This window comes from Bacillus rossius, chromosome 1 (genome assembly GCF_032445375.1).
Source record: "Bacillus rossius redtenbacheri isolate Brsri chromosome 1, Brsri_v3, whole genome shotgun sequence".
Taxonomy (NCBI): domain Eukaryota; kingdom Metazoa; phylum Arthropoda; class Insecta; order Phasmatodea; family Bacillidae; genus Bacillus; species Bacillus rossius.
The window spans coordinates 334,688,662-334,918,583 of NC_086330.1; the positions used below are offsets into that span (position 1 = coordinate 334,688,662).

General features: G+C 38.5%; 1 protein-coding gene across 1 annotated transcript; it reads left to right on the forward strand.

Moving 5' to 3' along the window:
• The first annotated feature begins 57,880 nt into the window (after positions 1-57,880).
• LOC134528079 (sodium/potassium-transporting ATPase subunit alpha-like) lies at positions 57,881-215,710 on the forward strand. Its single transcript, XM_063361327.1, has 18 exons — positions 57,881-58,259; positions 163,758-163,874; positions 168,872-169,075; positions 169,661-169,774; positions 182,256-182,508; positions 185,101-185,322; positions 185,969-186,214; positions 188,703-188,814; positions 189,693-190,006; positions 195,074-195,322; positions 197,084-197,222; positions 199,350-199,492; positions 200,578-200,834; positions 202,620-202,714; positions 203,610-203,784; positions 205,769-205,899; positions 207,670-207,771; positions 212,107-215,710. The coding sequence occupies exons 1-18, from the start codon at positions 58,242-58,244 to the stop codon at positions 212,225-212,227; spliced, it is 3,012 nt and encodes a 1,003-aa protein (XP_063217397.1). The 5' UTR covers positions 57,881-58,241; the 3' UTR covers positions 212,228-215,710.
• The last annotated feature ends 14,212 nt before the right edge of the window (positions 215,711-229,922 follow it).

Below are 229,922 nucleotides of genomic sequence, written 5' to 3' on the forward strand. Positions count from 1 at the left end.
GTGCCATGATTAACAACATATTTGAGGTTATCTCTCCAACTTTAATTTATGGAGAAAACTGGAAAACATTTCAGTTAAATACTAGTCCTCCGACTCTATTGTCAAGTATAGTTGGAGACAAAAATTTGACAGTGTGACAGTGACAGTGCCTTAACCAATCATATTCGAAACGTCTGTGACATCTGCAGGACAAAAACTTCCGATTAGAAACTTTTTCTACTCCCATCGCGTCCCGGGAGCGACGTTATTAAAATGCGTGTCAGAATTTCGTTTTCGAATGATGGTTGACTGGTGCATTGCTAGTATTATTATTCGTAAATTTTTAAAGTTTTTGTTTCCTAAATTTATCTGTGAACCTTTTAACCGTTAAATTAGTATTAAACATGCTATCTCAAACATGTCGAGTAAAAAATATTGTAAATATTGAAAGTGTATTCCCAAAATTCTTATTTCTATTTTAAATTCTACCTTACAAAATACTTCTTTTTCCGATGCATTAAACCAATTTTCATTACATTACAAAGTTGTGTCTGGAAACCTTTGCGCTCTATGGCGTGCATCTGGCAACAGCGCCCACCGAGACAAGGACAGCGCTTGCAGCAGAAAGCGTGCACTGGAAAGAGGAAGTGAATGTCCGTTTGGACGCGCACCGCAGTCTGAGGACCAGACGTGCTACACGCGCGGGCGGCGGGCCAGGAGGCATCGCGACGCTACAGCGCCGCGCCGCTGCTGGTTTTCCGGACGAAACTGGATTGAGCCGACCGCGCGCGTCGATAGCGCCGGCACAGCGACGGCGACGCTACGGCGAAGAGGCGAGTTTTGCCTTTCTTTCCGGCGAGCCCCTTCACAGTCCTGTGGATCCTCGGGCAAGCTAGGTTCGGTTGGAGTTATGGATGCGTTTTCAGGGCAAGCCCCATGCCGCCGTTTCTTCATATGCTCGGCCGGGAGCGTGTGACAGCGATACCAGGAACTATTATGTTCCCATAACTCGCTATGTGGGAAGTCAATACAAGATTGCGACCCCGTCACTTTATTCGAATCATTAGAAACGACGGTGGGGCGCGAAGTGTGCGATTTTAAGATTAATGGTGGCTCACGGTCCTGCAGGTAGTAAAATAGCTGTCGCTGTGGTGCTTGGCTCTAATTTAATTAGTGTAGATGTCGGCGGGGGGAGGTCACCCTTTCCCTTCAGTCAGGTGGCTAACTGATGCATGTGAGTGTCGTGATGTCTGTATTTAGAGGCTTGTAGTATTTTCTGTGTCAAAATGGCCTAGTTAAACTCGTTGTGCGTGTAGTGTAAAGCTCCAAGGCCGCTCTCGACAGTCAGACTTACAACAGGATGTGCCATTACTCAGACACACCAAGCCTAGACCCGGCCAGTCGCACTCGGAGGCATATCATCGTGTAAGATTTCCGATGTAGGAGAGAACGCATGTTGGTTAGTGGTTCAAGAATTTAAATATAAGTTTGCAATTCAAAATCCCATGCCTTCCGAAACGCAGCCGGCACTGGAGGTGAAGCCTGCCAGGCGGGTCGCGCCCTTCATACATCAGGAGTCAGCCCTAACACAACAGGGAGAGAGCTCCCGGGAGCCGAATCTGCACCTGCGTTCTTCGCACCATTTTGAATTAGCAATATAAAATGAAAAGTTACATTGAATTTATTAATTAATTATGATTGGGGAAAACAACTAGCAAGGACTAGTGGAGGAGGTGAAGCCCCATGCGATCTAGGTCCGGGTTTTTATTGTAAAAAGGTCGCATGCATCGCGGCTTTGGCAGGGTTGTCTGATCCCGTGGCTGCGATTGTGGCCTGGGCACACCCCGAAGTGGGAAGGGCATAGCAAAACCAACAGAGACAGAGAGAGTGTTGGGGAAACATGAACGAAGGTCGCGAGTGGAAAAACTTATTATAATTATTGGAGCAGGATTTAGAAACAGTAGGGTATGCTAGTGCGCAAGCGAAACGACAGATTATATATTTTAAAAAAATATATATATCGTACTGCGGCTGATCGGTCACAATACGATACTTTTAATTTGGATAATATTACGATAGGTTGGTAGAGGGAAAAAAAATGCCACAGAACGATACTAAAACAGGCATGCTATATTATAGCGATATTTGAAATACTTGTGATGTGTTTTAAGTGTGTTTTGATCAGACCTAAATATTCTCGTCATTTGTGCAAGTGATACTTGAAAAGTTTTCCCGATGTCCATAAAATAATAATGTGCCGTTATAAGCCAGTTTTGCAATGTCAGAATTGTCAATATTTGTGATTATAGATTTTTATTCGTGGTACTAATATTTATAATACCAACATTGAAGGCGTACTCAGTTGGGGGATGGTGGTCAAGAAAGGTATTTCGGGTGGGGGGAGGGGGAGTTCATAAAGTGTTCCACCCTTCCAAAATGGAAATATTAAACAGAATATATATATACACACACACATACAAGTATCCCAAATTTTTTATTTACAAATTGGGTGTTGGTATTTAAACACTCTGAAATGAATTATTAACGATATACAGACACACTGTCATTTGTGAAAAGTCATAAATAATACCCTCCTTTCTCTACGAAAAAGTTTGAATTTCTAAAATTGCCCCCTTCCTTCCTATTGCCAAACATTTACGATACCGGTACAACCAACACTGATATAAGTGATATATCGCCATCAATTTTCGATATTTTTAAGAGCAGGCTTCCACGCAAAGCAACAAAATTTTGCAAAGGGGACATCGTGCAGTTTCAGCCCCCGTGACCCAGGTCTAAGAGTTTCCGGAGGTCCGTCACTACTTACTCCGGCATGCGTGACCACACGTTCGATCCATATGCTTTCACTAAGCGCATCTTCGCCCTTATGCGCCCACCCACGTGCACTGTAAAAATTTTTTCGTACATGGAACAGAAATATTCATGTAAAATTACAAATGTTTGTAAATTTTTACATTTACATGAAAACAGCTGTATCACTACAAAATGGTGTTCGCAGTAATACTGGGTTTGGATTCTTACCCGGGCATTTATGCTTTGTGTTGTCCCAGTACCTCCAATGAGGTTATTTGTAAACCGTTCCCTGAATAGTTTTTCAGTATTGACTGCGCACATAATAAGCATGATACAACAAAATAAAGTAAATTGTTGAATATTCGATTAATTTTTCCGTTGCTTTAAAAAAATTGCTTGAATGAAACAGCAATAAAAATATAAAATAATGAGCTAATTTTTGTAATAAATGCTAAGTTTTAGCTGGAAAAACCTATTTTATATATGTAAAAATAACCACAGCCATGTGTTTAATAAAGTTACGATATCTTTCTTGTAGTATAAATAATCATAACCCACTCTCACTTTTCATTTAATTTAGTAGGCTTTGTTTATATCGCACCAAAGACAAACTGAAAGAAAAGAGTTCGCACATTGTAAAGAAAACCATTTCTGTCATGTGCGAACTCTTTTCTTGTGAAATTATATAAATTGACAAAAATCTTATTTTGCTAATTGATTAATGGAATAATCGTATCAAATTAGTGTATTGTCATCGGTCCTCGATAAATCTACAAAGTTTGAATGAAATCTGGCCTTTTAAAGTGGGTCAAAATCGCACCCAAAGGAGTCGGTTACAAACATACAAACCAACATACAAACATACAAACAAACATACAGGTGAAGCTAATATAAAGCGTGTACAAACTATATCTTGACAACTGTTTTACAAAAGGAATCTTTTGTAGGAGTACAGAATTTTTTTTTCTGTCTGCGCGGGGTTTTGGGTTTGGCACATGGGCGTATCCAGTTCATAACGGAAAGGGAGGGAGAATCACTTTTTTTTTTAATTCACCTCTTTCGTGGGGATGTCCTTGGTGCCACACAATAATATACAATAACAAAATGAAGAACTTTTGATTGTGAGGATTGTTTTTACAAATATTTTATCTATAGCTCCTTATTCTTTTTTGTTATTTTTTTTCGAAGGGGAGGCATCTGCCACTCCCCTGGCCACCCCTGGTCGACCCTGGTCTCCCCTGGATACGTCATTTGCAGCACTTTGTAAAAATCTTACCATGTTAAAGGGGAGAGCTAGCATCCAAAAAACACCATATTGCCATTTTACAGTTTTTCAATATAAAACAATATTATAACTTTTAATATTGTTAGTTATCTTTCGTTAAAGCATAAATCACACATTAAGAAATTTTAAAATACTATAATACAGTGTATATTTACAGTAGGTATTATTCGGTTGAAGTCATTTACAAAAATAAAAATGAATTTAATACCAAACACCAATGACTTCACAGTTGAGACAATTTGTAGCAGCTGGTCACTATTAACTTCAGGGATTTTACTAAGATATTTACAATGCTTAAAGGAAGACAAATTTTGAAAATCTAACGATATAGAATTACAATGGTTTAAAAACTACTGAAGCCAAGATGGCGTCTTTAGATTATCATCTCTCCCCCTTGACGAGAGCAGAGTCAAAGTTCGTTTGAATTCTGGATCCAACCTTTACTCGATCACCTCAGTGTTGACCCTGCATGGTTGTAGGATAAGTTGAGTAAACCAACCGACAAGCACAAAATAACAGGAGAAAACCTAAACAAATACAAAAATACAAATATTGAAGCAGTTTATTTGTATGTCAAGCACATGGGAATAATCTACTTGGGTTTAAGTAGCACATTGACGAAATAAAATTAATCATCAGCCGATCGTTGGACTACAATTTTGTATGCAACATGTTATCTGCTGCGAACTATCTTAAAAATCGAACTGCACTAACTGTACATTGTGACGGAAGCTAGCAAAGAGGCTGGCTAGCAACCCGCGCGCCAGCCTACGGAGGAGGCGCGATCCAAGTAGCGCAAGATCCTTTATTACCTCTGCACGGTAATCCGATTAGCGGCGCCACCTCGCTACCCCCTTCCCCTTCCCCAGCGCTTCCCCACTGAGCCCGGAGATTCTCCGCGTTTCTCGAAGGTTCTCCACATTCCCAGAGCCCCGTCTGCGTGAAGTGGCGTAACCAGAACGCCATTGTTCTCGAAGCTTCGAATGTTAAGTCAGGGAGAGCTACGAGACCTTTCCAGGGCAGGACTTGGCAGGTATATAAACGGAGAGACTGGCCTTCGAGGACAGTGAAGTTAAGAGGGCGATTGACCCCTCGGCGGAGGATAGCGGACGGCGAGTGACGTTCTTCACGTGCGAAGTCTCGTGTATCGGGGACCGAAACATTCAGGTGTCGTAGGTGCGGCGGACGAGTGTGTTGAGACAGAAGTGCGCGGTAAAATACGAGTAGTAGAGTATGAAAGTATGTTGAATTTTTGGACAGACAATTAAAATGTTATAGCTTAATTAATAGTATAAATATTAGTAAATAAATAAAACTGTATTATATTAACTAGGGCTATCCTTTCCGGATCTGTGTTTCCCCACTCGTAACAGTACTTTAATAGATGAAACATTAAAGAAGAAAAGCTATTCTCGTTCTTGATTTGTCTCCATTTAAAAATTGGACAGAAAGAGCACTCGCTAGAAAACTAAAAGGTTAACCCACTATGCTCGAGTATAATCATATCACGGGACATAGTAAATCCAGTTAAAACAACAGTGAATGAATGGGCTTGACGTCAAGTCAACATCGAGGTCATTAGAGGCGTCGAGTGTGGTTGAGATGAGAATGGAGTTTTAGCGGAAATAATGGATTGAGGAAGTGGGAGAACTATGAGAAAAATCGACCGAGATCGTGGCAACGTCCGCCACGTTTCTCACAAAAAATTAACTATTTTGACTTCGCCAGGAATCGAACATGGATCGCTTGGATTTGACAATTCAATTAAAAAGATTTTATTAACATGTGTATACTCTTTACAAGTTTGGTTTTTCTTTACAGAGACATTCCAGCACTCAGTGCTCTTTTGCCACATTTGAGATATAATATACATTCATTTTTATTTTTACAGTAAATAAAACATGGTTAAAATAAAAGGAAAATTTCAAATACCTTTTTTTTTTGCCTGGACTGGACGGCGAGTGACCTGACCACTCGACCAAAGCGGGCTCAGTAAGGATGTTGCCATGTCAGCGCATAAGGGTCAGTTTGATCTTCCTGACGGTGTTGTACGACCATGCTGCAGGTTAGGTTTTCTGTAGCAGCGTGCCTCATTCACTTGTTCCATGCAACTGGTTCACGTTGTACACATAGAGGGCAGCACGGTAGATTGCTATAGATTTTTTTTTGTCTTTATTCGAGAGCTTTATAAAAGATAGAAACTAAAATATTTTCGATATTTTTTTAATATTTTAATTGAGAGTTTTGCTTATATTTGATTCGAGGATGTTATTTCCATCCCTACAGATGTAAGACATTTTATTTACACTTTTTGTACTCCGTTTTCAGTTTCAAAGCAAAGTAACGGGAAAAACAAATGCAACTAAATGTTGTCCAAGGCGAATTGACAGAAATATAATTTATACGCACAATTGAGTATGTGTTAACCAGCTGAGGAAATTCAGGAAAGGAACTTGTAGTGAGTGACCATGACGCAATAAGTTAAGCACAACCTCGAATTATAGCGCAGTATCGCTTCTAAGCGCAAGGATCTTTTCGTCCTGCATGGGGCAACTATGAGATTTGAGCGGTAACGATAACATTATATGGCGGAGAAAGAATATGAAGAAGTAAAGAAAGTCCCTTGGGTGCTTTTAAGAATCTGTATCGGTTGTTTCATGCCTACAAATTATTCTGAAAACACACGTTTCATTAATTTCACTCTCCTATAAATACAGTTTAAAACGAATTACGGAAATAGAACTATTCATCCACCCTCAGCGTATTCTTAAATTCTTATCGTAAACTGGCCCTACTCTGATATATTGAGAAGTTTTCAAATCCCGTGGTTTCTCCTAAAACTCTGCACGTTGCATGTGAACCTAGCTAGACGGGGGCCTTAACGCCTTCGAGCCCACTTCCACGTGCATGGAACGTCTTGACGCTTGTGTTTAGTTCCCGGCGAGCCACACTTCCGGCGAAGCGACGTTCCTATCTATAAATAACGTCATGGAGGATGTGACGTTAATGGTAGAAGGATATCAGCAGGTAGTCGAAAACAGTAAATCTGTCATCAGCAATCGGCTCCTCTATGAAAGTCTCAACGGATGCTGTTGGTTTTGGCTCTTGGTACTCTTCCGTCAAAGCCACCAACTGTAGCTTAGCCTTAAAGTATGTCCATATCCATAAATATTCTTCCCTCCGCTGCCTAAGGCTAAGACCTCCTCTCATTTCGCCCAATGTTATTTTGGCTCTCGGTTATAAGCAAGAATGATATACAGCAGTTTAAGTTTTCTCCCGAAAACCTAGGTAGCTTCGCGGTGTGCCGTGCGAATATAAACAACCTGTCTAACTATTTGCTCAGTTGACGTCATGCAAAGAAGCAGACGAGCTTGAGATGCCGATCAGTTCCACCTTCTGTACTTTCAAGTAGGTAGGTCCAAGGCAAAGAACAGTCAACAGTGACTGTAAACAATCCACGTGTTCAATGACCTCTCGGTTAACCTCTACAATCCTCTGCTTCCTCGGGCAAATCCATTGACTGCTCACTTGTGAGACGTCTCTATTGCTGGGTAGCTTGTGGTTCGCTGCTAGTCTCCCAATGAAACAAAGTCCTCCAGATAAACTGTGAACCATTATTATAATCTGCGTAAAGGTACAGGTATTTGTATTTTTGCCTATCGCGGAAATGAATCCGCGAATTTTTTAGTTCCCTAACAATCAGTCTCACATACAGCGAATTACCCGGTGGATTATTTTACGTGCGCATTCTCAGTAGTTTGAGGCTGCAAGGGACTGCGGAAACGATTTTGCATCTGACAACTATATAAGCTTCTGCAACTGTGGTAGATCCCATGTTGGTTGGGTCCTCCAAGTGACAATGTCGCCCCCTAGGTCCTGATCAGTAGTCACCAATATTGTGTGAATATGTTTTAACTCCAGGCTACACTCAACTTGCATGTATATAATAAGCATTTTCATAGTGCTCATAGTTCGATTTCAAGGTCACATCCTTTGGCGGGTTACACATGAGTAACTACTTCTTCTCCTTGCATATAACTGACTTAGGGTCGTCAAAGACGTGTCAAGAGCACTGTAGTCCAATCACAACATGAAGGAAGATGTATCTGTACTTTAAGTCTACTTTGCTGCCCTTTGTGCCCTTAGAAGACATGTGGTGGTCGAGTGAGCAGATAATTTGCCTGCAACAAAGCTATCCGGGTTTGCGTTACCCGGCAGGGAACAAGCTCAGAATTGTTTTGCAAGTAGGAAAATGTGGTGGACTTTGCCATGAGGCAGATGGATTTTCTTGGTGTGCTCCTGTCCCCCCTCCCCTTGACAGCTTGGTCTTAGTTTTACTTGCTCTGGAAGTTTTAAACTGTTTTGAAAGCCTTGTTTAATTGTAAAGAAACAGAGGTTAATGGTAAAGGTTGACCGTGGAGATGCTGGCACTGTCGGATGCAAACCGGTCCATAAACGGCTGTAAACCCCACTGACTTTCTGGCGCTAGGTGTTGGTGAAAACCCGAGGTTCACCGAAGAGGCCATGTGTGCTGCCAACATTTCAGCAGGGAACGCAGCCCTTAACCTACAAGAGTCACAAGTAGAGCGGGCTGATCCATGACGTGACTGGATTCTCGCTGAGGTTTTCTCTGTTGGTTTAGGACTCGCACTTGGCTGTGGTGCTTCGATCGCTTGGAGCAGGTTCCGAGGTTTTCCTAGCCCGTTGAAGAGCCGACGTATTGAGCTACGACACAACATGTTCGATACTAGCTATAACAGCTAGGAGAGGCTGGATAGGCCTCCACCGGACCACGGGTTCTCCGGGTGACAGGAGTCCCAGAGTGAAGTGTGAGATTGGGATAGGTGCCAGTAGAAGTGATAAGTCTTTAGGGCTAAGGACACAGTCAACTGTCTGGTTAGCGGAATGAAATGGCGGACGAGGTGATGACGATGATGGGTTGGGTTCCCTCAGCCTCTCGTCATAGCCGACTCTCTCTAAAATTATTTCCGATCGCGATGAAGCGGCGTATCTGTTTCCCGCGCCCGTGAGGGCCTCAGGGGGGCAAGGGCAGTAGCCTGAGAGAGCTGGGTACCAAACAAATGGAGGAAACCTGTTTCCCCTAATGGCCCACAATGGTATACAATGTCCCACCCCCCCCCCCCCCCTGGAATTCCATCGATGCTTCGTTCCCATCTCGTCACCCCTTCAACCGCCTTTCATGAAGCTGGTGTTGATGAAACCTGAAGCTCCAATTAATTGGCTCATTCATTCGTGTGCATGGAGCACGAGGCACAGTAGTTAAGTCACTGAACTCACATCCCGAAAGGACTCAGGTATGAATCCTGTTACGGTCATCCTGATTTCAGTTTTCCACGGTTTCCCGTAATCAATGTAGGGAAGATGCTGGAATGGTTCCTTACTATATCGCACTGCTGCGACATCTTCGTTAACCAAAAATTTCATTGTCTGCATGGTAGTCGATCCTGGAATTAAACCTGGATTGGTGATATATATCGGCAATGGTGATATATATTATCAATTTGATTTCATGTGTATTTTTTTTTTTTTAGAAAAATATTCTCTAAATAAAAAATGTATCTATGTAAGCAAGTAGTTCAAATTCAACTCACAGTAATTATTTGTACTTTATTTAATGCCCCACACATAATAATCACTGATATGATGAAACCATATAATACTGCTCTAGTCTCTTTGCCTAGTAAACATAATGTGCAAAATTAGTGTCATACTTCAAAATAAGGGAAGTATACTGCATACAAGCACGATATCGAGAGTTGACTTATGTCGGTTCACTCCACGCGTAAAATCCTTGGACCGCATATTTCGCAGCTCTACCCCCCCCCCCCCCCCTTTCCACAATGGAATCCTACAGACTTGCACTCTTTCAGGTTTGTGTCATGTGTTCCTGTCTCTAATGACATCTCTGTCGAATAATTTCAGGTGAAAGAGTACCATTATAGCTTAGTAAAATATAACAATCCCGACGTTCAGCATGCACATTAAACAGAAAAAAAATTTCTATACTTATTCATAAGATTTATTTTAAAACCAGTTAGCAATAAATACTTAGTTTGTAATACTAAAGAAAGATATTGTAAATTTGTACAAAACACTGATATGGATATTTTTTCACATATGAAATACATTTTTCGAGATAATACTGAGTATTCTTACAAAAATTGGCTCTTAATTTTATATTTTTATTGCTGTTTCATTCAAGCAATATGTTTTCAAACCATGAAAAATATAATCGAATTTTCAACTATTTGACTTTATTTTGTTGTATCATATTTATTATGTGCGCAGTTAATACTGAACAGCTATTCAGGGAACGGTTTACAAATAACTTTAACTATAGGAGGTACTGGAACTACACAAAGTATAAATACTCGGGTAGTGATACAGTTGTTTTCATGTACAAATGTACAAACATCTGTAAATTTACATTAATATTTCTGTTCCATTTACAAAAAAAAAAAAACTTATAGTGAGTATAGGTAGAGACCAGGAAATATGCGGATAGCCTCAACTATCCTTTTCTTTTCTCAAGAAAATCCACACATCCATTGGCTGCTGTCTTTTGAGGCGTCTATACTGTAATTCTATGCTTCTTTGGTTGATGGTCTCTTATTGGGCCAGAGTCTTCCAGTTAAACAAACGTATTTGAATATCAGTCCATTTCAAAATAAATCCGCGATTTTTTTCCGGTCTCTATTATTTTAGGCAGTTATGAATTCGAGCCCAAATGCCCGACACACAGCTGAAAATCACAGTCCACGAGTGAAGTAGGGTTTACTTTCGAGTAGGGAGTTTGTGGATTTATCGAGTAGCAAAGATGACTTGAAGCACTTTATACATATAATTCATGTCTATGATTGGACTACAGATCTTTTGACACGTCCTTTGACGACCCTGAACGCCAACAGTGGCCCTGAACTTTGCGGGGCCCCAGACTATTTACTTTCATGGAGGTTCTCCCCCGGAAAATTTGAAAAATTTACTATTTCAATCAACATTTTTGACCTAATCCGTAACTTAAGATTTCGGCGATGGTTTTGGTAATTTATTTTAAGATAATTAAATATTCTTTTCTAATAAATTATCTTCGGGTCAGTTTTATAAATGCTTACGGTCAAATTTCCCGTAGAATCGCATCAATTGTACGAGGCAATAAAATCTTTGAATTTATTTTTTATAATACGAAATCATGAATTGATATGTGTTTTGACCAGCACATTAAGCTACAAGATAATAAAAATTAATTTTTCCTTTTTCATTAACTTCCATATTTTTAACAGAACACTAGACAAACAAGAATAAATAAATTTGATAATCACCGGCACGGGGTCCAGCCTCAACCAGCTATCTACAAAGAGAACAGGTGTTTACCTAAACACGTTTAACTTGCCAAAGCATGTCGCCTTGCTATCGACCAATGGAAACTCTAATAAGGCTCGATTTTATGTAGACAAGTCGAGTTTAGCCTGGGGTGAAATAAATCCGTGAAATATTAGCGGGTGTGCGCATCTTGTCCCTTCACCACCATACTGCGGAACGCAGTGGTGAACCACTGCAGAATCATCTCGCCTAGTCCGCCCCAGTCATGGCATGATCATTTCCCCGTGAAGACGACTGGGCCACAATCCACCCTCTGGGCGTTTCACCCCCAGCACCATCAACTGAATTTTACTAAATTAATTTAGAGGTCACTGTTGTCCTGGAGAGAGAGCTAGAAGATCCCTCGCTATTTCTACAATTCCAGGAGAAAATTCTTTAATAGTGTAGGTGCAAGGGCTAAGGTGTCCGCCTAGTCAGGGGTGTATTTGTGTTAGTGAGGCTGGATGAAAAGTGCGACACTCGCTGGTGCTTCTAGCGCGGTATCACCTCTAAGACCAAGGTTGTAGCTTGTAGCATAGGGCAAATATTGTGCAACTATGGGATATGATCGGTAACCATAAAAGTATGTGGTAAAGAAATCAAGGTAAAGATGAAAAGCAAGTCCCTTGAGTGCTTTCAAGAATCTGTACCGGATGTTTCTTGACTAAAGTTATTCTGAAAACACGCATATCAGCTATATTAACTCTCCTAAAAATACAGTAAAAACGAAATACCGAAACAGAATTACTCATCCAGCCTCAACGAATTCTTAAATGCTTCTCGTAAACAGAAACTATTAGGATATGTTGCGCAGTTTTGAAATCGCGTGGTTTCTTCTGAAGGTCTGCACACCGTGTATATGCCTTGGTAAGGGGGGGGCGGAACTCTTTAACGTCCCGCCACACTGGCGCGGTACGTCATGGAAGTATGGCCCGCACAGTAGTACTGCAGTACTGCTAGCAGTACTGCAGTGGTGCAGTTAGAAGCAGGCTGCGCGCACCGCCTCCAATCACGATCACGTGCTCTGTTTAATTCACCTTGGGCCGTTCTCGTCTGCTCTCATGTGGTGCAGCGCGGTATACCTACAGATGCCACTCCAACGTGGTGTTGAGTTCTTTGCACTGTTTGCTTCGATAAATGTATTTGAAGGGGAAAAGGGAGGGGGGGGGGGGGTTGAAAGAGAGAGAGTTCAGAGAGAGTTTTGGGTTGTTATGAGTTAGCTCTAATTTAAATGAGGATTCCGAAATTTTGAAAGGAAAAATAGCCCATAACGACCATTTTAACGCATTTCTGATATCTTTATTTAAAATGTGGTTTAGGTATTTTTATTAAATTATTTTTTAGGTCTCGGGGGATTATGAGAAGGAAAGGCCCACATCGCCCATCCCACCAAACCCAGGACCGACCCACAACCAATGCGGATGGCAAAGTACAGCACGGTCAAAATGTTTCTGCCCCGACTAACCATTCTTCCGGACCAGCCTTCTTTTTCCTGTATTGAACCTGCCTGCTTGATGCTGACCCCATTGCACTTCTCATTACTGAGCCCAGGGATTTTACCTGTGTCTATGAAGGTTTTACCTGGGCCCAACTTAGCGTAGTTTTAAGATAGGGGAGTTAAGACATGGGTTAAATCGCTGCTCTGGCTGGCCATTCCCCGAACAAAGCACACAACGCATGCTGCCCTTTCCCGCATGGCTGAAACCCTGCAAGATTAGGCGTATAGGCTTCGGCCTGAGACATACCTAGAATCTTCCCTAAGCCGAATCCAACAGTCTTACATAATGTCCAGTTGCACCAATAGAGTTCAAGTGTGAAACCGGTTTGATCGTGATTCGACCACATTTTCTGTTACACTATTGTTTTTCGAAAGCTTACGAAGATAATTTTATCAGGCGTAAATATCAGAGCGTATTTTTTTTTACAAAATTTCAGATAATTCATAAGACAGGTATCAAAGCTGCTACTATAATAATGTTACAATCACTTCTCACGTGAAATACCCCGTTTAAAGTTTTTGAAATGCTTGATATTATGTTAAATTTTTTAATAAGACTTTTCATTTAACATTCAGTTCACGCGAAAAACGATGGTGTAGGTAGTCCCCAAATGTGTTGGCGTAACGTTTAGAGGAATGATCCGATTATCATTTTCGGGCTAATATCATTGGATCGCCGGTCGAAGAGCAGAATGGTGCAACTGGCCATAAAGATGTTGGTCTGATAAGGGTAGTTGGGGGGTGACGGGTGGAACGTCTCCCCCACAGGACGGCCACCGGGTCCGCGGCGCACCGGAGTGAACAGGTCAAGTCCGCCGCCGGTCTCTTGGAGGAGACAACAGTCTTCAAAGACAAGAGGATGTCCCGGGGAAGAGCGGAGGTAATGATGGTCCCATGCCCACGCGAGGGACACTCAGACCCTGTAACTGCATAGGAGTGGGGCGATTAGTGAGGACAGTCTCTCTCTCTCTCTGTCTGTGTGTGGACGAGCTGGCTCTTCCGTTTCCTCATTTTCGCCTCCTCCCTCTCCTCCTCTGACATAGAGGTTGCGTACTAATGGCCGTCCCTCACGGACTCTTCCCTGGCCAAAAAACCTCCCAACCTCGTTCCACGACTCGCGGCGAACAACCGCACCGCATATGGTTCCAATTTCAGGCCTCCGCTTTTTTTTAAGCAGCTTCCTGCTGCTACCCAAGACATGAACTTGCATGTGATAAGGTAGTTGGTTGTACAAGCAAAAGAGGATATTTATCTCCATTAACATAGATACGTGAACGATGAAAAAGTCTGGAAAAAAATGTCAATGCTAAATATTGTAACCCACCCTTTTCTTAGGAATGTCGGCAGTTACGTTCTTTGATCTGTTTTACTTTGTAATCCGATTAGGGCAGGGTAAAAAAACTGGAATAGTTGAGAGATCAGCCAATAAAACAATTGAATTCAAAAATTGCCGCTCACAAAACTTGGCCGCTAGAGGTTCAATTTATCACGAATTTAACATTACAAATATATGTAATATACATAGAAAATTAAACGATTGAATTAAACATTAACAATAAAGTTATATTTAGGATCTCAAAGGTAAAGTTTCTGGGTATTAGATAAACCACTCAAATATAATGACCAAGCAAGCTAGCTTTGTATCACTTGCTGTGTATTAAGGCGATTGGCAGGAGAAGTCAAATTAGAGACATTGAAAACTGTTTACTATGCTCACTTCCTTGGTGTGATAGAATAGTATTATAACAATAAAATTCTCGATAATGCAGCGGGAGTTAAATACATTCCAAAATACACAAACATATCATAAAAAGTACCGAATCATAAAATATCATGTCATTGTTAGCAAAGATTTAAAGACTTAATATCTTGCATGTCACAAACGAATATGTTCTAAGAATACTCCTATTCATTTACTAAGAATACTCATATTCATCCATAAGGAAATAGAAGAAGAAGAAGAAGAAGAAGAAGGGGGGGGGGGAAATAGTTTGGGACTTTTAGTTATGGCAAGAAACATTTGTTACAAACATTGTGTGGTCACACTGGCCGGAAGTATAGAAAATTGGTGTGATCAGTGACTCAAGATGTCCGACAGGTAACGGTGGTATCGCGCGTGGTCCTCCAGACTGTTTTTTTTTGGGACTGGAACATGACTGTGTGTAACATTTTTGGTCTTCCTTGGCGGACACATCACCTATGATGTGCAATGTTGCTCTGCCGTAGTTTTTTTTTCTGTCTCGTTACCATGTGTTTGCACGTGTATTTGTATGTTTGTGTATGTGTGTGTGTTTAAAGTCATGTTGCGTCGGCATCTTAGTAGTATTTCACCGCAATGCGTCAAACAGGAACGAAAAAAAAAACTACAGATAGTCATGCGAAACATAAGCAATCCTTCGTTGCACGCCGAAAGATATTTTTTCTTTACTTATTTCAATTTTTTTTTGTAATCTCAATTGCGTAAGGACAATTCCTTGTTATCTGTGATGTATCGGCGCGTCATGTGTTGTTATCTATGAGACCAATAACTTGTGAGCTGATTGATTAGATTAATGGAAGTTATTCTATAGATTTTTTTTTGTTGAATTGCGAGGTTTTGCTGCATTTATCTCGTTATATCCAGCTGGTACCATGAGGTTTACGATGTTCTCGGTCAACTTGAAGCTGCAGGAGTACAATCTCGAGTGCAAGCTCTTGCAGCCACCCCTAATGTTACATTGGCTATGGTCCATGGAATGTAGGTCTTAGCCGAACAAAATATTTAGATAGAAAAGGCTACAGTATCATTGTATTATCGGATCCTTTAACAGGATTAAATGCCATACACTATGAGGAAAGTGTACTTTTTTTTTTTTTTTTCATTTCCTACTAATTTCGCTGTCCAAGTCTCAGATACCCGTTCGGTAACTTTAGCAATCCTTGCAAACAATGCTGACCTAGTTGCTCCCACTACTGTTGTGTCCCACATGAATGTGAAGTTGCTCCAACTCAATCTCCCTATGTTCGCTGGCAAGTGGGGAGGGGGGGGGGGGTAGTGGCCTATATTCTCACAACTGTACGTACCAGGCAACCATACTTGATAATCAGGCCTTAGCAGATGTTGAGAATTTTCAATACCTCGCTGGATGCCTCACAGTTGAAGCATCTCAACTTGTGAAAACTCTACCGATTATCAGTGAAAATTACACTATTGCATTGGAGTTGCTGTCATCTTAGTACCAAAATAACATAATTTTGGCCACAATATTGTGAATCCTTCACACTTAAAATCAAAGCACAACTTTGTAACAGTTTCGATGAAAATGCACGAGCATTAGATGCACTGGGCCATAGTGTCACACAAAGCATTCCTGTTTTATTAGTTATTTTGATTGATAAAAAAACTATATTTATCACTGCGCACAAGATCTGAACATCCCTGCAATAAAGATAATGACTCTCTTCCTGAAGTTATTGAATTTATGGAGTTTCTACAAAAGGAATCAATCAAAATGGGCAGATAGGCCATCTAACATAAATTCCCCGAAGTTAATTTTTGTCACAAATGCATCCAGCTCAGCCAGATCATGCATACTGTGTAAAGAAACCACACACTCTATATATACTTTCTCGAAGCACACTTTATCGAAGCATGATCAAAGGAAAGGCAAAAAGGCAGAAAATTGTAAATTATAAGAAATTGTGTTTTAATTGTCTTGGAATGTCTCATTGGCTTGCTGGATTTTCTTCGTTGAACACTTGTGCAAAGTTAGCTCAGAGGCACCACACACTGCTACATTTTGAAATCTGTGGTGAATAAATCAACCTCAAATGTTTGTAGGTCTAGCAGCTTATGGATGTCGAAACATGGTGCTCCTAGCCACAGCATTGGTTTGGGTATATGCAGTGTTGTTAAAAGTACTCGGAAAAAGTAATTGGGCTCAATTACAATTACTGTGGTGATAATGTAACTAATTACAAGTAAAAATTACTTTACATAGAAGTAATCAGTAAAATTACAATTACAATTATACTTTCCGTTACCATTTTAAAACTGACCTACGATTCGATTTTTTAATACTTTGTTACATTAATAAACATACATACATACATGTTTTGTTAAAAAAATTATTTCATGTAATGGTTTAATTTATTATCTTTAATTAAATGACTAATATTTGAGGACAAACTTGCTTGAATAACATCAAAAGACTTCATACAAGTAGCTACCTGTAATAAAAGTAACACTCTTTAAATTTTGGAATTGACCTTACAAAACAATTGCATTTTAAAGTTCTCATCAGATAGATTCCCTCTCTTGATGGCAAAAACATATTTACCAACACTAAATAGACGCTCAACGGGAGCACTTGGCAGCGATTTGTTAAATTTTTAAAATCAGATTTTAGGATAGGGTAATGTTGGAGACACTGCAAGTCACTATGGCTCTTCATCTTTGATCATAGATGTTGTGCATACGATCGTAGCACTACAAGCGTAAAATTATAAACTTTACTAATACAAAATTGTATGATCTTCTTGTTCTTAATTGTATTCATTATACGTTCCGAGAATAAAAGTAACGGCAAGTAAATATAAAGTATCGATTACCTTAATGTATCGATTACAATTAATGTTGTGTATTCCGATTACAAGTACGAATTACATTTTTTAAATGTAATTCGTTACAAGTATAAATTACTTGAAAAGTAATCGTTACAAGTAATCCGATTACTTGTAATTCATTACTTAACAACACTGGGTATATGGCGCAGATGGTAAATCTCATGATATGTGGTGCATTTTAGATAACGCATTACAAGTATCACTCATCACTTTGTCATCCAGTGCTGTACATCTTAAAGGTGAATTGATTGTACTATGTAGTCAGTATCACAGCCAAAGCTTGAGATTACTCATTCACTGTTCGTTGTGTCAAATATCACCAGTGACTTGCCCTGCACAGCAGTCGATTCAAGTATTCGTACCAAGTTGGGTCTCTCTCACTCACGGATATTCATTTCGACATGCCTGCACCCATTGATATCCTTCTTTGTGCTGATGTCTATGCACGCAGTTGTATGCGTGGGAGTTTAGAGCTAAGGAATGAATTACCAGTGGTGTCGTTATCTAAATTTGGTTGGGTACTTATTGGTGAATTTCCAGAATCTAATCTCTTTGAAACCTCAACCAAAGACTATGTCTCAATGTTTTTAGGAATGAAACAGACTCTTGATTCTACACTTAAGAGATTCTGGGAAAGTGAAGTCATCTGATCATGATTATTGCAAAAATTATTTTGTGAACACACATTCTCGTGGAGCCTCGGTTAGGTACAAGGTTAGGCTACCTGTACACCAAATTCTCAGAGCCTTGGGAACTCTCGTGTTCATGCAGAGCACAGATTTTACTCTTTGAAAAAAATAGCGTTGGAAAACCTAGCTCCTAGCCATTGTGAAAACCCTTCGGTTTAAGAATTCTTTTCTGGATGAATCGTAAATGAGCCCAGAAAATGACACATTTTTATATGATCTGAATGCTGGTAGTGGTCAACCCACATTGTCGCAGACTGCACACATCTACGATCGAATGGTTGGTTATTTCGTAGAGTGCTTTTGGCAAAGATCTTAATGCAGTGGTTCTATGTTCAAAAATTCTGTTGTGATGCCCTCTTAACCTCTCAAGTGTTGATCCCCTTGGAACGAGTTCCTAGAGAGCTTCTGCCTGGAGAAACAGCTTCAACTGCTCCATTACATAAGTTCAGGGGCTGCGAATGTGGAACTGCATGTATTCTCAGATGCCTCTTGAAAGGTGTATGCAGCTACAGTCTACAAAAAATCAGTTGACATAGGCGGTAAGCTGTCTGTACACCTAATAATGGCCAAGTCTAAAGTGTCTCCTTTGTATCAAGTGTCGCTCCCTAGACTTGAGCTGTGTGGTGCTCATCTGTTGGCAAAACCGCTGGAGTACTGCCTAAAATTCCTTTCCCACTATGTAAACATACTCTCAGTCTGAGCCTGGTCCGATTCAAGTGTTACTCTAACTTGGACAAAGACTCCACCCTACTTATTGAAAACATTCATCGCAAATCGTGTGGCTCAAATTTAAGAATGGCTACCTCTCCAACAATGAAGAATCGTCAGGTCCAAGGATAATCCGGCTGATTGTGCTAGTCGTGGCATACATCCACAGTAGTATATAATAGGGGCTCCTGAAACAGGCTGCAGGCTGTGGATTGATGATTGTCTGTCCGCCATCTTGGATTGTGACATCACGGTGGCCATCTTGGACGAGCGTAACGGGACACCACGTAACGTGACACTTTTCCGTGCGTGCAGCCGGCGTAACGGGACACAGCGTAACGGGACAAGTAGATCACGGCGGCCATCTTGGATACACCATTTTGGATGACGTAATTTTGTTTTCTCGAACATTCCACCATTTTGTTTTCCGCCATTTTGAATTATGACGTCATCGTTGCAATTTTCGTTATGGTCGCCATCTTGAAATTTAGACGCCATCTTGAAAATCTGCAATTTTTATGTTAGAAAATCGTGAAAATTTTTAAAAATCATTAAAAAATTTAAATAATCGAATTAAATAAAAATCTTAAAAACCACTGTTGCAGTTATCGTTACGGTCGACATCTTGGATTATATAAATGTTGCATATTTCGTTACACCCGCCATCTTGGTTGAGTACTATACCATTCTTACACTTTACGTTACGACCATCATATTGGATCCTATTAATGTTGCAATTATCGTTATGGTCGCCATCTTGAAATTTAGACGCCATCTTGGAAATCCGTAATTTTTATGTTAGAAAATCGGGAAAAATTCCAAAATTCATCAAGAAATTAACTTAATAGAATTCCAATTGATTATATCGATTACCGTCCTCGGTTCGAACCCGGTGAGGGCAAAAAATAAAAAAATCAGATCCTTCCACCACAGAAGCCACCTACAGACTGACCTACCTCCACCAATAACAAGGTATTTACCATCAGCTGGTATGACATCATGTCCGCCATCTTGTATTCGTCCGCTGGAGTCCACCATCTTGTTTTCGTCTGCTAGAGTGTGCTGACGTCATGTTAATGTATTGTTCTGTTCTCCATACCTTTAACCTTGTATATTAACATTAAACTTTGACCTTGACCTTGAACTTTGACCTTGACCTTGAAATTTGACCTTGACCTTGAACTTTGACCTTGACCTTTGACCTTGACCTTTGACCTTGACCTTGAAATTTGACATTGACCTTGAAAATTGACATTGACCTTGAAATTTGACCTTGACCTTGAAATTTGACTTTGTCCTTGAAATTTGACTTTGTCCTTGTCGGCCATCATGGATCCGACATTTTATGTTCAGTACATGCTACCAGGAGCCACCACCTGCCGGAGTACGCCATCTTGTGTGTGTACTTGTATTATAGAAGACATTCCAATCTGGATAGTTTTATTCTAACCCGCTACAGTGCAGTAATCATTTATTATGGAGGTGCCCCCCGCCATCTTGAAATTCGACCACCATCTTGAAATCATGTAATAATGTAGCTAGAAAAGCGGGAAAAAAATCCAAAATTAATTAAATAAATTTGTAATCCATATAATGATTGATTGGATCGACTAAGGTCCTTGGTTCGATCCCTGGCCGATACAAATCATCTTTAATTTAAAAAAAATACTAAAAAAGTGTTGGTTTAAGAAAATAAAAACACCACAAGTTCTTTTAAAAAAATTTTATTACATAAATTCAATAGGAAACGAAACGTATACACACATTACACACAGGAAACAAAACGTACACACAGGAAACGGAACGTACACACAGTACACACAGGAAACGTGACGTACACACAGGAAAACGGAATGTACACACAGTACACACAGGAAACGTGACGTACACACAGGAAAACGGAACGTACACACAGTACACACAGGAAACGGAACGTACACACAGGAAACGAAACGTATACACACAGTACACACAGGAAACGGAACGTACACACAGTACACACAGGAAACGGAACGTACACACAGTACACATAGGAAACGAAACGTACACACAGTACACACAGGAAACGAAATGTATACACACATTACACACAGGAAACGGAACGTACACACAGTACACACAGGAAACGAAACATACACACAGTACACACAGGAAACGAAACGTACACACAGTACACACAGGAAACGAAACGTATACACGCAGTACACACAGGAAACGGAATGATCACACATACAGTAGCGGAAACACACACGCTTAGTTGGAAATCAGAATACAAGAAATAAAACATACTTTAAAATATTTAATAATTTATTTATTTTTCAATAGTACACACATGAAAGTTAAACAATTTATTATTGTATGTAGCCAGCTTTCCGAAGTTCTTTAAGTATAGACGATACTTCCTCGATATACGAGTAGTTTCCTCTACGAACAGATGCCACCATCAGTCTTAGCCGGTCATCCAATATGTTTGGTTGTTTCAACGATGTGTTATCAATCTCTTCTGTCACCATCTTCCTTGCACGTTTATAATAAATATTATTATCTCTGGTGTCTACCGTTTTATCGTCATCCACAAGGTCACTTTCGTCATCGAGCCAGTGATTATCACAAGCTTGATCAGATTTATTTATTGCAACACGTCATTTCCATCGTTTCGGTCTCAATCCACCATCACAGTCTTCGCTCTTACATGCTTGAGGTGCTTCAGCACAGTCTTCGATCACGCCATCAGCTTCAGAGTCACTGTAGCAATCACCGTAGAAGGCACCGTCTTCACCCAGATTACCGTATGAATTCGATAGCGTTGACGTCGAAGTGTCTTCATCTTCATGCTTCCTTTTTAGGAGTCCATCATTTTTACAAAGTATTGTGGATCTACTGAATATCGGCTTGGTTGTATTCTCACTTTTCACGGTGTTGTTACTTCCATTAGTTTCAGTCTTCACGAAGCCATCAGCATCCTTCAATTTATGTTCTTCAACATGATCGATCGATCTAATACCATCTCGCTCAGGTCAAGGAAAAATTATTGTTGTATTCTTTAGTCTAGTGGATCCATCGATGTGATCTATGACGTAAGTAGGCTTGGCTTTACATGTTCTACCATGTCTTTTTAATCCGTCAATTCGTGTTAACAACCTGATACACCGATTACAGCTTAACATTTTGCGTAGTGGGTTTTTAACACAATCATTCTTCTCATACCGTTCAGCATTCTTTATCAAGGTAAACACCTTGCTACAGTATCTGCAGTGATGTTGTTTTGATACAGCTACATACATCGAAGGCTCCAAAAGGCTCCAATTGCTCCAACAGCTTTTTGTTTCATCAGCGCCAATGATATTTGGCTAGAATGCTACGAGTCTAAGAGACTATGAGGTCTCAAGGCTACGAGTCTAAAAGGATCTAGCTGGTTATGACTTATACATGGCTGCGGCGAGTCTGCATGGCTAAAATACCGCGTGGCTACGTAAAAACATGACTATGAAGCTACAAGGATACAAGTCTACTCGGCTCCAAATAAATGCAAGACGACATGGCTACAAGAAAACTTGGATACAAAGCTTCAATTCTACGAGTCTACAAGACTCCACCAACTACCTTCGAGTGTTTAAAGCTCCAACTGCTCCATCAGCATTATGTTATAAGATTACAAGGCTACTTGCTTACGTAGCTACAATTCTATGAGGTCCCAAGACATCATGACTACACGACTACGAGCCATGAGGTTACGAGACTACACGCCTACGAATCTTAAAGTTTACGAGACTGCAAGGCTACAGAGCTACGAAGCTTCTAGAACACAAGTTTATGTGACTGCGAGGGTACAGGACTTCAAGTCTGCATGAGTTCTCGACTACGAAGCTACTCGTCTACAAGGCTCCAATTACCGTATCTTTCTTCGACGGAATTTTCTCTTTTGCTCCAACTGCACCATCAGCTTTATGTTATAAGATTACAAGGCTACTTGCTTACGTAGCTTCAAGTCTACGAGGCTCCAATGCATCTTGACTGCGAGACTACGAGACTATACGATTGCAAATCCTCAAGGTTACGTGATCTCGAGGCTATAGGTCTATGAAGCTTACAGAACGCATGGTTACGAGACTGCCTGACTAATTGGCCGCATGGCTACGAAACTTCATGTCTCTAACTGACTAAAATAGCACCATTCAGTGGTGAGAGTTAATTTATCTCATGCAAAGGTACTTGTTGCAAGTAGTTCCGCTTTTCAACAACAGATATCGCCACATGTTGCTTACAGATAAATAAAATTTATTTCTTTTATGTAGGATGCAGGATGCTCACTAACGCCCGCAAAAGAAGCACGGCTTCGGAAGTCACCAAGGAGAAGGAAATTCGTCTTGTACGTTAGTGCTTCACAGATGTCTCATGGTATATTACTAGACTGAGTAATAATATTTTTTTTTTATTTCCACCTCATTAAAAAATATTGCAAGTGACGATTTAGTAGCCGAAAATCACTAATTAAATGTAACTTTGAATAAAATGACATGTCTCATTAAGAGTAAAACTCCTTCATGGAGAGAACGGTTTCTCAGAAATAACCAGAAGCACTTGGAGAAACCACAGGAATGATCGCGAGCACACGGAAAAAACCTTCATAATATTGACAAGAATAATCAGGAGCACACGGAAAAAACCTTCATAATATTGACAAGAATTATCGGGAGCACACGGAGAAAAACCATCATTATTTTGATAAGAATAATCAGGAGCACACGGAGAAAATCCATCATAATATTAACAAGAATAATCAGGAGCACACGGAAAAAACCTTCATAATATTGACAAGAATTATCGGGCGCACACGGAGAAAACCACCACACATTTTCTTTGATATCATAAAATTAAAAAAAATTAAAAATAAAAATAAATTAATAAAAAATTTAAAACAAAAAAAAATCTACAAAAAAATACATAAAATTATGGCTTGTACTAAAACTCTATCTTTGCTCAACAATGATAAGTTTACAAGCTAGCAGAATCTATTTATGTATTTTATTGTAGATTTTTTTTTGTTTTAAATTTTTTATTAATTTATTTTTATTTTAAATTTTTTTTAATTTTATGATATCAAAGAAAATGTGTGGTGGTTTTCTCCGTGTGCGACCGATAATTCTTGTCAATATTATGTCGGTTTTCTCCGTGTGCTCCTAATTATACTTGTCAATATTATGATGGATTTTCTCCGTGTGCTCCTGATTATTCTTATCAAAATAATGATGGTTTTTCTCCGTGTGCTCCCGATAATTCTTGTCAATATTATGAAGGTTTTTTCCGTGTGCTCCTGATTATTCTTGTCAATATTATGAAGGTTTTTTCCGTGTGCTCGCGATCATTCCTGTGGTTTCTCCAAGTGCTTCTGGTTATTTCTGAGAAACCGTTCTCTCCATGAAGGAGTTTTACTCTTAATGAGACATGTCATTTTATTCAAAGTTACATTTAATTAGTGATTTTCGGCTACTAAATCGTCACTTGCAATATTTTTTAATGAGGTGGAAATAAAAAAAAAAATATTATTACTCAGTCTAGTAATATACCATGAGACATCTGTGAAGCACTAACGTACAAGACGAATTTCCTTCTCCTTGGTGACTTCCGAAGCCGTGCTTCTTTTGCGGGCGTTAGTGAGCATCCTGCATCCTACATAAAAGAAATAAATTTTATTTATCTGTAAGCAACATGTGGCGATATCTGTTGTTGAAAAGCGGAACTACTTGCAACAAGTACCTTTGCATGAGATAAATTAACTCTCACCACTGAATGGTGCTATTTTAGTCAGTTAGAGACATGAAGTTTCGTAGCCATGCGGCCAATTAGTCAGGCAGTCTCGTAACCATGCGTTCTGTAAGCTTCATAGACCTATAGCCTCGAGATCACGTAACCTTGAGGATTTGCAATCGTATAGTCTCGTAGTCTCGCAGTCAAGATGCATTGGAGCCTCGTAGACTTGAAGCTACGTAAGCAAGTAGCCTTGTAATCTTATAACATAAAGCTGATGGTGCAGTTGGAGCAAAAGAGAAAATTCCGTCGAAGAAAGATACGGTAATTGGAGCCTTGTAGACGAGTAGCTTCGTAGTCGAGAACTCATGCAGACTTGAAGTCCTGTATCCTCGCAGTCACATAAACTTGTGTTCTAGAAGCTTCGTAGCTCTGTAGCCTTGCAGTCTCGTAAACTTTAAGATTCGTAGGCGTGTAGTCTCGTAACCTCATGGCTCGTAGTCGTGTAGTCATGATGTCTTGGGACCTCATAGAATTGTAGCTACGTAAGCAAGTAGCCTTGTAATCTTATAACATAATGCTGATGGAGCAGTTGGAGCTTTAAACACTCGAAGGTAGTTGGTGGAGTCTTGTAGACTCGTAGAATTGAAGCTTTATATCCAAGTTTTCTTGTAGCCATGTCGTCTTGCATTTATTTGGAGCCGAGTAGACTTGTATCCTTGTAGCTTCATAGTCATGTTTTTACGTAGCCACGCGGTATTTTAGCCATGCAGACTCGCCGCAGCCATGTATAAGTCATAACCAGCTAGATCCTTTTAGACTCGTAGCCTTGAGACCTCATAGTCTCTTAGACTCGTAGCATTCTAGCCAAATATCATTGGCGCTGATGAAACAAAAAGCTGTTGGAGCAATTGGAGCCTTTTGGAGCCTTCGATGTATGTAGCTGTATCAAAACAACATCACTGCAGATACTGTAGCAAGGTGTTTACCTTGATAAAGAATGCTGAACGGTATGAGAAGAATGATTGTGTTAAAAACCCACTACGCAAAATGTTAAGCTGTAATCGGTGTATCAGGTTGTTAACACGAATTGACGGATTAAAAAGACATGGTAGAACATGTAAAGCCAAGCCTACTTACGTCATAGATCACATCGATGGATCCACTAGACTAAAGAATACAACAATAATTTTTCCTTGACCTGAGCGAGATGGTATTAGATCGATCGATCATGTTGAAGAACATAAATTGAAGGATGCTGATGGCTTCGTGAAGACTGAAACTAATGGAAGTAACAACACCGTGAAAAGTGAGAATACAACCAAGCCGATATTCAGTAGATCCACAATACTTTGTAAAAATGATGGACTCCTAAAAAGGAAGCATGAAGATGAAGACACTTCGACGTCAACGCTATCGAATTCATACGGTAATCTGGGTGAAGACGGTGCCTTCTACGGTGATTGCTACAGTGACTCTGAAGCTGATGGCGTGATCGAAGACTGTGCTGAAGCACCTCAAGCATGTAAGAGCGAAGACTGTGATGGTGGATTGAGACCGAAACGATGGAAATGACGTGTTGCAATAAATAAATCTGATCAAGCTTGTGATAATCACTGGCTCGATGACGAAAGTGACCTTGTGGATGACGATAAAACGGTAGACACCAGAGATAATAATATTTATTATAAACGTGCAAGGAAGATGGTGACAGAAGAGATTGATAACACATCGTTGAAACAACCAAACATATTGGATGACCGGCTAAGACTGATGGTGGCATCTGTTCGTAGAGGAAACTACTCGTATATCGAGGAAGTATCGTCTATACTTAAAGAACTTCGGAAAGCTGGCTACATACAATAATAAATTGTTTAACTTTCATGTGTGTACTATTGAAAAATAAATAAATTATTAAATATTTTAAAGTATGTTTTATTTCTTGTATTCTGATTTCCAACTAAGCGTGTGTGTTTCCGCTACTGTATGTGTGATCATTCCGTTTCCTGTGTGTACTGCGTGTATACGTTTCGTTTCCTGTGTGTACTGTGTGTACGTTTCGTTTCCTGTGTGTACTGTGTGTATGTTTCGTTTCCTGTGTGTACTGTGTGTACGTTCCGTTTCCTGTGTGTAATGTGTGTATACATTTCGTTTCCTGTGTGTACTGTGTGTACGTTTCGTTTCCTATGTGTACTGTGTGTACGTTCCGTTTCCTGTGTGTACTGTGTGTACGTTCCGTTTCCTGTGTGTACTGTGTGTATACGTTTCGTTTCCTGTGTGTACGTTCCGTTTCCTGTGTGTACTGTGTGTACGTTCCGTTTTCCTGTGTGTACGTCACGTTTCCTGTGTGTACTGTGTGTACATTCCGTTTTCCTGTGTGTACGTCACGTTTCCTGTGTGTACTGTGTGTACGTTCCGTTTCCTGTGTGTACATTTTGTTTCCTGTGTGTAATGTGTGTATACGTTTCGTTTCCTATTGAATTTATGTAATAAAATTTTTTTAAAAGAACTTGTGGTCTTTTTATTTTCTTAAACCAACACTTTTTTAGTATTTTTTTTTAAATTAAAGATGATTTGTATCGGCCAGGGATCGAACCAAGGACCTTAGTCGATCCAATCAATCATTATATGGATTACAAATTTATTTAATTAATTTTGGATTTTTTTCCCGCTTTTCTAGCTACATTATTACATGATTTCAAGATGGTGGTCGAATTTCAAGATGGCGGGGGGCACCTCCATAATAAATGATTACTGCACTGTAGCGGGTTAGAATAAAACTATCCAGATTGGAATGTCTTCTATAATACAAGTACACACACAAGATGGCGTACTCCGGCAGGTGGTGGCTCCTGGTAGCATGTACTGAACATAAAATGTCGGATCCATGATGGCCGACAAGGACAAAGTCAAATTTCAAGGACAAAGTCAAATTTCAAGGTCAAGGTCAAATTTCAAGGTCAATGTCAATTTTCAAGGTCAATGTCAAATTTCAAGGTCAAGGTCAAAGGTCAAGGTCAAAGTTCAAGGTCAAGGTCAAATTTCAAGGTCAAGGTCAAAGTTCAAGGTCAAGGTCAAAGTTTAATGTTAATATACAAGGTTAAAGGTATGGAGAACAGAACAATACATTAACATGACGTCAGCACACTCTAGCAGACGAAAACAAGATGGTGGACTCCAGCGGACGAATACAAGATGGCGGACATGATGTCATACCAGCTGATGGTAAATACCTTGTTATTGGTGGAGGTAGGTCAGTCTGTAGGTGGCTTCTGTGGTGGAAGGATCTGATTTTTTTATTTTTTGCCCTCACCGGGTTCGAACCGAGGACGGTAATCGATATAATCAATTGGAATTCTATTAAGTTAATTTCTTGATGAATTTTGGAATTTTTCCCGATTTTCTAACATAAAAATTACGGATTTCCAAGATGGCGTCTAAATTTCAAGATGGCGACCATAACGATAATTGCAACATTAATAGGATCCAATATGATGGTCGTAACGTAAAGTGTAAGAATGGTATAGTACTCAACCAAGATGGCGGGTGTAACGAAATATGCAACATTTATATAATCCAAGATGTCGACTGTAACGATAACTGCAACAGTGGTTTTTAAGATTTTTATTTAATTCGATTATTTAAATTTTTTAATGATTTTTAAAAATTTTCACGATTTTCTAACATAAAAATTGCAGATTTTCAAGATGGCGTCTAAATTTCAAGATGGCGACCATAACGAAAATTGCAACGATGACGTCATAATTCAAAATGGCGGAAAACAAAATGGTGGAATGTTCGAGAAAACAAAATTACGTCATCCAAAATGGTGTATCCAAGATGGCCGCCGTGATCTACTTGTCCCGTTACGCTGTGTCCCGTTACGCCGGCTGCACGCACGGAAAAGTGTCACGTTACGTGGTGTCCCGTTACGCTCGTCCAAGATGGCCACCGTGATGTCACAATCCAAGATGGCGGACAGACAATCATCAATCCACAGCCTGCAGCCTGTTTCAGGTGCCCCTATTATATACTACTATCCACAGGAGCTCATGTCTCATTATCTGTGGTGGCATGGACCACGATGGCTTGTTAGCTCACCAGATGATCGACCTCAGTATTGTGTACCTTTGACTCCAGATGAAGTAACTGAATTGAAGTCTTCTACTTGTCACGTTGCTAGCAGCACAAGTTCCCTGTGAAGAATTTGCAGAAATTGCAACAACCCCCTGCATGCCCAAACTTGTAATAATAATGGCTTACATAATATGTTTTATCAATTGCGCTCAGCAACAAACACGTTCTCGTGGTCTGCTGTCATCATCCTTAAGCCCTTTAGCTTTCGCGCCATCCTCCACAGATGAAATCACCGTGGTTACACATTTCCGTTACATGCGACTTCCGTACCATTCATGAAATTACTCCTACCAAATGCCGCAATTGAGTTTAATGAGGTATAAGTTCATAACTTACATGGTTGTCAAACTAATATAAATTTTCTCCAAGATTTAAGCTTTTTCAATAGTTGGCAGTTTTGAAATGGAAAAAAATATTATAATGGGCGAGCGGAGTGTTGCATTTCGCTCGGCGGTAGACGGACGGATTGACGATGGACGGGCGACGACGGACGCGACAGGCTTTCATAATTCCGGCTGCAAAGAAATTTCACTTAATAACAAATAAACAAATGAGGCGTTGACAAGGAAAAGGAGGTAAGTGTCATTAATTCTTTTTTTAAGGAAAATAAAAACCAATTGAAGAGTATAAATACACTACTGACATTTGAGAATACCGATACTGGCAGAAGACTGGTTGTCGTGAGCGTGAGTCACCACAAGACGAGGCTAGTGCATTTCAAACCCGTTCCAGCGACGCCGCGCGTCCACGGGTGTGGGTTACCACCGGCTCGCTCTTGTTTTCCCGCCACGCAGACCGTCCACACCCGTCAGGACGTTGCGAAACCCCGCCAGGGACGATGGGAAAAGCTTCAGCGTCGAAGATGTCGCAACCTGACACTTACCTGGATGAAGATGACAGTGTGTATGTCAGCAATGATAATGCTGATAGCTGCGATGATGATATGATAATGAACATGAGGCTGGTTGTCAAAAAACAAAAGATTATAAAGATTTTAAAGAATTTTGACTAAACACTGACAAAATAATACAGATCGTAGATAACCGTGCAAACATTTTCAAAGATAACGCTACTTCGGCGTGCGTTTTCAGCGCGATTCAGCATTAGACCCATTTTTCTAGCGACGTGACGTCTAATTTGTACTACAATGAGTATTATTTATTTCATATGAGTACTTTTCAAGTAAATGTGTAAAAACAAACATTTTTAATGAAAATTGTACCTAAATAAAAATACACATTTATCTTCATTTCTCCTCCATATAATGTTATGGCTACCACTAAAATTTCACGACGAGAAGACTGCGTGCCATTTTAGAAACACCAGCGATCGTCGGACTTACTATAGAGCATCCCACTCTTAGATTGCAGTGTGGAAGTAAATGGGCGCATTCTCTCTCTCTCTAACACACGCCGATTGCCGTTAGCGCTGTCCTTGTTTCTTCGTGCGTTGTTGCCAAATATCAAACGAAATTAAAATTTTAATTTTTGGACCAAACATTTTTTCATATTGTATAGCATCGAGATACGCATCAGTCCAGTGGCGTAGCGTGGGTGGGGCGGAGGGGGCGGGTCGCCGGTGAAGCGGGTTGTGACCTGATCTATGATTCATTCATTACATGTGTCACACACACTATAATGTTCCATTTTTATCTAAAATTTAGCGCACCAACAATTTTTTAATATTTATTTAAAAGAAAAACTGCGAAATCACTGACAGAGCTCTTTATAACGTTTGTTTGTTTACATACGAGCGGCAACATCGCATCACGCCGCGCCGCCCGGCGCGCGAGCCGAGTTGAGCGGCACTCCTTATTATGTTAATTACTCATACAAAATCTTTTGTTTCACGCGTCGGCCCGTGTCGATGCCTCTCTTTCGCACTCATTGAATTTAGTACTACGCATTGTTATTACTACTTATAAAAAATAGCTATATAATAATACTAAAAAAATACTTTAACAATTCCCCCGAAAAATTATAATTTGATCATATACTTCGGAGCTCCGAAAATTAAATATAATTACCAAAAAGGCATTAAAAATATATAAGAACATAACTCCGCTATACTATCAAACTTGACTATATTGTCGATTGAACAAGAATTGGCTGCTAATATTGATTTTGACAAAGTTATTTCTGACTTCGCTGCTCATAAGGCCCGTAGAATCCGCTTGTAAAACCGCTCATCCTATTTTAATTTCAATAAAAGGTACCTCATTGCATGTGAAATTTAATTTTAATTATGCACCTATGGAATGGGGGCGGCAAAATGGGTTTCCCGCCCCAGGCGCCGAGATGGCACGCTACGCCACTGCATCAGTCAATGCTTATTTTGAATACTTAACAATATTTTAAGTGTCCGAAAAAATTAAAAAACATAACTTATTCACTGCGAACTGTTTTGAAGTATTCCGAGATGTTTCTCATATAAAAAAAACCTACATGTGTATTTAATTCAGTTTTTTATTAATAAATTAATGCCTTAGGACGCCACCGAACAAATGTTAAGACAAAAACTATACAGGTTTCACTTAAATAATTTTTTTAATATATTAAAATGCATTTTCTCACAAACTGACACATCAAAAAGTTTACCAGCGGAAAACCATTTTTCTATTAAAGATAGATGGGGGACGAAAGCGTGAAAAATGTTCACAATGAATTAAATTAGTTTTTAAAAGCAGCTCCATCTCAATTGCTTCTACAGTTTCCGTGGAAATAGCTGTTAAAGATGTGTCTTATCAGTACAAGAGCGCGCTGCAATAGAGGTTTCTCTCACAAGCTGCCGTCGTAAGAGGAAACAGGGTCGTGTGTTTAGATAAGTGGGGTTCTGTCCTGCAAGCAATTTCAAATGCATGGCTTCCTTAGTCAACCATGTATTTCCTTAGACACGCATTTCTGAAAACTAGCCTGCCAGTTAGTATCGCGTCTCGCGACGAAGCAACGCCTTGTGTCCGGTGACTCGTTACAGTTATAATTTTGACAAACAAATTATATATTAACATACGTGATTTTATTTTCTACGTTTATTTTTATTACGTACATATAAAATATGGAAGTTATAACACCGAAAATAAATTATATCGGTAGGCTACGCGGGAGGGAGCGCAAGATTGTGGTGAATGTATTTGAGTATTTTTCAAAAAATATGAGTGTGTGCAATGCAATTAAGGAAGCTTGCCATTCTTCTGGTCAGCTCTGTGCTACTCTTATGGAAGGGGTATCAACATTGGTCAGCGGTAGCGATAGTGATTAAAAGGTATATGATGTTATTAATTTCTTAATCATGTTAACGTTACATTTATCGTATAAATTTCTATGAATGAAATGTGTGTGAACAGATTCTTGTTGTAAGTTAAAGTTCAAAAAAATTCCTTATCGGCACAGCCTAAAGGCGCAGGAAGATTTTATGATTATATTTCTTTACATTAGAACAAAAAGGGATTTTTATATCCTTAAACCCATATTTTTTTCTTCCCCTTGCAGTAATGGTTGTTACAAAATATATTTTAATCGAATCTTGGACATAATGTGTAAAATGTATCAAATAAATACGAAGGAATTTAATAGCGATGATGGTACAAAATTTTGAATTATTTTTCTATCCTTCTCAACACCAAGCATCTTATCAAACATTGTTTTTGACAAAGTTTTGGAAAATAATTATAATATTTACAAACAATTTAAACAGATTTGATAAGGTGTCTACTAAGGCAGTTACGTTTTTTTGTCCGGTGAAAATATTTTTCGAACCCATGCAGTTATGGCTGGTCGTATCAAAAATTTATTTAGAAAACATTTTTTGGCATTAGGTACTCCGAGTTATCATATGTTAAAACGGATGCGATATTATTCATATTATGGGAGTTGTTGTGATTTTTCTGTTATTCAAAAAATCTTCCCCATTTCGACCCAATTGTTCGGATTTTCCCCATAACTATTCGACCGAGATTTCCATTACCGTATTTTATTTATCATTTTGGACATGACTTGTCCAAAAATATGGCATTTATCGGGCCCATGAAAATGTGATTATATATATATATATATAATGTGTGTGTGTGGGATTTTTAGAACATAAAAGAAAACTATAAGAAATTTTCGTCTACAATAGGTAGTTTTTATTTGAAATTTACATAAAAGTGGCATTATTACAAATGTATACGTGTAATAGTATAAAATATTATAAATTACGATATGATTTCTTAAAATGCTTCTTGTTCGATCCGAATTACAAAGACACACATCTCCTGAAATTCGTAATGTGTTAGAGATTTGGCAACAGCGCGCGCCAGAAGCCGTGTACTGCAATCTAAGAGTGGGACGGGCAATACCCCGCCTCACTAACACAGGCACATCTATGACTAGGAAATCGCATTTGGCTGCTTATTCTTTCCCACAGTCATAACTTATTGGTTATCGAGATTCTCTCCCCTCCCCCTCCCCCCCCCCCCCCCCCGCCTGTTTATTTATTTTCGTTCGTGTCCAATAACTGCGCACGGCACACTACGTTCAATCATTGAATATGTATATGGATATACAGGGGTGCAACAACAAGGGGGGGGGGGCAAGGGTATTTTGCCCCCTCCCCCTCTGAAACCTTGAAGTGTTGTGTAATCAATTTTTAAATAATAAAACTGCTTAAATAGCACCATTTTCCAACTTGAAATACAAAATTTCCCTCCCGCTTCAATAGGGGAGATCGATGATTCTTTATAAAAAGGTTAATTGCCCCCACCCCCCTTTGGAAATTTAGTTGTTGCGCCCCTGTGGATATTCAAGATTCTGGTGCGCGCGATCAACCCCGATCCTCCACTACGCGTGGCCTGCGGTCTCGGGAAACAAAGCACTGACGCCGGCGGTCATATCTAGAGCGACCTGCGGGCGGATAGGTTTCCTCTCCTCCGGGCGTGGAAACCTACCCTGGAGTGGCCGGCCTTGAGGAGGCCTCAGAGGCCCTCGGCTAAAGGCGGGCCAACCTAACGGCAGGCGAGCGAATCAGGGACCGGGGAATTGTGGTGGTTTCTAGGGGAGGGGCAGTCTGCCCCAAGCGCCGGGTTAGAGAAAGCGCAGATGGGCCGAAACCTATTTTTTTTGGTTGTAATCTACAAACATTGTGAAATAAAAGGCGATTACACAGGAAAAAAAAAATATTTTTGTACTTTTACGTAACATTCCTTTGGAAACAAGTTGCCAAGAAATAGTTTGCAATACTACAAAAACGATATTGTCACATACATGGCTATGGTAATTTTTATATACGTTTTTTTCGAGATAAAACAGAGTATTTATTACGAAAATTGGCGCATAATTTAATATTTTTATCGATGTTTCATGCAAGCATTTCTTTTTTAAAAACATGTAAAAAGGTGATCGAATATTCAATAACTTGGTTTTTTTTTTGTATTATTATGCTTGTTATGTGAGCTTTTAATACTGGAAAGTTACTCAGGGAATGGTACACAAATAATTTAACTATTGGATGTACTGGGACAACATAGAGCATAAATGTCCTGGTAAGGATCCGAACCCAGTATTACTGTGAACACTATTCTGTAGTGATACAGTTGTACAAATTTACAAATACCTGTAATTTTACATGAATATTTTTGTTCCATTAAAAAAGATTACTGCGTAGGGAAAAATTAAATATCTACTAATATTTCTTTTTTATGTGCTCATCATAAATGTAGATCTTTTTAATCAGTTTCTAGTGAGTTTGCGTGCCATGCTTACGTAGAGAATAAAGTAAGTAAAACTAGAGAGGGAGTGGGAAGTATGGAAGAGCGGTATACGCAATAAAATCAAATTAATTAATATTCGATTACCTTTTCCCTACTAAAAAAAAATTATGCTTGAATGAAACACAAATTAAAATAATTATGCTTCAATTTTTGTTTAAATACGTAGTATTATCTAGATAATCGTATTTTATATATGCAGAAATAACCACAGGCATGTGTTGTACAAAGTTACAATACATTTTTTTTAATATTACAAACTATTTCTTGGCAAATGGTTTCCAATGGAATCTTTTGTAAAAGTACAGAAAATGTTTTTCTGGGCATTGTATAGACTTATCAAAAGAAAATCCCAAAATATTTGTGTACTACTTGTCCTAAAAAACAAATCGTTAAGTATTTTAAATGTCCCTAACATAACATAGTCACCATTCAAACGAATTTGCAGTATTTTGAGTCCAGCTAACGTAACCTAACAAACATTTTAAAAACAGTAAAATACCTACAAACTATGTGAAACATTGTAATGTAATTTTATATAATCATCAAATAATATGGAGGAACTCAAAAAATACCTGTAACGCTCAACGTCAAAATTTAATGTACTAAAGTTCACTTTCCACAGTACAATCATAACCTATTAATACAAAGGTAGACATGTAGATTCTGCGTAAAGATTCCGAGACTTTTTCTTAATAAAAAAAGTAGCATCGTGTGTTCCATTATATATTGAATGTTTATTTTTTTTACAGGTACATGTATTATTTCCCGCTTTTAGTATAGGTACTCAAAAACTTGAAAGAATCATACTCATCTCCTTTCGTTTCCTTTAGGAAGCGAGATTTGAATCATGGTTAAGCACGCGCGTATTTATTTTTAATGTAGATGATGCCAACTTAACATTTACAGTTAATTTATATTTGATTATAACCATGGACTTATTTTAAATGTTTTATTATATGTACATACACCATCGCCATGGCGTATGTCCACAAAAACATTTTTAATCACTCTTCATCGTCGCAACATCCAGAAGTACAGTGATCTTAGCTAATAAAATAAGAATAAAATTTATTTTTCCACCTTATTAGGAATACAATTTTGTAAATTTGTAAAACACTCAGATCTTCTTAACGAATCAGTATATTCATGGACATGTAAAGATAATGAAATTTTTTTTTACTGAATTCTCATCCTTTATTTGAATTATCATCAGGCACAAACCAGCATACGTACTTTCCTATCAGGATTGGAATTAAAAAATAATAATTATAAAAATATTTTATTAATTTAAATGTAAAATATATATGGTTATTTTATAATATTTTAATTTATACTTATAATACTATTCTTGTACTATATGTTGAAAACTAACCACAAACATCTTTCATATCATTACGAATAGAAAAGTAAAGATGACAAAACATAGAATAGTTAATTTTTGAGTGTTAGTCATTCATGCTCAGTTTCTCACTTCCTGCTTCGACAGGTTAGGATGTATGAATTTTCTTTACAAAATAAAATTAACCGCCTTTACACATTTTAAAGATTGAATATCGAAAAATAATAGTAAGAAGTCTTCATTCAAAAAGTATTCTTTAACTGTTTAATTATGTTATTTAAAAGAGGTCTGTCAATAAATTCAATAATACAAAACTTAAGTTGCGACGAGTGCTTATACATATACAAACTTAATACACACAATGTCCTTCAAACTTTTTAATTTATTTTTGCGTATCAGGCAATCTAAAGAAGTCAAATGTGTGAACAGCTGGTTTGAAAGACATTGGGTTGAATTATCTTATCTATTAAAAGAAGCACGCATCAATTCAACGAATTTTTTGTCATTTTTTTTTTTGCTATAGAAAGTTTTACACCATATCTTACTCATAAGCGTACTTACGTAAGTGGTACAATCGGCTACACTTTTTTATGAAGTAAATGCAAGGTTAGGCATGTAGGGATTATGCAGAAAGAGGTATTTATTACCAGTATGAGTCCACTTCGTAATGGAAAATTTGGGTATTGTTAGTTTCACCGTATATTTACACTTCTCAAGTGCTGGCTTAAACTGGTAACAAGCGGTGTTTACTCGTTCATTCCGGTTACAATTGGTAATAAATTGATTATTCCTGTTTGCAAGCTTGTAATTTAATCTCTGCTGGGAGGGAAAAAAAACTTGTTTACTTGCACAATCTTTGATTATTTATCAAGAAATGTCGTAAATATTTGTTTCCTGGATTAAGGGCTCATACTGAATGTTTCAAAAATCGCTGTACAGGGGATGACAAAACGAAAATAGAAAAGCGCACGTCACCATACGATGCCTGCGTTTCAGTTCGCTCGCCCGAACTTTCATGTGTTGGCTTGTCCTTCGCGGTCGACATGATGAAGAGCCCCGTCTCGGATGGAAGTGCCGTCGATTCAGACGAAGACCTCTCGCCCGGATTCCCGCTGCTGCTGGTTCCGCACGAGACACGCCCTGTGTTCCCGCCGTTGTACGGCGGCGACTGCGTCCACGGCGTGAAGCCTGCGTCCCTGCTGGCGGCCGCAGTTCTGAGCTGTTGCTGTGAGGTGGGACTCGTGTAGTTGGAAGCTGCTGTGTGAAACATTATCCTGTGCTGTCAACTCGTCTCGTGTTTCTCAATCCGCAACACAGCCGACCGGTTGAGTTCCGACCACGAATTGAACGGTTGTGCTCTATCTCCCCATAACGCATGTACCACGAATTCTGAAACATTCTGTATACAGGCCGTCTCGAGTTGTATAATCGAGTAAGAGACGTAGAAATAGGTTATTAGCAGTTCTCATAAATGTGGCTTTTAATGCCTCAAATGAATATAAAAATGAGTTTTAACTTAAGTAAATAGAGCCTGAAATATTGATTATTTGTAGTTATGGTAGTAGGTACATCTAATGTGTTTCCGAGAATTGGGTGCCGGGTCAGCCATCTTGGAAAGTGACGTCACGGCGGCCATCTTGGATGCCTTTGACCCTGACCTTTGGATGACCTTAATCACCACAGCCATTTTGTTATCTACAACCTTCCTCCATTTTAGCTTCCACCCTTTTTACTTATGATGGTACATCCACCAACTTGAATTTTGATATCACGTCCGCCATTTTGGATTCTGATGTCACAGCCGCCATTTTTTGCCGTGTGAAGTAAGTCACCATCTTGGATGATGTATTGCCCGCCACCCTGAATATTTATGTCACGACCGCCATCTTGGATTCTGATGTTACAACTGCCATATTGTTTTCGTCTGCTGGAGTCCACCATCTTACCCGTCATCTTGAAAAAGCAAGTAATCTAATACATATTTAGTTCTGCATTGGTTTACTGAAGACAGAGACCAGCCAGATCCTTTTCCTACATATTCTTTTTCTTCCTGACAGAGTTCATCGATGCTGTGTCTAACATACTGCTTTAAATCGTTGGAATTGTAAATGAGAGTATTCACTGTCTTGAATCCACACTTCTTCACTTTGTCCTCGAACGGATATGGCAAGGGTGCCCACAAGGGGGGGGTAACGACGCAGACTGCGTCATTAAAATTTCAGGGGGGGGGGGTGGTTTAAAGACGAGAAAAATGTATATATTATTTACATAATTATAGCTTCTAATGTGAAAATACGTTTCTGGTGCTTTGATAATTGAAAGGGATCTTGTAAATCAAATTGGCAACCCCGCACTTTCCTCAACAAAGCAGTCTGGCATGTGTCGGTTCAGGATGGAAATATTACCTGATATGACCAAAATTATTATTATTATTAGAAAATCAGTCTTAATTAATGCAAAATGTGATAAAATATAATACTAAAAAGTATAATATTATAAAATAATTGAGTAAATCATTGAGAAAATAGCATAACAAATTTCGGGGGGGGGGGGGCGCATCATTAGGTTAGGGGGGTGAGTCATAGTGTTTGGGGGGGGGGGGGGCACCTCTGGATATGGTTTGCCATATACGCAATCCAACCGTGCGTTGGTACTTATCAGTAAGCTGATTTATTGTGTTCTGCTTGATATCGCTAAGAAAAGAACAGTCTTTTGACTCACTATCACTATATGGCAGATTTCGCCAAACTGAATCCATTGTCATTTACCTGTAATGCACCAAGCACAGTCTTGGGTTTGGATTCATGTTCAGGCTGATTGGATTCATGTTCGGTTGCTGAACACCTGTTCGTGTGCTTGTACGCATACGAGTCTCCAACCTAAACTGAGGAGTCGAAATGTCCGTAGGTAGTTCCACAGTAGGCACACGGACTTCACATTTGCAGTTTTTTGCATGTAGTCTCAAACTGTCAATACGAGTAAACCAAACATGGCACTTATCGCAGCGAAACTTCATAGGAGAAGGATTCTTCACGCATTTTCCCCTCTCGTGTCTTCTTGCAACATGGACAAATGCGAACGACATTTCGCAGTAGCTGCAAGTATGTCTATTCGATAGCAACGAACTTTACAGGCCCGAGACAGATGCTGATGATACTGATGTTATACCAATTCCCGGTGTACTCTTAAGCTCATCAGTGCATCGCTGTTGGAGCAAAACGTTTACACTTTCTGCCACGCAACAGGACGTTTGCACGTCTCCAAGTGTCTTTTAAAATGATAATTTCTTGCAAAATGCTTGCGACACTGGACAATTTTTAAAGCCAAAACTTTTTTCGAGGTATATTCTTACCACATTCTCTTTTTTTCGTGTCGACGAACATTACTGTTGTTCGAGACTATCTTTCCACAGTGACGGCATCGATGCTCGGAAGATGCTGCTGTGCATTCAGTAGTCATCATCTATAGGTTCACCATAGTCAAACTAGTTGATGATGCAGGTGATATAGCTGTTTCCTCAGTTGACGGCACTGCATTCATTGAAGTCTCCTCTAGAATTGTCGGTGGCGATGGTACATTTTCCATCGGGATCACCGCGGTCGTTCGCTGTCGATGGTACAACTTCCATCGAGGTCTTCGTGCGTCGTCGACGATGCCAACGACATCTGCGTCGTCGCTGATTTCACAACCATAAGAAGTTTTGTGATGGTTAATTAATTAATTTAAAACCACATTGTTTTTTCCGCACACAAAAATGTATGAGAAATAAGGATGTCATCTCCAATTATTTCAATGGAATTATTTCACGACAGCGATAAGTTTTAGGTTGGTTGTAGAGCTTTGTCCAATTAAACCATATTCAGATGCTTAATTTTACATCTTGAATACTTTCTCCATTAATTGCCCAAAACCAGTTGTTTAATTCGAACTTCTAAAGCTTATACCAGCCTTAGAAAGCACTTCAGAACATTAGAAGTAAAGCCGTTCTTTAACTTATTTTAACGTGGCTTACCTAAAGCCGAATCTTTTTTGGTAGAATTCAGACTCATTGTCGTTTCGTACATACTTATATATATATATTGTCATTTGTTATAAAAATTGCTACCCCTTCCTCCCTTCACCCAACTTCATCCCTTCCTTCTTAACAAATGACTGTAAGAGCCGCTGCTTTGGAAGCACGCGGTTAGTTTTCAAACTGAGAGTTGTTGATGTGGAGTGCCGTATTTAAAAAAATGTATATGTGGCACATACGCACTTTTTCCGTGCGCGCTGAAGAAAGATGCGCCGCGTCAGCCAATTAACCAATCACGCCAATTGAGGTTAATAAAATAATCTGATTCGCCAGACCTTAGACACGAATCAGAGGCGCGTTCGACCTTTCGGTGACACGCTCGTTCAACACTGACCACATCGCAATGGACAACAATAAATTGAACAGCTGCCAACACTCCGCGCTCTAAACAACGACTCCTTAAAGGCACGCTGTCAAACTTTGGCTTCCAACACCTCCCAATAAAGTTGGTCAAATTATGTTGAAGTGTATGGCCACGGAGAGAATTTGTGATACAAATGAAGTCACTCTGCAAAAAAAAAAAAAACGCATAGATGCATAAAAACTAATGCTACAAGTTTTTTATAGCTTGAAAGTAACTCGCTATATGAAATTCGAAAAAAAAACCCACACACACTTGAAAGATCACGAAAAAAAAAAACATTACTCCACAGTTTCGACGATGACTTTTCAAGATGTCAGAAATACAGTCAGAATATAACGTCTTACTGGGCTATTTAATTTTTATTTTAGCTTTAAACTTACAGATAGAGTAACAGCAAGTTCATCAAGTGGCCAACTTTACAGAATAATCGCTGTTTTAGGAACTCAGTGTGGTTGAAAGTAACATTTTCAATCTAATTAATCAATATATGGTATTATCGCACACACGTGTTTCCCGTTTAGTATTGCACTTATAAACGGAGTTTTAGCAAGTTCCTCGAATGTCATTATTTGAAGAAGAAAAAATTGTTGCGTTTTTTGGTAAACAATAATTTTCATGGGAGATGAATTGAACGCTTTTGCATGGCCTAGCGAGCGTTTTCAGTCAAGTGTTGAACGTACAGATAAAGAGATACAGCTAGTCAAAATTTTGGAAACCTCAGTCAGCTTCGAGGTATTCCATACCACCCGAAACCCCTCCAGTTATCCCTTCCCATAACAGCGAAATTGAAGCTGGTCCCGCCAGAAATGCTGGTACGGACCACTCTCAAGACCTACAAGCCCGCGCTCAATAAACTCCCGCAGTCTCTAATACCGATAGGTAGGGACACCTGTATTTCGCGAATACATTTCGTGTCAAGGTATTTCACAAAATACTGCAGCTTTTCTCCTGTGGTTATTGGCTGAGGTCGGTGAGAGGTGTCGTCCCGCTCTTGACGGGGCCAATGAGAATGTGGTCACCGTACTGCTGCACCCTCACAATTTGCCATGACTCTTAGAAAAAGCTAGTGTTTTGTGAAATACCTTGACATGAAATGAAATCGCGAAATACAGGTGTCCCTACCGATAGGGCATACCCGAAAAAGGAGATGGATGAATCTTTTACATGTCCAAATTCGGAGAACCAAACATTGGGCATGGGTTCCGAGAGCCGGGAAACAGATAACGCCATTTCCAATCGCGGCATGGTTCTGACAACTGAACAGCTACGTCTGAGGTAGCGGATCCAGAAGGGGGGGGGGGGCGGCTAAGGTGCTCAAGCCCCCTCCAAAAGCATCTGGGTCCACTATTGTTTTAGTGTTTGCCTTGATAAAGCCTAGCCTCAGCTGGGTCAAGCCCCTCCCAAACCAAAATCCTGGATCCACCACTGTCTGAGAGGTTAAGGTACGGACAGCCTCGCTGTTTCAGTCGGCCGAGTCTGAGAGCGGTTCAGCTGTTCGTCGCTCGTCCCGACTTCCTCATTGTCCCCCCATCCTTCTCCGCGACGACACTGCTTGAATAATTCATAAGACACTTCAAGTCGCAGCCCGTCGTGACCACCCAGCAGCGGCACTGAGCAACCAGTTACTTTCGACGTATTTTTTAAGAGTCTAACACTTAATGCCAACAGAACAGTCAAAACACAGAACCTTTGAGCTCAATGTATTTGTCGTAATAGAGTATTACACGAGAGTAGTCGTATTTCGTACGATACAAGCTACAAAACTGGCAGTCAAGCACAACAATAAGTTTGGCCGACCTCCTGAATTAAAAAGTAAAACACGTAACATTAGCGGTGAGTTGGCACCCGTGAGTACATCATTGGTTGCTTGCTTTGTGCGTCGACTGCTTCACGGAAATGTTAATTTACTAAAAGCCACGATCTGAGAAGCTCGTGCGAGCTTTTGCTAAACGGAGGTTATTATCTGCAAACAGCGCCGTGCTTAGCACAAATGGCGCGACACGTTTCTACAAACTACGCGAACTAGTCAAGGACTCTTACTTTAGGACTTTAAAGTACATGCACTGAAGTCCTTCAAAATATGAATTTCTGTGTGGACGAGAGGAAAAGTTCTGAGACTTATCGAAGACTACGTATTGGTGATTCCTTACTTATTTCCTGGAATTAAATTTTATACATGTCATGTGCAATTATTTATTTTTGTTTTCTTACCATTGTGTTACCTTCCTTCTTTGGAAAATGTTTATTTCCCCTACGATTTTTACGTACTGTTTTGAGTAGGAAATACAGGTCCGAAAAGGATGCTAATCATTTGACTAGAATTTTAGTTATTATTAGCTGCAATACTCGGCTTTGTCCGGGCTGAACACAGGTTATATGTGTATGTGTGTGTGTGTGTGTGTTTGTATAGCAAAATGGATGGCGCTATATGACAGTGTGGTGGACATAAATAAATGATACACAATATACTGTTTGTATGTCTATGACCTATTATTTTCTATTTACCCATAGCGATCGGTTGAACAGTTCAGAAGTTGATGCGCAGCGCCATATAGCTGCAAGTTACAAAAATGCATAAAAACATTTTCCATGAAAAAACACTTCGATGTGCCAACTTTCAATGCGATCGGTCAAACGATGTCGGAGTTTACCAGTGTCATACATACCAAAATCCAATTTTACATATAGATCTAATAATTATACAATTTTCCCCTAAATTACAAGAATATGAATGCCTATACACAAACTAATCACACTTTAATCAGTCCACTGTTTACTTCCTGCACTGGAGCTCGGCTCGACAGTGGCTGTCTCTACTGTTCGATCTTGCAACTCACCTCGGTCCCAACACACAGTTTCTCACTACTCTCTCGTCCACCGAGCCACAACACCGTCCCAGATCCTCCAGTCTTCGCACACGAAGCCCTCGCTCGTCGCCCGTCATCGCTCGCCAAAGGGGTCACTCACCCTCTTCACTCCCCTCCCTAGCTCGCAGGTCAGCTCGGCTCGCCCCGTGGAAAACTCTCGTAGTCCTCCGTAGTGTCGCGTCATCAAAGTTCCCGACTTTTCACTCGGAGTTGCGAGAACAATGGCGTCCTAGTTACGCCACTTCACGCGGTGGGGCTCTGGGAACCTGCAGTACCCTCCACACTGTAAATGTTTTCTGTAAATGAATCATAAATATTCATGTAAAATTACAGATATTTGTCAATTTGTACATTAAATGAAAACAACTGTATCACTGCAAAATAGTGATCGCAGTAATACATGGTTTGGATTATTACCCATGCGTTTATGCTTTGTGTTGTCACAGTACCTCCAAAAATTAATTTTTTTTTTGTAAACAATTTCCTGAATAGCTTTCCAGTGTTCACTTCACACATTAATAAGCATAATAAAACACAATAAAGTCCAATTGTTGCATATTCAATTATATTTTCCATCATTTAAAAAATACTTGAATGAAACATCAACTTAAATGTAAAATTACGCTCCAATTTTTGTAAGAAATAGGCTACTCAGCATTATCTGGATAAACATATATATATGCAAAAATATATGCAACAATAACCATAGCCATGTGTTTTAAAAACTATTACAAACTATTTTTTTTGGTAACTGGTTTTCCAATGAATCTTTTGTAAAATCACAGAAATTTTCTGTGCAGACGACACAGAGAGGCGCTCGGAAGATGAAGATGCAATGATTAAGTTTATGCATCCTCACTGGCCAGATAAATTATTATACTGGCCAGAACATCGTAATTATGGCCAGGAAGATTCATGCTGGGTGCCATTAGTCAACTTTCTTTGGCCGAGGACCCAGCTAATGGGCGCTCCGCGTAACGACAGGGAATGGGACGGATGCTACCTGTGCCTTGCATGCTCAGGGGATTTCCCTAGGAACCCACCAGATCGGCACGCTTTCCTGGCTGGCCGGTCCTCGTCTCTGGCAGCCTCGTAACAACATAATATCGCTTCTGAATTATCAGAACTTCTTGACTTATTACGCCACATACATTACCACGGCAAAATGCAACTGGTAAAATGAGAATAAAATGTCTGGCAGCGGACGAACTGTATGAATATTCGCGGAAACATGCAGTATTCTCCACTCACTACTGAAACAAGTACCCGCATTTTTTGGTGATTACGAACGATCGGTGGCGGATTTAGAAAATGGAGGGGGGGGGGTGTCAAGGAGGCACTCAATAATACGACTTCTGAAGTAATAAACAGGTATTATACTAGATCCAAAGTCCAAACTACCGGTGGGCCCTCCCCCCTCTCCCCAACCCCCAGAAGTTAATCCTGGGTCCGCCCCTGAGAACCATGCAAGCACGTACGTTTCGTTATGCGTGATATTTGTGAGCCGCCATGGCATAGGTCAATGACGTATGCGGACAAGCAACCACTTTGGTCGTTGAATAAAATATTTTTCAGTAAAAATAGATTATTATGTTTCACTGGTGCGGGTAAGATATTTAGTTTTTTTTTGTTTAAAACATTTAAAGCTTTCGCTGGTATTCATAATATTAAAGCCCCTGCCTACCTGGGTACACATACGGTGTGCATAGCTTCAGAAAGAAACCACGCGATTTAAAACCCTGCTCAAGATATCCGAGTCTGTTTACTGAAAGCACTCAAGATTACGCTGAGCGCGGATTAGTAGTTCTCTTCCTGCATTCTGCTTTCAAGCGGTATTTTTTGAAGATTGAAAATTGCTAAAACGCGTGTGTTCAGAATCAAATTTAAGCATTTACCAGTAGAAGTTACACCTTTATCTTCATTTCTCCGCCATGTATTTCTATGGTTACCGCTCTGATCTCTTCTAGAGACATACAAAATTCGCGGATTCATTTCGCGATAGGCTAACATCAAAACAACTATACCTTCGTACCGCTTCTGCGATTGGCCCACATTTTATCCGGGGAACAGTGAGCCAATGGGAAACACTAAACCAAGAAAGTGCCGAATTACAGCATCCTAGTCTCACGCGTCAGTAGCCAATGAACAGGTGTCATTTCCGCGAGTATTTAAAGGACTGTGGAGTTTATCCTATAGGTCAATGAATCCGCGAATTTTGCAGGTCTCTACTTTATTGCTCTTAAAACGAGACTACGCGCCATTCCACAGCCTTGCGCTTAGAGCCGATATCACGCTATCACTAATGGCCAGTTGCGCCGTATGAGTTCAAGCGTGATATCAAGTCATTATCTGGTTTGATCATCGTTCAACCACATTTTCTGCTGCACCATTGTGCTGTGAGCTCTTAGCGAAGATCATCGGGAACTTCCACGTGAACCGACTCTCGGGTCGGTTCATTGCAATGATCTCGGATCGACACTGCGCCAGCAGACATGGCCTGCTTTTTCACCGACTTTATACACGTAAATTTAGACGTTAATATTAGAGTGTTAAAAAAATTCAGCTAATATATAACACACTAATTAAAAATGTTAGGTACTTATTCTAGTGGTACAACCTCTTCTCACGCGAAATACCCGTATTTTAAATGTGCGAAATGCTTCTTATTTGAGTTTAATGTTTATATACTTTATTTCGCCATGGTTACTTTCCGTATTAAAAATTTGCGTTTTTTAAATTAAAGAACTATCCATATTTCCGACTTTCGTACTGGATTAACTTTTAAATACCAGAATGTGTTTTCAGTTGTTATCAAAATTCAAAATATGAGGCAGCGACTATATGTGCTGCTATCTTGTACCAATCACATCAAAAATTTGTTCGCAGAGTCACAATCGATTGTAGCGACTTATATCGCTCCAGCCAACCAATAGAAATGCACTTAACATTTCTTCGACGCTGCTGCTACCTTTTGTATGGAAATGTATGAACTATAGTTCACGCAAGCTAAGATCTTGTGGTCCCAGTATGTGTTGGCGCAACGTTTAGAATGATCCGTAGTGCAACTGGCCGTAACACAGATACTACCCTGACTAGGCGGGCTTGTTTGATGAACTGAGCCATGCAGGAAAAAATGGGTGCGTGCCTACGCGCGTGAGAAGTTATACTTCTTTGGCATGATTAAAAAAATAGTTTTTAATTGCATGCAAATAATTAATTACATTAAAATAATAAAAGGGCTGGAAAAGATAGTCAACACAGTCAATAAAGTTCAGTTTAAATTTGAAAAATTAAATAAATATAATTTAGAGAATAATAAGTATATATGACATAATTTGTACTTAATATTATAAGATTATTAATTTTAAATATTTATTATTGATTAATTAATATTTTAAAAGAAAATAAATAAATTTAATAATAAATTCAAAAAATTAAATTAAGTTTACTCATTTTTTAAATATTTATTATTTTCTTAATTTAATATTCACTTTTCATTTTTATCAAAAAGTTTTCATTAAATTTGTTAATTTATTCTTATAAATATTTATTATTTAGTCAATTTAATAATAAATATAAAAAATTAATATTTAAATTTTATGTTCGATTTTAATTTTTATCACAATTTTTTTAAAATGTTTTATTAAATTTATTTCTTTATTTTGTAAATATTAAATAACCAATAGTAAATATTCAACATGAATAATTTAATAATATTTAGTATTAATTATATTAAATAATAATATTTTAATTTATATAAATAAATAATACCTACATATGGATATTTAACATCAATTATATTGGAGCACTTGAAAAAGTATATAAGCACAATTTTCTTTACTAATATTTACGAATAGTAAATAATGTTAATCAAAATATTCAATTTAAATCACTAGTGAATATAATTTATTAGCACATATATAATTCGCACTTGTATGAAAATAAACAATGTGTTGTCAATGTAGAAAATAGAAACATGTGGATAAATATTATGAATATGAAGACAGTGATCAGAGGCGACGAGCGTGCCAACATGCGCGACTAATAGAGGTTCTATTTCTTTTGTTGTTAGCTTTTTTTCGAGACTTAATGAGCGATTTAGCGGGTAGCTTCAACCTGTTAATTTTGTGTTACAGTGATGCGCGTGCATCTTAAAATTTCACTCTCATCTTTTTTTTCATAACGCGCCTAAAGAATTATAACTTCAAAAATAAAAACAGCTTTATGGCATTTGAAAAATAATTTTGTTAACATAGATATCACCAGAAATTTTGTAACAGTCGACATATATCTATCAATCATAAATGATTTTGTTGAGGCCACAAAACCGAAGTCACCACAAAATATTTGGTGGGGTCCTAAATGACAAAAATATGGGGTAGCCATTTAATAGAATTTAATAGATGTTCTAATTTTTCCACAGCTGGGTAACACATACAACTCTATTTCTGTAGTTCTATTTTCGCACATTTTTTCCTTATGACATCTAGGTTTGAGCTGTTGTCTCGCGGCTTTGCGTTACTCTCGAAGTAATTTACGACGAAGCCGTGTACTCTTTGGTATCGAGTATTTTTCTTTCGATGCCGAAACTTTTGTACTCGATATTTTACCAATGTGAGTCTTTTCTTGCAGGTGTCGTTTCGAACAGACATAATAAATAATCCATTCATTTTATTTCTTTAGTTAAATGAGTTAGAACATTTCCGAAATCTGGCTGTATGGGTCATTTCTAAAAAGTTATATTGCCTTTATCTCATTCGTTTCGTTTGCTTGTCTTGTTCAGTTCTAGTTTGATTCAACTGAAAATGTGTTTCGTAATTTCGAGTCGTGGTTCGTGCTCTTTTTTTCTAATTTTTTTGTAATTTATATTTCTAGTAAAAATATAGTTTAAATTTATCGCTTGTTTTATTATTTATTATTTAGTGCGGAAATAATCGATGCTAGCTATATTTTGAAAAATATCCATCTAACTCGAATGTATGGATGCTTTTCAATCGAAATTACTCATGAGCACAGTAGGAACTTCTTTGCGTGTTTTTCCCCTTCAAATTCTTTCCTTTAGTTGGTGGGAATTGAAGGGTCTGCATAAAAAAGGGATCAAGTTCCAAAAATATTATTTTCAGTTTATATTATATATATATATTACATATATGTATATGTAATAATATATATAATAATATATATGTATATATATACACGCTGTTTGGAGTATGCTAGATCCATCTCACTGGACTCAGTTATTTTATAGCATGCTTCAAACTTGAATATATGATTTTTTTTTTAAAAGTATTTACTAGTTTCCCCAAAACTTTCGAAAATTCATAAGTATATGTAGATACATTTCGATACAAATCCTTCAATTAAATACATATATGTACGTACATATATATGGAGTTATTATAATTACGGATTTGAACAATTGGCGCGAGGAGAGGGTGTGTGTGTCCATTTCCCCCATTTCCCTCTGTGCTTGCTCCCGTGTTCCCGGCAGCCTGTCGCCGTGTCGATTAGTCTCGAACTCGCGTCGCGCGCAGGACGGTATCGACTCCCCTGCGTGCGGGGCGCGTGCCCGCCGCCGCCCGGGAATGTGGGTCAGCGCGGCAAGGACGCAGGCAGGCCTGCAGTGCGTCAACCAGCACTGCTCACGAGAGCTAGGTGGGGGTAGTGTCGTCGTCCCTCAAATACGACCGCGGTGACCAAGGACGAACACTTTTTTTTTTTCGACCTCGCCTGACTCGGTTAAGGGCCCGCCTACCTGGTAGTACAGAGTTCAGAAGAAAAAAAACACACGCGATTTGAAAACTACTCAAGGTATACGAGTGAGATCTGTATGAGAAAAAGCATCTGGGAATACGCTGAGGGCTGATTCTGTTTCCGTATTTCGTGTTAGAATACATTTGGGAGTTCGTTACCGATTATTCGAAAGCGCCTTCATCTTTATATCCCCTCCATATAACCTCATATTTGCACTAAGCATGACGAGAAGACTGCGCGCCAGTTCAGAGCTCTTTACCGTTCAAGAAACACCAGCGAGCGTCCGCCTCACACACATACACTCCTAGCTAGACGATTGAAGCGAAATGATACTGTCGAACTCATAGGCGGTTCCAAGGGGGGTGGGAAAGGTATTTTACTCCCCAATTCTACCTATCCAATAGCAAATTGCAGTGGATTAAATAACGTTTCCTGGGAATAACCAGTAAAATAAAGCTTCCTTCTTTAAAAAAAACCGCAACCACCTATTCCCATTCCTGCCAACTTCTTCCCGATTTTCTGATAAGAATGGAAATTACCAATTACCAAAATCCTAGTAAGCACTATACACAGTAACACTATACGTAGACTATTAGCGTGCACAAGGCTCGTGTGCTCTTCTCATACGACAAAATCCCCCCTCCCCCCCCCCCCCCCCCCCCGGCCAAGAATGATAATACAGAATTGTGGTGGACATGTGAAAAACTGCGCTTAATGACAGTTACAGAAACTTTGGGTTTCTGGTCTCACATCGTTCTTAAATTAGTTTTAAAAAAAGAGAGGTTTGTGTCTGCAGTTCTCGTAGCGCTGAGACAATGAGTCCAAGAGCCATGCATTTCTTTATGGGATTAATTTTCTTTATTTAATTACTTGCAATGATTTTAAGCCATTACAATTGCATTGTTGATGCTTCTTTTTTCATTTTCGGCATTTCTATAATTACCTTTGGAATCATAATGTCTCAGAAATTGTTCAGTAAATGCTCATTTGAAAACTTTGCGTCCTTCAGTTTATATTTCACCAGGTTATCTAACAAGGGGAGGGTTCGTGTCGGGGCTCACCGATTTGGCTTAAACTGCGTGAGTAGAAGCAGGCAGGTGCCCCTTTCAACGTCCTGAAATATCTCGCCTGAGCGGGCCCTAGGAAGCGACAAGAAAGCTATCAAGATTTTAAAGTACGGTTGAGGGATATTTTTTGATGAAAACTGAAGTCAGCGGCGTGGCGAAGTGGTCAAGTGCTCCGCCCACCCGGGCACACACACGGTGCGCAGAGCTCCAGGAAAAACAACGCGATTTCAAAACTACTCAGGATATCTGAATTGGGTCTGCTTACGAAAAGCATTTAAGAATTCGCTGAGGGCCGAAAAGTACTTCTGATTTTGGATTAAGTTTTTAAACTGTATTCTTAGAAGAGTTAAAATGGTTAAAACGCATAATTTCAAATTAATTTTTAGGCGTAAAACAACCGGTACAGATTCTTGACTTGCATTACACATTTATCTTAATTTCTCAGCAATATAATGTTACGGTCACCGCTCAAATTTCACAATTATCCTATGACGACGAGAAGACTGCGCGCCAGTTCAGAGCCTTGCGCTTAGAGGCTACACCGCGCTAGAAGCACCGGCGAGCGTCGCGCTTATCATCCCACCTCACTAACACAGATACACCCCTGACTGTCTAGTAATCTGCTGGCTTGTGTTCAATACTTAATGTTACCAATTTTTTTAAATCTCAATATTAAACTATTAATTACAGAATTTTAATATAGCCAAGCAGGAATTTGTTAAATAATACAGTTTTGAACTGTATTTACTGTGGAGCGTGGTTTGTGATTTTACTTTTGTACTTCAATAGCTATGTTTAGCAAACGTTTAGCAACGTTTTTGCTGTTGTTATACCCCATTTGATCCTTTTTCTTTTATGTCTTTCGTGCTTTCAGAGCACATAGCTCTGACAGCTGTTTCAAATAAGGTGATTATGACAATTAGACTTAGTTTCTTTTTTAAATCTTTTAGTTCGAGGCACGGCAGTGGCGCCCACAAGGATGGGCGTGTGTAACGAACTGTGCGAGAGTGTTGTCTCTGCAGACTGCCGCGGCCAACGTGCGGGCGCGTCAGCCACTACTGAAACGCCCCGGGTGGCTGCGGTGGCGCATACAGAAAAAAAAAAAAAACCAAGGGGGGAGGGGAGTGCGCTAAAAGACATATTGAACTATGGGCGTAACAACTAATCATCGAGTCACGTGCAAGGCTTAAGAAAACTTTATTTAAACTGTTTCCAAGACAAGAACCTGACAATCAACCGAATAAAAACACACATACAAGACGAAAGGAAAGATTTATGTTCTCTTGTTTAAAACGATCTATTCTTCCTGGCGCGCCCTCCCCTTGCTGTGAACCCCCCTCCCCCTCTTTCCACTGCAAAATATCCCCCATTGGCGTGAGATGGATCGTTGGTGATTGGGCAAAAAGCAGTGTTTCCCCGACGAAACATACGTGCACATAGCTCGCAGCTGGAAAGGCTGCAAAGCCGGGCGAGCATATAACAACCCACGCACGGCTCCCGCGCATTGTTAGAAAAGACAGTAAATTTACGGACTTTTACAACGAAGAAATTAACTCAAACAAACGGAGAGTTCTTCGTAATTTCAAATAACAGAATCCTCGTGGAAACTACGCCGTTTTTCGACTCCCCAGTTGTATGTTTCTCTCTAAACAATGGACAACAAAAAAGAAGAGCGTTCTTCCCGTAGACTTAACAAGTTTTTGAATTTTTTTTTTTAAATACCGAAGATATTCTTTTGGATTCATGTTCAAAGTAAGTGAACTCAGTGTCCGTAAATTCACGAAGATAGCCGTAAATTTACGAAGACCCCTGAATGATTTGTAATCAGCGTTCTTCGTAAATTATAGGTGATTTTTTTTTTTTTTTAACATTGTAACAGAGCCAACTTGCCAGTCCTTTTCATTTTTATTGTGTGTTAAGTTTTCTATGAAAAAATACGGATATTAATTAGGAAAATACAGCATTCAATAGTTATTAGTGTATAATCCAAAGTGCTAGTTAGTACCTTTTATATTTAAATAGGGTTTTCAAGATTTAATACCATAAAAACATTCAAATTCTATTTGTCTCATATAATGACGGGACCTCACCGAAATTCTATCATTAACATTTAAAAAAATAACTCTAGTGTAATTTATTACGAAAGAATATCAGAATCAAGACACATTATTTATACATTCGCCGAAATTTAAGTTCAAGGTTGGATTAGAAACGTTGTTATTAATAGTTTGTTCTTCAAAATTTCCTGGGGATGTCTATTCCATACCTCCCAGGTCCTCTGATAAGGTCCCTCTCCAAAATACAGAGTGCCCATAAAATAATATCTCAGTTTCAATGGTAGATTATAAAAGTTACAACAAATCAAAAATCAAATTAAAGGTAAACTAACCTGCGTTCTTTAAATGATTCGTGCAAAGGAGAATTTTGATTTAATGCAGTTTTTTGGACATACGCCATTGCAGTTTTGCACTGTTAGTAGTTATATATATATTTTTTAGTTTGAATGAATATTTTTTTAAATTTTTTCTAACAGTATTTATAACATCACTTCAGTCCTTTTATTATTTCATTTATATTAATTAATTGTACGCAAAATTAAAGTTAGTTATTTACTGTGCCAAGTAATAATAATATCTAGCGCACGTACATAGTTACACGCACAAATTTTTTTATAATTTTTTTTTTCAAATTCCTTCTCCTAACCCCCGCAAAATAAAATCCCCGCATCCGCCACTGAGTGGGCTTCTGTGCCACCAATTAGCATTTTCTGGCACAATTTTAAATTTTAAATTTTGAAAAAATAATTTTTAGCAGTAACTAAAAGATCCACCAGTCCCCCAAGGTTATTTTAAGGGGACATTCACGTTACACCAATGAAGAGAGTATGTATGTTTAGAGCAGGTCGCGGTGTGGTTGAGAGGACTTGATCCTCGCCTCCCACCGAGGCTAATGCGGGCTCGGTTCTCGAACCTCCAGCATGCGTGAGCCGGGGGTTTTCTCGGGGTGCTTGCGCTTTGCTCCGCGCGGATAGTTTCGCCAAGGCCGCCAAGGCTTCTCATCTCGTCTCCCCTCGCTGACCCTGAGGACCCCGGCGCGGACAGGACTATCAGAGCCACGCCCACGGTGTGCAGAGATTCAGCCCGAGCGGAGCCTGTTTGAGAAAAGGGTGGATGAGTAGTACTGTTTTCGTATTTAGTTCTTACAGTGTAATTTAGGTCAGTGAAAAAGGCTAAGAGGCGCGTTTTCAGACTAAATATTCGACATGTAAACGCTCGGTGAAGATTCTTGAAAGCACCCGAGGGACTTGCATCAAACCTTCATCTTCATTTATGAGTCACGTAATGTTATGGTTACCTCTCAGATATAGTATCATAGTTGTCCTAAGCACAAGAAAGACTGCGCGCCAGTTCAGAGGCGACGCACCAGCTAGCGTCGCAATTATCAGCCCGCCTCACTGACACAAAATACACCCCTGACTGGGCAGGCCAATTAACTCGGCTTTACGGCCTGGCATTGGAGGGAAGAGTCAACAATGATTTCCTTTCAGTCCGTCCGATGTCTTCTCGGCTGCCAGGTACTGCCACAGGAAATCAGCAATAATCTGAAGCGATGACCGTGAGAAATGGTTCGCTAGAGAGCAGTGAAGACGATACTGACACCGTAATGTATCGAGCCGTGATATATGGCTTGAATCTCGTGTTTCTTTAACTTCTCAAGTTCATTTGGTATATATGTTGCATGAAATGCCCTAATGTGAATTAAAACGTTAGTGTTGATATGTGGTGGGGATAATAAGGGGTCTATATCCCTCCTCCCCCCACCACCAGAAGTTGGGAAATTTTTTGTCAAATATATCAGTGAAGGCAGTATGTTATTTTGGGTGATACAAGGTGAGCTCTTGTAACACCTGCAGTTTTAACTGTGCGAGAAGCCACGTTGTCTACGTCTACTTTTGTACTCTCATATGCCTGCGTGATGTCAATAGTAATGTAAATTGTTTTTAATAACTAAGTCCAAATTTTAATTCTTATTTTAATCCTTCCATGCTCTCCTCCGTTAAAAATAAGGCCTTTGACGTGAATACGTTTTTAAAATTGCTTCCATAGTGGGGGGCAATTCAAAAAACAAATGATAACAAAATCGGAGGATACATTTTGGTGTTGCAGGTTGGTGTATCATCTCCATCCAAAATTTAATTACACCACTGGATAGCTAAAGGATCAAATAATTCTTTACGCCAAGCGAGGACTGTTGATGCATCGCGCGCGGTGGAGGGGGAAGCACCGCCATTTTGAAGGTCATTTTTCTGCGTTTCGAGATTTACATTTAGTATAACTAGAAGCTACGACGTTCGTTTGAGTTTCAATCGTCAGATCTCGTCAAAAATCTATCGATTGCACATATAAAACATTATTGTAAAATAGTTACAATGAATATATAATGGTGTTAAAATAAAAATAAATATGGTATTTCATATTTTGTATAGAAAATGTTTCTACCTGTTACGTACACGTATTTCACGTGCAAAACACGGCCGTGTCCATGACACAGCCACACCACATTCTTTTTTGTTTTGTTTTAGAAACAACGTACCGTTATTCTGGTCCAGTGTAACCATTGCAAGCAGGAGTGCAGCAACTAAATTTCCAAAGGGGGGGGGGGGGTAACATACTTTTTTATAAAGAATCATCGATCCCCTCCTATTGAAACGGGGGGTCCCGGGAAAATTTGTATTTCAAGGTGTAAAATGGTGCTATTTAAGCAGTTTTATTATCTAAAAATTGATTACACAGCACTTTCTTTGCCCCCGTTTGCCACCACTTCAAGGTTTCTAAGGGGGGAGGGGGGCAAAATACCCTTGTCCCCCCCCCTGTTGTTGCGCCCCCTGATTGCAAGGTTTTGGCGACCTCCTGTTCTGTTCCGCGCTCCTGTGCCGTCCCCGACTCCACGGCGACGTCTCCCAGGGCACATAATTGTTCTCGCGGCGATTATGTCGTTGTCTCTGGTGCCGGACGATTGGCCGGCTGATGCACAAAGGCTCGTCATTGGCCTGCGCGCTGCGTCGCCGCCAGCAGGCCGACTCGAGAAGTCGCTCCGCCACTTGGCAGGTCCCCGTGGAATCAGCTGACCACCTGTGGCGGGCCGGCTGTCAGTAATATGTGATTCACGTATACATTCTATTTGTTAGAAATACAGATTTTTTCTTCTTCCTTAAATGAAAATTGTACCTGCGTTAGCAAATAGTTTAAGTTTAATTCACATGAATAATTTGTACATGGACATATTATATCATTCACTCTTTATAGCCACTGATAATAAATTAATGGCCTTACCATCACGCTATCGTTCCCTAGTAAACATAACATATGTGGAATTTGAGTTATGTTTTTAAATAAGTAAAGTACGCTTGTGTCGGTTAACCCCACGTGCAAGCAAAACCCTTGGGCCAAAAAATCTCCCCCCTAAGCAAATCCTAAATATTTGGGCCCCTGGAGATGTGCACTGCTCGTACTGGGTGGAATCATGAGCGCGAGACCTATTTAGGGAGGGGTAGAGAGGGGCCATAGACCCCCCCCCCCCCCTTTTTAGCAAATAATTACCAGATTAAAATGACCAGTGTATTAAGCTTATACCTGAAACAATATAAATATTTTAATTTAGCAATATAGGTGATAAAAAGGTATATTATAACTTATTTTTCAACCAATGAACCCATTATCATCTAATATTTGGCAATAAGTGATTATAATTCAACGTAAGTATTTTTTATAAGAAATTATATTTTTCTTGGTAAAAATATTCTATTTCTCTCTCTCTCTCTCTCTCTCTCTCTCTCTCTCTCTCTCCTCCCCCCCCCCCCCCCCCCCACACTCCCTTCCTCTCACCGGGATGCGTTACACTTGCACGTAAGAAAAACTTCTACAAAACATTGAAAGGTATTGAAGTTATAAATATGTTAACAGTAAATATTTTAATTCACCGCGCGATTCAAACATTACGTCGCTCACGTTTCAAACATTACTTCGCCTTCTTCTTCGTCTTCTTCTTTTTCCTGGCCTGGCCTAGAAGAACCTATGATTCATTTTATCCGAGTCAGACCCCTGAATAATTTGCGTTCGTGCAACTTCAGATATGTTTTCTTTGCTGATGTAAAAGAAACTGTAGGGTAGATTAGGTCTGTTATACCTATAAATGAAATTATTGCAAAAAAAAAAAGTTTGTGCGTGGGGTCCACGCGTGACAGAAGTGAAACTTCTTGCTTATTATGTATAGAGATAAATAATTATAAAAATTTTTATTCAACAGGAGATAATAATTGAAAATAGTAAGGATGCGAGTATGATCTGATATGAAAAAAATTGGTTGTCTGTAAAGTTGGTTTACGGACGATAGTTTAACGTGACAACGTCATAACAAAACATTAATGAAATGATTTCATACTTTTATGATTAAAATTGAATCATTTTTATTGAATTATCACTATTTTGTATGGATACAAAGGAGTGAAATGAAATATATCTACAATTTAATTGAGAAATTTACTTTTATTTGCACTCATTAATTCAAATATGTTTATTACTTTAACGAAGAGATTATTTTAACTATAACTTTTATACATGTTTGCTATTTAACTTCTTCCAATCTGTGTTATTCTGTTAAGGATAGGACGATGATAGGAAAAGTAGGAAACGAATGGGAGTGTTTCAAGTTTAACGTGCCTCGAAAAAGTCAAATCGATGGTTGTTCCAATCGAGTGGAAGAGAGAAAGATACGGCGCAAGCGTACAATGTACGTAACGGGAAACAGCGTAACGGGACAATGTGCGTAACGGGACACTTTTTCGTGCGTGCAGCCGGCGTTCATCGATTTATTAGACGTTGTCACGTCAATAAATTTGATAGCGTCAGTCGTTATCCGTTAGAAAACTGTGGAGGAGTCTCAGAGTTGCGAGAATTCCGTCGTACTGCTGCGTCATTTCTACCTCTCCCCTGCCGTCTCCCCCACCGGCCGTTACAACTAGCATTATAGCATGCTACGCTACGTACATATACCCTCACCCCTTACCGATTTCTGCTTCGATCGCTAAGCGCATGCGTTGGAGCGATGTCGCCGCTGAGGCACGCTCCTCGACTGGTTCCCCCACCACGTACCTACCTATTCCCCTCATTATCTCCCCGAATTATATTGAAGCCCCCTCAGCAAAGAATGTTCACTCCAAAAATTGTAATTTTATTGTTTTTACGGGACCTTATGTTTTCGCATCCCAGGAGATCGAGGAGATAGTAACTAAAATGAAAGGTTGGTGCTCTAAGACTAGTGACATATAAAATACTCTAATATTGTGATAATGTATGAATGTTAGCAAAGTGTCCCCCCCCCTAAACTAAGTTAATCTCCAGGTTAGGAGAGGATCAAAGCGTGTCTTAGGCTTAAAGCTTTTACACCTCAAACATGCTGGGTTCAAACCACGCGGGTTACTGTTTTTTCCCCTAATCAAAAAGCGTCTCAGGCTGAAGTCTATACGCCTAGTCAAACGCCTATTCACGCTGGGGTTAGCAATGCAGGGAAAGGGTCGCATGCATCGTGTGCTAGGAGGGGGAAAGGCCAGCCATGGCAGCGGTTGAAGCCATGAACAGTATTTTTCATTCCGAATGTGGAGTGTCACGAGCGAGCGGCGAAATTAGTATTTTGTTCGGGACTGATCGGGTGTATGTGAATCTTAGGCTTGTCCATGGACTAGCGCGAGCGTGTCAGAGAAAAAACCAGTTTGTTGGCAACACTGAGCTCCCCCTTGTGCGCTCTTCTTCCCCTCCTCTGCCGCTCTTTGGGTCCCCGCCATGAAAGTTACGATAACTCCACCTTCGGCGTCACTGCTGTTCGGGACAAGTCTTGAGCGTGCAGGCGGGACAGGCAGAGCTGCATAATGTCTGTTTTCTGACAGCGGCTTTCTCCTTTCACAACCACAACCTCAGTACTCGACTTCACTGCTCTTGAAATTTTTGGAACATTTTTTTTTTTTCTGTGCGCGTGTGTTTTTGTGCATCTCAGACTCGTACTAGTTCAATACGATGCTGTCGGTGTTTTCCTAACACTTAACTGACAGCTACACAGCTAGCAGGCATAACACGACAGTTAATTTATTTAAATTTTAGACTTAAGGGCGCGTCGGTTTCCTCTTCTACTTCGCCATGACAGATCAAAAAAAGGTAAGTTTTAATTTTAAATTTTTTTCTTCTTCTTACTTTTGGGGTTATTTTGGATGCGATAGGTGTTATTACCGGTAGTGTTTTAAAACGCGGATTTGATAAAAGTGGTGTTTGTTTATGTGTTACTATTACGTGCAGAAGAAAAGTAGGTACATAGTTATTGGTTACCAATAAGCAAACAAGTTTTAACTAATCTTTTTGTATTTTTTAAAGTTAAACATGTATGTAGGGAGTAATGCGAATGTCTTTGAAGTAAGAAGCATTTTACAGCAAATGTCTTGAACGATAAACAGTTTCCTAATTTTAAGATGAAATGTAATATTCATTGGTTATCATGATCTTATAACGGTAAAGTTACACCCTTGAGGTAATCTAACCCTTATCCTTGTACGGCGCTGCTGGTATATTCGTAAATGTTTAGGCAAATATCTCTGTGTTTAAATTAATGTGAAATAGCGTTCTAAATTTTCTTTTGCATCATTGTCAATAACATAATTAGCAGTGTAATTTAGGTAAATATATAGGCTAAAATTTAGTTGCAGGTACACACAACACCTAAAGTATTACTCTGTTAGTATTTTTTGAAAATTCGTTTGTGTATCACTGCATAATACGCAACTGACTAAAATTATGTAAACAAAAATTCGTTAGCACTCGCAGAAAAAAATGCTACATAAGTAGATATCTATATAGGTCAATATTTGTTTCCGAAGTTAAATGACGTGAATCCTTGCCGCTAATAACCTTACTTGGCTCCGTACCCTGAATACCTTACCCAATGTTTATCGTTATCTAGTTGAAATCTTGTACTATGAGATGTCCTTGCCACCGATAGATAAAACGTTACATGCAGTGTGGAAAAATTGAGATTACATTCTACATAATATCCACTGGTATGCACGTAACTTGAAAGCGTTGCCCACGCACATTCGATATCTCTTCGGTTCGATCGCAACCGAAAACTTATCTCCCCCCCTCCTCAAAACAAAAGTGCGGGCGCGTTACTGATTAAATCCTGTCTACTGACACATTAAATGAGTTTTAGATTATGAGCGGCTACGCTCAAAAGGAGGAAAGATCATTTGTGTAATTATTCCAATGACTGTATCACGTTGCTTACGACCATTGTTTTTGATTGTAAACTGTATATTTCCATGTACTTGGAATTATTTAACTATTTACGATGATGCGGTACATTTAATTACATGGTTCTAATTTAGAATCTTCTGCGTCTAACAAATATAACTGTTATTCAAAACTGCATCTTAGTTTTTCTAAGCGTCGGTTTTTGAAAGAAAAAAATACCCGTGGGAATATACTGTGTTTCGCCTCCTTCCCGGTACCAGCAGAGCATGTAAGTGTCTAAAACACGTTTGTAGGTCATCGACTTCTATTTGCCAACCAATAGCAACAGGTCAGTTACACCACTTCTGTTCCATTCATTCACGCCACGCTGTTCAGTGACATGGCCCCATATTTTTTACAGGCCCACGTCAAAAAAGTTCAAAATGTAAAGTAGAATAAAAAAAAAGTAATGTTACTGTGCTTAGTCATGCGGTTGTCATGTTCAGTTTATATATTTTCGAGGTTGCGATGGGCGTAATAAATAAATAAATTATATATATATTATATATATTATATATATATATATATATATATATATAGTAACCGTATTTGCGTAGTGTATTAAATCATGAAAACAACTTTCTAGATTTTCCCAACTGTTAACGTTATGCGACCTTGCACACGTTAAAATAGTACCACCCTTAAGAAAATTCGTTACTTCATGATGATTTTGGACGTGAAATAGAAACTTCGCTGAAAAATTATTTTAGTCGTAGTTACCATTCAATATGACGTGGGAGTGATACGATTAGCGTGACGTGTGATTTTAGTTTAGAATGCATCTTAAAAACTGCACTTTTACGCCGATTCACTAAACTGAATATTACAATTAAAAACACGACACATGCCTCGTTGGAATGAACCAAGAACCCCTCGTTTGAAGCTCAATGGCGCTTCAACCGTCAACAGACAAGGTTACATATGTAGTTCACGACTCTTGTAACAGCGCACGAGTGAAACCTATTCCGCTACTGAATAATGACTAAATGAAATGCTGCCCAGGATTACGTTTTCCCGTGAATATTACTGATTCGGATTTCCTGGTACGGAACTACGGAGTGATATTTACTACGAAAACGGAGAAACTTGCAGACCTCTCTAAATATCGCGTGTATCAGCTTTCCGTTCGATAAAAATCGCTTTAGTGTGTCATCAAACAAAAGGTAAACTTATTTTAAAAACTTAAAATATCCTTAATTTTATTTTGGTCTTTTATATTAAGGGGTTTGAAAGTGTGCGATTTTTAAATTAATTAATGAATGCATTAGTTCATCACTGTATAGGAGTGAATGTTAATTATTTTGTGTAAAATAGTATTTAGTGTAAACTTTATCGCGTTTGTTTTACGCGTTTTTTTTGTGTGAATGATTGTGATTACTGATGGGTACTTGGAAGTCTACAGCACTGTAAATATGATTTAACACCTTTTTTTTTGGACATACGCCATTGAAGTTTTGCAGCTGCTTGTCATGGAAAATATTCAAGAATGCAAAATAATAAATAAACCCACAGGGATAAAGCCTAAATCAGCTGATGTCGAACAGATGGACCTAACGATAAAAACCAAACATGTTATAGAGAACACAACTACAAAAGCACATACGAACACATTTAAACTTAAATGTTAAGACAGCACAATCATTCCGTGGAAGGAATTTAGTCATGAAAATGTAACAGCACTGACGAACTCAGTGGACTAACGACGAGACAGTTTCAAGAACAGTAAATGCAGACTGGACAACGCAGCAAACATACGAACACAACGAGGAAAATGAACAGGTATTATGGACAACACGACGACGACAGCACAGACGAACACAGTGTTTCCTTCCTATGATTAAACAGTTGCGACATTTCTGTAACCTGCATCTGTTCCCGTCATTTGGTGCAAACAAGACAAAAACAATTGTGTTAAATCAAAATTCCACGTTCCACGAATCATTTAAAGAACTGTAAATGTGATTATAAATCATTTGTATCTACTTAGTTTATCGTAGATTTACACCTTACAGGTGATGTCATAATTGCTTTTTTTTTTCTGTTCCTGTGCGACAAGTTCATTCACATGTAGCCTATACATTTATACGCACGAATTTATAATACACGTCGATGATAAAAAAATTACATTGATCAATTACGGCCAAAGTCCCAAATCTTTTGGAACCCGGGGGAGGGGGGTTGGTAATCTTCGGAATCTGCTGCCCAAGGGTTTTGCGCGTCAGAATAACCGACGCAGTTAACCTCACTAGACCGTCTAGGCCTATACGCAAGCAATAAGCGTAAAACTTCTATAGCTCTTAACATAGTTTTGGCTATATTTTTACGTTTTAGCACGCCCGTTTATCCGTTAAGGTTGCCTCCAGAGTGAAGGACTTTGTAAATACGGGGGTAAGGTGTGTGTGTTTGTGTTGGGGAGGGGGGGGCATATCAACATTTTCGCATGGAGTTGAGGAAACAGACGTGGACACGGAAATTATCCCGCGCACCTGTCATTATTCACGAAGCCACCTCGGTGCCGTGGTCATCTGACCTCGATTCCGGAATAAGAGGTGGGAGAGGGGTTAAAAAAACCCACTGCGAAAAGTTTCGTCAAAGTAAGGTTGTTTTCGATGTTGTGTGACCTTTGATCTTTGAACAATGTCCCTAGGTATCACGCGGTCATGACATAAGTCGTGGTGTGTACGAACTTGCAGCGTAAGTTTACCGGTCGAATTCAGACACATTGTAAATAACATATTCATTTGCGGGGCTTTACAAGGTTTTACATTAGGTTGTTGTTGTGGGGAGGAGGGAAGGACACATATTTGCCCCCGTGCCCTTTTGGTTTCTTTCGACGGCCCTGCGAGTCCCGTGCGACCGAGTCAGGCGGGTCCCGAGTGCCGCAGGGAGCGTGTGTGACTGACCGCCGCGGTGATTCACCCAGTAGAATAATTGTAATTCGCCGGCTAACCACTGCACATCCTCCCTCCTCCCTCTTCTCTCCCTTCCTACTCTTCCCCCTCCCTTGCGTCATGTCCGTTGTCCAAGCGACGCGACGCCTCCCACGGCCCGGAGAACTCGGCGCGAGTCGCGACGGACGGACGGACGGACGCACGGACTGACAGCGGACTGCAGACCAAACAGCCACCAACAAGTCATTCACCTTCGCGTTGTTTCCAACAGTTTTTATGCCACAACAATTTTTTTTAAAAACGTTTTAAGTTGAAAATATGTCTTCAAGGCAAAGGGCAACTTAAAAAAAAAAAAAATCAAATACCTTGTTAACATCGTGTCCGTTTACAGTCAGTTGTAGTTATTTCCAAAATTTAATTCAATGCTAAACCAGGGTAGCCACAGAACTGGGAAAACCGGGAAAAGTCAGGGAAGACCTTGAAAAGTCATGGATTTTATTGATGGGTCAGGTAAATTTTTGAGATAAGCTTGTTTCTTCATTGTAATAAATTCTTCAGTTGCAATTCGTTACGTGAGTTAGCTGTATCATATTCAAAATCGTCTGCTTTTAACCATATTTACCCAATAATCCACGCATAAGTTTTCTTCATGTGTGCTGAAAAGGCACGGTGCGTGTCTTATTCAAAACTTTACGACCTTGCAAGGCAACACGATCAAAACGCAGTGACTTCGCAGGGGAAACTATCAAGGGCAGGCAGTCATTATTAAATTCAGGCATTGCGTGATATTATATGTTATATGCTTTTACAAAGCTAAATTTTGAAAATTATACGATTGGAAATACAACTATTAAAAACAAGATGGAGTTTTTCGATTCCTATCCCCCCCCCCCCTTTTTTTTTACAGTAGGCCGCCTCAACTAATTATTATTTTGTCTCTCTTAACATTTGTGCGGTTGAAATCACGGTTTCCTAGTTTCCTAGTAAAAGTATTACTGCTGGTGAAATATAATGGACTAAATGTGTATAAAAATCACCGCAACGAAGGAAAATTGTCAATTAATTTCGGTTGGTTACTATTTTGCATAATTTAGTTTATTTTGGTTAGATTATTATGTTGGAACTTTAAACGTAAACTCTGTGACAAACATTAGTTATTTAGCTTCAAATGTACCATACAAACGGTTACTTGAAACAGTCGAATTGGATATTCACATAGCAAGGTCGCAGAATAAATTTCTATACAGTTTATTTATACGAAATAAACTCCTATTCTTTATTTATCTATCTAAAAAAAAAAAAATATTTTTCTTGTATCTGCTCTACTTCACAAGGCTGGAGATCGTAAAATATTTAAGCGTTTTGAAGTTATACTACTTTAGGCGTGTTATGAAAAAATGATGAGAGTGAATTTTTACGATGCGCGCGCACCATGCAACGCAATTTTCACAGGTAAAAAAAGGGCTACATACAAAAAAATACTCCATACAAAATAATGATATATGTGCTTTTAAATATTATTCTTTAAAGGTTGATATTGAACACTGGTCTATATCATTAAAAACATTTATTTATTGTGAATATTTGTGATAGAAATAGTGTTAATAAATTATTACTCAAGTGTATTTATATAAGTGAGGTTATGGTACCGTATGTATAATTTTTATTCATTATAAATTAAGACATTATTTAATAAATAATTAAAATTAATAAATTGGAATAAACATTCAGCATATCTATTGATTTTCATTGTTAATTAAAATTGATCTCGATTATTTGACTAAATAAAAAAATTAATTTTACATGTGTTTATATTAATATATTGATTAGTCCTTTTGAGAATTTATTTAAATTTTATTCACTTTATACTTTACAAACAGAATTATATAATATCTCTTGCGTCCTTAATTATATTAATTATTTGAAAAGTTAAAGTTAGTATTCTACTACGCCAAGTAAGTATAATTTTTAACGCCCGTACATAAGTGTACACACCCATTTTTTTTTTAATTCAGCGAATAAAGGGCACTCATGCTGGCCTTATTTTTTTTTGCCAACCGTTGACAGTGGTCGAACCCGGGAACACTTGTTTCACACCATAGTCTTCGATAGTGATCACTGCTCGCATTCCTGGAGCGCCCGGGATCGATTCCGTGTCACACCATCCTGGTTACCATTTTCTCCTGTGGTTCCCTCGGACTCACTCCAGGCGAACGCTGGATAGTTTTCACACAAAAAAACGATAGCCGAGTCGTACCCCAATATTTTATATATTTATCTACTTACAGTTCAGCCGAGGGCAGGTTTTAAACAAATACGTGAATATCGTTCACTTAAATTTAAAAAAATTTAAAATCGTTTTGATTGATTTTCCTAAGTAACGTTTATAAACATGAAACTAAATATCTAAAAATAAATATAGTTACTTTACAACGGTTAATTAGATTTAATTTACATTGCACTTCTTGAAAATTTACTCTTACATGGTCCACGAGAGGGGGTGGAAAAAAAGGGGGTGTAGGGCAGCAGGGCAGACACCATGGAGGCCCGGTTTTTTAGAATTTTTTTCCCCCGAGATTATTTACGTGATAGTAGACTGAAGAAAATTTCAAGTGTATTTATAGGACGCAATACGCACATATCACGATTTCAGTTATGTTCACTGTTCTCTGTGTCGTTTACACACTTAATATTTATTTTTAAACTAAGAGCTAGTAAGCTTTCATGAAGTAATTGTATGTGGAGGGGTAATTATTTGCCCCCAAGTTATTTTCTCTAGACGGCCCTCATGTGTTACCGACTGCGATGCGTTGAGAGTCCGCTGTTCACGAGAAGTAAAGAACAAGAAAAGTGTTCGTCTGGCACGTACACCCAGGTCGACTCGAATAAGCTGACGAAAGTGGTTTCATGTTTTACCGCGTACTAAAAGTGTTCGTCTAGAATACACACATATGGATTGGCAGCAACCCGAGGAAAGTAGTTTCACGTTTATTGGTGAAATAAAAAGAATAAAGTTCACAGTTTGGCATACACCCAGATGAACTGGCGGTAAAATGAGGCAAATAGTTTCATGTTTTGTTGCTATGTTAAAAGTGTTCAACGTCTGGCATGAATCCAGCTGAACTGGCACAAAGCTAAGGCCAGTAGTTTCACATTTATAAACCATATTAAAAGGGTTCAACGTCTGGCATTAATCCAGATGGTCTGGCGTCAAGCTAAGGTAAGTAGTTTTTTAATCCATATTAAAAGGGTTCTACGTCTGCCATGAATCCAGATGGTCTGGCGTCAAGCTAAGGTAAGTAGTTTTATAAATCATTATAAAAGGGTTCAACGTCTGGCATGAATTCAGATGGTCTGGCATCAAGCTAAGGTAAGTAGTTTTTTAATCCATATTAAAAGGGTTCTACGTCTGGCATGAATTCAGATGGTCTGGCATCAAGCTAAGGTAAGTATTTTCACGTTTATAAACCATATTAAAAGGTTTCATTGTCTGGCATACACCCAGATATATTGGCAGCAAACTGAGGAAAGTTATTTTCAAGATTTGACACCGTAGTAGGCCTACAAGTGCAGAATATTTTTTAGCGACCACTGAATTCAGTGTTTATCAAAAAAATATCCAATGTTTTACTTCGCGAATGGCTAAATTTCAAATACCAATACATCAAAATATTCTCTTAAATTGGCACACAGTTTATATGGAGAACGCTTGAAGCAATTTGAAACCCTTGAATCAAATAATTTTGAATTATCTAATACTTGACCAAATTATGTTTGTAAGTATAAAAATCTGTGAGATTTTATACCCTCTACCACATATCCTTGCACGTCCGCCATTACACGCGTTGATAACAGGTACAGTAACAAATAAGCCGTTCTGTGTGATGCCGCCTCCTTTAGTCTTTTTTTTCTCCTTCGGAGCTTTATTCTATGGTTAGTTCCAAGGGGATTTCCCAGGTACATTGGATAGCAAAGAAGAATATAAACACATTATTAGTTTCTACTACACATTGGTGATTTGACTACATCGCTATTGACACGCCCTTGACACCTCGAGCCAGTTATAAACAAGGCGAAATGGTTGCCCAATCACGGCGTAAGCCGCCAAAGGACGTGACCTCGTTAGCGACCATTGAGCACTCCTAATAAAAAGCTCGATTATGTATTGGCAATTTGAGTGTACCCCCGAGTAAAGTGAAATCGTGAAAAGTATACGTCGAAACAGTTTATTACCATCTGTGATTAAAATTAAATTGGTGTTTGAGGCCTGACGTTAGATTTGCGGAGACAAGGACGGAGCTCGTGGCGACCCGTCAGAGCTGGAAGCGTGTCAGGGTGAAGCGGAGCGCGCCAGTTGCACCTGGTTACCTGCTAGGCGCGGACACTGACGTCACAGCCCCACTCACTGCTGTGTGCAGAGCGTCAGGAGGAACATCGCGATTTGAATAATGTTCGCGGGCTTTCACGGCCATTGTCTGAAGTAGCTTGGCTTCTGGGTTGTAGCCGCGTCCTCGGCGAATAATTCACCGACGTCTCGGTCGACATTGCAGTCGCCATCAGAGAGCAGTTACCTACTGTTACTACTCAGTAGGTAACTGCTCCCTGATGATGGCGACTGCAATGTCGACCGAAACGTCGGTGAATTATTCGTCGAGGACGCGGCTACAACCCAGAAGCCAAGCTACTTCTACCGCGATTTGAAAACTGCCCAGCATACCCCGAGTGGCTGGCGTCTGTTCGCGACGAGCATTTAAGAATACCCCCAGGGCTGTTGAGTAGTTCCGTTCCCGTATTTAGTTTTCAGACCAGAGTGGAAGTGACTGGAACGCGTACTTTCTGAAATCATTTTAGGCATGAAACTCCGGGTACAGATTCTTGAAATCAACACGGAGGACTTGCGTTTGCACTTTTACCAGGTAATGTAGTGTTTGCAACACAAGTCTCGTAGTTGCCAAACGCAAGACAAGAAGACTGCGTGCTAGTCCACAGCCAGCTCCACACGATACCAATTTCCTCAATAGTTTCCGTACCTATCTTCTGTTAGCGCGCTTTCTCTCGTGTAGGTAGCATTCCAGCACCCTTCCAAGGGGCCTGGCTCCGGGTATTAAAGTTTTCATACCAGATGTCTTAGCTAAAACAGGACCAGAACGTGTTGTATTTTTCTGCTATGCCCACGAGCCGAAGTCTTCAGGACGGCGGACTCGCTTGTAGCAACGTAAACCCGCATAAAGTCAATTTCGTAAACATTGGGCGACATACCAAACGTATTGGCGTGGCAACTGAAACTTCATGATATTGAAAATACCCTGGAATAAATTTGGTAAACTAAGATAGGCATAGAATGATGTAATTACCAGTTTTAAAATGCGTAAGATAATTTGTATTACACTATTGATGGTACAAAGTCTCCTTAAATTGTTCGATCGTTCTTGGTAGCGCACTGTTTGGGTGCATGGCTGAGAAGCGTAAGGTTCATGGTTTAACCTCTTCACTGGCAAAACATTTTAATTTTTTTTTATTATCAGATTACTGGATTATAAAATTTGCTCTCCAAACAGATACGCATTAATACTTTTTTATTTGTTCATCGAATTGCTATAATATTATTAAATACCTAGCTCAAAACATTTGTTTCATTATTTCATACTAGGTAAGCCTATACCTTTTATTTTTACTTAAAATAAAATAAAATTAATGTTCGCAAGTAATCTAAACAAAAAATAAATTATTTAATTAACACCCACGTTTATTAGGGAATGAATGTCCCTAAATTATTAATGAATTAACTAACACTTCATAGAAATGCCACACCCGTTAGCCTAAACGAAAATGCGAAATGGTTTTCCTTCATTTTATGTTTAAATTAATTATGGAAACTACTACTATCTCAAACTTTGCATGTTTCGTTGTCTACCTTGACGACAAAAATTGGTAGTTACAATTTTTGAATATAGTACGATAAGTAATCAATTAACGTATATATAATAAGTGAATCGGTAAAATTTTGAACTATTAAAATGAAATTAGCATAATTAATACTGTTAACAAGGTACATGATCTGTCTAATATAATATTATAAAAATATAATTAATAATTATATAAAATCAAACCCAAATCCCCTTGTATCTTTTTTTAAGTTTATATTTTGAAACTAACCTACCAATGAAAATTAAATCTCATAAATTTCGAAAGTGCTCTGTATTTGTTTTTTTAATAAAAAGAAAACAATTTTTTATATTTTATGTAAGTGAAGTATAAAAGATAAAATATAAAAAATCATACACTAGGTAACATAAATTTTAAAATAAATAGCTGCAATTTTCATACATTAACAGAATTTGGTTTAATGGACAGTAACATGATTATCCTACCCCGATATGTTAACAACCTGTTCGGCTGGCTTATACCTTTTGAGGAGGCCAAACGTTGAACCCCTCCGGGATGCGTCAAAACCGTCACAAGGATAAGTAAGTGAAGTACACAAGGACGCAAGTACACAACTGCGTTCTTGAATACTGACACTAAGTTATTCAGCGCGCTAGTGTGTAGGTGAGTGTGTGTGTGTGTAGATGCTGTGTTCTCTCCGCTCCCGCAGACACGACCGGCGCGTCGCTTTGAATTGTTACGTGAGCGTCCTTGAATCGTTCTACAGTCCGTTCCAGCCGACGCGAACATCTGCGGGAGTCACCTGGCAACCGTCGCAGTCCACTTCTGTGACTTCAGTAGAGATGTTAGCTTTCAGGAAAAGTATTTTCGGGAAAATTTTTTCAGAGTTGGTCTTTGCAGATACACATGAATAAATTTTATCAACTTTTTTTATACAAACGGAACCAAATAAAACATACACAACTCTTTCTTTACAACTTAATGGCTCACTTAACATTTTTTTTAAAATGGAGAGTTGGATACCCGCTTAAAAATTGATTAAAACAAAAAAAAATGTGTATTGTACCTACTGAGTTGAATAAATAAGTTATTGTATAAGGTATATAATTTTATTTGAAATAATGTAAATTTACTTTGGTTATGGAAGAATAAAAAAAAAACGAAAATTGTTCCGGTAAAATATGTGGTTAAATTTTTCTATAAAATTTTTCAAACGTAATTTTTTTCGCGCTTGTCAGCCTGTGCCAATCCACGACCTACAAGGTCAAGCATTTTCAGAATTTTAATGTCTTATGGAATTAAAAGCAAACACGTAGGTCACGGTCACATTGCACTTTTAACTATATTGGAACATGTTAAACCCAGCAACTTGTTAACACCGATGCTGAAGATGTTGCGATTGATCAAACCAAACAGGTTTTGCAAGAATGTGCTTCAGTGATTGGCTGGTTTAACGTGAACAAACCATAAATAAAATACATGAAACTGATCTGTTTTCTCTTGTACGTTAATTGTAATTCAGAACGACTTGAGTGGTATGACAACTTTTGAGTATGCAATTAAAGACGTATCATGATAAACACCGAGACGTAGACATTGCGATCTAATTCGAGCTGTAGGCAATTGTTATTCTCAATGAAGTGAATGTGTTTTCAAATATGGCTACCTGAACATGTTCACTTAAACCAGGGGCGGCCTTAAGACCTTGCGGGCCATTGGCTGTTGCGGGGGCATAATATTTTGAAGATAGGCCTTACTGGTGGAGGAGAGGTGCGCCTAAGGGGTGTATGTAATTATCCCCCCCCCCCCAAGTCCCCTTCAGAAAATATGAAAAATATATTCTTTAAAACAATTTTTTTTAATCCCACCTGGAACTTTAATTTCAACAACAGCTTTACTCACTTATCTCGAGAAATTTTTGTATTTTTCCAGATACATTATTTTCGGATTGGTTATAAAGTCTTACCTACTATCTAAAGATTTTCTTATACGAAATCATGAATTAAAAAAAATGAATGATGAACACTTTAAACTGGATGTGAGAAAACATTATTTTTCCTTTTCCCAATAATTTACAATTTTTTTTTTTTAACGAAGTGGGCCGGCGCGGCTGTTGCCCGGCCTTGGAGCCGCCACTGGCTTGAACCAGCTCAGCTGTGCCGCGTGACAGTGCTCTGTGTGGCTCTTAAAGGTGTTCAAACGAACTGAAATGGGATATACCTCCGTCTAGTTCTTCTGCTTTCTTTATTTTTTGTTTGGCGCAATATTTTTCCTCGTTGCCTTCTTAAAGGCGCTCTCCTTGTTTTTCCTTCTTCCTCTTCTCCCCATCTTCCTCCTCCTCCACCACTTTTTTTTTTTTTTTTTTTTGCAAAAATGAGCAGGTAGCCGCGTACCTCCTTTTCCTCCCACTTTTGATCTCGTACAGTCCTCCTGCAGCCTGCTCGGACCAGTTGCTGTTCCAGCCAACACCGCGGCAAGGCGGCGCAAACTGCACTGTCATCTTACCTGGGGGTAGTGCTGCGGTGAAGTCTGCAGCATGCTGGGACGAATGCTTAGGGGAGGAAGCAGTGTTTCAGGCCGGTATTCCAAGACACAAAAATAAGTGTTTAGGGGTCGAATATGCTACACCTGTACCCTAACTTTTGTTCCTAGTGCACGATATATGACACGGCCAGACCCTTATTTTGGTTGCCCGAATTCCGCGCATGCGCAGAGCTCACCGCTTTAGTTGATTTACGTCCAGATGGCGGACCCGCGTGTGATGCCATTAACTCGTATGTGTTCCCTTTTGTTGAACATCGGGGGAAGTTACAAAGCGCGTTGCAGTGCAAATTGAAACTTATGATAGCGAAACTATCCTGGAATACATTCTCTACACTTTAAATGGTCACAGCAAGAAATAATCGCAATTTAAAATGTATTTGAGAAAATTAGAAAGGCGGTTCTATTTTCGTGCGGTGGTGCTGCTATCTCTGGTATTTTTACCTCAACAGTTATATCGATGGTTGGCGAAACGTACGCTAGAATGCGTTGTAACCAGTTTCTAGCCTTAAGCAGGGCACCGTCAATTAAAACCGTTGCCAAATTGTTTCCTTACTGGGATTCGGTCTGAACACGGTCTGGAATACGGCCCGCCACGATCTGGAATACGGCCCGCGAGTTAGATTACTGTTATGTCCCAACAAGGCAGTGCTTATTCGCTACCTTGCCCGAACGTCTTGGAATACCGCCCTCAAGGTTAACGGCAGGGAAATGGAATGTATTGGAAGGGGAGTGTATGTTTGCTAGGAGTGTGGATCAGTTCAGGGGAAGAGTGAGAGGGGAAGTAAGGGGAAGGTTTGCCCCAGGGGTTTTGCCCAATCGCAGAGGTCAATCGCCTCGTGGCCCGACTGCCAGATCCGGACATGGAACCACGGCCCTGCGGATAGTCCCAGGCGACGGAATGCAGCATACTAGAGTGAAGTGTATTTAATCCGTCATTCCGTGGTTTGGTAGGTACATTCTGAAATCCGGCATCATGTTCAATTGCTCGCGTTCAGTATCTTTCCAGTGGATTCCGGCCGGCTGTTGACATTGGCAGCAACGCTGCACTATTGCGCTTCCCTAGTTTCATTAGTGCGCTCAGAGTACACTAATATTTTTTTTTGTGAGTGGAACAGAAATATTCATGAAAATTACAGATATTAGTAAATTGGCACATTTACATGAAAACAACTGTCTCGCTACAAAATAGTGTTCGCAGTAATACTGGGCTCGGATTCTTACACGGGCATTTATGCTTTGTGTTGTCCCAGTACCTCCAATAGTTAAAAGTTATCTGTAAACCGTTTCCTGAATAGTTTTCCAGTATTAACTGCGCACATTAATAAGAATGATAAAACAAAATAAAATGCAAATATTTGACAGGGTGACAAGGCCTTTATGTAGTTGTGAACAATGGAACGACGGACTTTTATTTACAATATGTCCTTATTACACTCCTCCCTCTGTTTAGTAAATGTACTAAGCATATTGGTATGCCAAAGTAAACTTTATGGTAGTTAAACCATCCTGGAATAAATTTTGTAAACTTGAATAGTCATAACAAGATCCGAATGAGACTTAAAAAATACATGTATTTTATTAGCCAGGAAAATTGTGTTAGAACAAACATGGCATCAAAGCTACATAACATTCTGTTGGTTCTCTATAGCATTACAATGGAGGCGCTATCTTTTAGGTATTTTTCAAACTAAAAGTTCCTGTCCAATAGATACATTAAAAAAATTAACTTTTTATAACACACATTATAACACTAAGTATATGTATATTTGATTTGGCTTAAACGACAGAAATCATTCTAAATACTTCACACAAACAACCTTGTTGAGCAGATTCATAACTTAAGATTTAAAAGTTAAAAATTTCATCTCAAAAATTATTTTATTTAACATGGTGCCGAATATATGTATGCTAACAATTTCTTGTGTCTATACATTATGATGAACTCTGCGCTCTCTCTACATCTCAATGTTAAGTAAGGGGTTTCAAAATTGCAATGCATAAATTTAAGTTTTCATTATTTATTGTTATGACTGTAAATTATAACATAACGCATTAAATGATAGCTGTACTGTAATTTTAGTTTGACACACCTATACGCTTAGTACATTTATCGATGCTTGTGAAAGTTAATATATACGAATGTGTCACACGTGTTCGCCATCTTTTAGAGTATTCTGAGACTTGTCACAAATGGCAGCACAGTGTTTACGCATTTCCGTTCCATTCACGAAATGACTCCTACCAATTGCCGTGTACTGAGAGCTGAGTTTGAGGTATAAAAAATTAGGTTAATTTGTATAGATTTAACATACATATGCTTGGAAGTGTACATTTTTTCATTAGTTTGGTAGTTTCAGCAGCTATAGTGTTTCTGGTGAAACACCTTAAAAACCCTGAATTGTGTGTTCATATGTCACAAGTATTTTAAGTAAAACATGAATGAGTGACGGTGAGGCTGCCTCGTAGTCTCAACGTCGCGGCTTACATCCAAGCTACAGGTGACTGCAAGCTGTATACAGAACGACCCGTGTTGGGGGGGGGGGGGGGGCATATTTACATTCGGCTGAGATAACGTTCTCAGAAAGGTGTTTCATGTCTTGTTTTCCGCCAAGGAGGCGCCGAAGCGGCGTTATTGCACGTTGTAATTATTCCGTCTCAATCGCTTTAATTTTAAATGCTGATTCAAGACTTTTACCCCAGAATAATTAAGGACAGAAGCGTCGTCTGTAGGGATGTAACTTTTTTTTTTGCCTTGGTGGGCAGTTTTTGAAGCGGAGGAATGTGCCGAGCGTTAACCTGTCGTCCAATCAGAGCGCGAGTTTTCTGAAATCCTAGAGACTGCTGACATTCAATGTAAATTCTGACCTTATTTATTCTTTTATGAAGGAGCAATTCGAAAATGTTTTGCAAAGTAGACTTGAATCGCATATAAATCTGCTTAACGTTGATGATTGGACTACAAAGAAAAAAAAAATATTTCTCTGTACTTTTACAAAAATATTCCTTTGGAAACGGTTGCCAAGAAATAGTTTGTATTTTACAGCTTTCGTTCAAAACTTTCAATTTGAGTTGTTTATACGAATACATTAGGACGTGTGACGGGGCATTGATAGTAGTTTTTTTTTCTCAAGCTTCATACATAGATTTTTACACTTTAATGCTTCATACCAAATTCTAAAAAAAAAAAAAAACTGAATATTTCAAGCAGGCCACTACATGTTAATTCCATGAAAACCAGGACATTTATGGAAAAAAATTAATTTCATGATTAAAGGTTCACAATTACTTCCACAGATACTTAACACATAAAATCATTCTATATATATATATATATATATATATATATATATATATATACATATATATATATATATATTTCATTTTTGGGTCTGTCATTGAAGTAAAAGAAACCTTAATGTATTTGTAAAACAATAATATATCATTTGGAAGATTAAAAAAAAGTCAAATATTTTTTCCACTACCCCAGGACCACAAAAAGTTTGTGAAACTATTTTATAGGGCCAGATGCCCGGTCGAGACGTATGTGAAATGCAGCAAGGGCCCAGACACGCAATAAAACGAATGGTGAATATGACCAATCCACATGTAATATTGTTTAATCAAGAACGAGTACCTAATTGAACCGAGCCCGGCTACGCCCAGACCCTCGCGGCACTGGGGCGAGTTGTCCGTTGAAAGGTGTCTCCCCCCTGGCTCCCCCTCTCTCTATCCCCCCTCCCCCCCCAGGGGGGCGCGGGCCCGCCCGAGCATTGAATATATATAACTTATAGAAGTCGCGAGGGGATAGGATTTATTATTCCAATTTTCGGATCCAAAACTGTGGTAGTTGTTAGCTCCGCCGCTAGATAGCTCTTCTTTCCACAAGAGGGTACTCGTAGTTACCAGCTTCCACGCCAGAGCGCTGTAGCGTCGCTTTTTTCAAGGTCGTGCGCGTAATTCTCTGTCTCACTCTATCGAGAGGCGGTGCCTTTTGTTGAAATCCGAGCGCTTAGATACGGGCGGGCGCAACTGAATTGGAGGAGTACGACCACCGAAAAAAAAAAGTGCTATTAAAAGATGCCAACATCAAAAATTAATTTTAATAATAAGATAACTACAGAAATTTCTTAAACGTAATAACGTAAAAAAAAAATACTGACATTCGTAGTTCAGAATTTATAAAATGTTGTGTTAACGGAGTGGCGCATTGAGTAAAATGGCAAAACATAATTTGGAATAATTCTTGACAACGTTGAATGATTTTGGTAGCTATAAAACAACTTAATGACTGTTCATACGCGTGCACGTGTTGTTATTTGTTATTAGTAACTGAAACTAATGGTATGATGTCATACTTTGTGGCTATGCAGTTTATAATTTTTTTAACATAAGATGAAGTATTTTTACATAATGTTTTGGTTGTTTCGTAATTCAAAATAAATAATCTTAAACGTTATATGGTGAATATTCCCAGTAACGAATGACCAAAAAAAAAAATCAATTTTGCCAACATTGATCTGAAAAGTTAACGATTTACTATGTTAAGTTGCTTATAAATAACGCAAATTTCCCGGATCTCCAAAGAAAATAAGAGTATTTGTTATAGCATTGAGTTCCCACTCTTTATATTCCTTGCTTTGAGGTTAGATACACGAGTTATGCTCGTAAAAACGATGCGCAAGTATTTTGAATACAAATATATTTTCTTTTAATAACCGAAAGGTAAATATTATTTCCATGAACTATAATACAATTCTTTAAACACAGACAACATATAAGAGCTATTTTTTGTTTATTATTCCATCTGGCGTGATAAATATTATATTTTAAAAACAGTTTGTGGATTTTTAATATAAAATAAATATTTATTTATGACATCAATTTAAGTTGTTCAAACAATTCACTTTGGTATGAATTCAACCAAATTCATGTTATTCAGGGCACAAAATTAGAAACTACCAAAAAAAGATTATCTACATTGCGGTTTTGTGTAAATCTGTGCACGGACTTAGTAAGTGATATATTTATAATTCCTCATTTTAGCAACCCATTTTAACACAAGAGAAAAATGATTTTATACTAAAAATTATTATGTTAAACCATTAATTAGCAGGAAACATGTATGAATAATCTATTTAAATTTGCATTTGAACAATGAATATTATTTTGTAATAATAAATATTTTTTATCATCGTATATTACGGATGAAAAGTTTGTATTTCCAACTAATCAGAAGTATTATGACACAGTTAATTAACTTGCTTTACAAGTTTTTATTCACATGAAAATCATTAAAAATTGGTTGGGAAGTTATATAAATATACAAAAACAAATCATTATACATACAATTTTATTATCTTAGTGGATTTAAATAAATGGTGTCCCAGTGACTATTGCGAAGAAAAAGGTCTTGCGAAAGGTTTCCTCGTAATTGAAATTCGTCAAAAAAAAATCTATCTCTCATTTTTGGTGACATTTCTGACAAGTGGTACGATCAAATTTGAGACTGGCAAATGAATGTTGTGAAGCAATAAACAAAATATCACATTAGTGAACTACAAATGTATAATTGTTTTTATTTTATAATAAAAGTGTATCTAATAACCCGTGGCTTTACTCACGTAATTTCCGGGTATTGCTGATATTCTACCATTTTAAGAAAAGTATGTAGTAAATTCCAAAGATTTTTGAAGAATTATACACAAAGAACTGTCAAGTATAGAACATATTTAATAAATAAAAATATTTTTACGACTTATTTTTAATTGGTTTAGCGTAAGTCTATTTGAACTTTTATTTAAAATTAAGTACCTACCTTATTTTCTATCTCCCGGTATAGTGACTTTGAGAATATATTTTTCCTCGATGAAATCTTAACTCTTTTCCATCTGACGAAGAAGCCAATTAAAAAATAAACTAAGACTCGCGCACTTATTGTATGTTAAGACTGCCATCGTTTTAAATTACTGTAATTTTTTTAGTTATAGTCATGCTTAGGATAATAACATAATATGCCTTATTACGCATACATTTCAGTATTCATGAAACCAATGCATTTTTATTTGAAATGTAGAGCAGTTACCAAATTTCTTATCTCGCATATTGATTTTTTGGTATGGCTAGTATTACTTAAACTAAATTTTTGAATTTTCACTGATGTACTCTTTTCCCTTTTCTATGTGATTTAGAAAATATAGCAATATACGTAAACCAATTAAACCAAAATCATCCTGAATTTTTATTACCGAAAAAAGTTAAATACAAAAAAATTAATATGCGTATTTTAATATTGAATTTATATATATCTTGCCAATACTGATTTAGTGGGTTCCATTTTTTTATTTTTAAAAATAATATCTACCCTGTTTTACTACTTAATAGATAACGTTGAATAAGAGAAGGTAAATTTGTACAAACGCGAAATATAGTTTAAATAAGTATTTTACTTTTAAAATTCAGTGATTTCCGTGGCTAGCTTCTTTTGGGATTTCATCATTCTCAAACGACGGTAAGGGAAGCTCCTCTTCAAGGTCGCCTAACGATGCTGATAAGACCTGCCGGGTAATTTGAATCGTTGGTCTGGGATTTTCGCGGGGGGGGGGGGGGGGGGGGGGGGGGTTGAAGGATGTCACGACTGGGCTGGTTAACCTAGTTCTGCCAAATACCGCCAGGGGCGTATGCGGCCGATACCCAGCGATGAAAGCGATCGCAGCGGCGGAGCTTGGAACTACAACAATTCTTCTAAGAAACCGGACAGAAAATTTAACCTGGGCTCGCGACTTCTATACATTATATATATTCAATGGCCCGAGTGACCTCGTGGCGCCACGACGCTGGAGCGACGCCGTAGGGGGGGGGGGGGGGGAGGTGTTTGGTTGGGCAAGGGTGTGAGGGGCGAGGTGAGAGCGATCGACGCCAGACGTGGGCCAGCGGTTGCAACCCCCCCCCCCTCTTCCCCTCACTCTAATGCCCATCAATTCATGCCACCCTCGGTCGATGCGACGTGGCGAAGGTCGGGGAGTAAACACGCGAATGGTCGCGGTGCCGTCGGAGCCGGGCAACTAGAGTACCTCGGCGCGCAGGGGTGGAAAACCCTCGTCAACACTTCGCTGAGAAAGAAGGAAAAAAAAAAAAAAAAAAAAAAATGGTTGTCTGTAAAGTCGGTTTACGGACGATAGTTTAACGTGACAACGTCATAACAAAACATTGATGAAATGATTGCATACTTTTATGAATAAAATTCAATAATTTTATTTTAATAATAAAAGAATAAATACTTGAAATTATACTAGTAATCAGATTTTTCAAATGCAAGAATAATTAACCTTTATGGCCGAAATTGTTGTTGTAATAAGCAATGAAAACCACATTAACTTTTCACTTCACTTTATAAACAGTCGACGAAACAGTTCACGTGTAGATGACTTATAATTAATTTTAAAAACTGGCGTTTAGCTATAAAATTTAAATATAATTATGAACAAGTTTTCATATAAATAAACTGTAATAAAATATCATCCATTATATAAATCACCATAATTTTTAGTCAATTGTAACATAACCTATTATAATAGTTATTACTGCACTCGTCGACAGCGTAACGGTAACGGAACAATGAGCGTAACGGGACACAGCGTAACGGAATATGTGCGTCAAGGACACTTATTCGTGCGTGCAGCCGGCGTTCATCGATTTATTAGACGTCACGTCAAAATACTCACGTCATCGAGTCTCTTCAAAACTCGCAAGTGATGATTAATAAACATATAACCTCGGTAACGACAAAAATTAGCGTGTTCTCATGTTGCAAATGGTTCACTTACAATACGAAACTCGGACACGGAATTTAACGTAGAATATTTTAAAATAATGCCGAGTGCGATAAATAAATTTCTGGACGTGGATCACTCGTAGTTTCTGCTCCCACCGCTAGAAATATCTGTAAGAGCAGCTACGCAGACTATCGAGCATTCGATTTGCAACGTGAAATTTAAAAATATATAATGAAACGGCCCTGATAAAAGTAAAAAAAAAGCATTGAAAAAAAATACTAAACCCCGATTTTGAACCTGATTTTTGACAAGGAATGAATTGCATTAAAATACTGCCCATCTTTTTAAAATGCATTAAACAATATCAAAACATTTCCCTTTGTCTTTGTGAACTTTGGTTCCCGCTACCCGATGTAGACGGCAGCACCGTTCACCACATCCATATTTTGAAACCGGTATTTTGCTTTTTTCCTTACCTATCAGCATTTAACTCGGACAGCGAGGCAACACATACTCCAATGCAAAACGTCATTTGATGTGGGCGTGTCATTTACATGACTTATACACGTTTTAAAGAAACGCCACCTCGCTCCAGCACGCTCAAAACTGTTTGCTTGGTCAGACAACGCTGCGATAAACACAGAATTTTTTTTTCTCCTTAATTTTACTAAGAATTCCTTTGGAAACAGTTGCCAAAAAATATTTTGTAATACTAAAATAAATATATTGTAACTTGGTTCATACGCAATGCGTTTTATGATCGAGTATTCAATAATTGTACTTTTTTTTTAGTCTTATTAATATAGGTACGCAATACTGGAAAACTATCCAGGGATCGGTTTTAACTATTGGAGGTACTGAAAGTGTAAGAATACGAACCAGAATTACTGCGAACACTTTTTTGTGGTGATACAGTAGTTGTCATGTAAATGTACAAATTTACTAACATTTGTAATTTTACATGAATATTTCTGTTCCATTTACAAAAAAAAAATTACAGTGAAGCGAATGCGGACCTCATGGTCCGTTTGCCATAACTGGGAACCGAACCGTGGCCGTAGAATGCCGCCCAATACCTTCTGCTGTGATATCGGATTTAAGTGTGGATGTTCCTCGCTACGACGTGGTCTCGCGGCGGGACCAATCCTCGTATCGCTGCTGAGCGAAAAGGTGTTTGTCGAACTAATGGAGACGGAACACAGCTGACGTCAGAGAGCGGAAAGCGACCGCTACGCGTCTCGGGTGACACCGATGCTGCGACGTGACCAGACTGCCAAACGGGTTAAAAAAAAAGAAAAGAAGAAAATGGTGAGGTTATCTTTTAGTACTAGCCAGTAATGTGTACAGCCAACCCTAGGTAACACGCAAATTCCCGAGTTCTCAATGTTGCAAATACACATATAACACGAAACAAGCGCACGAAATTCGATGTAAAATTATTTTATAAAATGCCGAGAGTAATAAATATACGAACTTTTTTTTAAAGCTACATTTCAGGACACGAATAAAACGTATTTTACGCACCCGACGCTATAATTCGCTGCCGTAAAAGCTACGCCGACTATAGGATCATTTGATTTGTAGAGCGAAATGTTAAGCTATGTAATGCAACGGCTCCGATAAAATTTTCTGTTGCTTAGGATTTAAGAGCCATGATTTATACCATATAGCTGTAATTATTTTTATCGCCATTTTATGACTACACAAATACTTTTGTGGAATTTACGGATTTGGTGGAATATCGAACGCGCGATATTGGGACTATCAATCTATCATCTGGGCCTCTCGATTATTGTGTACACAACTAGGCTAATGGAAGTAACATTAGAAAAACCATGGTTTCACTTGTGGTACATAAAAAAATATACATACTTATGTAAATTAAAATTTTATCAATATGCATGTTTGTTTGTTTGTGTCAAATACATATTTGTTTAATTTTGTCTATGCATATTTATTTTGGCAGATACTTGGTTGATGGAAATGTACTTTGAGGAATGCTATGAAATTTTACAATGATGTATGTTTTTTAACCGAAGCTTATAGTAGTAAGATTTAGTTTTCTTTAAAACAAATTTCGTGACATTAAAAGTTTCGTACTTATTATTCGTTTAAACTACACGGAAAAAAAGAATAAAGTTACTAGAAGTTTGTAGGCTGTACAAAATTATACAATATTTGTTTTTCAAACTGCTTTAATGCATGCTGTATCAATAGTGTTATTTTCATGCAAATGAGTAAATTTGAAATATATTAGTACATAGTTGAGGCATAGAGCGATGTGAGATCCATTGTGGGAGGGGGAAGGATACAAAATGGTTTCTTTTGACGAAACAAGGCTATAAAACAAACCCTCAAAAAGGTCATCGATCGTTGAAAATTTTCAAAAATTCAGGGCCGAATCTCAGTATTGCAGTCTGTAGCTCCTTTTTACTCTTCGCGTCGACGGTGCTTCCAGGAAGAATATTGTAATACCAGCCAAGTGCTTCCTGGTAAAGGCGCGTGGAGGATTTCAGCTTGTTTTCCGTGGGCGCGCGAACTGTTTGTAACAAACACTTCTTGGACGTTGGACGCGACAGGCGGTCTTGTGGTTCGACCGTGTTCTCTACGTCACGCGGTCGTGCACACAGGCTCAGTGTGACGTCACCTCGAGGATTAGGAGTGTTCTGCGAACTACTTGGGGCCGACTCGGTATTCACAAAGTTGAGTCGTGCGGGGATGTTGGTACCCGAACCCGCGACCCTCGGCCATAAAGCGCGACGCCTTAACAATCATGGCCTCCAAGGTTCTCTACGGCTCGGCCTCGTACAACGTTCTTGTCTTCGAATGATTCGTGCAAGGGGGAAGATTGGTCTAAAACGCAGTTGCTGTATGTTTTATAGAAACTTCAAGAACGGAGAAAAAAGGCGAATGCACAAACACACAGAAAACAAGCCAAAATCAGCCGATTTCACAAGTTGAATTCACTGACAGCACAGATAATTTAGTGGCAGGAATTAGTAAATATATATAACACAGCACAGAAGTGCACTGTGGGCAGACAACGACGAAATAGTTGCAATAAGAACAGTAAATAAATGCAAACAAAAATCTTGGACATCACAGTGACAAACAGACGAACACAGGAAGTAATCTGGACAGAACACGACATCACAGTCCAACACAGTAGGCACACGCCTACAAGGAAGTCCACGTCTTAGGAAGCCTACTTACTGTTTTCGTCTGTGTTGTGATAATTTTTCTAATATCTTCCATGGAATTCTTTGTGCTGACTATGCATTTAGCTTCTGTCATCAGCTGAATTTGGCTTGTTTCCTGTGTGTGTGTATGTATTCATCTTTTTTGTCAGTTTCTGAGGTTTCTCTATAACATACAGTGGTAACCAGCTATGACGAATGTAAAAAAAAAATAGTTTTAAATAAACTCAGATACAAGTTGGGTGATTACATTATCATATCATTAAATTCGTTTAACGTAAATTCCTACGTAGATATATTCCTCGAATCAATCTGGATACTCGATAGACTGCAGTAAGGTATACCGACGCAACCAGTTTCTTCCTTGTAGTTGAAGGCCGTCTGCAAGAGACGCCACCGCCTTGTACGGCCTGGCCATTCAGAACGAGTTTGCTTCCCCACGGAGTGGCCGTGATCAGTGTGCCAGCAGCAGACGTGTGCCTAAAATAAAACTCTACCAATCACAAGGCACAGACTATGCTATCGTTTTATTTTCAAAATTCAAATAGTGTCCAAAGTTCTTTTCGCAAAAAAAAAAAAAACCTGCCTTATTGATAATTAAGAGGCCTGTAAAAGTCATGTTAATTTCTGGCTTCGTGTTAGATTTCACAAACATGTGTATAATCAAGACGATGGCGTATCAAATAATCCCGTTGTTACGGGGCGAACGCCCGTTTACGTTTCCGCCCGTGGCACTACGAGGAAGACGCGGAGAGTCAGTTGTTCGCTGTGACTCTACAGAATGTTACGAAAATCGCTTCTCTTACAAGTTGCCCACCAACATTTTTGGAAGAAGTACAATCTTACAAATTCATAGTTTTGAGTAAATTTACGACAAATGTACAAAATCTGCACATAACATTAACTGACATTTGTGTTTTGTGACGGAAGAGTACCTTTGTATATGGACTGCGTTCCCTTTTTCTCAACTAAGCAGCACATTAACATACGAGCAGTGAGAATGCTGCACGTATCTGTATCGGGACGTTACGTAAGTGTTCAGTGGCAGCTACGGCAGTTCCGCAAAGGGCGAAGTTTACATTTTATCAGCAAGAGCCAACGCTCGGCTTGGCACTAGAGGCTTGTAAGCGGCGTGACGTTGAACACTGTCTACGATTACTGTAGTGTTGGTGCGAAATGATACAAGTGGGTGCACTTAGGTAAAAAAAAAAGTAGCTATTTTTGTCAAAGATAAAGCTGTTATCGTCAACGCTTGTGGACTATTTGCGTAGTTTATACTTTTAAGCCACCATTCTAGCAAATAGCACGAATTTTCCGTGTGAAGAGTTCTTGAACAGCTGTGTGTTTCAAAACACCTGAAATGTAGCTTACAGGGAAAGCCCTAAAATAATAGTACTACCAAAAAAAAATCCGTGTTTTAATGCGAATAGCAAAACATACGTCAGAAAGGTACAGACTGTAGGAATATACATATTAAAAATCTGTTTCTAAAATTTATTTCGCTGACTGTATTGTTTTAATGGGTGATTTATAATAGTATAATGCTTAAATTAAAGACGTAACAAACTAACATAAGTGTTTTGTAATTCATGTACAATAGCAAAAAGATAGACCACACAATTAGAACCTATCATAGCGGTGATCGAAAAAATCTTTATAAACATGCTAGTTGATGTATTACAGACAACTTCTGAAAATGCAGTTATGTTGCAAAATCTGGGGAAAATATTTTCAAACTGTGCGTGTGTGTGTTGGTGTTTATGTGTGTGTGTATTTGTGTGTGTAATATATATTTATAACACACACATACATATATCCATATATATATATGCCACAGGTGAAGAAAAAATCACGAAAAGCAAAGATACTTCCTAAGGATCCATGGTATAGTTATATATGTGTTTACCAAGTTGTATGATAATTTTCCAATACAATGTGTAGACTAGTAGTAACTTCCATGTCTGGTTTGGGAACATTTATTTTTAGTAAGGTTTTGCAATACGCATTATACTTTTTGACGAAAGGTTTCGTGGCTAGCGTCATTAACTAGGCAGGAAAATCATTTTGGTGTGTCCGATGCTTCAGTATGATTTGCTAAAGGCATGATCGAGGGAAGGTTGATTGGGTGCACCAGATCAAGCAGACTCAAAACCTTCTCCAGTCGCTTCTCTCTCACGCGGGCAAATCTTGGCTAGCTTTTGTGTGGCAGCTATTTGAGGCCTGCGTAATTTGTTGCTATTGATTGGCGAGAGTAGGGATTGCAAAGGATTTTACTTTCAAACGACAGCTCTTGAAAACTACAAGACAATGATTGAAACACCTTTAAAAAAGCGGGCCAAATCATGTGCTACCTGAAGAGAAGTTGAACTACTCACGACTCCGACTTGATTATGTACACGTCTGTGGAGGCTAACCTGAGGCCAGGGATTAACTTAGCCATTGCCAACACGTGAATGTGCCAGGCCAAGGGATTTTCATTCCATGCCAAATTTGTATAGGAATTTCATTACAAGCACGTATCTATTATCAAACACACAATTACCGACTAAAAAATTATGAATTTCGCAATATTGATTTTAAACTGTGTGTTATTGCCTTATTTTGAGCTTAAGTCTTCAAGTTATGCGTAGTAATAAATACAAATTTTGTGAACTGCAACGACTGCAGGTAGGTAGCCTACCTACTTTGTTTAAACAAAAATTTACGTTAGGTAGGTATTACGATTATAAATGCTGGTCGTGAGATAAAATGTTTGCAGTAATTTTGTTAGACATTTTACGGAAGTATTTTTTGTTGAAATAACATCACTCTTTTTTTTTTTAAACTTTTTAACTTTATTTGCTTGTCCTCTTTTTCTCTCTCCGTTTCGGCCTACTACGTACCACATCATTTCAACCGCTCTATACTTCCGCATTGTGTTTGCTCGTGTTGGTTCTTTTCACACCTTAATCCACAACTTTCTTCTTTTTTTCTCAGGTTTCTTTTTAAAGGAAATCCTGGCGTTCTTACAGTTTCGTAAATACGAAAGTCTTAGTTTAACTATGACTGCATCGGAGTGTTGTTATGAGTGCAGAACTGGCGGATGATGAGTGCATCAGAATTGAAACTTATTGATTACTAATTAGTTCTTTATACTAAATGATATTAATGTTATGTCTATATAATATATATTATATATCTAAATATTAAAATGAAGCAATCAATTAATTAAATAAAATTACGTGCGGTGTTGTGATGACGCGCAAAAACTCACCAATGTAAAGTGCGCGCGCTGGTAGCATTGACCGGTGATATAGTGTGTCTCATCATTAGTTTGCAGTGTGAATTTTAATCCTCCATTCATTCCACTTGTTCACGATTCAGCCTGTACGGTTACCGATTGACAAGACCTCCCGAAGTGTCTGAATCTCGTGCCGACTTCCGAAGGATAGAGAAAGGACAGTTGCAATTTTTCATGCTTAGATCGTAGTAAAGAGAAAATGTCGAACGATGTTGCCAGATATTATTACCTGGGTTTTTTAAATTAAATGTCTTGTATAGTAGTTAATCATAGCCTAATAAGTTTTCATAATTTTTTTTTAAAAAATTGTACTATTTCTTAATTCTAATAAGACCACAAAATAGTGTCTATTAACAATATTATTATAGTTTTGTAGTCACTGTGGCAGAAAAATACAATTAAAAGTTAAAATACCGATAATTATTTCATAGAAAAAAACTTTTTGTAACACGCAATCACTATTAACAAGAAGGCATTCCATGTAAGGATGTGCAATGTTGAAAAGAGCCAAACTTCTTAAAATTAAATGATATGAAAATTGTTTAACAAAAACGGTTGAAACCAAGATGGAGTTCAATTGCATCTCCTTAGATATAAAAATTGAAAATCATCAGATGATGTTCTTGATGAAATACACCAGGAAAAGGTTTTCTCAATTCTTATTCCAAATTATACCTTAGAAAATATAATTCGTTCCTGTACATTAAAAAAATTTGTGATTACATTACAAAGTTGTGTCTGAAACTTCGGCGCTCTATGGCGTGCATCTGGCAACATAGCACATCGAAACAAGAGCAGAAAAAATGCTCACTGCAATCTAAGAATGAGATGCGCTAAAGCATGGGCGCTCAGAGAATCAGACAAGATGCGACGCGACAGCTTTACGCCGTATTTTCGTTACGTTACTTCTGGCAACATTCTTGAAATAACATTTGTTGTCGTGACACTCCTTCATCAAAGATGGATTATACAGAATAGGTCTTTATGAACTAAACATACTACTCGATCTACATCCAGCTCAATATTGAGGAAAATTCACTTAACAAGTGAATTTATTTGCTCAAATAAAAAAAAAAATGAAACCAGTCCTTTAACTTGTCAGCTATGAACACATTACGGCACGCCTTTGTTGACAATTATTTGTTATACTCGCGCATGCGCAGTGCGCAGAACACTGCAGCCACCAAGACAGTCTGCTCGCGACGAAGTTGGAGCAGTCACTCGATGTTGAGGTCTCGCGACAGTTTAATCGTGCAGCGTCTGTCCGATTCTATGTGCGTTGCTTTTATGTAAGTAGGTACATGGAGGTGAACTACACAGAAAATAATCTGCTGTACTTTTACAAGAGATTCCTTTAGAAACCAGTTGCCAAGATAATAGTTTGTAATACTATATAGCTACTATATTGTAACTTTGTAAAACACATGGCTACGGTTATTTTTGCATACATGAAATGCGCTTTTTTTATATATAGATAATACTGAGTAAAGCATGGAAAAAGATGATCGAATATTCAATAATGGGTCTTTTATTTTGTTTTTTTACACTTATTAATTGCGCAGTTAATACTGGAAAGATATGCGGGAATCTGTTTACAAAAAAATTTAACTATTGGAGGTACTGGGACAGCACACAGCATAAATGCCTAGTTGTAAGAATCCGAACCAGCTGCTAATACTATTTTGTAGTGATACCGTTAGTTTTTATGTAAAGCTACAAATTTATAAATATCTGTTATTTTACATGGATATTTCTGGTCCATTTACAAAAATAATTGACAGTGTATATTGTGAGACAATATGTCGGTCGCTTCGCGTCGTTCCTTACTCTGTGTGCGCCCGGCCTCAGCCCGTGCCGCGCCTCTTCGGTCTCAGCGACTCGAAATAGAAATCTTTCTCCGCAACCTCGGTTCGGTCCTAGCTTTGTTTTTTTTTATTATTTCCCCATCGGCCGGAAGACTCGCCGATGTCGAGACCGCAGCCCAGGGTTGGCCAACCTTGCGACAATGCAGTGTGGCCAGCCTCTGCTTTGGGAGAGGGCGAACTATGCCGGAGAGTCTGGGCCCATGTGGAGGTTTTCCGCCCCTGTTAAATGTAGAGTCTGAAATGTGTAATAATAACTTAACTAGTTAATGCCCGGCATGCGTTGCAGTGCCACAATCATTTTTTTTTCTTTTTTTGTAATTTGTGTTGATGTAGGTACACACATTCAAAACAACTCTCTACATCTATTTAATTCTCTATCCCGCCATCCATCTGTCTTGTATATATCTCTCTTTCTCTCTGTCTGGCTGAAATGTGAGCCAACAGCAAAACCAGCTTACAAGGAAATGAGCCTTTTGAAATTCAGCCTATCGCGAAATGAATCCGCGAATTTTTTGACGGCACATAGTCACTATCAAAATATTATTATGGTTTTACCTGATTTCAGAGCATTAAATATTAAAAAAAAGTATACACTTAGGGTAGCTCTAAAAATTAAAAAAAAAATCTTTACAAAAAAAAAAGTATTTCAAAGGACAGGTTCAGCCAGAAACATTTATTCCCCTACAGTTTTTTTTAGTTCGAGAAGTTGGTAATGAGGCGGGCGTTTTTGTGTGTGTGTGTGTGGGGGGGGGGGGGGGGGTGCGCTCCTACCGTCATTCCCATAAGACCGCCACGGAAATAATGCAAGCCCAATCAGGAATTTATACACACACACACACACACATAACAAGCTTATTTGGTCTTTTTACTATAAAATTCGTCAAGGACGTATCCAAAGTCGGGTAAAAAAAGCTGTATGGGTAAGACAATTTGTAACTAGTCCGAAAAAACTGTCGTCTAAAATTTTTATATATGATTTTCATAAGTTATGTTCTTCCATTCTTCCATTTTGTTATTTTTTATTAGTGTATGGCACCATAGACACTCCTCCGCCTTGAAATAAGGTGAATACCGAAAAATGCCACCACCTTCTTTTTTTTTTTCCTTTTGCCATTTTGAGCTTGATACGCCGTTGAAATAACCCTTCCTCTCTCTCTCATTTTTATGTCATTTTGGTTGGATTACAAAGGGATATTTCCAGGCAGCGAATGAGAAATGGCAAGTATTTTTCGCGAAAAAATTCTGATCGCCGATTAGATTGCATAACGGTATGCCCGCGTTCTCTATTGTTAGAGACCTGTAAAATTCGCGGATTCATTTCGCGATAGGATAGAGTCCAAATACTTTTGACATTATTTTGCTTCAGTGATTGGGCCACAGTTTATCTGAAGGACTCTGGGCCAATGAAAAATCTTTAACAGTAGAATTAGCGAATCACGATCATTCCAGTCAACAGGTGTTACGAGTCGGTAACCAATCAGCAGATGTAATTTGCACGAGTGGATCGTGGAGTCTATCTTTAGGGATTTGAAATCGCGAATTTTACAGGTCTCCATCTATTGTTTACTTGTAATTGACGGCCGTCTGCAAGAGAAGACATTGCCTTATTTTAGCCAGGTCATTTGTGTCCGCACTGGATGGCTGAGATTGGTGTGCTGGCGGTAGACATGTAACTGAAATAAACCCAGCCCACCACGTAACACTGACAAAGTTGCTGCGAAGTTATAACAAACGGTTGGTCTTCTCGCGAAAGATACATGGCCGAGCCAACCATCGCATGCCTAAAGACCCCTGGCCCAATAGGACGCTCCTGTACTAAAATAAAATATTCCTTTGGTAACCCGTTGCCAAGAGTTGGATTGTATTACTACAAGAGATATATGGTAACTTTGTAAAACACATGATAATGGTTATTTTGGCACATATTAAATGTTTTTTCGAGATAATACTGAGTATTTATTATGAAAATTAACGCAACATTTTATATTTCAATTAATGCTTCATTCAAGCATATATAAAACAATGGAAAAATTAATTGGATATGCCATAACTGAATTGAAATTAGTTTAATTTGTATATTGATTAGCGCAATTGATGCTGGTTCCCCCAACAAGCAAATGGTGCGTAGCCAGGATTTGTGTATGGGGGGTTTAAGAAGCATGGCCCCCCCCCCCCCCCGTATTAAAGTGGGGGGTCCGGGGGTCCTCCCCCGGGAAAATTTGGATTTAAAGGTGTAAAATAGTGCTATTTTAGCAGTTTTCGGTTCTTAAATTTAAATATTGTAATGGTAAAATTTTTATTAAATTTAATATGAAATTTGTTTGAGTGATGAATAAGAAATTAATTAAAGATTTGTGCTAAGGGGGGGGGGGGTGAACCCCTAAACCCCTCCCCCCCTTGGCTACGCCCTTGACCTGCCTCCCCTCCCCCCTGGGGTTCCCCCACCCCACCAGCTCCCTTAGCCACGGGCTCCGGGCTGGCTTCGCCGACTGCAGTACGATACGGGTGGAAAACTACTAATATTTTCAGAAACAGCAGAAAATAAATATCGGAATTTTAAGCGGCGACTATAGGTTCTAAACATCAATTCCTTCAGAAAAAATTGAAAAAAATTACCTTTCTGCCTAATAGTTTTAAATTATTTCTTCCGTTCTCCCAAACAGTACAAAAACGACCCAAATTTGGACATTTTATGATTTAATACATAAAAAAAAATTACAGCTATTCGCGCAATTGTTGTAGTTTCTTTTCGTGTGAGAAAAATTTTTCAGATTCGTAGTGTCGATAAATAATGTGCTACCATGTAGGTACCAAAAAAATAAAGTGTTAACTAAATTTTGAAGTTACTGTACGCTCCGTCTGTTCTCTCGGTCGGAAGGGATTGGATGTTAGGTTGACCACCTCCGCATGCGTCGTGTCATCAGAAGAGTCACGGATACCATATTCATTTTGCCTCGGTGCTGGTCTCAACTTACCTACGCACATATGATTATTATTTTCGATGTGTTAAATCTTAGCTCTCTGTTTACGGCATTTGGACGGAAGTCGCTTGGAACGGAAATGTGTAAACACCACGGTGATTCCACCTGTGGCGACTGGCGTGAACCAAAGTTCACAAAGATAAAGGGAAACTTTATAGTGTTAATTGTTTGATGAATTTTTACAAGATGGGTAGTATTTTAATAAAATTATGTTGTCGAAAAGCATGTCCAAAGTAGGGGTTTAATATTTTTTCAAGTCTTCTTCTCTTTTATTGGAGTCGTTTCATATACAATTAAAAATTTCTGACTGCTAATCAAATGATTCAGTAGTTGACTTAGCTGCTCCGGCAGCGAATTCTAACGTCGGGTGCGGAAAACACGTGTGATTCGCGTCCAGATATGTATTTGAAAACACAAATTGCGTATATTTATCACGCTAGGCATTATTTGAAAGTATTTTACACTAAATTTCGTGTCAGGGTTTCGTATTATAGCCTAAGTGTATTTGCAACATAACATGAATTCGCTCTTTACTAAGGTTCAATGTTACACATCTCTAGCGGTTACTGTAGGACTACCTAACATTTTTTTTAAGTATGCTCATTGGGCGACGACAAGGTCACATCCTTTGGCGGGTTATACGTGATTGGGCAACCACCTCGTCTCCTCGTTTGTAACTGGCTCAGGGTCGTCAAGGGGCGTGTTAAGAGAGCTGTAGCCCAATCATCAACGTTAAGAAGATTTATATGGGCTACATGTCTTATTTGCCTTCTAGGCTTCTAATGAACTCGCGAAATATAATTGGCTCTAATGATAAAGTAGGATTGCAATGAGTTATGTTTGTGGTAAAACATGGATGCGAGCATTTATTTTAGTAAAATCACACCTCTCATCTAAAGTGATCTTAAAGAGCGAATGATAAATTTTAAGTTTTTGCAAGAATGTTTTATCTTCGGCTTGTTTAGCAGTCGAGTTGTGATTTCCTGTTGGTGTAGAGAGCAACAGCCCCAGTCTTGGCTGACCACAAATGGCACGCAGCCACAGCCACGGACTAATGATGAGGCATTGGGCTTCAAAATAGTCCGTCACGTCCGTCAGTCACGAGACATGCAGCCAATCAGATGGCACGAGTATATCTGTCCGTCCAGTCAGGCAAAAGCTTGCCGGGCTTTAACTTTGGACGGACGTGTAGAATTATAACAGCGTTATTGCAGACGGGGCAAATCTGGAGGACGGAGAAAGGTAAGGAAATTATATAAAAAAAAAAAAATGTTTCGAAACCTGAAAAAAAAACCCACTGGTAAAATAACAATATCTTAGTTGCAAAACAGCAGGCTATCAGTAATTGTTCATGCTATATACAGTATCTCAATGTATTAAAACTGGTATTTTTTTTTTTAAATCACAAATTCGTGTGCCGTTGTTAATCTGTATCTGAATTTTATTTACATTAATTAAACGTAAGATATATACTTAATCATTCGTTTATTATTTTGAAGCACAGTCAAATAACTGTTGTCTTTAGCCCGATTGTAATAATTTTCTTTGAAAGTCTGATAAAGAAATAAGTGTGTAGGCTATATTTTTATTTTTCAGACTCAAGTTTTGTTGACTTGGTGTTGATGACTTGGTGTTGATGACTTGGTGTTGATGACTTGGTGTTGATGACTTGGTGTTGGTGGCTTGGTGTTGGTGAATGTGCAAACTGTACAGAATTGAGCAGGAAAATTTTTTATAGTCAATTCCGCACATTATGTAGGTAAACTTCTTTAAATTTGTTTTGATAGTAATGTGTATTGTGATTTATCTGTTATCTTGTCAGGTAGACATATGCGGCGGGGCAAAATTTGTTTAATGGGATGGAGAAAACTCAGGGAAGTTCGCTGAATTAAGGTTGTAGGAATTCAGCATAACATCGAAAACATTTTTTAATGTATCGCCTGCCATCTCTCTTTACCTTAGAAGATTTTGTAGTTCGTTTATTCTTTTAACCATTTCCATAACATTTCTTAAATTGTGTTTGAACACATTTTTAAATGTTTGATGTTCAAAACAAAACTGTGTCGAGACACAGAAGTGTTCCGTAATTTACGGATTAATTAAGGACGGTTAACTCAGAATTTTTTTTTACCAGAACGGAATAGTTACATTGCTAACATTATCGTCAAACTAATTAATAGGAGTAGACATTTTTCGTGAAGAAAAAATCTCAACTCCTGTTAGACTGCAATATGGTATGCCCGCGCAAGCTATTTCTTCCTCGTAACTGGCGGCCGTCTGCAATAGAAGCCACTGCCTTATTTGTACGGGCCATTCGGGACGCGTTTACTTCCGCCCTGGTCGGTTGTGACCGGTGTGCTGCCAGTAGAAATGTACCTGAAACAAACCAAGCCAACCACTAAACACAGGCAATGCCACAAAGTTTCTACGCACACCTGGTATGGAAATTTTATCGCGAAAAAATGCATGACCCTAATGAGTAATTTCTAGGTGTTGGTATGCACGGTACAACCTTTTGCGTTCAGTAAAGTAAACCTCTGGTTAACCTAAATGCCTCCGATTATTTAACTTTTTTATAAATTTAAAATTTTTTTTCCCGATTTTCTAACATAAAAATTACGGATTTTCAAGATGGCGACCGTAACGGAAATTGCAATGGTGACGTCATAATCCAAGATGGCGGTCATGGTATTCTTATTCCTAGCAATGGCTTATCAGAGGCTTTAGACATGGATGCTTAAGCTGTTTTTAGGAATTTGGGTTCTTACTAAGGCAAAAAAGTATTTTGAGGTTTTTCGAAATCCTAATTTTTGAATTGTGGAATCTTTTGAGCATTTTTTTCCAAAAAAAATAGAAATTTTGGCAAATTTTGAGGAATTATGGACAATTTTTGGCTACTTTGAAGGTCCAAGGTCAAGGTCATCAAAGATGTCCGCCGTTACGTCAGAATCCAAGATGGCGGTTCGGCTCCCGGCTCCACGCGCCAGCGCCAGTCCCCGGAGCCCCCAAACTATACTACTCTTGTATACTGTAAACTGTCAATTTTTTGTGGAACTATTTTTTAAGGCTGTTGTGCCTTGCTTGATAGCTTTTTCCTTTGTCAGTAAGATGTTCAAGATTTCAAACCACTGATCTAGTGGTAAATTTTGAAACCCCAGCTTTAGTTCTTAGTGACGAACATTGAGTTTATACGACAAGAAAATTCAGTGCTAGTCCATTTGACAATTTTTTTTCGAGTTTTTACATAGTACAAAAATAATACGTTATTTAAACTGTGGAAATTTCAAACCATTCTAAAGAAATCATTTACAGAGAAACTAAACGTATAAAAAAAACGTAAAGTAAAACCATTTAAATTCTTAAAGGGGTCACCGCCTAGTCAAGGGTGTTTGTGTGTTAGTGAGGCGGAATGTTAGGTGCTACTCTCGCTTGTGTTTGTAGCGCGGTATCGCCTCTAAGCGCAAGACTGTGGACTGGCGCGCAGTCTTCTCGTCGTGCATAGAGCAAACGTGAGAGGTAACGATAACATTACATGGAGGAGGAATGAAGATACGTTGTAACGCAAGTCACTTAAGTGCTTTCAAGAATATGTACTGAATGTTTCATTCCTAAAATATTATTCTGAAAACACGCTTTCTAACCATTTTTCTCTTTCCTAGAAAAATACTGTTTAAAAACGAAATTCGGAAACGGAACCACTCATCTGCCCTCAGCTAATTCTTAAATGCTTTTTCGCGAAACGACATCGCTATTACGTAATGAGCTGTGATTAAATCACGTGTTTTTTTTCTGAAGCTCCCCACACTGAGCGTGTTCCCAGTTGGGCGGGGCCTATAATGTAAAAACAAAAAGGGGAGCAGTTAATTAGTTGAAAGAAATTGCATATCCGCGTTATACCTCATTATTTTGGTACTGATTGGCTGGGCGATTCACACTTGCAGGCAGGGCAGCCGAGGGAAGTGAGGGAATCCGTTTGAGTTTCAAGATTTTTTTTTTCTGATAGGACGAAAATTACAAGTGTGTTGATAAAGTAATTAACTGGAAGCTTTACAAGTTATGTGATGCACGCAGATAATATTTACAGTTATGGCCATGGTAACGTTTGCAGTCTTATTTTTTTTTATTCACCGTGGGGTTTGGAAAGTTGCAAATTACAGGGGAAAAAATTGTTCAGTACGTTTTTTTTTAAATTATTTGGTAATCAGTTGCCTAGAAATAGTTTGTAAAACTAAAAGAAAGATATTGTTTCTTTGCACAACATTTCGCTATGGTTTTTTTTTTAATATGATAATAATTTTTTCGAGATAATACTGAGCATTTCTTACGAAAATTGGCACATAATTAACATAAATATATATAATATTCATTAATTTAAAAGATGTTTTTGTTTTTATTATGCTCAATAAAATGCACAGGTTATCACTGGGAGCTATTCAAGGAACGGTTTACGAATAATTTTAACTATTGTAGGTACTGGGATAACATAAAGAATAAATTCCCGAGGAATAGTTTGAACCCGGTGTTACTGCGAACACTATTTTGTAGTGATACATACGTTTTCATTTATATGTAATATTACGTGAATATTTCTGTCCAATTTACAAATTGGTTGTCTGTAAAGTCGGTTTACGGACGATAGTTTAACGTGACGTCATAACAAAACATTGATGAAATGATTGAATACTTTTATGAATAAAATTGTTTCATTTTTTATTTTAATAATAAAAGAATAAATACTTGAAATTATACTAGTAATCAGATTTTCATAATTCAAGAATAATTAACCTTTATTGCCGAAATTGTTTTTGTAATAAGCAATGAATAAAACCACATTAACTTTTCACTTCACTTTATAAACAGCCGACGAAACAGTTCACGTGTAGATGACTTGTAATTAATTTTAAAAAACTGGCGTTTAGCTATAAAGTTTAAATATAATTATGAACAAGTTTTCACATAAATAAACTGTAATCAAATATCTATCATCAATTATACGAATCACCATAATTTTTTTTAGTCAATTGTAACATAACCTATTATTACTGCGCTCGCCGACAACGTAACGGGACACAGCGTAACGGGACACATAGTAACGGAACAATTGCGTATAACGGGACACTTTTTCGTGCGTGCGGCCGGCGTTCATCGATTTATTAGACGTTGTCACGTCCAAAATGTTTGGTCAATGAGGGAGATGCCCGACGGACACCTCGGGGTTTCCTCCCGGTGCGGTGCGCGTGACGTCAGCACCGTCGCGAAGGGCGGTGCACGCCCCGGGTCGCAGCTCTCGACGCACCCGCGCGAGTCGCGACCACCGCGGCTCCGGCCGAGTGAGCCGGCTCAGCTACTCCTCAGGACCTCCGCCACACCTTTGAATATATATACTGTATAGAAGTCGCCAGCCCAGGTTAAAATTTCTAATACGGTTTTGAGGTAGTTGGTTAATTCACCGCCGCAATCGCCACCATCTCTAGGGCATCGACTTGTGGTGGTCCCTAGCGGACAAGTGTCCAACTCTTCAGACACCCCTTCCCCCTCCTGTTGAACGACGTTGAGCTGCAGTGAATGATGGATGAAGGGTGCGGGGAATGACAGCGGGCGACAGAGCTGCGCTCTAACGTATAAATAACAACTAAGACGATACAGGGCGTTACGGCAGCGCACTGCAGCGGTGAAGTTCCCAAGCTGCTCATTATACGCTTCTGAAAAACGTAGAGTAAATCCTATCCACTCGCGACTTCTATACAGTATATATATTCAAAGGCCACACGGAAACCGAAACCTTGAACCGCCCACCAGGTCGTTAGCCGTGTTAGCCGTGTTCCGTGCTCGGAGGCCCCAGCGTGCGTGTGCAGTCCGCGTGGAAGAAGTGATCAGTAGAGACCTGCAGAATTCGTGGATTCATTCGGTGATAGGCTAGAATTCAAACACACATACCTCTTAAATAATTTTGCTATTGGCTTACTGTTCATCTGGACGAATGAATCTCAACTAGTTATAAACCCTCAACCAAAGACGGATCGAATCGCAGACAAACCAGCTGAGACGACTTACAAGTCGGCAGCCAATGAACTTGCTTTATTTGCCCAAGTGTGCAGGGGTATGTGCAGTCTATCCTGAAGGCCATCGAAACCGCGAATTTTGCAGGTCTCTAGTGATCAGTAGAGACCTGCAAAATTCGCGGGTTCAATGACCTCCAGGATAGACTCTACTACATTCTACACACTCAGGCTAATGCCCCCTGTTCATTGGCTGCTGACTTGTGAGTCGTCTCGACCGAGTGTCTGTGATTCGACACTTCTGTGAGTGAGGGTCTCTAATTGGCCCTCATTACTCCAGATTAACAGTGGTAGAAGCAGCGCTAAGGTATAATTATTTGAATTGTAGCATATCACGAAATGTGAATCCGCGAATTTTGCAGGTCTCTAGTGATCAGTCGTTTGCAAACCCCCGCATGCGAGAGACCTTGTGTTCTCAGTCGAAAAAAAAATAACCCTTTTGTTTCTGCAAGAATTTATACCGCCAAACTGTGAAATAGAACAGAATTATTCACGTAAAATTACAGATGTCTGTATATTTGTAAATGTACTTGGAAACAACTGTATCACTACAAAATAGTGTTCGTAGTAATACTGTGTTTGTATTCTTACCCGCGAAATTGTGATTTGTGCTGTCGCAGTACCTCCAATAGTTAGTTATTTGTAACCCGTTCTCTGAATAACTTTCCAGTGTTAACTGCGCACATTAAATAAGCATATAAAAACTAAACAAAGTCCGATAGTTGAATATCCGAATATATTTTCCATGGTTTATATAAAAAAATATGCTTGAATAAAGCTTCGATTAATATATAAAAGTTATGCGCCAATTTTCGTAATAAATAATCAGTATTATCTCGAAAAACGTATTTCATACATGCAAAAATAGCCATAGCAATGTGTTGTACAAATTTATAATATCTTTCTTGTAGATTTACAAACTACTCATTCCCAAAGGAATCTGTTGCGAAAATACAGACTTTTTTTTCTGTGCGCTGTAGCCGGTCTGGACCATTGTGTGATGTGACTGCCGTCTGTTGGGCAAGCGAGCCTGATATAGACGAGCCTACTTCCTCTGGCTCCGGCTATTTCTACGTCACGAATGCGCATTCGCCAGTTCTGATGATGGATAAGAGACCAAGACTATAGACAGCTTCGTCCTTAGTTTGAAGTATGCATTTTAATTGGCATTTTCTTTCTCTTTCCAATACACGTTTTCTGCCATGTGCTCCGTTGTCAGATATACACCAATGAGCACAAAAGTTTTAGACACAGCTATCTGAAATATAGTATTTTGCAGCGGAAAATTTGGAATGAGAATTTTAGAAATACTTTTTTGTATGTCTTTTATTAAGGGCATTAACTGAGAATATTACATTTTTTACTTCTAAGGTGACGCAACTGAAATGGTTTCAACCATTTTTGTAAAAAAAAAAAAATAGCGTTTAATATTAAAACTTGTGGCAATATTTGAGCATAGCACATTATTTAATGGAATTTCTTGTTATTAATAGTGATCGGGACTACAACAAATAGTTTTTGCTGTGAAATAATCGTCGGTGTTTAGCATTTAATCATGGTTACCCCCCCCCCCCTTCAGAATGTTTTACAACTGCCTCAATACTGTCAATATACACTATATAATATTCTTTTAAGAATAAAATATTAAAATTTATTTTAATTAATGATGTAATGTTTTTATTTTATTTTAACAAGCCGGGCAGTATCAACCTGGCAAAAGTGGTTGCCATATGATCTGTACTGTAAACTAAGAGTGAGACACTTTTATGTCTTTTGTACTAAGCTTAGTGATGAACACTCTAGGAATGCGGTAAGTGAAGGATTGGGGGCTATCAGTGTTTTTGAACCTGCCCACAGTCTTCCGGACTGCAACGTAGACAGCGGGCTTGCGTCAGGCGCTTCGCGAAATGCATACCTCGCAGGCTCACGGAGCTGTTCTACGACACTTCGCGTCAAAACCGAGTGTCTCCAGACATCCGTTCTCTCCCCCTCGTTATGTGACCTATCACCTCGCCTTCCTTAGGATCCAACTTCCAATCCCAGTCCATTCTTCCTGATTTTGGTTTTCTCTTGGTTTACAGTAACCACTCCAGACAAATGCTGGAAGGTTCCTTAATTCTTACTCAAGCCATCAGCCAATTCTTGTTCCAGTATCCCTGGCCTGACTCGTGGTGTGTTAGGTGCTGTCCCCTGCTATAGAACACTTAAGACTTATCACGTAGAAGAGCTTGTCGCATTAATCCTGAGACATATTTGGAAGGAAAAAAGAACGGAGGTGGTAGTGTGGGCTACTCTCACGGAGTTACCGTGAAAACGGCTCTTTTAGCCAATGAATTAATAAAAAAATATTATTTTTAACCATGCTGACATTAATTTCGAAACGCTACAGAACTCGGTGCCAGTAACTCTTCACTCCTCTTTCCCCTCCCCCAACCTCATCGTTGGTGCGCGAAAACCTCTCTGCTGCTCATCGTAGGTCATAACCAATCTCAGTCCCATCGTGACGTGTACTGGCTCAGCTTTATTTCCCGTATATTTACCATTGGGTCCGGTTACTTCTGACCTGCGGTCCGCTCGTTCCTGCGGGGAAGAGGGGACGTGTTGGACGTTAGCCTTAACCGATCCCGATTTCTATTGTATGGTATATTATATTTGTGTTTACTTAAATACGTGTTAAAACATTTAATTTCGCCAACTTTTGACGTGACAACGTCTAATAAATCGATGAACGCCGGCTGCACGCACGAAAAAGTGTCCCGTTACGCACATTGTCCCGTTACGTTGTGTCCCGTTACGCTCATTGTACGCTTGCGTCGCATCTATCTCTCTTCCACTCGATTGGAACAACCATCGATTTGACTTTATTGAGGCACATTAAACTTGAAACACTCCCTCCCATTCGTTTCCTACTTTTCCTATCATCGTCCTATCCTTAACAGAATAACACAGATTGGAAGAAGTTAAATAGCAAACATGTATAAAAGTTATAGTTAAAATAATCTCTTCGTTAAAGTAATAAACATATTTGAATTAATGAGTGCAAATAAAAGTAAAATTATCAATTAAATTGTAGATTTCATTTCACTCCTTCTTTGTATCCATACAAAATAGTGATAATTCAATAACAATGATTAAAATTTTATTCATAAAAGTATGCAATCATTTCATCAATGTTTTGTTATGACGTTGTCACGTTAAACTATCGTCCGTAAACCGACTTAACAGACAACCAATTTTTTATGCAGCAATTTTTTCAGTATTTGAGTACACGATTTCGTAATTATTCCGAGTCCAACCTGTGATCCCTCGTGAGAGGTCTCGGTGGACCAGAAGTCCGCTCGCTCGGTGGGCGCTCTCACGCGGCGCGCCAGGAAGCATGGGGCAGGGCAGTGATTGTCGGCCCTCTGGCGGTGGGCGGTCCTCTTCCTGTGGTCGACCCGGCGGCGACCTTCAGCGCCTCCCCCTCCTCCCCCCTTCCCCCAGCTCCGTGCTTGTTTGAATGACCGGCGCCACTCAACAGGACCACGTCCTCTGACGGGTCACGCGTCGTCGGGAAACTTCTTTCTCGTTCTTCTCGTCGCTGGCTCATCGATGTGAATCAGATGTCTTTGTGTGGAGCCCGGCGGCGAAATTTCACGGATTCATTTCGTGATTGGCAGAAATAAAAAAAAAATCAAGATACATTTAGGTTTGATTCTGTTTTTGGCTGACAACTCATCTGAATGAATTTGGGCCATTTGAGAGACCATCGACCTAAGAAGCATCGTATCATAAGCTTGCCCCGTCGAGACAACTCACGAGTCAGTAACCAGTGGACACGTGGCATTTTTCCGAGTAAGCAGAGGATAGTGGAAGCTATCCTGGAGGTCAAAAAACCCGTGAATTTTTACAGTCCACACACACACACACACATATGTGTGTGTGTGTTTTAAGGGACCCGCTTAGTCAGAGGCATGTGTGTTAGCGAGGCAGGATAATAAGTGCGACGCTCTCTGGTGCTTATAGAGCGGTGTCACCTCTAAGCGCAAGGTTCTGGTCTGGTGCGCAGTCTACTACTCATCGTGCATAGCGCCACTGTGAAATTTGAGAGCTGAATCATAACATATGGTGTAGAAATGAAGATAAAGTTTGAATTCAAGTTCCTTGATTGGTTTCAAGAATCTGTACCGGGGTTTCACGTAGAAATATTATTTTTTAAAAAAAACTTTTTTTTTGCCCTTTTCACAACTCATAAAAATACATTTTGAATAGAAATTACGAAAACCGAACTACATATCAGCGTATTATTGAATGCACTTCATAAACCCACACCGCTCCTGACATCTGGAGCAGTGTTCAAATCGCTTGGTTTCTTCTGAAGCTCTGCACACCGTGTGTGTGCCCGGGAAGACGGGCCTCTTCAGAAGAATCCACGTGATTTGAAAACTGCACAATATATCAGAGTGATGTCTGTGTATGAAGAACATTGAAGAATACGCTGATAGTGGATGAGTAGTTCTGTTTTCATACTTCGTTTCAAAACTGTATTTTTAGGAGAGATAAAAAAGGGAGGGCCAAAAGGAGTGTATCCAAAATAACTTTAGACACGAAACACACTGTAAAGATTCTTGAAAGCACCCAAGGGCCTTGAATTGCATCTTCATATTCATTTCTACGCCATATGATGTTATGGTTACCGCGCTAGAAGCACTTGCACTTTATCACCTCGCCATACTGACACAGATACACCCCTGATGAGGCGGGCCCACTACACGTCTACTTTGTCGTCCAATGAATCCGTGATCCTGCGTTACACGGCTATCCATAGGCTCAGACTTGCTGCTCGATCAGGCAACACCGCCGCAGGCTGAGCGGCAACTGCGCCGTCGTCACGGCCAGTGCGGGCCTCGAGGTCCGAGTGCAATAGTCGCAGGCTGCGAACTGCCGCCCGCCGCCTCCAGTTGTGAGAACAGATACTAGGTTTTGATGGTGTTGTAAATAATGGCTGTTCGGTGACACTGACGAGTGTGTTGTGAGTTGGGTGGTTTGGCGGGGTTTTTAGTCAGGACTCGAACCCGCGCTGTTCTGAGGGCGATTTCAAGAGCACGGTGGGAGGAATATGTGTGTAAGTGTGGATTTGAGTTCGTGGGTTCGAATCGCAGTGGAAAAGATTTCAGTGGAGCGGCCTGCACTAAGCTCCTTATTCCAGGTATGTAGGTTGCAAGTCGTATTGGCTATCCATAGAGCATTACAGCGAAGGAACATCCGCTCTCAGCCCACACGAGGTCACTGCGCGTCGCGCGACAGGTGCTTGTACTAGGCAGGCCGTGGTCCGCTCAGCTGGTGGCATGTTTTCCCACGCGCAGAAGGGTGGCTCACTGTCGCTTGCTGTCGCGAGGGGGCGGAACTGGGTCACAGGGGCTCTGCAATTGTGCCCTCCTTTTCACCGGGAGACTCCGCCCCGGACCCGGACCAGATGAGTGGCCTTGCGACCCGAGTGCCAGGCCATGAATGGATGCCGTGTGCGGCTTAGCGCCAGCACGCAGATCCGATTATGAAACTCGTGTTGTTGATCCAACTAGGCCAGTTGCTGCCAATTGTCTAGATTTATTTCCGCCTTAATCACTATCTTCGAATATCTACTATGTTCATTTATGCGTCATTCTTAGGGACTGGAAAAATTTCGCTGTTTGAATGGCCTTCAGGCTGGACTACACAGTCATCTGTATACTCGGGCAAATAACGCCAGTTCATTGGCTGCTGATTAGTGAGTCGCATCAACTGGTTTGCCTGTGGCTTGATACTTCTCTGGAAGAGAGTTTCTCATTGGCTCAGAATTGTCCATATTAACTGCGAGTCAATAGCTAAAGCAGCTTAACGGTACATATATTTGTATTTTAGCCTATCGTTAAATGAATCCGTGAATTTTTCTGGTCTCTAGTCATTCTCACAACTGGAGCATATACAATATTGTCTTAAGACCTTTTAATGGGGTGACCACACGCACAAAATAAAAAGACATCACCACACAGCCAGGTATCATATGACTTTTTAAGGGAAGTTTAACTAAAAAAAGGCATACAGATTTCGGCTTAAACAAGTGTTTTTATGAGAGTATGGATGCTAAATCCAAGGCTGTTAAACTTGGTTTTTCTTACTGTTTAAAATGGCAATTATCATGTTAAAAGGTGAATGTCCAAAGATGAAATAACTGTTGTCGATGAGCATATACGAATTTCAGTTTCCCTAAATAGGTGATTTATGTGCGGTAAGTAAGTACTTTAGTGTGACAATTCATTGTGTACCAATTGATATGCTGTTTCTTTGAGTTTGTTTTCAAGGAATTATAAAACAGCGAACGAGGAAAAAATATAATATAGAGTGTAAAAGTAGAGTATGAATTGGGAAAAAGTAACCTGCAGCAAATAGACAAATGATAAGTACCGAGAAGACACGCACTAAGTAGAGCCTGCAGATTGTTTAACACAAGAAATATAGAGGTGGCTTATCAGTGGCCTTTGAAATGTGTATATTTTATTTTCTCACCTGGGTCTTTGGGCGTCTTTACAAGGTATGATGCCTGCGACGATGTTGTTTAGACGGGTAGTATTTTTGAATTTTTGCAAATGTCATATCTTAAAAAATATTTTGAAAATATGTGTAAATAATCAAATTTATATATGTTACCCAGCCGTAAAAAACACAGATAATTATCTTTATTCCGCAGTTTCATTTCACCCCAAGCTAGACTTAACTTGCGCATGTAGTGATCAAGCTTTATTAAATTGCTCGTAGGCCGATAACAAAGTCACATCCTTTGACGGGTCGGACTTTATTGGACAACCAATTATATCGCTTTCATTATAACTGCAGGCTTCTCGCAGGGAGGGAAAATTTGGAAAACGGGAAAAACTGAGAGAATAAAAAAGATGTCTTCAAAACCTAGAAAACACAGGGAAATAGACGTTATTTTTCAAACTGGATTAGTAATTTTTTATTACTTGTGTGTTTCTTTAATCACTTTTTAGTCACAAATTCACGCGTACTTGAAAATATATCTGTTATAATTAATTAAACATAAGAACAACTAATAACGAATCAACTATGTATTGCTTTAATAATTTCAAGCATGAGATTAAATGTCGATAGTCATTCACTTGGTCGCAATAAATGTATTGTAACAAAGTTTGGTTAAATATAGTGGATATATATTAAACCTGGTAGCGTTGGTTTCATAGCATCGATAGAAACTGTGTACGTAGAAAGTATTTAATGGTCAATTTGACATGTTACGCGTTGTCGAAACATGCATTTTTTTATCTTGCAAAATCGATGCTGAACCCTGATCTGACTCAAGGCCGTAAAGAGCACGACAGTGCAATAATCCGCGTGAAACCGATGCATGTGCTTCAAATCAACTTAGCTGCACTGTGAAACCGCTGAGTAATCGCTGGGGATAGGAAAAATTCGAGTTTTCAACGACCTCCAACAGGGTTGGCTGATTTAAACCACAATGGTTTAAACCAAGTGTTTTTTTAAATATATTTTTTTAAATAATGAATTTTAAATAGAATATCTTATTTTTTTCCAAACGAAAGGTTTGATTCCACTCTAATAGTAACAAAATTTAGCTCATTCATGTTTATTGCGATTTACAGGAAAAAAATTATATACTAATCAAGATATTATCTTTAAATTATCTGAATAAGTTGTAAATTATACCCAGCTAAATACTCCTGTAAAATTAAATTATTTTGTGAATTGTATACGGTGCAAAAAAAAAAGGAAATAAATAAAATTATTAAAAAAATCCTATTCTGTGGGAAAATCCTCGATTGTACTGTAAATCCCTATTCTGTGGGAAACACCCATGCTATGGAGAATATTCTTCGTGTGGGAAAATACCCTGTCCGTGGTTAAGTCCCAGTCAGACGTGCAGATTAGCTGGACTTCAGTTCTTTGATTACTTTTCTGGTTCTTAATGAGTGGCAGATAACGGGATGTTGTATGGCTTTCATTTGAACACGCTAAGAACCAAAATAACTAACGTAATAAATAAAGCCGGTTTGAACAAAAATTATGGTTTCAACCGAAAAAATAAACCAGTCATGGGGACTGTCAACAGAAGTGAAAACTTAAAACTTTGTTTTTAAATGTGTAATATGACATCATTTCTACGCCAAATGTACGTAATAAAATGATTTTGGTATTATATCAGTACGATGTCAGCATGATATCATTTATCCTGACATCATTTTTTAGTCACAGCAGATGTCAGTGGTATGTCAAAATTACGTAAAAATTCATTACCTAACTACGACTTACCCCAGTGATGTCAGACCTATGTCATGTATTCACACTTACTGCTACTACATCATGTCGGTGACGTGAACTCACAAGATTTTACCCATCCAAAAAGAATCCAACACGCACATGTAGCAGTCGAGTATATACAATGTATTAGTGTCTATATGCGTATATGTACACTGGCCGCTACGCGTCACCAGTCTGGCGCAACACGTCACTAGCATGTCGGTGACGCGAACCCATAAGTTCTGCCCCTACCAAAAATCGCCCAACGCGGCCAAATAAGTTTTCACTTCAAAAACAGTTTTTTTATAAAACTGACATCCAGGATGGACTCCACATTCCTCTGCATATGTAGTCGGGTAAATGTCACGTGTTCATTGGCTGCCGACAGGTGAGACGTTTCAACTTGGTACCCTCTGCTTGGGTTATTAGGGGCATGCATATTTCGCGAAAAGATTCCGAGACGAGATGAAAGTTAAAACACCATAGAATATTACGTGTTTCGCGATTGGGTGAGTTTCATTCACGTATACGTGGATTGTTACAACACCAATCACAGTAATTCAGAGCGGTAGCATACGCGTCCTGAGTGGCTCGGTTAAATACGGGAACTACTTCTCTCGCAGACGGCCGCCAATCACAAGGGAGAAACTGCTTGTGCGGTTATACCTAGTTACAGTCTAATAGACGTTCAGTTTGTTTCGCGAAAAATGCCTGCTCCTAGTTATTATTTAGTTGAGCAACGTTTCTCATTGTCCAGGAGTAATCCCTACATGTTTTGTGTGCCAATAGCGGAAGCAGCTAAGAGGTATAATTTTTTGTTGGATATTTTCGCGAAATGAACCTAGTACGTGTGCCCAGTAATGGCGGCTCTGCTTGCAGTGAACGACCACGGCGCAAGCAGCGTCGGCCGAAAGGGCTCCCGCTGACCGGCAGGGCCGAACTGTGCCAAGGCCGACCCCCGTGTTGGGGCCGCCAGCGGGGGGGGGGGGGGGGGGGCAGGAAGCCCTCGTGGGTGGCTGCAGCGGCTGTCCGGAGGCCCCGACAATCAACACAAACTGCCCGACCGCCTCGTCGACCAATTTGCCCTTCCGCGCGCGCTTCGGCCATGGCCTGGTACATGTCGTCACTTCCCTCCCCCCCTCCATCCCCCCTTCTTGGCCGTCCAAAACCGCCGCGGCCAAGCCCTCGTCTTCGTCTACGACTAGAGACCAGGAAAAAAAAAATACTGAAAAGACAAAAATATCCCAAAAAGAGCTCGCACGACGAAATTACAATAATTTATAGAAACCAGGAAATTTCGCGGATTCTTTTGGTCACAAAGTAGACTGAAAACATGTATACCTTCTTAATGCTTTGATGATCGTATCATGATCGTCAACAACATACATTTTTTTAAATACATTTAAATGATGAAAATCGGTTTATTAGTCCGCAAGTCATAAAAAGAAAGTTCACTAGTTCAAAGACCTCGAAAAAGTGATTGATTTTTGTTCTGGTCTGACCTAACCTCTCGTGTGCCTACTGCGCGAGATAATTAGAGATGGCGATACACAAGTGGAACAACTTGGTGATATCGGGATGAGGTAGTCGTTCATGGTCGACGGCGAGGAACAACCCTTTTAATTTGCCTGCGAGTGATTTCGGTGAGGTCGTTGGAGAAACCAAAGTCAATATGTTGGGACAAGGATTCTAATCCGCGACCTCTTGTGGTATGCGACCCCACGACACTGAGCGACTGGGCTCTGTCCTCGAGGACGCTTCGTGGTATGCTCGGGGCAAGCGTGTGTCACCCTGTGAGAGATGCACTCGGCGGTTCGCCCGTGACTCGATGCTTCTTTCTCCGAGGTTTGTCTCGTCGTTCGGCCCAACAGGTTTCCGCATGAACTACGTACAGGAAAAAAAGTAAGCCATAGGTGAAAACACTTCATTAAATATGTTTTTTTTTTGTAAATGGAACAGAAATATTAATGTAAAATTACATATATTTGTAAATTTTTACAATTACTTAAAAACAACCGTATGACTACAAAATAGTGTTAGCAGTAATACCGGGTTGGGATTCTTACTCGGGCATTTATGCTTGTGTTGTCCCAGTACTTTCAGTACTTAAAATTTAGTTGTAAACCGTTCCCTGAATAGCTTTTAAGTATTAACTCCGCACACAATAAGCATTATACAACAAAATAATGTCCAAATATCGACTTTACGATTATTTTTCCACGGTTTAAATCTTTATGCTCAAATGCAACTTAAGTTATGAAATTTTGCACCAATTTTTCAATTTTGTAAGAAATGATCGGTATTATCTCGAAAAAACATATTTCATATGTGCAAAAATAACTATAGCCATGTGTTGTACTAAGATACAATGTATTTTTCGTAGTATTACGAACACTTTATTGGCAGCTGGTTTACAAAGGAATCTTTTGAAAAACTTAAATAATTCAAATGCGTACACAGAACGTGTATCCCTTGTCAGTTCAGCTGCAGTCTCCATACTCATCGCCAGGAATAGTTCTTTAAGAAACCGCGCTTTAAAAAAAAAAATAGGTTGCATGTGGTAGTGGTACAGCTGGTATAATTTTTTTAAAAACATTTATCAAAGTCTAAGGAAGTGAAAGAAACAAAGTTCAGTGAAATTTTTTTTTATGTAGGTCATTTATTTTTTTATATGGTATTCTTTTTTTTTATTTTGCGTGTGCTCTGTAAAGCTGTGACTCAGAAGGCCGGTGCTGTTACATGTCCACATGTGTTCACGCACTCTCTTGTACTCACTTGGTCGCTTCAAAGACTTAAAAAAAAAAAAGGATAGTTTCCTAAATGATTTTTCTTCTATGATTAATGCCGAGGTTATTTGGCAGATGCATTGGGTAGCCAAGTATACTTGAAGCGCTTCTCAGTAATGATTGAACCACAGTGCTCTTGATACACCCTTGACGTTCCAGTTTTAAAAGCGGTTTTAAAAACCATTAAGTAAACACTTTTATTTCATTGATAAACATTTTTTTAAATGTATCAACTATATTGTATTCCGAAAAAACTTAAATCATTAATTAATGTCTGCTCTTGGTTTCTCCATATCCCCCTACCTCTCCTCCCCCACAGCTTCCAGTAAGAACATAGCCAGTCCGTTAATATCGCTTCAGTGGACATTTACTACAGAAATGCGCACTTTAAGACTTTTTTCCATAGGGTGCTTTATCAATCTATTAAATAACAGTGGAAGCGCTGCACGACGATTTTCACTTCGCCGTTGACACGATAAAGAATGTTTGTTTGCATTCGGTTACTGCTCGACTGGGGTTCGAGAGATTATTAAGAGAGAAAAAAGTGAACGAGTCTGATGTGTAAACATCTAGCCTTGGTAACGAGCAAAGTCGTGTGTTCTCATGTTGTTCATGGTGCAAATAAATTTATAATACGGAACTCGGAAGTGAAATTTAAAGTAGAATTCTTAAAAATAATGCCGTGATAAATAGACTAATAAACAAAATAGTCGCTTTTCAAATACCAAAATTTATGGATGCGAATCACACACATATTTTTGCGCCCTTTAGAATTCGCTGCCTGAATCGTAAACGTTTCATGCCACCATCAAAACGCAGATAGAAATTGACAACACGAAATAGGAAATTTTAAACTGTAGAAATGGCTACGACAAAACTCTGTCTTTGGACCTGATTTCCGACAAGGAATTTTATTAAAATACTGCCCATCCGGTTAAAATTCACTAAAAAGATAATACTATGAAGTTGCCGCACACGTTAGAAGTTGTACTTATATGGCATTACTAAAATACGATATCATAATAATATTAAAAAAGTTAAAAAATGTATATTTTTATTTCCTGTGACGAGATTTAAACCATGTCTCTTGATGTTATCAAGCGCTAAAATAAATTCGTGCTTTGATGTAAATGTACCTACAAGTTTACGAATATAATGTATTCTTAACGTGATGATTTCAGTTCCATTTACAAAAAAAAGAAAATTACAGTATGTAGTCGCCGCGGCGATGGGTGAGTGTTGGCGCGTCATGTCGGTGGTGTTCCATGCGTTCGGAACGAGGGCGCTATGTATTGGGTTTCCCCCCCTCTTCCCCTGAACAATCGTGTGATTGGACCACGCCCAAGGGGACGGCAGTAGTATAGGAATGACGGTCCGGAAACAGGCCTCAGGCGGTGGTGCCGGTGCCGGTGTCCGCCATCTTGGATTCTGACGTCACGGCGGCCATCTTGGATTGTGACGTCACGGCGGCCATCTTGGATTCTGACGTCACGGCGGACATCTGGGATGAGCGTAACGGGACACAGTGTAACGGGACACAACGTAACGGGACATAACGTAACGGGACAAGTAGATCACGGCGGCCATTTTGGATCCGCCATTTTGGATGACGTAATTGTGTGTTCTAGAAAATTCCGGTGATGTGTTTTCCGCCATATTGGATGATGACGTCACCGTTGCAATTTCCGTTACGGCCGCAATCTTTAACTTTTTTATTTATTATCCGATTTTAACGATTTTTTTAAATTTATAAAAAAATTCACTTAATAAAATTTTAATAAATTATTAATAAAAAATTACTTTTACGACACGGAGCTCGGAGTCCTCGGTTCGATACCCGATCGTTGCAATAATGTTCAATCTTATGTAAAAAAAAATAATTTAAATAAACCATGTTCAACATTCGTAAAGAGACTCTAAATTCTCTCTACGACCACCATCCTATTAGACATCAAGACCACCATATTGGAAATGTGTAATTTTAATGCTAGAGATCCGGGAAAAAGTTCAGAAATCATTAAATAAATTTCCGATCAATATACTGATTAATTAGATCGACTAAGGTCCTTGGTACGATCTAGGATGATGCAAAAAAAATTAAATATATCATCAATTTAACATAATAGTAACAGGTTCGAGGAATTAAACACCGCAAGTTCTTTTACAAACATAATATTTATTACATAATTTCTATTCTACTACAGGATCACTTACGAAAGCCAACAATCTTATAATCATTTAGTTCCGCAGCGGTGTGAAATGACTAATTCTTAGCTACAATCGGTTTATACTAGACAGAGTCCAGCCAGAACCTTTACAGACATAGTCCACCTCTTCTTGACAGAGTTTCTGGATACCGTTTTTAACAGTTTGCTTCACATCGTTAGAACTGTAAATTACTGCAGCCGATGTCTTGAATGCACACTTCTTCACTTCGTCATCGAACGGATATGGCTTTCCATATATACAGTCCAACCACAAGTTATATTTCAAAGGTCCGTTTGTTGCTACATCATCAGTAAGCTGATTGATTATCTTCTGTCTGATATCGTCAAGAAAATTACAAATGTCCTTCGACTCACCGAACGTATTTAGATAATAGTAGTCTTTCAACGTTCCACGAAATGCAGACTGCGCCAAGTAGAAGCCATTATCGTTCACTTGTAATGCTACGAACACAGTCTTAGGTTTAGTTCCATGTTCAGACGTCATAACAATCGGTTGCTGGGCATCTGTTTTTTTGGTTGTACGCTTTCGTGTCTCCAATCTAAAGCGAGGAGTCGAAATGTCGGCAGGTAGTTCAGCAGTAGGAGCACAGACTCCACATTTACATTTTTTCGCATGATGTCGCAAACTGTCAATTCGAGTAAACCATTTAAGGCACTCATCACATCGAAACTTCATGCGAGAAGGATTCTTCGCGCATTTGCTCCGCTCATGTCTTCGTGCATCATGGGAAAATGCGAACGACGTATCACAGTAGCTGCAAGGATACCGTGGTGATGAAGACGATCCTTTCAGACCCGATCCAGATACAGGCGTTGCAACAGTAGTACCATTTCCAGGCATTCTCTTATGCACATCGATGCATCGTTGTTGCGCCGAAACCTTTACTTTCTGCCGCACAGCAGGACCTTTGCATGCCTTCATGTGCGTTTTCATATTATCTTTTCTGGCAAACTGCTTATGACATTTCTCACAAACAAACATTTTACGATATAGGTTCTTGGCACATTCGCTCCTCTCGTGTCGCCGAGCATTGCTGTTGTTTGAGAAAATCTTGTCACAGTAACAGCACCGATGTTCGCTAGTTGTCAAATCAGCATCCATTGAAGTCTCCATCGAGGTCGTATCGTCGATCGTCGTGGTTTCCTGCACATCCAGCTCAGTAGTCATTAAGCTATCTTCTGCTGGTGGTATCACATCTGTTGAAATCTCCTCCAATGTTGACATCGTCGTCGTTGCCAACGGGATCTGCTCCACCATTGTCGTCGCTGTCGTCAAGGTTCCCGTACACGATGATACAACGTTCATCGAGTTCGGCGTTAAAGTCGGTAAATATGCCATCGAGTTCTCAAGAACAGGTAATTACGCGACTTATTCACCAGATGAAATAATCTAGGTGATCCTTACACCGTCGACGACAGTAACAAACTGAGCGACCTGCTGTCTAGGACTCGCTTATATACATGCACCGGATGGAATAATACGCAAGTCAAATCAAGAACCACTTACTATAATACCAGAGTCAAAACAACATTAAAAATAGAAGGACCATCAACGAAAAGGCAGCACATTTGGAAGCACCGACAACGAAAAGGCAGCACATTTGGAAGCACCGACAACGAAAAGGCAGCACCGACAACGAAAAGGCAGCACATTTGGAAGCACCGACAACGAAAAGGCAGCACCGACAACGAAAAGGCAGCACATTTGGAAGCACCGACAACGAAAAGGCAGCAGCGACAACGAAAAGGCAGCACATTTGGAAGCACCGACAACGCAAAGGCAGCACCGACAACGAAAAGGCAGCACATTTGGAAGCACCGACAACGAAAAGGCAGCACCGACAACGAAAAGGCAGCACATTTGGAAGCACCGACAAAGAAAAGGCAGCACCGCCAACGAAAAGGAAGCACATTTGGAAGCACCGACAAAGAAAAGGCAGCACCGCCAACGAAAAGGAAGCACATTTGGAAGCACCGACAACGAAAAGGCAGCACCGCCAAAGAAAAGACAGCACATTTGGAAGCACCGACAACGAAAAGGAAGCACCATCAACGAAAAGACCGCACCGCCAACGAAAAGGAAGCACATTTGGAAGCACCGGCAAAGAAAAGGCAGCACCGCCCACGAAAAGGAAGCACATTTGGAAGCACCGACAAAGAAAAGGCAGCACCGCCAACGAAAAGGAAGCACATTTGGAAGCACCGACAACGAAAAGACAGCACCATCGACGAAAAGGAAGCACATTAATTTGTCATTGACTGCAATATTCATTGGTTCCAATATTCATTGGCTCCAATATTCATTGGCTCCAATATTCAATGGCTCCAATATTCATTGACTCCAATATTCATTGGCTCCATCAGTCATTGACACCTACAGTCTTTTGGTTCCAAAAGTCTTTTGGCCCTCAAATATATTAGGCTAGAATTCTTCGAGTCTAAGAGACTATGAGACCACATGGCTACGAGTCTAAAATGATCTAGCTGGTTACGAGTTATACATGGCTTGCGAGGCTACAGAGCTACGAAGTTTCTAGTACACAGGTTTACATGACTGCGAGTGTACAGGACTACAAGTCTGCAAGAGTACTTGACTACGAAGGTACTCGTCTACATGACTCCAGTTACCGCATCTGTCTTCGACAGAATTTTCTCTTTTGCTCCAACTGCTCCATCAGCATTATGTTATAAGATTACAAGGCCTCTTGCTTACGTAGCTTCAAGTCTACGAGCCTCCAATGCATCATGACTACGAGACTACGAGCCATGAGGTTACGAGTCTATGCGATTGCGAGTCTTCTAGGTTACGTGATCGCGAGGCTATAGGACTACGAAGCTTCCAGAACGCATGGTTACGAGACTGCGAGGCTACAATTCTACGAGGTCCCAAGACATCCTGGCTACGCGACTACGAGCCATGAGGTTACGAGACTACGTGACTACGAATCTTCAAGTTTACGAGACTGCGAGGCTACAGAGCTACGAAGCCTCTAGTACACAGGTTTACGTGACTGTGAGGATACAGGACTACCAGTCTGCATGAGTACTTGACTACGAAGCTACTCGTCTACAAGGCTACAATTACAGCATCTGTTTTCGTCAGAATTTTCTCTTTTGCTCCAACTGCACCACCAGCATTATGTTATAAGATTACAAGGCCGCTTGCTTACGTAGCTTCAAGTCTACGAGGATACTTGGATACGTAGCTTCAATTCTACGAGGTCCTAAGACTTCATGACTACGCGACTTCGAGCCATGAGGTTACGAGATTACGTGACTACGAATCTTCATGTTTACGAGACTGTGAGGCTACAGAGCTACGAAGCCTCTAGAAAACGAGTTTACGTGACTGCGTGGATACAGGAATACAAGTTTGCATGAGTTCTTGACTACGAAGCTACTCGTCTACAAGGCTCCAATTGACACATCTGTCTTCGATGGAATTTTCTCTTTTGCTACATCTACGCCATCAGCATTATGTTATAAGATTACAAAGCTACTTGCTTACGTAGCTTCAAGTCTACGAGGCTCCAATACATCATGACTAAGAGACTACGAGCCATGAGGTTACGAGACTATGCGATTGCAAGTCTTCAAGGTTACGTCATCGCGAGGCTATAGGACTACGAAGCTTCCAGAACGCATGGTTACGAGAATGCATGACTAATTGGCCGCATGGCTACGAAACTTTATGTCTCTAACTGACTACAATAGCACTATTCAGTGGTGAGAGTTAATTTATTTCATGCAAAGGTACTTGCTGCAAGCAGTTCCGCTTTTCAACATCAGATGACGTCACGTTTTGCTTGCAGGTAAAATAATATTTATTTATTTTATGCGGGATGCGGGTTGTTCACTATCGATCGCATAAGAAGAATGGCATCGATAGTCTTCAAGGAGAAGGAAGTTCGTCCTTCCTGCTAGTGCTTCTCAGATTTCTCACGGTCCGCCATATTGGATTGCGACGTCACAGCTGCCATCTTGGATGGATGTGACTTTGACCTTTGACCGAAACCGCAGGAATGATCGCAAGCACTCGGATTAATCATCAAAATATTGATAAGAATAATCAGGAGCACACGGAGAAAACCATCATAATATTGGCAAGAATAATCAGGAGCACACAAAGAAAAACGACACACGTTTTCTTTGATATCATAAAATTACAGAAAAAAATATTTAAAAATAAAAATAAATTAATAAAAAATTTAAAATAAAAACAAAAAATACATAAAATTCTGGCTTGTACTAGAACTCTATCTTTGCTCAACAATGATAAGTTTACAAGCTAGCAGAATCTGTTTATGTATTTTTTGTTTTTATTTTAAATTTTTTATTAATTTATTTTTATTTTTAAATATTTTTTTTCTGTAATTTTATGATATCAAAGAAAACGTGTGTCGTTTTTCTTTGTGTGCTCCTGATTATTCTTATCAATATTTTGATGGTTAATCCGTGTGTTTGCGATCATTCCTGCGGTTTCGGTCAAAGGTCAAAGTCACATCCATCCAAGATGGCAGCTGTGACGTCGCAATCCAATATGGCGGACCGTGAGAAATCTGAGAAGCACTAGCAGGAAGGACGAACTTCCTTCTCCTTGAAGACTATCGATGCCATTCTTCTTATGCGATCGATAGTGAACAACCCGCATCCCGCATAAAATAAATAAATATTATTTTACCTGCAAGCAAAACGTGACGTCATCTGATGTTGAAAAGCGGAACTGCTTGCAGCAAGTACCTTTGCATGAAATAAATTAACTCTCACCACTGAATAGTGCTATTGTAGTCAGTTAGAGACATAAAGTTTCGTAGCCATGCGGCCAATTAGTCATGCATTCTCGTAACCATGCGTTCTGGAAGCTTCGTAGTCCTATAGCCTCGCGATGACGTAACCTTGAAGACTTGCAATCGCATAGTCTCGTAACCTCATGGCTCGTAGTCTCTTAGTCATGATGTATTGGAGCCTCGTAGACTTGAAGCTACGTAAGCAAGTAGCTTTGTAATCTTATAACATAATGCTGATGGCGTAGATGTAGCAAAAGAGAAAATTCCATCGAAGACAGATGTGTCAATTGGAGCCTTGTAGACGAGTAGCTTCGTAGTCAAGAACTCATGCAAACTTGTATTCCTGTATCCACGCAGTCACGTAAACTCGTTTTCTAGAGGCTTCGTAGCTCTGTAGCCTCACAGTCTCGTAAACATGAAGATTCGTAGTCACGTAATCTCGTAACCTCATGGCTCGAAGTCGCGTAGTCATGAAGTCTTAGGACCTCGTAGAATTGAAGCTACGTATCCAAGTATCCTCGTAGACTTGAAGCTACGTAAGCAAGCGGCCTTGTAATCTTATAACATAATGCTGGTGGTGCAGTTGGAGCAAAAGAGAAAATTCTGACGAAAACAGATGCTGTAATTGTAGCCTTGTAGACGAGTAGCTTCGTAGTCAAGTACTCATGCAGACTGGTAGTCCTGTATCCTCACAGTCACGTAAACCTGTGTACTAGAGGCTTCGTAGCTCTGTAGCCTCGCAGTCTCGTAAACTTGAAGATTCGTAGTCACGTAGTCTCGTAACCTCATGGCTCGTAGTCGCGTAGCCAGGATGTCTTGGGACCTCGTAGAATTGTAGCCTCGCAGTCTCGTAACCATGCGTTCTGGAAGCTTCGTAGTCCTATAGCCTCGCGATCACGTAACCTAGAAGACTCGCAATCGCATAGACTCGTAACCTCATGGCTCGTAGTCTCGTAGTCATGATGCATTGGAGGCTCGTAGACTTGAAGCTACGTAAGCAAGAGGCCTTGTAATCTTATAACATAATGCTGATGGAGCAGTTGGAGCAAAAGAGAAAATTCTGTCGAAGACAGATGCGGTAACTGGAGTCATGTAGACGAGTACCTTCGTAGTCAAGTACTCTTGCAGACTTGTAGTCCTGTACACTCGCAGTCATGTAAACCTGTGTACTAGAAACTTCGTAGCTCTGTAGCCTCGCAAGCCATGTATAACTCGTAACCAGCTAGATCATTTTAGACTCGTAGCCATGTGGTCTCATAGTCTCTTAGACTCGAAGAATTCTAGCCTAATATATTTGGGGCCAAAAGACTTTTGGAACCAAAAGACTGTAGGTGTCAATGACTGATGGAGCCAATGAATATTGGAGTCAATGAATATTGGAGCCATTGAATATTGGAGCCAATGAATATTGGAGCCAATGAATATTGGAACCAATGAATATTGCAGTCAATGACAAATTAATGTGCTTCCTTTTCGTCGATGGTGCTGTCTTTTCGTTGTCGGTGCTTCCAAATGTGCTTCCTTTTCGTTGGCGGTGCTGCCTTTTCTTTGTCGGTGCTTCCAAATGTGCTTCCTTTTCGTGGGCGGTGCTGCCTTTTCTTTGCCGGTGCTTCCAAATGTGCTTCCTTTTCGTTGGCGGTGCGGTCTTTTCGTTGATGGTGCTTCCTTTTCGTTGTCGGTGCTTCCAAATGTGCTGTCTTTTCTTTGGCGGTGCTGCCTTTTCGTTGTCGGTGCTTCCAAATGTGCTTCCTTTTCGTTGGCGGTGCTGCCTTTTCTTTGTCGGTGCTTCCAAATGTGCTTCCTTTTCGTTGGCGGTGCTGCCTTTTCTTTGTCGGTGCTTCCAAATGTGCTGCCTTTTCGTTGTCGGTGCTGCCTTTTCGTTGTCGGTGCTTCCAAATGTGCTGCCTTTTCGTTGTCGGTGCTGCCTTTGCGTTGTCGGTGCTTCCAAATGTGCTGCCTTTTCGTTGTCGCTGCTGCCTTTTCGTTGTCGGTGCTTCCAAATGTGCTGCCTTTTCGTTGTCGGTGCTGCCTTTTCGTTGTCGGTGCTTCCAAATGTGCTGCCTTTTCGTTGTCGGTGCTGCCTTTTCGTTGTCGGTGCTTCCAAATGTGCTGCCTTTTCGTTGTCGGTGCTTCCAAATGTGCTGCCTTTTCGTTGATGGTCCTTCTATTTTTAATGTTGTTTTGACTCTGGTATTATAGTAAGTGGTTCTTGATTTGACTTGCGTATTATTCCATCCGGTGCATGTATATAAGCGAGTCCTAGACAGCAGGTCGCTCAGTTTGTTACTGTCGTCGACGGTGTAAGGATCACCTAGATTATTTCATCTGGTGAATAAGTCGCGTAATTACCTGTTCTTGAGAACTCGATGGCATATTTACCGACTTTAACGCCGAACTCGATGAACGTTGTATCATCGTGTACGGGATCCTTGACGACAGCGACGACAATGGTGGAGCAGATCCCGTTGGCAACGACGACGATGTCAACATTGGAGGAGATTTCAACAGATGTGATACCACCAGCAGAAGATAGCTTAATGACTACTGAGCTGGATGTGCAGGAAACCACGACGATCGACGATACGACCTCGATGGAGACTTCAATGGATGCTGATTTGACAACTAGCGAACATCGGTGCTGTTACTGTGACAAGATTTTCTCAAACAACAGCAATGCTCGGCGACACGAGAGGAGCGAATGTGCCAAGAACCTATATCGTAAAATGTTTGTTTGTGAGAAATGTCATAAGCAGTTTGCCAGAAAAGATAATATGAAAACGCACATGAAGGCATGCAAAGGTCCTGCTGTGCGGCAGAAAGTAAAGGTTTCGGCGCAACAACGATGCATCGATGTGCATAAGAGAATGCCTGGAAATGGTACTACTGTTGCAACGCCTGTATCTGGATCGGGTCTGAAAGGATCGTCTTCATCACCACGGTATCCTTGCAGCTACTGTGATACGTCGTTCGCATTTTCCCATGATGCACGAAGACATGAGCGGAGCAAATGCGCGAAGAATCCTTCTCGCATGAAGTTTCGATGTGATGAGTGCCTTAAATGGTTTACTCGAATTGACAGTTTGCGACATCATGCGAAAAAATGTAAAGGTGGAGTCTGTGCTCCTACTGCTGAACTACCTGCCGACATTTCGACTCCTCGCTTTAGATTGGAGACACGAAAGCGTACAACCAAAAAAACAGATGCCCAGCAACCGATTGTTATGACGTCTGAACATGGAACTAAACCTAAGACTGTGTTCGTAGCATTACAAGTGAACGATAATGGCTTCTACTTGGCGCAGTCTGCATTTCGTGGAACGTTGAAAGACTACTATTATCTAAATACGTTCGGTGAGTCGAAGGACATTTGTAATTTTCTTGACGATATCAGACAGAAGATAATCAATCAGCTTACTGATGATGTAGCAACAAACGGACCTTTGAAATATAACTTGTGGTTGGACTGTATATATGGAAAGCCATATCCGTTCGATGACGAAGTGAAGAAGTGTGCATTCAAGACATCGGCTGCAGTAATTTACAGTTCTAACGATGTGAAGCAAACTGTTAAAAACGGTATCCAGAAACTCTGTCAAGAAGAGGTGGACTATGTCTGTAAAGGTTCTGGCTGGACTCTGTCTAGTATAAACCGATTGTAGCTAAGAATTAGTCATTTCACACCGCTGCGGAACTAAATGATTATAAGATTGTTGGCTTTCGTAAGTGATCCTGTAGTAGAATAGAAATTATGTAATAAATATTATGTTTGTAAAAGAACTTGCGGTGTTTAATTCCTCGAACCTGTTACTATTATGTTAAATTGATGATATATTTAATTTTTTTTGCATCATCCTAGATCGTACCAAGGACCTTAGTCGATCTAATTAATCAGTATATTGATCGGAAATTTATTTAATGATTTCTGAACTTTTTCCCGGATCTCTAGCATTAAAATTACACATTTCCAATATGGTGGTCTTGATGTCTGATAGGATGGTGGTCGTAGAGAGAATTTAGAGTCTCTTTACGAATGTTGAACATGGTTTATTTAAATTATTTTTTGTTACATAAGATTAAACATTATTGCAACTATCGGGTATCGAACCGAGGACTCCGAGCTCCGTGTCGTAAAAGTAATTTTTTATTAATAATTTATTAAAATTTTATTAAGTGAATTTTTTTATAAATTTAAAAAAAATCGTTAAAATCGGATAATAAATAAAAAAGTTAAAGATGGCGGCCGTAACGGAAATTGCAACGGTGACGTCATCATCCAATATGGCGGAAAACACATCACCGGAATTTTCTAGAACACACAATTACGTCATCCAAAATGGCGGATCCAAAATGGCGGATCCAAAATGGCCGCCGTGATCTACTTGTCCCGTTACGTTATGTCCCGTTACGTTGTGTCCCGTTACACTGTGTCCCGTTACGCTCATCCCAGATGGCCGCCGTGACGTCAGAATCCAAGATGGCCGCCGTGACGTCACAATCCAAGATGGCCGCCGTGACGTCAGAATCCAAGATGGCGGACACCGGCACCGGCACCACCGCCTGAGGCCTGTTTCCGGACCGTCATTCCTATACTACTGACGGCGAGCCAACGACGGCCGTCTGTGTCGAGGTGTTCAGTCAACGTGAGCGGCGGTCAGTTCGACTCGGGTTACAGACGGTTGTGCTTCGCTAGTTCAAGGCTTATCTGAACAATTTTTTTTTTCGAACCACCGCCTATGAACTGGTATTAAAACGAATTGTTCATACCGTATACCCAGAGACCGGAAAAATTCGCGGATTCATTTCGCGAAAGGAAAAATTAAAATAAACCTGTAACTTTGGGCTGATTATGCTATTGGCCCACATTTTAACTAGTGGACTCTGGGCCATTGAGAGACCATCAACCAAAGAAACATCGAATCACGAGGCTACCCAGTCGAGACGTATCACAAGCCAGCAGCCAATGAGCAGGCAGTATTTTCCCGAGTAAGCAAGAAGACTGTGGAAGCTAGCCTAGAGGTCATTGAACCCGCGGATTTTTTTCCAGTCCCTCATATACATAAGATCATTGAACTCTGCGCATCAGTTAACATTGGCTTACAATTTTACATATTTTCTAACAGAAACACGTTTATGTTAGAGCTATTAACATGCAAAGTAGTAGCTTTATGAAGAAAATAATTTAAATTCACCAGTAAAATTAATGTGAATCACTTAAGGCACCAGAGGGTAAAAAGGCTTAGGTAAGTGAGATTTAAAATAAAAATATATAATATTACATCAACGTGTTTTATTACTAATCAGTCTTGCAGAATATATGGAACAACTTAATTGTCGTCTTCTGCCATAAATAAAAATAAACCTTTAAAAAACTCTACTAATAGACCTTAATTTACTATGGCAGGATATTAAGTCTTCGCCTAACAGCCATCAGGACTCAAATGCATCAGCATCTTCCTCTGATAAACCGACACACTCCTCATGATACCATTTGGCGCATTTTCTGCATTCTATCATTGCAGTCATCTTGTCCTCACAGGCATGACAGAACCACCCTTTTTGAGCTGGAGAAGCACAGCTATTATTTGTAGGGGCTAATTTCTTAGCGGAACTGATGGACAGGCAGTCCTATTTCAGCAAACCTGATTATCCTGTTCACAAGATCATCTTCCTGTTCTACGTTCAGGATTTGTTTTAAGCTGCCACTCTGGAGATGGTTTATTATGGTTCTTCTAGAGACGTTGTACCTCTCTACAGCTTTATATGTGCTTAGGATACCCCTTCGAACTGCTCTAACAGCCGACCACGAAGTTTTCTTCAGACCATAATGCCCGTTTGGGAGACATTGTAGTCGTTGACACTGAAAATAAAGTGTAAAGAAACAAAATAAAGCACAAAAAATATATCATCAATTTATAATTCACATTGGTTATACATTTAAGCTTTTAACATATAGTATTATAATTGCAAAAAAAATAGGTTGCTAAGGCCTATTACCAAATCTGATAGGCCCTTAATATCCGTCAGCCACGTAAGTAAGAAAAACAAAATAAACACTCTTTAGACTGTAGTACTAAATTCAAACGTCAAAAGGACCTGAATTTGTAAATAAATAGGGCAGATGTTTGCATAATCAGCTGTAAAATTAGTAAAAATTCCTACGATTGTTTCCCAACCACGGGTGGGTGGTGTTGGTTCGCACGACGCGGCCTCAACGCACGAAGGCCGGCTTACCACTGTCTACGGAATCCGTTCCCTCAAGGTGTTCCGCGGAACCCTGGGTTCCGTAGCAGGGTCACAGGGGTTCCGTGAGTCAGCACGAATGTCGCGTGAAGCAGGCACAGTTATTGCCACATACCTTTCTTTGAAGGAGTTGGGGTTTCGCCAAAAGAAAAGTCGATCATAGGGTTCCCTATGGACGAAAAAGAAGGGGGGGGGGGGGGGTTGAACCGCTGGTCTTCGGGGCGCGAGGGATATCTCGTCTGTGACGCTCTGGCGATTCCTCCGCATGTCATCCGTGCCTCATTTCGAATGTGATCTCTGTTGCTTGGGCCTTGCCAGCCGACAGGCCTCATTGCCCGGCGGACACCTTTACTGCATTGAAATGCGGACGTGAAGAGTGGTGTTGGATGTCACAATCCCAGCAACGTGCTTGTCGCGTCCTCCCATCACACCCGATTTTGGCGGTTCTCTTGGCAAATAGCCTCAAGTATTTTCTACTCCGGGGCTTGGGCGCGCTGTTGTGTTTATATTTAGTCCGTGGTTCGCACTCTGGCGTGCAGTAGTGGTCCTAGACCTCACAGGGCATTCATATGTTTGAGAGCAGCCTTACCATGGGGCCTGGGGTGGAAGGGGGGGATCCTCATGGAAAGGGGTGACCCTCCCCCAGAGAATAATTTTTTCCTTTCAAAACAATTTTTTTAAGCCAACCAGGAACTTAAATTTCGATTATAGTTTTGGAAATTTATCTCAAGAAAAACTGACTTTTTTTTGTAATAAATTATACTTGGCTAGTTTTATCAATGCTAACGACCAAAATCGAATGAAATCGCGTCATATGAGGCAGCACAATTTTTGAAGGTCCATTTTTTTTCACAAGAACTTAGACAAGCAAGAAAAATAGAAAAAATAGAAATGGAAAGGGCCTTACCGGGGCCGTGTGCGCTTGTATGTTCTCGGATGTGTCCGCCTAGGGCCACAGGAGCGGAAGTAATACGCAAAGCCATGTTGTTGGTTATTTAATGTTATTGTCGTTACTATTATTTAAGACTTATGTTACTGGCCATTTAGAGCTGTTCAATATGTCCGCCCACTTGGTCTGGTGGCTAGCGTGTCTGATTGGAATGCAAGGGGACCGGGGAGGGAGAAGTGGAAAATATTACACGGGATAGTGAGAAAACAGGGAAGGAGAAATTTCACTACTCGAATAGGCAAATTATTTACACTTACATAACTTTTTATGCAATAAAATGCTTTATGGATATCTTAAAACGTTACACTTTTAAAAGAAAACATAAATTAAGAAAGCGTAGGATATCTGATATTGTATTAAGTTTAGTATCAGCGTGTAAAGGAGATATATTCTTCGAGAATTGCAAGTTTTAACATCGCCAGTTTTAATATCGATCAAGTGTTCAGTTTTTTATTTTTTCGTACACCTAACATTCGTAGATTTATCCAGAGCTCGGTAGACGAGAACGTGAGAGAAATAAGTGAACGTGCATGAGTGAACTTCGCTTTACGTACCTCTTGCGTACACCTATCTCTTAGTAAACGGCATGTTTCGTAGGGGTAAATATGGTTTTAAGTTAATTATTATATCTATAAATCAATCCAGATTTATATTAGATATTGGGTACCGATAATAAATACACGAAAAACTTATCAACCACAATTTTCATCATTTTGCGAAATGCCACCCCAAAAGGGTGTAAAAGGAGTAGGATGTGTTTAAAACTAAAAAAAATCACTTCCTCATTAATTATAACTATAAGTAATAAACTAAGATGGAGCAACTTGCATGTAGAATTCGGTAATGTAGTTTTTTTAATTAAAATAAATACATTTTTAAGGTTGTAAAATGGGATAAGTTTTGATTTGTTTTGAGAAATCTTATTACCGAGACAAATAAAATAATGCGTAAATTATTTGTTAAGAATAATAAAAATAATAAACCACACATTTGCGAGATTACGTTCCGAAGGGGTGTAATAGGGTCTGTTAGTTTTTAAGGAAAAAAAAGTATACTTCCGATTTCTAGGCTTTGAAATTAAGAATCAACAAGCATATAAAGTTTTTGATTTCTTTTTAATTTTTTAAGAATTCGAAATATGAGGAAATGAAAAGGAGACAAGTTTCGTTCTATCATAAAAAATTTTCTCCGTAGAAAATATAGCTGGATGTTAGAAACTGAGCATGAATCACTTAAATAATTAAATACGTAGAGAGAATTTATCATTTTTCTAAATTCTACTCTAAAGGTGGTGAAACGATGGTAAATTATTTTTAATAGTCGTAAATCAACTATCCAAGCAAATTATGTTGGAAGTAAGAAACTGAACATTAATAACGTTAAGTATATTATTTAATAGCATTTACCATTTTCCTTTATTTAACCGCTAAAGGGGTGAAAAGACTGTCAATTTTGTTTTATTATAAAAGTCTTAACACTGAAGTTAATCAAGCGGTATGTTACATATGCGGTATGATTTACAAATGTGCGAAATATACCAACTCTTTTTAACTACTTACTGAAATTATACTTTTTAAGAGGTGGGTTGTAAATACGGTCTTAACATTAATAAGTAATATATTCTGATCAAATATAACTCTGTTTAAGATATTACCAATGATTAATAATAAACATACGTTAAACTACTTTCTTTTATTCAAAGTTCTCCGAAATACCACATATAAATAAAGTTGTAACAGGGGTGAATATCATTAAAAAATATTAAAATTATGGATCCACTAAATAAGTATTGTAAAGATGAATTTTAATTATAATCCAGATGTAAGTTATTACATTTATTTTGTATTTCACATCTGCGTTAAAAAATAATGGGATGAGTTTGGTCTTACTTAGTTAATGGATATTGCCATAGTTACTAAGTCTATAGTTCTGAATTTTCACATAATCATCCCTGTGAAAATAAGTGGAGGGGGGTGAAAAATTCGGGATACTAAGTGTTACTAAGAATCAACAAATACGCTCGTAAAGAAATTTGACAAAGGAAGATGAAATGGTTTAAAAAGCTTAAAATAAGATAGGTTTCTGTAATGAGGTGAAATTATTTCATTATTTTGAGTATAGTTGTAACTAAAATAAATGAAAGTGTAAACGATGGAATAATAATAATAATAATAATAATAATAATAATAATAATAATTAAATAGGTACGTGTTTTACTTTTTTTAAATTGGCTTCCTCACGAAATGAAAAAGAGGTTTGATTTCATCGAGGTAAAATGAATACTTGAACACACTAAAGCGAGATTTATAATACCAGATGTTTGATCTATACTAAAAATTAAAAAGGCTTACGCATAACCACTTAAAAGAAAATATTTTCCTTAAACGGTTTTGTTGTGAATTAAATCTTTAATATGCCTGATAATTCATTATGTCTTTATATTAAGTACAATTTATTCGAATAAATCACATACTTTTATGACAATGGTGTACTATCATAAATAAACTAAAATTGCGTGAGCGAAGCCGCGGGTTATTGGCTAGCCACCACTAAAAGGGTAAATGTGAAGGAAACTCAAATTTAAATTAATTGACACTATAATGGAAGTTTCGCGTACTGCCACGTAAACCGTAACGCGAAATGTCTGGGTAGACTGCATTTTGCACTACAGCCGCCAGGGGTTTGTGTCATGAATTTCCATCGCACCGAACGGAATGTTGTGTATGAAATAAATGAAATTATTTAACAAAAATTGATGTTATTTTATTTCTTGACGTGAATTCGGTGAACGTCTTACTTGACGGTCGGGTGGCCTCGCCAGAAAAATTGCGACACCAAACAAATTTGGTCGAAAATTAGCTTCGCATTCATGAGTATATTGGGAGCTTTATTTACAACTCTGCAGACAGTAGTTTTTCTTCCCTCCTGAGTTATTTACGGCAGATATTTCTGAGTGTATGCAAAACGATGGAAAGTGGCCGTGTATAATGTAATAGTTATTTGTTGCGGACTAAATATATCAACCTTTCTTCCATTGCCTCGCAGGTCTCTTTCTGTAGAATTTGGCTGCTGACAATCAAAATTGCGACACCAACCGTGACAAACTCGGCCCAACCTTCACAGCCACTGGCTCAACTGACTCCATATCAACATCAGAATCATCAGAATCATCAGAAAGAATATCCACGTCCATTACCAAACACAGGGTTCTTACAGGAACTTACAATTAACTTTCAAGGACTTTCCAAGGACTTTTCAAGGACTGTACAATAATTTTTCAAGGACCACAGTAAAAATAAATTATATTAGCTACATCAAATTTTTACTTAAGTAAGTCAAATTAAGTTTAGTTTCGCAACATTTCTATTTCTGCTTTTGTATTTTTAGTATGTTAAGTATGTTTTTCTACTAAATTTAATCCCTACCTAAAAACCTACGTAACATTCACACAATACCTTAGTGATTTTTATATTCTTCTAACTTCTCACATAACTGTCTGTTTACTTCAGCAAGGGATGCAGATTTTTCTTTGGCTGTTCTTCGAAGGCTGTTGGACTTTGACACCATGGTTAAACTACCGGTTGCTTCCGCCTGTTCAGAGAACCTATCAGCTGATTTTGTGAGTTCACAAATATCTGCTTCGATTCTTTGTTTCTTGGTCTTGAGTTCATCTATTTCATCTGTGATATTTTTTCGTTTTAACTTCTGCTGTTCTGTTTCTTTCTTGCGCCTTTTCTCTTCCAAAAAGCTTTGCCATTTTTGGCGTGCGCTTGCTGCTGAAGCTATCAGATCATTTGTAATGTTTACATTTGAGACACCACCAACAGATGTAACATGCTGACAAATGATTCTCTGCGAAATTACTGTACGGTCATGCATGTTTTCTACTTCAAATTTGCCTGTTAACTGAGAAACCTCTCTCAACAGAGGCTTGTCCATGTGACAAAATCAGCAGCATTTTCATCACACACCCTAATCCTACGTAGTTGGAACTAGAGTTTGCACTACCAAATAACAATGAATCCAAACGGTCAGCTTCAGGTTTGAAATTTCGAAACTGTGATGACGAACCAAACTCCAGAATAAAATCTTTGTAAGCTGAAAGTAATGCATCGCAGTCTGTTTCTTCAACTCGCCCTGCATCTACCAAAATTTTCAATACTAATGAAAACCGGGTAGTGCAAATTTTTTGGTCATTCATTTCTCTAGGGTCCAAACAACTGAGGTTCCTAACAACAGAATATTGTAAAGGACACTTGTTCAACAACTTTTTCACAATTTCCAAGAGAAAATCACGACATTCCATTCGTAACTGTATAATGTCACGATCCTTGCTTACATTCTTGTGAACCAAATCTTTTACTCTATTTTCTGCAGCAAATCCTAAATAGACTTTGGTTGCTGGCAAATGGTTTTCTTTCTTTGCAACTTCAACTCTGACAAGTTTGCCACAATAATTTGCATTCTTCATAATATCATCTTTGATAAACCTTTCCATTAGGCTTCGCAGCAATTTCAACATATATTTCCCTAAAAATGGCAGAACTGGCTTATCAGTTTGATATGCTATCAAAAATGGTTCCACTTCTTTGGCAATTGACTGAAATACTAGCAGTTTTACAGGCGTGAGTGGGTCAGCTGCCGCTTCTTTGATGGCCATGAAAGATTTGGTGTTGGGGTTGGGAACATTTTTGTCTGTTACAGACTTTACATACTTGAGCATATGAGGCCACATTTCAATAGCACGAGCTGCAACTATCGAATTCTCTATCCACCTAACAGCACAAAATTTTAAAGGAAAAAGAGTACTACTGGTCACATTCACATAATCTTCCCTCCTAGCTGGAGAGTCCTTAAAAAGATAATACATACTTGACAAAATTCTCTCCACATCCCAGGTAGATGAAACTGATCCATACTTAAATGCACCATGAAGTATGTGTAACCCACAACTGCCAGTTTGTATCACTGTTTTATTTGTGTCTTTCTTCAGTTGATCACAAACCATGTCATAAAATTTCCAATTGACATTTGGACCATCCATGGAGAGCTGCAGTAAAGGCATGCTGGGAAGAAAAATTTCAGAACTGAGTTTTTCATACGAACTAAACATGTCTTCTGCAGTTGCATGTCCCAAGAAACTAGAGTGCATATAGCATGAGACGACTTTGTCGGTATCCCAATATCTAATATGGTAATCCAATTGCTTCTGATGAAGTTTTCTGTTAACACTCTCGTCAAAAAGCAGAACATACGAATCTTCCTTTCGAATTTTTTCCATGAGTAAGGACCTAAAATAAGGTGCTATCCCAAAACAACACATATAGGCACACTTTGTTTCTCCCAACGAAAAGCCTTTTGCAACACTGCTATCAGGAAACATTTGTCTGAACAAGGGCCCAATATCCTCACAGGACTTGTATGAAAAATGGTTACTGCATACTTTAAGGGCCCACAGAATTTCTGCTTTTAAAGTGTCCTGGCCAGTAATAAAAGAACTAATCAGGCCTACCTGCTGATCTTGAGAATTCTGGATATCTGGTTTCACGACTGCTAAACTTGTAGATTGGCCATCTTGTGAAGGCTGTTTACCACCGAGATATACTTGTATTCCAAGTTTTGGCTTCTCACTTGCCAGAGCGACATGTTTCTTCCCACCCATATGACTCGTTAACGCCGATACACCCATGTTACTGTTACAGAAAACACTACTACATAAAACACATTTGGCTTTATTTCTGTCAGTCGTTTTTTGTAGCCATTTACTGAATTTTGGGTTACGTAACCACAAATCGTTAAAAGTACAGTTTCCAGGCATTTTGAGAAAAAATGTTAACAGTATCTCTCAAGTTGCATAGGTACATAAAAACACCAAAAGCACTATCAAACACGTTGAAGGAAAATAATAAGAGAAAGTGTGAAAAAATGTAGTTTTTACATACGACAGCCGCAAAAATTAAATCAAAATGCAAACAAATAGGCTATTTGATGCAAATATCAAAGCCGGCAAAAAAATCTTTTCGCAACTCGTAGGAAGTATAAACTAAAAACGAAGTCGGAACTGATATTAAAACATTTCTAGAAATAACACTTTTCCCTTTCCAATCACTCCGACAATGCCATACAATTACAGAAGCATGTAAATCCGGAAAAAGTACAAAGCAAAACCACCATCTTGCATCTAACTTCTTTTGTTTGTACCACATTTACCATACTATACCATATTTATCCTGCATATTTTAAAAATCGATACCACAACTACCACGCGATACCACATTTACTCTTGTGTACCAAACTATATCCAATAACACAGTTACGCAAAGCATTATTACGCACCATAACCGATAAATGTCGTTGCCAATAGAACACGAGAAATTCCCAAATCCATTTTTTTTTATTTACGAAAATTCACTCGGTTATCGTCTGTTCACGTCAAGCAAATTATATTCTAGAAATAAGAAACAAATTATGGTTTTGTATTCCTAAGCTAGGATTTTAACGATGGGAAACTAACTGGAATATTATGTTACCTGAAAATTCAAGGACTTTCCAAGGACTGGATTGAATTCAAGGACTTTTCAAGACCTTTTAAGGACATGGTAAAAGTTCCAGGACATTCCAGGACCGTACGAACCCTGCAAACAGTTTTCTGCATTCCTCATCGCTTCTCGCGAGGTGGACGGCTGAGGCTCGCTCGAGCGCAGATTTCGCACCTCGTTCGGGGGCTCGTTTTGCCCACTGGCTCATATCTCTCGGCTACTTTGTGCCTCACTCGATACCCACGACACTTCTGTGCATTTTTATATGTTGCTTGTTTTCTTTATTTTTTTTCAACATAACCTGTTTTCGCTTAGGTATTTTGCGATTAATAGCCCCAAAACCAAGTTAGTAATTCTATGGTTATACAACTCAATTAGCATCAATCAGTGCTCACTCACAAGCAACTTAAAAAAAAGCTTAAACCACGCAAATCGTTCGATTACTCTCGGAGTCGTTGCTCTCACTGACTTCAATTCGACGCTCCCCACCAACGCTCATAACGTCATCACTGCAAATTTTAACCGGATGAGTCATATGTAACGACGACGAGCAAAGTCTGCTCTACTAAGATATCTTTACTTCAACTCTGTAGCTTTCATAGGTTTCAAGCGGTGTCGAATCCTCAGCTGAAGTGACACCCAACCTAAGATTAAACACATTCATAATCCTCTCGGAAATTTATGTCAAAAAATCACTAGCATTAGTTTTGACTTGTAAAATTCAAAAGATAAAAATTGTTAATTTTTATAAAGTTTGATATTTTACAGTAAATTTTGGGAAAATAGACGTGTTTTGTTTTTATCCTGTATTACAGGTCGTCTGATATCTATTGCGTTTCCCCTCTCGGCACAGTACAGATAAATGCATGCATCATGTTTTTCTGAGCACGAATTTCGTCACCAGATATATACTGTTATCTAATAGTAGTACAGATCCAAGGAAGTGTTCTTGATTATTATCACTTGATCACTTGTGCGATATTTTCATTACGTAATTAAAGCTTGATAAATAAGTAAATCAGGTGACGAAATCCACACCCAGGCAACAGAAATTCAAAGAGAGCTATATTTATAAACTTAGATAAGATAAGAAATCAAACGGAAGTGCTGTAATATAAATGAAATGAGTAAAATTGGCGTTGCCCGAAAAACTCAGCGTTATTTTGTGGTGCCAAGGTAGGTTCCACAAACAGTGCACAAGTGTTTCAAGTCACGTGTTCATTGGCAGGCTGCTGTCACTTTTCACCTTCTCTCTGGGTCACATACTATTCGGTCTTTAATACAATTTCGTGGCAATTGGAGTTTCGCACTGTTTGTTATGGGGAAAAAAATTCATGAATGTAAAATAACGATTAAAAATGAAAACATAAACCCACAGAAAACAAGTCTAAATCAGCTGACGTCAAGCAGATAAACCCACCGATGAATACAAACATGTATTATGGACAACACAACGACGACAGCACAGACTAACACATCCAAACTTACATATCAAACAGCACAAGAATTACGTGGAAGGAATTAAGTCATGAAAAATAACAATAACAGCAGTGACGAACTCAGTGGGCTAACAACGACGAGACAGACAACAAAACCTGGAAAACGCAGCAAATATACGAACACAACAATGAAGGTGAACATACATTATGGACAACACAACAACGATATCACCGACGAAAGCAGTAGGTTTCCTATGACAAAACAATTGCGACGTTTCGGGATCTGGTATCTGTTCGTCACCAGCCACAAATCAGACTGGCTATGGCGTATTTCAGTTACGTCTCCTTACAAATGAAAAAAACGTTGAATCCTATAAGATGGCTCTTGGTGAAATAACTACGACAATAAATGTGTATTCGAAATTCTCATTACATTATAATAAATATTGTCTAAGATTTGTGTTCCATGGCGCATGTATCTGACAGCAGAGAAAACAAATAATGAAATTAAAAAAAAATAACAGAGCTAATGGCAGAAATCGTGCATTGGAAAGATAGGGTAAACAAATTACGCCCATTAAAATGCACACTGCAAACTAAGAATGAAACGTACCATGTAGTTAGTTAGTCTTTGCGTGAGGCTGATGGGGCATGTGTTTATTTTTTATTTTTTAGGTGGATTTTTTTTTGGGGGGGGGGGGGGGTGGAGGAAGTTTCGCTTTAGAATGCCAGGAGTATTCGTTGAACTTGGTCGCCGACGTCTCTTTTCCCGGATGCGACCACTTGTCCGGCCTCATGCGCTTCCCTCCCCATGCCCCACCCACAAACATCATCCCCTCCGCCCCGTCGTGGGCGGCTTGCGTCCACTGGCCACAACCGTGTATGACGGAACTGCCAGGTGGTCTCATTTTTTTCTTTTTTACCACGCTATCACCATATTGTTCCTCCCGAAATATTGCAGAAAAGGTGCTTGACCTCGTCTGATGGTGGGTAGTAAGTATGAATTAGAATATCCGTCCTTGAACACAAGTCACGTTCATTTATGTTTTCACAATGCAAACGTTACACTTCAGTCAGTGTTTTTTGGGCAGGGGCTGCTCCAAGGCACGGCGTTGACCCTTTTTATATTTATTTTCTTTCTTTTACCTTGTTTGTCGAATTTTCTGTGGGAAAAAAAATGGAAATAGAAAAGGAAAAATTAAATTGTAGCAAGCGTGTAATTTAAATTGCTGGTCAATACCAATATGGTTTTCATGATTACGCATTAGATAAAACTTTCAAAGAATTTATTGCCTCATTTAATGATGCGCTTTCAACAGTGTTTGATCAGTAGTATTTAAAAAAAAAAAACTAATCAGGATATAATTTATCAGGAAAGAATATTTAAATTTGTTAAGAAAAATAATGACATAAATGTAAGTTGGCAGCGTCGCTTTAAAATGTTGTTTCTAAGAGTTTAATTTTTTTAATTTTCGAAGGTGGAGCCCCTGAACGTTTTTTTCTGTGGTGGATATTCCTCCACCTCCCAGACCACGGTAAGACCCGTCCTGGTACGGTATTAGGGCCCCTCGAAGTTTACGGCTGCCACTGTTTCTGTGCGTCCAACCGACATGGTGCAGACCGTTATCTGATAAAAAAAATTGGTTGTCTGTAAAGTCGGTTTACGGACGATAGTTTAACGTGACAAACGTCATAACAAAACATTGATGAAATGATTGCAAACTTTAATGAATAAAATTTAATCATTTTTATTTTAATAAAAAAGAATAAATACTTGAAATTATACTAGTAGATTTTTAAAATGCAAGAATAATTAACCTTTATTGCCGAAATTGTTGTTGTAATAAGCAATGAAAACCACATTAAATTTTCACTTCACTTTATAAACAGTCGACGTAACAGTTCACGTGTAGATGACTTATAATTAATTTTAAAAACTGGCGTTTAGCCATAAAGTTTAAATACAATTATGAACAAGTTTTCACATAAATAAACTGTAATCAAATATCTATCATCAATTATATGAATCACCATAATATTTTAGTCAATTGTAACATAACCTATTATTACTGCACTCGCCGACAGCGTAACGGAACACAGCGTAACGGAACAATGAGCGTAACTGAACACAGCGTAACGGAACAATGAGCGTAACGGGACACAGCGTAACGGAACAATTAGCGTAACGGGACACAGCGTAACGGAACAATGTGAGTAATGGGACACTTTTTCGTGCGTGCAGTCGGCATTCATTGATTTATTAGACGTTGTCATGTCAATAAAGCTTCATTTGATTACAAAGTAATCATGTAGACGTGGCCACCCCTTCATTGGGACACAAAGTCGCCTGGTTTCAACCAAGCTTACTGTTATCGTGCCTACATCAGCGGTCCCGAATGATTTTGGTTTCTTCCAGCGTTAATGTTTCTCATATATCTATGGCCGCAGATCGCTATCGCCGGACAACTGCACTGACAGATAGGATGAAGCAGCAAGCACAACCTTTTCCTATACTTTTACTGAACCATGAGCCAAGTGGTAGCCTGGATGGACGCGCGAGCTCTGGGGCGCTAAGGGCGACGTGGACTCGCGCATCACATGCCTCTTCACCTCTACGCGCCTGGCAGCGAACTGGCATGCAGCCTTCGCGTCGGTAACGCGTCTCTGTGTGGACTTTCTGCGTAAAATCCCCATGGTGGTCCATATACCATTACATGCTGTGTAAAACATATTTCGTTTATAATTTTTGAAATTTTTCATAATGCTTAGGCTAATTGATATGTAATGAAGGAATATGAGAAATAACTCGGTAAATTATATTTCCAATCTTTATTATTATTCTGTTTTAAGTTCTCTAAATATTTAGGATGATTTTTAATGATTTTTCAAGATGGCCGACAAGTTGGTGGGTGTCGGTGACACTAGTGTCAATAGCGAATAGTGTTATCTATCGGTTAACTAGAGAAGCAAGATAACGATCGACACTAGCATACTCTATCAGGCGAAAAGATAATCCAATATGGCTGCCGTGATACATAATCGGGATGGGGGAGATAATAAATCTGCTGGTGGAAAATTGTGTGCAGAAAAGTTACTTTGTGAATTTAAGTGCATCTGTCGGGAACAGAACCAAGCACATCAGAAATATATGAAGATGGTGCGTTTGTATTACATTTTAAAAACAAAGTATTAGATTATCATTTTTTTAATCAAATTGCTTTTGACGGGTTCGAACCGAGGGCTTGCGAAAGCGATTACGTAATTTTTTTTATTGTTTTCTACATTATATTACATTTAAAATTATTATTTTTTATTAAATTCAATATGGCGGCTGGGATGGTCACGTGGTGGTCATGACGTCGGTGTGCCTGTGACACCGGTGCAGCCGTGACGTCATTCAAGGTCGTGGATCCTGGCTCCGGCTCCCAAGACTGGGACCCATTGCCAGAAACTATAATTATATACTACTGTTACTGTTCAAGCCGCAACCTTTCGTGTTCTCTGTCTTGGCGTCAATCGTTTTCTTTCTCTACAGCCAGCCCATCCTGCAGCCCATAAACAGAAGGAAGGGGAAAAACTGTAGTTTGGTTGTGTCGCCACTAGGAACATTCGTCTACAGGTATAAACAGGTTATTTTTAATGAGGGAGGGACGGACGGTGGCCAGTTTGAATTTACATATTTGTTTTTCGCAATTAACCTTTATTTATAATTATTTAAAAATTTTCAGAAATTAATAGCGTGTCTCATTTTCAGTTTGCAGTATGCATTTTAATAGCCATTTACTTTTACTTTCCAATGCAAGAAAACTGCCACTAGCCCTGTAGGTACTTGTTTGAGCGTGCTTGCTGTGTTGCAAGATGTACGCCAGAGAGCTCAAAAGTTTTAGGCACAACTTTATAATGTAATGAAATTTTTTAAAACATTTTTTGCAAAAATTAAATTGGGATGAAAATTTTGGAAATACACTTTTTTGTCGTATTTCACTAGGATAACCATCTGATAGTGTCAACTTTTTTACTTGTAAGGAGAAGTACTGAAAGACGCTATCTTGGTTTCACCTGTTTTCGTCAACATTTTTTTATACATCATTTAATAGTAGAAATTTTTGTTACGTTTGTCCATAGCATATAATTTAATGGAGTGCATTTTCATTAATAGTGGCCGACTGCTAAAAAAAGGTTTCTCCTGTGAAGTAATAATCGGGGGTTAGTACTGAATTTTTTCCTTTCTTTATGAATGAATATGACTGTATTAATACTGTCGACCTTAAAAAAATCAACAAATAAAATTTATTATATATTTTTTGACTTTAGAGAGCATTTTTTTAATGTTAACTAGCAGGATAATGCCAATATGCCATCAGTGGATGCCATTTACTCTGTACTGCAAACCTCAGGGGTTGTCCCGCGCGACCTCGTACCGGCGAGGATGGCCACAAGGTCGACCTGCGTGCTTTCACTTAGCGCATCTCCGCCCTTGTGACTGTCGGAGATGGCCCATCGTTCTTACGAGATCACTTTCTAAATGTACTCGTGGCGATGGGTATTTTAACGCATCATTTTCATTGCAACACAGTACAAAAGGAACAAATCGCTTCAGACTTTGCAGTGCTTTTCCCCGTACGACACTTCAGAAAAATAAAATAAGGATTATTTTAAAGAAAATGTAGAAATAGGGCTAAATGCAGTATTATAGAGTTCATTACGTAGAAACAATGGAATAAAATACTGTGACTAGTATATTATTTTTTATAAATAACGCAAAATAACCCCAGTTTTCTTTTAAAGCAGTCCACACTTTGGAGTAGTTGCATCTATTATTTAGGACTTGTAAAGAGCTATTTTATTTGAACAGTTACACAAAAATTAATTTTTATGAGAATATATTGAAAATTATTTATAACTATTTCTACTGGTAATGAAATAAGTAAAAATGTTGAAATTCCACATTATAAAACACTATTAAGAATTATTTAAATCTAATAAATGTAGGCTGTTACGTTTTTCTTATAAATGACCGAAATTATTTTTAACTGCCTGAATATTATGCGAGTCTAATTTTCGAAGTTCATGCGAATTATGTATGTTATTTGTGGCAGAAGTATGGTGCTAATGTTTGGCCAATACATTATACCAAATTTCATTTAAATGTGTTTAATATACATTTCTAAATACCTTATTTTATTAAAAATAGGTAAACAGTTCAAATGCTCCTTAAACATTTGTTTTCCGTTGTAGGTTTAAAAGTTGGAACATTTTTGTCTTAAAACTTTTTGATGTGATAAAAATTTTACAATTTATTAGCTTCATGTCATTGAAGGTCTAAGTAAAAAGCTAACATTTGCATATCAGTTTTCAAACAAAACACACACAAAAAAAAGAAAAGAAAATTAAATGAACTCTGTTTGAGAGGAAAAAAAATTTAAAAACGAGGTTTGGAGGGGAACATACATACATCTGCTCACCTATACACACATATACATACATATAAACCTACATACACATGTACACACACATACAAGTTGCATTTACTTCTAAAAGTAAGCCACAATAAAGAGATTTCAATGGCTACCCACTCAAAAGCTATCGAGCTATCTTTCCCAGACTGCTGCCAATTTAACCGCGTGCTTATAAATAGTTGGTTCTCATTATGTAGATATTTTAGGAGTCTTGCTTAATATCTACTTTTAGTATCCTTCCGAGGGTCTAGTGACTTTTATTCCTGCGGTGAGCTGAGCAAAGTTTTTAAAACTTGGAGGAACCGGCTGAAGAGGTCAACAATTTAAATATCTCGAGAGTTTACGTAAGCCGAGGCTGGGAAATACTTTTTTCCTGATGAGCATGTATGTTCAGTTGTATTAACGGCCAGTGATTATTCTAGAAAGTTTATTTTGAATCAGTTCGGATTACATCTTTCAAGCAGTAAGCTCGTATCAAGCTCAAAACTGAAAAAAAGGGGGTACATTGTTCGTAATTATCAAAAAGGGTTGGGGAGGGGAAGGAGGATTATGAATTCTACCTCTTTCATGGAGGGCGTAGGGTTTATGGTGCCATACAATGTTAAACAATAACAAAATGAAAAAAAAATCATTTGAACAATAGTGCATGAGGATTATAGTTACAGCACGTTACTCATCGCTTTATTTATTTTTTTCTCAAGTGCGTGTTTCACATTTGTGAAAGAATTGCGACTTGTCAGATACAACCAACATCAGGTGGTGATGCTCACTTGTTCAGCCTGAACAAGATAGATGAGAAGCTGCCTGGTACATATCTTTCTTCTGGGCAGAGACAGATGCCCACTCTGGAACGTCATCTGGTACGTCGCAACTGTTGTCTCAGGAAACTGCTGTGATCGTCGTGTGTTATCATCGCCATTCTGGTTTCCGGAGAATATATGTATTGTCACATCGTTGGGTTTGCCCGTCCGTGTTTTTGTTGTTGTGTTGTCCACATTGTCTGTCTGGTATAATCTTTGGGTTCGTCTGTTCGTCGCGGTGTTGTCCAATGTAGCTACTTGTCTTCATTTAAGTTCTCGTCGTTGTTAGTCAACTGAGTTCGTGTGTGCTGTGATATATTTATTACTTATTACTTATACGTAATTTTCTGCGCTATGTTTTTATTGACCTTTTTTTCACTTGGCTTTATTTCTTCGTGTTTGGAAATTCATCTTTTTTTTTGTTCGGTTTGAGGGTTCGTATGACATAACAGAGTACCTAACCAGCAATGGCGTATGTAAAAGAAAATCTGAAACCAATCTTCTTATTGCAAGAAGCATTCAAAGAACGTGTCTGGCTGGAGCGATATGCTGGTTGGAGTCGAATACGCCCTCACTGCGAAGTCAGGCGCAGGGCGAGCCGGGAAACCGCCGGGGGCCACGCGGCGGCCCTTTTCATTTACAATGTTCCTGGCATGTCATGTTTTCCGTGAAAAATAATGGAAATTAGTGGAGAAAGTAACAATTAAATTGTAACTAGCTGGTCGATATTTTTCGATTTCAATTGGGTTTTAAATAATTTCGTATTTAGAAAAAAAAACTTTCAAAGTATTTATTGCCCCCTGTAATGACGCGATTCCAGCAGAGTTAGATCGTTAGCATTAAAAAAAACTAACATCAAGAAAAAAATTCTTTAAGCCAAATCAAAACCTTAATCGAAATTTCTTGTTTCAAAGAGTTTAATTTTATAATTTTTCCATGTTAGAGCATCCGAACGTCCTTTTCTGTGGGTAAGGGCCCTCTCCAAATTATTGCGGGTCCTCAAAAGTAAATGAGCCCAGGGCCCCGCAAAGTCTAGGTTCACCACCATTGGCGTGGACTCCGGTAAACTGTTGTTGTTGGGTTGGGGGGGGGGGGGGAAATACCTGCCAGTACTTGCAAAAGCGTGACTGTGAAACGGCTTTGACGTCAAAACTATGTCTTATCGAAAACTTTCTGTACATTTTAAAGTTTATCTGTTTATTGCATGCGTGTTGGCAAAAATATAGGGAAGTATACAATATACAAGCACCGGATCCAGAGATGACTTGTGTCGGTTGACCCCGCGTGCAACACTTTGCCGACACCCCCCCCCCCCCCCCCCCCACACCTACACCCTCACACGGACTCTTCAGATTTGCGCTTCTGGCTGCCACTCTGTCAAGTCCACGCCTCGCTCACAGCGGTTCAACTTCTGGGAGCCGCACGTGATGCGGAGGCGAAGGCAGTAGTCGGTTTGGCCGCCAAGTAGGCTGCATCCTGCATGTCTCAAGGCTGGAGCTATTTTTGTACCTCCCTCCAGCATGCCACCCCCTTTCCCGAAAGACTTGCTCTCCGAAAGATCTCCGCGTGCCGGCCAGGTTCCTGAACTGTCCGCAGAGACACGACAATTTCGCGAATTCGTTCGGTGTGAAGCTAAAATTTTAAGGCCGGTATTACAAGACGCAAAAAAAAAATGGTTATGTGAATGATGGGGCGCAGCCAGGGAACAGATTTTGGTGTACTATCTGTGACGTCTTTTGCCCAAACTTCCGCGCATGCGCGGAACTCACCTATTCGTTGATTTAGTCTAGAGGACGGACCCGCGTAAGGCGCCATTTACTCGCGTATAGTCATTTTTGTGATCATAGGGGGGCTTGCTAGGCGTGTTGGTGTGCCAAACGAAACTTAATAATAGCGAAACTATCATGGAATAAGTTTTGCATACTTTAATGGTGATAACAAGAAGCAACTTTAAAAGTACTTGAGAATATTAGAAATACCGTTATATATATTGCGATGTTGCTGATATCTCTAGTATTTTTACCGTAACAATTCTATCGATGGTTCGGAAACGGCCGCCAGAATGCGTTGAACCCAGTTTCTAGCCTCGCTCAATGCACCTTTTATTAAGACGGTTGTAGATTTGTTTCCTTGCTGGGATTCGGTTTGAACACGTTCTATAATACGGCCCCCAAGTTAGGTTACGTTTGTATCCCAACAAGGCATTGGTTATTCGTAGAGACAGGAAAAATTCGCGGATTCATTTTGCGATATGCTAGAATGCAAATAATTGTATTTTTATGCAACATCTGCCATTGGTTCGCTGTTAACCTGAAGGACTGTGGGCCAATTATAGACCCTCAGTCAAAGCAGTATCGAATCACGAGTCTCCCAATTGAGACGCCTCACAAGTCAACAGCCAATGAACAGGCGACGTTTGCCCGAGTGTGCACAGGATCGTGGAGTCTAGCCTGGAGGTCATTGAACCCGCGAATTTTTCCAGTCCCTAGTTATTCGTCGTAGGGGCAGGCATTTTTCGCGAAAATATCTGAACACTTATTAGACTGCAACAAGGTATACCCGCACCTGAGGTTTCTTCCTTGTGATTGGCGGCCGTCTGCGAGAGAAGTCGTTGCCTTATTTGACCGAGCCACTCAGGACACGTTTACTTCCGCACTCAATCACTGTGATTGGTGTTGGTTACAATCGATATATACCTGCGTGGAACTCACCCAATCACGAAACACAGGCGATGCTACAGTGTTTTAACTTTCATGTAGTCCCGAAATCTTTTCGCGAAATCTGCATGCCCCTAGTTATTCGCTACCGTACCCGAACGAATAGTACTATGTTTGAACTACGAATTTTTTTGCTTTCCCATTGGCTTATTCCTGAGCGTGAACCTTTTTGTTCTTGTTAATCGGCACTACCTGATTGCTTTACTTCTCTCCCAGCTGGGAATCGTTGGCTCACGGTCGCAGAGGGGCGTGTGCAAATAACTGCGGCCCAATCATGACCACAGTGTGAGAGTATGAAGGTTTGCATTCCAGGGGAATTTCCGTACATCCACCTATCTGACTTTCAGTGTAACTTTCATACATGTACTAAAAAAAAGTATACCCATGATTATTTCGCAATTTCATTCATTTTCACTTCAGTATAGACTCAAACTGCATACAGACATACAACTTTTTTTTTTTTAGCTTGCTTATTGGTTGATGACAAGGTCACCTTCTATGGTATGTTTCACGTGACTGGGTAATCAACTCTACTAATTTATAACTTATTCGATTTCGTCAACGGCGTAATAATATTATATTACAGTCATCTACTTTGGTACCCAAATAATCCCTCTAAGTAAACGTTCTATAAATAAGTTATTGATTTATTGTCTGAATTAATTCTCGAGTAGTTTTTATAGTTACGGCAAATGATCAAATATAGTGGCAAAAGATAAAAGTAGAGTTTTTCGGCGAAAGAAAAGTTATTTGTCTAAAATATTTTCCAGATAATAAACGCACTTTTATTACTTAGAATTTAAATTTCATCGACTGTTTGGTCTTAAAGAGTCGAAAACGCGCAACGCAAATCTATGAAATTGGGGAATAAATTAGCAGCTGCTGTTTGTGAGGAATAATGCCAGCAATCGCCTGGAAACTATGGAAAATTGCGGTATCGGGATTTGCTATCGCCCGCATAGTCAACACTCGACGCAGTGGCTGACGCAACCCGTGTCAGAGGTGGCTCTGTGACGGAGCTTCATAAACTTCTCACTCGTTCCGTTTTTTTTCCCCTGCTTTCCACATCCGGGAAAACGTTTTTGTAAATGGAACTGAAATAATCGTGTAAAATTACTGACATTTGTCAGTTGTGTACATTAACACGAAATCAAACTGTGTCACAGTAATACTGGGTTTTGATTCTCACCCTGACATTTATGCTTTGTGTTGTCCCAGTACCTACATTAGTTAATCATTTGTAAAGCTTTCCCTGAATATCTTTCCACTATTAACTGCGCGCGTTAACAAGCATAATAAAACCAAATAAAGTCAAATTGTTAAATATTCAATTAAAAAAAAAACTTTGCTTGTATAAAACATTAATGTAAAGTTTAAATTATACGCCAATTTTTGTAAGTGTGACAAGAAAAATTCAGCGCTCTTTCTAAAATAGTATTTCATATACCTATACAAAAAGACATTTAAAAAATGTGTTGTACAAATTTACAGTATTTTATTTTTTCTTTTCCTATTACAAATCGATTTCTTAGCCACTGGTTTCGAAAGGAATCTTTTGCAAAAGTACAAAAAAAATTGTCTGTTCACTACGGACGAAACATAGTTCGTCACCCTTCAATGGCTTTTAGATACGCCATGACTTGCGCGAGTTCGCAGCTGGTCATCATTAATTGACCAAACGGGAAAAATAATTTTTGTACTTTTACAAAACATTCCTTTGGAAACCTGTTGCCAATAAATTGTTCGAAACACTACAAGAAGGATATTGTGACTTTGTACAACTCACGGCTATGGTTATTTTTGCATTCATGAAATGAGTTTTTTTTCTCGAGATAATGCTGAGTATTTCTTAAGAAAATAGGGGCATAGAATTATATTTTAATTGATGTTTTATTCAAGCATAATTTTTTTAGCCCATAGAAAAGATATTGAACAATTTGACTTTGCTTATTAATGTGCCCAGTTAATGCTGAAAAGCTATCCGGAAATCTATTTACAAATTACTTTTTAACTATGGGAGCTACTGGTACAACACAAATAATTAATGCCCGGGTAAGAATCCGAACCCAGTATTACTGCGAACCCTGTTTTATAGTGGCACAATTGTTCTCATGGAAATGTACAAATTTACAAATACCTGTAATTTGTATAGTTATAAAATGACCATAAATGTTAAAAGAAAATTTTGTTGAAATATACTGGGTAAGTCCTGAAACAGTTTCGCCAGATAATTGTGGACATTCTGTGAATATATCCCGAAAATGTCGCAACTGAGAAATGGCGCGCGCTCCGACGCTTGGAAATCTGCGCACTGTCTCACGACCCAGACAGTCTTTTGTTTGCAGAAGAGCTATACGACGGCAGATGGTGCTTCCAAGGTTTCAGTACGCATTTAGCTTCCATTCTTTCTTTCTAATGCTTGTTGACAGATGTGCACGATGTGTGCTCGAAAGATGTTTTTTAAGCGGGTTCCTTTCTACGGGATTAAATTAATGTAATTCTTACCACAGTTATTTCGTGTAAAATAAAATGCATAAACACTGTAAAACACAAAACTGTTAATTTTCGAATGAGTAGTTTGCTGAATTTCATATGCTAACACACAAGAAGTTAATAAGGTTAAACAAAAAATTTCTATAAAATATTAAAATATAAAAAAAATAAGTAAAATAATTTCACCCATACAAATTATTACATGATAGAATTTAAACCTGCGGTATCGTGCAGATGGGATTCCTATTTGTGTTGTTGAGGAATAACAATCGAAAACCGAAGATAAATACGCACATACTAACAAGCAGTCTGTTTTAAGTAAAACATGGAAACATTGCACTAGCTTTACTGTATTTTGTACGTATTTTTTCAGCATGAAGGCTGCTTTGGGTTCTAATCAGCGCTGTAATCATTTAGGCCCGTTTTACAATGACACGGAAGCGGACACGGGTGACGCACGCGGACGCGTAAAAGATTATCTACGTTCGTGCGTATGCGGACAATGACGCATACTCTTCCGTTCACGTTACTCCCGTGCGACCAATAGAAGCCGAATATTTGCCAGCTGTGCTAACCGTGTTTGTTTACGTCTTATTTACGTTACGAATTGTTTCAAGTACAAGAATATTTGCATACGACCAAAATTCTGATATTACTTCGTGGTTAATTTTTGTTTTGTTTACAAGTCCCGACCGTGTAATGTTCGATTGTTTCTAAACTTTCCTGCCAATTAATGTTTCATAACCGTGGTATTTGGAATTTGTTTTATAGATTCAGCAAGTATCCTTGGCCCTTCAAATTTATATTATCCATGCATTTGATACTTAATTTCTACGTTAGCAAATTTTAAGATTGCGTTTATAATCTACGCAAAGAACGCAACGACGCAACACTCAACCAAAGCAAGAAAATCACGGGCGTTTATATACAGCACAAAGGTCGCAATACGTTCATCAACACTCATTGTAAAACAGTACAAATATTTCTTTCCCTGGATTCTTGTGGTAATTCATATTTATCATTAAAACATATTAAATGGTTGATAATTTGATTTCAGAGTGTTATTTTCTTTGACTGTGAAGTGTATAATAATAAAAAAACATCGTGTCCTATGCTCCTACCATCTGCCTCTTGAAATGTTTTCGGAACACTTCACTTCAGACACGGAAGAAGTTGAAAGTTAGTTGGCTGATGCTTGCGTTACGTTTTTGCGTGTTGTGTTGTTTATGAACGGGTATTCGAAAACGTGGTCTCGAACCTTTTTGCGGTTGTTGCGTAGTTTATAAATCCCGGCGTAGGTGTTGCACGAAGCTTTTGACGGCGCTGTGACGGCGACATCTCCAGGCCGGACAGCACCTATAGAAAAGTCCCGGTTGGCCAGTACCTCCAATAGTTTAAAGTTTTTGGAAACCGCTCCTCGAATAGCTTTCCAGTACTAACTGCGCACATAAATAAGCACGTTACATAAAATAGTCAGATTGTTGAATATCCGATTATCTTTTCCACGGGTTGAAAAAATTATGCTTGAGTAAAACACCAATTAAAATTTAAAATTATGCGCCCATTTTCGTAATTAAAACTCAGTTTTATCTCGATAAACGTATTTCATACATGCAAAATTGCAATTTATTTCTTGTAGTGTTACAAACTATTTTTTCGGCAACTGATTTCCAAAGGAATCTTTTATCATAAAAGTACAGAAAATGTTTTAGCTGTGAAGGTATGCAGTTTCTTCCGTGTGTAATTGGCGCCCGTCTTGCAAGAGAAACCATGCATTGCCTTTCTCTGCCGGGCCATTCAGGACACTGTTTTTTCCGAACACAATTTCTGTAATCCGCGTGTCCCGAATAGTAGACAGTGTCTGAAAGAAGCCCAACCAATTACGAAGCACAAACATTGCTACAGTACTTTACCATACGCTTGGTCCCGAAGTCTTTTATACATACCCCGTATTACAGGCGAGGTGAAGTGTCCTAGCTGCTCGTCAGCGAGAAAATGCGTGAGCCAAGTGCGTGGCATCATTAATTGACCGAGTGTTAAATACAGCGCTTGTATCAGTCTGACACGTGTTCTTGGACCACTTTGATTTCTGTTTGTTTTTTGTTACTATCATTTAAAAATAAAGTAAAATGTGGTTTTTTGTTACTATCATTTTTTACAATTATTTTATTTGTCGAAACTTATTTATCCAAATTGGCACTAAAATTAATTTTCTTGCAATCCACGCAGGGCTGAATATCATTAGAATGATTATAATTTGACTGTACCTTACTAACCAATCTTACAGTGATGGCAATTGAGTAACGTAGTGAAGCAAGCGGCGATTTACTGCTGTAAATATATAATTAGGAGCCATTCTACCATTTAGTTTACGTATTTACAAGGATTGGAATTTTACCGGCGTTATTCATAGTGGACGAGCTCCTGTAATTGGTACACGTAATAAAATTAAGTTTGAAAGAAAATATGAGTTTTAGATGTTGATAAAATTACGTCTACTGTCATGTTCAAAGTCATGTTAAATGCATGTGTGCAGGTGTATGAGAGTATTGTTACGATTTTCCGCGGGGGTTCGTAAAGGATAGCCCAATTAATAGATTTTATTTCACACACACAGTTTTATTTATTACCACTACTTGTCACTTACAAATAATCTTCTAAATTGGCAGATAATTAATTACACGTAAAAAAGGTCAATTCCCCAGTCACTCGTTTCACACACCTCGCTGGACCGCACTTCCGGCGCAACTCTCGCCGCAGCACCCCTCGTGGGTCTCCGCCGCGGGACTCTGTCGCCACACTCCGCCGCCGCCGTCACACCCTTCGCCGAGATCCCACTCGACGACTCGCTCGCCACTTCACTCGGGACTCCGCCGCGCCCGCGACTCTATCGCCCGGAAACTCCCGACTCCACTGAACTCACTCACTCCCTGCCCTGGAACCTTCGTCCAAGGACTTCGCCACTCTGCCGCACCTGCGGCACTATCGCCCGGAAACTCCGCCGCGGGAGAACTCCCCACTCAGACTCTCTCTCTCACTGACTCAACCTCCTTATATAGCCCTTGGGTTCCCGTCCAGAACAATCGGGCATGTCTCCGAGATATCTCGCGACCTTCGCCGTCGAAATGCCCAGAAACGCGTCGTGAGTCCTCGAAGGACGCGGTGGCTGCTCTAAGAACGCCGATAAAGGCGTCTGAGTCCTTTTATTCCGCAGTGCGGCCTCTTTTAAGTAACCCGATCTGAGGCAGGTGCGCGCTGCGACGGTCAGGATGTTGCGAGATAGTATGACACGAGATACCAGGGAGAGGATGCGGGTGGAAGGGGGGCGCAGACAGGCCGAACGAGCGCGGCGATGCCAAGCACTGCAGCCAAGCGCGATCGTAACAGTATGTATAAAGTCAGTTAAAATTGTTGCAGGCACTAGTAGTAGTTGAATTTCGCCTGTTTCTCTAGAAATTCAGCCTTTGTGCAGACGATGATAAAGGGTGTAACTTACCAAAGAGTAGGTTCTCCAGTTCAGGCAAAGTTAGTTTATATTCCCTCCACCTCCAGTACTAAGAGTTTAAACCAATGTTAAACTTTACCACTTTTTTTTTTTTGTGTTTCAGAGAATATAACTACAGTCGAAAGAGTAACTGGTAACCTTGGTTCAAGTGCAATTCGCACTATTTTCGTGAATGGAACGCAACTGGCACCGCGCGTGAAACGTTGTCGAACGTTGGCTTCAAGCATGATTGCACTCGTTTGTGCTAAACTGACCATCGAAGTACGTAACCGCCTCGTAGAGGTATGAAAACCGCTTTTCTGCGAACTTGGGTTGACAGTGATCGAGGGTCACCATATTCTCCCTTTCATTTACGTGTTATCAGTTCATCAGTTTGGTCGGTTATCTTATCGCGAAGCTGCGAGAGTTCTCACGTGAAAAGGAGGCGGTCGACAGCTCTTTGTATTCTGCGCCCGAAGTCCTTTCAGCTCACATACACAGTACGGTGTGCAATGTTTCAGGGGGACCCCCCCCCCCTCCCCTCCCCAACGTCACGATATTTGAAAACTGCTCAAAATGTTCAAGTTGTGCCTGATCACGGAAAGCATTCATGAATACGCTGAGGGCAGATGAATAGTTCTGTTTGCGTATTTCGTTTTTAAACTCTTTATTTTCAGGACAGTGAAAATGTCTAAAACGCGTTTTTTCAGAATAATATTTATGTATGGAACACTCGGTAGATGTTCTTGAAAGCACTCAAGTAACTTGCACTGCGTCTTTAACATCTTTTCTCCACCATATACTGTTATAGTAACCACTAAAATATTCCATTTGCCCAATGCACGACGAGAAGTCAGCGCCAGTCCACAACTTCGTGTTTAGAGGCGACACCGCGCTAGAAGCACCGTAGATATCCCGCCTCACAAACACACATACACCGTTGACTTGGAGAGCCCCTCACGAAACTCGGCTACAGAGTCGCGGAATCTTAATTAAATGTGTATTAGGCGTTATATTTTCAGCTTCCGGTGTTATATTAGACTTGTTTGTTTCGGTTTTGGTCTCATTTAGACATAGCCCGTTTTTTGATCAACTTTATGGCAGTTCAGTTCCCAGTCAAAATTTTCTGTAACTGATCTGTATTCTTTTTCGAATGGCACTTCTTACTGTTACATATAGGCGTTATGGTGTTTCATCGTGATGGTAAATCGGCTTTATTATGTTTCGGCGTTATGTTATTTTGGTGATGTAGCATTTTGGGGTTATGGTATTTCGGCGGTACAATATTTTGGTGATAGTCTTTAGTTGATTCCATGGCATTTTAACGCTAGAATATTAGGAGTTATGTTTAGGCGTCATGGTATTTCCCCGGTACAGTATATCGGCTTTATGGTGTTCAGGTCTAATATTATTTCAGTGTTTTAATTCGCCATTATAGTGTTCAGGTTTTGTGGTATTTCGACTGTAAGTAATTGTAAATTGAACAAAATATTCATGCAAAATTACACATATTTGTACATTTTCATAAAAACAACTCTTATCACCACGAAATAGTGTTCGCAGTAATACTGGATTCGGATTCTAACCCGGGCATTTATGCTTTGTGTTGTTCCAGTACTCAAGTAGTTTCCTGAATAGCTTTTTCGTATTAACTGCGCAAATAATTAGCACGATACAACAAAATAAAGTCCAACAGTTGAATATTCAATTATTTTTTCGGCGGTTTCAAATAATCATGCTTGAATAAAACATCAGTTAAAATATAAAATAATTCGGCAATTTTGGAAAAAAAAAATACTCATAATATCTTGAAAAAAGCATTTAATATATGCACAAATAACCATAGCCATGTTGTTGAAACAATTAACAATATCTTTCCTGTAGTTTTATAAACTATATATTGGTTTCTAAAGGAATCTTTTGTAGGCCTAATAGTACCTATAGTTTATGATGTTTATGATCTACAGTACCTATAGTTTATGATATCTGGCATTGTACAGTATGTCCATGAAATAATGTCCCAGTTATAAATTTTAATAGTATCAACTGTAAGCGTTGTAGAGTGTTGGTTCAAGGTCACAAATTAAGAGCAACTCAAACTGTTTTAGATAAGCGCATGCGCGAGTACTGCTTTTTTTTCGTTTGGAGCGCCACCTACGCAAAATGGCGACTGCTAAGCGTAAACCTTATTGTGTTCTGCAATTCGCTAAGAGTGAATCTGTAATTTCAGTTCAACGTGCGTTTCGTTTAAAGTTTAATTGTGATCGCCCACGTGGCAAAACATCCGTTGATGGTATAGGCAGTTCGAAACTACCGGATGTGTTTGTAAAACGAAAAGCATGGGACGACCAAAAGTGTCTGTACAGGATGTTGACCGTGTCAGAGCATCTTACCTGCGTGTTGCTAAGAAATCTGTTCGGAAAGCAAGTCTTGAACTTCAGTTGCCATAGAGGACCGTGTGAACTTCAGTTGCCAGAGACGACCGTGTGAACTTCAGTTGCCAGAGACGACCGTGTGAACTTCAGTTGCCAGAGACGACCGTGTGCGTGTGAACTTCAGTTGCCAGAGACGACCGTGTGAAGTTTTGTTGCCAGAGACAAACGTGTGAAGTTCAGTTGCCAGAGACGACCGTGTGAACTTCAGTTGCCAGAGACGACCGTGTGAACTTCAGTTGCCAGAGACGACCGTGTGAACTTCAGTTGTCAGAGACGACCGTGTGAACTTCAGTTGCCAGAGACGACCGTGTGAACTTCAGTTGCCAGAGACGACCGTGTGAACTTCAGTTGCCAGAGACGACCGTGTGAACTTCAGTTGCCAGAGACGACCGTGTGAACTTCAGTTGCCAGAGACGACCGTGTGAAGTTTAGTTGCCAGAGACGATCGTGCGTTCAGTTGCCAGAGACGACCGTGTGAACTTAACATGTTTGATCAGGATGATGACTTTCTTGATCGTGTAATGTTCAGCGATAAGTCAACTTTTCTTCTAATGGGAAGTAAATACCCATAATATTCGTATCTGGGGGTCAGAACATCCTCATGAACTTGAAAAACACCAAAGAGATTCCCCAAAATTATGTGTGTCCCGACTTCAAGTGTACGGATCATTTTGTTTCGTGGAAGCAATCGGAACAAGGGGTCTCTTTCTCCAATTGGAATTTATTTGCACTAGAGAGGTTGAACGTCGAAATCTCTGACCGTTGGACGGGTCGTAATGGTCGAGACGACAGAGCTCTTTCTTGCTGGCCTCTAATGTTCACTTGTGACATAACGCCATGCTATTTTTTTTCCTTTAGGGCTTAATAAAATATCGTGTCTACGTTTCGCCGCTACCTAATGACTTGCCAGAAGAGGCTGCTTCCATTACTCCGGGCGTGTTAACCAAAGTGTGGGCAGAATTGGAATTCAGGTTGGATGTGTGCCGTGAAATAAAGGTGAACATTTGTAAAAAAAAAAACTATGTTAGATTGTCTTCAATTTGATGTATGATTTGTTGTAAGTAGTCTTAACTTAAAAAAAGTTTTAGTATGCCATTGAAACTGAGACATTCTTTCATGGACAGCCTGTATTTTGTCGTTGCATGTCATTACATTACGTTGCGTGTCGGGGTGATTCAGCTCGGCGCTGTGCCGTCCTGACGGTTCATTAGAAACTGGGGCGGAGGTGCGCCCGAGCCCCAGGGAGACGACGGGCCGGCTCGTTAGCCACGAGACAGGTCAATCAGGGTGCCTTGGTGACGCCGGCTACAGGCGCCAGTGGGGGCGCGCGCGCCGGCGCCCATTCCAGAATCTACCCTTCTCATCTCAATCCTCTCCCTTGATGAAGTCTCCTCCGTCGTAAGCACTGCGTCACAGCTCGGAATACCTTACCATCCCGAACATGCACTGGGGGTGAGGTGGAGTCCACGCGCGACAGAAGTGAAACATCTTCTTGTTGATTAGGTGTAGGCAGAGATAAATTATTAGTAATTTTTATCGAACAAGTGATAATAATTGAGAATATAAGGATGCGGGTGTGATCTCAAATGGGAGAGAGAGAAAAAAAAAATCTGAGGAGTAGATAAACACAAGCAGCGTTACTAGAATTCCTGTTCCATCACCGCTGCGTCATTTCTACCTCTCCCCTGACTTTTACTCTTCCGGCCCGCTACGTAATTATCCCCCCCCCCTCCCTTTTTTTCTCGTCTTTCCTTTCGACCGCTAGTGAATGCGTTGGGGTGGCGTCGCCGCTGACGCAGTCTTCTCCTCCACCGGATTCCCCTCCACGTACCTACCTAGCCCCCTCATGCGATCGGAGTTTTCGTAACGCTTGAAAAGTGTAGCCCCCTAAGCAAAGAAGTTTCACTTAAAAAAAAAAGGCTGTCACAAAGTAATTTGTAAATGTACATCTTCTCCACGTATTGTGTGGTGACAACACAATTTATTTTGGAGTCAGCGCAAAACAGATATTTTGTAACGACAATATAAGCCACTTTGTTTCCACAAACATATTATGTGAAATATTTGGTAGGATGTATACTGCAAAATAATATTAGGCAGGGTCTTTGGCATAGTCAGAGTGGGGCAGGAAGGGGCTACAGCCCCCTCTAAAGAAACTCAGTAACCGGTTGAAAATAACGATTGTATGCCACTAAATATGAATAATTATAGAGTAGCCTTCTCTTTGATCATGAAGGTGTATATCACAAAAAAAAAAATTATCAGGAAGAGTTTATGTTGCAAAAATATTAGGTAGGGTGTTGGGTATATCAAAAATTATAAGGTTTATATTGCATAAAATGTTAGGTAGGGCTTATATTGCAAAAATATTAAGTCGAATTTATATTGCAAAAATATTAACGCGGAATAATATTGCAAAAAAATTAGATAGGATTTATATTACAAAAAAAATTAGGCAGGGTTTATATTAAAAAAAAAAGGTTTTATATTGAAAATAAAAATTAGGTAGGTTTTATATTGCACAAATTTATTAGGTATATATTGCAAAAATATAATAGGTATATATTGCAAAAGTATTAGGTAGGTTGTGATAGAAACAATATAATGTATGGGTTCATGTTGCAAAATAAAAGCTAGCATTGTTTTGCGGTATGACGGTACAGTGTGTGTGGCCACGACCACGCGACCGAAGCGTCGCAGGGCAGGCCGAGACTACCTACTTCTTCCCGCCCCTGTGTCCGCTGGAGAATTGGCGGGCATTAAACCACTTGGCGTCGGTGGCAGCGCTCCAAACAGTTTATCGTGTTATCTCCCATCCTCCCGAGGTCTGCCCTCTCTTCTCCCTCTTGGCACTTATCTCCTCTGACGTCAGCCTTCCAGCCCCAGGGTCACCGCAGTCGTCGGCTTCGCAGACTGCGCCCCCCCCCCCCCCCAATTCCCCCTCCTTATACTTCTCCTCCTTCGCAACAGTTGGCTGTCCTAGACTTGGCGGGGACAGGGCTATTTACTTTTGTGGGGACCCACCTACGGGAAATTCGAAAAAAATAACTTCTTCAAACAAAATTTTCAAAGCCAAGCTGGAACTTACATTTGGACTATGGTATTTGCTAATTTACCTAAAGAAATTTCTGTATTCTATGCTGATGAATTATTCTCGGGTCAGTTTTATACGTGCATACAAACAAATACCGGTGACATTTCGTAATTATTCGTGGAAATAAATTCTTTGCAAGGTTTTTTTTTCTGATACGAAATCATGAATTTGATTAGGTAATGACCGGCACTTTAGTTTACGTGCTAATAAAATTATAATTTTCCTTTTCCCGATGATGTCCATATTGTAGCAGGAAACTAGAAAAAAACAGGTAAAATAAAAACAAATGGAAAAACCACCGGCACAGGGCCCCGTCAGTAGCGATGCCCTGGGCGATTGCCCGGCCCTGGGGCAGCTGCCCCTGCCCCTTCCTGCCCCCTTCTTGCCCCCTTCCTGCCCCCTTCAGTAAATTCTATCCCTACCTCCTCTGATGAGCAAGGGAATTGAATAGCGAAATGAGTTCCTTTCTGTGTAGACACCCGAAGTTCGTGTTCCATCGTCATTAACACTTTCGTAGATAGAAAAAATAATTAGACTTCTTGCAAAACAAACAATTTAGCAGGCGCACGCGTAGCCGTTAGTCAACCTGACGTGAAACAAATCTCTTTTAATTTTCAAAATCCATTAAACTTTATAATTTCTTTTGATTTGCATTTAGTGGATCACATTTAATTTAATACGTATTTATCATCCATTTACATAACTATTTTTCATTGGTCCTATAGAACATAATATTATTTTGTTTAGTGAATAGTTCATGTTAGTATGTGGTTATTAAGAGGAATACTTTTTTTTTTTTTTAAAAAAAACTTAACTACTCATCAAGTTTACTGTTACTATTTCTGTTATTTAGTACAAATGTTCTTAAGATAAATATCGGACAACACATGCACGTCTATATTCTTAGATTTACATTTATGTGTAACATCATCTGGATATTCACCGATGCAATGCATACATCAAATCTAGCGTTCTTTTGTAAACCTGTGCACCGTATATTGTTTTGTAAATGGAAAATAAATATTCATGAAAAATTCCAGATATTTGTAAATTTGTACATTCACATGGAAACAACTCTATCATTTCAAAATGGTGTTTACAGTAATACTGGTTTCGGATTCTTACCAGTTCATTTATGTATTGCGTTGTCCCAGTACCTCCAATAGTTAAAGTTACAACAGCGCATACGAACACGTAACGACAAGATAGTTTCTACAATAACAGTAAACGCAGGCAGATGACAAGATGACAGATTATAACGCAGGAAATGTACGAACACAACGATGAAGATAAACAGATATTATGAATAACATAACGCGACAATACCAACGAACACAGTAGCCTTTTGACAATACAGTTGCGACGTTTCGGTAACATGCATCGGTTCCCGTCATCAGGCACAAACAGACTGATGAACGTGTCTCCAACTATATTTGACAATATAATTAGAAGGGTAATTGGACGGAAAATGGGCAGCTCTAATTTTTTTCCATAAAATAAATTAGAGTTGATAACCTTAAATATGTTTTAAAGTATGTCACACTATCAAATTTTATTTTTGGTCTGAGCTATCCCAAACTGTTCATCTGTGCATTTTTGAATTTTTTTTAAACATCCATAATTTAACTCAACAGTATTTGGTTACATAATGAAATTTAAATGTCAGTGACTTTTTTATGTTATGGAAACACAATTTCCTTTTTACATATAATAATATTTCTCATACGTTTATTATATTAAAATTATTTTAGTTATTTAAATTTTATAACATCCTTAATTGCTCATGTGTTGTTCGTCATTTTCAAGATTTGTTGTAACGGGAACGGATGTAAATTTCCGTTTTCGGTGGGCATAATTTTTTTTGGCGGATTGCATCCAACATAGAACATATTTTAAAACCCGTCCTATAAGAAAAATATCTGATGGAAATCAAGTCATCCAACTTGTCAAAAAACATGACTACATAGTGACGTTTTCAGTGATATCATAATCCTCCAACTTTGACACACATATTTGAAGGTGTTGGAAGCGAAAGTTTGACAGAATTACAGGGTTTATAGGCTGTGTCCGAATTCGCCTGAAGTACATATACGTACTTTACCCGGAAGTGACATCACAAGTTGTCCGAACTGGAGGGGAAGTTTGCAAATAAACGAATCTGTATACTCGCGTACTTCCAGGTGAAGACAAGTCGCCAACTAAAAAAAAAAAAAAAAAACTCTTTGTATGTTATATTTGATATAACATTTAAACTCGTAAAATAACTTCCACTTAATATTTTAATGGTATTAATGAATTGAATGACAAATTCAATATTAAAACATGTTTATGGAGGTTCAACAAAAACATGCACATACGTACTGATCGTAACTTCACCGTAAATTTGCATGGCAGCAATGAAGTGTTAAAAATGACTACATTCATACATTTTTTACAGTAAAAATTAAGCGTGAAAAAATTTAATGTAGTTAACCTGTTTGGCTGATTAACACACAGAAAAACATATTTCTATATTTTTACAAAATATTCCTATGGAAACAATTTGCCAAGAAAATGTTCGTAATACTACAAGAAATTTATTTTAACTTTTTACAACATTATGGCTATGGTTATTTTTGCATAGAATTAAATACGTTTATCGAGCTAATACAAGATTTTTTACGAAACGTAGCGTATATTGTTATATTTTAACCGATGTTTCAAGTATATTTCTTTTAACCCACGGAAAAGATAATCGAATACGCAATAATTTGACTATTTAATTTTTTTTATTATGATAAGTAATGTGGGTGCGCATTTAATACTGGTTTACAAATAACTTAAACTATTGAGAGTTTTGGGACAACACAAAACATAAATGCCCGGGCAAGAATCCAAACCCAGTATTACTGCAAAGACTATTTTGTAATGATACAGTTGTTTTCATGTACATGTGCAAATTTAAGTACGCAAGGTCGCAAGTACACAACTGCATACTTCAGTTCTGATTCGTTCTTAGTGGGGGAGTCAGTGCGGCCCTTAGGCTAGAAGGTTTGGAAATTCCTGGTCTAGACTGCAGGTATTTGTACACTGAATAATCCTTACTATTGCAGCACAGGTTACTTTACACAGCCAGAAGCAGTACTGCCAAGTATTATGAATTTTCAGTAATCATTACTGATCGAGGCTACCATTTACGGAACTACGGAGTGGTAGAGTTCTATGGATATATTAAGAAAACAGAGAAAAATAAAAAAACGTCTCAAAATCGGCGTTACGTACCATAAATATCAGTAATGTAGCTCTTGCAATAAGACGGGTAAATTCTTTGTAAATTAATTAACATAATTTTGAATCCTAAAATTTATTTAAGCTTTTTAATTATTATTGAAAGGTTTTTGAGCCGGTGTAGTTTTTTAAATTACTTGGATGGATTATCGCGCTACTGTATAGAAGTGACGTTAATTATTTTATCGAGTCTAGTATATGGCGTTAACTCTTCGTAATGATTGTTTGAAGAGTGTTGAATTGTATGTAAATGTGATTTCTGATAGTTGTACCTGTAAGTCGGCATCTATGCTGAAGGATTAAAAGCCAATGACGAATACCTTGAAATCATGTTACCGAACTGTGACAGCAGCCAAGGAACACATGCTACTGTCTTGATTTCGTACACGTTGGTGGATACTATAGGCTGTCACAAGAAAAATTTATTGTGAGTAATTCCTGGAGGGTAAAATCCCAGAGCGCTGCCACAATTTTGGACAGCCCTTGGAAGTTTTCTTTTTTGCTGACGTGGGTCACCGGGGTAGCCAAGGACAATGTAGGCGTGTTCCTTCCGAGAACAAAGCGCCGGGGAGGACGGGGGTGCAGCTTTCTAAATCCTGGTGCTCAGTTCGGACCGAACTGAAGCATTGAATATATATAATGACTGAAGCCTATCCCATACACTGTTGGGTGACCGGTGCGAAGTTAGCACCCCCACTTTTGAAAAACAAAGTTTTCTTAATGTCAATCGTTACATCATCGTTAGATCAGTTTTGATCAACCAAAAGTTTCGTTTGATCAAACATATTTTGCCAAATAATCGTGTTTAAAAAATGTGAATTAGCACCTCCACTTTACAAAATCGGCGAAAGAATAAAAAAATTGTAACTTTCTTAATGTCAATCGTTACATCATCGTTAGATCAGATTTGATCAACCAAAAGTTTTGTTTGATCAAACGTATTTTGCCAAATAATCGTGTTAAAAATGTGTGTATTTTGCAGGCCCGTTCCATTAGATTAATTTACACGCTTTTTTAATTATTATGTTTAAAAATGTGTGAATTTTTCAGGCCAAATTTTGAAAGTTGTTGAAGGTAATGGAAATATGGTATTTTATTTACGTAAATAATTAGTCAATTTTTGTTAATAAAAAAAGTGTATAAATTCAAGTGTCTTTCCTGTTCCAAGTATTCGTGTTTTAAAAAGGTTTGTAGTTACCACCCTTATATTGAGAATCATTTAAAATACTTTTTTTCATTCTTTTAAACATTATTTCATTGTTAAACCAAATTTTTTCAACCAATAATTTCGTTTGTGAAACTGCATATTTCGCTAAACAAGCTTGTTTAATATTGCCTTTTTAGCACACTTACTTTTGATAATCAGCGAAAAATTCCAAACTGACATTTTATTTGCCATTCGTTATATAATCGATTGATTATATGTGACCAACAAAAAATTTCGTATGCTCAAATTATTTTCTTTTAAAATTTATATTTTTGGAATAACGTAAAGAACCACTTTACTTAAAAAAATTGTGAAGTAATTTTATAACATTAATATTCTTAACATTGTTCGTTTTATTATCTTTATGTCAGATTTAATAAAAATAAAAATAATACATTCTATAGCCTTAACATAATAAATCAATAAATATACGCACTGCAGAACGAAAATAATTGTGGTCTTTCATGTAACTAATTTTTTTTATTTGATTTATTTATTGTTTAAATTGTTAATTAAAGGTTTTTATGTAATAATAATTTCGGTTAGCTTCCTTCGTTTGATTTTATTTTTCTTCCTTCATAATGTGTATTACAAAAAACTTTACTTGGACACATAAAACGCAATAAAATGATTTATAAAAGTTAGTTGCACTATAAATTGTTTACATTCAACAAATATATATCATCTTCTTACTTTTTACAAATAGAAGTTCAATATTAAATATTTAATGTATTTGCCAGAATATGAGAAATATTACCTTGAAATTTTAATATGAAATCACTTTTTTATATGTTCCTAGTGAAAACTCATTTCATTGGTTAAAACACTGTTGTCTACTACCGTCAGTTTATCAGACAACTAGTGCATACCCAGCAATACCTCCAAACATTATCATAGACTCTAACTAGTAATAATTGGTTTATTGTATGTAATAATAAATTAAAATATTTATGTATGAAAAAATTCAAGAACCATCTTCAGATAAATTTATGTTTGATACGAACAAAATTAGCCTATATTAATTAAAATGTACTATTTGAATATGTCCTCAAAAAAGTTACTTGTGACTTTTGGTTCACAAATATTATTGGTAGATTTTTTTTTGTATATTTTCATAGGATCAATTTACACGCAGACACAAAATCACAAAGATAGCATTGTTTTAAGAAAACATTCCCGCTCACACAAATTTATACCAAATAAAAATCAATCTTCATAAATAGGGAAAAAATAATGGATTTTAATTACTGATAATAATAATTAGCTTGGCGAAAAATAGCTTACTATTTAAAGCACTAACTTCATGTTTATTTATGTTTGAGTATTAAACTATTTAAATTTAAGGATTGTAGTCACCATCATATAAAAACTATATGGCCTATATCATTAACATGGTATGGCTAATCATTATGGTGTGGTTAAATAACGTGCCAAATTAGTTTCCTGCCGATACATTTCTGTATCAGATATGATCATACATTATGTTTTCAATCAGTAATCTAAATGTTTTCCTTATTTAAACATGGTAAATTTTATCAATGTAAAGTGAGCAAAGCTACTTTTGAAAATAAAAAATAATGTATTTACGTGTCGGCATTCATATTTCTGATTCGTTGAAGCTTATTCCAACGGCCAATAAATGGGTAATTATGTCAATTAATAAAATAATAATAAGAATTGTTTTCTATTTTTTTGTCACTGCAACTGAAGATAGCGCCTTGTGTAAGTGTGAAATGTATAACCTTGCCCAGCAATTCACTTAGAGAGAGCTATTCTTTGTTACCACATAAATGCCGCTTCATGCAGAGAATAAAGAACTCTTGCATGGAATTTCTCCGAAATATTTGTGTCCTGTTCCCTCGAACATGCAAAAATACTTCAAAATATTCAAACTGTGTTGGGACTTTCACTTTTCCGTGCCGAAAGAACATTCTTTTATGGTTCCAGCGCGGGACACAATGCAACAGCGGAAGCAATAAATGCTTTTGTAAGCCTGCAGTTGGCCTCAAAAGCAAAGAGGGAAAAATACCATGGACCGTAAACATTCCAAGGATCAAAGGCTGAGCAGCCAGCGGCCCTTTTAGGAACTGAAGAGGGGTCTGTTTTCAGAAAAACCTAAATTTTGTAGGCGGAGTTAGAGTATAAATAATCGTATCGTCTTCTTATTGGTAATTTTTTGAGTCACACACTACACAACCAATCGGACGACAGCATTTAGTCTAAATCATCCAACGCATTGTCGTTTACAACACTCTGAAAAATCCCAGTCATCATTTGTCAGAAGGAAGAACAACTTCGAAGCATTTACATGTCTTGTTGTAATAGACCTTATTTTCTTATGTGAAACTGGCATTATGAAATGTTTTGTTTGAATTTGTAAGACATACGTTGACCGAATTTTCACACTAAATAACGTTCCTTGAAATAGGGACTAGGAAGTGTGAACGCATGCGGGTGTGTGTGTGTGTTAATATGTTACACTATAAAACATTTCTCTCGCAGAACCGATTAAAAATAATGTCCTTTCACAAAATATTCGTAAAATAAATTAAATTACTAGCCATAATAGTTAATAATCTTACAAATGGTCCTGCTTCATATCCAATTATCTAAGTATAAATTACGTGGAGAAATTTATGCTTGAATATAACTTCTTTACAATAATGATTTTGGAAATTTACCGACATCGCAATGAATTGTTGCATGCTTTCCAAGCGTTCTCATAATACTTTTATTTGCGGTGTCATATTCTCATTATCTTAAAAATATAACAACTCACTCAAACACTGACTAAACAAAAAAATAATAATACAAGCAAGTTGGAAAAAATAAATTTGTAGTAAGTTATACGTTATATATACAAAACAGTAGTTTCATATTATGAATGGGTACTATGAGGGAGTATCTTGCGAAAAATTTCTATTTCGAATGTTATAAGTGAAAAAAAAATTAACTATGCATAAAAATTACTTTAGTATTTATTGCTTGCGCAAATTTTCCTGTATAATAGTATAACTTAACAGGGTCTTGTTCTAAAAAAAAAAAAACATTGTTAATTGAAGACTGAGCCCGTTTCGGTTGACACAACCAATTCAATTTCTTACATTTATATGTGTTTTTAAAGTACAGTTGCAGTCACCAATCTGTTCAGAAGTGATGTGAGACACCACCTAATAGTCAAGATACTTATCATTTTGTTTATTTGTACTGCCCTTGTACATATGTTTAGAATAGGGCGTATTCTACTGGTCAATTAGTGATTTGGTGTTTTGTGAGTTTTTAGGCTCCAATTTGTTTAAATTCGTCATCCACGAAGTAAATATTATGTGTGATATTTTACCTATCAAATTTATTTCATTTTAAATTACGTGTTACTTTAATAAGCATTGACAACTAACATGCTCCAGACTTAACTGAGTAAACTTAAAATATGTCTGTTTATGACAAATTGCTCTCATTCATAAGTGTAGGCAGAATTTAATACAATATTGGGGGGGGGGGGGGGGATAAGCACTTTTCCCGCTTTTTGTTTTCAAATTCTTTCCTTGTGTTGGTGGGAATGAGATTTTCTTTTTACGATTTCACCCATATATCCCTCCCACCATGCATTCTGCTTATATTGAATTACAAAAAATATTATATAACAAACCATTACTTTTAACTGATATTTGATTCATTACTACACCCCATTGTTTCGTTGAATACCATTCTAATTTACAAAATAGTCCTTCAGAATTTTGTGAAAAATTGGGTCACGTGATTGTGTCTACAAAAATAAAAATAATAACACAGCCTAAGTACATATGGTTTGTTATTTTACACTTTGATTTTGCTGTTATTAATGCCAGGGACTAACAATCAGCTTTTTAGCACTGTTTAAATTTTTATAACCTCAGAACGTCAGTGTTAACGTGTCCTGAAGTCCAACCTCCCCGGCGTGTTATTTCGGCAGAAGCTTGGAACAATATCAAAAGTAACTTCGTGCTAACGTCACGATTTCTCCCTCTCTGTTGAAAATAAAAACTGCAAAAAATATCCGAAAAATCGTTTATAAAAAGCTCTCTAAGGCATCGGTGCAAACTGTTCAATTTCATTTCTCATTCAAACGAATTTCATACACACGAGGAATAGTCACCCCGGGTCGCCGTCTGTAAAACCCATTTTTTTAGGGTGAAAAAATAGTTTTCGATTTTGTTTTGCGTGGGATGGCCTATGCTGCTGTTCCGAGCGCCCTGCGAGACGATGGCCCGCGTGACTTGCAGTTATGTCATGCCTTACGCGTTTTAACAAATGGTTTTTGCTGCACACAAAATTATACGTTTGATCAAAACTGATCTAACGATGATGTAAACGATTGACATAAAGAAAGATCCCAATTTTTTATTTATTCGCCGATTTTGTAAAATAGAGGTGCTAATACACATTTTTTAAACACAATTATTTGGCAAAATACGTTTGATCAAACGAAACTTTTGGTTGATCAAAACTGATCTAACGATGATGTAACGATTGACATTAAGAAAACTTTGTTTTTCAAAAGTGGGGGGGCTAACTACGCACCTTTTTAAACACGATTATTGGGAAAAATACGTTTGATCAAACAAAAATTTTGGTTGATCAAAACTGATCTAACGATGATCTAACGATTGACATAAAGAAAGATACCAATTTTTTATTTATTCGCCGATTTTGTAAAATGGAGGTGCTAATACACATTTTTTTAAACACGATTATTTGGCAAAATACGTTTGATCAAACGAAACTTTTGGTTGATCAAAACTGATCTAACGATGATGTAATGATTGACATTAAGAAAACTTTGTTTTTCAAAAGTGGGGGTGCTAACTACGCACTTTTTTAAACACGATTATTTGGAAAAATACATTTGATCAACCAAAACTTTTGGTTGATCAAAACTGATCTAACGATGATCTAACGTTTGACATAAAGAAAGTTCCAATTTTCTATTATTTCGCCGATTTTGTAAAAGGGGGGGGGGGGGTGCTAACTACGCACTTTTTAAAACATTACTAATTGGGGAAAAAACAGACTTGATCAAACGAAACTTTTTGTTGATCAAAACTGATCTAACGATGATCCAACGATATACGTAAAGAAAGTTCCAATTTTTTTATTACTACGCCGATTTTGTAAAGTGGGGGTGCTAACTACGCACTTTTTAAAACATTAATAATTGGGGAAAAACCAGACTTGATCAAACGAAACTTTTTGTTGATCTAAACTGATCTAACGATGATCTAACGATTGACATAAAGAAAGTTCCAATTTTTTTTATTCTTTCGCCGTTTTTGTAAAGTGGGGGTGCTAACTACGCACTTTTTTAAACATGAGTAATTGGAAAAATACCAGACTTGATCAAACGAAACTTTTTGTTGATCAAAACTGATCTAACGATGATTTAACGATTGACGTAAAAAAAAACTTTGTTTTTCAAAAGTGGGGGTGCTAACTTCGCACCGGTTGTTGGGTGCTGTTGCTGTTGGATTTATCGTGTTTCATCGTAGAATGTAGAAGAAAACTTTGGATATTACAGTTGCACTTTTAGTTAGAAAAAAAATTGCTAAGCAACCAAAGAGTATAAACAACGACACTCAGCTGATGGACTGATTGTTTTGACTGACGGTTTGGACTTGCGAGACGCTGTTCCACACACGGCAGTTTGGGCTTTCGAGCCCACTGTCCGGTTTGATGGGAAGCCATCAGTTCTTTAGTCCATCTGTTCTGGCCGATCAGTCCACCGCCGTCAAAGCTTGGCAAGCTCTTACGTTTTGACGGACGTATGGGTTATATCTTATTGTTTGGTTGCACGACTCAACAATACAGGCCTGTGGAGTTTGTATTTGTTCGTTCAGATGGTTTGCGTAATAACATTCACGACTAGGAATTTTTCCGAGGATATGCAAATCTCTTGAGAGAGAGAGAAAAATAATTGTTTGCAGCACTGATTTGGAAAAGTATTCTGACCCGGACGAAGTCATGTTGTAAACCGCTTGATGGATTGGCGTATTGCGGAAGGACGCGATGGGGCTCTCGTAATCCCTGCTTTATGCGCTGCATAAACGATATGAGTTATATGATTTGTGATAGCACTAACATCATGTCTTTATGTACTATTACAGAAAGCGTTTTGCGTCCTTCAATACTATCGGTAGCAATAAACGTGGAGGGATAGAGTCCAGTAAGGAATGGTAGAATTCCGGTAAAATACGAGATGGAGTAGCGTTGAATGTAAACAAAAACTTGCACGTGACGCCGATATAGGTATCAAACACCGAATCGCACCACATTCAACAGTTATGGGTGTTCGGTGCAAACACAAAATCAGTGCTGCCAGGGTTCTGTACAAACCACCCAACATACCATATAAGGGCATGCAATATCTTGAAAAAGATTTAGGATACATGCTAGAAAAATATGACAATGCCATCTTGGTAGGGGTGCTTAAAACTGAAAGCCCTGAAGTAAACTACTTGAATTACATTTTAAGTACTTACTGGTTCCGTCAAATAATTAATTTACCCACTAGAATCACCTTAACTGAATTTTTAATGGACTCATAATGATATAAAAGAGATTATAGCTCTTACTTTTGGTCAAAATTAAATGATTGGCTTTACTGACCATGTGTGAATGGTGAGTGACTGGTTTTTATTTAGTAATACTCAATATTATATTTTGTTCGGCAAAGCCGGGTGTTTAAGAGTTAACTACTTTCAATCACGTGTATGTCTATGCTTAATTTTTAGTTAACCTGTAAATTAGCTTTTTGGTGATATTTTGTAAAGGTTACCTACCTCTTATTTTTGAATATTTAGTTAAAGCTTGATTATGCTTTCTATCTTATTACCTTTTTCATCTTCTGTTATATGCATGTTAAGCTTATAATTTTCTTAAAATTCCAATGTACGATGTTGAAGGCTTCCATGAGCTTCATAGGAAAGTGTCAACAGGTGAAGTACTTTCACGTGAACCTTCAACTGCGTGTAACACAATCCTTAAAAACTAATAAAATAATTTGAGCTGAGTTAACAGTGTACAAAAGGGTATTCTAATTAATTAGTTAATTATAGCCAAGGATAGATGCGAAGGTTAAATTAGTATTTAAATTAACTCATTTCGTTTAATCCTGGGCAAAAGCCTCATGTAAATCCTCATACAATTGTATTACACCATTCATATATCACATATAAATTAATACTGATTAACGGATTAATACTGATAGCAAGAAAAGCACTAGTACAGATGTCACGGCAAAATACGTGGACGTAAATATTATATTACAAATACTTTAGTATTTACTTTAAACAGATAGTATTGGAAGGTAAAAATAATACTTTATAGTTAATTTAACGTTAACATACAGCGACCATGAATGTCGTTAGCACAGACAAATACCTCATTAGAAGATACAAAACCCGTAAATGGACAAGCAGGCGACCGCGGCCTAACCTACACTAGGCAGTATTAAACTTATTTTAAAGCATAACATCAAAAGAAAACCCACAAATTAACACATTAAATACATTACGTAGAAGCGAAAGACAAGTCTTAATGAAGAGTGAAGACATGACGGGGAGAAATGTCAAACAAACTACACGTAGCAAAAAGAGCAATAAATCAAAAAAAGAATAGGGTAAAATAAATGCCAAATAGAATTTAGAAGGTGACGGCCGAATAAACAATTTAGAGTTAGGCTATTGCCAGTTACTAGTTACATGACTGTAAGGGTCACCACCTTACAAACACTTACGTGCATTCTCCCCGCGGTCACACTCTCTCTAAATCAACTATCTGACCTACATGCTTAATTCAGCGCGTAACCAGCACCGACTGGTTATCACGACCAATCTACCTGAGTGCTAACGAACAAGAAGAACCTTCACGGCAATACACACAGTTTTAATTAAAACAGAGGGCGCCACGCGCATGCGCGGACACCTCAAGAGGGGAAGTCAAGCACAGCACTAGATGCAGGGAGGGGGGAGGGGAAAGGAGGAAGGGGAGGAGTGCCAAGGCCCGCCGCGCGGCGCGAAGTTCAATCACAGCGCACCGACCACTTCAATGTAATAGCAGAAAATGTGGTTAAGTGTAAGAAAAGGCGTATCGCCTTAACTTCGTATCCATTAAAGACGCAAATAAATAATTAAATAAATAAATACTACTAAGGACTAAGGAACAGTTACACGGGTAGAGTAAACGGTATAACAACTAAGGCAAGTAACAGGATCGATTACACGGGTAGAGTTGCCCTAGTTGCTATCTCGTTTACTCTACAGTTGCTATCTCGTTTACTTTACCTGTGTAATCGATTCTGTTATTTGCCGTAATTGCCATCCTGTTTACCCGTGTAAACGCTCCTTTAAAGCCAAGGCAGTAGTTCTGGATAGGATTAGCATTCAAATGATAAAACTGAGTACGCCACACTGTGTTCCAATTTTAACTCAAATTATTAATTGTTCTATAAAAAATTCTGACTTCCTAAATTAGTGGAAAATTTTGATTTTTTTTACCTTGTAGATAAAACAGCACACCCGCGAGACCTTGAAACACTAGTCCACTGCCAACTAAGCGAGTATATTGATAAAGGAAACATTGCATAACGAACGAAAGACAATAAAGATTTCGTTCCGGAGATAGTACAAATATGACGCTTCTGGATATAACCGACGTTGTACATATATCGAACACCGGACGACTCAAACGTCACAATTTTAATCGTTCCTAGACTTTATGGAAGCGTTTGAAACTCTGAATTACGAATAATTCCTATCCAAACTAAGTGAAAAAATCTTGGTTTGGACCAGCTGGCTGTGGTTCAGAAACTGTTTTAAGTAACCGGCAACAGTAAGTCCGTGCACGTGAAATAACGTCTAGTAAAAAGCGCGCGGGATGCTGGGAGTGCCACAAGGCTCTACATGAGCCGCATTAGGACTCCTCATATTTTATACTTATATATTAGGGATGGGCAGAATGCTTCTAGCACATTCAGTAGGCTGACGATACCCGATTGTTAGTGTCTGCGCCTGTCAAAGCCCGGAGTGCACCTACTACAACACCACGGAAACCAAAAACTAAAAAGAAATTTTAACACGTGTATTAAAAAAAATTATATTACTATTGGCTTACTGTTTACTTTAACATTGAAATATAGGCATACAAAAAAGTAGAAGTATGTAATGCGGCTTTTCACACAGTTTAAATTGTAGGTGTTGCAACATCTCACCTTGCATCACCCAAAATAACATACCGCCTGCACTGATATTTTCAAAAACTTTTTCCCAACTTCGGGAAGGAGGGGGAGGTATCCCCCATATACACCGCTTCTACATCCGCCTCTGATACAAGTATTTAAAGTTTATTCAATTAAATATTTGTAATTTGATATTGTATTTATAAATAATATAATCATGATGAATGTTACATGCACATTTTGTTTATCAGCACACTCACATTCACACTGTCATTTAAACAGGTACATACGAAGGTGCGTTGCCGCCCAAATGTCTTTCCACATATGTCTGCTCACATGTCTTCTCACATATGTCTTCTCACATATGTCTTCTCACATATGTCTTCTCACATATTTCTTCTCAAATATGTCTTCCCACATTACATAAGAGTGCATATGATTTATACTTTGTTTTTCTTTCATGTGTTTTAGACTCGCAGAAAACAGAAAAAAGAAGACGTAGAAGATCTGAAACGAGAGCTCGACATTGACACTCATAGGATAACTTTAGATGAATTGTGCCAGCGATTCAGCACTAACCTAGAAAAGGTGAGTAACTTCGACAGTTTATTATTTGAACTGATGTAAATTCACTAATTTAGCATGCTCTTACAACGAAATGAATGGGCGGCAGCAGATCGTCACAGAGAAAGAGAAGGAGAGAGAGAGGTAAAACTGGAAAAAAAGGAGCAAGAGAGAGTGGTAGGGAGAGAGAAGTGAGGGAGACAGAGAGTGAGAGAGGCAGAGAGAGCAGAAAGAGTGAGAGATAGGCAGAAAGAGAGAGCAGAGAAAGTGAGGGATATGCAGAGAGAGAGAGAGAGGCAGAGAGAGCAGAGAGAGAGAGAGGCAGAGAGGGGCGGACAGCGTGTGAGAGGCAGAGAGTGTGAGATGGGCAGAGAGAGTGTGAGATAAGCAGCGAGAGTGTGAGATAAGCAGCGAGAGTGTGAGATAAGCAGCGAGAGTGTGAGAGGGGCAGAGAGTGTGTGAGAGGCAGAGAGAGAGTGTGTACGAGGCAGAGGGAGTGTGAGAGAATCAGAGAGAGTGTGAGAGGGGCAGAGAAAGTGTTAGATGTGCAGCGAGAATGTGAGGGGCAGAGAGCGTGTGAGAAAATCAGAGAGAGTGCGAGAGGGGCAGAGAGAGTGTGAAGGGTAGAGAGTGTGTGTGAGGGGCAGATAGAGTGTGAGAGGGGCATATAGAGTGTGAGAGAGGCAGAGAGCGTGTGAGAGGGGCAGAGAGCGTTGGAGAGGGGCAGAGAGCGTGTGAGAGGGGCAGTGAGAGTGTGAGAGGGGCAGAGAGCGTGTGAGAGGGGCAGAGAGAGTGTGAGGGGCAGAGAGCGTGTTAGAAGGGTAGAGAGAGTGTGTGAGGGGCAGAGAGCGTGTGAGAAGGGTAGAGAGTGTGTGAGGGGCAGAGAGTGTGTGAGAAGGGTAGAGAGAGTGTGTGAGGGGCAGAGAGCATCCGAGAGGGGCAGAGAGCATGCGAGAGGGGCAGAGTGTGTGTGAGAGTGGCAGAGAGCGTGTGAGAGTGGCAGAGAGCGTGTGAGGGGCAGAGAGCGTGTGAGGGGCAGAGAGCGTGTGAGGGGCAGAGAGCGTGTGAGGGGCAGAGAGCGTGTGAGGGGCAGAGAGCGTGTGAGAGGCAGAGAGCGTGTGAGAGTGGCAGAGATCGTGTGAGAGGGGCAGAGAGAGTGTGCGAGAGGCAGAGAGAGTGTGCGAGAGGCAGAGAGCATGTGCGAGAGGCAGAGAGCATGTGAGAGGGGCAGAGAGTGTGTCAAGAGGGGCAGAGAGTGTGTCAAGAGGGGCAGAGAGTGTGAGAGGGGCAGAGATTGTGTCAAGAGGGGCAGAGAGAGTGTGAGAGGAGCAGAGAGTGTGAGGGGCAGAGAGCGTGTGAGGGGCAGAGAGAGTGTGAGAAAATCAGAGAGAGTGCGAGAGGGGCAGAGAGAGTGTGAGGGGCAGAGAGCGTGTGAGAGGGGCAGAGAGTGTGAGAGGGGCAGAGAGCGTGTCAAGAGGGGCAGAGAGCGTGTCAAGAGGGGCAGAGAGCGTGTTAAGAGGGGCAGGGAGAGTGTGAAAGGGGCAGAGAGCGTGTTAGAGGGTCAGAGAGAGTGTGAGAGAGGCAGAGAGCGTGTGAGAGGGGCAGAGAGAGTGTGAGAGGGGCAGATAGAGTGTGAGAGGGGCAGATAGCGTGTGAGAAGGGTAGAGAGAGTGTGAGAGGGGCAGAGAACGTGTGAGAAGGGTAGAGAGAGTGTGAGAGGCAGAGAGCATTTGAGAGGGGCAGAGAGCGTGTGAGAGGGGCAGAGAGCGTGTGAGAGTGGCAGAGAGCATGTGAGGGGCAGAGAGCGTGTGAGAGTGGCAGAGAGCATGTGAGGGGCAGAGAGCGTGTGAGAGGGGCAGAGAGCGTGTGAGAGGGGCAGAGAGCGTGTGAGAGGGGCAGAGAGCGTGTGAGAGGGGCAGAGAGTGTGAGAGTAGAGAGTGTGAGAGGGGCAGAGAATGTGTTAGAGGGGCAGAGAACGTGTTAGAGGGGCAGATAACGTGTTATAGGGGCAAAGAGAGTGTTAGAGGGGCAGAGAGAGTGTTAGAGGGTTAGAGAGAGTGTTAGAGGGGCAGAGAGAGTGTTAGAGGGGCATACAGCGTGTTAGAGGGGCATAGAGCGTGTGAGATGGGCAGAGAGCGTGTGAGATGGGCAGAGAGCATGTGAGAGGGGCAGATAGAGTGTGAGAGGGGCAGAGAGAGTGTGAGGGGGGCAGAGAGGCGGAGTGGGTGTAAGAGACGGAGTGGGCGTGAGTGATGCGCTCTCTCACTTTCCCCCTCTCCCCCCGCGAGAGGGCGGAAGAGCGAGGAAGATAGAAATTGCTGCAAACCAATCCAAATATTAAAAAATATAGAACTAGAATAATTTCAGGTCACTACAGGAAAAGCGGAAAACAATCATTATAAGAGCGTGATTTTTAGTACTTGCTCAACCTGTTCCATCAACACACAACGAACACGAACACTTCGAGAAGGTTTTTGAACATTATTATGCTGGTTAACATTCCGTTTGAGCGTTATCTCGCGGATGTCTGTGGAACACGTGAGGCATCGTGAGTCTGTGACGCTGACGGGTGATAAAAACCCTCGCTGGGAAAGGCCGTCACCATCTTGAGCAATCGTACGCCAGATGCTGGGATATGTCGGGGCTCGCTGCACGCAAGACTCTCGGCACATCTCTATCCAGGCGGTAGACGAGCTATAAGGGTCCACGTCTACAACTTGGTCACTTGACGTTGGCGGAAGCCCACCAGATTTATTTGCTGCGGGGTTTTACAAATTTTCCGAAACTGTAACGAATTTACTAAGACATTCCATTCTTGTTTTTCTCTTCATAGATTGAGTGTTTTAAAAATAAATGTATGAATGATTAAAACTTGGTTTTCAACTGTTTGCAAAACGTATTTTAGAAGTACGTAATTAGGTTTGTTTGCGTGGTTAGTCTTCCAGCTTCCTTTGTCGCTTTTCTGTTCATGTTACCAGAAGGTGTTTTTTCATGTGCCATTTTGCTCTCGAACAGCAGCTTCTTCTGCTCTTGTTCGTTGCGGTGAACCGTAACGTGCAGCTATTATACTCATGTTCTGAAAAGGTTTCGAGTAGCACAGTGAAGCGAGTGGAGATTGCAGTGGAATGAAGTGTGATACTCAAATGTGCGATGTAAAAAAAATTGTACATGTATACAATGTATGTGGAGCAGTGTCTCCACCAAGTTAGTGCAACATGTGTTGGTGTATTTATACTCTTGTGCTAAATAAAAATATAGGATGTCCATACAAGAATGTCCCAGTTTCAATGGTATATTAGAAGTTTAATTTAGACATTCAAAACAAGACATACATCAAATTGGAGGTAAAGTAACCTAGTTTTTCTTACAAATGTTCAATTAGTGCACCTATAGTTATACGGCAAACATCCACCCTAAAGTACAATTCTTCCCAATTGGTGGTTAACAAGTCCGGAGTAATGGAAGCAATAGCCTCTTCGATTCTGTGTCTTAACTCTGGCAAATCATTAGGTAGCGGTGGGACACAGACACGATATTTTATAAAGCCCCAACGGAAAAAGAAATCCAATGGCATCAGGTGTCAGAGTGAAAATTTCAAACGGGGGATGATAAATGAAGAATGAATAAAGTCATACATTGATAGTTCTGAGGGCATCCAAAAGCTGTGTCAGGCGTCGCGAACGTTGGTCCTCGTTGGTGGAGCGAGGTGGTGCAGATACACTCGCATTCCAGAGGCTTCGGGATTGAAACCCGGTTCAACCATTCCGAATTCGGTTTGTCAGCGGTTTCCCTAAATCACTACAGGCGAATGCTGGGATGCTTCCTTTCCATAGGTCATAAACAAATCTTTCCTCAGTGTTCCTAGTTTGTGTCGTTAGTGTTACTGTCTCGTTAGCCCGAGTAAACGAACCTACTTCATCTACTTCGCTCCGATAGTAATGGTGTGCTCTTTCGCATGGGTTGCTTGCCAGGTCGAAGAATAGACTATGCACGTATTCTCCACGGCTCAGTACTCTTACAGCCATGCCAATAATTACGATCAGTCGTGATAGTTGCTGATTTATTCTAGTTGCGCGATAACCAGTAATTGTTCTACTTTTTCAAGAAAATTTTGTAGTCTAGATAGTATTTAAGGATAGTGTTCGTTAGATAGTATTTTTACTGACACCATTCACTTCATCATCAACTGCTTCCAGCCTGTGGTTGGTCAGGAAAGTAAAATGCCTCCCATCTACCTCTGTCATTCCAACATTCCTCATTTTTCTCTATATTCTTGTCTTCTCTTTCCTGCATTCCTGTTCTTCTCACCTCCTCCTTGGTCTTCCATCACCCAGTGGCGGCTTTAGGAATACTTCTCTGGAGGGGCTATCGTATAAAAATGGTGCAGTAGAAAGACATGGCATTAAATAAGTCAGGTTTTGGTCTTGGAATATTTAAAAATTCATGGTCTCAAGCACTAATAGTTTCATATAATTTTTAATTAAAGAAAAGTTTAACTTGTAATTTTAAGTGTTTAGTAAACTTAATATACCCTCCAAAATAAAAATCAAATCAAATTCGGGCTCAGAAGGGGCTGTCGCCCCTACCGCCTCCCTCTGGAGCCGTGCTTGCCTTCAAATATCTATTACTAATTACCTTTCTGGGAAGTTGGCATATCTGCGTCTTGAGCTTCAGTCCACTGGCTGGATCCAAGCAAAAGGTTTAGGCTAGGTCGTCGCTATGCTGAGACTAACGAGTAGAGAAAGGAGGATAACAGGACATCAGTAACCAAACTTCACTACCGGCAATGGAATAACACAGAACATTCTAAACCAGAGCTTGTTATATTCCTGTGTGTTACACTCCTAGCTTTTCTGTCATGCGTGATAAAACGATGTTTTGTCTTGCTAATCCAGTACTGCGTGATGTTTTGGAACAATATGATGTTTGGTACATACTTGATTTTGTTTTGTTTCCCTTGCATGTTTAGGTGTGGCAAACATTGACTTAATATTAATTTGTATAGTTTGTCGTTGTTTCAGGGTTTAACAAGTACCAAAGCGGCTTCAAATTTGAAGCGTGATGGTCCAAATGCCCTGACTCCTCCAAAACAGACCCCAGAATGGGTGAAGTTCTGCAAAACACTATTTGGTGGTTTTTCCATGCTGCTGTGGGTTGGAGCGGTGTTGTGTTTCATTGCTTATTCTATAGAAGCCACAACATCGGAAGATCCTAGTGATGATCATGTGAGTATTACTATATTATTTTATTTATAGAGGTTTGAGTGGCCACCAAACAGTCTAGGATGACCAATACAAGCTGGTACTATTCAGAGGCAGAGACATGTAGTCAGCTACACATAACTACAACATGAACTATGGAAGTCGGTGCTATTGGCTGACGTGAAAGGTTTAGACTGAAGAAACTGTCAAATAGACACAGTTCTGGCTCAAGAATTGAGAGGAGAGTTCAAGAGTAGTGTTAGCCAACTTGGATGTTGTTCGCAACATATGTCACATCGATTTGATAGCTATCACCTAGTATTTCTGTTACTTGAACCCTGTCTTTGAACTAAATTTTAGGATTCAATTTGTAAAATTTGATATAAAATTATAGTATTTCAATATGCAAAAATTTCTATGCAAATTTTGTTGGTAGTGCACATGTATAGCTGTTCATTTTGTCAACTGCAGTGAGGGCTTACTGCTCTAGGGCTTTTTGTATTTATCGCCCATCCTCGTTTGTGCCATTAGCTTCCATATATTCGATACATATTTGTAGTGGAATTACAGTCACGTGAAAAGGTGTTAACAAAAGGTTTTGTGTTTCAGTTGTTCCTGGGAATCGTCTTGGCGACAGTTGTCGTTGTAACTGCCATCTTCTCATACTACCAGGAGAACAAAAGCTCAAGGATAATGGATTCTTTCAAGAAGATGATCCCTCAGGTGAGAGGCATGTTTAAGGTATACTTCACTGTACTATACAGAATGCTCAAAAAGTTTGTGTTTATTCAAAATCAGTAAATGTGTTGGTGTTAGGTATTGTCTTGGGATAGATTTCAAAAATATGCAAATTTTTATTTGTTTGGTTCTTATAATGTGTATGAGGATTTCCTATAGTTCGTTAGTAAATATGCATAGTATTAACCATGCTACATTAAGATTCTGTAGATACGATATGGAAAAATTTGTGTATGATTGAGTTGCCATTTGATAAATTTTATTTTACAAGTGAAACTTGTTAACCTGAAATAATTATTTATTCATGAAACTTATCGATTCAAACGTACCAAAAAAACTAATGTAATTGTTTTTCAACGTTGTGATGCCGTGTACAAAATAATTACATTTATACTGTTTAGCTTTTACATTATGAAAATGAGATCTACAAATATTTTTGAGAAATTGAATTCGCTGAATTTGATTATTCTTTTTGATTTCATTAGATTCCATAGTCCGAAAAGAATTCTACTAACCGTAATTGATTCAATAAGATCCCAGTTATTTAATGAAAACTGTGATTAACTAAATAAACTCTTTTATTAAACTGAACAAGACTTAAAATAAATTGTTTCAATAGTAGTATGTGAATGACGGACCTGGCCCAGGCGCCAGGCGCGTGGTGGTGGTGTCGGAGTCCGCCATCTTGGATTGTGACGTCACGGCGGCAAAAATTCCTCAAAATTCCTCAAAAATGCCTCAAAATGACACAAAATTTCCCGTTTTAAGAAAAAATTTCCCGTTTTCGAGGGAAAAATTCCCGTTTCGAGGGAAAATTTCCCGTTTTAGTCCTTAAAAATCCCAACGGCTAGAAATGTCCTGATAGAGGCTTAAGCATCCTTAACTCAAGCCTCAGTTAAGCCTCTATCAGGATGTGACCTTGACCTTTGACCTTGACCCCGACGGCCATCTTGGATCCACCATCTTGGATGACATCATTTCGTTTTCTCGAACATTCCGGCATTGTGTTATCGGCCATTTTGAATTATGACGTCACCGTTGCAATTTCCGTTACGGCCGCCATCTTTAAATTTATTATCCGATTTTAATGAAAAAATATTTTAAAATTATAAAAAAATTAAATAAAATTTTTTTTAATAACATATTTAAAAAACAAACATTTACAACACGGAGCTCGGAGTCCTCGGTTCGAACCCGACGAGTGCAAAAAAATAAAAATGGCGACCGATCCTTCCCTCGTGGTGAACGCAGGCATACTGACTCCCTCCACTTTTTTTCAAAGCATATATATCGTCAGGTAGTATGACGTCATGTCCGCCATCTTGCCCTCGTCTGCTGGAAGCCATCATCAGTGTATCGTCGGCGAGAGTGCGCTGACGCCATGTTAGTTTAATTCTTATCCGCTAGAGTGCAGTAATCATTTATTATTGCTGTGACACCCGACATCTTGTCATTTGGCCGCCATCTTGAAAATCCGTAATTATTTAGCTAGAAATTCGGGAAAAATTCCAAAATTCATTAAATAAATTTGTAATCTATATACAGATTGATTAGGTCGACTAAGGTACTTGGTACGATCTAGGACGATGCAAAAAAATTAAATATAACATCAATTTAACATAATAGTAACAGGTTCGAGGAATGAAACACCACAAGTTCTTTTACAAACATAATATTTATTACATAATTTCTATTCTACTACAGGATCATTTGCGAAAGCCAGCAATCTTATAATCATTTAGTTCCGCAGCGGTGTGAAATGACTAATTCTTAGCTCCAATCGGTTTATACTAGACAGAGTCCAGCCAGAACCTTTACAGACATAGTCAACCTCTTCTTGACAGAGTTTCTGGATACCGTTTTTAACAGTTTGCTTCACATCGTTAGAACTGTAAATTACTGCAGCCGATGTCTTGAATGCACACTTCTTCACTTTGTCATCGAACGGATACAGTCCAACCACAAGTTATATTTCAAAGGTCCGTTTGTTGCTACATCATCAGTAAGCTGATTGATTATGTCCTCTCTGATATCATCAAGAAAATTACAAATGTCTTTCGACTCACCTAACGTATTTAAATAATAGTAGTCCTTCACTGTTCCACGAAATGCAGACTGCGCCAAGTAGAAGCCATTATCGTTCACTTGTAATGCGCCGAACACAGTCTTAGGTTTATTTTCCTGTTCAGACGTCATACCAATCGGTTGCTGCACATCGGTTTTCTTGCTTGTACGCTCACGAGCCTTCAACCTAAACCGAGGAGTCGAAATTTCTGCAGGTAGTTCAGCAGTAGGCACACGGACTTCACCTTTACAGTTTTTCGCATGCCATCGCAAATTATCAATTCGAGTAAACCATTCATGACACTCATCACATCGAAACTTCATGCGAGATGGATTCTTCGTGCATTTGCTCCGCTCATGTCTTCGTGCATCATGAGCAAATGCGAACGACGTTTCACAGTAGCTGCAAGGATACCGTGGTGATGAAGACGAACCTTTCAGACCCGATCCAGATACTGACGTTGCCGCAGTTGCACCATCTCCAGGCATACTCTTATGAACATCAATGCATCGTTGTTGCGCTGAAACCTTTACTTTCTACCGAACAGAAGGACCTTTGCATGCCTTCATGTGCGTTTTCATATTATCTTTTCTGGCAAACTGCTTATGACATTTCTCACAATCAAACATTTTACGATATAGGTTCTTGGCACATTCTCTATTCTCATGTCGTCGAGCATTGCTGTTGTTTGAGAAAATCTTGTCGCAGTAACAGCACCGATGTTCGTTAGTTGTTGTCGATTCGGCATCCATTGAAGTCTCCATTGATGACGAACCAGCGTTCGTCGAGTTTCCCTGTGCAGCCAGCACTAGTAGCATTAAAGTCTCTTCTGCTGGCGGTACCACGTCTGTTGAAGTCTCCTCCAGTGTTGACATCGACGTTGCCAACGGAATCTGCTCCACCATCGTCGACGCTGACGTCATGGTTCCCGCAGTCGATGGTACAACCTCCATCGAGTTCGTCGTTAAAGTCGGTAAAGATGCCATCGAGTTCGCAAGAACAGGTAATTACGTGATTAATGCACCAGATGAAACAAACTAGGTGATCCTTACACCGACGACGTCAGTAACAAACTGAGCGTCCTGTTGTCTAGGACTCGCTTATATACATGCACCGTATGGAATAATACGCTAGTCAAATCAAGAACCATTTACAATAATACTAGAGTCAAAACAACATTAAAAATAGAAGAACCATCAACGAAAATACAGCACATTTGGAAGCACCGGCAACGAAACGGCAGCACATTTGGAAGCACCGACAACGAAACGGCAGCACATTTGGAAGCACCGACAGCGAAAAGGCAGCACATTTGGAAGCACCGACAACGAAAAGGCAGCACATTTGGAAGCACCGACAACGATAAGGCAGCACATTTGGAAGCACCGACAACGAAAAGGCAGCACATTTTGGACGCACCGACAACGAAAAGGAAGCACATTTGGAAGCACCGACAACGAAAAGGCAGCACATTTGGAAGCACCGACTACGAAAAGGCAGCACATTTGGAAGCACCGACAACGATTAGGCAGCACATTTGGAAGCACCGACAACGAAAAGGCAGCACATTTGGCAGCACCGACTACGAAAAGGCAGCACATTTGGAAGCACCGACAACGAAACGGCAGCACATTTGGAAGCACCGACAACGAAAAGGCAGCACATTTGGAAGCACCGACAACGAAAAGGCAGCACATTTGGAAGCACCGACAACGAAACGGCAGCACATTTGGAAGCACCGACAACGAAAAGGCAGCACATTTGGAAGCACCGACAACGAAAAGGCAGCACATTTGGAAGCACCGACAACGAAAAGGCAGCACATTTTGGACGCACCGACAACGAAAAGGCAGCACATTTGGAAGCACCGACAACGAAAAGGCAGCACATTTTGGACGCACCGACAACGAAAAGGTAGCACATTTGGAAGCACCGACAACGAAAAGGCAGCACATTTGGCAGCACCGACTACGAAAAGGCAGCACATTTGGCAGCACCGACAACGAAAAGGCAGCACATTTGGAAGCACCGACAACGAAAAGGCAGCACATTTGGAAGCACCGACAACGAAAAGGCAGCACATTTGGAAGCACCGACAACGAAAAGGCAGCACATTTGGAAGCACCATCATCGAAAAGGCAGCACATTTGGAAGCTCCATCAACAAAAAAAGGCTAAAAGGAATCACAAGTTACGAGATCTAAGTCTTAGTTAGAAATCAGAATACAAAAATAAAAACATTAAATTCTTATAATTTAAATTATTTATTTTATTGCTTTACATTATACAAATGCAAGTAAAAAAAGCCATTATTGTATGTAGCCAGCATTCCTCAGTTCCTTGAGTATGATGGATATTTCTTTGATGCACGAATAGTTTCCTGCACAAAGCGAACCATGTAGAAGTCTTAGCCGGTCAACCAATATGTTTGGATCTTTCCATGAAGTATAATCATTCTCTTCTACCACCATCTTCCTTGCACCTTTATAATAAATATTATGATCTCTGATGTCTTCCGTTTTACCACCAACCTCAGGGTAACTTTCATGTTTGAGATGGTGATCATCACAAGCTTGATCAGATTTATTTAATATATCACGTCGTTTCCATCGTTTCGGTCTCAGGACACCGCCACATTCTTCGATCTTGGCAGCTTTAGGTGCTTCATCATAGTCTATGTCTTTGTCAACAGCCTCAGAGTCACTGTAACAATCACCGTAGAAGGAATCGTCTTCACCCAATTTACCGTAATAATTCGATGTTGATGATGTTGAAGTGTCTTCATCGTCTTCATGCTTCCTTTTTAGGAGTCCATCATTTTTACAAAGTAGGAAAGATCTACTTGAATTCGGCTGGAATATATTCTCACTTTTCACGTTAAGGATTCTTCCATTGTCTTCATTCTTCCGTAAATCATCAACCTTCTTCAATTTAAGTTCTTTGTCGAGATCGGAAGAGCCAAGAAAATTATTGTCGTAATGCAGATCACTCTTCCTTAGGCTAGTAGATTCATCGTTGTCCTCTAGCTTGTACGCAGGCTTGGCGCTACAAGTTCTGCCATGTCTTTTTAGGCTCTCTCTCCGCGTAAACGACTTGCTACATCGTACACAACTTATCATATTGCGCAGTGGATTTTTAACACAGTCATTCTTCTCGTGTTGTCTTTTATTCTTTCTCAAGATAAACTCTTTACTGCAAAACTTACACCTATGTTCTTTCGATACAGCGTCAGATCCCAAACCGGAATTCATATTAGTTACTGAGACTAATGCCAGATACCAATTGAGTGTTTTAAATTAGATTCAATACTTAAATAGAAATTTTTTCATATTTCATCAGCGAGAATTAATATATCTCATGCAAAAGTACTTTATGCATGTAGTTCTGCTTTTCAACAACATATGTCGCCACATGTTGCTTGCAGGTAAATAATATTTAGTTCTTTTATGCGGGATGCGGGATGCTCACTAACGATCGCAAAAGAAGGATGGCTTCGCTAGACTCCAAGGAAAAGGAAGTTCGTCTTGCATGTTGGTGCTCCACAGATGTCTCATGGCGTAATATTAATTTGACTGAGTAATGATAATTGTTAATTCCACCTGATAAAAATATTGCAAGTTTTGATTTAGTAGCAGAAATTATCGAATTAAATGTAACTCCAAATAAAATTACATGTCTCATTAGACCAAAAAAAATCCATGCAGAGAGCGGTTTCTCAGAATAGTCAGAAACACTTGAAGAAACCACAGGAATTATTGCAAGAACACGGGAAAAACCATCAAAATATTGTCAAGAATAATCAGGAGCACACTGAGAAAACCACCATAATATTAACAATAATAATCGGAAGCACACGGAGAAAACCATCATAATATTGACCAGATTAATCGGAAGCACACAGAGAAAACCACCACATGTTTTCTTTGATATCATAAAATTACAAGAAAAAATATTTTAAAATAAAAATAAATTAATAAAAAAATAAAAAAAATTAAAAAAATACATGAACAGTTTCTGCTAGCTTGTAAACTTATCATTGTTGAGCAAAGATAGAGTTCTTGTACAAGCTAGCAGAAACTGTTTATGCATTTTTTTTATTTTTTTATTTTTTTATTAATTTATTTTTATTTTAAAATATTTTTTCTTGTAATTTTATGATATCAAAGAAAACATGTGGTGGTTTTCTCTGTGTGCTTCCGATTAATCTGGTCAATATTATGATGGTTTTCTCCGTGTGCTTCCGATTATTATTGTTAATATTATGGTGGTTTTCTCAGTGTGCTCCTGATTATTCTTGACAATATTTTGATGGTTTTTCCCGTGTTCTTGCAATCATTCCTGTGGTTTCTTCAAGTGTTTCTGACTATTCTGAGAAACCGCTCTCTGCATGGATTTTTTTTGGTCTAATGAGACATGTAATTTTATTTGGAGTTACATTTAATTCGATAATTTCTGCTACTAAATCAAAACTTGCAATATTTTTATCAGGTGGAATTAACAAATATCATTACTCAGTCAAATTAATATTACGCCATGAGACATCTGTGGAGCACCAACATGCAAGACGAACTTCCTTTTCCTTGGAGTCTAGCGAAGCCATCCTTCTTTTGCGATCGTTAGTGAGCATCCCGCATCCCGCATAAAAGAACTAAATATTATTTACCTGCAAGCAACATGTGGCGACATATGTTGTTGAAAAGCAGAACTACATGCATAAAGTACTTTTGCATGAGATATATTAATTCTCGCTGATGAAATATGAAAAAATTTCTATTTAAGTATTGAATCTAATTTAAAACACTCAATTGGTATCTGGCATTAGTCTCAGTAACTAATATGAATTCCGGTTTGGGATCTGACGCTGTATCGAAAGAACATAGGTGTAAGTTTTGCAGTAAAGAGTTTATCTTGAGAAAGAATAAAAGACAACACGAGAAGAATGACTGTGTTAAAAATCCACTGCGCAATATGATAAGTTGTGTTCGATGTAGCAAGTCGTTTACGCGGAGAGAGAGCCTAAAAAGACATGGCAGAACTTGTAGCGCCAAGCCTGCGTACAAGCTAGAGGACAACGATGAATCTACTAGCCTAAGGAAGAGTGATCTGCATTACGACAATAATTTTCTTGGCTCTTCCGATCTCGACAAAGAACTTAAATTGAAGAAGGTTGATGATTTACGGAAGAATGAAGACAATGGAAGAATCCTTAACGTGAAAAGTGAGAATATATTCCAGCCGAATTCAAGTAGATCTTTCCTACTTTGTAAAAATGATGGACTCCTAAAAAGGAAGCATGAAGACGATGAAGACACTTCAACATCATCAACATCGAATTATTACGGTAAATTGGGTGAAGACGATTCCTTCTACGGTGATTGTTACAGTGACTCTGAGGCTGTTGACAAAGACATAGACTATGATGAAGCACCTAAAGCTGCCAAGATCGAAGAATGTGGCGGTGTCCTGAGACCGAAACGATGGAAACGACGTGATATATTAAATAAATCTGATCAAGCTTGTGATGATCACCATCTCAAACATGAAAGTTACCCTGAGGTTGGTGGTAAAACGGAAGACATCAGAGATCATAATATTTATTATAAAGGTGCAAGGAAGATGGTGGTAGAAGAGAATGATTATACTTCATGGAAAGATCCAAACATATTGGTTGACCGGCTAAGACTTCTACATGGTTCGCTTTGTGCAGGAAACTATTCGTGCATCAAAGAAATATCCATCATACTCAAGGAACTGAGGAATGCTGGCTACATACAATAATGGCTTTTTTTACTTGCATTTGTATAATGTAAAGCAATAAAATAAATAATTTAAATTATAAGAATTTAATGTTTTTATTTTTGTATTCTGATTTCTAACTAAGACTTAGATCTCGTAACTTGTGATTCCTTTTAGCCTTTTTTTGTTGATGGAGCTTCCAAATGTGCTGCCTTTTCGATGATGGTGCTTCCAAATGTGCTGCCTTTTCGTTGTCGGTGCTTCCAAATGTGCTGCCTTTTCGTTGTCGGTGCTTCCAAATGTGCTGCCTTTTCGTTGTCGGTGCTTCCAAATGTGCTGCCTTTTCGTTGTCGGTGCTGCCAAATGTGCTGCCTTTTCGTAGTCGGTGCTGCCAAATGTGCTGCCTTTTCGTTGTCGGTGCTTCCAAATGTGCTGCCTTTTCGTTGTCGGTGCTTCCAAATGTGCTGCCTTTTCGTAGTCGGTGCTTCCAAATGTGCTGCCTTTTCGTAGTCGGTGCTTCCAAATGTGCCACCTTTTCGTTGTCGGTGCGTCCAAAATGTGCTGCCTTTTCGTTGTCGGTGCTTCCAAATGTGCTGCCTTTTCGTTGTCGGTGCGTCCAAAATGTGCTGCCTTTTCGTTGTCGGTGCTTCCAAATGTGCTGCCTTTTCGTTGTCGGTGCTTCCAAATGTGCTGCCTTTTCGTTGTCGGTGCTTCCAAATGTGCTGCCGTTTCGTTGTCGGTGCTTCCAAATGTGCTGCCTTTTCGTTGTCGGTGCTTCCAAATGTGCTGCCTTTTCGTTGTCGGTGCTTCCAAATGTGCTGCCGTTTCGTTGTCGGTGCTTCCAAATGTGCTGCCTTTTCGTAGTCGGTGCTGCCAAATGTGCTGCCTTTTCGTTGTCGGTGCTTCCAAATGTGCTGCCTTATCGTTGTCGGTGCTTCCAAATGTGCTGCCTTTTCGTAGTCGGTGCTTCCAAATGTGCTGCCTTTTCGTTGTCGGTGCTTCCAAATGTGCTGCCTTTTCGTTGTCGGTGCGTCCAAAATGTGCTGCCTTTTCGTTGTCGGTGCTTCCAAATGTGCTGCCTTATCGTTGTCGGTGCTTCCAAATGTGCTGCCTTTTCGTTGTCGGTGCTTCCAAATGTGCTGCCTTTTCGCTGTCGGTGCTTCCAAATGTGCTGCCGTTTCGTTGTCGGTGCTTCCAAATGTGCTGCCTTTTCGTTGCCGGTGCTTCCAAATGTGCTGTATTTTCGTTGATGGTTCTTCTATTTTTAATGTTGTTTTGACTCTAGTATTATTGTAAATGGTTCTTGATTTGACTAGCGTATTATTCCATACGGTGCATGTATATAAGCGAGTCCTAGACAACAGGACGCTCAGTTTGTTACTGACGTCGTCGGTGTAAGGATCACCTAGTTTGTTTCATCTGGTGCATTAATCACGTAATTACCTGTTCTTGCGAACTCGATGGCATCTTTACCGACTTTAACGACGAACTCGATGGAGGTTGTACCATCGACTGCGGGAACCATGACGTCAGCGTCGACGATGGTGGAGCAGATTCCGTTGGCAACGTCGATGTCAACACTGGAGGAGACTTCAACAGACGTGGTACCGCCAGAAGAAGAGACTTTAATGCTACTAGTGCTGGCTGCACAGGGAAACTCGACGAACGCTGGTTCGTCATCAATGGAGACTTCAATGGATGCCGAATCGACAACAACTAACGAACATCGGTGCTGTTACTGCGACAAGATTTTCTCAAACAACAGCAATGCTCGACGACATGAGAATAGAGAATGTGCCAAGAACCTATATCGTAAAATGTTTGATTGTGAGAAATGTCATAAGCAGTTTGCCAGAAAAGATAATATGAAAACGCACATGAAGGCATGCAAAGGTCCTTCTGTTCGGTAGAAAGTAAAGGTTTCAGCGCAACAACGATGCATTGATGTTCATAAGAGTATGCCTGGAGATGGTGCAACTGCGGCAACGTCAGTATCTGGATCGGGTCTGAAAGGTTCGTCTTCATCACCACGGTATCCTTGCAGCTACTGTGAAACGTCGTTCGCATTTGCTCATGATGCACGAAGACATGAGCGGAGCAAATGCACGAAGAATCCATCTCGCATGAAGTTTCGATGTGATGAGTGTCATGAATGGTTTACTCGAATTGATAATTTGCGATGGCATGCGAAAAACTGTAAAGGTGAAGTCCGTGTGCCTACTGCTGAACTACCTGCAGAAATTTCGACTCCTCGGTTTAGGTTGAAGGCTCGTGAGCGTACAAGCAAGAAAACCGATGTGCAGCAACCGATTGGTATGACGTCTGAACAGGAAAATAAACCTAAGACTGTGTTCGGCGCATTACAAGTGAACGATAATGGCTTCTACTTGGCGCAGTCTGCATTTCGTGGAACATTGAAGGACTACTATTATTTAAATACGTTAGGTGAGTCGAAAGACATTTGTAATTTTCTTGATGATATCAGAGAGGACATAATCAATCAGCTTACTGATGATGTAGCAACAAACGGACCTTTGAAATATAACTTGTGGTTGGACTGTATATATGGAAAGCCATATCCGTTCGATGACAAAGTGAAGAAGTGTGCATTCAAGACATCGGCTGCAGTAATTTACAGTTCTAACGATGTGAAGCAAACTGTTAAAAACGGTATCCAGAAACTCTGTCAAGAAGAGGTTGACTATGTCTGTAAAGGTTCTGGCTGGACTCTGTCTAGTATAAACCGATTTGAGCTAAGAATTAGTCATTTCACACCGCTGCGGAACTAAATGATTATAAGATTGCTGGCTTTCGCAAATGATCCTGTAGTAGAATAGAAATTATGTAATAAATATTATGTTTGTAAAAGAACTTGTGGTGTTTCATTCCTCGAACCTGTTACTATTATGTTAAATTGATGTTATATTTAATTTTTTTGCATCGTCCTAGATCGTACCAAGGACCTTAGTCGACCTAATCAATCAGTATATAGATTACAAATTTATTTAATGAATTTTGGAATTTTTCCCGAATTTCTAGCTAAATAATTACGGATTTTCAAGATGGCGGCCAAATGACAAGATGTCGGGTGTCACAGCAATAATAAATGATTACTGCACTCTAGCGGATAAGAATTAAACTAACATGGCGTCAGCGCACTCTCGCCGACGATACACTGATGATGGCTTCCAGCAGACGAGGGCAAGATGGCGGACATGACGTCATACTACCTGACGATATATATGCTTTGAAAAAAAGTGGAGGGAGTCAGTATGCCTGCGTTCACCACGAGGGAAGGATCGGTCGCCATTTTTATTTTTTTGCACTCGTTGGGTTCGAACCGAGGACTCCGAGCTCCGTGTTGTAAATGTTTGTTTTTTAAATATGTTATTAAAAAAAATTTTATTTAATTTTTTTATAATTTTAAAATATTTTTTCATTAAAATCGGATAATAAATTTAAAGATGGCGGCCGTAACGGAAATTGCAACGGTGACGTCATAATTCAAAATGGCCGATAACACAATGCCGGAATGTTCGAGAAAACGAAATGATGTCATCCAAGATGGTGGATCCAAGATGGCCGTCGGGGTCAAGGTCAAAGGTCAAGGTCACATCCTGATAGAGGCTTAACTGAGGCTTGAGTTAAGGATGCTTAAGCCTCTATCAGGACATTTCTAGCCGTTGGGATTTTTAAGGACTAAAACGGGAAATTTTCCCTCGAAACTGGAATTTTTCCCTCGAAAACGGGAAATTTTTTCTTAAAACGGGAAATTTTGAGTCATTTTGAGGCATTTTTGAGGAATTTTGAGGAATTTTTGCCGCCGTGACGTCACAATCCAAGATGGCGGACTCCGACACCACCACCACGCGCCTGGCGCCTGGGCCAGGTCCGTCATTCACATACTACTTTCAATACTTTTAGTGAAATCTTTGAATTTTTTAGAAAACAAAATGCAAATAAGTAAATTCTAGAATAATCGTAAAATGTGCTAATAATCCCAGATTAATAGGAAAACGCCTAATTTATCGGACTTAAATCTTAGTCAAGGTCATGAAGAGATTACTGTGATACCCAGATTAAAATATAACATTACTTTCTATTTCAAGGATTTGTTGTAGGGAAAAAACTGATTAGCTTCGGTTTCAGAACCATTGAATTTTGAAAATTCCTATTCAATTTTAATCTATGAAATATGCTGATTCATTAATTAGAATCAACTCAACACTAGTTTTATGAGCATGTAGAATTGTTCGTCCAAACTGTACAAAAAGTGAATCATTATGTTATGAGGCAGCCATATTATAGAGATGAATTACACTTTCACTTATCATAAATTTTTTTACTATAAAATATTTAAAGCCCTGTCAAATATTACTTTTGGACATCATGTGTTCGTTTTTCAGGCAGTCATTTTTAGAGTATTGTGAATATATCTGGGTTACAGCTAGATAACATATTAAAGAATATTAGGAAACACATGAAAAGATTAGGCATGGTGAGGACATGTATAGTGAATTCGATCAATGCGAATGGTGGTAATTTATTTTGTACACCACGCATAAAATGTTAGTAAAATAATTAATTATAATTAAATTGTGTTGTATTTGATATCATAGCTGATGTTAAAATAATGACTGTTTATTGGGCTGAAATGTTCCTACAGTTCGCTACAGTGGTGCGTGACGGTGAGAAATTGTCTATGAAAGCGGAAGACCTGGTGATTGGTGACTTAGTGGAAGTGAAAGGTGGTGATCGCATCCCAGCAGACATCCGAATCATTGAAGCCAACATGTTCAAAGTCGACAACTCGTCTCTGACTGGAGAATCGGAACCTCAAAGCAGAAGTCCAGAGTGCACCCACCACAACCCACTCGAAACTAAAAACATTGCCTTCTTTTCAACAAACGCAGTTGAAGGTATTTGATTTTTTTATAAACTAAGAGTTAATCTAATAGAATTGTTTATTTCATATTAACAACCTTGGAAATGTGTGCACCATGACAAAACTTTAAAATGATTTAAGATTTGAAATTTGCTTGTATGAATTGATGTTTGACAAAAACTAATGCAAATACTAAAGTTTTGAAAGACTTTTTGATAAGAACGTATGCATAATTACATTTCGGCGGGAAAATAACTACTTTTCCCACTATTTGCTTTCAAATTTCCATTTGTGTGTACTAGTATTAGATTTTTTTGGTTTTTCGGGTGGGGGAATATATCCTCCTCTGTCTCCCCTTTGCGTACGCCCCTACTTTAATACTTTTCTCAAATTTTCCACCAACTGTACTATAGGTTAATTCATTAGAATTGATTTAGTTGGCACAGTAATTTTTTTCTCAATCATTTCGGTGAATTTTCTTAGTTCAATGTAGTTTATAAGTAGCGAAAAAATTGAATTTACTATCATAAACAATAGAGTTTATGTGATTAGAAAACTTGCGAGCATGAATCAGCTTGGTGCAGATGACACAAACATTTACCATTACTTCCAAAATGAAAAGTATCGCATGTCTGACCCATCAATGCTAATCTAATGGTTGCTGCAGTCATAGACGACACTTGTTTGGCAACAGGGTCCAGGGGGTTGAGTGGCCAGATCATTGGTCTCCCACTTAATTTGACCTTGGTTCCATTCTCAGATGTTAGCATGCTTGAAATGTAATGGACTTTGCCATGGGTGTATCTTTTCAGGGGATTCTCCCTTTTCTCTCAACCAGGCATTACCCTTAAGTACTCCATTCTCATTGCTCTTAACACCCAGAAGTCGACGAGATGTTAAGGGGGTTGCATAATCAGGGGTGTATTTGTGTTAATGATGCGATGCTAGCTGGTTTTTATAGCGCGGTATCGCCTCTAAGCGCAAGGCTCTGGAGGCGCGCAGTCTTCTTGTAGTGCATAGGTCAGCTATCAGATGTGAGTGGTAACCATAACATTATACAGCGGAGAACTGAAGATCAAGGAATAATTTAAGTTCCTTAAGTGTTAACAAGAACCTGTACCAGGTGTTTCGTGCCTAAAAATATTCTAAAAGGACACATTTTACCCATTTTAGCTCCCCTCAACCATTCGGTTAACCTGTGGTTGACTCATAGGAATCCCCTTCCGCAGAGTATCAAAAGGTGCCTAACCAAATCTTTATCACATTTCTGGGACTCCTCAGACAACCCAGAGAGTCTGTGATCTGGCCAATGTACATGCATCCCTCAATGGGGTGGGAGCACCTCCGGGCGTGCTCTAACCAATCTGAGACACCAGCTGCCTGTGCAGTCCTCACCGTGTGACCTGGGCCCGTAGAGAAAACTTCATCAGGGAATCCCAGCATCAACAAGTGTAGCAGTATCAATAAAGTGTTACAATGAATCTCAAATAAATTTGTTTGTCATTTGTAATATCCGACAAATTAAAAGTCCAGACCATATATATAGTATTTTTTCCTTACAGAAAACTGCCTGGATTTTTTCATGCACTTGAAGGGTTAATACAGTCTGTTAGCCCGTGAGTTAGAAGGATAACTCCACGGTAGGGATCAGGAGACACCTCGGGAACTAGTCCTGTAGGGCCAGCCCCTCGGATACTCCACCGGCTCTGGTGCCCCGAGCTTACAGCAGTATTTCAAGCACGATGGATTCCGTTTTCACAGCTGAAGCCTCACTCAGACTAGCCGTTACCATTACACCATAGGTGCTTCACGGGAACCAAGGCCTTTGGGACAGTGCTGAGCTCCCCCCCCCCTCCCGGTAAAGCTTCCGAACCATCTGTCTTGCCCGTGAGAGGGTTTTTCCGCCCCACTAGATACTATTTTCCAGCATCTTAAGAGATGGATGAGGATTCTCCGGCCTAGCTCACCAAGTTCTCATTTACATAGACTGTCTAAAGGATTGCTCCCCCTTTTATTTGTTAACCCGGCGTTCCTAGCTGTAAGGCCCTTCCGCCCTGGGTACCCCATGGGCGTGGATACGGATATGCCGTATACGCAAATCGGGAGAGGTGTTAAGAGTTCTGGGTATGACTAGAGGCTGAGGCTACCCATTCCAGCTTGGCCATTACCTCGGCCTCCCACCTCACTTGGCTAACTAGACATTCGGCTGTTTCCTTAGCCCTATAGACTTCATCAGCACTGCTGGCGCATACCCCGGTCTACCACATCACACTTGGGACCCCTCAGTCACTCGGTGAACCCGTGGTTCGTTGGAGGCCTATCCAACCTCTTCTAGCTGACTAGGCTAGTAACTGGTGTTGTATTGCCACTCACTGCGTTGACTCATCAAGAGGTCTAGGGAACCCTTAGTCTGCTCCTAGCGATCAGAGTACCACAACCAAGCATGAGTTCTACCAAATCAGATCCAAGATAAAAGCAAAACGGTTCTCACTAAGAAATCAGCCGATGCAAAAGCATATTTTGGCAGAGAAAAAACATAAGGCTCTAAATCTGAGCGTACACCAATCGAATGTTGAAAAATCTCTGGATCTCTACACATTGTCATGGAGTGACGTGTCGTGCGCAGGGACCGCCAGGGGCATAGTGGTGGCGTGCGGCGACCACACGGCCATGGGACGCATCGCGGGGCTGGTGTCCAGCCTGGAGGCCGGGGACACGCCCATCGCCAAGGAGCTGCACCACTTCATCAAGATCATCACCGGCGTGGCCGTGTTCCTCGGCGTGGTGTTCTTCATCATCGCCTTCATCCTGGGCTACCACTGGCTGGACGCCGTGGTGTTCCTCATCGGTGAGTCCCGCCACAGCCGCCTCTCCCATCTGTCGTCTTCAACCCTGCACCGGGACTTAACAATACTGCAGAACAGCTGGGATATAATTAGAGGAGGCAGATGGGCGCAGCATTTGCGGGGGTGGGAAACCTGCAGTTTAATTTTTAACATAGATATTTACTTGAATATCATAGTGTTGGTACTAAAAAAAATATGCTGGAAGGCAGATTAACTGAATTATTTGTGTTAAAAGATACATAAAGTATTTCAAAACTGATATTTTTTTTGCGTACTGTCCAACTTAAGATGTATTGAAAATGAAATGACTGCAAAAATATTTTTTACCATCTAAGTTGAATCAGACATATTTGGAACAGTGGAATTAAAATGTCGTAGTGATATGAGGTGTTGTCGGGAAATGCTTTGATTTGGTTGGTTTGAAAAACAAAGGGGGCGCAAAGATATTATCTCGCCTCGGGTGGAAACTAATCTAGTTACGTCCCTGCATAACAGCATGTTCCCAGGGCTGGTTATTTTTAAAATTTATTTCGCAAATATTTGATGTTTTGGTAGTGGAGATGAAGTGGCCGGAAAGAATCTCTAACGAAGGTGGGTAGCGGAAGCACGAACGAGACAGTGCTGATGTTTTGTTGCCGTGCCGCGCAGGCATCATCGTCGCGAACGTCCCGGAGGGCCTCCTGGCGACGGTGACGGTGTGCCTGACGCTGACGGCCAAGCGCATGGCCTCCAAGAACTGCCTGGTGAAGAACCTGGAGGCCGTCGAGACGCTGGGCTCCACGTCGACCATCTGCTCCGACAAGACGGGCACGCTCACGCAGAACCGCATGACGGTGGCGCACATGTGGTTCGACGGCCAGATCATAGAGGCCGACACCACGGAGGACCAGTCGGGTGAGATTTGTCGGGGCGTGGCCCCTGCTGGCCGCAGCGAAATTTACCCGAGTAGCAGGCAGGGGCAGACTCAGCTTCACATTGGTATGAGGGGGGGAAAGGGGAGGTGTTATGGACTCAAATGTAGAAAAATTACAGTTACCTAAAAGGCTGTTTTACCACAGTTCTGATTCAAGATGGTTTTTTGGACAGACACTATTGCTTATTACACTGTACGTCATAAGGAACCTCAATAACAGACAGAAAATATGAATGAGCAAACGGAGAAAGCAAGAAAAATTGTATGGCTGATTTTGGCTTGTTTACTGTGTGTTTGCAATATTCATATTATTTTTTTCCCGTTAATGAGGTTTATTATGACATACGGTTTAACCAGCAACAGTGTATGTTTTGCACACTAATGTGCATATATATGCATAAGTATTCATATTATCATCTGTTGTGACATGTTTATGCATTAATCAAAAGAAGGAATACTTATGTATATTTCTCGTAATGCATTTGTTTCAATAAACCATGTCTACAGGTCGGCTCAAATTTATCTCCTCCTGTGGATTATATCTTTTTGTTTAAGTGGTATAATAAATCAACAAAAATAGAGAAAACCTTTATTATTTTTAAAATGATTACTATAATTTGGTTTTATTTCATCAGCTAAAAGTTAATGCATCAAGGTTTGTATTTTATGTAAGGTGTTTTATTTTCAATATATTAACCTTGAGTGTTTGCATGGGCATATCTTGCCCGGGGCAGATAACTAGAAAAACAATTTTAAGGAGGTTCTTAAACTAAATGTATGACAAAAAGGAAACATATAAACTGATTTTTACTTAGTAATATTCTGCTTTCAAAATCTTTCTACATACTATATTGATTATTGAGTGATGGTTTTTAGAAGGGCCTGTTTGCAATATATTAATCCAGCTAATAGCTTCACATTCCTTTTTTTTTATTTAAAAACATCTCTCTTGTATAATCATATTTAATTTGGGTTGTACTTATAACTATTATATGTTATTGATATTTCATTTTGAAAAAGGAAACATAGTTGGGGTACTTTTCTGAAAATCATGTTATTGGAACTGTCCCTACAGAAAAACAATGTGCAGTGTGTATGTTCAGTAGGCTGAGTGCACTTTGCTGTTAGTTTCAGAATGGCAAACACATTTACTGTGCTTTCAAAACCCTTATCACCATAGGTACTTGTTACTTCCAAAACTGAGAAAGAACCTTGTCATATGGTGTGTGAAATCACTTTTAGTACCTACTACCTATGTATTTCATTTAGGACAAAGATTTCCACATAGATGGATAAATTATTACTAAGGACAAAATTATATGGTGAATTGCCATATAACAGAAATAACACAGATAAGTATGTCAAAACACCATATAACAACAAAATGCAAGTAAATACAGGGCCGGCACGTCCATATAGGCGAACTAGGCAACCGCCTAGGGCGCCAAGTAGCTGGGGGCGGCGCAGCACAACACATAACAGCTCATATAATATGTTTATAATGATTATTGAAACTATATTGATATAATATTGATATTGATATAATATTGTATATTGATATAAGTAATTATTTAAAGTCCACGGTGACCTGTTTATGATTTGTAATAAGTTAAAAAAGTTAAAAAAAAAAAAAAAAAAAAAGCCTGCTTACATTTGATTGTTGAAAAAATCTTAGGCTTACGTGATGTATTTTGAGGCAAGGAAATTTTTTTTGGGGTTTCCTTTCTGGTTGGGGGGGGGGGGGGGGGGGTGTTTAAGGTTTTTCGCCTAGGGCGCCAATTTACCTTGTACCAGCCCTGAGTAAATACACTAAAAAAACACAGAAATGCAACAAAAATCCATTACATTATTTATTAAATTTTTCATTAAATTATTTATTCTAAACAAAATTCAGCTCACAAAAATGAAATATTTAAATATATTAAATTCAATGAATTTAAATTGTTTAGCATGGAGTTAGTACCAAAATGTTATGTGCTATGTAGATTGGAAATATTTTGCTCTTTTTGATGCTGCAATTGTTATTAGTAGGCCTACCTAACTAATATTCACATTAAAACATTGGAACATTTTACATTTGCACGTATACTTGCGGATTCATTTTTATTGTTCCCGGTAGTTAGACATGCTTATTACAATTTATTATATTGTTAAAGTTGCATCCTGTATAAGTCAAAATGACACTTTTTTTTTTGTAAAGTAATAATCAATGAACAAGTAAATGTATTTTTTTTTTGAAAATAATGCTATCTTTATGACTAAACAGAGTTCATAAAAAACAACAACACAGAAATCTCTTGTAACTCTGATAACTAAATTATCCTAAAAATAAAACCATAAAAACTGGTGTCTTAATTATTACTGCTTTACGCCTTGTTGACATCGGGGTCGTAAATAAAGACTAAAGATGAGGATTCGAATGTGTATGAGGAACAGGTATTCTGATAACATGTACATTATCTTGTGCAGGTATTCAGTACGACAAGTCCGGTCCGGGGTTCAAGGCCCTGGCACGAATCGCAGCTCTGTGCAACAGGGCGGTGTTCAAGCAAGAGCAGGAACATCTGCCAGTGTTGAAGAGGTATAAATGTGTGTTACTCACTGCCGGTGTTATGTGTTTTGTTAAATTATCTCTGCTATCTTGAATTTTCAAGATACTATTTACAGTATATTCCCGCTAATCCAGACCACGTTCGTCTGGATATCTAATTAATCCATAGGGATTAAAAAAAGCTGGAGTAACTAATTTTTTTTTAACTGTACAATCAAAAAATTCTGGATTTTAATTACAAAGATTGGTTTTTGTTAATCAAACATCAGTTCGTAGGTTGAAATCTTAGGTCAACGTATACAGTAGTATTTAAAATAAAATTAAGCTGTAGGAAAAGTTTTATTTACAAAGGGGAAAAAAATTCATTTTTATAGTTTTACCCATCTAAAAATTGTATTACGTGCATTTTAAGGCAAATTACGTTTAATCCCGACTTACGGTGATCCTGATGGGGTCTGGTCCCATCTTGTCCGGATTAGTGGGATTTGGTTGTAGTTACAAATACTTTTGTGCAGTAAAGTGCTAAAAATATTTTCTCAAGAGTCTTGAATACTTAAAACAAGTAGAAATATTAAGCAGGAAACCTTCTGAAAAGAGCTAAATTATTATGGCAGAACTACCCAAGTGAAGATTACATGAACTTATTAACCCTGGAAACTTTTTAAAAAGAAGCTCATTTTGCATGGCTAAATTTGGCAAGTAAAAATTATTTACACATATAAAACGGGAAAATTTCTAAAAAAAAAAAAGGGCGAAAATAACTTAGCCTTTATTGGGAAGATGATAAGTTATTACACTTCTTTACAGGAGTGGTCTTTTTGTCTTGGAAGGAGGTTCACACTTTCAGAAGAATAAATTTTTTTTAAAATGCTCGCACCTATGCCACTGGCACGGCGTGAATGTTCCAGGGAGGTGATCGGCGACGCGTCGGAAACGGCGCTGCTGAAGTGCATGGAGCTGGCGCTGGGCGACGTGAGGGGCATACGGGCGAAACACCAGAAGGTGTGCGAGGTGCCGTTCAACTCGGTGAACAAGTACCAGGTGTCGGTGCACGAGAGCGAGGGCGGCTACCTGCTGGTGATGAAGGGCGCGCCCGAGCGCATCTTGGAGCGCTGCAGCACCATCTTCATCAACGGCAAGGACGAGGCGCTCGACGAGGAGAGGAAAGAGGCGTTCAACGACGCCTACTTGGAGCTGGGAGGCATGGGCGAGCGCGTACTGGGTACGTCCTGACGGGAGTGGTTGAACTGCAACTGTCCTATTCCTGACCAGTATTGCTGATGACTAGGGACGATATCACATGGTGAATTGTGATAAAACCAAAATAATATAGAAAAGCAAACCAATACGCCATTTAACACCAAAATACAAGTTAATACACCCAAGGGCGCAACAACTAAATTTCCAAAGGGGGGGCAATATACCTTTTTATAAAGAATCAATGATCCCCCCTATTGAAGAGGGGGGTCCGGGGGTCCTCCCCCGGGAAAATTAGTATTTCAAGGTGGAAAATGGGTGCTATTTAAGCAGTTTTATTATCTAAAAATTGATTACACAGCACTTTCTTTGCCCCCGTTTGCCCCCACTTCAAGGTTTCAGAGGGGGGGGGGGGCAAAATACCCTTCCCCCCCCTGTTGTTGCGCCCCGGAATACACCATATCCCACTGAAATGCAACAAAATTAATGAAATTAATTAGCATATTTACTCAAAACCCAACTGGTATTACAAAAACATAATCTTTTAATATATTAAAGCCAATAATGTAAATTATTTAGCATGGTGCTAATACCAAAATGTATGTACTAAATAGATTGGAAAATTATTTGCTTTTTTTATATGGCAACTGTTAGTAACTAATTTTTCATGGTGACATTGGTACATTTTTCAAACACACATGTGTTGATTTATTTTTATTGTTCCCAGTAGTTTAACATGCTTATTACTATATTGTGAAAGTGCATCATGTATCAGTTAAAATGACACTGTTTTGGTGAAGTAAGCATCACTGAACAAGCAAGTGTCATTTATTTAAAATGGTTTTATCTTTATGAATAATTAGAGTTCATAAAAAAACAATAATAAAATCTCAAAGCAATAATAAAATCTCCTGTTTTAAAAACGAATTTGGCCTTCAATACAGCAAAAAAAGGTCTTTATTCTGGCAACCCAAAACTGGATTATCAATGTACTTTTAACGGGAATCCAAAATGTGAAATGTATCTGACTAGAAAACAGGAAAATTTGTACTGTACAGTGAGGCTAAGCTCTGAGTAAACTTGAAACGCCGGTAGCACAGAAGCACAAACGGATGGCCAAGGTCTACAGCCGCAATCCACCCAAAAAAATCCTGAAAGTGAACGGCTCAATTGGTACTGGATTATTTAATGTTATAAAATTTTAGACCTTTCGTTATACCTTCTTCAGCACAAGAAACTCCTTTAAAAAAAAAAGGCAGTGTTCAGAATACCTACTATTTCATTTAATTTTCTTTAGTGAAATGAGGACCATGCATGCCAGCTTGACGAGGAGGACCATGCAGTAGCGGATCCAGAGTGGGGGCTAAGGGGCTCAAGCCCCCTCCAAAAGCATCTGGGTCCACTATTGTTTTAGTGTTTGCCTTGATAAAGCCTAGCCTCAGCTGGGTTAAGCCCCTCCCAAACCAAAATCCTGGATCTGCCACTGGGACGATGTATGAGGAAGAGGGAGGAAGAGGCAGGTATTAGGGGCGAATAATGCTTATAAAATCAGCTTATTCTTTTGTTAAAATTAGAATATATCAGTAAAAAAAAATCATTTATAGGGGCTTAATAGTAAAATTATTCTCATAAACAATGAAACCAAAAGTATTCTTTATTTGGGGACCAAACCATACATTGAATTGTATTTAATGTATGATACTAAATTTTTGTCCTGTGAGATTTTGAAAAGTAAATTTTCTGGCTTAAATTTTTAACAAATATAAAACCTCAAAAAGCATAGGTAAAAAATAAAAATAAAAATTTTTGAGCTTAAATTTACAATGAACATATAACCCTGGCTAATGTCCCTATTACATACAAATTAAGATTCTTAAACTATCATAAATTCTAACATTTTTTAAACATAAGCATGTTTCAGCTTACCTTCTCATTATCCCCCAAAAATTGATTTTTTTTATCCAGTTTGTGTATGGCTGATATCATTAAGGAACTAACTGGTTGGCAAAGATAATCACACAAAATTCACTCCTCACTCATTTGAACACAGCTTTAGTTGAAGCTTTATGAAATTCATGCAACAAATCCTAAAGTTATCTACACATGCACTGGCTAGACAGTACAGCATGGTGGAGGCGCTTATAAGAGTGGCATTTTCACATCCCTCTCCGCTGCTGGTTGGTGGGACCAGTGGGAGGCAAGCCAGCCATGCTGAGACACTGCGTAGCACCGAGGCGTGATGTAAGTCAGCGTTAGAGCGAGGGAATCGTCACAGGCGGCCGTTATCACCACGTATCAGCGTGAATTAATATTTCACAGAAAAATAGTTCAGTTCATGTTGATACGGGGGCCGTAGTCTCTGATATTTACTGACTGAATTTTACTGCTTGCTCGGGTTTTATGGGCGCCACCGTGCCATGTGCACGGACCGATGTGAGACTCTTTCTCAGGGTCGTGACGTCGCCCATGTGAGGCGTGATTTTAATTTCCCCCTGAATACACCTAGCACGAATCCCTGCCCGCTCTCAGCGTCTGGCACGCTATTATTTACGCAGTGGGCTCTCAGGTGTCCCACACGCCGTCACACTCCACGTGGTTAAACAGATTTAAATAAGAAAATAATACATTTGATTTACACACCTGATTTATTCGGCGAATGCAACTTACACGATTGAAACTGTTTAAAACGCCGGCGGCACAAATCGGTTTAGGTGTGAAGTCCTCCACGTGGTCACATCTTACATTACGTAGTTCAAAAGAGAAAAGACTGTTGCTGGTCGTAAGACAATTAGTTATACAGTCCCCCGACCGAGAGGAACTCCGAGAACGAAAAGAAAACGATTTATACGGAAATAAATTGAAACAGAATTAGTACTTGGCGGTGAAACAAACGGTGAGGTCCCCGGAGTGCTGAAGCGTCTACTCTCGGTCATTGATGGCGGCGGACTGGGATGAGATCATGGCTCGCTCGACTAACATGGCGTCCTGTCGCCGAAACAATTGCCGTTAAAGATACATATTTGCGAATTCGTGCCACGGGAAACTAAATTAACATGACAAGAATGAATTAAAAATTATGTGACAATTTATGAATACTTGAAAAGAATAATACATATTATAATTTAATAAAATGAACATTTAATTATTGTCTGGCTTCGGGTTTCCTCGGGAATGTCCGGAAACGCTATGATATTTTAATACAGTAGAACCCTGTTATAACGAATCTGAAGGGAGTAGTTTATATGTTCACTATAGAGGGGAAACTTTATATCTGGGAAAACTTTTGTATTGACAATACATACTCAAAAGCAAAATCTTAACTACACATTGGCCTAAGCCAAGAAAAGAACGAATGAAAATACTCAAAGTAACAGTTTTATTAGCAAATGCAGATATTTTTAATGCACTACACATGTACAAACTTTATATTAATGGTTCTTCGACATCGGCGTATTTTCCATTTTTCAGGCGTTTAATACTCTGTGACGTATTCACAGCTTGAGAAAGAAGATTGTTCAGCTTGTTTAATATTGTACTTAATGTGGATGCTGCAATTCCCAGTTCCTTTGCTATTAACACGTGCGGGACAGTGGGGTTGGAGTCTATCTTTTCAATAATGTCCAGTTTATCTCGCACAGATAATGCCATATGTTTTTTACCGCGTTTTTCATCCCTTTTTATGTACATATTTCTTATTGAAGCACATTTGCAGCTTAATAACACGAAGTTCTTTTTACCGTCAAAAGTAAATAAACGAAAAGTAACGAGTTTGGCGCATCAAAGATCACTACGTATCATTTTGTATTGCAGTTGCTAAAGCTGGAACAAAATTTTCTCACTTTCTATGGAAAAATTTAGTCCACAGAGTTCTATCTAGTGGTAGTCTTACGAACCTTACTCGATCAAAATGTCTGAAACGTGAACGAAAAAAATTAAACGTAAAAATATTGAATTTGCTGCTATAATGTACATACGTATTTGTGTGGCGGTAATTTATGTTTAATTTTGATAACATATTAAATGTACACGCTTTCGCCCATTCTTTAACTATGAAGGGAAAACATTTTTATTTTCACCAAACTGATCACCATCTTTGGCTACACGTAGCCTACCGAGGCCACTCGAATACGACTTGTTTATAATATGAACAGTGGACAATCGAGTAGCGTATTGCGGAGAAAAACTTCAATGTGATCCAGAATAGACGTTTTGTGAAAAAACTTGTAATTAAATGAAAATATTTGAGATAAATGTGCATTATGTCGGCAAAATTTGTTCGTGGTACACGGGAAAACGTATCAACATTGACAAAAGTTGTGCGCTATATCCAATAAATTAATACATAACCTCACATCATTTTGCCGGGACCGAGACGGAAATTCACAATAAACGGGAATTCATTATAGGCGGGTTCACTATAAACGGGTTCTACTGTACATTATTTTAAAATAAAAGTACATAAAACCCTCCCGGCCGATCTGCCGTCACGTTGCACTTAGGGAATATAAAAACAACACAATTATATTTACTTATGTTTTAGGGGTGCGGCGCACTGACTCGACAGCGCCCTCTTGCCGGGCGAGCACACACGTACGCACACGTACGCACGGGTAGGCGGGAGGTTTGAATGGAGGGTGGGTAGTGTTTGGGCGTTGACATATCGGACTCAAAAGGGGCCGCAGGCCCGGATGATGTCAAAGTTACATACATATGTTTAACTTGGTATAGATTATATATGACAAATGAAATGGGAAAGTTCGGTTGGTGCTAGAGTTTGAGTGTCCAGCCTTATGCACCATGAAGATTCCAAAGTATTATTATGCCTATTACATACACAAGAAACTTCTTAAAATATCAAAGTTGTATTTAATTGTATGGATAATGTGCAACATTATTTATGTTTATTAAGCAAAAAGGAAATCATTAAAAATATTTTTCTATGTTAATTTAAAATGTTTGTTTTTTAAGATGCCATTGAGTTGAAGTATTTCTTGGTTTAGTTAAAAGTAATTGTATTAAATTAACATAATATTTAAACTTTTATCTTTTTTACGTATTGAAAGAATAAGATTCTTGATGTTTGTTTCCCCAGGTTTTTGCGACTTCGTGCTCCCCGCCAAGCAGTTCCCAAAAGGTTTCGATTTTGACGGGGACAACCCCAACTTTCCCATCGAGGGCCTGCGGTTCGTCGGCCTCATCTCCATGATCGACCCGCCCCGCGCCGCGGTGCCGGACGCCGTGGCCAAGTGCCGGTCGGCGGGGATCAAGGTCATCATGGTGACCGGCGACCACCCCATCACAGCCAAGGCCATCGCCAAGTCCGTCGGCATCATCTCGGAGGGTTGGTACCCGATGCTGCCTGCACCGCTTTTCGAGAGATCTTATATGCATTGGAGAACGTATCAGCTAGCGTTACAGTGAAAACGCATTCGAACTGCTCAAGGAACCAGTCGGGAGCCATAGTGGCGCGAGATCACTTTCCTCTCACCATGGGGATCTGGGGTTCAATTCACAGCAGGATAAAACTTTGATCACATGGGAAATGTGGCATTATATACCATCCCATAACTTCCCAACATCTCTTAATGACCTCAATGTTTTTGAAATATAAAGCTTTATTTCATTCATTAATTTATTCAATCAATAATCCATTCAAGGCACATGGAGTAAATTATGTTGAGTACATAAATCTATATACAAAGTGTAATTTACATTGGATGAGCATTACATGGGACTATAGAAAATTGTTATAAAATACAGAAAGGTGTAAAATCAGCAATGTAAAAAAAGGGTTCTTCTGTGACTTAACAAATTTTGTATAATCTGATGCAAACATGGAGAAAAGCAACATGATAATGTTTGACTGTAGTGACTGTAGTGAAACAGCCATTAGTATTTAGTTGCTACTGCTCTCTCGACCATAGTCACCAAGACACAAGTGTTATGAGTCTTGGCTCTTTACTGAGGCCCTGAGCTGGTTCTTTGGTGGTTTGCGATAACTTAACAAGGCTAACATATATTTTTTGTAACAGTTTAGTTTTTCGTGTCCCTCTATAGTCCTGTTATTCATCAATCTTCTACATGCCTGCCATTGTTTCCCAGTTCTAAAATGAATATTTTGCATTCCAATAGTAGCATTTTGTTTATCCATCTAATTTGTAGGTGCAATATTTTTATCATAAAAATTCCTATATATACTATATTGCTGTTATTATTTATACTTCATATTTTTAATCTAAGGTAGTATAATATTTGGTTCTTGGGAGAACCATATTTGAACCAAGGAGTCATTTGTTGCAGTACAACATATATTATGTACTGGTGTGAGAGTATGGAATTTACTCTATTCTAAGACTTTTTTTCTAGTGACTTTTTGAGCTCAATAATAGGGATGAATCGTACAATCAATAGTAGCTGACATTCACATAATTCATTATATTCTAAGTTACATCCATTTATTAGGTGTTTGATATTTAAGAATGGGATCATAATTACAATATTAGTGATGTTGTTAGATAAACTTTAGTAATTGGTAATGTTAACATTTCCAATTAATATAAATAAACGGTTACCTAATATAAATAAATCATTTTAGTAATTTGGTGGTACAATATTTCATTAAAGCTACTGTAATATTTAGTTGAATGCTGTTGGTCACAGTAGTAATTCTGAGTTATAAAGCTTTACGTGTAAAGAAAAAAAAACTATCTTTACTTATTTAGGGTGGAAGCAGCCAAATAAGTGCCAGTCAATCAGTATAGCCTGTAGACAAAAAAATACAAGGCAGTGCTATTGGGTTAGCCAACTACTTAGAAAAGAAATAATGCAACACTATTACCCTTCAGCTGTTACAGCTAATTATGTATTTTACTTAAATTGAAGTTCATCATAGTATTATTTGTGGGTAAGTGTAAAGAGTGATCCATCTTAGAATCAATGGCATCTAAGATTTTAGTAATTATGGTGTTTCTTCTTTCCCACTGTTCACAGTCTTGTTATTCAAATTTAGAGTTTCCTCAGCTTTATAATTTATTCAATTATATGTTATGTGTGACCACGGTTCATCCTGTTCTCACTTTAAAGTGAGTCATTTTATTCCCAGGAAATGAAACTGTAGAAGACATAGCGGACAGACTCAACATTCCAGTTTCGGAGGTGGACCCTCGCTCAGCCAACGCAGCTGTGGTTCATGGCTCAGAGCTAAGGGAAATGTCGCTGGAACAGTTGGACGAACTTCTAAGGTATGTGACCATTGTTTCATTTTTGAAACATTTGCCTTACCTACCTACCGTTCCTCACAAATTATGATTGTCATGGTACAGATTATCAGCCCATGCATTTTATCTCTACACCATGCCACTTAACAATTCAAGAAAAAATATTGGTTAAATAGTATCATTGTTAGATTAAAACTTTAACTGACAATTGGGGCAAAGTAACAAGTTATTGCTAGATATTCAAACCCTACAAAACTTCCAGATAAATTAAAAACCCTAAACTTAATCCAACATTTAAAACTAAACAGTTTCTTTTTTAAATATTCCTACTTTTATACGAAATTTCTATTTAATCCAATGTTGATGAAGGGGACACCTACTATTAGCGCTGTTAGTTCGCAGGCCGCCACGAGCTTCACTAAAGCCAACGAGACACGCCAAGGCAAATGATAGAAAGTTGCAAGACCTATCTATATGACAGTGGTCACAATAGATCCAACACCATGCGACACAGTAGCAGCTTGCTTACTGTAGGTATCTATGACAAAACTGATGTTGTGGCTCAAAACAAAGCAACAAAAAATAAATAATGGTTGTGTTTATAATATTGCTGAACTAAAATACGGTTTACATAGCTACCGTTAACGAAAAAGAGTAAATAACTAGGGTTTAAATATGTAAATAAAAGCTAATTAATCACTTATTTTTAAATGCAGCATTTTAAATAAAAGATTCACATTTTTCATGAAATGGATTGGATTTTACCATATTTTGCAGTGCGTGAAAATTTTCTGAATCAATGTACTAAGTTGCAGGCTCTGAAAAATAAGGCGAATATGAACGGAAGTGAAATGTTGATTGGTTAGGTTAAGTTAGGTTAGGTTAGCTGCATAATTAAAAACATAATTTTTTCTTTCATAATTTAATATTTCAACAAAAATTTTATGTATTAAGTATTGTAGCTGATTTAACCTAACCAACCTTTCACTTTAGTATTATTTGTCTAATTTCCAGAAGCCACAACATTACGAATTTACTTTTTCTTTCCCTATGTATTTGTTGCATGATGTGAAAAAAAATATTTATTGGAATTCTTATTCTTGGTATTCAGATTCAATATTTTTATTCGAGAATAATTTGGTATTTGTATTAGACTCGAACTAAAAAAATCTATATTTGCTCAGGCCTAGCATGTACCCAGTTGACGTGGGCATGTGAATTAATCCACACAAGAACCTGGGAATGGCTGGTACTGATCAGTGGTTGTCTGAAAGCGGGCCGAACATGACAAGACCTAGTTTGTGGAAGGAGTGTTACATGCCCGCTCCAAAGATGGTCAGGGTGTTTGCGACGATGACAAATAAATGACCAGTTGAAACAAAAAATTTTGCACCCCAAGAAACTGCATTAGTCCCTAGCCGCAGCCTGATCTGAAAATTAAATTTTAATAGTTCAACAGGCAGTTATATTCTGGATGGACTCATAATGCAAAAGTTTATTTACAAATTTTGAATACACACAACACTAACTAATAAAATACAAGTGGATTGGAACACTGCAATTAAAAAAATTCCAAATATGTTTTAAGTTTTGTGTTTTTTCTGTGTACAAGAAAGTAGACATTGCTAAAACATAGTCATAGAAAAAAAATTTACAGCAAAAATATGGCACAATACTCTACTAGTTTAGTGTATGAAGCGTAATAGTTTTTTTGTTCATATTTATAATAGCTAATAGGGCATACCTATGTAGACTATGTTAATATGAATTAATGAATTAAATAATATTCAAACAGGTAGACGTTACTACGAAATTGGTGATCGCCAATTAGTTTCACTCTTTGATTCATTATTAGTGTACATGTTTAAAATTGAGGATTTATAAAACCAGAAGAAATATAACATTTTATATTTTATTTAAGTTTGTAATGAATGAAATAATGTATCCCATAATGCTCCTGTTTATTTTTGGACCTTTTCTGTTTCTAGGTGGTTATCATTGGGATTAAAAGCAATTAATTTTTTATTGAATTGCTAAACCACATTTATTCATGAAACATTTAAGAGACTTATTGTAAAGAAATGGTGATTTATAGCTTATTAGTTATTACAGTAAGTGTTTTCAGTTAATTTCTTCTCTGTGTTTCCCCAGGAATCACAGTGAAATAGTGTTTGCCCGGACGTCTCCGCAGCAGAAGCTGATCATTGTGGAAGGTTGCCAGCGAATGGGAGCCATCGTTGCGGTGACTGGAGATGGCGTGAATGACTCTCCGGCTCTCAAGAAAGCTGACATTGGTATGGTTCTTGTGTTTATTTTTGTGAAAAGATAGTTTCAGTCTTTTTTGGAAACATAGTTAGATAACAGTAAATATGTATTAGTACATTATTTCTGCAACAAAAACCTTGAAAAGGTTTAGTTACTTATAGACACAGAAAACATGTCTTCTAAGTACCTACACTTAATAATATATCCGTACCTCCAAGTACATCCCACTTAGTTTAAGGATAAAAAAGAGCGCTAATCAAAACATCACTAATTTCCATAGAGATTATTTGAATCTCAAAATTTATAATTTTTATTTATATTTAATTTTAATCATAATTTATTTTATATTAATAGTATCTGTTGCCAAATTGTTGAATTTACACTGCTCCTTTGAAAATTAATTTAGTTAATTAATTAGGTATCCAAAGATTTAAAATATTTAAATATAGTTAAATTCTAGAATGTTTATTTTAGTTACTAAAATGAACAATGCCGGTCTAACACATAGATGTACCCTCGCCTGGAAGTGTTCCTCTGGGCCATTTCCGGTTTGGTTACTGGCGGGAATAGCACAGTAATGAGCCCAGATCTTAAGTATACTTCCATTCATACAGTAGCATAAAATCAACATATAGTTTGGACCACCATATTAAATTTTTCAATCACACACAGTATCTTAAGTGAATTAAAAAATATATATATAATAAAAAAAATAACGTGGTTCATGTGTCAAAAATTAATTACAAAACTCAAAAAAAAAAAAAAAAAAAACTGCAAACGTAAGAGCAACAACAGGTGTGCCCTATTATTGTTTTCATGCAAAATTATTTTTGTAGTAACGGGTGAGGGGCCTCCTTTGGGGTAATGCCAGGAGGCTCAAAGGCTTTTTACGCAGGTCTGCAAATGAAATCTCAATTGTGTGTTATTTTACTTTGTGTTCATGATTTGTAAATAGTTAAAAAAAAAAATTCTCCACAATTTTGTAAAACTTTCAGTGGCCCATATTTTGCTGATACAGATACACATATACTAATGGAGTGACATCATCTTATTTAAATGAATGTTGGTACACCTCTAGTCACAGTACAATCATGAACTGTGTTTGTGTTGGCAGGCGTGGCGATGGGCATCGCCGGGTCTGATGTCTCCAAGCAGGCCGCCGACATGATCCTGCTGGACGATAACTTTGCCTCGATCGTGACGGGAGTGGAGGAGGGCCGGCTGATCTTCGACAACCTGAAGAAGTCCATCGCGTACACGCTCACGTCCAACATCCCGGAGATCACGCCTTTCCTGGCGTTCATCCTCCTGAGCATCCCGCTGCCCCTGGGCAGTGTGGCCATTCTGGCCATCGACTTGGGAACAGATATGGTTAGTTTGGACCGCGTCTCTCTCAAGGGGCCAGCCTAGTCGGGGGTGTGTTCGTGTTGGTAGGGTAGGCTGGTGCGTATAGCGCGGTATCACCAGTTGTGACGCTCTGAACTGGCACGCTGTCTTCTCGACATGCATAGTACAACTACCGTGTTTTATCACATAATCTTCGCACTGTTATTTTAGAGAGTTAAAATTAGTAAAAAAAAAAAAAATCCTCACATAAAAGTTGCATGATGTTTTTGGTCCCACTGTTAGATTCCAAGTGCTTTGTGACTTTGCCAAAGATCCAGTACAAATATCTGTGCTACAGCAACGAATTTCAAGTTTCTGTTAGGCAGTGTGGTAGTTATAATGTCAAAATATGGTAGTTGTATGGGAAAAGTCAGTAATTACAATTGCAGTAAAACTCATTTAAGCTGTACCAGCACAATACGATTTCCTGTCCAATACTGTCAAAAAAATGTTTTGTCATGCCATTTTCTCCATAAGATGTACATGTATGTTTATTTTCAACAAAGTATTATGAAGTTGAAATACATAATTCGTTAGAATTTTACCATTTACTTATTTAATTAACAGAAATATGAAGTAGTCCGATGTGTAAATTTTCTTTTAAAGACATTTCCAAAACTTTTAACTTTTAATTTATTTTGGCATCATCATGTTTGGTTACTTTGATGTTCATATAGAGTGCGCGCATGTAGTCTAATATAGATATTGATAGATTGTCTATTGCATGCAATGCGCGCGCGTACCAAGTACATATACTACATTTGATAGATCGCACTCTTTTGTGGTTAGTGTGTAATACGATACTTACGGGAACACCTCGTTCCCATAAGTAACATGTGTCACATGTAACATATATCTGATGACAAAGTTTTGCTACAGATCACGCAATGGAATACTACTTACATAGAGGAACATCCAAATAAATTGTCCTAGGTAAAAATCTAAGATGCCATCGGTTCTAATTCACATATTTTAATCTGTATTTTATCTAAAATGTCCGAAATAAAAAATAATATATTTATTTGTAATAGTTGAATAAGAGTACTAACGCACCAGTAGTTCTTTTACACAGTTTACTTACCCCACATATGTGCAAGGCTCTACTTACACACGTTGAATTTAATTTGCTGCTTCATCCTCAATTAAGGAGAGGTTCATTGGCATGTAAATAAGCTGAAATAAGCTGGAGCTTCGGTTACTCAGTAGTACATCTAATATCAGCATTTTACTTTAATGTGACTGTACTGAGCCAGTACTGTTTCTTGTGCCAAATCATGAGTCACCAAAATTCTAAATAAACTACTCTTTTAACTTGCTACTTGTTGATGGGTTTTCTGAAAATGTAGAAAGTCTTCACTATTGTATGTCATACCCTATTTTAAAAACTCAAAAACTTTAAAAACATAGAATTCAATGAATGTTGGATTCCATGGATTTTTAGTCACTACATTATCAGAAATCTCAAAAATAGATGTGTCTTATAATGTTATAATTAAGTAAATTTTGTATGTTCTTAATCTTATGACAAAACCTACAAACCTATTGTAACTAAAAAGCAGTAATTATTTTTTTAAAAATAATTAGTTGTTCACAAGTGTGAAAAACAAAAAAATTTATTTTGTAATAGGTACTGACAGAACCATGCTTGGGAGTCATTTGGTTATTCTTTGCAAAGATTAGGGTTTGTTGTTTATGAGGGTTTGCAAAAGTTCAATTTGACATTTGATATTGTTCCATTTTTTTTGCTAAACATTTAAAATTTTGTTTCAGTTACCTGCAATATCATATGCATATGAAGGAGCAGAGTCTGATATCATGAAGAGACCTCCGCGACAACCAGAAAAAGACAGCCTTGTGAATGAAAGGTATGCCATGTTATGTATTTATTTTATTGTATGGTGTTTTTTTGTAGTCTCACGGGAGGTGACTAAGTTGGTTAAGTCGGAACAGATGGTTTACCTTACTTGGATGCCACCACGCGTGTGAACCCAGCCACACTCATCTCGGGGATGTGACTGTCATCCCCTATTATGATTAACCACACCAAAATACGTCCACTCTGAGCACTCTCCACTGGTCGTCTGCATAAAAAAAAAAATACTTCCAGTCATCGCTTTTATTCTTATTAATCACTCTTACAAATCTCCACATCATTAACACTTTATCAAAGCTGATGGCAGAGTGAGTGTAATAAGTGTTCAAGGGTACTACGTATGCTGGTCAGAGTTCGTTTGACTAAATATTCGGTGAGTGAATTAAATAATGGTTAGGCTAAACTGTCTTCAGTCCGAGGTAAGCCCTGAAGTTAAAAGAGAGGCAGGTCACCCTTTCACATCCGCTGACGGCTGTCACAAACATTTTAAAAGTGTGCCACAAGAAAAAAGATTGAACATATACTGACGTCTCCCTAAGCCCGATGTGCCTCACACCACTGCTGACCCCCTCTTCTCCAACCGACACCCTCTGTTTCAAACCTCCCGCCAACAAGTGTGTGTGTGTGTATCTGGTCGCCCTGCACGAACCCTTTCAGCGCCCACATTAACTTGAGCAGTGGAGACTTCATCATTTAAAATTTTAGACTTAAAATAACAGTATGATCATTTTTTAGGTCCTCAAGCAAAGGTTTCAACAGTCTTTGCCAGTAATGGCGCTTCAGGTCAGCTTTGATAACACAGAACGTTGATTAATAGAAGCTTGCTTAGTTGAAAGACTATTGTAGTTTCTTTGAAGTTCATTTTATTGCTGTCTCTTTTGTCACAGGTTGATAGCGATGGCTTACGGCCAAATTGGAGTGATCCAGGCCGCTGCGGGATTCTTCTCGTACTTCATTGTGATGTCGGAGAACGGCTTCTTGCCCAAAAGGTTGATCGGCATTCGAGAGCAGTGGGATTCCAAGTCTGTGAATGATGTGGTCGATTCTTACGGCCAAGAGTGGGTACGTACGGTATCTAGTCATTTGATTTTCAGTTATACCATTTGATAAAATTGTCAGGTTTTATTTTTTTCTAATTTGTAATTGAACTGTTTGAAAGTAATATGCATGTGTACATATTTCGTTTAAAAAATTTTTACTACATCATTAATAAAAAATTTTTTTGGATCACTGTATTTAAAAACTTTTGGGGAATCATAATGTTTCTAAAAGAAATGCTTTCTGATTAGGCATTGAGAGCACTGTTTTGCTGGCATGCAAATGCATTGCAGGGTAAATAGCACGTTGTTCTTGCTTCAAACTTGGTGGCAACATTTGGAAGTAATTTGTTGCTCACCCTTATACTTTTTATGTTATAACACCCTTCCCTTCTCCTGCTCTAAGTACCCTCCCTCCACTCCCTACCACGTGCCTCAAGATGACCGGCCGCCGCCGCCTCGTCATTCACCTCACAAACTCTTCTCCTTTGGTTCATCGTAGTTGGAGTACCATTTACACACTGTAAGTTTTGTGTTGCGATTTTGCGAAATACGTAATTTTATAGTAAATATTGTGTTACTACTGAGTGGAATTATGGATCCGTCACACAGACTATAGTGACTGTGTGCAGCATAAACGCACTTCACGGACACAGGTACTGAATGTTATACAGCTTTTATTGGTGCTTTTGTCGTACAGATTAAGCTTAATTTGAGCATTTGTGAGAATATATTTAACTGATATGATAACTATGCTGGCAAAGTCGCAGTAGCCATTCTACCTCCCCCAGTTCGTAGGCCATTACAGAGGGTGCCACAACATTGCAAACAATTTTCGACATTGCAGGCATGCCACAAAATTTATAAAATTTCAAAAATTGATTCTCTTTTGATTTGTAGTGTTGCCGAGCCATTCAGAGACATTTTAAAAAACTAAAAAACATGCTTTCTATGTTGTATGAATTAAAACACTGTATAACATAATTTTTTAAAATAATTTAAAATTAGAATTAAGTAATAAACAAAACAAGAAATTCTAATGTAATTAAAATGTGGGATGCTCTCTTCTATTTTCATAGTGACTCTTTCCTAAAGAATAGCCATTAGTGAAAAAACATTTAAGACATCAGATATCAAGCTTGTGTTGCTCTCTTCTTTCATTTTCATTTGAATTTAGATATTATTTATACTTTTTAGTCTATACAACATTGACAGTGTTTTTTTTTTTTTAATATATTTTTATGGTATATATAATCAGTTGGATCAACAAACAATTTATACACTTTTACTGTGTTAAGAAAATGCATTGAAAGTTTTATTTAATTTTACACCTCTTTATTATGGTTCCATATACATTTATCTCGTTTTCATTTCACTGTATTTTAGATCAATTTTTCTTGAACTGTGAAGCGTGAAAAAGAAGTTTCACTGTATGTCTGAATTTGATTAGAAAAATATTCAATATTCGTGAATAATTTTATATTCAATTTGAAATTTAGATTCAAATAACAGAAACAGGATTTGCAGAAGCCTAGTACAAGAAATAAAAATGTTGACTATGGTGTTGAAACATTTAAATGTTCTTTTCACAATGTTTTCAGGAAAAATACATATTTATTGTAATTTTATTTATATGATTAAATGTTAAATTACAATATATTGGGAAATGGTAACAGGATAGGCACATAGAAAAAAATTGACCTATAAAACTTCAGAGGTTTACAATGTTGATTTTTTTAAATCTATTTATTTTCTATACTATTTTTCTTAGAATATTTTTTTCTTTGAATATTGAATCCTTTGTATAATGAGGATTTGATGTTATTTACCTACTTATTACTAAAGATTACATACACAATTGATAACTCAAAACCTAGTAAGGAGTAGACTGATTTCTCCTCCTTTAAAACTAGGATTAGACTTATGAATTTCAGCCGTAGAACCTGATTTTCTTCTTAAATGTGGCAATGAAAAAAATATATATATGGGTCGTGTTTGTTCTGCTGCAGACCTACCAGACCAGGAAGAAGTTGGAGTTCACGTGTCACACAACGTTCTTCGTTACAATCGTCGTGGTCCAGTGGGTGGATCTAATCATTTGCAAAACACGTCGCAGCTCGATTTTCCAACATGGAATGAGGTAAGTTGTGTTGTACATTATGTCCCTTCCTGCAGTAGTCATTAAAGATTACCTACTTAAGGCTCTGTTTCGCACCCAAAGAATATATTTTATTTATTTAATTTTTTTTTTTTCATTTTCTGATTTTCTCATCATTACTATTATTTAAAGGCTAGTTCTGAAATTATAACGGGGTATCTTGTTTTTTCACTAATCTTTTCAACAGATATTCACTGAGTGTAACATGTGTTGTAAATGATATTGACAGAACAACAAATGCAGTTGGAGGTATCATGTTAAAATTTAAAAATAGTCCTTACTTAAAAAATGTTAATGACAAGAAAATTGTGTGTGTGTGTGGAGGGGTGGGGTGGGGGGGGGGAGGGGGGGTAGTGAGGTTGTTGACAAATTAACATGGTGTGCTTGACCGAGCCTTAAATGAAGCATTTCAAAGAAATCCGTATTGATGTTTAAACATGTAGTTGTATGCTGGATCCTTTTTTTTTTAAGCAGATAAATTAGAAGGTTTTATATAGGAAAATCAAACATTTACGGTTTTCTCTATTTACAGTATAGAGAGTTTAATATACTCAGCATGTTGCCTAGATATATCCTACTGATTGTGTGTGCAGGAAGTACTTTGTTTTATGATAATTTTTTATGATAAATATGAGCTTAAGTAGGCTATAAAAATTTGCAGTATTATTCAGATTTTGAATTTTTTTTTTTTACAACTGTTAATTTTTTTACCAACAGCTTTCTTAGTCACTAAAAGTGAATATGATAATGAAAACACAAGTTGTGAAGCAGTTGTGACGTAATTAACGAAGCTATAGTTATGTATTTAAATTAACATTTTCATGAAAAACATAGTTATGTATTTTGTGTTATTTTTCTTATGAAATGTTATGAATGTCAAGGTAACATTTAACTCAAAAATTAGTACATATTGATTGCATTAATTAAGGCTTACTTACACATGAATATTTTAGCTATACCATATTATTGGAATATGTACATGGAAAAAAAGGTTCATTTTGACTTCATTATAAATTAGTGATAGGTAAAATCCCAATTTTCTCTAATTCGAATCTGAGAGTACCTCAAATGTACCCTTTGAACCCGAACCAATGTGTCAATTGTCAAAATAAAATAATGTACAGTAAATGAAAAATGTTAACTGTGGTGTTAAAACATTCTACCCTGTAAATGCTGTTTTCACAAACTTAAGTTTCCAGAATCAATACACTTTGTAATATTATTTAAATAATTACACATTAAAAGTATAATATACATATTGGAGAAAGGTAACAGGATAGGTATGAAGAAGAAAAAATTGACCTAGTAAACTTCGAGAGGTTATCAGTGTAGAATTTTTTAGTTTACTTTATTTTCACCTAATATTTTTCTTAAAATCTTTTTTCTTGAATATTGAATTCTTCGAATACTAAGGATTTGATGGTATTTGAGGATTTGTTTGGTCCCTCCCTACTATTAATCCTTCCACCACATGTTAATGGTTTTTGTTAGAGCCAATATGATACATCATGTGAGTGTTTACATGTAAATGCTAGTTACATAAAAAACTTATCTACTGTGCAGCCTATTTTGCACTATACACTACGTGTACCCTATAGTTCCACTTTAGATTTTAACATTTATTATTATTATTTTGTTTTAAACTTACCTTACCAACTTAACTGTCTCTCTTTTAGTGTCTTTATAATAAGCTTAATAAGTGGTATTTCTCTAAGTAAAGATGTTATTGCCATTATTTTTTTTTTTTTTTAGGAACTGGATGATGAATTTCAGCTTAGTTTTTGAAACAGCATTGGCAGCATTCCTTGCATACACTCCAGGCATGGAGAAAGGCTTGAAGATGTATCCTTTGAAGTAAGTTTCCTCAACATATACTAAATATTTACTAGGCTAAACAGTTTCAGATGGCCATTGGCTTCATCTGTTGCTACCTTAGAAATTTTAAATGTGGGTTGTGGGGTGAAGGGGTTGGTCAAGCAAGGGAGAGGTTTTTGCATTACGAGTAAGCCTGTGCGAATACTGGAATTATAGAATACGAACACGAGTAATAAACTATTTGTATTCAGTTTGACCTCAAATACTAACACTTCGAAATAATGAACATTTGTTTGTTTACGAATACTTGATGTAGCATATCTTGTGAGTTTCTCATATACCAACGTTCACTGCTGAGATTGTCATTTGTGCAATATAAATACACATTTTTGATGTTTAATAAAAAAAAATGAGCAAGCGATGTTTTAAACATGCAACACGTATTCAAAGTTTTTTTTTCGCTCTTCTCTCTCGTTAAACGGAAGAAACTGCGTAAACAATTAAAAACATGGTATATTTGTCATTTCAAACTTGAAAACAAAATATTATTTGTATTACTTTCATCATATGCAAAGAAGTGAGAAAAAAAAAATATCAACAACCATGAGCTACAACACCACAAAACACTGATACGTATTGAGATGGGCACTAAAAGAAGTAATCGTCACATCTTCAACAGCGTATAAAGCAATGATCCAACACCATGTGATACAGTAGCAACTTACTTGCTGTATATATCTATGTTGAAACAGACGTTGCAACTCTAAATTATATTTAAAAAAAATAATGGTTCAAGCAGGAGGTGGTCATGTCTGCATGATTACGTGCTAACTCCGTGAAGCCATTTTTTCCCTTCAGCTAATTTTTCCACCATATTGGTTAGATGCCCAAAACTTTGGCAGAAGTGTAGTGTTTGCAGTGTGGAAACAGTTTTAAATGACTTTTTTGTATGAAAGTGACTTTGTAATGACTGAGATTCTAATTCATAATAGGACGAAGTCAAGCATCATTTCCTCAATGTTTTGGGTGTATACAATATGGCGATGGTGAAGTGAAAAAGTGATTTCACCTACATCACAGCATTCAGTCTCCTGGCAATTTCTAACTCATGGATTCAAGATTCCAAATGAAATTGGCAACAATTGTGTTTATAATATTGCTGAACTATAATAAAATTTACCTGGCTGTTATCAACAATGAAAACATGTGAATAACTAGGGTTTAAATATGTAAATCTGAGCTCATTCAATCACTAATTTGGGAATACAGTATTTAACAAAAAGATTCACGTTTTTTGTGAAATGGATTGCAATGGATTTCACTATTTTGTAGTTCACAACAATTTTCTGGATCAATATATAGAGAAGCAAGTTGTGGAAATTAAGGTGAATAGGAACTGAAATGAAAGGTTGGTTGGTTGTTTGGTTGGTTGGTTATGTTAAGTTAAGATATAATTAATAATAATAAAAAAAACAATTAATTCATAATTTAAATATTTTAACATTTTCCATACGATTATTATAGCTGAACTACCTTAACCTTTCACTTTAGTATTATTTGTATAACTTTCCAGAAGTTGTTACACATGACTAGAAAAAATATCTAGTGGGATTCTAATTCTCATTCATACTATTCAAATTTGATATTTGTATTTGCAAATATTTGACATTCGTATTCAGTTCAAACTAAAAAAAAAAAAAGGATATTCGCAAAGGGCCTAGTTAAGAGGCAAGAGGGCATCGTCGTTTGAGAGGGTACATGTGCCTACTGGCATTCTCTCTCTCAAAGCGTGATGTCACCCGCATGGCCATTAGCTAGGCTCGAGTCCCCATAACATGATGTTACGAGCAGCACAAGACCTGGCCCGCTCTAAGCATCGGGCATGCTACAAATGAACAAGGGGTGTGTGGGTGTTAGAAAATTTTTGAATTCTAATTGAATAATTAAATACGTGACTCTGATATTTGAAATACAATAATTTTTTTTAATTATTCATTACCAGTAGATACTCTTAATAGCCTTCAGAAGTTTTGATCTATTATCAGTTACAGCTATCCGTCACTACAAACCAACACTGTTCAAGTTATAAAGTGCCATTCCTACTGTAATAAATCTTCGGCACACCCTATTACAAAATCATATCATTGCTGTCAGTTTTATTTGACATTAAAATCAAAAATGTCAATTTATTCATAAAAACAAATTTCTTTAACAGTTTGCTTACATTTTGAAGTAAATGAAACCCTTTTTACTAGTGATAGGTCAAATTCCAATTTTCTTGAATCCATATCTCAAATTCGAATCCCAAAGAGTACCTACCTCGAATATACCTCTCAAATCTGAATCTAGGTCTCGAGGGTCAAAAATAAAATGATTTACAAGAAATAAAAATGTTAACTATGGTGTTGAAACATTTAAAAGGTTTTCAGAATAAATACATATTGTAATTTTATTTATATAATTACATGTTACATTTCAATATATTGGAAAATGGTAACAGGATAGGCCAAAGAAAAAAATTGACCTAGTAAACTTCAGAGGTTTTCAATGTTGATTTTTTTTTTATCTTTCTTTTCCTGTAGTATTTTTTTTTTTTGAATATTGAATCCTTTGAATAATAAGGATATGGTGGTAATTGAAGATTTGATTATCCCATCCCTACTTATCACTAAAGATTACATAAACAATTGATAACTTTATGGAGCTAGGTGAAGCTATGGACTAGTGGACTCGCATGGTTCATTTCCCAGTTTGGCCATCCAGTTTCCTGTTGTTTCCCAACACAACTTCAGGCAGTTGCTGGAATGGTTCCTAAATAGGCTCTGGCTAGAAACAAGAATATATAGTTTTATTTTTAGTCAAATTTTGTTTTAAAAACTTAAGATTCTGGTGTTGTTATTTTTATAAATTATTTTTTGTAATACTTATTTCACCAAAATAGTGTAGTTTTGACATGTTGCATTTTTAAGATAAAATAATTTGTGATAAGTCTGTCTAACACTGTTAAGTTCATATAAATTAAAAATAAATCAGTGAACATTTGTAATTTAGTAAGAGACGTATGGAAGTAATGACATTTCCTTGAATTTCAAACATTAAATATAACTCTCTTTGAGATTTGAATTCATTTTTTTGTTATATGCTGCTTTGTTTCATAATTAAAGTTGAATTTTGGTATTACAAGGTGTATTGACATGGTTTTTGGTTTGGTTGTTCCGGTTTTATTTCAATTAACCATATAATATTGTCCCTAGCTTTGTTCGATTCCTTCACCAGTGTTTTCGGATCATGTGTTTAATCTATTAATTTGGCTGTCGAAAAGATGTTAAGCCCAAGGAAAAAAAGTAAATAAAATGTAGAAGTGCAGACTGCAAGTCATTTAGATAGTAAATAATAATATTTCAAACTAGCACATGAAAACTGAAAACAATTACAAAACACTAAAAAAACAACTTGATTAAATACTACACAGCTGATGCTGATGCATTTGCACTATTCAGGTAGAAACACATCCTTGACACATACACACATACCACATACACAAATGTTCGACACACCGGGTATGTGACATGGTGTATCAGGCTTAAGGGCAGGGCACAGACAAAGGTGAAATCATAGCTTAACCCAAGGAACATCTCTCTATACTCCATATGTTTACTCCATTTGTACTAATCTGTACACACAGAAAACCATCAGAAATTTCAAAGTTAAGATAACAGTTGTCTTAATCTTAACTTTGAAAAATTAATGGTGAATGGTACTTGTGAACAATGAGTTATTCTGAATTGTAGTGTTAATTATAAAAATTGTTACCACTTATGCGTTTTTATCCTCTAAACAAAAATTGCCCTAGTACCAGTTTTATTTTAACAGATTCATTTCAAAACAGATTAGTCTACATAATGCGACATAATACCAGTTACAACACTTGAGAATTTCTTAAAATGGAATTTAGAATTTGAATTTGGAAGTAATACCTTTGAATTTCGAGACACTTTTATGCAGATATAACATAAAGATCACTTAAGCCTGTATAGATTTTTTTAATTTTTAAGTTCATATGTTTATATTTAGAGCAGTTCAGTTCCATGCCAGCTAGCTGGTGACTACTTGTTAGTTAGTCATTTGTGTACAGTACTATCCTAAATTTATAGTTCAATTTTATATGTATTTGCATGTGACAAAAAGTGTTCATATTTAATAATTAAATAAAATGTGTGTGTGAAGGCAAATGTGCATTCACAACTTTGAACGTAGTAGGTACCATTATTTAGTTGTTGGGAAAACATGTTTTAACCACTGCTAAATGTTTTTAAAAAAAAACTCATATTTGAAAATTATAATTTTTTTTTTTACGTGTTAATTTACTTTCAGATTCCACTGGTGGCTTGCGGGTGTTCCTTTCATGATCTGCATGTGGATCTACGATGAAACGCGACGTTACATTCTCAGAAGAAACCCCGGGGGTTGGGTTGAGCGAGAGACATACTACTAAACAGCAGAATACCGTATTTACCCGCACATAAGTTGCACATTTTATGCAGATTTTTAGTTTAAAAAAAAATGTAGTTGGACCTTTATGCAAGTTTTATATTTTGGGTTGAAAAAAAATTAACATTGCACTGCATGGTTGAATATATGCGTAAATAACTATCCTATGTTGGTTTTTATAAATATAAATCCTCGAGTAAGTATAATTTGTTTAATTAAAATATTTCAGCATAGTGTTTAGCTCAGTGAACAGCACAGTTATTCTACATTTGTTGCCTGCCTGATTGGAGCCCGCAAGTCTGCTGCCCTTCCTGGCAAGGCATGGCGAGGAGGGGAAAATAAAAAAAAAAATCACAGAGAAAGAGAGTGTTTGTGTGTGCGAATGAAGCCATATGGCAGTGTTGATGGTTCTCCCTCACTCTCATTGTTGTATGTTGCGCAAACTGGTACCCTACACAATGAACGTCTCTATCTTGACATATGTTTATGATGCCACTGTGCCCAAACATTATTTTTTTTTTGCGTGAGATATCCCACGTTTTAAACTGAACATTCCAGACATAACTGCAGCCATTATTGGTGTTTAGAAGTGCACCTTTTATATTCCTCCAGCCCTGGATAAGTTTGCCAGTAGTTTACGTGCTAGTTTTTATAGAAGAAACTGACAAAGAATAGCTTGCTGCCTCTTCTCTCTCTCTGCGGCAAGTAGATGGGTAAAAAATAAAATGCAAGATAAAGAAGGAACGACCGATATAAAAAATTAGCAGTCTTCTCCTTTGTCTTTTTGTGAGGTAGTGTGGGAATTGAAAGGGGTCGTAAATATGCAGGAGGAGAGAAGGGGGGATATGACTGCCGCCTCACACCCTCCCGTAGTAGACACAGAAGAACAGAGGGTCAACACTAGTGCTGTATTTCCTTTGCGTCAATAAACTGAGACACTGAACACAGACTTCACTTGTATCCACGAACCTCTACTGAAGACAGATATATGTTTTGACCCTTACTCGAGGGCGACCCTTACGGTGAAAATGTTAAGTTTTTTATGCCCAAAATTATAGGTGCGACCCATACGCAGGGGCGACCCTTCTGCAGGTAAATACGGTACTTCTTTCCCGTGGTACGCGCGAGTGCGAGATAGCTGTTTCGAAGCTTCTCTGCAGCTTCGCGCAATCGCGAACTGGTAAAGTGTTGCTGCCGCAAAGTGGACTCTGGAAAGTCGCATGGCGGAAGCAGATGTCTGTGCGGCTGAGCTGTGTAAGGACCAGTCTTCAGCATAGCAGTGTGTATTTCTAAGTAGAGCCTCTACAGAGACACTAGTTGCCACAATTTCTACTGTACACAAAGTGCACAGATATTTTTGAGAAACAAACTTTTTCTGCATTTTACACGCCAATATTTTTTGTGAGCCCCACAACACAGACACACACTCACAATCATACCACAAGTGAAGAAAAAAATTAGATTTTTGTATTGTAGGAACTCTTTATTGCTTTAAAAGGAAAAGTGAGGTTATTTGCCATTCTCTCTAATACAAATGCTACTGTACACACAAATTGATTTATTTTCATAACCAATTCTAAAATTTCAAAAAGCACATTACCCATTAGTGTTTAATTATTACCAAAACAAGTATTATATTAGGATAAGAGTAATGAATTATAATTCTAATACTATTTGCATAACAATGTAAGAATATCTGCATGGATGGATTGCAGGTACAATTTTGTGATTTGAAAATTATGTTACATTACCTATTTAAATGAACCAACCCATTTAGTAACATGCCCCATTGAAACAACTTAAATTTTATAATAAACATTTTTTATATCTAATAAATGTCATTTTAGTAGGTACTGTCTTACTTAAGGTACATTATGTACTTTTCAATAGAGCTTGTGGTTTGTTTACAGTGTATTTTAATTTTACAATGTTTATTTTAATCTGTTTTTGAAACACAAAAAGAAAAAAATATTTAATATTTAGATGTATTTTTATAGTGTTTTAATATTTTAACTTAAATGTTAAAAATGGTATAGAAACAAACATATTTCACATATGAGAAAATGAAAGACGTATTTGATTTTCGCTCCTTTTTTTAGAACTAATCAGGGTGTTTCTTTTAGGGGCAAGTGTATTGATTTTCATTTGAACCATCACAATGGCAGTTCCTACAGTTCTCTTTGTGCAGACATTTTGAGCTAAATGTACTTTATCTACCTATAGTTTCTGCTTACAAACATGTATATCTTTGCTATAATGTTTTACTAGTTGGTCTTGAATGTGCCATAATAATTTTTCAAGAAAAAAAAATCTCATTCAAATTGTTCATATTCCATTATAAAGTGGCATTATTTTAATAGCCATTACATGCTAATGTTTATCAAAACATTACCATATTAGCAACTTAGTGTTAGCTGATTGCTGATTATAACTTTAAGCTTAGACCTATATTACAACATAATACATCATAGTACTAAACGTACCAGGAAAAAGTTTGCATCACATAAATTAATATTAAAAAATTTACTTGAACACATCACTTTGCAAGCTTTAAACAGATATCATCTTGTAAAGCCAATAGTACAGATTTAGTATTTATTTGTAATATTTTTATACATAATTTGGATTATGTTCCACCACCTAGTTGGCTCTTGCAAGATGAAGTTAGTACACTATGTTGATTTGTGTAAGCTCTTTTGAATTCTCATGTTTCTTAAACACAGTATTACCAACTAACACCAACAAACTGGCTGATAATTCTTCATATTATTAAAAAATTAGAATTTATGCTACATTTTAGCTAGAGTAAATGAAAATACTTTAGTAAAAAAAAAGTCAGACACTGCTTGAAATCAAACAAGACATGTGTAGATAGCTGTTCAAATGATGTCACTTTATAATTACTCAAGAATATTGCAGTAACCAGTGCATATTAATTTATACTTACTATGACAGAATGTTAAAAATAATATCAAAAAATGTTACCTGTAAGTAACATTAGAAAAATAATTTGTCTACTGAACTTAAATATCATTTAGTGCATGTTGTTTTGTCATTCATTTTATTTTTAAGAGCTTTTATAATCTAAGCCTTCTTATGTTAAATACCTCTAAATGTGCACATAAGTTCTTTAATTATTTTGAAAACCATGCAGAATTTTTATAACTAAAACTTTGATCTAAGTATTAAAAATTTTTGTGTACAAAAAAAAAGTTTTAGAGATTAATTTTATTTTTGTTGAGAAAATTATTGAAAATCAGTTGTTCATGTTGTATCATTTAATTTTGATGATTGTTCCCATACGCTGTGTTTCTGTTTAAGCTTCATGTAGCTCATAAATAAAATGCCTTTTACAAATTTTAGTTGCCAGCTTAGACATGATCAGTTTAGTGCACAGACATGTATTTGTGGAGAAGGTATGTTGTATATGTGTAAAATATTGACCAAACGTGCAAAAGAGAACCAATAAAACTATATTTGTTATAAATTTTTTTTTTATATTTTCTTTCACATTAAAAATGAATATTTTGGGAATGCCCACTTTCATGGTATGTGCATATAGGTATTGTATATTTATGTATATTTATAGGTGCAATTTGGGAGTATTAAGCCACCCCATTGTGAAGTAAAAATATCAATAATTTACAAACAATTGTAAAATAAAATATTACAATCATGGCACTTTCTTGATTCATAATTAATCAAGACTGACTTAGTGCATAAAATTAAAATGTTTATTATAAATTGTATACTATGTTAAATAGAAAAATGTTAAATACTGAAAATTGTCTGCTAAATCTTAAAAAAATGGGTTGTCTGTAAAGTCGGTTTACGGACATAGTTTAACGTGACAACATCATAACAAAACATTGATGATATTATTGCATACTTTTATGAATAAAATTGAATCATTTTTATTGAATTATCACTATTTTGTATGGATACAAAGAAGGAGTGAAATGAAATCTACAATTTAATTGATAAATTTACTTTTATTTGCACTCATTAATTCAAATATGTTTATTACTTTAACGAACAGATTATTTTAACTATAACTTTTATACATGTTTGCTATTTAACTTCTTCCAATCTGTGTTATTCTTTTAAGGATAGGACAATGATAGGAAAAGTAGGAAACGAATGAGAGTGTTTCAAGTTTAATGTGTCTCGAAAAAGTCAAATCGATGGTTTTCCAATCGAGTGGAAGAGAGATAGATGCGGCGCAAGCGTACAATGAGCGTAATGGGACAATGTGCGTTACGGGACACTTTTTCGTGCGTGCAGCCGGCATTCATCGATTTATTAGACGTTGTCACGTCAAAAACTTAACAATATAATGCTAGTTTTTAATCATTTCCTGGGAGAGGACTCCCCTGATCCTTCTTACACGTGGGGGCATTCCCTACCTCCAGACCCGGGGTACGCCTTGCCACCCCAATTGAAAAACTGAAACTATGGCTCTGTGTGTGTGTATATACACACACACATACACATATATACATAGATGTTTATATAAAACTAGTAGTAAAAATTTTTAAAATGTTCTTGAATAGTTTTTCCATGTATATGTAGATACCCTGCAATAAAGCTCCACAATATTCTACAGATAAACTTTATAAACATGTCAAATTCAATTTCATCCGATATCACTACACAAGAAGTGAGAAAGTTTCAGATACTCAAACTTCACACAAATAAAATCACATGTGCATGCATGCCTGCCCATACATGTGCATGTGCCTGCCCATGCACACATGCATGCCTGCCCGCATGCACATGAAGACATGCATCCACATGCACACATGTGCATGCATATGCCCACACGCATGAACCCACATGCGCATGCACATCCCTTGCATTTGTTGTTCTGCTACAAATATTTTCAACAGATATTTACTTAGGTAAATTCATTTGTGTAAAAAGTTAAGCACGTGATGATAATTAGGAAGACTTGCACACATATTTATACCCATCATACAGTAAATGAATATCTGTTGAAAATATTTGTGGCAGAACAGAAAATACAAGGGACATATTAAGTTATAGTTTTAGAAACGGCCCTTAAATAAAAGAAATGATCAAAAAAATATATCAACATGAAGTGAAAGACATATGCTGGAATCACAATGCCCCGACGGGACCGACACGACAGGCCCGACAAACTGTCGTGCAGCATCTCAGCACGACAGATTTAAAAGCGTAGGGTCACAATACCACGACAAAAATAACCCGACGATTTTCAATTTGGCCTTCGGCAAAACGTGCCAAGCTAAATACTTCAATTAAAATGCATTATAGAATGCGCTAAAAACAAAGTAGGCTCTTTTATTTTTTACTGATAGTTGAAGTGCAAAAAAACATTTAGTCGTCTGCGATAGGACGAGTAGTTTATTATAGTTACAAGGAAACAAGATAAAGATATGTCAGTGAGGGACAGAAAAATACTCCTGATGTTAGCTGTGCAAAGAATTAAAATGAATCGAAGTGTTAAAAGATGGTGGATAAGGCCAATTTTTCTGAAAGACATATTTTTGGAGACAAAATTTCACTTTTCAGCAAAAAGATTTACCAAGTGGGTAAATATTTTTGAAAATTAGTTCTGTACTATTCCTTTCTGATACCGTTTTCTTTTCTGTCGGGCAGCCCGACACGACGAAATTAGAAATAGAATCTATTCCTTGCGAGCCGTCGGGGTGCGTATTTTGTTGGGCTGACGTCACGGCAAGCTTGTATTTCATTGGCTATTGAACTTGTCGGGCCTGTCGTGTCGTGGCCGTCGGGGCATTGTGATTCCAGCATAAGCCTTAAGATATAAAGTACATAATCAGCAATATCTTAAAAAATATGCATTGCAAATAAATTCACAGTACAAAATCTTTTATTGTGTAATTAAGATCCTTCAGCCTAATTACAAAAAATCAAATAAAATCAAAATTGACTGTGAATGTGATAAGAAAATAATGTATCACTTGCATGATGATATACAGTAGAACAGCAATAAGATACTGTGCACTTGAAGGAAAAAGTGATTGGCTTGCAAACAGGGAATGACATTAGCTCATCTTTCAATGCTGTGGCTGAGGGATTGTTCGGGAAAAAAAATAAAAAAAGAGGGAGGAAGCACGTAGTATAATTTTATTCTTTGTAATAAGTTACACCCATTTTGTTTTGTTTTCCCATGCTCGAATGACCTGATGTCTAAATGAGAAGGGCAATCATTATTGAATGAGTTGCTCTTTGGAGCATGACTATGGGTTCTGTATTGTTAATTAGGCGTGCATATACCACCAAGTTTGAGAAAACATGTACCTACGTTAATTCCAAAAATATAGAAAACATTGGTAAATATGTAAATGGTATGTAGAACATTAAGTACCACAAATTTTATATCAGTGCTCCGTTTTGTAAAATGTTTATTTTTTATGAAATTGTTAAGTTTTTGAGATATCTGATGAGACAAAATTTGGCCTTAGCTTGAAAGTCATCTGGCAATCCTGGTGGATGGTGTAAGAACCTTAAAATGCAAAAGGCAAATCAAGACATTTAGTATGTCAAATAATAAGGGTGGATGATAGCACAAAAAAAAAAACTCTTATTACAAAGAAACAAAAATATTTTAAGGAAAATATATATTTAAAAAAGTAACCTTAAATTGATGTGTTCATCGCAAGATGTAGGTACCGTAACTAATAATCTACTCTTCTGACTTATAGTTTAATGGCCAGCATTATTCTACAAAAGAACCGTTTATTTTTGGGTAGTATTTAAATAATTGTATTCACTTGAAAATATTGCCCATTAAAGTTTAGATGAAAAAATTGTTTTTAACATTGACATTGTACTCACTCTTTTCTCTAAATAAAAAAAACTTCTTATTAACACAAGGGTCATAAATTTGAAATCTCCGTGATATTATCATCTCTAAAGAAATCCAAATAGAAGTAAAATTGAGAATCCCTGCTATGACTAAGGTTGGGAGAGATTTTCCTCTTTGGCAAGGTTGCCAACAACTATGGTAAAATATCGTAATACGACAATATGGGAAAAACTTGGCAATTATCATTGACGAAGAGCGAATCAATTTACTGCATTGCTTTCAAGCTATTATCACTATACGCCGCTAGCTGCCATTACTCTCACGTATTTAAACACATTTTAAAACATCGTAGTCACACTTCACGCCGCCAGGTTTACTGCCATCACTTGTCTCGCTTATTTATTATGAGTTTCCTATTTTGTCCCTATTACAATATTTGCTGTGGTGAAAACAGTGAGGCTTTAGTCACAAAATTATAGTGTATGATTAATGTACATTTTCCCGACACCTAAAAAGTGCAACTAGTGACCAACCAAGAAATTTATCTGATGCCAGCCGCCGGTGCTGACTCTGGGTCGCACAGGCCGTTACGTCCCAACAACACTTACTCGAATTGTGAGTACAACGAACACGCCCGCGTGTGATGTCCGCCGTGTGAGTTGAAGTGCGCTGCGACGAACAGCAAGTCGACTACAGCGCCTGGCAGGGTGTGGCAATGCGCTAGTGTGTAATTAAATATGAAATTCTTCTTTTAAAACCAAAATAATTAAAAGATACTGAAATATGAGAATTATGTGCAATTGTAAAATAATCATGTAATATCAAATTTAACAATTAAGTCCAAAACTGGTCGTGGCTGTTTTCCCGCGCTACACGCGTCTTGGCGTGAGGTCGCGCGGCGATCTAGCGCCAGTTGCCGCCGGGAGCTCACAGGGGTCGGTCGCTCTGTGAACGCATAGCCTACAGTTTTCGCGCCACTTTCCAGTTCATTGCCATAGTCGTAAGTTTACCAAATATTTTCAATTAGCTCTGCGCCCGACCCCACTTAGCCTTACGTCCTTACGTGCGGCTCTTCGCTTAATCATTTAAATCCCAACAGGGATATTTCGGCATATTACGTAAATTTAACGTTCAAAGCACTCGGCCAGCGGACTTGAGCCTTACGCATTTTCCCAGGCTTCGACGCCAGTTAATCGTTATTTGATAAGGGCTTCTGGCAAGCCTCGAGTGTCATGGTGTACTAACTCTTTAATATACGTGTCTTCGATTTAGCTAATTTTGACGGGATGATATATGTATTTGCAATCTAACCAAGTAGAGGAGAAGGTCCAAAAATGGGCTACCACTTTCATTTTGGTAATTACTTATTGATCTGTTCACTCAAAATGGATAATTTTGATGTCACTTACTTCTAAAAACTTTCCCGAAAAGTAAATTAAGGTTCCAAATGCAAAAAAAAAAAGTTTTAGTTTTCCAAAACCATGTTTTAAAAAAAGTGTAAATATGCCTGTTTTCGAATGGTGGTCCAAATATGGGCTACTTTATAAAAAACGAATTAATATATTATTAATTAATATCTAATAATACAGCAGATTTGTTCAATAACTTTATTAACAAATGTCTTATGAATTTACATTTAAAAAAATATTTAACCAGATTTTACTTACAAAATTCACATATGTATAACTCTTTTTCTATTCCAGCGCATTCGGAATTTGCCCAGCCTTCACACTTGTAGCACTGAATCCATATTTCCCCTCTAACATCATCTGAAAAGAGTCCATCATAGAAAATGCATATTGCATTGTCGTCACCAGGTTTATCCCCCAGAGGAACTGCTAACTGGTCGCTGCCACTGTTGTCATCAATAGGAGGGTCCCTAAGGTCTTCTTCCGAGTCCGACTCCTCTCGCTGAGCTTTCATCCTTGGTCTTTTGGGTTGGCTTGGCGCTTTTGGCTTCTTTCTCTTTGCTTGAGTGCCTGATTCCATGCTCACGATTTTTCGACTGTAGTTCAAGGCTATATGCTCCATACTTTCCTTCAGTTCTTCTTTGTAAGGAGATCCAGTTATGATGCAAGTCTTGGCACTCTTACGACCTCGATTGCTCTTTTTCTTTTCAACGATGGTGATTGGAGCTACTTCATACGGACTAACTAGAAGCTTGAGGGGTTGTTCTTTTATCCGGGGTGCTGAAATCTTGATGTTTATTTGTTAATGGTTGATCCATTTTGTGTGAAGTAGAAGGGTCAGGAAAATTGACAGAAGTTTCTGCAGAAAGTGGTGGGCTGCAAGTTTTATCAGCTTCCTGTGCAGCAGCCAAAAAATCACTTTCTGAGAAAATGTGTGTATCAAGAGGGTATCTCCCTGTGGTTCTGAAACCATTTACAGCAATCTCTCCAGTCTGAACTTTCAAAAAGGCTTTGCCAAAGAGCTCCATTGTGTCATTTGGTGTGACAGGGCGGTTAGAATGCCTTAACCATTTTCTAATTTCCTCACTGTAGGGAGCCTTCAATGGACCCATGAAACTCTTGTCTAGTGGCTGGAGTTTACGGGTTGAGTGAGGAGGGAGGCACAAAATGGTCACAAAGTTAGCCCTTGCCAAGTCAATAACTTCAATATTTCGCACATTGCTGTACAGGGGACTGTTCAGTTGGTTTAGTGTGTTCAATAAATAAAGACAGCCATTCGGTGAACAAATGAGTTTGTACCCAGCCAGATGGGTGGGCCCTTCCAATAGTTCCAGGAGGAGCACCTTTCATAAGTGTTGTGGCCATGTTCACCCTTGGGAAAATCACATAAGGAGGAATGAATATCCCGGAAGTACTCATGCATGCAATCAGTAGCGGATCCAGAGGGGGGGGGGCTAAGGGGCTCAAGCCCCCTCCAAAAGCATCTGGGTCCACTATTGTTTTAGTGTTTGCCTTGATAAAGCCTAGCCTCAGCTGGGTCAAGCCCCTCCCAAACCAAAATCCTGGATCCGCCACTGCATGCAATAACTGTGATAGTGCTACCTCTTTCAGCAGATGTCAAAGCAGCCACTTGTTTTTCACCTTTCCTTGAAATGACTGAAGGAATTTTACTCTGAACTATTGTCAAACCAGTTTCATCAACATTGAAAACTCTGTCTGGGGGAAACTTAAATTTGTCATAGAGCTCTTCCAAAATATTGAAGAAGGCTTCAAAATTTTCTTTGTTGAAGCCAAGGGCTCGAGCAAAAGAGGTTTCACACGGTTTTCGTAGAGACAAACGATCTCTGTGTCGTTTCATGAATAAATCCAGCCATGCCCTACCAGCTTCCTCAGAATCTTTCCAGGGTGTTTCCAGGCCATTCCGAATGGCTAATTCAGAAGCCAAACACCTCAAATCCTTAAGAGCGCATCCAAAAAAATTTCTCTGTGTCAAGCAGGCAATCCTAAATCTCAAATTGCAACTCTTTCCCTAAGAAAGGTTTCCTTCCCAGCTTGACTTGAGCAGCTTGTGCGGGCTCAACATCTTTTCTTTTTTTTACTCAAAGTTTGGAGAGTAGTTCTAGGAACATTGAAAGTTTTACTTGCCTTTAAAGTTCCCATCTTGCGTTCACGAACCACTATGATGGCTTCCTCCATGTTGTGTGCGTCCCATTTCAACCTCGCGTTTTTTTTTTTTTTTTTCATATTTGTCCTTCGTTCTGGGCATCCTAAACAGATTTAGAAAAAATAAAATTTAAAAAAAAACTTCATTCTCTTATTTTGTGCTATAGTTGTTTTGTTACGAACTTTTTTTAAAACACTAATTCATCTATATTTGCTCAGAATCGAAGTTAATATTTTTAAATTAATTCAAGTCAATTATTTTTTTCCTTCGAATTAATTAAAAACTTTGCGATGACTTCACGGTCTAAAAACGGGCTACCATTGTTGGTCCAAAAATGGGCTAGCCTGATTTTAGACCATCAATGGTAGCCCGTTTTTAGACCATCCAGTACTTCAAGTTGACATTCCCGGCAGCCATTGAAAAACAAACAAATCAATTACAACAGTAGCTCTACAAGAAGCTCAGTTCTTCTACTTTGAGGTGAGGTTGAAGTCATATACTTAACTGAATAACTAAGAAAGAGAGAAATTTAATTTCACCTACCTAGAAAAGTTTTGAGTTCCTCAAAAGTAGGTTTTCTGACAAAACAATTCGCGACCAACGACATGGGTCAAGGGCAGCGGCCATTTGTTCACTACTCTTCTGCCACATCTTACTGTTCCTTTTGGTGCCAATCCCGCGCATGCACACAACTCCCTTCCCCCACTTTCAGCTAGTAGCCTGTATTTAGACCCTAGCCCGTTTTTGGACCTTCTCCTCTAATAACTTTGTCAACCTTTAAGGAGCTACTGTGACGCTAGTATGATTTTCATCTAGTCGGGCTTACGCAAAATCTGAAACATTCATATTGTAGTAGGTTAGACTGCAATCACGTTTAATAAAATTTGATAGTATACTGCTGCCATTGTATGTTTAACTTCATTTACCATATAAACAGTTGCAATTTATCAGCTCTAAAATAATTTGCCACAGCCTTTGTGTTGTTAGTAACGGTCACAGGATAGAACATTATACACGAGTTTGCAGCCTATCCTGTTCGCGCGCAACGTCAATGTGTTGAACCAAACGTGAAGTGACGTATCTGACAACAGACTCGGCCAGGCGTTGGACAAGCAAGTTGACGTCCCTCGCCCTGTGGTCCCTAAGTCCCTGTTGCGAATTGTCCTGAAACTCGCCTTGATTTTCCCGCGTAGCTCCAGTCGGAGAGAAGGTGGAGTTCAGGCCAACGTGGCCGGGACCGCGGGAAACGTAGAACCGGGAGGGAATCTTGTAGAGGTTAGAGGTTAAGTTAAGGTAGAAATAAGACGTTGCTGTCCGTTTTCACGAGCTAGTTTATTCCGCCGAAGCCCTATCGCAACCTGGCCGACACCAGGGCCCCCACATGGCCGGTGCTACCCAGGGCCGGAACTAGGAGATTCGTTAGGGGGGGCAAAGCTTAATTTGCCGCCCCCTCACCAACATTATAAAATACCCTTTTTCGTTAGAAGCGGTGGTTGAAATGATACCATTCACTTATACATAATTGAGAACCTTTATTTATCAAGTACTCTAATTGGAAAACTAATACAATTACATTTTTTATTATAATGAAATAGACTGTTATCAAACTATTGTTTATTGTTTGCACAACAGTGAAAATTAATGTCTTACCAATAAGTTTATTAAGTACTAAAATTACATAAGGAACATGTGATTATGAATTAAGTATAATATTGTATTGATAACCATACAAAGAAATTCAATTCAAAATTTAATTTTTCGAGCATGATTAGCTGCAAAAGTGTTAATAATATCATCAAAATTGATCAAAGCAGCTCGTTTGTGTTCAATAGATATAATACTTAGATTTGTTAATCTCTGCTGGTCCATCGTGCTTCTCAAATAGCTTTTAATAAGTTTAAGTTTACTAAAACTTCATTCACCTGACGCAATTGTAACTGGAAGGGTGAGAAATATTCTCAGAGCAGCAGTAATGTTAGAATGTGCCTCCTCCAGTTTATTTTTGTATATAAGGCTCAACATTGTTGATGCTGTAGCATCTTTTAATTCATAGTCTACTGTTAATGCATGGTGCTTAAAACTTTCAATTTCAAATACGAATTCTACTTTGTTAAGATTGGCACTGTGTTTCCTAATTCTGCTGTTTTGAATTTAAATCTTCTACTTCCATTTTATGAATTTGAACACCACATAAAAATCCAAACTTTTTGTTAATGTTCTCCAAAGCCTTAAACCTGTTACTCAGTTCCATAATTAATCTGTCAATGACTTCCAACATTACTTGATGTAAGTTTTTTTGACACACGCCATTGCTAAGCACTTTTTCTGTAGAAGAAAACTAAAAAATAAAATAAATAAATAAATAAGTAAAAATAACTAAAAGACAAAAAGCACAAATTAAGCAAAAAATTGCTGTTGTCAACAGGATATAAACACCACAAAATATTCCGTAACAGGAATATGGTCAACAAACAAATAAAAACAAAGAAAAATGTACTAAGAGAACGAAAAAACCCCACAAATGATGACGACACAAAAATATTGAACCCAAAAAAATTCAGCACAATGGTTGAAACGAGACAAAAACACCACAAAACTAAAAGACGAAACAAACACAATAAATAGTTTTTCCAAATAGAAACAAGCGACGTTTCGGGAACTGCTATCTGCTCCCGTCCTCAGGCAGAGACGCACATGGTACGAAAACACAGGAGCGACTGAGTAGGGGCTGGTAAAATGAGGGTATTTATCAGAGAAAGGGCTACATCTTGCTCAGCCAAGTGATCACCCGCGCAACGGGTCCTTGAGATGCCAGCTCTCATCGCAGTGGTTTTACTCACTCCAGACCACGAATTATGGTAATAATTGTTTCTTAGAGTGAAGTAATGCATTTTAAGTACGAATATATTTACAAATTATGCATAATCAATTTAAATAGAATTTCTTAATTTCTTGGCTAACTTATTGGTTGCGATATGTACACTTTCAAAACTCTTTTTAATGAAGAGTTTCATTTTGTTTTAGTGAAACACTTTTCATATTTTGCCGCCCCCTGATATTTGCCGCCCGGGGCACATGCCCCCCATGCCACCCCTTAGTTCCGGCCCTGGTGCTACCGTTGCTATGGCAATGGGGCCCATGGGTCCAGGGGGCCTGCGAAGGAAAGAAAAAAAACTTAAAACAAAAAAGTAGACAATTTTAAATAAATCATAGAAAACAATTAAACAGTAAGGCCTAAATTTAGTTACCAATGAAATATTACACCAGAGTAATATTATTCGGAATATGCTGTGCGTACAGAACGTGTCTGAATCTACAACTGTGAGTAACAAAACCACCACCAATTGACGTGACACCATGTTGACAGTGCAGAACACTTACACTCATTTATTTGCCATTATTCAAAATGTTTTTACGTTGACAATCGAAACACTGACTTAAAACTAGTTTTAATGTGTTCTAAAAACAGTGGTGCCCACAAGGGGGGGGGGGGGGGGGTAACGACGCAGTCTGCGTCATTAAAATTTCAGGGGATCAAATTGGCAACCCTGCACTTTCCTCAACAAAAGCAGTTTGGCATCTGTCGGTTCAGGATGGAAATATTACCTGATATGACCAAAATTATCATTAGAAAATCAGTTGTAATTAATGCAAAATGTGATAAAATATAATACTAAAAAAGTATAATATTATAAAATAATTGAGTAAATCATTGAGAAAATGGCATAAAAAATTTCGGGGGGGGGGGGGGGGGAACATTAGGTTAGGGGGGGTGAGTCATAGTGTTTGGGGGAGGGGGGTGGGCACCTCTGCTAAAAATAATTGTGAAAAGGTTAAAAAAATATATAACTAAAACAATATACATAAAGTAAAAAACATTTTTTTATCTCTGTTAGAAAAAAAAAGGGGGGGGGGGATCATGACTTCTAGCAACGGGGGCCCACAGAATGATGTGGGGGGCCTGGCCGACACGTTGCAGGATGAACGTTCTCCCTCGCCGCGACCCGGACTCCAGGAAATACACTTGAAGAAGCAACTTATACGCGACTTGATAAGACTGCGGAGGCAGTCCCGTGACGTGACGAAACGTGCTGGTTGCGAGAATTCAGCCGTGCAAAGTAACTCATACGCGGCCTGATATGACTACGGAGACAGTCCCGTGACGAACTTGCTGATTGCGAGAATTCTGCCGTACCAAGCGCGCGCCTCGAGCGGAGCGAGCGAGCGCACGTCTGCTCGGCTCGGAGACTGGCAACAAATATTGTAATAGGATAATATGGGAAACAGACAAAAAAAATGCGAGACATGTTGTTGAGCGAACCTGGCGGCGTGGACTGAACCTACGCTTTGGAAACGGCGGTAAAAGGCATTGAAGTGTGTTTGGTGCTATAAGATGATGGTTCTATTTGCGAATAAATAAACACATTATTATGTGAACAGTAATTCAGAATGGCCGGAAATATTTGTGCGGTGTTTGGCTGCAAAAATTACAACGTTACAAACTGCTCAAAGTCTTTTTTCAGATTTCCAGCGGACCCAACGCAGTAAGTGTTTCGCGTTTCGTGCATTCACAATTTTAACCCCTTTGTTTTATATTTTTGTCTCTTATTATAAAGTAATTATTTATTATAATTCCTTACCATTCTTGTAACATGATTTGTTTACAGCAGTTTATTTCGGTTTAATTAAGGATTTTTATTTAAAATGCAGTCACATTTTCAGGTGAGAAATTAATTTCATACATACAATTTACTTCCGTTACTAAAACTAGTTGTTCTTGTTTCCTTAAAAATAAAACAGCTGGAAAACCAATTAGATACTACATACTACTTGTTCAGTTAATTTGATAGATTATATTTTGCACATAATTACATATCTATCTTTGACACATACCTTTAAATAAAGCCTGAGAACATCTCTGTATGAATAATAGCATTAAATTTGTTTGAATTTCTAGATTTGGTAAAAACAGCACTTAATTGTGTAAACATGTTGCCTTTAATATGCACGTAAAATTGAATTACGCGGGGCTTTCTTCAGTCCACGCCGCTAGAATGCGCTGCAGTCTGGTGTCTCGCGCTTCGCCAATGCTAATTGGCCGGAGTTTCCCATATTATCCTATTACAATATTTGCTGGCAAGCCACCATAGAAAAGAGAGCCACTACCTCCCCGCCCGCCCGACAGCGTTGCCAACCCTCCAGCAACAAAAGTCCGTACGAAAATGTCATTTGGACCGTATTTCCCGATCCAGGTCCGTACATTAATTTTTTTACGATTATATTAAATAAAACATTCGCACAATAATTACTTCATGATTTAATTTTGCCATGAAATAGAATTACGAAATAAACTAAATAAAATCTTGTTCTTACCCAACACAGTTATGGAATAAACGACTTGTGACGTCACAACAGATTGCATGCTGGGAAGAAACAGCAGTTTTTTTCACAAACAACCGCACGTCTGCCGCGTTCTGCCGTAGGATCAATGCTATTATACGTGCTTGTAACGCGACTCCAGCTAAAGTATAGGATAAACACAAAATACAAGTTTGAAATTACTGCCCATTATTAAAATATGTTTTATCGCTGAGAAATCTGCGAGAAGTACTCCTTTATTGTCAACAGCAGTAAGGGTTATTTTCGTCGACTCGTTTATTATGGATGAAATGCCTAGTAACAAAACTTCTGCAATCTTTTAAAATTTATTGATGAGAGCGAATTAGATGTATAAAATAATGTATAAAAACTGTTCAGTCCATGTTATTACATACGTTTTCAGACATTATTTGTGCAAAATCAGCTGTTCCTACCCATGATTCAGCGCACAAACGCTCTTGGCCAAGTCGTCTATTGAGTAATATAACACAACATCGGGTCATACATTAACGTAATGATATGTGTAAATCAAAAATCTTATCACTGCTTATCAAAACAAAATATATTACAAACCTGCTGAAAACATTGCCCCACTTGACCTATTAAATTAAAAACAAATCCTTTTGGCAGACAAAACAATGAAAATATGCCTTGTCTACTATATAAAAATAAGTCGGGTTTTCCTTCCAGAACGCACGAACCGATTTCCACGGTTTTGCAGTCGTTGGAAAGGTCTCGGGCTCCGTGAGGTTTATAGCAAAGAAAATTCAGAAAAAATTCAGGACAAACCAACATTTTAAGTAGATGGCGCCGGTGCGTGTCACAGTGTTAGTTACCATACTCCTCCAAAACTGCTTGACCGATTTTTATGAAATTTTGTATGCATATTCAGTAGGTCTGAGAATCGGCTACTATCTATTTTTCATACCCCTAAGTGATAAGGGTTGTCCACCCCTAACATTATTTTTATTTTATTTTTTGGAAAAAGGTTTTTTATTATTTTTATAATGTGGCATTAAAAAATACATACAACCCTAAATTTTCACCCTTCTATCACAACCCCTAATTTTTAATAGAATTTTATATTTTAAACCCCGGTCGATAGCTGATCAATTAACACTTGATCAACCTTCCCCGCCTACAGCGAGCTCATTACCTGGATTAACACATAGACCACTTAATGGATTTGATTGAAATTTGGCACACAGATAGAGTATAACCTGGATTAACACATAGGCTACATATTCATGTGAAATTCCATCCCTAAGGGAGTGAAAAAGTGATAATTTCATTTTATAATAGAAAAAAATAATAGGTCATAGACATACAAATAGTGAGTGAGTGTCATTTCTCTGTGTCTGACACACGATCATACACATAGTAGGTCTGGCAAATTCATATTTTTCTCCTTGGTAAGACCAGCCCGCTTAGTGGAGCTCGCAGCGGCTAGCAAAATAAAGGCGCTCATAACAGTTTTGTTCTTAACTTCGTCAATAGATAGAATTGCCTTGAATTTTAAACGCACCATCGTTTTATGCGTTTGTCATGTCTGGCGTTTATTTATTCAATTATTTAGTGGTATTTTCATTGAGGTAAGATTGTTAAATTGAGTATAAAATTACGTATTAAGTAAAATACAATGCCGCCACGTGTACGAAAATGCTGTGTGCCTGGTTGCGATGATAAATTTGCTGTTAGACACCGCTTCCCAGTTTACGAAGAAACGGTATACAATGAATGGATACAGAGAATAAACGTCGAGAAGCTGAAAACTCTCCACCCACTTAATGCTGTAGATGTGATTGCAAACTTCAATAGTAATGCTAGAAATAGTAATAATAGCTAGAAATTCCCTAGAAATAATTTATATGGCAAAACAACGTTTGCCGGGTCAGCTAGTCACTTATAAAAATAAGAACGTTACTCACCA

Bases quoted from the DNA above. Each gene is read 5' to 3' on its own strand.
- LOC134528079 (XM_063361327.1), top strand. The intron at 163,875-168,871 runs GTGAGTAACTTC...TCGTTGTTTCAG, and splicing joins TCAGCACTAACCTAGAAAAG to GGTTTAACAAGTACCAAAGC. The intron at 199,493-200,577 runs GTATGGTTCTTG...TTGTGTTGGCAG, and splicing joins TCTCAAGAAAGCTGACATTG to GCGTGGCGATGGGCATCGCC.